General features: G+C 34.0%; 11 protein-coding genes and 1 long non-coding RNA gene across 22 annotated transcripts; 5 read left to right on the top strand and 7 right to left on the bottom strand.

Moving 5' to 3' along the window:
* Positions 1-3,924: 3,924 nt before the first annotated feature.
* On the bottom strand, positions 3,925-13,168 carry LOC123309492 (general odorant-binding protein 19d-like). Its single transcript, XM_044892643.1, has 6 exons — positions 13,020-13,168; positions 8,092-8,176; positions 7,518-7,606; positions 5,474-5,594; positions 5,349-5,419; positions 3,925-4,067 (listed from the first exon to the last, which is right to left on the bottom strand). Exons 1-6 carry the CDS (start codon positions 13,068-13,070, stop codon positions 4,038-4,040), a joined length of 447 nt encoding a protein of 148 aa, XP_044748578.1. The 5' UTR covers positions 13,071-13,168; the 3' UTR covers positions 3,925-4,037.
* Positions 13,169-27,154: 13,986 nt separating this feature from the next.
* On the bottom strand, positions 27,155-61,357 carry LOC123309200 (anoctamin-1). 7 transcript variants are annotated; one of them, XM_044892180.1, is made up of 10 exons: positions 60,961-61,357; positions 50,775-51,015; positions 33,626-33,868; positions 33,336-33,478; positions 32,394-32,553; positions 30,779-31,762; positions 29,455-29,713; positions 28,398-29,039; positions 27,769-27,890; positions 27,155-27,731 (listed from the first exon to the last, which is right to left on the bottom strand). In XM_044892180.1, the coding sequence occupies exons 2-9, from the start codon at positions 51,000-51,002 to the stop codon at positions 27,787-27,789; spliced, it is 2,763 nt and encodes a 920-aa protein (XP_044748115.1). In that variant the 5' UTR covers positions 51,003-51,015; positions 60,961-61,357; the 3' UTR covers positions 27,155-27,731; positions 27,769-27,786. The 7 variants fall into 7 exon arrangements, with proteins under 7 accessions (XP_044748115.1, XP_044748113.1, XP_044748114.1 ...); XM_044892178.1 differs by lacking the exon at positions 60,961-61,357 and adding an exon at positions 60,488-60,638 and having other exon boundaries at positions 27,155-27,890; XM_044892179.1 differs by lacking the exon at positions 60,961-61,357 and adding an exon at positions 54,938-54,955 and having other exon boundaries at positions 27,155-27,890.
* Positions 61,358-71,093: 9,736 nt separating this feature from the next.
* Positions 71,094-75,345, top strand: LOC123309837 (serine/threonine-protein kinase TNNI3K-like). Its single transcript, XM_044893120.1, has 2 exons — positions 71,094-71,680; positions 73,741-75,345. Exons 1-2 carry the CDS (start codon positions 71,350-71,352, stop codon positions 74,832-74,834), a joined length of 1,425 nt encoding a protein of 474 aa, XP_044749055.1. The 5' UTR covers positions 71,094-71,349; the 3' UTR covers positions 74,835-75,345.
* Positions 75,346-92,547: 17,202 nt separating this feature from the next.
* LOC123309786 (ATP-binding cassette sub-family G member 1-like) lies at positions 92,548-152,416 on the top strand. Its single transcript, XM_044893054.1, has 10 exons — positions 92,548-92,889; positions 130,217-130,334; positions 138,250-138,442; positions 139,938-140,083; positions 140,530-140,768; positions 146,381-146,613; positions 147,461-147,629; positions 148,184-148,284; positions 151,174-151,329; positions 151,817-152,416. Exons 1-10 carry the CDS (start codon positions 92,772-92,774, stop codon positions 152,162-152,164), a joined length of 1,821 nt encoding a protein of 606 aa, XP_044748989.1. The 5' UTR covers positions 92,548-92,771; the 3' UTR covers positions 152,165-152,416.
* A 3,115-nt stretch (positions 152,417-155,531) lies between these two features.
* On the top strand, positions 155,532-160,092 carry LOC123309778 (Werner syndrome ATP-dependent helicase-like). The gene is made up of 4 exons (XM_044893041.1): positions 155,532-156,354; positions 156,784-156,992; positions 157,043-157,246; positions 157,634-160,092. Exons 1-4 carry the CDS (start codon positions 155,648-155,650, stop codon positions 159,577-159,579), a joined length of 3,066 nt encoding a protein of 1,021 aa, XP_044748976.1. The 5' UTR covers positions 155,532-155,647; the 3' UTR covers positions 159,580-160,092.
* Positions 160,093-162,731: 2,639 nt separating this feature from the next.
* Positions 162,732-178,582, bottom strand: LOC123309831. 2 transcript variants are annotated; one of them, XM_044893113.1, is made up of 8 exons: positions 178,429-178,582; positions 170,788-170,887; positions 169,643-169,913; positions 169,265-169,551; positions 168,027-168,302; positions 165,811-166,252; positions 163,574-163,765; positions 162,732-163,478 (listed from the first exon to the last, which is right to left on the bottom strand). In XM_044893113.1, the coding sequence occupies exons 2-8, from the start codon at positions 170,866-170,868 to the stop codon at positions 163,324-163,326; spliced, it is 1,704 nt and encodes a 567-aa protein (XP_044749048.1). In that variant the 5' UTR covers positions 170,869-170,887; positions 178,429-178,582; the 3' UTR covers positions 162,732-163,323. The 2 variants fall into 2 exon arrangements, with proteins under 2 accessions (XP_044749048.1, XP_044749047.1); XM_044893112.1 differs by having other exon boundaries at positions 178,425-178,566.
* Positions 178,583-184,273: 5,691 nt separating this feature from the next.
* On the bottom strand, positions 184,274-191,003 carry LOC123309741 (cilia- and flagella-associated protein 298). Its single transcript, XM_044892980.1, has 3 exons — positions 190,712-191,003; positions 187,079-187,478; positions 184,274-184,682 (listed from the first exon to the last, which is right to left on the bottom strand). The coding sequence occupies exons 1-3, from the start codon at positions 190,954-190,956 to the stop codon at positions 184,443-184,445; spliced, it is 885 nt and encodes a 294-aa protein (XP_044748915.1). The 5' UTR covers positions 190,957-191,003; the 3' UTR covers positions 184,274-184,442.
* A 1,248-nt stretch (positions 191,004-192,251) lies between these two features.
* LOC123309900 (general odorant-binding protein 19d-like) lies at positions 192,252-195,773 on the bottom strand. Of its 2 annotated transcripts, none has more exons than XM_044893198.1 (6): positions 195,420-195,773; positions 194,845-194,929; positions 194,373-194,461; positions 193,620-193,737; positions 192,649-192,719; positions 192,252-192,373 (listed from the first exon to the last, which is right to left on the bottom strand). In XM_044893198.1, exons 1-6 carry the CDS (start codon positions 195,477-195,479, stop codon positions 192,344-192,346), a joined length of 453 nt encoding a protein of 150 aa, XP_044749133.1. In that variant the 5' UTR covers positions 195,480-195,773; the 3' UTR covers positions 192,252-192,343. The 2 variants fall into 2 exon arrangements, with proteins under 2 accessions (XP_044749133.1, XP_044749135.1); XM_044893200.1 differs by lacking the exon at positions 195,420-195,773 and adding an exon at positions 195,025-195,059.
* A 2,288-nt stretch (positions 195,774-198,061) lies between these two features.
* Positions 198,062-206,338, bottom strand: LOC123309327 (insulin-like growth factor-binding protein complex acid labile subunit). Of its 2 annotated transcripts, none has more exons than XM_044892380.1 (3): positions 206,283-206,338; positions 203,219-203,939; positions 198,062-198,884 (listed from the first exon to the last, which is right to left on the bottom strand). In XM_044892380.1, exons 1-3 carry the CDS (start codon positions 206,289-206,291, stop codon positions 198,499-198,501), a joined length of 1,116 nt encoding a protein of 371 aa, XP_044748315.1. In that variant the 5' UTR covers positions 206,292-206,338; the 3' UTR covers positions 198,062-198,498. The 2 variants fall into 2 exon arrangements, with proteins under 2 accessions (XP_044748315.1, XP_044748316.1); XM_044892381.1 differs by lacking the exon at positions 206,283-206,338 and adding an exon at positions 204,717-204,932.
* A 1,762-nt stretch (positions 206,339-208,100) lies between these two features.
* Positions 208,101-211,769, bottom strand: LOC123309626. The gene is made up of 2 exons (XR_006537277.1): positions 211,464-211,769; positions 208,101-208,577 (listed from the first exon to the last, which is right to left on the bottom strand). It is a non-coding gene; the product is annotated as an uncharacterized LOC123309626 (long non-coding RNA).
* Positions 211,770-215,552: 3,783 nt separating this feature from the next.
* Positions 215,553-227,684, top strand: LOC123309421 (myogenesis-regulating glycosidase). 2 transcript variants are annotated; one of them, XM_044892534.1, is made up of 12 exons: positions 215,553-215,688; positions 215,954-216,073; positions 217,548-218,011; positions 220,054-220,141; positions 222,047-222,201; positions 222,260-222,419; positions 224,574-224,761; positions 225,221-225,330; positions 225,382-225,501; positions 225,562-225,703; positions 226,547-226,709; positions 227,394-227,684. In XM_044892534.1, exons 1-12 carry the CDS (start codon positions 215,670-215,672, stop codon positions 227,585-227,587), a joined length of 1,923 nt encoding a protein of 640 aa, XP_044748469.1. In that variant the 5' UTR covers positions 215,553-215,669; the 3' UTR covers positions 227,588-227,684. The 2 variants fall into 2 exon arrangements, with proteins under 2 accessions (XP_044748469.1, XP_044748468.1); XM_044892533.1 differs by having other exon boundaries at positions 215,655-215,688; positions 215,942-216,073.
* A 5,731-nt stretch (positions 227,685-233,415) lies between these two features.
* LOC123309422 (lipase 1-like) lies at positions 233,416-248,786 on the top strand. Its single transcript, XM_044892535.1, has 7 exons — positions 233,416-233,573; positions 238,923-239,245; positions 243,030-243,276; positions 245,447-245,584; positions 246,614-246,698; positions 246,758-246,900; positions 248,331-248,786. Exons 1-7 carry the CDS (start codon positions 233,481-233,483, stop codon positions 248,487-248,489), a joined length of 1,188 nt encoding a protein of 395 aa, XP_044748470.1. The 5' UTR covers positions 233,416-233,480; the 3' UTR covers positions 248,490-248,786.
* Positions 248,787-271,675: the final 22,889 nt, after the last annotated feature.

Genomic DNA, 271,675 nt, shown 5'->3' with positions numbered 1-271,675 from the left:
GGTTGCTCTGTTTCTGGATCGTAGAAATGTACCCAAGTCTCATCCATAGTAACAATTCGGTTTAAGAAGTCTACATCGTTTTCAAATCGAGCACAGATCGAACGCGATGCTTCTACCCTTGCACGCTTTTGGTCAACGTTCAAACATTTGGGAATCCATTTTGCTGAAATTTTTCTCATGTCCAAATTGACGTTAACTATATGATAAACTCGTTCGTATGAAATATTCAGTGCTTCAGATATCCGTTTCTGCCCAATTCGACGTTGTGATAAAATTATGTAATGAACTGCATCGATATTTTCGGGGACTGACACTCAAACTGGCCTTCCCGATCGGTCATCATCTTCAATAGAAAATTTACCTCTTTTGAAGCTTGCAGTCATGCAGTCCAATTTTTCACGGTCGCATACGAAGGACATTGACACCAAGGGTATTAAGCATATCTTCGTAAATCTGCCTACCTCTTAACCCTTTTAAATACAGGTATGTACTTACTTGATGATGGCTCGATCTTCCAATTTTTAGATTTTCACAATTTCGGTGGACACCTTCTTTCTTTTAATTTATTGCGTAACTCTGGTTTACTTTTTTGTCTTCACACTGACTGACACTTCTCATGAGTTATTGTCGTTGCTATGGTAACGCAATATTTTTTTTATGCATGGAACTGGTCTAGGCTAATTAGATATCAATACATCCTCGTATATCATTCAATCCAAAAATTATAAATTTAATCACAAATCTGATTAACATGCTCGCCACTAGCGCAAGCTTTGCTGAACGTTGCTTCTTCCTTTTTATCTTTTAAGGATTTTAATTTTTCTCACTCACAACACTTCTTTTCATATTTTTTTATTTCCAACAGTTTCTAATGCAGCAATTTCATTATCAATGTAAGTGTGCAGTAAGCACAGCAGATTTGGTCATATGTCTATTCGTTTGTTGTCTCTTTCTTGGCGAGTAACAAAATGTGGTCATTGATTATGTGATACCGCACCACATGAGAAAACCTTGCCGGAAAAATAGACCATAATAAAAGAGTTCTGTCGGGCCGTTACAACTTACCTAGAAGCAGAAAATCATGACCCAGCCAGAACAATGAATCGTGATTTCAAAATGAGATGTCAATAAGGAAAAAATACTAGGCTCTAGTTCTAGTGAACTTGAAAGACTGAAACATATGAGACAAATTGGTAAACGCAATATTATTACGTTTGGATTGCTAGTATATTTTTTCTCCTATGTTTCAGGCCCAGTTGCAGAAAAGTCCATTTAGATTTGATGCCCCATCAAAATATAAAACTGTTATTTTTGAAGGGAATAATGGAGGATTAACATTTTGATGAAGTATTAAATTTTAACGGACTTTCCTGCAACTGAGAGTCAGTCTTTCAAATTTACTAGACTAGTATTGTTTTTTGTATTAACATCTCATATTGAAATAATAATTTATTGTTTTGTCTGGTTTAAGATTTTCTGTGAAAACCAACTATTTATAATTTTTCCTATACAAAAGTCTTACACTCACGACTGCTATCGAGTATTGCGTAAAATAGTGAGACTCACAAAACACATTTGCGCGTTTTGAACATGTCACCAGCAGAATTTTTTTATGATTCATAGTGAAGATCACTATCATAGATAAAGGGTTGAATGTCTAAAATACAGGCGTGTAACAACTGTTGGTAAAAAATTTTGAACGAATTTTCGAGATCCACAAAATTCAATATATTCTCTTACACCACAAAGAGTGCAATTTTGAAAGGCTAATCGAACTGTCCGAGCATTCACCACAAAAAAAACGAATTTTCGAGATCCAAAAAATTCAATATATTTTCTTACACCACAAAGAGTGCAATTTTGAAATGCTAATCGAACTGTCTTTAATTTACTGAATTTCTTCTGAATGAACTCGGATATTATTGGTCGTGTTCGTGTTGAAGACATTTCGAGAAAAACAACCTCCAAAGTAAGTAGAATGAAAATCCAACAATAATTGGATATAGTAATATCTAATCGAAATTTATTGAGCTGAATTCGTAATATTTCACATCTTGTCAATAATTTTCATTTATTTCAACTAGAACATTGAATTTTCAATTTATTATAGATGCCTCATAATAAAAACTCTCTTTGATTTACAGAATTTATTTCAAGTCAGTGCAGTGCGAGTCTCTTCGGATTCGGAAATCCCTTGGCACAATATTTTATGGATGGTGAATTTTAATTGTCAATAAAATCGTAGGAATGAATATAACATATTTTAATATATTGGTGTTTATAGCATTCATATGTTGATTTTTTATTGCGTCTTGGGTAATAAGTTATTTTTATAATCAATAAAATTTTTATTATTTTTACAATCATAATTTTGAATATTAGATGTCAGTCCGATTTTCATGATGCTAATCATGTAGTGTGCTGAAAACGTGGTGAAAATATTTGCGCCCCTTTTTGCGACCTTGATCCAGGATTTATATCCGCTAAAATTTGGTTTTGACAGATATTTTCTTGTGTGAACGCGATTAATAAAGAACGAAATGAACAGTGTTACTGCATATTCATTTCAATATTTACTTATCATACCTTCCAACCCGAAAGATTGGTTGATACCTCACTTGTCAAATCACAAATATAGATAGACAGGAACTGGTTAGTATTAACATAATATTTCATGTTCGGATATTTATTTTATTCGTACTAACGTAGTAACTATACCTTTTCAACTTCAAATTGGCGCTAATCAAAATCAGAATGACATTAGTCAAAATCCAATTGACAATATCAATTTCAAACTGACATTAACCAGAAGCAAATTGGCATTAAACATAATAAAATTGCAATTGTAAAAATCGAACATCAACGTTCGAATGGAACTGAATCAGTTGATCACTCAGATCAACAGAGCTCTTTTTCTCTGTCTTTTTCGTTCAAAAATTATAAGTTTTTCTGATAGCAACATCTCGAAAACTATTACTAAGTATGTATTCGGCGTCTCTCAAATTTGCATACTCTGCGAAATGAAATAGTTAATAGGTATCCAAAGAACAGCGAACAGTAATAAACGTTGATTCTAAAACACAATGGGAGTCTGAAATCGTCTCCTTTTATGATAACTTATTAAAAAACACAAGATCTTCCGTCTCTGTTCTGTACATGAAACGAAATGGTAGAATCCAGAATTTCCAGAAATTAGAGAATATCGCTCAAAATAACATTGGCAAGGCAACGGTTGTTAATTGTGCAAAATTCATCGCTCATATCCAAAGATTCATTTTTTCTACATTCGATATGCAAGATATACATTTTTTGAGAAAATTCGTTATTCTCGAATAGTTTTAATTAATTATGACGTTATTTACTATGTATATCATTCAATAAAAATTTTTCAGTAATACATTTTATTCCAATGAAGAATTCCAATGCCAATTTGCTTCTGATTAATGACAGTTTGAAATTGATATTGTCAATATGATTTTGACTAATGTCATTTTGATTTTGATTAGGGTCAATTTGAACTCGAAAAGGAATAGTAGCAGAAGCGATGACTCTTATTATTTCAAAATGATATTTATACACTGTGGAAATCACTTTTGGAATAAAATTCTTTGTGTCCATATATTAGGAAAAACACTGTCTACTTTTAAATTCAATGTTGCAATTCATAAACATAATTTTGAATATGAAGAGGACAGACTTGACTTGCGTGAATCACACGGTATATTTGAATTTATGCTAATTAATTGCACTATTGAACTATTGTTCCAGTGTTTTTCATAATTTTTCTACATGAAGACACAAAGAATTTCATTCCATAAGTGGTTTTCACACTGTATATTTTATGGATATTTTTCTAGAAAACTATGGAATTCGAATTGTATTCCTGAATACGCAGTATTGTTGTGAGTGAGACAAATATGCAAATAAGATTCATAAATATTTTATTTTTATGAAATAACATACAGAGAATAATAAACTATTTTGTATAACGAAACTTGATTTGTATCACTGGATTTGATTGTAGGTACATTATGGATTTAATGGAGCACTGAGGAATCCAATCCCATCTGAAAAATAAATTGTATTATTCGATTAATGAAATCACTATTATTTCGAAAATACTTCGAACGATTCAAGTGAATACTATACATGTGGAATGGCGCCAAGGATGTATGAAAACAATATTCCTAATTATCGAGATAATAATTTTTCACCGAAGAAATGAAATACCTATTCTTCAATTACCACTAGGGTGAGTAGACCCCTACGATAAAAAAATAGAGGTACATAGGTATATAGGTAAATTAAAAAAATACATATATGTAAAGATGGGTTTATATAGGTGTTTATAGGGAATAAGTATAGATTCATTTTTATAAAATGACCGAGGGGTAGATCACTTTATTTTCATAACAAAATTTCAATTTTTTCCTGAACCTGACTGGCGTTGATTCATCTTGTAAATCCAGAGCAAGAATATTCGATTTTCATCCTAATGATAAATCTTAGTTATGAAATTTCAAGAATTGTGTGTCGTACTAACCACTTCCTTGTACATTTTTCGAAAGAAATTACGAAAATATTGTAATCCAAAAAACAAATTACGACTTGCGGTTTACCTAATTGACTTGTTCAAACTTTAAACTAATAATTATTTACATTACCAGAGAGAATTTTGAGAGTGGTAAAATAAAAAAGGGAACTAAGTAACAGTCAAAAGACTTTAATCTTTGTGTGTGTGTGCACGTTGGATCATTTTATTTCTAATGTTGTTGCGCCAGAAAAATAAAGGTTATTGAAGAAGCCGGATAAGTGAACCACTTTTCATATTATCAAAACATTCGGATTGACTAGGAGTTATATTTTCAAAAATGTGATTCCTAAGATTCTAAATATGTATTGCCCAACTTCTCAATTGAAATCAGGTATTATCCAATATTTTCAGTTTATACCATTTGATGTGAAGTAATAAAAATTCGAATTTGGTATCGGTATCAATAAAAATTGTTTTCAGCTGTGGGGCAATAACAGTTCGTATTTCTTTCTCATCTCATTTCATGGAACACTATTTATCTTTAAAAAAAAAAACATTTTTTTGATTCAAAGTTGAAAATGTGAAAGTTTGGTGAATTGCTCATAATTTTTATTTGCTTACTAGGGCGAGGATGTCGAGTGAGTGAATTGGGCGGCAAATTTCAAATCCCGAAAATTTAAAATTTTTAAATATCAAATACTGCATTTACATGTTTTTGATTCATTCTCATTTTGAATGGTAAATTAAATGAAATGGTTAAAACTTATCAATGATTACATCGTCAATCATCAGTGTGAATAAAAAAGATAATTACCGCTTTTCCTTTCTTAACTACACACTCAGTCAGTTTGGTTGCATACTTGCACTTGTCGTCATCTGCGGCAACTGTGAAAAAAATGAGGAATTAGATAAATTCATTATCTACTATGAAGATCCTACCTTCTTCAGCACATTCCTTTCCAATCTTCACTACTTTTTCGTGAAGTTCTGGGTCATCAGCTTTCAAAGGTTCAGCAGCTTTCATTGCACCTTCCTTGTTGAGTGTTCCATCTTCATTCATCTGCAAAGAGACAATAATATGTATCTGGTAGTTTTTCTCACTAAAAAATTTATAAATTCAACTGGTTGACTGGTTCGTGGAAGTTGATGAAGTTAAAATATGTTTTATCCACTCAAAATATTCAGCAACTTTGAAAAATCAGTTCAGTAAAGTATAATTTTCATAATGCACTCACTGTACCTACTTTATGACTCAGCCGAAAAGATAACTTATTATGGTACAAAGGGTGAGTCTTTGACTAACATATTTCTTTTAACTTCAGATTCTTGAGGTCAAAAGAAATACTTTTTTCCTTTACAATTTTTTCCGATTCGGCCTAGATAATAAGATATAGCCATTTTAAGTTTTTGTAATGAGCTATGCCACCCCTGGAAACCTGACACTGAATCATTACTTATATCAATTTAACCTTGGAAGTAAGCTGCTATATTAGAATTAGAAAAATAAGCATAAACTCACTTTTTCCATTCCATTTGTTGAACTTAGTAGTATATTCAAAATACTATAAATGAGTTGACGAAATTTCTTTGGCCATAAAATATATAAAATATTCTTCTCTTGATTTCTATTTCATTTTCTATAATAATAACGAATTCAGCTCAAAATCATATTTTATTTTTTCATTTCATTTCGTTCAAGAATTACCAGATTCAAACCCCTTTTTTTTCATTTTATATTTTCTCTAAATGTTCAAACGTTATATTTACGACACTACACATATGTAATGTGTAAGGTTTTGAGGTTATTCCTTGAGTCTTTGAAATATGGAGGGTAGAGAGTCTCTCTACCCTCCATACATCGAAAAAGGAGTATTATACGAGAAAATATGAAGTATACTACTTATGAAAAATTTGGGGCATACAGTACCCTCCAGGGAGGTACTTCTGTCATAATTCAATTCTTGTCTATATGCCGCAAATTTTTCATTATGTTGCCAAGTTATGTAGATTGGATATCGAAGATAGTGGACAAAGATGATACTTCTGCCACGGCGGGGAGAAATGTTATGTTTTTGTTGAATTTATATATTTCTCACACCCTTAGAAATTTGTTTGAAAAATAATAGTAGGTCCCTTGATGACAATAGTTGTAATTTGATGTCAATGTGAAGTGACTATAAAAAAGACAAGTTTGAGATAAATCGGAATTTTTAGTTTTACTGTGAGACGACTTAACACATTAATATTAAAAATTTCAGATATTAAAAACTTTCTTCATGAAGAATACTTTTATTTTGTAAAATGCTCGAATATTCATTAGTGAGCGTTTGGCTTTCTTCTTTTAAGAGTTGGATTCTTTGAATTTCTGATATTTATATTATATATGGTTAATTAATGGTCATCATCAAGAAACTGGAAGATGTAGGTCAAATTCCTACATTCCGAAAATCGTTATATTCTATAAGAATGATAAGATCGATGTCAGATATACTTAGCTGAAATAAGTAAACCTACATTTTTTCATGGATTTTCAATAGCCTGTATCTTTTCAACCGAGCGGAACTGGAAAAAAATGGTAAATGGAAAAAGTGTTTCTTTTGACTTCAGAATTCTTCTGATAAAATATATACAAGTCAAAGACATACTCTATAAAAAATAATATTGAAACACTACAAAGTCGATATTGATTTTTATAGAAAGAAAACATTTCCCAATGGATAAAATTTAGAATGGAAATTTTCATTCAGCTAACTCAGAATGAGTTTATTATATCATTAACTGGGGACCATCTCGAAGATTTTTTACAAATCATTCAGATGAGTTCTAATCAGATATCGATATCTCAATCGTTTTAATATATTGATGAAGATGGATAAGTTTATACTTGCTTTTCACTATAATTGTGGTCATATACGATATATTCTTCTTTATTCTCTCAACAACATCCATCTTTTTAAATAATTATGAATATCTTTTCACTTACCAAACCTAAATGTTTATGGAAGCAGAAGATCATACATTCTCCTTCATGCCTAGACGGTAGTTTATGGGCCATTAATTCGGCAATATCATCTGCAACGAATAAATAAATTTTTTATCATAATCATAATAGATAGCCAAAAAAGCTACAAATATGTTATTCAAGAATCATAATCAAACAAATTGACAAATTCTTCACGGGGATAAAACAAAATTGGTTGCAGTTATTAAAATTCGGAGAGTAAAAAGAAAATTTCTTCTGCAATAAAATCCAGATCTTAATAAAGCTGTAATAAGCTTGAACATTCTTCAATATTTGATGAAGTCTTAACAGAATCAAATAATTCCAAAAGTAGTAGAATCTCAATGATTTTGTACGCCTCACTACTTCTCAATTACCCGAAATTAATGTCTTATTTAATTTATGAAAGACAATGATAACAATGTTGTAAATCCATTAGGTGAAGTATACTAAAAAAATAATCAACTCAAGGTGAATTGAATATTTACCATTACCTCCTCTACTTAATTGAGTGAGCTATTTGTAGATATATAAATTGAAGAAATGATTCATTTACCTTCATTGGCCCCTACTTCCTTTGCACATTCTCCCCCAATTTTCGTCATTTTTTCTAAGAATTTTCCTTTCAGTTCTTCGCTCACCTAAAGATATATAAAACAAAACTTAAAAACAATCGAATAAAAAGTGCAATTAAATATCAGGGACTACCTAAAAATGAAATAGAAAGCCCAAATCCAGCCGGATATTTCTGCAAGTATATATTTTTCCGGTGAACTGAAAAGCACCAAGATACTTAAATGGGAGCTGTCTTTGTTTGCAAATTCTTGGGTGTACGATGGAGGGGTGGAAATTCAAGGTTTATTAATGACAATTGGGAATGTTAGGTATGCAGTTGTGAAAGTTTTCCAATTATACTTATGAATGTGCTTAAACATTTCTATTTAGCGTTTTTTAACTCTTTGAAATGTGTCAAGTGCATTAAGTGGTCGAATTCTTAACCAATTTTAATTGGAAATTGTAGTTTTATTCCAAATTTTTTCTGGTATTTCTGACGACTAAAGAAAACATCGTCCATCAATCAAAATATGGAACAGTTTAGAAAAAAAAGAACTTAATAGGATACTTTAACATTTTCCGAAAGATTGGTGCAAGCCCGAAGGTTTAGGAATAAAACCGAAAATTGAAAATTGAATTGTGACAAGTTGTACCCATTCGTTCCTACTATCATTAAGTTTTAAACTTTTTGAACAATTAATTAATAATTTTGGTATTTTTCAATTAATTAATACTAATTTTTTTCCTACTGAGTCTTATTAACCTTAGTCTTAATTTTGCTGAGTAGATATGAAAATCCTTTAGAGTATACTTAGCGTTATATTTTAGGGTTTGCTACCGCAAGAAAAACTGGATATCGGAATTTTAGATAAGAAAAAATTAACTATTATTCTATCTTGTACCTTTTTCTATTTTGTTCAGTTTGAAGCTTACTCATCATTCATTGCAGTATCCCGTTACCGGGAATTAATCTAAAAAAAGACATAAAAAAGAACAGACTTATAATTTCTTGGGGCTAATTGCGACTGTGTGCCCTCCTGAAGCTTACTATATCTATTGAGTCGGCACCATTTCCAACTCCGTAATTATTGATACTACGAATTCGGTTAAATGGGCAAACTAGTAGCATTTTTAATGGCCTTCTCAATGCCGAAAACGAAACAAAAATTGACAGTCGCGTTTTCAAAATATTTCATAAAATGATATATTTTTCAAATGGAACATCCTATATTTCATCATGCTTCTCGATTCGTTATAACATTTTCAACAACGAAGCTTATATCACCTGTCTTCCTAATGTTGAAAATGAGCGACTTATGTGGAAATATTTATTTAACTCAACAGCACAAAAAATTTCTTTCTTTTGGCGAATAAAACCTCATGATTGTCCAAACACCCAAAAGTTATTGTCATTCGTAAAAGCACCTAACTTGGGTATTTGGACAATCATGAGGTTTTATTCGCCAAAACAAGAAATTTTTTGTACTGATGAATGAAATGAATATTTCCACATAAGTCTCTCATTTTCAACTTTAGGAAGAAAAGTGATAAGAGCTTTGTTGTTCCATTTGAAAAATATCATTTTGCGAAATATTTTGAAACGCAACTGTCAATTTTTGTTTTGTTTTCGGCTTCGAAAAGGCCATTAAAAATGCTACTTGTTTTCTCATTTAACCGCTTTTGTAGCATTAATAATAAAGTAGTTGGCAATGGTGCCAACTGCCAACCCGGTATAGTATCAAACTGGATGGTTAAAGCTTAAAACCAAGTATTCAATATTATTATCTGCTGTAGATTCTGAGAGTGATTAGAACTATTTACCCAACTTTATATGACCTATGACTTGTGAACGTCATCTAGAATTCTTTGATTGTTTAGGCTACTGAATCAAGATATTCAATACTAGTATTCCGCTAATTTTTAGTGAACATATGGAAGTATCCATAGGTTCACTAAAAAATAGCGGCTTCTTTATGTTTGAATCAAGTATCCTGCTTCGGATATTGTTGTACAAAAGCGTCCATTTGTACCACGGAGTATCAGAAATTTTACTGAACTAGGTATGCTGCATCGTTAAAAAAATGAAAGATGCAAAGCTATTCCTAAGTTCGGAAAAAATTCAATCTTATTTCAAATACATATGTTTAATTGCTCATATTCTGAATAAATCATTTAATTCAAGAAATCAAATCACAAACCTGTAAAATCCTCATAACTGGAGACATAAAGGCTAAACTAAGGATTAATAAAATATTCACATTAAATTTGTGAAGAGGTTTCATCTTTTTTGAATTCATGTTTGCGCTGTTTCACTCAAATTTCCTATAGAATTTCCGATGAGATTTGGATTTTGCTTCAAAATATTGCATTCGTCCAAAATTCGTTCAAAATACACAGGGTGTTATGTGAACCCCCATACTTGAACTGAAATTATCACAATAACAACCCGGTAGTTTGAAAAACGAAATAGTGTTATTGAATGTGCTCATTCACATTGTAGGTACACTGAAAATTTCATCAAAATTGAATGAACCATATCAAAGTGATTGGTAAAAGTAAAATCGGTCGAATCGGACCCTGTAGAGTCTCAATAGAGACCCAAGACGTAAACCAAACTGTCATGACTAGTGTGAACTTCTCCTAAAATCTGACGGTTTCCTCCGGAATCACCCTGTATAAGAGATATTATTATATGAATTTCTGATAACCAGTATGGGAATCTTTCAGGATCGTACTATGATACTTCTCGGAACACATGTGACGTGTTGGTGATTCATTCATTCATTGTCCATTGAAAACCTATAGTTTCAAGTAGGTACATAGTACATGAAAATTTAATTATAGTTTTACATCAGGGTGCCAATGGAATTGCTCCTTCGCTTGTTTTATTGATATAGGTAGGTGCATAAGCGATTGAAATTGAATAATTATTAAACTAAAACCATGTTTTCGCGTTGGACTCTCGGACATTTATTTGATATGGTGGCAGGCAGAGAGTGCTAAAAATAAATGTGAAAAATCAGGCGTTTTGAGGGTTTGGAAATCGCAATCTGTGATCGAACCTCTTGCCGCTGTATCTTAATGGTAGCGAAAATGCCATACGGAAGACTAATAACCGGATCGGAAATAATTCAGATATTTGCGATTTTTTGACGTCTATCGAACGCAAATGTAAGCAAATCTACGTGAGTCTTCAATCTGACAAAAGTGAGGTTAGCATCGATCACAGGCAGGGGTGGGAGGGGGAGGAAATACCACCCCTGAGAAAATTATGTGTAAAATCTCTTAAAGAATATTCGCGAAGGTTATCATACTCTCCAATACCTTCGGTTTGAACAATTGGAAACAACTTTTCTGCCCAGAAAGATGGATCTACTGAAATGGTAGATCTACCAGCTTACTTCTTCTAAGTAATTCCGTTATGAACGAAAAATCTGACTTGATGTTAAAAATCTGTTATAGGCTTTCCGATACTCACTTTGAAGGTAATGTTACCATTACCTTCCAGTTGAGTTAACGCAGAGGTTTCTATTTTTGCTGCAAAACTCAGATGTGTCATCTGTTATCTTTGAATGAATGAAAATGTTTGTATCATGATAATATATATCTAATGTTTATACTGAGCTGTAGATGGCGCAGTTGTTAGAACAGCTCTAATGGGCATAATAAACCTCAAGGTAGCAGTGGAAGGCATCCTCACATCTACTACACATCTACTACACAACAATATGAGAGTTGAATTTCTCCCAACTCATTTTGCTGTCGTTTGAGCCATATTCATTGATAACCAAAAATCAACACTTTCTGAGATAATTGAGTTCTTGTATTTTTCAAAAAATTTCCCACCCTACTTCATTTTTCGTAATTTTTTTCTACGTTGACCAAGTTTGATTATAATTTTGGATTATTTTCATCAGATAAAGATATGAAACGTATGAAAAAAGCAAAACTATCCTGTATTAGATGTTGAAAAAGAATTAGTATGATTTAAAATTTGGTATATGGAGAAAAAAAAATTCTAATATCAATTTGCCCGCAACTCTTTTAGGGAATGAAGAAGCAGGAATTTCTCAAGTTTTTTAAATAATTTTTTCATACATGAATTGTGGAATTCGAAAGTTGCAGGTTGCAGGCAAATTGATATTAGAAATTGATTTATTATTAATTTGCAAATTGATATTAGAATTTTCTTTTCTTCATATACTGAATTTTAAATCATACTAATTCTTTTTCAACATCTAATACAGGATAGTTTTGCTTTTTTCATACGTATCATATCTTCTTCTGATGAAAATAATCCAAAATTATAATCAAACTTGGTCAAAATAAAAAAAATTGATGAAAAATGAAGTAAGGTGAGAGATTTTTTGAAAAAAAACAAGAACTCAAATATCTCGGAAACGGTTGATTTTTGGTTGACAATAAATATGGCTCAAACGACAGCAAATGAGTGATACTAACACTTCTTCCAAGGTTCACGTCTAATTTGGAAATACCATGTATATTTATGAATATAAATTTTAAATTTTTTCCATATTGAATAATCATTTCAAAAGATAGGCCAAAAAAAGTTTTTTACGGCAAATTAAGGGTATTGATCTAAAACTTAACTTAAATTTATCGGGCCTATTTTACTAACCATAACTTTTTTCATCATCTTAGAGGACTTATTTCGAAATTTTAGTATCTTTCAGTTAGTTTTTTAGATTTTCACAACTTGATTGAAATTGAGCATAGGATGTCTACAAAATGGTGCTTCTATACCCAAATTAACCTATGAAATCTTCTATATCGAACAATTTATAATCCTTGTAAATTAATGTTTTATATGATGGGTGATGATATTTGGTGGAATTCGGCCAAGATAAAATTTCGAAAAAGCAAAACACTTCGTGGCCACTTAACGTTTTTTAGGATTTTTTTCCTTACCGCATTAACGGCTACGAAAGCACAAGTTAACAACACAACAAATTTGAACATTTTTTTTATGATATAAAAAAAATTAGAGTTCTAATACGATTATCTGAACTGAACTGACCATGTTAGCTGTGGCATTAGGTTTTATAGCAGACGATTTAATTGCCCGTGCAATAAATGTTTCAAATTAAATGTTACCTCTATTATACGATTCCTAATACAATTGCTGCATTTCATTACACCATAATTAATTGTTTCGTGAATATCTAACAGCCACCTTGATTTCGGGTTGTTTGAAAATGAGTGACACTTTTTTAAGGTCCTGGACTAGGAGCCATGTTATTAGTCTCGTTTTGATGAACTCATCTGATCAGCCGAGGAGAACATATCATGAATAAAGCTCGGAATAATAGAAATTGGGTATCAGAAATGATTTAATGATATATCCACTCAATTTTGAGTTTTGCTTGTTATCTATGATTATTATCTATACAATGGGAATGCTACTATCCTTCTGATTTGACAGAAAGCAGCAGTGTAAAATTTTGGCATCGATTGATTATGCATATATGAAGAAGTTAGAAGAGAACAAAAAATTCACTTCATTCACAAAATGAAGAAGTTACTAATCATGGTATAAAATTTTTTGAGAAAAACTTCGTCAGCCTCCTATTCCCGTATACAGTTCGAGAAAGAAAAACTACCAGAGAGCATATACCATTTTTGGCGTATATATTTTGTTGTTTGAGCTACCATCTTTATTACAACGTTAACAGCAAACAGTTGAGATTCAACTATTGTACCCAAGTACAGGTTGGGCAAAATTCGTTGTCTACTGAAGGGATCTCGAGAACCATAAGAGCTAGAAGAAAACGGATGACACATTTCCGAGCTCTTTTCAAGAGAAATAAAGAATGATGAAAACCGTAGCTTCCTACGATTCTTCGTTTTCGAGTTATTAGCAAAAAATGAGATTTTTACGATTTCGAAAAGTTCTCATAATTTTTTTGCCTTTGAAGTTAAAGATCTTAAACTTAAACCTTCTTAGGCACTCTCATACGTAGAATCTACTGCCAAAAGATTTTTATTCCAATTCAAAATAATAAATTCAATAAATGTTTGCGTCTAAAAAAACTAAAATCCGCCTGATGATTCGAAATGAAAAAATATTTTAAGCTCGCCAGTGGATTGTACGTGAAAAAGTACCTGCTGAAGGTTCAAGTTTCAGATCTGTAACTTCAAAGACAAAAAAGTTATGAGGATTTTTCTAAATCGTCAAAATATCACTTTTTGCTAATAACTCAAAAACGAAGAATCTAGGAGGCTACGGTTTTCACCACTCTTTGTTTCTCTGAAAAAGAGCTAGGAAATGTGTCATCCGTTTTCTTCTAGCTCTTATAGTTCTCGACATCCTCTCAGTAGACCACGAATTTTGCCCACCCTGTACAGGAACTCCCGAATTGCTTGATTTGACTGTTTCTCATTCAACGAAATCAAAATCAAAGTCTACTTCACTGAAATTCCTACCATTTATTTATGATTGAATTCATTAATTTGAAGTTCTTTCAAAGTGATAGTAAACTAATATAAGAAAATATGGCGTTTTATATTTTTGTAAATATTCAATCTATTCTTTCAAGTCAACAGGTTATGTATGATTAATCATCTTCAGGAACACTAAAGGTAAACGTAAAATATATGAACAATATAATGCATATAGTTTTTACTACTCATTCCTCAGATCATGGAGCCTTTAAGTAAAAGATTGAATTCATCGTATAACCAAGAATTAAGTAAATTAAAATCGTAATTGCATGATTCTCAATATAGGATAAGCTATCTAACAACTGCACGTGTTTCGCTACAACAATAGCATCCTCAGGTGGGTGAAGGTAAACCATGTAATTAAGTTTCTGAGCATACTTTATTGTGGATTTCCATCAAGTGTCGGCCACATCATTTCAAAAATTAAGCATTTTAAATGGATAGGTTCGTTGGCACAAACTTTTCAACGTTTCTATTCGAGATTTTCTATGATACTTCAAAAAAAAACCTTTAATGATACTGATGAAATCAACGAAGTAATAATGAGTGTTATTGAAAAAGTGTTGTGAAAATAAATATTTCAGTATTATCTTGGCTTTCAATTACGTTTTGCATCAGTCTGAACCAAATAATTACTATTTTCTAAATCACAGCAACCGCTTGAAAATTCAAAGTTTTGTACGAAAATAATTATTAAGTTTTATACTTAGAGAGTACGAGCAGTAGAGACAAGACCTTATATCAACAAACTTGAAATAATTTCGTTGAAATAAACCTGATTTTTAAGCAGAAATTGTTTATCAATATATTTAATAATTTTTGAAGTTAAAGTGTCCTTGATAGCTTTTGGTAATCTATTAATAATAATCTTTGTCCCGAAAAATCTTAAAAATTTCTGACATAATTTATAGGCATAAATGGCACAGGCAGGTTGCTCTGATTAGCATATCTTGTAAAATATGTATGATGCTTAATTTTTTCTCATTTTTCAAACATATTCAAAGTAACATTGTGTATACAAATTTCTTACCTTCAAATTATTAGAAATTTTATAAAGAGCAACCGTAGAGTATCTGAAAAGCTTTCGGTACCTACCTATTTAATCTTTAAAATCGTATTCTCACATTTTATAATTTTCTTGAATACGCTGTTGCAGGTAACCCCACACCCATAAAACTATACAATATCTAAGACTTGACTACACCGATGAGGAACACACAGTGCTGAGCCGTTTTTTGTTCAGAATATCTATAAGTATGGGGAGTCCGGGAGAGATGAACACCTTTTTACTCTGAAACCACTAAAGTGGGATCTGTAAATGGTAGCAACAAATTTTTTTTTGTGTGAAGATTTCATACCCAAATAGGTAACGATAGATAATAATAGAGATGAACATTTTGAGTACAGCAATTCTTTTTTAGAAACCGAAAATTATCTGATGTCTCCCTAACCCAGTTAGGGGTTGAACAGTTGAACAGGGGGCGAGAGAGACTTGACCATAAGTTTGTTTATCAGGAAAGACGTTGAAAGAAAACAATTTCTAGTGACCAACGATTGTCTAGGTCAAAGTTTTCATCATCAGATGTATCAGTGTATGAAATACATAGTTTTTATTTCAGGGTCACTCTCACTTATTTCCATTTTTCCTTTGTATATTTTTTTATATTTATTTCTATTATTCAATTTTCTTTTTTTGAAGCAAACTATTATCTTAACTCAGTGCGGTATACTTGGACCACTGATCATGTCTCCCGACTATAGCATGGATCAAGTCTTCGGCCCTCCGTTTGTAAAACAATATTAATCAATGAAAGCAATAAAACTAAATAACACCACGCACTTATTAAACTTTTCAGACAGTATAACAAACAAAAATTACCTATTAAATTTCTCACTTCCTAACAACAAAATCACGTTCAACCCTCTCACTCCCGAACTGTTCTAATGGCGGCCAAAATGGAGCAGACACTAGTTGTGCTTTGTTACCAGAATGTCGTAAGCTATTTACGATACCGGTAGTGCGAAATTTGAATTGAAATATTTGAGGTGGTTCAAGTCTCCTACCTGAGCAAGTCTCCGGATTCCCCCTACATAAAATTTGTAAAAGGTATTTCCTATTTTCTTATTCCACCTTATCAACCCTCACTATATGGAGACAGTTAGATAGTGTTTCTCCTTTATTATTCATTAGACCAGGAACAGCAGGGGACCCAGCATCGTGAAATATACCATTAAAAGGCGTCATTAATAGGTAAAGAAAAAAACAGTATATTATAGTCGAGGCTGTAAAGGATAGTCGAGGCTAGCAAGAGGCGAGACAATATAGACCCCGAGATGCATATCACATTTTTTCGTCGACCCCGCATACCTTTATGGAAGTAAGTACTCAATTGTGTGCTGTAAATCCAACCTGGACGTAGTTGCCAATTCCCTCATCTCTGGAGGAGTGTTATTCTTTTCCATATCGCTATAAGTAACATATTATAATGAATATTTTCATTCAAACCACGTTCTTAAGTCAGTCATAGAAGCTATAGCAGATTAGGTACATGAAGAATTTGACAAGAGAAAGTGACAGCTATATTGCCACAGGCACTTATGTTATTATCAGATCCTGGCTCTCGAAATTGATTAAGCGCCACTGTCGTGTTTGTTTTAAAGTGATAAAGAGAGCGGACGAAAAGTGTGCACGGACGAAAAGTATCTGATGCGGACGAAAAATACTTGCCAACAAAAATAGTTTACTTTTCTTTCTGGAATTAGTACCTAAAATTACATTTTATATTGAGTTCGACGAAAACTACATTGTTGGGACGATTTTTTCCAGTTTTCATTTTCTAGACGATTTTGCATATCTATTAGCGTTTTCTATTGGTAACACTAATGCAGTGCAAGTGCATATTTTGATGTCACTACTCACTACTACTACAATCATTCCCAAAGATCTGAAGCTAGTTCTACCAATGGAATTCGCTGCAATAGAAAATTTTATTAGTAAAACTGGTGCGCATTCAGTGCAAATTATAAAAACAAAAAATAGACCAATAATTTCAAGACATCCTTATTCATATTGGATATTCTGTGATCCAGTGCAGCCCTAGCGTTACCAATACAAAACGATAGTAATATGAGAACGGATTTGACGATAACATGAACTTTGTACCGATTTAATGATGACAGCGCTTTTCATGTAACATTTTTTTTAATCCAAAAAATGGAAACGAGTAGCGAAAGTAAGGCTGCAGAAAAAATATTGTGCGTAACATGTTGAAAAATTGACTTGCCCATGGCTCGTCCTGGAAAGTTCCTAGTGTCCAGTGAAATTTTCGTACTAATGTTCCGAGAAAAAATTCTTATTTCAATTATTTCTGTTTCTATTTCAGAATACTTCACCAATGATAATAATCAAGGACTAGTAGCCTTTTATACAATGGTCATATGATCCATTCTTATACAGTTCTTCTCATTCAATCATTATGTTAAAGACGAGCGGTAAAATTTTACCACTTTATTTCTGTAGTTTTTAACACTGACACACTAGGACCATGACCAATTCCCAATGTTTCATGAAAAAATATTCAGTATCCCAATCAAATGATTACCTACGAATGAGAAATTTACGACTTCTCCAAGCCACATAATTATCACAGGTGATGTAAATCTGGGTTTGATTGCTTATTATTAAGTCTGATTTATCAATTGATATTCAAAGTCCATGTGTTCATTGTGATTAGAAGTAAGTTATTAACCAAAAAAATTAATAGTTGGTAAATACCCAGATCGTTATAAAAAAGACAAAGGTATCATTCTGAAATAATTCACGATAGCTAGAGAACTGATTTGTTAGGAATACAGGATGTTCATATCAGAAATTTTCATCCCAACTTCACAGCTTTGAAATAACTTCAGTTCTTTCGTGGAAGAAATAAGGATGGATATTGCAAAATTGAGTTTTGAAACCAACCACTATGATTGAGTAATGGCGGATTTATTTAATGAAAGGTACCTGATAAGAATGTAGTTATCCACACTTCTGATTCTTTCAGCAACAAGTGCAAAAATTTGATGTAAAAACGTTTCAGTAAGAATTGAGAAGAGGGGGTTCTAGAAGGATTAAGGGCATATGCAATTTTAGGTTATGAAGCTAGAAATACCTATCCTATTATGGTAGTAGGAATTTGTCCGACTTATATCTAGTGTACTACGCAATACCTATATATCTATATATTTTTTCTGGTTGGAACGTATAATAACTTATAAATATTTGTTCTTTCCAATTGACAACTTAGACATATGTATTTTCAAACAGTGATTCTTTGTCGAAAAATAGTGTGGGCCATCTATAATTGCAAAGGCTGGAAAAGCTATCCCCTAGAATTAGTTTCCCAAAAAACTTTTTTCCTCATTTAAATTATACCATAGAACGAATTATTTTCCTAGAGCGTTTCGAAAGTATTACTTTCCACACGCATTGACTGTTAGTACTTTTCCAAAATCTTGCGAAAAAAAGCCCTGCTACGCATATGCGTGCGGAAAGTCAATAGGTGACGCCATTGAAAGAACCCTTTTCTTGATAGAAAACACCATTCTTTTCATCAACAAACATATCTTCGTGCACCATCCAACCTATTATACCCAAAATCTATTTCGAAAAGTATACCTACTCTGGACGAGCAACTTATTACATATTAGTGCATATTTAGATTCAGAAGATGATTAAACTGATTACATAACTCATAATACTGTAATTGTCCAGATTCAAACACATCCGGAATGCTGAATTAGACGATTTGGTAAATACGTTATCCATTGGCAGGAAATGACTAAACAAAAGTGGGTATACCTATGATTTTAGCATCTTTTATTATGAAATTTCTATGCATTTACCACGTGTGACCGAAAGCCTATTATGCACTGAATATTTTGGATATTCTGTAATCGCCTAAGTTTTCAAAAATTACGGTGAAACTAGGTTAAAATGGATCAGTATTGACATTTTTTGATAGGATATGAAATAAGTAACTATTGATTGAAAATATCTCCAGATAAGCTGGGAAAATTTTATTAGTTAGTATAATATCCCCTTTTCTATTGTGAGCCATGATGAAATACTTCAAAAAGAAAATGTGAGAGCTGATATCACTCAAGAATATTTTTTAATTTTCTAATGGATTCTTTTTCAATAATCGGATTAAAAGTAGATTATGGACAAGTCGCGATCATCAAAATTAGATTTAGCATCGTTTTTGTGCACCATGCAGCTGTGTTTCTGAAGGTAGCTTGACCATTGATTGTTGCAGTGATACCATTAGTTTAATACTCAATGGTGATACCAATGATTGTCTTTTATGAAAAGCAGCTTCAAAAACTGAATATTTTACATAAAAAATAGTAGTTCAACTATATACAAATGTATCATATACATATTATTTATCAGGTGATGAGCTCTTTTTTCAGGAAAAAAGTTATGCTTGCTTTTGAACGTATGGATTGTGGCGGGAGTCTTCTTTCGATGCACGTATGGGCAAGTAGATATAATAGCAAAGAATAAGGTGCAATTCAGTTCAAAGCAGACACAAAAGAGACTAGACTATTGGCAAATGGGGTGATGATATAGAAGGTGGCAATATCAACATAGCCGTCTCTAAAGACGGCTGTGGTCAAGCTCATTGAGAGATTTCGTTAACAGTGGCGTAGCTTGGACAATCATGTAGGAAATAATTTAGAATACCTTAAACTTTTGTGCGTCTAATTTTATGTGAGCTACTCCAATGCGCTCTAGTGTGACGAGGCATGTGGCGATGACTAAGAGACCAATTTGACCCACCCCATGGCATCTCCTTTGCTATATGTATATTGTTGCGGATAGGTTCATTTTCAAATGCCAATTTTTCGAAATGGAAAATATAAAAAGTTATTCCAGTTAGACACTTGAAATTACATTATCGCCTTATGCAAATTATCTAATTTCTTTTTCGCGAATGAAAATAAGGTCCATGTTTTCTGTTTTGGTTTCTTGAATTATTCAACAAATGTAAAAATATTGATTTCATATTACCCTCGCACTCCTTAGACTGTCACAGCCGTAGCCTTAGCAGCAGCCCCTTAATTAAGGTGCCTACAGATTACTCTGACGGGACGTGGGCCCACGTCACAATGCGCATGATTCAAAAATCTAACATAAGATTTTGCGCGAAAGCGTTCAAATTGTTCTGACGTGACATAGGAATGCACGTTAAACGTCAAGTCAGATCAATTTGAACGCTTCCGCGCAAAATCCTATGTTAGATTTTTGAATCATGCGCATTATGACATGGACCCACGTCACGTCAGAGTAATCTGTAGGAACCTTTACTTTGCTCAGAATATCAGATAAGTCATAGAACTTGTACGAAGAATACGGAATATTTCATTTGATAGGATTTTGAGGCTGTATCAGTTTGTACGATTTTGCAATATTTCAACTCGTTTTTACAATGGCTTGATAATTATTATGAATTATATGTGTATATGTAGAATCAATACCGTAATCGAGGCATCCTTTGAAATTTCAAAGCAATAACAGAAATTGAAGATTTTGAAAGACTAAATAAATTTTCATTATGTAGATTAAAAAAATCCAGAATCCAGAGCTCTATTAGTCTATAATACTTAATAAGATATGGGCGATATGGCACTTTCAATGTAACTCTCCGTTCCGATGGAAATAACAGTAAAAAATCATTTTTCCAGGCCCGTATTCTTAAGCTCAATAGAATAGAAAGCCCATATCTTCCAACTCACTTCATCGCAGATCGATTCAGTATTTTCTTGTAATTATTCTCTCGGTTCTCGATACGGCTGAAGTGATAATACTGGAAATTCGAAATATATGCTTTACTATAATGAAAAATTACAAGGTACTCACCTCGGTTTTTGTGGCCTGTCCTTTTGACTACAAAGTACATATGTACGATTACGTAATAGGTACTTCACCTTGTTTTTTATCCGATTTATTTGGAAAAGTGAAAGTCTGAATAAGTAGAGCAATTTTCTCATTGATATAAAGAAACCCGATAATTATATTTTCAAATTATTCCTTCCTTTGTTCCTTTTGTAGTATTATTATATTAACATTAGGATTGGAGATTCTTAAAGAAGGAGGCAACAGTATAGTCAAAATAAAATATTTAATATAGAAACAGTTTTAAAGGTTAACACAAAACGAAGCCCATTGCTTATGTATGGCGTCGTGTGAACAAGCCTTAAGCGAATTACCTCTGCCAGCGTAATAATTGGTTGTCTCAGAGTGTTGTAATTATGAATGCGAACAATTATATATTGGAGGTATCATCTATAGATGGAGATCGAAGATAATTCACGCTGTAATGACACAAGTAGGTTTTTCTGAAAAACAAAATGGATCACATTAAAAAAATTGTCTCCAATTGTCCATAGATCTGTTTAACTCATATTCAAAGGTTAGAGAGTTCCTAACTCTCTAATCTTTGCTCATACCCTTGAGTATAAGGGGGGTTAATACACAATGCTGATAATCAATTCCAGCATGCTTATATTTGGTCGAACATTTGATTGATGGAACAATACGAATGTTTTTTCTTATAGAAAATCAATTTTGAAAATATAAAATTTCAATATGACATGGAATAACTATCCATATTGGTTATCTCTAGATTGCCATATTTTAAATTCATTATCAACTGAAAGAGATTCTGACAACCGAACAACAAAAAGTTTCAAGTCTGGTCAGGCATCGAAGTTTTCTAAAAAAATCTTGCCTGCTATGAATTTATGGCTGATAGGAATAATTATCAATGCAGAAACTATTCGGTCACTGAATATCAAAAACTGCATTTCTAGAATGCAGTATTATCAATATAAAAACTGTGCAGTAACTGTATATCAACTGCATTTTTAAAATGCAGAATTATCAATACAGAAACTGTGCAGTATTTCACTACAGCAATTTCTTTGCTGTGTATTCAGGTGGCACTTGCAATACAGTAGGTATCTGTAGAGTCATTCGGGGCAACTGTGCGCACTTTTGCCTTTCAAGCCATACCCTGTTTCAAATGTTAAAGATAGAAAAATTAAAACATATTCATAAGATAGAGAATTTTCTAATCTATAAAAAAAACATCAAAAAGCAAACAAACAAAAACGTTTTCTTTCCGCAAAAAAGAATTTAATAGAGAGTCGGAGTGCGTTCACATGCCCCGTATTGCTGGTAAGTGTGCGCACCCTCACGAGGTAAGTGAACGCAGTGCTTTTTGAACCTCACAATCAAAACAAATTACAAAATAATGTCATCAAAATGTTACAATATTAGAGAAATGCTGTTTATTGTCAATACAGGAGCGCCTTTTTACAAGCAGTGCATTATGGTTCGTGCCACAATTCTTGGTGAACACAACACTTGATACATTCCCCTGTTGGTGGCTCTTCATATTTTTCTGAACAAATAGGACAATATTGATCAAATCTTAACCAAGAAAATTAACAATGTCATAATTTATTCCTCACTGAACTAATGCCCATACCCAGCGAGCACAAACATCCCTGGGATGTTTCGAAAATGTTGGCATGAGGATGTTTCTTTGAAACGTAATATGCACTTCCCAAAGAGGTCTCCAAAGGCTATTGGAAATCTTTATTTGTTCTGATCTGTGCCATCTGTGGCATTTCTTCGTCTACCTACTGAGAGGTACTGTCGTGTTGAAAATAATGTAAACGTGTGGATATCTTCTCTTGGCGTCGCATAGTTTGCCTTGGGAGGTTTATTCCAAATAAACAATATGCAATTCACCTATTTCATTTTGCCGTAGAGTTGTTACGGAACAGATAAATTCAAGGAACAGTTCCGAACTGTTCTGTTCTTTTACGTGAACCTGTTCTTTTAACCTGCTCATCTGCTCACCTGTTCCTTTAACTTTCGGAACGCCTAGCCTATATCGCTCCAGGGAATGGTGACGCACGAAAGGTTCTTCTGACGGAATGTTCCATTCTTATGGAATTTACAACTCGCTTCCTTCTTCCCAATACTTACTCTTGAATAAAGATTTTTTTATTCAATGAAAACTAAAAACTACCCTCTCAATAAACGAAGAAAGACGAACCGACAATTAGCTATTTCTTGGAATAATTTGAATTATTTGGTCATGAACTTCAGTAGAAATCAATAACGAAGTTAACGTTTAACTGTTGCAAAATAAAAAAACCACCATAAAAAATCTGAACTAAATATGGAAACATTTTCTCATTTACCCCCAAAACGTTAGTCGTTCTTTTTTGCGTCCGCCAAGCGCCCAAGCCGCAATAAAAAATAAAAATGGGCATACCGTACCCCGTACCCTTGAGTCAGAGTTCAACTCACAGAACAGATTACAGAGTAGTTCAATCACTACGGCCGACTACGGCGGGCGACCACCCTGTCCCCATATGTTTTCGTTCATAAAAGTACAGGTAGTACAGGAACAGATTCTCTGTAACCGGCGACAGTCAACTGGCGTATTACTCAGCGGAACAGGTTCCGTTCTTTAAAAAGAACAGGTTCGCAGAGCAGTTTGAGCTAACCTGTTCACAAGAACCTGTTCCGTTCTTTCCGTAACATCTCTATTTTGCCGCCATTTCCACTTTCTTCGTAGTTTGGACTGTGGACTGTTCGGAGTTGAAAGTTGATTGGTGATTTGTATAATATTAACTACTTCTGTGTTGGTTTTGATTGTGAATTTAGGATCGATCTCTTCATAGTAATCAAATACAATCAATAAGTAAGTATTACATGAATTAAATGTATAGTATAATGTCCAGAAACATACATATAACCTCAAAAGAATCCACTCTGCGTGGTTAATATTATTTGTGTATTTGGGACTAGGTATAAGAAATCATTGTATTTTGGTTGGAATAATCGAATGGTATATGGAAGGTTATTATAATTATTCAAGAAATAACTTTCTAAAGTTTGAAGCCATATCATCGAGGATTTCAACATATTTCGATAATCGATCTCTGCCGTTGATAATTCCCAGAATATTTTTGTAAGATTACTCTTCCGACGATGATAATGATCATTCATCACTTGTGAATCACAAAATAATTCAAATTGTCCCAGAAAAGTTCTTGTTTTTAAAAACTTCTTCAAATTGTTGTATTGTATCTTTAAATACCAGTACAAATAATTAAATAAATAAAATCGTTTCGCAAGTCAACCTGGTCAGGAGCTATACAACTCAAATCTTCCAGATCCTTTCATGCAGCTATTTTCTCTGTTATTTTAATTGGAAAAAATCATCTTAACCTTCATATATTTTGTGAATTAATTGTTTGAATTGTTTTTATTTTGTAGATGTGATCCATAAAAAATTCCAAATCACTAGGAAAGTATTCGAACTCTATGCCAAAGATTGGTTAAGGCATATGAGGCAGAGGAGGAGGGACGATAAAATGACGGGAAAATAAATTTTTCATAACTTTTTTTTCATTTTCCCTTTCGGTACATCTAAAATATAATAAGTTTGTTTTCTATTATTTCTGTTTTTTTATGTTGAATGTGATATATTTTTTTGTTTATTCTCCCTTTCTTTAGTATAATATTTATCAATTGTTTTTTGTTGTTCAATTCTTTATGTGAAATGTGATTTCTTTTCCTTTTGTACCTGTTGAAGTATCATTAAAATATTTTTATTCTTATATAGTATTCTGTATTTCATTTGAAAACTTTGTAGTTCATTTAAAATTGAATGTGGTATCCTCAAATATTCAAATGAAAGAAAAAACTCCTCACAAAAGAATTTCATATAAAGTCTTACAAACAGCGATTTCGTGTGCGCAAAGCGCTTTAGAAATGTTCTATTGTGTACATGAAAAGGCTATCAAAAAAACTTCTGAGTAGTTCTTTTCGTGACATCCCAGGGACATCCATATAATAGCCGCCTGCGGCGGACATTGGCTGTTCTATAAAAGTTCTATTCATGTATAAACAGAACATCGCAGTGGATGTTCAATGTCTCGAAATCTCTTACTTTTAACATCTCTGAGATGTTTTTGTGCTCGCTGGGTATAATGAATCTATGCGCACACTTACCCGCGCACACTTTCCCCAGAAAGCCAAAATTTGAATTGACGTTCTTATAGAGTTAAGCAGCTAAGAGAACCTAAAACTTTTTATTATATATTTAGATTAATATGCCCATGATCGAATAAAATATTGTTTAACACTGTCGGACTCGGAACTTTGACTTGACATAATTTGCAGAGATGCTAAAAATTAACAAGAAAACTAGTGAATTTGATTGATTGCAAATAAAAAGTTAAAGAAACGTGGCACGGCGCACTCCTATGAAAAACTAATATGGCGATTCTGCGCCCTTGCTTCACCCAAATGAACCCCTCTTTCATACATTGCATAGTCGAAATATACGCACTGCGCACACTTACCCACTGCGCTCAGTTACCCCGAATGATTCTACACTTGCTGTATATCGTGTTTGTTGGGTTATATCATAAAATCAATAAATTCTCGAACAATCACTTCAAATTAAGCATTGAAATAGGTTAATTGAGTTCCAATTGTGATTTTTATTCATGAAATGAAATTGAATATTTTTCTCTAACCCCTTATTAGCCGCCAACCCATCCAATTTTTGTTTATCAAATGGGTAGGAACTTGTATTTGCAGAATAACTAGCTAAATCTATGACACTACATATCTGTTGATCTTTCAAACAAAGTTGCATTCAGCATTCACCTCACTTTTCGAATTCCACAGGAATTTTTGATTTTTTAATATCAAATTATCCGAAAACGGCACATTATATATATCTACTAGGAAATATGAAGAAAACTTTTCCATTATTAACTTGATGTTAAAAGAATGGGCGGGTTTCTTTGAATTTGTGGTATTCTTGTAGTATAATGGCTTTGAGTATTCAAGGGGGTTAATACTCAAGGATAATGGTCATAATGAAGTCTTCGGAGAATGAATATCCATCACATCAATGAAAAACTGAGTTCTGGAATCTTGCGAGTCCCGTGCAGCCCTACTTTCGCTACTTGTTTCCATTTTTTTGGATTTGAAAATAGAATAAATAACAAATAAAAAAAACAAAGTTTATGTTATTGTCAAATCCGTACTCATAGATACGCAAAATCGTCCCCAAAGTGAACAAAACCATCCGGAAAATACTATTTTCGTTTTTGTGAGATATAATTTTATGGATCTTTTCCACCGAGCCGAATTTTGAAAGAAATAATGGTGAAGGAAAAAGTGTTTCTTTTCACTATACTATACCCTGTTAAAATATATGTATGTACAAGTCAAAGACACACCCTATGTACCCATTGACATTAGATTATGTCCGATAACGCAAATAATGAAATTGGAAATGAAACTTACTCCATTTTTAAATGGCAAACATTTCAAATGAAATATTATATCTTCAGAAAGTTATAGCAGATGATAGAAAATTTTGTTTTACAACATTTTCAAAGGTAATTCGATATACCTAATTGCGTGTTATAGGTAGATACATGAACATAAAAAAAAGTACAATATTCTATTCTTCTATTCATGCTACGTCTATTTGAAATGAAGAACTCAATGTAACAGAATAATTTATTCGAAAATAGTAAGTAGAATTTCTTCTCTTATAAATATAAAACTATACAGCACACACATCTTCAGTAAATTCACAAGTGCATAGATCTGGTCAAATATAATATCACAAAAGTTTAAAATAAGAAAATTAGAAAAAAACATGTTACTCAGTTGAAAGCGACCAAAACCATTAAAGATAATGCAGGAGAATACAAAACAATGCAGAATTTTCATGTTGAGTCGCGGAAAAATACAGCATAATAACGTTTGCAGCTATTTTGTGGAAAAATAAATTAAAATTTGTTGAATTATCAAGTATAAAATATCTAAAGGTTGAAATAACCTCTAGAAAAACATGTGCAATATAAACTGATATCAACATAATAACCTGAGAACGTATAGAGTTTCCATACCAATAACAATAAATTATTACTAATAAGTGAAAGTTGGTGACGACGTTGCTCCCAAATGTCTTCAACGTATTCGAAGAGACATGTTCATATTCGAAATTTTCGAAAAGTGATTTGGCGTAACCAGACTTCGGATTATTCGAGAAATTGTTCAACTCATATTGATTCCCACTTTTAATGCTGCCAGCTCTTCACTTTGGCTAACTTAGATTTGAGTTTAAATGCATCATGCAACAGCATCGTAGAAAACTCCGCTACTTCTAGTGCTCGTGTTTTTCCTGGACTCATTTCCTAAAGATTCCTGTGAATTACTTGGTCCGTCCCTGTACCCTGAAAAAAGGATCATTGCAATCAAACATATCAAAAGTATTCGTAGTATGATTACTGAAAGGGTTGCATATGAAAACTGTGAGAAAGAGCGCATGATCAAATGATGTATCTAAGACCATTAACCAATTGCCTACCAGATAACACACTCAAAATGAATTTCAGGAAAACATCCCCTGTAGTTCTCCGTCTAATTTTGAGTTAGGCTATGAAAGAATGATCCTGTATATCTTGATGCCCATGATGGTCTGAAATGTTCATCTAACTCTGACTTGTAGAAATGAAATGAATGTACCTCAAATTGAACGCCTAATGTGTATAGAAAATGCAATGCGGTGTTATGAGATAAATCTAGAATTTGGTGAGCACCAGTCAGAGACAACCTCTCTGTGTGTCTCTGGCACCAGTGGTATTTTTTTTCCAGATTTAATATTAGTTATAAGATGGTTATAAGCAATTGTTCACAGCTATTGTTGATCCGGAAACGAATGAAAATTCATCTACACTTACTTCTGCGGACTTTTTCCTTTGCTTGTTGAGCTTCGTATTGGAGTATCATCTCGTTGGTTCTGTAAGCTTCCTTCTTTATTTGATCGTTCAACCTTCTAGGCACATCTGGTATAGCCCATTCCACAGCCATAATAACGAAACTGACAAGGTTCTGATACGCTACAATAAATGCCAGTCTGGCGACCATAACTTGCCAATAAACAAGAGGTCTCTTATACTTTGGATCATCATAAGGGCCAGACCTATATTCGGGGTATCTACACGTTGTGATATTCGAGAAGACGCTCTTTTCTGGCGCCGTTCCATTTTCGAAATCTCTGACATCGAAAACGGCTAGACTATGGTTCAAAAATCCGTCTTCGGTATGATTTTCGCTCACTTTTAAGATGTAGACTAGTTTAGGAATGAAGTTCGATGAGAATGCTAGGATGAAGGCGTTTGAAATCACAGATAATCGTCCAATGGTTGTCATTATTTGGTACCACACTCCTATGTTTTTGACTCGTGTTGGTACTGGTCGTCGGTAGTACTTGATGAACTTCTTCGCATCCAGCCTCATCTCGAACACATTGTTCACGAGGGCGAACAATGGTGCTAGAGGAAAGGCTGTCACGAATATCGTAACGAATCCGTACTGCAATACTGCAAATGAAATATGAGAAAATTAGTTTATCTTGTCTTGTGAGTAGATACTATTATTTATACTAAACGTTTTGGCAGTGGCAGTAAAAATCTTAAGTAAAAAAGAAGAGTAAGTAGAAGATGTAAAAACATGGGATTTCAAGTGACAAAAACCTACACTAGTCAAATCGTCTTGGCAAATCCGAAACAATACTATAATTTCATTACAATTCATTACATCTGGTGTAAGAAATATTAATAAAATTTTAATTTGGCAGGGTGATTTGGCTGGTGTAGGTTTTAACTATTGAGCATTAATAGTCATGGAAATGGTCGATTCCAAATCCCTAAATCATGATTAATTTATTAGTCAAATTAATGTGTTCAGATCAACAATCATAAAATTAATTATAAGCTTAAGTAAAGGTTTACTCACCCATCTCGAGATATTCCTGAAATAAACAGGATTCGTTGAACTCGTTCAGTTTATAATCTTCCGTCCATTGATTGCAACAAATGATAACCTGTTGTTTTTCCTTCTCCGCTCTTTCGATTCCAGTGCTTACTTTGAAGGTTTTATACATTTTGATAGCTAAAGGAATGGTCATCTCTAGGAAGCTGTTCAAAGCTTGGTTACCAATCATAATGATACCTAGCTGAATACTGAGTTCCATCAGACATCCTCCAGGATTACACTGGAAATGGAAAATGTAAACATGTACCTATCAGTATCAATCAGTTCTTAGTATACGGAAATCCAGAATTGACAAAATAAAATATGATTGATGAAGGCGTTGTTGAGTATTATCCGTCAGCATTCAATCAATGGTAATTTGCAGAGAAATGAAGAGGTTCAGGATCAAGGATGACGATTGTATGGATGGAACAATATGAAGAAGTAAGTACTGCAATCGAATCCTGCTACTGCTGGAAGCCGTTTTTATGCAAGAACATAAACCATCTTAACGCGTATGTCATATTTAATTTATAATATAATAGCGAGGCTATAAGGCTACTGTCAATATTCTCTTAAATATCAACTACCTCTTAACACACCCAACAAATTTTGTTTGCAGATCACGAGCAGTTCAAGAAAACATTCAACACGTCGTATCTCGCTGAAAGAAGCATTTACGGACAGTTGTATATGTAATATAAAAATTCTTCTGAGTTATTAATTTTGGTGAAAAAGAAATATTTTTAGTGATCCTTTTATTCGATGTCAGTAGTGAATATGATGAGTGAAGATAGCAGTATGCATCCATATACTTAAATTCCCAATAACTTCATGGTTATTAAGAATGTGAATCAGTGGATCTCAAATTTGAAACAATCGCTGAGGTTATAATACCAGTCATTTGAGTGAAGTATCCCTGAGTATTAGTTTCCGAGTTCATTTTAGTTTTCCTTATGATATAGCAGCAAACTTGGAACATAGATACGTGGAATGGAAAATGAACATTTGTTGTAGTCCAAAGACTGGAGTGAGACAGTTGCCTATTGTCGCCAATCACAATTGAGACAGTAGACTCGGACATTACTGTCACATCAATTTTCAATGCGAAAAGATAGGAAAGTATCAGAGTATGTCTCTGAAAGTATATAAATTTATCCTATTATTATCATGTAACGTATGTGCCTTAGTGTCGCACTAGATACAGAAGTATCGACTGTGTGGTTGACAACAAAAGCGTTCGTAACACTGCAATGGCCATTCCACGTATCTATATTTCAAGGTGGTAAATATACATACAACTCACCTCTTCTTGTCTATATCCAAAAATCCTATTGTATTTAGCTGGATACCCAACAAATTTTCCTTTCAAGAAAGCAATATAGAAAATTGATGAGTAATAATTCACAAACTGGAACAAGTAACTTTTCAACGTATGGCTATCGTCGTACTCAGTTTGTGTCCTGTGAATCTCCATCTCCGTTAGCTTGTGAGCCAATTTATCGTATAAAAAACTCAAAAGTTGTATACAGATCAAGTTCAAGACTGCAGCAATAACTGGCACTGTATAAATTGTGTATTTGATACTGTAAGAATATATCACTTCTGATGTCATCAAAGACATCCTGTAAATTATTATTCCGAAAACAACAGCAAGTGTCAGTAAAATCCACAAAAGAACAATCGAAAAACTAAAAATCATCGAAGGTAATTTGACCTTCCAGTAAGAAACCGCAGGTTCCTCAACCAAGGTTACTACGTTCAATTTTCTCTTTTTCACGTTGGCAAGCCTCATCAGGTATTCAGGTCTCGGTGGTTCGGCAAGAAGATCGAAGCCTGTTAATCCCCATCGATGCGTTATTCCGGCGCTGTATCTTTTCCATAGTTCCATGTATAGGGTGGCCCAAAAAGACATAAAAACGGCGAAGAATATTGTTGCTGGGTTGTCTATAAAATGTTGTATTTTGGCATAGGTACAACTCTCACTCAGTTTCCAGTAATCACAGTATTTATCGCACCTGGGGCACATAACGATATCCATATTACACATATCGTCGACGACTACATCTTTGTGTAGTGAAAAAATTCCAAAAAGGAAGCATAAAAGGCCGACTATAGCTGCCGGTATCAACATGTGGGTGTAGAAACCGAGCCATGTGAAGTAGAGAGCAAATTTCACCCCGAAGTATTCCTTTATTTCGTCAATAGGCTGATATTTGATCCATTGTGAAACAGAGGCCCAGTGGTCTAGTAGAAGCTTTCTCTTGGAATTTTCTCTGTTTAAATCACCCTGAAAAAATATCAATTAAGTAATGATCGTCTTGACTCTAACGGTTGTATAATGCTTTTCATCATTAGTTATAAAAATATGGAGTACGATCGGTCTGTAAGTGTCCGATTCACAGATTCGTGAATAATGCAATTCTGGAAATGTTCCTGTAACTCTCTCATTTACAGTGTTACACTTGAACTACTTATCGTGAATAGTTACCTAAAACGTCCAGAATTGCAATTTTCCTCTTTAAGCTGATGAAAATTTACAGATTGGCTCACAGATGAAAGCAGAATACGACCATAAATCAATGAAAAATTTCGCCGACTATATTTATACCTCATAACGTCATTCTTCTTTCTGAATCACTATGTCATAAAATTAATATTCTATACTGTAGAAGATATTTTTGGTACATCACCTGGTATTCTTATAGCAAGATTGTTTTCAATATGAGTTATGAGATTGGTGTGATTTCTAAGTTTGCATACAAACATGAAAATTATCTCAAAGCATTGAACGAGATTGTGGAGTTAACAAATTTAATGTGGCCACTATATTTTTTCGCTTTATTATCTGGCACAACACTGTACCACAAGTGAACACTAGCTGAAATTCTGAATTATATTGAAAATTTCAATTTACCTACATCATGAAGTGGATAGGCCGCTTTGTAGACACCTTCTGATAATAATTTTTTTATTCCGTTGCTATTCAAATCATCGCCATATTTCTCCCTCTCAAGAATGTAATCGATGATCATTATTCTCGTTGAAGTTTTGAAGAAATCCGGAGAGTTTGAATCGAACCTGAAATTCAATTTATATTTATAGTAAAATGTGTTTTTATGATCAAATAAGAATTCCACAGGCAAAAGTTCGTTAATTAAATTTCTATTTCCGAATCACAATGATGGTTCCAGGATGGAATGGAATCTGCCAACTAAGCCCAAACTGCTAGTTCATAGTGAGCTCCGCTACACTAGCATTGTTCGATCAAGAATCGAGATGGATGAAATTCTCAGATTTATTACTAGAAGAGTTGATATTTCAGAATATGTATCACATTTTGATCTACCGTTACTTTTATTGAGAGATAAACGAAAATTGAAATTCAAAAATCCTGAAAAAGATGGGTTCAGTTAAAAATTCGTCCGAACGGTTGCCCCGAGATTAATGAAATTCTCAGATTTATTACTAGCTTTTAAGAATATGTACATATCACTTTTCCATCTACAGTTACTTTTATTGAGATTCTTTATGAAAAATTAAATTATAATTCAATTTCCATTTCTATTTTGTTTAGTGTTCCATCGGGGTAAGTATTCGATCACTCTGAAGAGAACGAGTAAGTACGAAACCATGATGAATAACCTACTAACAATGTCTTTTAGCCGAGCTGTTTCAACTGAAGCATTTAGTCAAATGCTAACTACGGTAGTGGAAGACTATATTCTCAGGAATATTTAGTTTCACATACATAGTTCGAGGGAGCTAAAATTGAAAATAGACGATTTTCTAGGTATTATTCGAAACCGACAGACCTGCGAAAATACTAGCAATTCGACGCCATGGACATGATGAATACTTACAAATAATCTTTATCTCTGCTATATTCAAAAGTTAATTTATATCGTTCAGAGGGAAAAATGCTTTTATCCACTTTAAGAGAACAATAATCCAATATTTTGTTCAGGGTTTTGACTAGAATATTCGTGACTCTTTCTTGATCATTCTGAAAAAAAACGGATGAAAATTAAGAAGAAAAAATTTATTAGAAAACTATGTATCAAGGAAAAAGATATTTATAATTTGTATCAATTTTTTTGCCCTCGTTGTGGAAGTTATGAAAAAATTATTTATATTAAAATGAAATCCTTACCAGTTTGATTGGTAACCTCAACTTCAAAAGTTCAGCATACTGGCAAAGCACAGACTTCGGAGCATGAATTTTGACGAAGTGGATCGTCTGCGTTTCATCTCTTTCTAGAAGGAGGCCTGCTTGCTGAAGATTGAATTCGAACATCTTCCTTTTGTCTTCGAAATGGGCATGACCAGGCTTCGAGATGTCTTCGTATGCCAATACGTAATCCACCGACTCGCCGGTAGAGAAAGAGTTCCATTTCTGAAAGAAAATATAGGCATAATAGGTAAACATCATTCGGAATCATTTTTATCAGGAAAATCAATTTCTCTTAGATTTAGTTTAGTTAGAAGAATTTAACAGATTTGATCAATTAAAATAGATATGTGGTAATTTTTTTCATTTCCTATAGTCAAAACTGTGTATTGTAATCATGAGGTGAAAGAATCCTAGATAGTCCTAGATGGCATTACGTTCAGTTTTGCTCTACAATATAATGGGACAAAACAGAGATACATTTTTTACAGTTTCTCAAAATGTCTGCCTACGGTGAGATTTTATAATTTCCTGGTAATTGATATAATAGCTTTATAGAAAAAAAAACTTCTGATTCTGGGAGTTGCTATAATTCATCAAACCTAAATATTTTAATAACATTAACTTGAAACGGATGTTTCTTTGAGGAAAAAAACCGTGTTGAATACGTTATTTCTCGAATGTCTTACTTTTTTTAAACAAAGAAAAAAATTGTTAATTACAATTTTTTCAATTCGATTTGAATTAGGACAACACTTGAAATTCCTTGAGTTTGCATTCATGTTTTGTTTTTCGATGAAGTTTCCAATTATTTATTTGAATTGGCTTAGAATGTACAAAAAAAAGTAAAAAGTACTGACGTGATAAAGGTCAAATTCATAACCAGACTGCGGTTCCTATCCCAGTACTGAACTCATACATCACTATTTGCATATGTATATACCTACCTACTATTTATGCGAAAAATTTTAAATAGTTATTTTTGTATCTAGTGCGAGAAATGCTACTTTGGTGATCGAGAACTGATTTTTTTAAAAAAATAGTCGAGATCACCAAAGTATTTCGCGCATGAGATGCAAACAAAATTTTTTCTACAAACGTCAAAAATATTATTCTAAAATAAGTAACATGTTTAGCTTAATATGAAAAAGAGTGCTGTCACCTCTACGGCAGTTGCTTGGAAATCAAAAATGGATAGTCTTATCCAACTCCCAAATCTACGATATCACGAGCTGAATCTGAGATATCTGGTTTAGGAATACCTAATTATTGGTTCATGCACTGGCTGCACCATTAATGTTAACATTGTGAATAATAAATAAAATTAGGTAGTGTTAAATTTTCTCACAATTTGAAAGCCTTAATTATTGTTATACATTAATAAAATGATTTCTTGGATTTTTGCTTGATTGAGGAACATAAAGGTTATGATATAAAAATCCCATATAGTTTAGATGCAGTGTGCGAAGTAAGTATTTCGCACACTACTTCGCGCACGGTGTCATATGGTTACGAAGGAAAATGAAAAAAGGGTCACTTCGCATATTGTTGTCAATGCGCGAACCTTGTAATTTTTTGACGTTTGTAGAAAAAGCTGATTTTTAAGCTTCTTGGTGAAATAATCGACTTCATTCAATATCATGTAGTTTGCCCACTATTATTTATTATAATTACGGTTCAGTTGATTATTGTGATTTTCACTCTGTATTTTGAATTGAACATTTTTCAGGAATATTCCGTAGGAAGATACGTACATATTTTGGCGTTGCAATGATGACAAACACAAATACCTGTTTGATATCTCAATTTCAATTCAACCTTTCAAAATTATTCATCTTGGCCAAGATTGAACCACTGACGTCACACCGAATATATTTTCAAAATACAGCTTTAGAAAACTGGAAAAATAAAACTATATAAGTCATTATGAAGTACCCTACTCAATATTTTATCTACCTTCAGCCTGAATATTATTTAATTTTTCTATGAGGAACAATTTTATGAAGAAAATTCAAGTCATAGAAAAGTTTAAGAATGAGTTCCTCTTTCTGAATAAATTTTTCAAATATGAAAATACAGGAACATTGAAAAGTTCTGAAGCAAAACAATGTGGGTTGCTTTGTTCACTCTCTTGCAATGACATTTGTTGGTTAAATTAACCATGGAAGACTGCAATTTTGATAGCATCATTTTGTTCATTTTTGTTGGATTTTATTCTTCTAAATAGTCTTCTTGCGGGATATCAAATAAGAAAGATTATTTTGAAAAAAAAGTTTTATGAATCTTTCATATCCTTATCTTTCTGTTCAGAACCTCTTCTTCCCCTTCATTTTGGTTGAAAAATCACCCTTTTAACACAAAACAGATTATACAGTTTTCACATAATGAGTTTCAAAAAAACAACACGTTTTTCGCTATCACAACAGCACTTTCAGGTAGGTGAAGATAATGAGGAGTAATAAATTTTTCATAAGAGGCAACCCTAACTTTTTGTGCCAGAAATGGATAGACCTTTCGTTGCCGACGATGAGTCATTGATTGAGTCTTTCAATTAAAGTTTCTTTCATCGAATTCATATTTTTACATTTTCACGTATTTTTTCAGGCCAATGACATACACTTTAGGAGTGATTGATATTTTTGAAGAGTTATCGAAAACATAGGATAGTATCTAACTGATGAATATCTGTAATAGAAAGCACAATAAAAAAAAATTATTTTGAAAAGATAATTGAATAGAAGTTCCTTTATCGCTTACCTACTACCCTACGAAAAAGAAATGTTTTCGATAGCACTTCAAATACATCAATCACTCTCAAAGTGCAGGTCATCGACCTTAAAATGCAACAAAAGAGTGAAAATTTTAATTCAATAAGTTTAATCATTCAATCCCTATATTGAGAAAACGGTTTATAAAAAACCCTATCAATGACCAAATCATCTGCAGAGGTTTCAGCCGTATAAGGTCTATCCACAAAAGAACTCAACAAGTCTCTACTCCTCGTATACATAGGTACTCCTCAATGATACATTTCAAGTAGCATACATAATTTGAAAAAAATTGACCTGTTTGAGCATTTTTTTACAAAATAGTGGATACCGAAAATATAAATTTTGTGCGTTACTTTTCTCCAAAATGAGTTGGAGTGATATTTTGAGAATCAGGTGAAGACCCTGAAATACAAACGCAAGCTATATATATTCTTATTTTTATTATACAAATGAAATCAGACTTGAGTGATAACTGATAATCTTACCTCGGCTTGATTTCTAGAGAATCCTAGTTCGTTTAAAACAATTCCCCACATTTCCGAATATAACGCATTTCTATCAAAACTTATTTATTCACCAGCACATAAAGCACGACAAAATATTCAAAGTTATTGTGGTACACTGAAATGTCTCGTTATTATGGGATGACCCGACAAGCAAAGATAACATAGAAATAAGGCGACTGTTAATGAATGAATTCGGAAATATTCGAGAAGTTATCTTAACTTCAAGACATTAAAGTTCACTTTTCGAAAACGGATGACTAATCTTTCGTTTGCCTAAACTATAAATGGTAGCAAGACGTTGACTGAAATGAGTACATGTTCCGTTGAAATTTTCATACCTGCTCGTGACATTTGTCAAACAATATTAATTTAATTAACGGAGTGAGTGATATGAAGATATAAATCGCATCCCATTTTCTCCAAGGCACGCAAAACTGTATGAACTCATCAACTCATGGGATCAAATTTATTAATAAAGTGGGAACGGAATGACTAATTCACGGCTTTTCAACCTACTGATTCTCAGTATATCTGTTCTTCATAATGAGATACTTGGGATGGGATGGTAATACTGTAAAATATTTATTTTTAGATATTTCAATATAAACACAACTCATTGATTATAGAATTCTGCCAACAGGTATAATGATCATTCTTTCCTCATCGTGTAAAGGTAATTATTACTCGATAAACTGAAGTACTAGTGTAATATTATTAGACAACTTCCGACTTTCTAAAATCTCCAGTAAGTTTAGATCTGTAATCTTTGATTCTCCATTGGCTCTATCGAGATCATCTTGTTTAGTTACGAGGATATATTGAAAAATTCTCAGCCTACTATAGAACCAAACAAAATTTCAATGTCAAAATATTTTATTACTCAACATATTCTCCTCCTAATTGAATAAATTTATTACAGCGAACCTGCAACGTCTCTAGACCTTAAAAAAAAAATGTTTCTTCTTGCTCTGCTAACCAGACCTCCACAGATTTCATTACCTCCTCGTTGGAAGAAAATTTACGACCTTTTAGACTTTTTTTCAGTTGAGGAAAGAGATGATAGTCAGATGGAGCCAAATCTGGTGAATAAGGATAGTGATTCAAACCCTAAATCACGAATTTTTTGCACGGCAACATGAGATTTGTGTGGAGGGGCGTTGTCCAGCAAAAACAAAACATCTTTGGATAACTTTCCGCGTCTTTCCTCTTTAATTTTTTCCCGTCGAGTGGTCAGTAATGTCGAATAGTAATCTCCAGTTATTGTTCTACCCTTATCCAAAAATCAATCATGATTAATCCATGGCAATCCCAAAAAACTGAAGCAAGAACTTTTCCAGCAGATTTTTGGATACGAAACTTCTTAGGTCTTGGAGACCAGAGTGTCGCCATTCCATTGATTGTTGCTTTGTTTCTGAATCGTAGAAATGTACCCATGTGTCTCATTCATAGTAACAATTCGGTTTAAGGAGTCTACATCGTTTTCAAATCGAGCACAGATCGAACGCGATGCTTCTACCCTTGCACGCTTTTGGTCAACGTTCAAACATTTGGCGATCCATTTTACATTAATTTTTCTCATGTTCAAATTGACGTGAACTATATGATGAACGCGTTCGTATGAAATATTCGGTGCTTCAGATAATCGTCATCATCTTCAATGGAGAATTTACCTCTTTTGAAGCTTGAAGTCCAATTTTTCACGTTCGCATACGAAGGACATTGATCACCAAGAGTATTAAGCATATCTTCGTAAATCTGCTTACCTCTTGACCCTTTTAAATACAGGTACATGATGATGGCTCGATACTCCAATTATTCGATTTTCACAATGTCGATGAACATCTTCTTTCTTTTAATTTATTGCGTAACTCTGGTTTACTTTTTTGACCTCTAACTTCACACTGATACTTCTAATGAGTTATTGTTCGTTGATATGGTAACAATATTTTTTTATGCATGGAACTGGTCTAGGCTAACTAGATATCAATACATCCTCGTATTTCTCGATAATTTGAAGTATCCACTATAAACTATAATATTATCCTAGGTACCTACTTCAATTTATCAAGTAATAAGTAACAAGTTCGTGCTTGTTCTTCGTCATAATACTTTTTCTTGATTGAATATCCTTATCGAATATTTCATGTCAGATTCCATTCCATTTTCTAATGAACAAATGAACAACAACGTTCAGATACTGATTTTACCATCCTCGCAAAATTTTAAAATATCCTGTAGTGTTCAAATATCTAATATATAAAATTCTCGTGTCATAGTTTTCGTTACCATACTCCTCCGAAACGGCTTGACCGATTTTGATGAAATTTTTTGTGCTTATCCGGTATCTATGAGAATCGGCCAACATCTATTTTTCATCCCCCTAAATGTTAGGGGTAGTCCACCCCTAAATTTTTTTTGTATTTTTTAGACAAAATTTTTAATTTCTATTTTTTATGATACAACATACAAAAATACATACAATCCTCAATTTTCACCCTTCTACGATCAACCCTTATTTTTTAATAGCCATTTTAGTAATTTAATCATTAGGAAATTATTTATATGGCAAAACAACGTTTGCCGGGTTAGCTATCTATGATAATCGGCCAACATCTATTTTTCATCCCCCTAAATGTTAGGGGTAGTCCACCCCTAAATTTTTTTTTGTATTTTTTAGACAAAATTTTTAATTTCTATTTTTTTATGATACAACATACAAAAATACATACAATCCTCAATTTTTACCCTTCTACGATCAACCCTTATTTTTTAATAGCCATTTTAGTAATTTAATCATTAGGAAATTATTTATATGGCAAAACAACGTTTGCCGGGTCAGCTATCTATGAGAATCGGCTAACATCTATTTTTCATCCCCCTAAATGTTAGGGGTAGTCCACCCCTAATTTTTTTTTTATTTTTTAGACAAAATTTTTAATTTCTATTTTTTTATGATACAACATGGAAATTATTTATATGGCAAAACAACGTTTGCCGGGTCAGCTAGTAGCACTATATAATCGGATCAAAAGTTCATGAAGTTATTTCCAAATATGTATTCATATCATTAATAATCCATTCGAACTTTCTGGAGGTGGGTGGAACAATTTAATTTTTGCGCACAAATGAGATCGTTTTAATTCTGAACAAATGACTAATTTCCAAATTTTGTATCGAAAATTATATGTATCGAATGGGTTGAAGTCATTACAAATATCATTATATTAACCCTCAGACTTCAGAAGGAAAAGAGCTTGACTTGAATATTTCAGGTTATTAAGTTATAAGCATGCATCGTGGTTTTTTTTATATACAAGAAATTACTAATACAAATGAAAAGAAACTCAGTAACAAGTCGTAGATTAAGTACTAATAAAGAAATCTTGTGCAAATTTCCTGAAGATCGAATCACTAGAGAATAGAAAAAATTCTCAAATAAACTCTAAACCCCAGCCTCAAAACTATTCGGTGGGTTATGCAAAAATTTTGTTGTTTCGATAGAACTCCACTGGAATTTGTTTCTTTGAATATACTACTTTTTCTTATAATAGCCAAGTCGTGTTGGGCAAATAAAATACCCAGATGAGTGCCAATTTTGTATATAAATTCGAACAATGTTATGTGTGAAGATATTCAGACATTTCTTCACTATACGTACTCAATAACTAATTGAGCTGAGGTCAAATTTCATGGTGCGTTCAAATTGAAATCTATAACAGACGAATAGAAAATCCTACAGGATTGTGCAAGAGCACATATATTGCTATGAAAACCTTTGCTCCCCAGATGAATGTTCTCAGAATAAATCATAAATTTCAAGGTCGAACATGAGAAAAATTATCCTTTCAGTGGGCTCCTATTTGAACTTATTGAAACTAACTATTATCCTTGAATCTTGGAGAATGTATTCAGACTAGATGCAGAACACGACAAAAGTGGAAAAAATGGGAGATTCCAGCATCTAAACAACAATATTGGTGGAAGATGGAATACACTAAAAAAACAGCCAATTAATGGAAGAAGGTGGCATAAAAATCGTGAAATAACAGATAGTTAACAGTAATTTTCTCGTTATTTATACATAGGTTTTATGCAAGCATAAGTTTGATTTTTTGTAAGAAAGTATACCAGGACCAGGGACCATAGGTACTAACATTCGGTACAAAAGCCTTTGATTACAATGGAAATTTTTATAATCATATCAGAGGAAAAACTTTATAAATAATTATATATAGTCTTCGAATTGCACAAATATTTCAACAGTAGATTCTTGACGTCAAAAGAAACACTTTTTTCCTATACCATTTTTTCCGATTCGACCCTGAAAAAGGATAAAGCCAAGTTTTCATAATGAGCTGTGCCACCCCTGAAAAAACAAAATTATCTTCAGAATAACTAGCTAAATCTAGTGTACTATTACACATCTGTGGATCTTTCAAAAAGAGATGCATTCGGTGAAAGTAGCAAATTGTTCGAATTTCACATTTTTGGATATCAAATTACTCTAAAACGGTGCATTATACGAGAAAATATAATGGCTACTTTTATTTTAAAAAACGTTCAAATATTCATTAGGTAGCGTCCAATTTAGTTTCAAGAGTTGGGTTTTTTGAATTATTGGTATTTTTATGGTACGAAATGGTCATAATAAGAAAACTGGAAGACTTGGGTGATATCTTGTGTTCGAAAAACATTAATCAAATAAATGAAAATGTATATACCGAAATTCATTTCATCCGATAAAGTCGTTTGTGAGATGGAAGTAAAAATAACACTATTGTATGGTTTTTCAACAGCCTGTATCTTTTAAACCGATCCGATTCGGGAAAAATGGCAAATAAAAGAAGTGTTTCTTTTGACCTCAAGAATCTACTGTGAAAATATTTGTACTAGACGAAGACTCACCCTGTATATAATAAGTAAATATTCTTAAATATTCTAAAATGAATAGGTTCTTGGATCTAATATTACAGTTCACAAAGAATATACTGATTTCAGTCTGTGGGAAAAATTAGTGTAGATCATAAAACTGGTGTTAATAAAATTCGGTGGATTATTTTAACGAGAGATTTGGAAATAATAATGCAATGTATATCAAGTCATTCAAGACAACTCTTGAAAAAGAATGGCGAAATAATTAAATATGAAAATATGACTTCCACCTAATGAAAAACCTGCCAAAGTTATTTGAATTGGTGAATTATTTATTTGAAGCCAGACAACTAGAAGTAAATGTGTAATACGGGAAGTATTGATCTGGCTTATTTTCGAAAAATAATTGTATTGAAAGTGAATGGCCCAAAGCGGTTTAAAGATTATGTCAATGATATTAAAATAATTATGAACGATTTTATTCAAATAAGCGATATTCTTCAATTTTTACCTTCATAAAGGTCAACCTAAAAATGGAAGGCGAATGTTACTTGTTGATCAAATCTCAGATACGCACCTATAATTAATTGATTAAATATGGTTACTTTACCCTTATTATAGATCTCACGTGTTTTCTCCACACATCTAACTTTGACTTGTTCATTTTATGGATATTTACTGCAGGAACAATCAGGGTGTCCTAGGTACAAGCGAATAATTACTTGATTATTTCTTTATTTCCGGTAGCCGCGTTCATATTTTCCGTAGTAAAACGTGATAAACATTTCGATTGGAGTTCCTGCCTTGTAATCACTGATGTTTTTTAAAGTTATTAGATATATAAAATATTATGAAAGGCTATGCTCAGAAATCACGTTATAATTTCATGCAGAATCAGCAGAGTAAGATATAAGGCTATAAAATTTTTCGAAGAACTTATAATTACAGGATTTGAATGCAGACCGCAATTTTGCGATTGAGAGATTACCTACTGGGATAAGCGGAAAAATGGACTACATTTTTATTGCCGTAAAAAATGTTTTGTGGTACTTGATGTATAATATAATTTGTTAACATTCAAATTATAGAATCTACTTACGAAGCTCAATTAAACTTCATTATGTATTCATGAATGCATTATTTATAATCTCAGGAATTTGAAATAAGTAAGAAATTTTTTTTCTGTCAACGCGGTCTTCTTGATACTACATACTTCGTCCCTGTTAGTGATCATTTTCATTCCCAAATTTCTACAAAAATGTTAACGAAGCAGTTATGCACTTTTTCTTTCAGAATATAAATTAGACTAGCTCTCATAGGCCAATTCCGAGTTAAAATGTTTACAATCAGTTATATCTTATATCACATGGTTTTCCTTATTTATTTTACCACTGAAAATGATACGCAGAGCATTTCCATATTCCGAACGTTCATAATATAACCACTCTTTTCATTTCCAGTAACTCAACGAACATGATGTAGTTATTGTTATATCTACCAGTAAGTATATGTTTTTACAGATCTTCTCCTAAGCCGAGATTTCAAATGGCATTAGGGGTCGAGTGATATATTATTTTTAAGTATCCAAATGATGTTTCTGAATTATATACCAATTATGTAAAGAAAAGCACGTTATCATTACATTGCTTTATTCAATATTTTAATCACGTTACCTGGAATGTCAGAACGGACAGTTTCAATTCATTTTTGAGAATACTTGTTTTTGAATTGTCCGAATAAATAGATTCAGTTTGAGGATTATGTAAATTGAATTAGAGGCTATAAATGTTGTTTCCCTTCATTTTTGCATTATATATGTTGGATGTTGGATCTTCTGAGATATCGCAACGTCAAAAAGAATCGACGTATAAGTAGAAGTAGAAAGCCAAAGAATTGTGCTTCTAGGTCTGCAATGAATGGGAGAAATAGCTCAGAATAGAGAAAAGTTGAGAAATTGTCTTCATATCTCTTGAATGGTATCTGGAAGTAGATACTCCATTCACTTTTATTTAAGCAATCGGTTAGCCATGAAATAATTTTCTCAAGATTTTGTAACTAGAACGGAGTAAGGTTTTGGTACTCATGAAATGTCATCAAAACGCCGTTCCCACAATTAATATCAATTAATATTACGAAAATGCCGAAAGTGACTGAAAAAGAGAGAATACAGGCTTTCAGGAAGTGAAATTTAGAATTCAGCCCCGCTCATTCAAATAGTAGGTAACCCTCTGATATTCTAATATCTACAATATATCACACGGTAGCGAACATAAACATATTCAGTGCAAAATGTATGTGAATTTATATAATCATCAGAATCTAAACGCCTTATATTTTAGATGAATGTTTCCACAATCAGAATGATGTGGAATTTCTTTCTATTGGGAGAAAAAAGTGGTGGGATTTTAAGATGAAGGAATGCGAAAAGTAACTAAAGGATTTTTGATGAATGTCATCGTAGAACAAGAAAATTAATTTCTCTATTTTTCATTTGACTTGTCCTATACATTGTAAAATGATGAATAAATATATTATTATTATTATTATATCAAAGTTTGGGTTGATTTTTTTGAAATCTACAACTGGTAACGTTTTCAACCTTTATATAGCCATAGAAGATAACCAACATTAACTCTCCTCAAGGTACTGTTTATTATGTGTCAATAATTCAATTTTCTTCCATAGCAAAAATAAATTTGTGTGAAAACTGATCTCTTGCAAATGCAAATGCAAAGAACTAAATTTGGTATGCTTTCAATCCGTTTGTATAAACGTCAATTATGTTCGTCACATATTTCGACTTCATATTTCAGAAGTGATTCGACATTGTGATAACATAGGTAATTACTGAGACTTTTACGTAGAACGGACAACATAGCGCTGATTTAAAACCCAAAAATCTTTTGACAATCGTCATAACCCCACTATACTATACCCCATACTATACGGTATGAGAGGTGTCAAAATTCCATGGCCAACCGAGAGCTAAAATAAAAGTGAATGGAGTATATCTGATGCGGACGAAAAATACTTCTATATACTATACATTTTATGTTGAGGTCGACGAAAAAAGGAATTATTTAAAAAAAAATTACTAATAGGTCAACGTGTGTATCTACAAATTAAAAGATAATTAGTGAATATACTATAAATTACATTCTTTCGATGCGAATATTCTTTGGTAGTGATTGATTAAGTGAATTAGAAGGTTGACGAATTTCTGATAAACAAATTTTAATTAGAAGTGCAAATTGTCCACCTGTAATTTATAAACTGTCGTAGTTTTCGTTCATTATCTTCCTCTATATATTCTGTAATGTTTCAAGTTTTATTTCATTAAATCCTAATATGCTTGAAAAACACTTTGCAGTTGATAAATTTGTAGCTATTCTTTTTCCTTTCACAACACCTGAATTTTCACAAAATATTGAATAGAAATTAAATTATTCCTTTTAAGAAAATTATAAAAAATTTAAATATCTTAATGGTCACTGAATACTCAGGATTCGCTCATGCACTTCACTCTACCAACGAAATATTTTACAGCGAGACGAACGTCAGAGAGAAATTAGGCAGTATTTCCATAAAAAAAATTTCAAAACATTCAATATACTATATACCTACTGTTATTTAATATTCACTATTCAGCTTTGGGAATTACTACTGAACATCCCCCTCCAAATATAAATTGATTTGTCATAAATTTTCCAGGAAAACTAATAGATATAATTCAAATTTTTTAATTTTATTTCAGCTCAGAAATATATGACCTCATATATTATAAATTCGAATCGAACCGAATTTTATTCAGATGATTAGGAGAAATTTTCTGAATATAAATTAGTCTCTCGTAACAAATAGTTACATATACAAATTCAAATATATTCAATTTTATTTCAACTCAGAAATATATAACTACAATTCTTGTAAATTCAAATCAAATCACCTTTTCACCAGATAATACGGTAAAATTTTCTGAATCAGGCACCTAAACTAAGCTTGTGTTGTTCAACTTCTTTCAGATCTATACATCAACTAGAACAATCAAAAGCGCTCACATAATGACATAAGTTGAACAAAAAGGAAAATAATTCCATTCATATTGGACATTGGAATTGGACGTCAATTTCAGGAGTTTCCTCACCTTTTTTATTATTGTGAAGCATGATACATTTATTTATAAAACGTGTGACTAACCATATTTTCTTGATAATCCTCAGTGAGTGATAGAATAAGTATTATTTTATTACTACATAAAAGACGTTCGACATTAATTCGAAAATTTCCTTGTACCTAGATGGCCAGTAATTGGATAATGAATCAATTAATCTTACATGTTTGCATTGTTGTGCTCCAGTTAAGAATTCATTCACAGAATCCCAATCGTTCAAGGGATTAGAACACATTTTTAAATGAACGAAACATTTACACAGATGAGCACTCGCACATGCACTGAATTGAAAAGTATTATCGTGGATGCACTATAGATAAGTCGTTTTATTGATAGAATGATAAAATAGTAGCTTGGTTTATCATCATAATTTCGAATTAGCATAACAATGGCAAAAATCTGCAACGAGCATGTGCAGGGACCCCTCCTAAAAATCAATTGGGTCGGAGAGCATCAGGATCAGCTGTTTTCGCAACAAATTTATTGTTTATGCAGACCTCAGAATTATTTGGACATGCAGAATAATTATTGTTCTTTTATAAGAAAAATCATCTTTATACCAACATCACATATTTCCATTTTTTTATAATTTTTTTTTAATTTAGAAAATAATTTGGACTAATGCAACACTTCAGACCGAAATTTACGTATGGAAACGTGATACATCATTAGATGCGTGTTTTTATTTTCTCTGAAAACAACAGATGCAAAGTAGGGTGTCCCATTTGGAGAAATCAACTTTTTGAAATATATTTTCAAAATTTCAGCTTCCTAATTACGAAATGTCTTTTCTGTGCCTATTTCATTGGATCTATGTTTATGGCATTTTTTAGTGGAAAACCGTTAATATTTCCGAATGTATCAGGAATATGGATTAAGAAGTATCAGATAAATATACTCGGATGAGAATAGAGAAGCAAAAAAGTTATAATGAATAGGGTGACCCATTTGAAGAAATCAACTTTTTGCCTTTTTTGTATAGAGTGAAAAGACCAAAACCAAGTTTTTTCCAAGCAAAAGTCATCCTCGGGATCTCATACATATATTTTCAAAATATCAGCTTCTTAAAATATGAAATGTCTGTTCTGTGCCTACTTCATTGGATCCATGTTTATGGCATTTTTTAGTGGAGAACCGTTAATATTTCCGAATGTATCAGGAATATGGATTAAGAAGTATCAGATAAATATACTCGGATGAGAATAGAGAAGCAAAAAAGTTATAATGAATAGGGTGACCCATTTGAAGAAATCAACTTTTTGCCTTTTTTGTATAGAGTGAAAAGACCAAAACCAAGTTTTTTCCAAGCAAAAGTCATCCTCGGGATCTCATACACATATTTTCAAAATATCAGCTTCTTAAAATATCAAATATCTTTTCTGTGCCTACTTCATTGGATCCATGTTTTTGGCAATTTTTTCGTGGAAAACCGTTAATATTTCCGAATGTATCAGGAATATGGATTAGAAAGTATCAGAAAAAAATATTCAGATGAGAATACAGAAGCAAAAAAGTTATAATGAATAGGTTGTAGTATTTTTCCGTATAAGAGGCAACGTCGAAATATTATTATATTGAAAATGATTTATGGTGGTATTCTGCTTTCATCTGTAAGACAATCTGTATCTTTTCATAAGCCTACAGGAAAATTGCAATTCTTGACGTTTTTAGTGATCTGTAGCTTACAGGAAGTAACACTGTATAAAGAAGATAATTACAGGAACATTTCCAGAATTGCATTATTTATGAATCCATGAATCGGACCCTGACAGATCGATCGTACGCTACAGATTTGTAACTTACAGATCAAAAGCAGAATACAACCATTAGTCAGATGGATCAGAAGCATAAACCCTAGTACCCAAATTTTCACAACAATCCTATGATCCGTTCTCCGTGAACGCCTAATTGGCCACCCAGCGTGGGAAACCCTGTATATACTGTCGAAATGATCACCTATTTTTTTTTCATATACGAACATACGTTCGCTAATATGTTTTGATAGAACACGTTTTCCTGAATAGTGACGTGTATGTAGATACAAATATTTCATCTTCTTGATATATATATTTTTTTAAATAATCATGGTGTGACCTTTGAGAATGAATGAGATGGAAAATAGTGTTTACCTCAGTCTGAAGGAATATTTCAAATATTCAGATTCCATTCCTAATAGTAGATATATATTAGATGGTGAGTTCAAGCTAATTTATGAATATTTTCATTGGCCACTTGACAGTTAACGAAAAGCAGTCTGAAATGATCGTCACATAATAATATTTGGAAATCTAGAAAATCAACTTTTAAGCATGCGGATAATAATATACTGCAATTCATTTTCAGTAGGGACTCCATCAATCACAAAAGGGGGATATTTCAGTTGATGCTTTTCTCTTCATTGGGTTTTAAAATTAATCTTTTGTTCTCGAGTGATGGTCACTTTCTTCTGTTTATTTTGAATAAATACTAGGTATTATTCATTTTCTCTTTAGCAGGTACATTTTTAGAAAAAAAATCTTGTCAAAAGAATCGAATATTTGTCCATACATGTATCAGAAAAACGTGCTTTATTGAAATATATATAATATATGCCTTCCTCTACAAAAAGACTTGACTATCATTATTTTGACAGATGTAATTTTTACGCGCTATTTCGACAAAATAACCAAATAAGAGGAAAAGTTTCTTTGCAGGTATGTCCGAAACGCTTCGTTGTAGAGTAACGTTGCTTCAATAATGAAGATTTGATTATGGATTCATTCAATTTTTTGTAAGCAGGACCAAGATTAATTTTGAAGACTATTTTTTCAATTGAGATGCATCTGAAACTCATTTTCTCACTCATTCCCCATAGCTACAGAAGGGTAAAATTGACAACCCTTTTTTATCTTTACATTCTTTACCATAACCTTTCAGACTTCGAATATCGTCAACAAATTATGCATTGATGAGACAATTTCATTTGAAATTTTTATTGATTTTTGAGTTTTTATCGTAGAAATGATAGTATCTCCTTAAAAAAAAATTAAACATGTCCTCCGTTCTGTTTTTGAACAACATTTAGAAACATGATCCTCTCTAGTTGCTTGGAATCGACCTTTTGAAATTTCGAAAGTCAGTTTGACCACCCGCATAGTAATGTAACAATGTACTTCTTTGTGTGTACCTGGATTCATGTAAAAAAAAAATTGAAATGAGGAATATACCGATGTGATGTTCAAAAACAGACCAAAGGATCTAAAATATACTTTTGCGGATACAAATAAAATGCAATAGAGTTTCCAGAAAGAATCGTCATTGCAATGCATATTTTTTGATGAGCCTGAATGCAAAGTTCAAAGTTATGGTGGAAAATAAAAAGGGTTGCCGATTTTACACCTCAGTAGCTATGGATTTCTAGGTGCATCTCTACTTGAACAATATCAGTGCAAAATTTCATTTCTTCAACTCGGTCCTTCTAAAAAAATTGAATAAATATATAATCAAGTCGTCATCTTTAAATCTCATGGATAACTCCATAGGAACTTTTCATCTTATCTTGATGTACTGAACCTACATCCGAATTTATTCCCATAAATCCTGGGACACACTGTATAATATTGCTTGTTTTGCGAAGCTAACCTGGGACAGACTTTATTTTACGTAAAGCCCTTTACTATAATAATTTTTAGGAATCATGGTCAAATTCTTTAACGGAAAAGGTCTGTAATCAGTAAGGATTGGAATTAAAGCCGATGAATAATATGAACTGATAGAAATCCAGACAGCAACCATAGAGGAACGAGGAAGAATGAAATAATCTTCTAGATGGAAGCCTTTTTTGCTTATGTCTTAGGTCTGCGTAAACTCACCATAACACCTAAAACTGTCATCAGCAGATACTGCAATCTTAATGGAGCTCTTTTGTATAACAATAACAGCGTAGCTCTTTTGACTTTGAGCAATAATTTTACTGACAGATAAGACAGAGAAGACAAATGTCAATCAGTTATTCGAGCTCACGTGGAAATTGAAAGACCGACCTTGAATCTGCTTCTATTTTGAAAACTATTTCCATATTGCGAGAGATAAAAGGCTTATAAGATTTAATATATTCACTAGAAATGTTTCGATCTTTTCAACTCATCATGTAGCAGTGCTGGAGGGAAAATAACAATAGTCTTTAATCAGAAGTAGTAAGTAAAATGACAAATTGAAACACTGATCGAATAATGAAAGTTACAGAAATCAAAGGAACCGAAGGGTAATCAATAATTATAATTTTTTTGTTTGAAAAATTTTTTTAACCATTATTAACTGTACCTTGTATATTTGATTTAAACTCATCTGTTGTAAATTTTATTTTTTGATATATTTTCAATGTTGAAGGTTGAGTAGGTATTAATTTTGCTTCCAACCTCTGTTTTATGATTTTAAATCTCTCGAAGATTGTGAAAATGCATTTTAGATAGCAGCACTATTCAAGGATGAAGAATGTGGTTAGGGCGTATGTTATCGCAAATTTCGCGCATTTTTTATGGTCGGAACAAGTATAATAACGAGGAAGTTCTTGTCATATACATATCTCTGAAAAATTGGGTAATTCTGTATACGAAATAAATATATGAGGTACTAGCTACCATAACAGCTGATATTAAATTGTTATTATAGATAAGGATGATATTGATTATGAGGAAGTATTGATGAAATCATTAAATAATAAAATACAAATTCTATACTACATAGAATAATTTATAAAGTGTCTTGATAATCATGAATGATAGTTAAAAATCAATTTCAACAGAGAATATCTAAAGAAGTATGAACAATACCAAGTTCCTCCATTTCTCGTACGTAGTTGCCTCCTTATTTTTGTCATCCCACCTCCCGTTCATCTCCATCATTTCACCTCCATCGAGATTCATCAGGGAATAATAAACAGTATTTTGACTTTGAGAACGATTGAAGGGGTTCCTTCCATAAGAAACACTTTTTCTGTTGGGCACCGAGGAGTTGACTGAAATGGTATCGTAGTAATCGTCGGTGTACTCATCGTCCATGGCCGGAATCTACCTGGAATTGTTGAACATTTATAAATAAAGGTGCTTTCATCGTCATACTTCGGTTGAAATACGGAGCTGAGAAGGCAAACTCTCCAAACGTCCGTCAAGGTGGTTTAGTAAGAAGCCGAGTAAGGTTAGAGATTAATGATTAGAGGTGGGAATGAATCATTCACTCGCAGTTTTAGTTTTTGTGTTTATTCTATTCACTACTTGCAATCGACGAAAAGTGGGAATCTTCAATAGGTCAATTGGTTGAAACAACTTGCGTGATGTGTGCTTTGAAAATTTTTTTACGTTGGAATAACAAAGACAATTGATCCAAGAAAATTCTCATAATTTTTAGGTCTATTAATTCGTAGATCAAGGATATAAACTGCTCCACAAAAATTAAGGAAGTTCAGAAATTTTGAAACTGTTCCTTTTTTTTACTAATTTTTGAATTTTGAGAAATCTAAACGTTTACTGACTTATCTAACTCATTATTCTACATATTTCTTTATAGTTGAGGAGCCCAAGAGGAAAATTCGGGATTTACTCGAGCGTGTCAGATTAATATAAGGGGTATACCTTGGACCCATAGACCTAATGAAATATGCATTATTAGGTCTATGCTTGGACCCTACCAAAAATTAGACCTGTATATAGGGTAAATTGTCTAGGACAGCTTGTCAGAATAGTAAATAAAACAATCATTGTACAGGGTGGGCAAAATTGGTGATACCTGAACTACAACTTTTTATCCCAACGAGATAGAGGAAAATGAATGTACCATTCATGTCGTCTTATTTTGAGAAAATAATAATGCCATCAACTGCATTCCTCTATCTTCTTTTGTTTTTGAGTTATAAGCCCAAATTTAAAATTGGGCGATTTCAACTTTGTTCATTATCTCCGTTTCTGTTTGTGCTAGGATGTTGAAATAAAGACATTATACAGACACTTTTTTGATAGCAATCCAGTGGCGTACTATGATTTTTTTCCTACAGGTTTATTTGCTAAGAGTTGTATTTTTTCTTATGAAAACAGTATGTAGTTTGGAATGACATTTTTTTACTGTTTCAGAAATACATCGCACTCAGTCTTTCTAAGTCATTTTAAACTACTGTTTTCATAAGAAAAAATATATCTTTATGTTATAACTCAGCAAATATACCTGTTAGAAAAAATCATAGTACGCCACTGGATTGCTATCAAGAAAGTGTCTGTATAATATTTTCATTTCAACATCCTAGCTCAAACAGAAACGGAAATAATTACCAAAGTTGAAATTTTAATTTTGGCTTATAACTCGAAAACAAAAGAAGATAGAGGAATGCAGTTGATGGCATTATTAGTTTCTCGAAAAAAGACGACCGCAATGTGCCACGCATTTTCCTCTATCTCGTTGGGTTGAAAGAGTTGTAATTCAGGTATCACCAATTTTGCCCACCCTGTACATACTCGAGAGTGTCCGATTAAGATTGGTATATGTGGTTCATTACATGTTGAAGAGTATATATTCTCTTAATCTGACAATTTAGGCGTGACGAAAATGTGTAGGAGGGTGTCAAACTTGCAAAAAAAAAGTCACGTGTACATTCTCGAGCGCGGTGGATTTTTTCTGATTTTGAAGCTAATGATTTAAGTATAACGGAAAAAAATATAATCTGACATTTTCAGCAAGCCGAAATAATAAAAAATGGCTATAAAGGTATCAAAAATCAGTATTTTTGAATTATCTCCTCTTCTGTTTTCGCATTCATTATAAAAGTTGTAGAGCATAACATTTTCTACAAATTTTGTCTGAAGCAATTTTTTCTACGTTTGAATGTTTTTGAGATATATGGTGATGAATGTACATTAGACTGGGTTTCTACAATGATCTCAGCCTTTTGCATGTGTGGCTTAGCTCCTCGGCCTTATCGCCCTCTTACCCAAGTACGGTCAAGAGTATGTAAAATTGTTTCGGCCAAAAGTTGTTTAGAATTTCATTATCTACAACTATCATAATGAGTACAGAAACGATTAGATGTAGAGGATGGGAGATATTTTGAAAAAATGCCTTGTTATCATCTTCAAACTGCCAGATTAAGAAAACCCCCCTTATTTATTTTCAGATTAGTGGGTCAACACGTCTGTAACATCGAAATTAACCATCTGTATAAACATCTAACACGCTCGAGTATGTACAAGGACCACTGTGACCTTGCGTCTCGTGCGAACTGTCAGTCTGTTGAAAAGTAGCTTCCTTTGGAACCAGTTAACATATCCGACACGCTCGAAAAGAATTTTTTTTTGACCATTTTCAACTTTTCTTACGGCCAGCCCCACCACGCGAACTGCCAGATTAACATGAATTTATTATCAGGATACGTAGGGCATATACCTACAGTATCTTAATCTGAGACGCTCGAGTATGTACAAAAGACGATTTTTTTTACATCTTTGCAAACTTGCAGACGCTGAAAGTGCATACATCATAAAACCTTTTTTTTTCTACTATGAAATCTTCAAAACCCACGACGCTCGAATAAATGAATAAATCCCGATTTAGCATCGTCGGCTATTATAAATTTCACAGTTTCAGGAGAAAATTTATCATCAGTATTTGTAGTACGAAATGGCCTACTTAAACATCAAGCACAGCCTAACAACACCTTTGCATAATTTGGATCAGATTCTTGAAGTAGCCTTATCTCCCCAAAGTTGCGGTAACAAGCCGTCTGAGTTCCTGAAGTGTATGTCGTAGACACTCCAAAGCACTTTGTGACTTGTGATAAGCAAATGGCTTATCAAGTACATAAAAAAGGAGAAGAAGCGTGATCAATGAGATTGAGGTCTGGCGACTGAGGGGGCAAGGTCAAATGCAATGAATTTCTCAAAGTTTCGCACGAGTTTCGCCCGAAAGTAGTAAATAACGAAGATATGAATTTGGCGCACTCACTCGGTATATTTGGCTTGAAATTCGTATAATGCAGTACTGCGATTAGTTATAAAACTTTGGACAAAATGATAACGCTCTCTTTCCAAGGAAAAAGCTTGCAAACATAATAAAATAAATTATTATTCTATTCTATTATATTCTGATAAAATGGATGGTGTAAAATGATATCACAAAGCAATCAAAAAAATTGTACAAATCTTATGTAGGTAATAGAGTACTACACATAAAAGACTTGTCGGTATGAAAACAGCCAATATCTGAGAAAGTACTGTACGAAATTGGCAGATTGGAAGCTGCAAAAGCAAATTTCGTCCTTCGTGAAAAAACATAGCCCGTCTTCGGTCCACTAAAGAGCTTCGTGCGATCTCCCTATTTCAGAAAATTTTGCACCATTCGCTATAAACGGCAAAAACTGCCGAATTTGAACTTTTTCGGAAATTATTTTAAGCGACTTCCCGGGCTTCGACCTTGACGTTCTATACCATGATGGAAAGGGCGTTTTTCAAAGGGGCGAACTTATATAGTCCATTCAAGAATGATTCACATCCCGTAGACCTTGAAAGTCTAGACGGAGCTTAATATCTATATGGTCACAAAATATCTTCAATAATTTCTGTAGTTTCAATCACAAAACTGAAATATATAAATACATATAACCTAAAAATGTATTTGAAAAGAAAAATATTCGAATTCAGAGCATATTAATCAGGATTCAAAATTGATCCAATTGTATTTCCAATTTGCACGATTAACCGTACAAAATTCAAATTATAGTCGGTCACTGCATAGATTCACATAATAATAGGTCTATAGATCACTGTTTATTCACAATACCAACCTTAATTCCACCACACAAAATCTTAACTTATGGGCTATTGCCAACTTAAATTCGATTTTCCATAGCCGCCCGAGATGTCAATCATTCTTGAATGGACTATGATAGGTATTGAGTTTTTATGATCGTTCAATTTTGGTGAAAAAAGAATGATTTTTAATGATGTTTAGTTACCTGAGTAATGTAGGATTATATTTTAGAGCTGAAAAATTTTGAAGCACCTCCACTTAAATCAAGAAATCACGTCGGAAAACTCTAAAATGCTTTAATGCTTTCATCCATCGATACGATATACGGTCATCAATATAAACAAGTTTTATGTTCAAGGAGTCGTTTGTAATAATCGTAATTATTACTGCTAATGATTTAGAATTAGGAACATGTAATTTCTCCTTATACTTTCAGAACTTTTTTTTTTATATCGAAATCCAATAGGTGATAATTGGATGATGTAATGAGTGGTGCACAGTTTCGAAATAATTGTTGTAAACATTTTCCATACCACACCAGGAAGAAAGCTTAGAGACTCATGGTATCTTCAACATTTAGGAGCGTGAATAAAATAATGGGATATTATTTTGTGTGGTTTAATAAGGGGTAAGACATGAAAAGTCACTCATCCCCAAATGAAATTAATATACTTATGCTTTTTTTAGAACCTTTTAAATTCGTGCCTTATTTTATTAGGTATATTATATATATTATATAAACATTACTCCATGGTTTTTATTTTCGAAATGCAACATTTGAAAATGGTAAGTTCAATATGTTAATTTGTCAAAGGAATTATTCATATTTTTTAATGTTTATTTTTGTATTTATTCATTTATTTATTCTATTAATCAAGAAGCCTTACCGGAAAAATCCCAAGAACATATATGACCTTGTTATCGTTTACATTTGAAAAATAATATAATTTATTTCAGCTTTAGTAGTGACCGACAATTCTAATACTTTCAGAGATATTGTATTTATTCAAGTAGCTATTTAATTCAATCTATCGTCCATGATACTAATACAGGGTGTTCAAAGAATAGATGATTTCGTCTCTAGGATAGGTAAAAACTGAAAAAAAATTTGGGGTTTGCTTAGTAAAAAATTTCCGTAACGCCATCCTTATTGAAGATAAAGGGTGTTGAAAAAAAATTATTACAAGAAAGGATATATAGCCCTCAAACCCAATTTTTGAACATGTATCCGTTTTATCGATGGGGTCTCATTTATGTGTGAGATGGCATTCGATATTTGTACTTTTTTTATTGATCTATACATGTGATGTCACCGGACCTACAGATATACTATGAGAATAGTAGCGTTTTAATAATTTTGAGGAAGAATGATGGAAAATTCTTGACATAGGCAGGTACAAGATATTTAATGTCCCTTCAATCAGGAGACATGAAAGAACTGTATTAATTTTTACCTGAATCATAAAAGCAATATTTCTTGATAAACATTTCAAATATACTTGGTTATTTATGATAGAACTAGGTAGTAGGTACAATTAAATATCATAATGCATTTATGCTTCTAAAAGTCGTAAAATTCGATACCAGTGTGTAAAACTGAAACAAATCACCATACGTGTGAGTAGCAAATAGGCATCATTAGTGTTATTATGGAAATTAAAATTAAATTTGATACTTCCATTTAAATCTGTCGAGAATCACACTGTTAAATTCTACTTTAAAATCAACACTCAAATCATAAAAACTCCGAAACTTACCTATATTCAAGAAGAGAACATTTTATAAATTTGAACCGCTAATTCATTCGCACTACTTCATCGGGAGATAATTTCGTTATGAATCCAATGACAACCAATCAACCCAAACATTGCTTTGCAGCAAGGCTTTCTAACGATAGTTCAATATTTTTATCAGAAAAATGTATTATTATTGTTATCTTTGGTATCACACCATTAGACATAAGGTTCGCTCTGGCAGCGGAATTAAGCTATGGGTGGAAAACTATGTATTCCATTTAGAAAATTTATTCTTGTACTATAATAATCGACAACAATCTATCGATGCTGAGATATTTCAATTGAATATAGTGAGCTGCATCGTAGAATGCAAATAAACTGTATTGAAAGTCAACAAAAGAATTATTGAGCCGAACTCATGCCAGTATATTCAAATGACTTGATCTAAGGCGATATAAATAACTGTATCACCTCAATTTCAGGGTATACCAAATAGTTTGATTTAAGCTGTTTCTCGTACTTTTAGACTAAATAGAGAAAAACGTTTAAAGAAGTCCTTGGCTCGATGTTCGTGAAAAAGTCCTTCAGTGGACAAGGTTTCACGATATCTTCAATTGTCTTGAAGATATAACCAAATTTGATATTTTGTCGGTTTCAAAAATTCACGCCATAACTTCTGTTTTTCGAAAATATCTAAAAACGAAAAACCCTTCTACGGGCACTTTCACCGAGAACACTAAATTATATCAATTTTTTTCCAACTCTTTTGAGGGTGGAAAAAAACAATTTCAAATACGAATGCATTCTTTTGATCTCATATCATACAAAAAAAAAATTAGCATTCTCAAAAACCTTTTTTTAATGTAACTGTTAACCAAAGTTGGCGATTAACGTCCAGTTGCAAGAACGTCCATTAAAATTTAATACTCCATCAAAATGACCTTTTCAAATTCTGATGGGGCATCAAATCTTGAAAATTATCAATTACGTTGTTCATTAAATTATATAAAAAGCTTTATTATTATGATAAGAAAAGGGAATAATGAAACTACTGTATAATTCCATTTTTTTCCGACTGAATTGTCTTTTTATGAGTTTCTGAGTTGTGCAAATTATTTTGAACATAAGCCTTTGGAAGTTATCCACAAAAAGACAATTCATTCAAAGAAAATTTATAATGGATTGGTTCCATGATTGCGTTGTAATTTCCCATTATTTTTTGGAATAGTAACAACTGAGAATTTTATTATGAAAGTGATAATTTCTAAACCTAAAATGTGGCCAAATTTCAATTATCATCAGTTATATTACACGTTGGGAAAGTTGCTATTGAGAATTTCGAAATCCAATTTCATTCAGTAGGTAGGTATACGACTTTGCTATAAAGGTGTTGTATTCCGAAACAATAATTAATTAAAAATAAGCCACAGATGATTAATTGAATTTGAAGGTCTTATGCACGCAGATAACGAAATTATAAAGAGTACAAAGAAAAACTGAGTGCAGGTTTTTTCTCTCTAGTTTGAACTCAGTCCACTCCTGATTGCTTTTAAATACTTTCATTTTGTTGTGTTCAGATGAACAACATAACAAAAACAAATTCTCAATTTAATCGATGAATAATTTCAAATATGATAGTTAAACAATGTTTGAGCAGTTTCAGAAACAGTCTGGACGTCTGGACACTCGGGAATGAGATATAGGTACCTACTTGAAATACTCACATAGGATTTGTTTTGAATTGAACTTGCTGTCCCCTATTCACAAAGTCGTGAAGCTCACTGTATAAATCAAGCATTCCCAGACAATCTACATAAGTTCGTGCATGAAATATGTTCATTTAACTATAGGTAACAATTAAAACCGAGATCGCTTTTGAGTCAATAATAATTATTGACACTGATGTGTCTGAGGTGACTCAAGGACACGGTAACAAAGTCTACAATGGGAATTGCCTATTTCCGAACTAGCCCAAGCATTATAACATAACCCTCGTGTTTATCTATTACAGTACTTCCTGGTACCTATACAATATCTCTAATTAAAAACGGACGAATAGTATTTGCAAGTAGAAAATATATATAAAGATGAGTAATTTTGGAAGATCCCTCAGATATATCAATTAATTTTGCCTGAAGAAAATTTTTTTTTTAAAGAGAGGAACAAAAATCTATTATGTCTGAACTGAACTATATTCATTTTAGAAATTAATATTCTTAACAATTTACAACTTATCAATAAAATACCTCAATAAGAGGTAGAAAATATAAGGTATTTCAATTCGTTAACAATATAATAAACTGTAAAATAACTGCTCCAATGCGATGCTGAAATACGCATTAGGCGAAACATGTTTATCTGAAATAGGTTATTCTGCTGCTTTCACATAGATTATAAATGTTATGTTTTGATTTTTCAGAAGCTGAACGCTTTGGAAAAACGAACATATTTATTTTGTACACGGCTATAAACACACTAACCACCGAAGGAAAAGATCTAAGTACTCGAAATTTCCACCGTGGGTTCAAGCAAATATTAACTTCTTTATTTAATCTTTTTATTATAAACTTTATTTTTTATAAATGGACCATCAAATGTGCCGTCGTTACTGAGCAAAATCTGTTTGATTGTTTCGAATCTATCACTGCGTTCGTTCCACAAAAGCTCACAGGTTACACAAAGTAGTTCCCCAAAAAAATTATAACTTGGTATAATGAGAAGATGATAAAACATATTGATGAGAATGTCTTACTTGCATATTTTGAGGGTAAGAAAGATCTAATAGTATCCACATTATGGACACTTTACTCAATGTAAGATCCATTAGTTATTAAACTAAATTTAAACAAGCATATTGACAATAAAAATACACAAATTTGATAGCGTATACTAAAGGCAGTCGGAAGGCTGTACAGAAGTCAAAAGTTTTTGAAGATTTTGCCAAATTTTTGTTTGAAGCTGATGATAATAATAATAATAATAATAATAATAATAATATTTCATTTATTTCAAAAATCCTACATACATGTATGAATACCTATATGCAATCAGAATGAAATATTCGTCAAGATAACAAAAACAAACATTACAGAGTTGAATCCAAATATTCTTGCAATGAATATGGCTCAAGTTCCATCAGAAGCCCATGATAAAAAGCACTTAATGGCTATATAGGTTGTGTTGATTATTTGAATAGCAGGAGCTTGCAGAAAGGCAAAGTTGACATTTCTTCAATTTTAAAATGATATACCTAGATGATATAGATTCGTGTTGACATCCCTCCTTCAAAACAAAAGTTATAGGTAGGTACGGCAGTTTGCAATTACTACTGGTTACATTGACAATATGAATTTTGTTGAAATTTTAAGAAAATATGTTGCGTCCTCAAAACCCTAAACACACAGATTTTTTGTTGAATATTATATATAATTTATCAGAAATCCTGTAGTAATCAACACGTTTAGCACTTTTAGCAGTCTGTCAAAAGTTATTGCACAATTTCTTGTACTTTCAAATCCTTCTCTATATACTGGCCACTGCTGTAGAAGAAGCTCTGCCTCTGCCATTTTATTAGCTGACAGTGGCGCTGAGTGCTGATATTTTCAAATTAAAGGGGCACGGTTGGAAAACAAGCACTGTTGCGGGGAGATATGTTAAGGATTCCATTGACAATAAAAAAACGTATTGCACAAGATAGGTATACTTGGTGAAACTGAAACATCTAATGCAGTGTTCTCTACTTCCCAAATAACAGCCAGTGCAAGCCATAAAGCAAGTTTTTCGTCAGGAATCAATTTGAACAATTTCATTAAATTAAATAATTGTGTTATCAATATTTATAATACTTAATTTAAGAATTATGTTATTATTTATTTACTTCGAGCAACTAGTTACACACAAGTGTCACTTTATATGTTGATATTTGAAAAAATATTTTATTTATTCATTTTTTACTTCTAGAGAGGGTGTATCGTTGTTTTGATTATTATTTATTATTACTTCTTCTCAAAATAACTTACTCAAAAACTTCGAGGAGATTCAAATGGAAAATAGAACACACACAAGAGATTTTCGCCCCATACTGAACGAAAAGTTCTCAATTCCCTCCGTATCGTATCGGTAAAATGGAATAATATGAACTGAATTAATAATTTTATCGTTGTTACTCCCATTCGATAATCATGAATTTTCATGAGTAATTGAGGTATTCACCAATCAACATTGAAAGTGGGCAAAAGTACTTAATCGAATTAATTAATAGGAATTAATTAATAGGAATTTGAACTCCTTTCCTCCTTGAATCTTCGTACATAGAACATAAATAGGTGATCCCATGGAAATGCTGTAAATTTAGGAGGGGGTGACTCGACACACATCGCGGGAGTCACGTGATGATTAATATTTCAAATACAATTGGTAAGAAGAAGATATAGGGTGAGATCGATAGAATTAGCCGAAACGGGCAACTAAATAAGTGAACACAAATACTCACTCTATCTTCCCAGAGTTCTTGGTTTTGAAGAGCCTCCAAAACACCGGCTAAAATCCACATTGGTCAAGATCAATTCAGCACATCGCGCACCTCACTCGTCGAAACAACGGAAACAACAAATTAGAAGAGAATATCCCGTTATATTATTCAGGTGCGAAATGAGCTCGAACCTGCCTTCAAATCCTTCCCATATATCAGATACTATTTCTCAACTGGTAGAATACAGCTGAGTGTGTGATTAGGAACCTATTTTTAAACTGAGAATAGCATAGGTCTGGACGGACAGGCAATAATAGACATTTCGAACGTTTGCGGTATTTTCTTGTTAGATTCCCCATGGACTGGACACTTATTTCTTGCACAGAAAAATTAGTTGTACTACGTGGGATTATAACGTCACAGTTGAGAGATTCGAGTTGGGTTATGTTTGCGTCGTGCAGCAGAATTGGTGTCCCATTACATAGTTCAGGCAGACGCAGATGAAAGCAGATCAAGGTGCTTGATTATTTCCGAATGAGATTATAATAATATGGGGTTATTTGTTGGATATAAGGATATTCATATACACGTGAGATGAATCCTGATAAAAATGCGGAAATTCTACTTTAATTTTATTGGCGGATGCGCTGTATATGTATATGTATACCAAATGGCCAAATGGAATGAATTCAGTGGCTCCATTATTATGCATCTTGAAAAATCTCGGGACATGTCATTTTCTAATTGTGCAATGACATCTTTTGATGTAAAAATATCATTCGAATATACAACCCTTCTTTGGTGACAGCTGCCAACTACAAATATGTTATACGTATTAGGAATAAGGGCTCTTCATTATTATTTTTTTCCGACGTGTTGTGCTCTTTGAATCTTCTGTAGAAATAAATAAGAAAAAAACATGAGTTGTTTCAGGGCGGGAGATTAATTGTTATTTATATTTGAATTGAAGCTCAAAAAAAATGCCATATCGTATATATAATGTAATTCAATAAAAAAAGTCACTGTCAAAACAATACCGCAAAATATTCAAAATGTACATGTAACATCTTGTACAATGCTCCCAGATGTAAATAGGGACATCTTCAAACTTCTTTTTCGAGTGTATTATTTGTTTCTTGTACTTTTCTGCCATTTGACTTTTAGAACTTTCTGAACATCCGTTGCATTGGCAATAAATCGTTTTTTTATTTAGTAGGTAAAGAAAAACAGAAAATAACTAATGAGTTAGTCAAAAATCTCAAATGGCAATACTTTTATCAGATCAAGGCTTCCCACCAGAACTCGAAGAAGTCTGATGAGCGATGAGTTAGTAGAATGGTGGAAGTACACAAGTATCACAATCTTGCTGAGTTGGCATCCTCTTCTGTTACACAAAAGTGCAGCCTTGCAGATTTTATTGTTGGGAGAATATTCAAATTGACAGCAGTTTATTTTCTAGCTGCTCTGTGAACTGGCCACAATGTTTTGAGTGGCTCTCTCTTTCTAAAAATAAGAAATTCTGAGTCCCGTGAAAAGAAAATATTCCAAAGGCTCTTTTAAATCATTTTTAGTAATTTGGCCGATATTTCCTTCTCTAGAAGGAAACAATTCGAAAATGAAGCTTATTATACCTACCTATTATAACCTAACACCATAGGAATATCCTAGATACTAAGATACGTCCCTTATGTCCCAAAATGAACCATCTTTATCTTCATGAAGCAAACTTTGTGAAGAGTTCGCTGGTGATAGGACTGATTAGTGAATGATGATATTACCAGTGATCTCAACTCATGAAAATGTATGTATTGTGTTCAGTTTCATATTTTATTATGTATATATTGTATTTCTTTGAACTCCCTCATTTGCCATTTTCGCCGAAATCGGATGTCCGTAAGAACATTCACGGGATATCCAAGGGATTTACCATCTGCGTCCGTAGCTTGGTGGTTAGAAAGAAGCGTAGGCGTCGGCTCAGCATTTCCTTTGAGAATTCAATACTCAAGGGTATTTCGCAACCGGAAGGTACTGAGTTCGATCCCGGGCTAGAGAAGGAATTTTCTAGTCCATACGGGTACGGGCCACCATTCACTGTTGGTTCAAATTAACAGTGCTGTGCCTAAGGTGGCGTAAGGACACAGTAACAAAGCCTACACAGAACACAACTGATTCTCCGAACTCGTACAAGCCACAAAGCTTCTGAGGGGTACTTCGGTACCTATGGAGAATCAGGATAATATGAAATGAAATGAAAATAATCTTAATAAGAGTATACCCATGGGGTACACGTTTCGGATATTATAGGTAGTAGTACCCGTTATATCCAATATCCCTAGGATGTATACCGATGGGTACGTCCCAAATATGTCTTTTTTCATAGCCAAGAGATGTCCATATACCATCCCTATTATGTCCTATGTCCCGATTGAGACTGCCCCAAAGACATCCTCCTATTTTGTGTGAGACGTCCCTGCAATGTCCATGAAATGTAACTTGTGCTGTTACAAACATACTCTCTTTTGAGTTTGTTTCAACTATCTGTATTTTTTCTTTGCCAAGGGATAATCATGCACTAGTAACACCAGACTTATCGCGTATAGGAACCAGCGCAAAATTAAAACGACTCTTTACTCTATGAAGCCCGTTTGCAACAGCCGAGAATTCTTTAAAGAATTTACTCGAAAATTCATGCGCCGTGAATTATATACCGTTGCATACGCACTTTCGGTAGAATTCTCTGTTCAGTTGCGAGAATTTTTTTGTAGAGAATTCTCCAGAGAATTCTCGGCTGTTGCAAACGGGCTTAAGGAAAGAACACCATTTCAATGATGGAATCCACATTCTCCATTATTGTGAAAGTATATAGAAATATAAGGTAATGAACAGACAGATGACGATAGAACTCTTTTTTTGAATATCTTTTCGTAGAGTTGGAAATTTCAGAGTCCCAGTTCTACCTGAATCTCTGGTGTTATTCTACCGCCTTTGGTTTAGTTACCCTCCATAGGTTAATTAAAAAGAAGGTTTTCATGGAGCATTACTATTGAAGGAACAATTTCAGGAAATCTCATTAGTTAGGTGTGTAGATCTGGAGCATCACGTTTTCGTGAATTTCAAAGGGAAAAAAGTATCTGTCAAGAAAGCAGTAGCACTAGGAAGAAAATATTACCTGCTTATACAAAGGCTGTGGTCTGTGGTGTATGTTTAGTACTGCCTGTCAAGGTAAAATGATAACGGGTCTCTGCACTTCCACATATTAAGTTGATACTCAAATTTAATTTCAATCAGCAATCGACATCCACATCCTATTATTCCATAAGGACAATATTGTATTTACGAATCAAGGTTTCTATTTTTATGATGTTTTTCCGAATTGATATAACTGATAATTTCCGGCAGGTGGCGTAGCAATTCAATTTTTAGAACAAATTATGCGATATATCCAATGCTAGTTACAATAACGATTTGATAGTTCTATTACAGACAAAGTAGAATTCTAGAGAAATATCAGAGTATGAAAATTTTGTGGGACGTCCATAAATTGAATAGATACCTATTCCACATCTGTTATGAATATTTTCAAGCATTCGTCGGTTCCTCGACGAGAATTCATCAATGTTGATGAATAGGTCATAAAACCTTTTCTTGGGCTACATCTGAATGTTGCAGGGGACGGGTCGACTACCTCCTACGCCAGGGGTTCGATCCTAAGATTATAGAGTTAAAATTAGTCATGAACACGTAAATCACAATGCAGTTTTGAGAGATAGAGTGGCCAGTGGGGTGAATCGGCTAGGTTGTAGGTAAACTAAGTTACTTTGTTATGGTTATACAAACGAAAAGATATACAGGATGTCCCAAAACTAGTGAATCAAACGTCACAGATCAGAATAAACCCCCTCTATAGGGGTGATAATACAATAAACTAAGATCAATATGGGGGAAAAAAGCCATCATCAGCCACATCAACCATGTTGCCATTCGATAGTATTTGGACATTGGACCACTCAATCATGGTGCGACGTTTGATTCACTAGTTCACCCTGTGTAAAAAAATCATTAACTCTACTTTTACTTTTCAAGAGGGGTAATGATAGTTTCAAGGATTTAGGATTTCAAAGAATTATAGAGAAGGTAGAAATCAGAGGGTTCGATGGCAAATCAAAGAAAACAGGACTGACTAATTATGCATAAGGAAACTTACTAAATGTAGTTCATTCAGTTTTTCCAAAGCATATGTCATATTCGCGTAAAAAATTACGAAGTGACCGGTTATGTTAAAAATTCAATTGAAAAAATTAATATTTTACCAAATTGCTCCACTTTTCTGAAAAATTTTCCTAACCCAAAGATATTATCGTAATGCAGGTAGTGCAAGAAAAATAAATATACAGGGTGTATGGTGTATTTGAAGGTGAGGCTTTTTTTCAAAAGAAGGTAGAACTGGTCAAAATGAAGCGTTTCACCAAAAATCAACTACACAAAACTTTCAAAATGACAAAGTTGAAAAATAAATTGAAAATGATAACTGAAATAGATCCTAATGTAATACGATCCTAGACCGTTTGTTAGCTGAATTATCCCAAAGCAGTGGAAAAAACTTATCTCCTGATTCGACCATGTGATTTCGTTTTGGATATTGGATCGTTCGATATTTACGTCGTAATGAAAATGGAAACTTAGGATTGCCGAATTGTTGTCATTATTTCTCAGTAACTAACACGATTTTATGAAATGGCTCATTTCGATTCCAACTGACAGAAGAGACTTAGGACACAAGTGTAAAAATAGAATAATACTTCGAAATCTCACCAATAAAATTCGTCTGAATTATTCACGAATTTTTTCACAATGGGCATCACAACATCCAACAATCGTCGTAAAAATGGGATGAAATGGTGAAACATCATAGCACTTTTTTAACAGTGACCTGATGCATCTTATCCGATGAACTTGGTACTGAACCATTCATTGTCCAGCCATATGTTTATGTTTTGTTTCGTTTTTGCGATGACGGAGTCTCGTACTTGAAATTCAATGAAATTTTGTCGAACTTCTAGAGGTTGTATCTCAGCCATCTTGGATATTTTATGTAAACACTTTTTGGTTATACGACTTATTTTAATGAGTTCTACCTTCTGTCAAAAAAAAAGCCTAACCTTTGAAAACACCATGTATATACTTTAGCATCCATCAAAAAATCCTCCCACAGGTTTCGCAAGCCTTTGAATACTGTATGTAGAGTAGGATTATAAATTTACATTAGAACTAGTCGTTTTGATGGTGGATTTTACAGTATCTGTATCCTGTTCTCATCGAGCCTCTATTCGCTGATTAATTATATTGTAAATAGTCGGAGATGTTTCTTGAAATCTCGAATAATCACTGGGAATAAATCACTAAAAATTGTTTGGAGCTTCTATTAATTCGAAAAAAATTGATTATACAATTTCGAAGTTGAAATAATTATTGTTTTTGTTGACTGAACAGTGACGGGGACTTATTATTAACAAGAAGTGCTGAACAGGCAATATGCTCTTTCGAATTTTTAAATGGGTGTGATGGCTATAAAGTTGAAGGATCTCAAAATAATATTACTTGAATATTCATTTGCTACCTGATTATTCCCCATTCGAACACGAAAAAAAAAAACAATGGTATCTCCTTGAAACTTATACAGCAGACGCTTGGAATATGCGATTTTAGAAAATTGCCAATTATTCTCACAATCTTCTTTTGATTCCGAAGACATCTTCTCCTTTATATTTCAACTTTTTGCAGACGTTTTCATAATTCGACAAATTTATGCTCGAGCACAACATAAACGAAGGAATATCATCAATGCCTCTATCAATAAAGGCTAAGAAATCAATTGAAACACAGACAAGGAAACCTTTAGAGGAAAAATAAAAATGTGGATTAAGAAGAGTTAAGAAGTGAAAGAAACAAGTTCTCCAACTGAAATCACCATTTTTTAATTTTGTTTGTAAAAAAATTTCTATATTTTTTCATTTCCTAGATATAAGGTAGCAAGAGGATGTAGGTACACCCGAAAAGCTTTTAATGCGTTGCTATCACAAAACCGTATGCCTAGGTATACACAAAAATAATATCTTCATATTCTGCGTCATAAAACTTTATGTTGAACAAAAGAATTTAACTGTCAAAGCAAAGTTTACAAATTTTGTTCTTTCATTAGGTAGCAGTGAACTCACTCATTTATTTCTAGGCTTACCGTTATTTATAAAATGCAATTCGTCGCATACAGAAAACTGAAAGTCCCATTACTTGGAAACGAAGCCAGATCCGCAAAAAAATTTCTATTACATTTCATCAAGGATAAAATTCTGGATGTTGAATATCGTCACAAAATTTTATCATTCCAAATTTGGCTGCTTTTTTAAGTAAAACCGGTATTTTCCATTATCCCTTCACAACGTTTAGGAATGAACTTCACGCGAAAACCTCTTAGATTAAACTTTGTAGATGATAGTGAAATCCTCATCAAAATCAGGCGCATCTGCTTTCGGAGTTATGTAAAGACAAACAAAAAAACTTACAAACAAAAAACTAACAAACACATGGACTTTCACATTTATAATACACTAGATTAAACCCGCGGCTTTTCCCCCGTAATTTTTATTTATTTAATGAAATATACGGGTGATACCCTTTTATCAACAACAACAGATAATACATATGTGACCCAATGAGATGGACAAGATTTTCAAATTACAATATAAGTAAATTGAAAAATAATTCAAGAAAGAGAATGAGCAGAAAATACACAAACCTCACTATGAAAAACTGAATTGAAAACTAATAATACCATACAGAAAACTAAAAACAAACTCCCATTATCGCAACCTTCCTGAAAAAAAAAAACTCTACGATTTCCTCAATTCAGTTACAGCCTATGACGATATCACGATCCTAATCCAAATGGAAATTACATGCGAAAAATGTTATAATTTAATGTGAAATAATCCTTACTAGGTAATTTGGTAAATGTGAAAGTCGTGTGTTTATTTGTTTGTCTTTCCACTCCGAAACCAGATATATGTTTTTGATGGGACTTTCATTATAGTGTAGGTAGAGAGAAATTATTCAAGTAGGTTTTTGTGTGAAATTTATTTCTATATAATAAAGAAATAAAGAAAAATATCAAATATCGATTTTTGTCATAAACAAATCGTGAATTATTAAAAGACAATACACAATATTAAAATGAATTGGTAGCCAACTACATTTTCAGTTGGCCTTGTTGGTCACATTAAAAAGTAAAAATAGTTCCTCTCGAGGAATTACACTCTTCCAGTTTCGATAAAGTTTCTATTATAGAATTTGAAAACAACTTAAAAAAGCGGTCAACACATGAAATGGTGTCGATTAAACAGTGCAAAGGATCAGTCAACGAAAGAACCGATATTTACAACTTGAACACAACGTATTTCAACTTAATTGGCAAAATAAAAGAAAAGGGTTGAATAAACAACGAAATTTGAATTCCGTCCTTTCATTCATACAGCATATGCCATGTTCGTTACTTTCTTTGATGTTCCATCTGTTCTTCGACAACAATTAGTTGTGGTTTAACTACCAGTAAGCATGTATCGCTCCGCGTATTTTATGCATCGTAAAATACGATTTTTACTTTTTAATGTGGCCAACAAGGCCAACTGAAAATGTAGGTGGTAGCTTTCAATTTATTTTAATATTGTGTATTATGTTTATATAATATTGTTGTTGTCTTTGGTTCATTACTGTATTGTGAATCTTTCAGGGACCCGAAGAAGATTTCAAATAAATCGAAACGTCGGCACATTTTTTTCAAATAAGCCTTTGGATTTACTGGCCTTAACCCGTTAAAACATCGAGATATACCTAACTGAAGAAGGTCGTTACTTTGTAATGTATGTTTCAAAAGTCCACTATACGGCATACATCTAAACTCCCGAGGATAACCAAAGTCAACCAATTTTAATTCAAATGAATTAATATACAGGGTGTTTCCTAATTGAATGTCAATATTTATTGGAGTGATTTTTTGAAAAAACTTCATATGAACATATGTCCTAAACGTCTTACTTTTTGAGATACAGTGTGGTATTATTTAGACTGTCAGTGGCGCACCACTGACTGTATTCAACTATGAGCAAATTTGATCTCTTGAATTCTTTTAGTCCGACTCACGGGTTTCATCTAAAAAAATTAAATCTACGTATGTATCTGCATGGTGATATCTTCATATGTTTGCATCAACGATATTGTTATGATCATGTAGAGAAACGGTTTTTATTTTTTTAAGCGGAAACCATGAATCGGATTGAAAAAAGTCAAGTGATCAACTTTGGTGAGAAATGATTGGGAATTTCAAAAATAATTTTTATTTCAGGAGAAATCTGTGGCGTACAAAAATGTCTGCCAAAATTGGTAGGTCAAATTACGTACGAACGCCACTGGTGGAAATTAAGAAAAAAGTGTTACATTAAAAAATACCTCTTGATTCATAGTACACATGTATGACAAATTTTATTAAAATATTTGAAGTGATAGGACATATGTTCATATAAAGTTTTTTTCTTAAAATGGGCCCAAAAATCACCCCCATAAGTATTGACATTCAATTAGGAAACAACCTATATAAATGAATGTCACCCTTATGTGAGGCATTCATTTCTGATTAAAAATACTCTTTACAGCATATATAGTTTCTGAACAGATATTTCTCGAGATATGACATGCAGGTTGAGGAAATAGGAATTTAGGCATGAAACGTGACGGGTACTTCAAGGTGAGTTAATACAAGAGCACAAATCATTTCGATTTATACTAGGATCGTAAAAAGTGATAGTAGTGGGCCGTAGGGAATTGTAGAGGTTTTTATTTTCAGGAAGGTTTCGCAAATTTTTCTTCGGTAATTGGAGTTTGTTCCTACTACTATTAATTTTCGATTTCATTTTTCATTATGAGGTTTTTCGATTTTATTTTTGAATTTTTCCAATGATCAAGAGATCATTAGTTAGCTACCGTAGATTGTTGAATTCATCTTGTCATATTTTCAAAACGGTGACCTATTTTTTATCTGAAAAAGAGGTTCGAATATGCTTAATGACCCAGACTATTGATTAGGATATATACCATGCTTCAGAATTCGGATATAAATTTCGAAAAAAAAAATATACTTGTCCCAAGTCGCCCACCGATTTGGGAGCTTGGGAGACAAGTTAAAATCTAGTGATTCCTCAACTCTCAAATGAAATATGTGACTTGGGACATTGTATAGTTGTGAAAAATTAGAATTTGTGATTATATAGTTGAAATTCGGTAAGGAAATTGAATGATGAACCCCTATTACAGCGAAAGTTAATATATTGCAACTCAAATGAAAAACACTAAACAAAACAAGGGCACTTTGATTTCTTCTATTCTTTAGTGATTTCTTTGTGTAAATAACGTAAATAATAGTATCCTGTGAAAAATCGGCATATTTCTTGTTGCCAATGCTCCGCTTGTATCTATTCGGCATTGTCCAAGTCACCGTAAGAAACAACAAAATAAATGAATGAGATCCGTGTTGCCGTTTGATTTGTAAACAACCTTGTTTCATGACATATCTAATATGCCAATATCCCACGTATCCGGACAAAAAAATTACACTTGCACAAAGTGAAACACATGTACAAGACACTAGAAAGTATAAGAGCCATAAAAAAACACGCTTTTAGCTTTAACTCTCCTGAATTCGCTCTGGTCACGGCAATCTCAACAGAAATTAATTCTTAAACTAACCGAAAAGACTCTACACAATCTTATAATTTTGTCCCTTCTCTCAAAATAGCGTTTCACTATGAAATGTTGCGCTAGTGAAGCCGCGGGTAACTAATCTTTTCTAATCAAATATAAACAAACTCTTCTAAACAAAGGGCTGAAGTTTTCTGGCAATGTGGTAATAGCTTCTGATGGCGAATATTTTCGAAAATACGTAGGTATTTTCATGGAACCATTACTTCATGCAAATGGAATCGTACCTCTCAACCTTTTTGTAATTGAAAGGAGAGTGTATTCTGCCCTCAGGGTGCTACCTCAAATTTCATGAGTTCGCAGGTACCTGTACACTTATTTCTAAAGAATTTTGCAAGTGACATTTTATGGCTTTTGAAGTGACTTTCGGAATAAGTTGTTGCTCTTCCTTCAGTTCGATTGCAACTATACACTAGCCTAGAAGTGAAGCAAGATTGTTCGTAGAATATTTGTGATAAATATAGATTCTGGATATCAAACTGTTATAGCGCCCGTTTGCTGAAGAATTAATATAATAAGTGTTGAGTTAATGCAAGACGAATATAAAAGATACCTGATATAAAAATCGTTATTAACGAGTGAAGCGTGCCGAAGGAATATTTAAAAATGTGGTGGTGTCAAGGAGGAATGTTTCCCTACGCTGCTCTTCATGAAGCATGCCTTCGGCAAAGCCTCGAATCTGTGAAAAATGTAGTGCATTCGGGCAAATTTAATATTGATTGCGAGAATAGACGTGGAAATTCTGCTTTGGGTGTTCTTGCGTTTGAACTATTTACCCATACCATCCGTGCACGTAGAACGGAGGAGCTGAACCCCAAGTTCTTGGCGGATGGGCTGGAATATGAAGAAAAAATAAAATTTCTCCTAAAAAGCGGTGCGAATCCCATGAAAAATTGTGCTGGAGTTACCGTTGCTGAAATTTTATTCCGAGGAGAAAGTGAGTTAATTTGTTTCTTTGAATCAATAATTCGATAGAGATTAGGTATAGATGCAACATTTCAGAATCACAAATGAGTTTATATTTTATGTGTTCATATCACAAATATGATTCTTATGTATTTGATGTGGTCTAAGATACGGTATACAAAATATACAAGATTTCCCACGCTGGGTGACCTATTAGACGTTCACGGAAGTCGGATCATAGGATTGTTCGGAAAATTTGGATACTAGGGTTTTCGCTTCTGAGCTATATGATTTAAAATGTTCAATATTGCAACGTTGCCACCCAGAAGGAGCTGTTTAAATGTTAATTTTTTTATGTTGGTAAAACATAGATAGTACAGCAAGAAGTAAATGATTAAAATTTGGAGAATAAAATCGTGTTTTACATTTTAAATATTGTAGTAGTTTTTTGCAAATTTTTTTAATTTTACAACAAACCAGCTGTTCGAGGAGATACAAAGTCGATGTTTATTTGTTGATAAAATGCCCAGAGCAGGTCTACGCGGAATTTATCGCCAGCTAAGTGAATTAGAAAGAGGTCGAATTATTTGTCTGCGGAAGACGGTGTTGTCATTCCGAGAAATCGCTAACCGTACGAATAGAAATCCAACCACTGTAATGAGATGTTAGCAAGCGTGGTTTGATAATGTCCAAAATCGAAGAAGAGTAGGCACCGGACGTCGAAGGGCTACAAATGAAGTTCAAGATCGGTGCTTAAGGCTTATGGCCATTAGAGACCGATTTTCAACAACTCGATCTTTGGCTGATTTGCAACAACTCGATCATTGGCTGATGAGTGGTTAGGAGAATAAGGCCATGCTGTGAGCGTCCGAACCATTTACCACCGTATAAGTTCTTTTGAACTGCAGCATTATCGACCCCATCTTGTCTTGTGTTACCTCTTACTGTTGAGCATGGACGGCAACAATTACATTGGTGCAGAGAACGACAACATTGGAATGTGGAATGGCATCAGGTCGTCTTTTCTGTTGAATCTCGATACTCCTGGGGTACACATGATGACCGAAGGAGGGTTAGACGACGTCGAGGAGAAAGACGTGAACCTCATTTTGATATTGGGCGTCATGTACACCCATTGACCTAAAGTTGAACTGAAGTTCAATGTGTACACCGGACAGGTTACACAGGCGTTATGGCATGGGGTGCTATTGTACATGGAAGTAGGTCACCTTTAGTCTTTATTTGAGGTAACATGACAGCGCTACGTTAAGTTCAAAAAATAGTGGAGCCATATGTTCTCCCTTACCTTAACCGGCTCGAGAATACAATATTTCAGCAAGATAGTGCCCGACCTCATGTTGCCAGAGTTAGTTTCACCTTTTTTGAAGCGACCCATATGAATCTTTTGCCATGGCCACCCAGATCCCCCGATCTTTCGCCCATAGAGCATGTTTGGGAAATCATGGGTAGAAAGTTTGGAAATTTACCCCAGCCCCCACCCCACGGATATGAAGTACCCACAAGTGATAGTATCCCTCAAGAAGAAATAGACCATCTTTTTGCATCAATGCCAAGACGTGTTGGGAAATATATAGATAACCGCGGTGGACGAACAAATTATTAGCAAATTTTATAAAAAAAATTGAAAACCCTTCTTTTTTTTTCTCCAAATTTTAATCATTTACTCCTTGCTATATACTATTTATGTTTCACCAAAAAAACATTCGGAATTTAGTTAAATTCCGACTTTGAACTCGAAATTTAACTAAATTCCGACTTCAAAGTCGGAATTTAAGTAAAAATATTTTTGAAATATTATGTTACCCTTCTACGCCTTCGTACTAAACTATAATATCATCGTAATTTACATGATTTTCATTAGTATGAGTTATTCAACCACTTCTACCACTACCACAAAACACGTGTTTCGCAATTACAATATAATAACATATAATACGGGTACATTACCTTCTTCCACCTGAAGATGCTATTGTAATCGTGAAACACGTGCAGTGGTTAAATATGACGTCCTAATGTTATATTGAGAGATATTTACGACTTATTTAATCTAATGTTTTTCTCCATTTTCAGATAAGAATCTCATCAATATGGTGTTAAGATATATTCAAGATATTAACACTCCATTGAATATTATTGGGCAAACTCCACTCCATTTCGCGATCCGAAAAGGATTTTATAAGACAGCAAAAAACATATTGGCAATGAAAGCTGATATCGATCTGGACAGTTACTGTACCCTTAGCCCACTTCATTGCGCTGTACTCTTTCAAAGACCTAAGTTCATAAACCTATTAATCAAACATGGAGTAGACATGAACACGACAAATGTTTTAGAAGAAACTCCATTACATATAGCTTGTTACAGTTCAAGAGAGAGAGATATTATTCATAGATTGTTACAACCCAACGTACACTTTGAAGAGAAATACCTACATTACGCAATGGAAGACCAATATTTCTCCGAATCCACTCGAAAAACAGTAGCAACTCCGGAATTGGTTGAGTTCCTTCTGGATAAAGGATTTCATCTGGAGAAAAAGGATATACGAGGGCTCACACCACTACATCGGTGCATCAGCAGGGATATTGATACGTTGGCCCTGGTTTTTCTGCGGAATGATGCACATTTGGAGATTAGTACAAATGCAGCATCAGAATTGATGGAGTATATATCGCAGATTTCAACAGAAACTGGCGAAATGAGCCGGATTGTTCTAAAATTTATTGCGCTTCAAATTTCCAAGGGCATTCCTCTAAATGAAACACTTGAACAAAGTTTGAACGAACTACAAGAAGCTAAGGATTATTTAAACAAATGCAATGAAGAAATTGGCAATCTCAAGTCTTATAAAATAGAGGACACAAACGTTACCTATTGGAGACTTCTAGCTAAAAGTATTAAAGCGATTGCCCTGTGCGCTGAAAACGAAATTATAATTCAACACATGAAATCTTTCGAAGTTGACTCTTTTCCCATTTATGGAGCTGATCTAAAGTATAAATTTTCGAGAGGTAGAAAGAGGCAAAAAACGATGGCTAGATGTGGGGAAGCACTGTATCGAATGTGCAATGGAAGATTGCCGATACTTTTTGTCAATATGGTAATAGATCGGCTTTCTGTAGCGGACATGGAGAATGTGCATATTGCAGGCCAATATATTTAGGAGGAGTATTGATCCTTATATTGATTCATTCATGTGAAACTGTAGAGACTAACGTCTGTTGTGAATACAAACGCTAAAGAAATAAAGATGTACAGGCTGGGCAATATTCGTTGTCTACTGAGGGTATCTCGAGAACTATAACAGCTAGAAGAAAACGGCCTCTAGAATGTAATAATAATTTTCGACTACTAGTTGAAATAAGCGAGTAATTTGACATCATTAAAAATGGCAATTTCTCAACTTTTGTTCATAACTCAAACTCTAGAAATGATAGGTCGGTTCTGTTTTCAGATGTGGATTAGTCAGGGAAAAAGAGAATTTGTCATTTGTTTTTTTCTGGCTGCTACAGTTCTCGGGATTCCTTCAGTGGACAACGAATTTTGCCCACCCTGTACACTAGTGTAAAAAAACGAACCAATTTTTGTATATGAATTTAAATAATTAAGTAATTATTTTCCATATTTTCTCAGTAAAACTATTTGAGTTGTCATTCATGTTTCGTAATATATTGTTCACCAACATCTTAATAATAAAAAATAAAAATAAAATATATTCAATCTGTTAATCCACTCAGTTGATCCCATAGATAACATTTCGCATATCATAAATTGCGAATTTGATGATAAGATTGACATTTATTATAGAAATCTACGTATATGATTTCCTCTGAAAGTCTCCTCACTACCACCTTTAAAGTACTCTGGTCAATTTTTTAAAATGAATTTTGAGAGGAATGATTCAAGCGAACTATCGAACAAAGTTTTTCAAAAATATATTTAAGAAATAGTCTTGAATGATTATATGACAGCAGTGGGATTTGAGTTATTCTTTGGCGCTTTATATATACTCCATTCACTTTTATTTTAGCAGTCGGTTGGCGATGGAACTTTGACACATTTCACTCTGTATAGTACGAAAATGTGGGGTTATGCCGCTTGTCAAAACATTTTTGGGTTTTAAATCAACGCTATGTTGCCCGTTCTACGTAAAAGTTTCTGTTATTACGTATTTTATCACAATGTTGAATCTCTTCGGAAAATATGTGACGAACATAATTGAAGTTTATACAAACTGATTGAAGGCAAACCAAATCCAGTTATTTGCATGGAATACAAGAGATCAGTATAATATCATAATATGCACTAGCTTGAGGAGAGTTGATGTTCGTTATCTTCTTTGGCTAAAGTTTAAATACGTTACATCAGTTGTAGATTTCAAAAATATTAAACCGAAGATGAAATGCATATGTTGCAGTGGTTGGGAATGGGTATCTCCCGAAGGAATTAACAAATAATTACAAGAATATTAAATTGTTCAACAAAAATCATCTTGCATCAATATAAGTAAAAGGAATTAAAAGAAGTTTCAATCACGATGAACTTCACCTCTGAACAAAAATTTCGCATGAATAAACAATTAGCAGGACAACTGGCGCGTATTTGTGGCTGTTCATCTTAATGCATTGATATAATAATAATAATTAGGTATTTATTGGTACCTTGAGACATTTACAATGTATAGGACAAGTCAAATGTAAAATAGAACTTATTCTATGATGACATTAATCGAAAATCCTGTAGTAAACTTGTCGCATTAATTCACTAAAACATAAAATTCTCAAATGCCACCACTTTTTTGAGTCTCCCAATAGAAGGAAATTCTTTGTCATCCTCTTCATTCACAATATTTCTGATTGTGGAAATATTCAGCTGAAATATACCTAAGTCATTTAGATTCAGATGAAACATTATATAAATTCTCTATTCTCTTACATTGAATATGTTCGCTACCGTCTGACGTATTGTGGATTTTAGAATATCAGGGTATAACTATTTGAATGAGCGGACCTGAATTCTAAATAGCCTTTTCTGCAACCCTGTCTCTTTTTTCAATCACTTTCGGCATTTTCGTAATATTAATTGATATAAGTTGTGGCAACCGCGTTATGACATTACCGACATTTCATCAGTGCCAACCTTACTCCGTTCTAGTTGCAAAAACTTGAGAAAATTATTTCATTGCCAACCGACAGCTAAAATAAATGTGGATGCAGTATACTTACAAATATCAAATATCATGGAATTCCGGAATTGCGAGTCACTTTAATCATTATAATATTTAAAAAATTGAAAATATTGTTTACAATATATATTGCAATTTCGTGGAACTCCTGTTTCAAAAAATGTGAAGTTTATGGATATCTGCTGAATGAGAATATTTCGCAGCGCACTGCGATGCTGCAATAATTTATATCGACGAATAGACCCTGTATAAGTAATTCAATTTATGAGACTAAACATCGTTATTGAATATTTTCAAAAATGCACTCTCAATGAAGGCTGGGAGAAGATCTCCAAAAAATTTGCAGTTAGGTTATAATCAACTTATTCAAGTGGGACCTTTTGACATTTCGTACTCCTGTTTGAGGATGGAAAAGGCAAAATTAATTCAAAATTATTTGAAAGTGCTCCAATACTAAAAGAGATTAAAGAGAATTGAACTATTAATACTCTTTAATACGTATTAATACTTCATTGGTTTTACATCACACCTCATGTTTTGAATGAGTTGTTCGTCCTGCTTTAGAGGTATTCCGAACTTTTAAAATCCTGGATAACACATATAGTGTGAACGGATTTAACGTTCATATATTTCAGGGAGTCATTCTAGATGGTAAAATATAAAGAAAATTTCATTTCAACTAAGGTTCTCAAAAGCATCCCACGAGTGCTAGAGACACATTACATCCAATCAATACACGATAGCTTTGTCAAAATTTAGATTTTGGATAAACTGAATTGTCTGGCTATGAAAAATTCACTTATTCTCAACAGTGGTGGAGATAATAGCGGGCTCTTTCATTAAATTTCTTCTAATTTTGCAGTGTGGGATCTAATTGAACTTTTCATCAAAGGGATAGATTCCCCAAACGTTTATGAAGAAAAAAGGTACCCTTCATTCTAACCGTTACGGAGAATGCTCATCTCGAAAAATATAATAGGCGTCTATCACTTTGAAACTACAATGAAGCACGAAAATTTTATGGGCGTTTTGTACATTCCACATTCCCATGTCTCAAAAATGATTTGAATCGATGAAAATGGTGCCATATTCAAATTAAGAGATGGCTGATATGCATTTTATGTATGGAAAAGCTGATGGAAACTGCGTGCTGTCAAACGATTCTATAAAGAAGCATTTCCTGAAGGAGTTCTTCCTTGTGACAAAACTTTAGCGAACCTTCACTGGAGATTATGCCAAAAAGGCATTTTCCTCCTTCAAAATGTCCCCATTATGAGACCTATATGGAGAGGTTGAAAAGGGTGCAGGGTAAACTCCTCAGATTTCTGAGATTTGAAACAGGTTTCCATTTGAAGCTGGTGATCCTGATTAATTATTGTATACGCCTAAATCTCTATACAATATACTAAGTCTCTATACCTCATTCAGAAATGTTTCAACCGTTGCCATTTTCAAACATTAACATCGCTCTACAAGACGTATATACGCCCCATATTGGAATTCGCCGGTCCAGTATGGCATCCCATATTTGTTCAAGATGCAGATCTGCTGGAGCAGGTGCAACGGAGAGCAACTCGAATTCCATTCGGTATCATAAGACCTGACTACCAAACTCGGCTCGCCATGATGGGATTGGAAACTTTCTCAAGTCGCAGGATGAGGGGAGATATGCTGACCACGTTTAGAGCTTTGAAGGGGTTTTTCGGTGTTGACATGTCTGGTCTATTTTTATTAAACAGAGGTAATCTAAGGGGACACGGATACAAGCTGAGTAGGGAACGATTTTTCACCAGAAGCAGAGAGAATTTCTTGAGCAACAGGGTATTTCGGGTATGGAATATGTTGCCCCACAGTGTCGTCAACGCCCCTAGTGTCAACAGCTTCAAAAACAGATGGGACGCATGGAGCTTCGGTAGATACTTGTGACCAGTTAGAAGTGCGTGTTTCATTTTCAGTGGAGGACTTAGTTTTTCTTTTATATGGACAGTATTTCGTTAATTTGATTTAATCTAATTTTTTTTTCCGAATTCACAAGCATGAGCATGTAATTTTTTTTTATTGTGAGTTATATAGGTTATCCTTAACTCTAATTATAATGATAATAATAATAATAATAAATAATAATAATTTTGGAATGATTAGCTTAAAAGATAGACGGAAAGTGAATGATATCACCATCATTGTTAAAATGTTATGTAACCAAATAAATTGCCCTGAACTTCTTCAGGCAGTTGACTCTCATGTTCCTGCTAGGCACCTAAGGTATCATGTCCCATTTCACTTACCTACCTATAGAGCCAACAGTGCGAAGTATTCTCCCTTATCCAGAATGCTAGAATTCTCTAATTCTTATCGGGGGTCTATTAACCTGTTTTCAGGTTGGAGCGTATGCTCCTTTAGAAAGGTTGTTAAGGATTTTTTCAGGTAATTTTCTTATTATTATTTGTTCAGCTATTAACAGAAAGTAAGGTTAATTTGTAAAACTGTCTATGTAGATTTTTATAAGTGGACGCTGCTTTTGGGGGTTCTCACCTGTTAGCGTTCTTATTCTTAAATAAATAAATAAAAGTAGACCAAAACCCGCATGGAAGTTTAGAGTTGAAGCTTCAAGACCAATTCTCCATAAAAGTCTGGGTGGGAGTTATAAATGACACAGTCGGTGTCGGGCCTCCTGTGATTCCAAATCGTTTGAACGGAGAAACTTTTTTTCAACATGTTTTACGAGATTTGATGGATGATGTTTCTTACATAAATAGATTAAATATGATTTTCGTACAGGGTGTATTTGAAGGTGAGGCTTTTTTTTTCAACACAAGGTAGAACTTGTCAAAATGAAACGTTTCACCAAAAATCGCCTATAGAATACTTTCAAAATGACAAAGTTGAAAAAAAAATTGACAATGATTACTGAAATAGCAGTGGAAAAAACTTATCTCCAGGGGTGATTCGACCATGTGGTTTCGTTTAGGATATTGGATCGTTTGATATTTACGTGGTAATGAAAATGAAAACTTAGGATTGCCGAATTGTTCTCATTATTTTTTAGTAACTTACACGATTTTATTAAATGACTCATTTCGATACCAACTGACAGAAGAGACTTAGAACACAAATGTAAAAAATAGAATAATACTTCAAAATCCCGCCAATTAAATTCGTCTAGATTATTCAGGAATTCTTTTACAATGGGCATCTCAATCGAACATTCCAACATTCGTCGTAAAAATGAGACGAAATGGGGAAACATCATAGCACTTTTTCAACATAACTAACATAAGCAATTTCAAGAAACTGCTTCGATTTTCTACATTTTCTTAACGCTCTAAATTGTACGATATAACAATTATGAATTTCTCAAAAGTGGCCTAATGCATCTAAATCCGATGAACTTGGTACTGAACCAATCATTGTCCAGCCATATGTTTATGTTTTGCTTCGATTTCCCGATGCCGGAGTCACCTTCCACAGTCCCGTGATTGTCTCCGATCTGAAATTCCAAAAAATATGTTATACTTCACCTTGAATGGTTCAGCCGAGTATTTCGCATGTTCAATAAGCTATAGTTCATATGGTCTAAATAATAAATATTTGGTTTGTAACCAATCCATCATTAAAGTCATTACGAGTAATGATGTGAATCGCAGAAGAACCAATTACTGTGCTTTATTCGCCTGTAATAATTTCATTTCCTTCATAACCTTGTAGGACTAAAGGAAAATTTTAATTATTATGGATACATCATAATTGATGTCAAGAGAAAAAGAACGTTGTTATTCTGACGAAGTCCTATAATGAATTTTTCTAAGTATTGAAAACTCACTTGGATACATCAAATTCTGCAGTATCTATTTCTTTCAACATTATTTATGACTTCCATGCAGTGAATAAACATACCGTCAAACAAAAAGTAAAATGTGATCTGTACAGGGTGGGCAAATTCGATGGTATTGAATGGCTGCTCTGTAACCGTAAGAGCTAGGGAAAAATGGATGAGACACTTTATCATGTAGAATGCAGTGGCGTAATCGAAGATTTTTAACCCTATGTTTGTTTTACATATTCCATACCCATATTTTTTCTGATTCAGGATATATTATACGTAGTGTCTCTTATTGTTCTTCCAATAAAAAAAAACTGAAATTATTTCGGTCAAGTCTGTGAGTCCAAAAAAACTATGTTCGGGCTTGTATAGAAATAACAAATCACTGCTGCTTTCAATATTTTATTACGAATTGAAATGAAAAAACATGCAAACTTTCGACAACTAATTTCATATGAACTTTCCTTGTTATGGTAATGACCCAAAGATTATAGAGTAGAAAGATAGGAAACGAAGCGTCTAAAGTGATGTGAGAGTCATCTGTGTTTCAAATGTGTTTTCAAGGCCCTCTCTCTTCAGCCGTTTGACATCCAATGTTGGATATAGGCCTCTTCTAAATTCTTCCATGTTTTCCTATCCCGTGCTTTCTTCATCCACTGATTTCCTGCGATCTCCTTGATGTCATCTCGCCATCTCTTAAGTGGTCTCCCAACGCTTCTTTTACTCATGCGTGGTCTCCATTGAGTAATTCTCAATGTCCATCTATTCGGATTCTGGCGTGCAACATGTCCAGCCCACTGCCACTTTAACTTTGCTAGGCCCTAAGACTGGTTAAAATATTAATTTGAGGGACATTTGCAGAAACACATGAAATTTTGTGAGATCATCATGTCCATTTTGATCAAAGAGGTTTAGAATGTTTTGATTCTTGTACTATCTTTTGTTTATCAAGCTCGTTCTAGTTGCTGATTATTGAAATTTGTGTCTAATTTCTTGGTGAAAACTTCAAAATATCGTTCGAAAATTATTGTATGGTGAAGAACTGTCGATCACATAAAACGATTCTCACTAAGGAAAATGGGAATGTTAGTATTAAAACTAGTCATTTTTTATTTTTATTTTCAGTGGCGTAAGGGCCTGCAAACACTAGTGACTACACCATGTGTAATGAACATTTTATTGTAATCAATTTTATTGTAGTCAATTGAGAACTGTTCATCCACGTGAATTGTTGTATGCAGGAAGCATACTTTGCATGAAGAGCCCATTAAGGGGAATTTATGACTTTCATACATCCATTCAAAGATTCTCAATTGCTACTGCTTCGATATATTCAGAAATGCAAAGGTTTTATTGATTTCGTTTTGGGTATCTATAGTGACTGTTTGGAAAGTCAAAGTTTTATATAACCTGTTGTGAATGTTATGTTTATTCATCAATCAATTTGTATATTGTGTCATAAGGAGACCATATCATAAAGAAATTATAAAGAAACTATACTGACGGGCTAACATACAGGTCTTGTATTCCTCAGTGAAGTTTTTTTTAATTGGGGTTCTGAAAATTCTGTGAATAAAATGTAACTAACTGAAATGTGTAGGCTATGATGGTATATTGGATATTGACTCATATCAATTTCTGATATGAATTGTAGAAATTCAACTAAGTTTATTAATTCAAAACAACGTATTGAACAGATATAAACACCTTTGACGTATAGCAGATCACCATATACTTTTGTGTCCTAGTCGAAGCTCTATTCGTTGCTCATAATTTCAAATATTTGTGGATTTTTTATAAATGGCAACTAAAAATATAGCACATCTAACAGCGTGTTTCATTGATATCAATTGATTCCGAACAATGTTCAGATGAAAACTAACATTCTGATCACAAAACAAAACCATACTTTTATTTTGTCGCTCAGGATGTTTGTTTTCTGGTCTCAACAAAGATGATATTGAAATTCGATACAAGGAATAGAATTCGAATTTCGCGGCTCTCAATTATAAAACAGAAAACTGTTTTCCCGTATTGACTACGTTTTCAGCGCCATCTCATTATCAAAAGTGTTTTCACTGATCATAATGTTGTCGGTTTTTACTACTAGAAATATGAGGGTGTTTCCTATCTTTCTACTCTTTAATCTTTGGTATTGATCAACTGCATTTATCAACCAAGATTTTCATATTTACAATGATAACAACGACGTGATTCTTCCCAGCCTAGTCCGGAAAATGTTACTTTCTAAAAAATTGTGCGGGAAGTGGGTTGGTTCTTCCCAGACTGTTGCCGAAAAAGGTTGTTTGCAGCCTGTGTACAAATGAGTAGGTATATTGTATTATTAAAGAGCGCAATTGAAAATACTTATCGACCTGTCTCAGCATATTTACAACAACAAAATTATCTTTGATTTACTGAATTATTTTCAAGTTAGACTCGCACTCTATATCTTCGATGTATAAAAGTTGTTTTGCAGATGAAAGAAGAATTAAATCTTACTTCTCAGTGCAACAACAACTTGCACCTGTCGAAGGTCGCAGGGGGATTTTGAACCCGTTTTTGATGCAGCGACGGAAGTGATCTGAGAGAAAAACTGTCGACAATACCTACAGGTGAAATATTAAACTTGGTCAAGCTTTCTTTTTCAGATATCGTTTTGTAGAATTTATGACGGAAGTTTTTAAACGGATTACAACTGATAATTATCCCAGTTGTAGTCTGCTTCAAGTGTTCGATTTCATTTCGTCGCAAATGACACAAATGAAGAGCCGACAAATGAGCATTGCAAATTCAGAAACAAACTAATCATAATCTTAAAAAAGATGAATCTATGAGTTAAAAGATTCATGAATGATCTATTCTCGGTTTTATGAAATTGGTTACCGAATAGATTGTTCATGATATTTTGTAGATAACATCAGGTTCATATATAGGAGGTACAGATGAGTATGTTAGATGTCAATTTTATCCTCACAATTCAATTCATCAAAAAATAGGTGAAAGCTCTCTATTGTAAAATAAAGGTGACATGGCATGAGAGCAAAGTGGCTAGGTAGATCCATTCTCATCTATGTCTGCCCTAACGTATGAAACCATAGTTGAAAATACTTTTTTCTAATTTTGACATATAAAGTGACCCTTTTTAAAACTCATCTACGTTTTGAAACGTTTTACTTTTCGCAACTAGTTACGAAAAGTAAAATATTTCGCAACTGATGATGAAAAGTTAATCTCGCCATTAATTGTGAAGAATACAGAATCAATGCAAGACTAAACTACTTGCACTATGTAAACTTTACTTTCATATATGTCATTAAATTTTATATAATAATAGTATTAAATATTATAAGGAACAAATTTATTAATTAGGTAACTTTAACACTTGAATGGGAAAATTATTTATAAATATTAATAACACAGTTGTAGCAGTTAGTAATAGTGACTCCAGCTGACAACGTAGTTTTCTGTGTAGCATTAATTTGCGTATTCTCCATGTAATTTTCTCCTAGGATGTTTGTCGCAATCTTCTGTTTATTAATTATGGAATTCTCCACGTAACCTTCAGCAACTGTATTAGACGTCCATCCTCCATACTGTTTGATCCTCAGCAAATCAGCTTCAGAATCCGCACGGAGAGTAGTCGATGACCGCCGAATCGAGTGATAAGTATACAAACAAGAATTGGGCAACTTTACAAACTGTGCGATCATTTTCGGCAAATTTCCAAATGTATTAATACTTACAGGTTCAATCCAAAATCCTCCATTTAAATATTTGACAAAAAAACTGCCATGCTTAACATTTGATGGCCTAAGCAAGTATTTCTCTAATACCTCTTCGATGCAACTCATACCGTCAAAAGCTCCAGAGGTTATAGCAAATTCTCGACTTACTTTCGTCTTTGTGTTGGGAATGGTTACTTTAGCAAATTCCTCCTGAAAAACCACATTTTCTACTCGAAGAAAAGTTAATTCACCTCGAGCAACTCCAACAATAAATGCTACCTTCTGCATCAAATGTTGCTCATCGGAAGATTCTTTCAGGAAATTTGCAATGTTTTCTTCACTCAAAACTTTCGACTTTTTAGGCTGGTAACCTTCAGAATGACGTTTCAAAAAAGCCAGTAAATTTCACAGATAACTTCTTAATAATGTCAATATTTCTTTTCAAACACAATTCGTTTCTTAACATCGAATATAAGCTCCACAAGGATACATTTTTCAATCCCTTTTTTTCTTTGAAATACGCTAGCAAAACTTTTTCGTTGAAATGGGAAATCCGTTTTTGTTCACACCGTAAACCAAATTTGGCATAGGCCAAAACATACTTGCTCCTCGACTTCTTAGGAATAATTGTAGATAACGCACATTGAGCCGCTTCCTCAATGTCGCTAGGAACGTCGTTTTCTGAAGCGGAAATTGCGATATACAGGGTGTCCCAAAACTAGTGAATCAAACGTCACACCACGATAGATCAAATACTATTGAATGACACCAACATTAGTTGAGCTAAAATGTACCGTTTCCAAAAAAACCTAATCTGAAATTGCCGATTTTCGGTCTATTTTTCTAATCACAGAGCCAATTTGTGATAAAGGACAGCGTTTTTCGCCCATATTATCACCCCTATAGGAGTAATCAAAATTATGTAGAAAAAACAATTGTTGCAATTTACATTTACTTAGGTTTTCGATTAACTACTTGAAATAATTTCAATTAGATGTGATAAAATAATAATCTAGGATTAATATGATTTGAAATCGCTATCCTTTTTCACAAGCTGGCCCCGTGATCGAAAAAAATAGTTCGAAAATCGTATTTTCATAAAATTCTGATGTTTTGGAAACGGTACATTTTCGCTGAACTAATATTAGTGTCTACTCTACCGTGGTGTGACGTTTGAGTCACTAGTTTTGGGACACCCTGTATATTTTCCTACTTCAAAAATATTCAATTAATTATTTGCGAAAAGAGAGACGATTCTAATTCTCCACTTTTTACAATCAAAACAAGCACAATCAAAATTACGAAATATGACACTAAACGAAACTTGCTTGCACAGAAATGGCGTGAAAAACAAGTATCTCCGAATTCTCGCTTGTGAAGACGCATTTGGTATTTTTAATTTGAATTCAAATAGTTTCATCCTATTCAAATTTAGAAAAAATAGTGTGTGAAACACCGAAACACGTTGGGAAACACTATTTTTCGTTATTCGTTTCGCTCGTTGCGCAGAAATAATCCAGTTACGAAAAATAATGCTTTTCCCAACTGGTTGCAAAAATAACTATTGTTTGTTTCTACTGTTGACAAGTTGACAATTGACAAAAAATGTCTCAGCAAATATACGTTTGAGAACTATTTCTATTATATTAATTTTATCAATAGTAGATACATAAGTTTATATAATTTACAAACGAATTATTCGAAAGAAGCAAGTTTTAAACAGCTCTACACATAAGAAAATATTTCCGACTAGCGTCCTTATCTCATATAAATATCTGATTTGTTCTCACGCCACCTTTGTTTAAGAATATCCTGAATATCTTGAAAGTGGTACCCACAATAGGGAATACTGCTTCTGACGAAAGTTATGTATTTTTTATGAAATATCTTTGAACCGTCACATTTTGAAATAACCATTTCATCCGTTTCCCAAAAAAAATTATTATAAGCACTTAAAAATGAAAAATAAAAATGGGTATTTAAAATTTAAAGCGTTTCATTTCAAGTGCACAAGTTGGCAACATCGACTGAAATATGCCTGGATAATAAAGGACAACAAATACATTATCTTGATGAGATGGACAAAGATGGCGGACCATGAAGTCTGCGACGAACGAGGAAGGTCGTGAAATTTTATGGGATTTTTATGGCCGGTTGCAACTGAGGCTCGCCAGTAAATAGGCGCCTGTAAATCAACAGCTGTTATTTTATAAACAAGCCGATCAGACATTGTTCTTTTTATTTTCTAGTAGGCGCTGTTGCCAACTTGAAACCAAGCCATTTAAATTTTAAAACCCTATGGGGTTTTAAAATGAGAATGATTTTGAATAGTTCTGCTATGAAGCATCTTCAGAGGTCTACAAAAAGGAAAAGATCACAGTCCTATCGATGTTTCATATTATTCAGTACCTACTCAATATGAGAATGCAAATGAAAGCGAGTCGAGAAATCTGATAGAACATCTATTTTTATGTTGGGATAAAATATAATGTTTTCATTTGGAAATATCGACTTAGAATAACTCTGAAACTACACAAGAGAGCTAGAAGGAATGATTCATGAAATACACTTAGAATTTGAATATACCTTCGAAGATGTGATAATATACGGTTTTTTCAATTTCCGATATAACGGGAAGTCAGAAATCATTACAAATTTTTGTGATGTAATAAAAATAAAATAACTAGAGTCGGACAGTTGGACACTCGTTTACACGAAGATAAGGAGTGCCCTATTTGAGCATTCATAAATAGCTGTTTCCATCTCATGTAAAGATTACTACCACTTGTTTCTATTACGATTTAAAAGACGTTTCCTTTTCATAATTTCGTACATTTTTCGAATTTCACTACAGCTGCGAGTCGAAAATGATCCTTGGTACGGCCCGATTATTGGACTTTCATTTGGTTTTCTCGCGCCAGGTAAGACGTAGCGGTTTGGACAATTAGACCATTTTCCTAATCCTCTAAATTAGCTCAGTGCTTACGAAATTAGTATAATATACCGAGTATCTCCAGATACTCAACTCGCCCTGTCAAAAATCAGAATTTTCACAGAAACTTGAGTATTTTAAGAATAGAAACAACAAAAGATTGAAAGAAAAATACATTTAGATTAGGAATATGTAAATTTCATGTTCGATTAAACCTACTGAACCGAGCGTGTCACGAACTGAATGATAATTCATAAATGTCTTGATTGATAATTAATTTATATCCGAAACTTCAAATTTATAATCTCTCCCGTTTTCTTGAAACGGCTAATAGGCCACGTTCCTTGAACAACCATACAGAAGGTAAAGGTTGGTCGTTAGATAAAATAATTATTAAATGATGACCGATATACTAAACGTGGCAATCCCAACGAATGGAAGGAAAGAAGCGAAGTCCATCTGTTTTTAATTATCAACTAATCGGAAGACAACATAAGATATTGGCAAAACAGGTCAGTCATGGATAAAGGAATTTTGTTTTTTATATCCCGCCCTACATTGTCCACGCAGCTATTTCTTATGGTCTTATCATTTCTTTTTTTGGCACAAACTATTCACACAGCAATACATTTATTCCCCTGGTCTAACTTGATGATCTTTACACAGTTGATATGAGGAGTTCAGAGCTGAAGTGAACCAAGTCCATTCAGCCTAATTTTGAGATGAATGGCTCAGAAGTTGTTTATCACCAATCAGTTCAAAAGTGACTTCTTTATTCATTATTATTCTCATGTAAGCATATGCTTAAATTCTAACTTTTTAAAATCTAAAGAAGTCACTTTTGAATTAATGGGTGATAAACAACTTCTAAGCCATTCATCTCAAAACTAGGCTGAATGGACTTGGTTCACTTCAGCTCCGAACCCCTCATATATTGTTAGAGAAGACCTACATAACCTTCAGTTAGGCACGAGTTCATTTTTTGGAAGATGAAAGAGTACCTACTGAATGCTTGTGAAATGAATGAAATAACTGGTTATTTGAATGCTTTACGATATTTTCACACCCAGACAGCCACTCAGAAAAAGGGTGAAGTTCATATGGATTTTCATATGAACCCCAATATGGAGGATATTTTCAATACAAAATTGTGATTAGTTTTCCATAAACGTAGGTATAACAGGCCATCGTTGTGAATAAACCTACAACGCCATTCTAGACTTCAGTCTTGGAGAGGGAGCTGAATTGGAATTTTTTTTTCTAGATTTTTCCACAAAATTGATAGCAATACAGCCGATTTCAATTATAATTGATAACCTTCATAAAAGAAGAGATGTTATTCTTGAAATATTTCATGGAAACATTCTGGGCAACAATGAATACGTTTCAAGATTCGTTTTAGGCCTAAAATGTTTCTATGAAAATGAAATAAGCACATTCACTATATCCAACAGACAAGAGACAAAAAAGTTTAGGGTGGTATACTATTTGAAAAATGGAGATATTGATTGATATTTTTGTAGGTTATTTGCGAGTTATTTATTTTTCGAACGAACTGGAGAATGATCCGAAAAACTGTAGAATGATCCGAAAAACTGCAGAAGGCTTGAAAACAACTCGGAATTCAATTAAAAGAAATCATTCATTTATATCGAACGGTTTACAAGATATGATCTCTAGTTAAGCCAGCATATCCTTGAAATTTTTCGGACAAAATGTCCTGTGTAAAAAAGGCACAAAGAAAAACTATCACCCATGAGTAATTTTAAAATCAGAATTTTATGTAAATTCAGAATATGATATAATAATTGGGTATTCTCATTTGAAGAGGCAGGGTGCCATTTTGGTCCTTCACTTTCGGACCACAATATTGAGTCAAAAATAATTTTATCTTATGCGCTAATTGAAGTCGATTCCAAAATCGCCCTGTATCTCATAAACGGAAACAGTTATGCAAAATCTGATTAGGACAACTTTAGTTTCACAAAAAAGTAGGACAGGAATGTAAAAACCGCAAGGCTCCATCTTAAATAGCAAGCCAGAAACCTGGTTGTCTCACCCAAAATAGGATGCACTGTACAAGAAGTGTCAATATTGCTTTATAACTTTTTCACGGCAGTTATAATATCCCCACATTTTAACACATTATAATAATTTACCCCAGATAATAAAGAAAACCTACATTCCATCGACAGTTTTAGGGAGCAATTGAGAAATTTATTTATTTTTTTTTTAGAAAATTTCCTTCCTATCAGAAGACATCCATCTTATATCGAAAAACAATTCGAACGGTTCACTGAAACCGGAAGATTCCATTCTTCACATATAATAAATATTATATCCAACAAGGTCATCCTCGCGGAAATCTGATTTTTAAACAAGTTTCTGGCGAAACGAACTACTTTATTATGGAGTTTTAGGAATGGTTGAAAATTTAATTTGCGTTCCGTCATGAGAAACATGAGACAAATTCGTGGGCAATTATTAAAATTTACTCATTTCTACAATCTCTATCGAAAAACTATAATTAACTTGAAAAAACGTGACATTGCTTCTCTAATCTCATGGTCCCTGTGGTACCTATTTCTCGTCTACGAAAAACTCGGTACCTACTCACAGAAAAAAGTTTATTCCGAAATATAAAATCCAAATAATCCTTCCTTACGACAATCCAATTAAAATTCGACGGTGTGATAATAATTTCGACATTCCATGAATTGTTGATAGATTCTCAACAATCCCAACTGACCATTTATTAGATTCAATTCACGAAATGTCAAAATCAATTGGCGGAACATGGAATTTGATTTCCGGAAGTCACAGACTGATCACGCAGTTCGAAATGGTTGTTTCAAGTTTTTCCGTGATAACTCTGAAAGTTTCCATTTTAGGTAAAGATTCATATAACTAGCGCCCTTCCTTTTCATACGTAGAATTGATTGAAACAATAAAAAATTCAGGTTGTTATTTAAAATCTTGAGTTTAGATTAATTCGATTTGTCCAACTTGATAATTTCCCCATGAACACATTGTACATTTCTGCTTCGAACAGCAAACAACGTTATATGTATTACTACAGAATCGCAAAATTGAAAAAGGTAAAAATTTTTTTCACTAAACCCCCCCTTCAGAAATATCACGGAAATTTTCACTATTTTTTATAAGAATCAAAATAACTCATAGACCATTGAATTTTTGCTCAAGGTGTACTGTTGAAATCACCTTCGAATCAGCTGTCCAACGATGCAAAAAATACTGGGTGTGCCGTGGGCTGTTTCCGGTGTAACCGGAAGTTTCAGAGGTCTGAAAACATGCAAATTTTCAGCACAAAATTGTGAATTTTTTATAAACGTCTACTAGGGCTAAGAGGCCGTGAATCACCCAATATATAATTGAACCATTTTCAATAATGATGACATATACTTTTTATATGAAATGCTTCCTCATGCTCCATGAGAATGTATAGTATTATAGTACATCCCAAATTCGCTATTCCCTAAGGATAGTTCCAGATAAAAACTGTCTTTGATAGATATTTTTACGTTAAATTCATTGGCTTACAGTAAAAAAATTCTAAGCTAAAATTATCGAGTTATAACTCTAACTTATAGTTTTTTTTAATATATATTAATTTATTTATTTCATTTCACCATTTAAATGCATTTTTTTCTGAATGAAATAATATACAACACTTGAAACTAAAAAATAGTTTTAATAAACAAAATTTGAAATATTTCATAAGTGGAAATACTTTGATATATTCTGGAACAAAGAAGATTACCGACTTCTGTCAATGTCATAATTTTAATAATTGTGCACCTTTGATTGATAGATAAATCGACTTCAAAGTATAAAATTCAAATTTTAAATATTGTTTTTAGATACCAAGTGTTATATATTATTTCAATCAGAAAAAAAAATGTAATTTACTGGTGAAATAAAATATAGAAAAGTTATAAAAGAATTATAAGTTTGAGTTATAACCCGAAAAGGAAAATTTTTTAGCATACGTGAATGAATTCTATGTAAAAATATCTAACAAAGATAGTTTTCATCTTGAAAATATCATAAGAGATTCCTGAGATACACAGTATCCCCGAAAAGGCAATAATTTCAAAATGACCCTGCAACTTTCAAAGTTCAACATATATCAAAAAACTGAAAGCACCTTTGAAGTTGTCATGAAAAAGTGGCGCATTAATTTCTTATTTAAAATTTTATATCTCCAACGGTTGCAATAATACCCTTAGGGAACAGTGAATTTAGGATGCACTGTACATTATAACCGACCGTCTGAAATTTGTGACAATGCAATAAAAACACAAGTGCCATAAAAAAGTTCTGAATTCTTTTCTCCACATTTGGATTTATTTTGATATAGTCCAGTCGATGAATGCATTGTATGAAGTGAATGAAATAAGCGACAAATTTTGGACTTTGCTGAACATAGGTACTGAAAGTCCCCGCCACTAGTATGTGAATTACGAAGACGCAATTTAAAAAAAAAGAATTTTCGAATTGAAATGAAAGCTGATTCAATTTCCCCAAAAAGTTATCTGTCGAATTCCTGACTAGAGATACCTTACTGAAAATTGATAATTTTAGAAAAAAACATTCATACCACACTTTTTTCTCAAACATGTTTGCCCACTTTCTCAAGATGAGTGAGATTGTGATTTCTTGCAATCATTCATTTATGGGCGTATTTGGCGCAGTTGCAGATTTAATGCTCCATTGAAATTTAAAACAGTTTTTTTTAAGGGAAAAATGAGGCATTGATATTGAATTTCAACAGAGTTTCTCTCAGCTGGGCGTTTGTCTACAAAATTTGATGTCAACTATAAAAAACTCTTGTATAACGAATTTTAAACAATTCTTCTTCTCAGCTTCCTTCACTATATCTGCTTGCATATACCTAGCTAAAAATTCAGATTTAATTCCATTGATTCATAAATAAAATATTCACAATAAATTCATGAAGACGTAATGAGAACGCTACAAGTAGCACAAAATTCTGAGAAATTCCCTTGAAGCTATGAACATAATCATACATCTGTTATCATATTAATCCACACGCACTATGTGAACTACTACTAAAATAAATGCTCATAATGCGCTGTTATCACAAGTTATTCCAGGGCAATTAAGAAAGGATTAATTATTCCCACTAAAATCCGATTCCTGCATGAATATGAATATAAATTTTCGTTGTGTCGATCATCTCGAATATTGCACGTTGCTGGCCACTCTAGTTTTGATGGTGGAGCTAGTCACTTTGCTTTTGGTACTCCGTAGGTTTTATCTAGAGTCCGAGCGCGCAACCTTTGTTTAGTGCGGCGAGATTCCACCTTTTCGCATAGCTATTCTACCGGCGCTATTCCGGTATAAGCTGAATAAAGAGTCGGTTTAGTATTCTCGTCAATAAAAATACCAAAATGACTGAAAAATGGGACATCCCCTTACAGAAACAGGCTTCTTGTTTGCAAATGCGTAGTGTCGCTTCCATAGATATCGAGTTCGAGGATTTGAAATATATTGTGCCGCAAAAAAACGGTAAGTAACTTTGTAACATTTCCTTATAAAATTTTTTTCAATTAGGCATCTTCTGAGTGAGGAAAAAATTATCCAATAAAAGTATGAATTCCCTGAAATCAGATATAAGTGATCAATATAGATTGATAATTAGATTGTGAAAATGTCGAAAAATTTTGGGCAATTGTTATGAATTCTCTGAGATTTCGAAAATTGAAAATTTATCTATGATTTATTGGCTTCTGGTCTTGAACTCTCAATTTTAAATAATTTCGAATTCATAAAATCATCTTTAGCCAAACTGAAGTCAAATTTCCGTAACAAATTATAGAGATCTTGAATGGGAAGTTCAGATTTCATATATTAGTGTCAAAAAGTTTGCAGTCAAGAAAACTGCTAAGAGTTTCAGCAAACCTCTACTTATATATTCCAATATAAGTAACCCCCTTACCAAACTATAAACTATTTATAAGCTCGTAAAGTAATTTCTCATTAAATAGCATGATATGTGACAGGCTCTCAAGTAATAAATATCAGATATACCTACTTGCACTCATTATGCGGCTAGGTCCAAAACTGTTGCCTAGTTGGTTTGATTGCAAATCTAAATAACACTTTTGATTTCAAATGATTTTTCACTCAAACTTTTTTATACTTTCGAAAATGAGGGTATAAATAGTTTACTCTTGGAAAAAATTGCTCTTTTTGCTCGTTCAAAAACTAACAACTTTGTCTACATGGTTGCAAATGCACCAATTTTTATCACTTGAATAGTATTTTTCTGACAAATGGATATAGATACCAGATTGTGTGTTTCATCGACAAAATTCTGAATTCCCCATCCTTCATTGAAATATTATCAATTCATAAATTTCTCTATGAAAAAGTTATCAGACAAAATGAATCTAATTCAGTAATCACCTTGATTAAATCAAATAAAGGTTTCAAATTTCATCCAATTAATTACAGTAGTTTCACGTGAATTCATGGTCGCCTACGATATTATTGTCAAAGTATACATGTAATGTAACGTCTCACAACAGTTCAAATTGCATGCAGCTCCTATTCGAAAATTTTATTTGAGAAGTTTTATCAAGAAACAAAATCACAATTTGAAATAATTCTTGACCCGTAGAAAAAAGAATAATTACTGAGAATTTTTACTCTTCTGGTTGAACTCAAACTGATAAGTATGTGTCATAAAGGGTTTCAGAGTTTGTCCTACTTTTCAGTTGTTGTAAACAGATAAATGGGTCAGGAATTATTTAGATAAAAAAACATTAGTTTTTTAGTTGGTAGATACGTCTTCTTTGTCTGAAACTTGTTATGAACATTTGCAAAATAATTACAGATTGACAAAAAAAGCTTACAAAGATTTCAATTGATGACAACTTTTCCATTTACTCGCAAAATTGTTTACACTCATTCTTGAATCAATTAAAAGGAATCTAGTAGCAGACATGAACTCGTCATCACATAATATCAATGAGATGACATTTATTCACTTATTCAGGTCCAAGTTGCGATATCCATCGATAATAATTCATTGTACTATTAATAGTAAAATAACGTAGGTGTTATTGATTTCTGAGTAGATTTTCCTGAAAAACTTAATGAGTCGATTATTTCTGGTTCGAATTTGATATAAAATTTCATCACCGAAGAATATCGAAAATTGTTTGCACATTATGTGAGCAAAATTTTTGTTTGAGTTGAGATTTGAAATTTTGTCTATTCAAAGTTAGTTTGATCGAATGATTATTTCCAAAACTCACCTCCGGGTTTTTTTTACAAATTAAAATTAATTAATTACCGAACATAGATACTCCATTTCCAAGTCCCTTGACACATAACGTGTGTGCATGTAAAAAGGAAGTGTAGTTCCTAGGTTTCATTACCCGAAATTATATGAAAAAATTAAGAACCACGGTCCGAAAAAATAATTTTACATTCATGTCGATGGAAAGTTACTCGCGATTGTGATTGATTTCTATTGTGTATTGATATGAATATGATAACTGATATTTGCATAAAACAATTATTCTATTCGTTTCTTATCTGTGAGAATTAATATTTCATTTCGTTATACATATCTCCTTGCAAAACTTGTTTCTTTTTTCTACAATCGTTGAGATAGCAGCCGTGGAAAATTTGATATTTCTAATGGATTCTAATGGACGTAAACTTATAGAAAAATTAGGAGTTGATGTGACATCTACCCACTTGATTCCGTATTAGAATTCACGAATAAACTATATACAATATACTCATATAAAATAGTTGCGAATAAATGTGAGGGTAATTCCTGAATTATATGTGGGTCTTTCATTTATTTATTTTTTGAGCAGCCTTTGCTTAGACACAGCCTTCTACAGATAGAAACCTCAAAAGAAATTTTTTTTCTTAGACATCAGAAAACTGACAGAAATGAGATGGAGCAGACCTTCAGGGAGCCCTATCTAAGAAAGGGCACACAAAAAAAATACGAAAGAGCCACATTATCTTTTGACAAGACAAAAAATATTTTGCAACTATTCATTTATACCCTGTATATTTACCACCGACCCGTCTTTCGATAAATAATAGCTGAATTGGGTGGAGTGACGCGGTTGAATGAATTAGTGAAAATCTTGTACTATAATTCGTGAAGTGAAATAAAAGTAAATCAATTTGATACGATTTCTGTAGAATTTCAGAAATTTCACTGTATTTACTCAATGAATAGGTTTGCAAATACACGAAATTGGCTAATTATATATCTATCTATGTCTGAAAATAGGAAAATGATAAAAACGAAAAGAATTTGAGTAGATATTTTCAGGGTTCAACTATGAGCTTAATGGCAAATATTGTAATCATCTACAGATTCCAGAAGGAGAGAAAGCAAGTTGTTGTCATTACCTATGTAGGAAAACTTCAAAAATCAATAATGTTATGGCAAATTGTGCCGAAGAAAAGATACAAAATTTGCGTTTTTGTAGATCAACTTACGGACAAACTCAGTATTACTATCGGTTTATGAGATGATTCATAAGAATTTACCCAGGTATTTATTTTACTATTCTCTCAGACTTCAGGGTATGTTATACGGAGTACCTACATAATATTAAATCCAAAACGTCGAATTAATGTATTTTCATTGATTGAAGCGCTGTGTACTTAAATAATGTTCAAATTTACGGAAAAGTTACTAATTGGAAGACACCAATAACATGTTATACCTAATCATTTCAAAACAATACTCAAAAAAATGTTGACAGGTGGAATAATTATAGTGATGGTAATTATTATTGAATCGTCATTTCCTTTCAGAATGGAGGATAAAAAATGTTATATAATAATTCATTTAATTCCTCAACATGAAACGCGATCTAGAATATAAATTGGATAATGAACTTTTTTAGGGATAACCAGAAAGTTTCCAATTACACAGACTTTAGGATAATTATCATCTAATTTATATTTAAATTTTTCATGACTAGAAATAGAAAAACTATGAATACAGAGATTATAAGACTCAATTAAATTTCCTGTTCGAAATATTTAATAATAAAGGTATTTTTGGTACATCCAACCTAAGGCATGTGCATTTTTCAATTCGTACAATACCAAGACTAAGATACTTCAGAGACTCATTTGTAGAATTCAGTATTCCTGCATTTAAGTACCTATGTGTTTTTTATATAATATGGTTGCCGTCCATTAGGGATATTTCTTATCCGAAGCATCAAAAACCATTTCGAACTGGTTTATATTTTTGACTGAATATGCAAAAACTACTTCGTAAAATTCTCCGATAGTGGAAAGTATGGACAATCTAGTGATAGCAATGATAAGAATATGATGAATATCAAGAAAATAAATAAGATACGGATCAAACTTTCCAGCAAACAGTTTTGGCTATCGTTTCATAAGTACTGAAAACCTGAAAGTGAAATTCATAGCTCGTTATTTATAACTTTCTAAAAGTAATTTTTGTTTAAGGAAAGCAGCAGCGCATTTATTTTTCATTCCAGATTAGTCAGACACCTAATAATGTTATCATATATCGTCTGTTCATTATGGATTGCAGCTATTGAAGCAAAATATCGTATCAAAAATGATTGAACTTTATTGTTACTTCTAGTTGAATTGCCAGTGAATTTTAAGGTTTCTATTTATCTTCAACAGATTTAGATGATTTTGCACCGTTAGTCGAAACATTTAGAATTTTGTAGTGTCGTTTATGTTTTTGATGCTTCAATCGAACAAATTCATATAATCATTGGATCAATTTTGAACGCTGATTTTTTCGCTCTGAATTTGATATTTTATCTCAAATATTTTTTCTATAAAATGTTTATGTGTTTGTTCTGTGTTTGAAACTACAGAAATTAATACTTCTTTTCGTGAGTCTGAACTTTCGAAGCCTACTGGGATGTCATTAATTCTGGAATGGATTATAATTCATTTTTAATTCAATATAAAAAACGATAATCGCAGTTTGAAACGACCCTTAAAATTACCTCTTATTGACCCATATTTGCAATTTAAAAACTTGAATTGGGAATAGTGTATCACAGGGGAATGAGATGAAAGCCTCATCAAAACACGTTTGGATGAGACGGTTGTATCCCTAATTGGGAGAGTTATAGTGGTTGATGGGATAGAGTAACAAATTTAACGATATAGGATTAATTTTGTGTATACAGGGTGTCCCAAATTCGATTGCCTATTAGACGTTTCTGGAGAACTGGGCATATTTGAAATCTAAAAATTCGGACAATGATGTTTTTCAAAATTCTCTACTGAGCTAAAATATTTTTGGAGCCTGAACACTTCCGGTTATACAAGGAGTGAAAATAATTTCTTCAATTTTTTCGTTCCTGATATGATTGAGTATTCAATGCTGAATACATTTCTGTTGAAACCGTTGTTTTCATTCAAATAATTTTCGAAATATCGGAAAAAAACTGAAAAAAAAGGGAGATATGCGTATTCAGTATTATGTTTGTTATTCCTATTCTAAATTCTAAATATTTTAAGCACAAACCGCGTTTACATATTTTTGGAGTCGAAGAATGTGGAAATATCGTACATTTCTTGAATTTTGAAAAACTTGTCACAGTGTATTCCAAATGTTGTGTCAAAAATTTGGATCAAGATATGCCAGAATTTTCGTTTTTCAAATGGGAACCCAATATTTTTATGATTGCGTGGTATTCTATGAAGAACAATAATGATAGTGTTCTAACACTTTAGTGCTCCTGAAATGAATAATTCCTGGGTTATTTAGGATTTTCTGAATTTATGTCGGACGTAGAGTCAAATAATTAAAATCTGCTTTATATCAACAATCTATGGTCATAGAAGACCAATTATTATAATAATTCACAAGTGACAGATCTTGTATTCTTATCTGAAATCTTTCTTTTCTTCACTCAAATTCTGTATTTTGCATTTTTTTCAAATAAATGAATTCAGAAAAGAAGTCTGTCACTTATGGATTATTGGAAGGAAAAATTTATCTTTTATGATTATAGATTATTGCTATGAAACAGATAATATTATGAATTGTACTCTACTCACGACATAAATTCAGAAAATCCTAAATAACTCAGGAATTATTCATTTTAAGAGCATTGACATATTTAGAATAACATTATTTTTCTTCGAAAACTCCAAAGCAATCATGAAAAAATGGGATTCTTCTATGAAAAACGAAAGTTATGAGCAAATCTTGATACCAATACTTGACACAATTAACAAATCTCAATTTTTAAATTATACTAATTCTTTTTCAACATCTAATACAGGATAGTTCTGATTTTTTCATTCGTATCATTTTTTTTTCTGATGAAAATAATCCAAAATTATAATCAAACTTGGTAATCTTAGAAAAAATTGACGAAAAATGAGGTGAGGTGAGAAATTTGTTGAAAAACACAAGAACTCAAATATCTCGGAATTCTTGATTTTCGGTTATCAATAAATATGGCTCAAACGACAGCAAATGAGTGATACTAACAACTCCTCGAAGGTTCACGTCTAATTTGGAAACACCCTGTATATATTATAGCGTTCATTATACGTTTTGAGGAAAAAACAGACATAGGTACCTACTCAACATATCCATCAATAACTAATCCATTCCAAGTACCTAATTCCCGATCAATTCGTGCACCCGAAACAACAATAATAATATGGTACCTATCAAATCACAACAAATCGATACAGGAATTTAAAGAACTGATGGTTTACATGTTCGGGTGATCCATCCTATTATTTTCTCTCATTAAATACTAAATGTTTATCCATTATCCATCAAATAATTTATGGCAACATATTAATGTTTCCATGTCATCTTTATCCATTCAATTAGGTTTGGTTATATCAAAGTATTTATGGTTTTTAGATTTTTTACTGAAGAAAATGATTGATACTTCCGTGAGCACACATACATTATTGAGTTAATTATCGTTATCTGTTTAATACCTCCAATTCCAATCCTTCGGAATGAAAAACGGCAATATTTATAACCGTCCTGAAACGAACAAAAAAAAAGCTAAAAATCTAAAAACATACTTTGATAATGTGTAATTACTAAAATTAAAAAAAACGTGAGCGCTCCTGATATATATTTTATGCTGATGGTTGTAACTGTAGAAAAATTACCGTTGAGGGGTACAAGAACGTAAGGGGTGATTCACGATGATGATCTTCTGGACTAAAAACCATTTTGGACTGAAAATTTGTAATAAACTTTCTCCCTAAAATGTGTTCAGACCTCTGCAACTTCCAGTTATACCGGAAACAGCCTACTGATCTGTTGTTTAAAATGGCACACCTAGATTATCTTTACATCGTATAAGATAGTATGCCATACCTTCAAGGATATATAAGTTTTTGGGAGATAAGTTTGGATACACTTCTTTGAATATTTCTGATGAGGAAGTTTTTCGAAAATGTCTTTACCATAAAAAAACAGTAATTTCGAACCACTTTATTTGACTAGGATGGTAACAACAAAAATAAACTAAAATTCGATGTTCCAGTAAATACTTTCGACATTTCCTGATGGATTGTGTCAAAACTGAATTGTTTGTTAAAATTGTTGAGATTCCATAGCCAATTCATGAAATGACAAAGTTATTTACTGGAACATAGAATTTTAGTTTTCGTCTGTGATTTAGTCACCGACTAATCTTGTAATCCAAAATTGATGTTTTCCCTTATTTCAAGTTTTTCCTTGCTAACTATGAAAGTTTTCATTTTCAGCTGCCTTTTTGGGCAGTATCGAATGACATAATAAAAAGAAGACGGTATGTGGCAATCTTGGAAAATGATTAATTTTATTTGTTCAACTTGATGATCTCAAAAACTACCCGAACATTTGCGGTCCGATCAGTTTTATGATACTAAATAATAGAGAAATTGAAAATGTTGAAGATAGTTTGAAAAAAACTATAGTCACAAAAGGGGGGGCGACACAGGGACCATTATTTGGAGCATTATAGAATTGTTATTGTCAATTATTTTGAATACATATTTATTCACAACTACTCTCACATTAATGTTTTGATTATAATAAACTCAAAAAAACTATATCCTTGCAGAAAAACAAAACATCAAAAATTTTGTTCAGAACCCTATCTTCCCCTCACCTGATTGTTCGTTCTTGGGGCGGATGAGAGCCGATACCCCTTCTTACCCCTTCTTCCTCTACTCACCATTTTCCTCATTTTTTTCCTTAAGAATTCTGAGGACTCATAAACCCTTGGGTTTTCACCCAAACTAAGGCCTATTGTTGGAATTGCCACCAAATCAACTTTCTAACGATGCAAAAATATACTGGGTGTGCCATTTAAAAAAGAAAGTAGAAGTTTGTTTCCGATGTGACCGAGAGTTACAGAGGTTTAAACATTTTTATTGAAAAAGTTCTATGTGGAAAACCCCACTATGCATATTTTCAGCACAAAATCATCATCAATCGAGATCAGTTCTCGATTTGTCTATAATAGGTCATCGCGTTGAATCACCTTGTATATGTCCAGCTCTTACGTATCTACGAAAGTACAATAAATACAATGCTACAAAATATTTGTTCATTTTCGGTTCACAATACTTTTGAAGTATTTTTTCCAGTTTTTATCACTTATATTTAATTTTCATTCAAAAGGTTTATCGATTCAAAATGTAACCTTGGGAATCTTCAATACATAGGGTTGGGATAAAGTTTGGCACCAAATTAATATTTTTAAAACAAAACGGGCGATGTTTTTGAAATTTGGCAGCTGAGTGTAATGGACCACAATGCATCTGATGTGCATATTTTCATTAATGAGATACTTCCGGTTTAACCGGAAATTTTTTTATCTAAATAGGACACCCTGTATATTTCTGCAGATTCTGAAAGTGCACCTTGTTTCGGATCTGTCCATATCGGGTTCCATGTAAAAATTATCTGTAAAAAGAAGAAATTCAGTCTTTTTGTACATTTGAGAAAAAATCCATTCAAATAAATAAATCGTTGTTATTTGTATCAATAGTGAGAAATAAAACGAAATACTTTGTATTAGATAACTCTTTCTGCTTTTCATGACGTATTTTTTATGAAAATCTATAAAAAGAAGAAATACAGGGCTTTTACTAGTAGAAAAAATTTATTGAAAATAATTAAAAAAAAATCATTTTAAATGTTCGAAGTGCTTGCCATTCACCTCCTGACAATATTTCAAAATTACATATACAGGGATAAAGTTTGGCACCAAATTAATATATTTAAAACGGAACGGACGGTAATATTTCTTCTTTTTATAGATTTTCATAAAAAATACGTCATGAAAAGCAGAAAGAGTTATCTAATACAAAGTATTTCGTTTTATATCTCACTATTGATATAAATAACAACGATTTATTTATTTGAATGGATTTTTTCTCAAATGTACAAAAACACTGAATTTCTTCTTTTCACAGATAATTTTTACATGGAACCCGATATGGACAGATCCGAAACAAGGTGCATTTTCAGAATCTGCAGAAATATACAGGGTGTCCCATTTAAATGAAAAAAAGTTTTGTCATTTCCGGTTAAACCGGAAGTATCTCATTAATGAAAATATGCTCATCAGATGCATTGTGTTCCATTACACTCAGCTGCCAAATTTCAAAAATATCGCCCGTTTTGTTTTAAAGATATTAATTTGGTGCCAAACTTTATCCCAACCCTGTATATGCATACCTACTCATCAATTCGTTCTGTTCTGTTCTACCTGACATTTGTTGGTGGTCATCTAGTGTGAACGAAATTTTAAATTATTGGGACGTATACCCGGCTGTCATCTTGGAGATGCAATCTTGATTTCATGACCTTTACAAAGACATAAAAAAACCTCCAGATACCAATTTTGAAGCGAATCGGACCATAATCTTGATAATCGTTCAAATTCAAAAGTCGAATCAAACTAAGTAACTAAGTATCACAAATCTCGGTCAGCATCTTCAAGCCGCCATTTTGTTTCGTCTGAAGCACTTTTCACAGAATGACAGAATAACCTATTTAATTCATAATATAAAATTGAAATTGAATATATTATATCTCAACACAACTCCAAACTCCATTCATTTGAACCCAAGAAAATCAATATTATAAATTTTCCCATTAATCTACATATATGTCTATAAAATATATAGGAAGTGTTAATTTATTCATTCATCCTAGAGTTGTAGTAACTGGCAATACCTACGAACTAAACTAACAAAAAAAAAGTTGGTAGTATAATATGAAAATAGCGTTTTTTCGAAAACGAAATTAAGTCTTTATCTCAGAGCCTACTGAGTTTCTTTTATTTTTTGACTATATTTGACTTGAAATTTCCTGCGCCAAATCTCAACTTTCAAAATTGTTCGAATTGTACCGTAAAAATCGGCAATCAATTTCATATTCGGAATGAAAATAACATCACAGAGAAGAAAAAAAATTAAGGTATATCATCAATTAGGTCCAGCGATAACTGTCAAATTAAAATTTAATGATTGGCTGTGAAAATAATAAATTCTGCTTTTTCATATTGTGATTTGAGTAGAATATTTATTAGGTATATGGGATTTGTAGAATGAATGGAAAGGAAACTTCGAACTATTCATGAACACGTGTTTATCAATGTTTTTATATTGATGTCACTGAATGTTTGGATTTTTCCAAATTAAATTACATATTTTTATAGGATTAGGTATGATATAACTCCATGAAATAGCTGAATCTTGTCAATTTCGAGGAGGACTCACATTTCAAATATATAATAATGATGGAGATCATGCTGACTTGAGTCAGCAGAAATTGAACATTGTGTTGAACATTGAAGAATCGCCAAGAAGAAGATCAATGATGGAATTCCTGTCAAAAAATAGACCAAGCTTGATATAATTATTGCATGAACTTGTATACACACAATTAGATCAGGAAAAACACAAGGAAATGTTTTATTGGCATTTTTACGAGGAAATTGTATTCTCCGAAATCCTTAGACATTTATCAGTTGTTTCATTTTTGAAGTCAACACCGAACAATAACAAATTAAATGCCTGTTCCGAACAAGAAAACTGAAAGATATGAGCCAAAATTTATTTGTTTCAAAGTCGAAGTCGTGAGTATGAAAAGGTTTATTTCCTGAGTTGAATAAGATAGCATTAATTGCACATTCTCTTCTCCAAATAATCATTTCACTAAGAATTTTTATGCAGGACGTGTAAATATTCTATTTAAGAGGAGTATACTTGTATACTATGGTGTAGGTAAACCATTCAAGTATGTAATGTTGGCGACAATGCACTGAGAGAAATTGGGCTAATTTCAAACAAAAGTTACCTGAATTATTAATTTGTAATTTGAAGGACGTATTTATGTTATGAGACTATGTGTTACAGTTTGCAGCGTTTTATTTTTATCATGCTCATAAAACAAATTTTCTGTATTATTCGGGAGCTTAGATATAAACTAAATACTTACATTGGATCACTACATCCAATATTGTTGCGCATTAAAAGAGGTCAGTTCTCAGAATTGATAAGGAAAAAATTCGCACAGCTCTCAATATTTCTAGGTTCATAACATTAAACGGATATTATTCCTCAAATATTGTTGATTTTTGCAGTCTTATCACACTGGATCGATGGAATATAAATGTGGGAATTTTTAAATCCGAGATATCTCAGAATACCGATGTTGTTACTTTCTTTGTTTGCCTTTGGACTACTCGAGCGTATAAGTGCTCGCTTTGTCATTAAGATGACCCTCAAAATGATTCGATATAATAGTAATTATAATTATTAATGCAACTATTATTACGCATATCAATACGAGTGATTTAACATACATAATTCATCCTTAAAAAAATATTGCCATATCAAATAGTATTTATATAAAATGTCCATTGCAACTTTTCATTCTTTGAAATTTTGAGCTTTTTATTGATTTTTCGGAACATATCTCGAAACCCAAACCTTGACGACAACTGGAACATTTTTGGGTTTGAAGTACAGGAAGTACTTGTTTTCAAGGGTAGGACTAATAAATCGAAATAAATGGATACTGCGACATAGGTTCCCAATATACTGGCGCGAATATTTTCAAAAGGAAAGATTCAGGCCGCCATTTTATCAGAGATAGATGAGAGTTCGCTATTGTGAATGCAAAAGGACCCTCAAAGATTTTTTGGTGTTATGTGTATTCCGCGGTATATCACGGTAAACAAAAATTCTGCAGTAATGCAGTATACCAAATATAACACATGAGATCAAGGAGAATCAATGGCAACTTGGCATGTCCTTAAGATCCTTTATGAAGTGGTTCTCTATTTCTATTGAGACCTTATCCCTTACGTCACCAGTCGCCCCGTATATTAAATCCCAGGTAAAGTAGTCAACATAAATGCTATCATAGAATATTAGTCATTATTATTCACGGCAATCTGTTAAATAGAAACTATACGTTCCATCCGCATTCTGAAGACTTATATTAATATAAAAGTTGTTTCTTCACGGTAAGGGGACGTGTTAAATAGGAATACTTATTCAAATTTTCGTTCACTCTTCGTGACAACACGACAATATCTATTTTTTGACGTTATTTGTTGAAAGAAAACATAGCATATAGCATATAGATTGGGCAAGGACGAGAGAATTTTTGTTCAAACACAAAACTAACAGAGTAACAAGAAGAAGGTGCAATTACATCATACTGAGAAATGTTTGTTATTTGTCACTCAATTTCATCTAACCTTCACATAAAATACTCTTAGGATTCAATATTCAATTTGAATAGGTACTTCATATAAATGATCGATTCTGTCATTAAATTCTTATACATAATATTTATTTTTATCTACATAATGTTTACTGTTAAAGATTACATACATTCATACATAGTGACAGAATTCATGGCGAGGGTGATGTTCAATGAGGTACTCGATTCAATAACATTCAATAACAATAACCGGAGATTACTTTTCGACATTACTGACCACTTTACAGGAAAAAATTGAAGAAAAAAGACGCGGAAAGCTATCCAAAGGTGTTTCGTTTTTGCAGGACAACGCCCCTGTACACAAATCTCATGTTGCCATGCAAAAAATTCGTGAGTTAGGGTTTTAGGGTTTCAATTACTAGAACACCCCCTTATTCACCAGATTTGCCTCCATCCGACTATGTTCTATTTCCTCAACTGAAAAAATTTTAAAAGGTCGTAAATTTTCTTCCAACGAGCAGGTTATAAAAGCTTTGGAGGTCTGGTTTGCAGAGCAAGAAGAAACATTTTTTTTGAAAGGTCTAGAGACGTTGCAGGTTCGCTGTTATAAATGTATCCAATTAAGAGGAGAATATGTTGAGTAATCGAATATTTTGACATTGAAATTTATTTGGTTCCATAGTAGGCTAAGAATTTTTCAATATATCCTCGTAATATATTCACATAGTTATCCAATATTTCATTACAATTTCTATATTAACTGTTTTTGAAGTGATTTTGCATTCTAAGAGAGCTTTTACCTTATAATGGAGAATAAGAATATTTTAATTTTTTTTTCTCGGGCGTATTGCACTAATTATCTTAATAAGCTTTCATGGCAACTACACATGCTTTGTACAAAAAAATTGATTCAAAAATTTGATAATTGACTTCTTTGTGAATTCTGGTTCATCTGCATAACTAGTTTGTGTTGTCGTCAACAAAATTGCAATGTTTCCTTAGCGAATCACGATGCAGATGTAGATAAACCAAATTCTAGCAACCAGTTTGGCTAGTTGTTTTTTTCTGGTATGTTTAAGCATCTCAAGTAAAGGTTGACTATCATTATATACCTTCCATATCCTTTCCATATCCTCTTCCTCCTGACTACACGGAATATTGCTTGGTGTGCTATTGCTTTTTGAAACATAAGAAATCTGAATGTTTACTCACATATCTAACTCATTTTTTTGTCCATTTTTCTATAAAATTGACAGTTTCTGGTGAAAATTTATTTTAAGTACCTATTTGTAGTACAAAACTAATCCACTCAAAAAATTTATAGAAAAATAGAGTTCAGTTAGAAGTATGGCGTTTAGACGACATAATTCTCACTGGACACGAATTATTACAAGGATTACTGGGTGAAGATCATCTTGAGGAGAAATAGAACATGTGTCACGTATTATCGAAAACATCAAGAAAACGTTTCTATATACAGCTCTAAATGTGAGCTACACCCGTAGTTTGTATAAAGAACATTAATTTCATAGAATAAATCATCATTTTTACCTAACAAATCTTTCAAAGACAAATGATACCGAATTGGTGTCAAAATTCGAAAGACACTTCTCTTATTAATATTCTTGTTACAAAGGATCGATAAAGATGTTATGTGAAATAAATCTCTAAAAACTGTCAATGTTTCAATTTGTCCATACACGAAAATGATATACAGGAGGAGTCTTTGACTCGCACAAATATTTCAACAGTAGGTACTTGAGGTCAAAAGAAACAATTTTTTCTCTCACCATTCTTTCCAAATCGGCTCGGTTTAAAAGATACAGGTTGTTGAAAAATCATTAAAAAAATGTTATCGGTTTTATCGAATGAAATGAATTTCGGAATATAGTTTTTCATTTATTTGATTAATTTTTTTCGAACACAATATATCACCCACGTCTTCCAGTTTTCTCATTATGAACATCACGTACCATAAAATACCAAAAATTCAAGGACTCTTGAAACTCAGTTGGACGTTATGTGATGAATACTTGAACTTTTTGTGAAATAAATGTATTCCTCATATTTCCTCGTATAATGCGAAGTTTTCTAGTAATTTATGTTAAAAAATTGAAGTATCTGTGAAATTTGAAAAATTGGGTACTTTGGCTGAGTACAATTCTGTTTAAAAGATCCACTGATGTGTAGTGTCACAGATTTAGCTAGTTATTCTGGAGGTAATTTTGTTTTTCCAGGGGTGGCACAGCTCATTATGAAAACTTAAAATGGCTATATCTCTTTATAATGGCCGAATTAGAAAAAATTCTAAAGAAAAAAAGTGTTTGTTTGGACCTCAAAAATCTACTGTTAGTTACAATACAAATAATCTATGCATACGTTATCATGTAACAGATATTCATTTCAAAAATATCATTTTCCAATTACTATTGAAAAAACATTCATATTCTTCCATGTGCTCAGTCGAGTACATTATTTATTGCAAAACACAAATATTCACCGATGGCAATGCTCAGTATTGTTACAATACAAAAGATCTATTGTATACAGTCATGTAAACATATTATTTAAGATATTCATAATTAGTGGCACAATCCCATGGTTCAACACGCGTCAGAATGCAATCGAACTAGTCATTCTTGAAATTAACGAGTTCAAACAAACAAACTTGAGGATATTAGAAGATAGATTCGAATTCCATGCTTACGAAGCAGAAAGTTAATTCTAAAAAATTATTTAATTCTTTACCTAATAGGTATACAGGCATTATATTCGCTCGAAAACCGTTGAAATTCTGCTAGGTGTTCTACACATAGCTTTCGAAGGAAAAAATAAGCTGAAAAACCATCTTTGTATTTTCCATTGCCTCAAACTTTAGCTTTTTCTTTGAATAAAATTTTATGAAAAGACTTTGAAACGTACGAAGGCGTAGAAGGGCCAAGGAATTATTTTATTTTCAATCCCGACTTATAATTCGGGATCTCGAGATCCGGAGTTATAAGTCGGGATCTCGAGATCCCGAGATATAAGTCGGGATTATAACCTCCATTTTTCGAATTCAACTTAGTCGTCGAATTCAACTTTGTCGTTGCAATCAACATAATCATTATCTAACTATCCTACGGTAAATTTAAATCGGGAATAACATGAAAATGAATGACATGTCAGGGGTAAGTTTTTTGCTTTCTCTAAATGAATAGCCATCTTGAATTATGTATATTCGATTCTAGGAGAAAAGAACTGAACAATTAGTGCAGCGATATTGCTAGGATTCGAGCATAAGGAAATTCTAGTATGGTGGTCCATACTCCGGAAGCATAATTCACAATTCTGGATTAACCAATTTGAAATAGAAGAGTTATAACATCATGTAGATTTTTGTAAGATTCAGGTGAATCAAAAACGAAAGAAATATGTGTGTATTCTGTTTCAATAACAAAGGTTTTATTCAAATAAACCAAAAAGATAATTCCCTTATATGTGTTATATTCTGTAAGTAATAAGAGTAAGGGTTTTCAATTACCCTCAAATTCAAGATTGTTTTCTTTATCATCTATATGAGATTTTGTCATCCGAATAATAGCCAAATATTTAAAGCTACACCATATAGATGAACTCTTTGAGGAAAAATGTAATAGCGGAATGGGATTTGGACCAGAATTTATTACAAATTTTCAATTAAATCCGATTCATTAAACTTAAATCAATTTTAAACTTCCTATAAAGCCTTCCTCTGAAAAACAAATATTCTGAGGACGTGTACTGAAAAAATTTTAGTATACACCATTGAATTTAAATACTCAAGGTTTACACTTATACAGGGTGAATCACCGCAATGACCTACTAGACGTTTTAAATATGGCTCAAACGACAGCAAATGAGTCATACTAACACGCCCTCTCAGGTTCACTTCTAATTTAGAAAGAGCCTGTATATCTTCGCATCGTAAATGATATGATAGCTGATTTGATGTAGGAGTTTCAACAATATATAACCCCTGGGTAAAAACTCAAACGTTTATGAGTTATTTGGATTTTTATGAAAAAAATTGTGAAAATGCGGAGTCACACTTTTCTGTATATTTCTGTTGAAAAGATTTTCTCAAGAAATTCTTTCGCTTTCAATTTTTCATAATTTTGCGTTATGTAGGTACTAACATTTTAGCTTTGTCTTTTTTCCATGTAGAATCGACTGATTTTGAAAAATATAGGTTGTAATTTGAAAATCTTGAGTTTAGAATAATTCGATGTGTCCAACTTGATGATTTTACATAAACACCTATACATTTTGAGTCCAATTAAATTTACCGTAGGATAGTTAGGTAATGATTATATTGATTGCACCTCGAACACGACAAAGTTGAATTCGAAAAATAGAGGTTATAATCCCGACTTATATCTCGGGATCTCGAGATCCCGACTTATAACTCCGGATCTCGAGATCCCGAGTTATAAGTCGGGATCTCGAGATCCCGAGTTATAAGTCGGGATTGAAAATAAAATAATTCCTTGGCCCTTCTACGCCTTCGTAGAAACGCAAACGTGGAAGTGATTCCAGAAGTTTCTTGGTGATTCTTCAAAAAACATACAAATGTAGGTACAATTTCGAAATAGTTTAGATAAATCTATGTTTTTCGCAATGACTTCAGAACACCGTCCGTGAATTGTGCAGTCTCTAGCCTCATTTTAGACTCTCAGACGATAATTAATTTCGAATATAGAGAATATGAATTGCATGTGAACTCTTATTATTAATTATTGGCCTTATTTCATCAAGGCGAGTTAATTTCTTTATTATATTATGTGGGTATATTACGTACAATGTGAACCTATAAATAAATGCTTTTCTCATCACCAAACGACATATCAAGATCAACGACATGGCCCTGAAATATAAGGCTGATTGTAGGATTACTTAGACTTGCCTGTTATTTTTGTTTATCCTTTAGTAATTTATATTTATGCAATAGTATGAAATAGCGTAATGAAAATGCAGGGTGTTAAATACAAGAAACAAATCTGAATCAATGTTAAACACAAGAAACAAATCTTAATTTCTAATCGACGTATGTCTCTTTATTTTATTTTTTTACAATCTGCCGAAAATAACTATCATAGCCAGTTCTCCTAGAAAAACCCCCTAGCAACTAAAATTATTCGAAAAAGAAGTATCTTGACGACGCGACGTAACACAGGGTGTGGATGAATAGTTGCGAAACAATTTAAAGAAGATTCCTTGTCAAAAAATAATGTGGGTCTTTCAAATAATTTTTTTAAGAGCCCCTGCTTCGATACAGTTCCCCTGAGATGGCATATGAAAATTGAGCGGACATTGGTGGTGTTTCCATATGTGTAATGTCAGCATGATATTCGATTACTAGGTAAATTCAAGTTCGAAGATAATTCCAGCATATACGACTACCTATTGATAAATTTATACATGACGTATTTTTCCAAAAGGAATACGAGGAGGATAGATCAGCGTTTTGAGAATATGTCCAAAACTTCTAAACGCAGATAAACAAAAAATTTTCATCAAAAAAGTCAGTCCTTTAAGGTCGAAGTTTGAGAGATTTACCCATAATAATGAGAATGCAAAATTTCTCACTGAATGGTATACTTCGAAGAATCCATTATTGATGATCTCTAGGTCAGGGTCATATCCTGATCGCGAATAAAAGTTATAAGTGCCTTGTTTTGACCGCGTTGCGCAGGTACCTAACCAGGGATCCTTTTTTTATTAACGTTAAAAGTGACCATAAAGCTCTTTGGATATTTTGTTCAACTATCAACCAAATCGTAAAAAATAATGACTAACAAATAGTTGATATTGGTGTCAAATAACTCTCATTCTAAACGACATTCAATGTCGTCTATCGGACAATCATTTCGAAATCATCCAATTAAAACATTTTTACAATTCGTATATTAAGACTATGAGCAGCATAAATCTGAATATGATTCTTGTGGATTATACTCATTACTATTGACCATTAATCCACTTTGTTTGGTACTCAATAATAACAAAGTCATTGCACTATATTGTTTTGAAAGCTTCTTCAAACACAAATCAGTAAAGTAGATTTAAACTCTTCATGGATTACTGGTTACCCACATCAATTATTTCAAAATAAATCTTTTGATTTGAAGCTTTAGGCAAAATTCGTAGACAACACATAACATCAGTCATAGCTTTTTTTATAAGCAGTTCCAATATTGTACAAGGTTTTCAGGACGCCCTGTATATGTATTACATCACTAATCTTAGATTGTTGATGTGTCTGGAACATTCTTTTGCAACCAAAAACATTATCCAAAATTTCAATCAGCTTTATTGCAGCGCAATGAAGTTTCCTTATGGCTTCCTTGGCATTCCAAATTGAAATTCAAATTTTGTGACGTGCATCTCATTATGTCTGGAGATCGAAGTTCATTTTGCTCTTTACGATAGTATAAGTAGGGCAATCCAATGATTCAAACGTATCGACATATTTTTGTTATGTGAAGATATCAGAAATATTACTTACTTTTTACGAGAACCAAACCCTTATAGTTCATATGTCTAGGTAAAGAAAAAGTTTTATTGGAAAATTGAAAATGATAATCCATCATAACCTAACTACATGATTTCTTATCTGGAACATTACCAGGGTCAGAAACTTTATTTTGCGTGGCCTGGATTGCACAAATTCGAGTTAGTTTAAGTGTAAGTACTTATGAAAATTATATCAAATCGTTAAGAACTTACGAATCTAGTATTATATAGAATATTCTAGCATTGAATTGATTACTTCATGATAGGAATTCATTAACTTTCATACGATCCAATCAACTGTTTCCAGTGATAGTTTCGGCACAGTTTCATGATTGAGTGGTTCATATGGATTTCGCATTCTCAATTAACAACTACCCACCTATTACCTTCCATCCAGAAAATATTGATTAAACTAGGAATAGAACGTAGACAATAGCAATGAATTTTTCGTTACCAAACTATCCAAACTGCACATCGTTTTCGAAATATTTGAAATTGCAAGGCACCAGAAATACAGAATACGACGAAAGCACATTCTGATCATGTGTTCTTGACAATCTGGAAGCCCAGACATATCAACAATTTCTCAATTCCAGCCTTGAACTTTCTTACTAGTCTGTTTTTGATTAGATCAGGTAAATGTTTATTAAAAATCGAGAAATAATACATCACAAGTCACACGACCTTAGCAGATATGCCTTATAGGGTCACATTCCTCCAGTCTAATTTATTAAATCAATTTTAATAAATAAATAAATCTCCCTACTCCAAAATAATCAACAAAAATTGTAATGAAATGGAGTGGAAAAAGTATAGCTTAACCTAGAGTAAAGGCTGATTCATGCTAGACCGTGTCGGGTCCGAACCGGGACCCGGACGGGACTCGGTAAAAGAATTATATGAGCAATTTCAATTGACCCATCCACGCTACACCGGTTGGGACACGTGCCGTGCCCGTGTTTTCAGAGTGGCGACCCGGTTGCAACGGCCCGGAGTCGGTCCCGACCCGGCTCCGACACGGTCTAGCATGAATCATCCTTAATTCCCTTTGAAACCAAGAAATCATGCAGCCTATATGGTTCCACGTCTATTAGGAATAGATTTTTGGAACTACATACTTTCAAATCTAAGCAATTTTAGTTTGTTTGGGAGACCTTTGCTAGTTTATAGTGTCCATTGAAACAAAACCTAAATTATGAAAATATTATCTGCTCAATATACAGGGTGATTCCTAACTATTGGGAAATAGGCTAGAGGCAGATTGTTTGGACCAAAATATGGCGATAGGACCAAATATACCTCAATAAAATATTGCTGTGGAAGAAAAAGAGGGCGATAAAGTTGAATTATTTATAAGGGGACGGAATAATATTTTCTTCGAAGTTCGAAAGTCCTCTATTAAAAGAATTAGAAAAGGCATAGGAGTCGCAGGAGGTCACGTAGAACATTTAATTTAAGTTTATTCTTTTTAAGTTACATTGTTTTTAATTATGCTTTATCGTCGAAATAAATAAATAAAATAAATAAATCGTTACTTCAAATCCCCTTTCGATTGTGTTTTTCTTAAAAACGGATGAAAAAATATACAGTGAAATTATTAGCAGAAAGCGGAAAAAAAATTCAACTAACGCCTTCTATCTTTTTCCACAGCAATATTTTATTGATTTTATTTATTAACAGTTTTCCCAAAATCATTTCTGGAACCGCCACTCTGTTGAAATATTCCCAATTAATTATGCTACGCCTTACACCCTGTTTATGAACGAAATCACCCTGTAAGTGGAATTTAGTGACAAAGCTGTTTACTCATCACTTTTAAATCGAATCAACGTCTCATTAAATTAATAGATGACTAAAAATAGGATTTTAATTATGATTGGGAGCAATGGGATGAGTAACATGAAGTAAGTATAGCAAAACATGTTAGTATATTGATTCTGAGAATAACTAGTATGCATCAGGTAAGATCATTATGGGAATTTACATAACCGCATTAAGGTATAGCATATCAAAATTAGTCAACATGAAAATTTTGATGTAATTTTCCATTAGAATTGGAATATAAGACTGAGGACGCGTGGATTAAAATAAATTCATGTCGATTTCTTATTGTCTATTCATATAAGCAAGGCATGACAAAAATGAACGAAGCACTCGAACTTAATCTTTCCATTGGAACACAAATTCATTTGAATTCAGAATTCTATATGAAAGCATAATAGTAGTATGGTTTCCGTCAGAGACAAGACTTTTTCTCTATGGTTTCTGTCGTGAGCAATCCTTTAACTAGTTAATTACTTAAACTAGACATCCTGACATCCATTGAAAAATTCACCATTAGACATAAAAATACAACTATATTGGACTAGTGGATATCTAAATTGAGAAGTGGACTCCAGGGAACCTGCTTTATTGATTGAATGTGTAGCAGGCGGACTGGTTTTTGGCTTATTAGCCGTCATAAGTTCCGCCTTTGAGTACTATTCAACTCAATCTTTCCGCATAACTCATTTCGATGATGACAACCTAAGAAATAAAAAACCAGTTTTTTGCTTTAACTTTGCAGTTGTTTTAATTTAAAGTTTTCAAGCTACATCACAGAGGGATACAATGTCCGTATATGGCTTAGTAGATAAAGTTTTAGATACTAGTGCCTAACTAATGTTTAACCTATTCTAGAAGTTCTGAAAGAAAATGTTTCCATAAGTTCCAAAAGATTTTTCTGTAGTTTTTGCTGAGACATGTCGAGTGCACTAAAGAAAAAAAAAGTGTTGAGAAAGAAGGAGTGAAATTCATAAAATTAGAAGTTGAATTGATCTATGTTTTATTCCCCTTGTCGGAAGGAAAGAATTTTTGAGTGAAGTTCATGATAATATTGTTGAAAATATACAGGTTTCTTTCTTAATGATATTTTGAAATGTTTCAACTTCCTAGCGCGTGCCAGGATTTAATTTATTCAGTCGATTCCGTAACATTTCGATAGAGTGAGAGTTGCGTTGCTCTGATGAGGTCAAATTATACCCTAAACATGGTCGCTAGTTACTCTTCTTCATTGGACTTAATCTTCTTTAGTACACTGAAAAATGGTGTAGCTTTTTTTATTAAATTCGTAACTTTTGTTGATATTTATATTGGCTGATTTGATGCATCGTTAGTTAATGAATTCAGGGGTTAGGTTTGTTTTCGAAAATAGTAAGAATGACCACAATTTTTAGATATTTTTCTTATCGCAAAAAATTATGTTTAATTCATAACCTTCATGGTTGAGCAATGTTAAGTTTATTTGATTCAAATAATATTTGTCTAGAGTATTGCTACTTCTGTTTCCTGTTGTTTGAGCATATTTTTCACTGTTTTTCACTGGTCTGTTGATTATTTATGAAATTATAAAAATATGATCTGATCCTGGGTATGAAAATCGAATCAATTCAAAAATTCATGCTAGACAGGCAAAATGAATGACTTGGACTGTATTTGTTCGCTTAAGCTTTGAGAATGAAGAATAATTGTATCACATTTCAACAGATGAAGGAGTACCTATATGTATAGGTAAAGGTAGATAGAGTGCTTTGTGAATTATAGCTTTCCGAAATGAGTTGAAATAGGAATTATTTAAATACCAAAACCAGCTATGAAAAATCTCGACGAAGATATTGCAAAACATGTTCATGAATATTCTTTCGAATCAACGTTGTCGTTGAACTGCTAAACGAGGAAATGTGTCTCGTTTCTGTTTGAAGTGAAAACTAGTTTCTTCATTTGCTTCCTTAGTAGATTATGATAAGCGCGTAGGTTAACGAGCCGCTATTTCAGTTCTTCCGTATTCTATGTCCTTTTGGGAACTGGACGAAACTTGATTACTTTCACTGTTGTCTCATATTAGTCTGATACATGGGCATGCCTATGGTCTTGATGTGATTGCCTAATGCTAATCGAACGAATATTCAGAGACTGAAATTGTGAGATAGGCATCTACTGATCTAAAATTAGAAAATGGAAATTTGATCAATTTTGAGCTTATTTGAAAGTGCTTGATATATAACAAGGCTAAGTAACAAATGATACAAATATACATCTTCCTTATATTTGCATCAGAATTTTCTATTTTCGGAATATATAAATAGCCTTAATTATAAAATATGTGAATGTCAGCATTGTCAGCTTTCCTGAAATGGTTTCTTGATCTTTTTGCGATCATTCATATCGCAAGTGCCCTGCCCGATAATGTAGTATTTTGAAACGTTAAGGACGTCTTCCTTCTTTTATGAACCTAATTAGTGTTTGCCAATTGCATATCTATTTCTCGTGAGTATGCTAATAAACTAAGCGAAAAATGAAGTGGGACATCTGAAAGATTGCTTAAGTTTGACTTATCCTTCCTATAACTTTGACATCACTTATATGACTTTTGATTTTGACTCCTTATCCTTCGCCTATATGCCACTGGAACAGTGTAATTTTTAAAAATTCTTATCTTGTTATACATAGTACAGAGTGTGAATGTAATGCAGCCAAAAATTTTCGTGTTTTGAAGAAGACTTGGACGTCTTATAAAGTTTTTTTTATGCTGGGTGGATTGTTAGGTTAACTCCTCAGGATGCCTTAGTTATTTTCGGCTCACTCACTTTTTGGATACAATGCGTTGCTATGGAAATAACGCCTCTTCTTCTGGAAATTCTAACTTTGAGTTAGTTTAAGTACCTAAGTATGTACGGTTCTGTTGTAAGAATCTATACAGACATACAGATATGCTGTAATGCAATTTAATCAAGATTGGTGGCTTTCCTTGGGATTTAGCAGTATTGGATTTCCTTACCTTAGTCCTCAATCGACTTGAAACAATTGCTGGTGAATGTATTGTATGATCTATTTGGCTATTTCCATCATTTTATAATATTTACTACGAAGTTTTGGCAAGCATTCGCCAGGCGTATTCAGGAATTCTTCTGTTATCAATTGAAGAAGTCACTCATCATTTGGAAAAGAAATATTGTAAACCATTCTCCCTCAGATTAATTCAGGGTTCCGTTACTCAGATGTTGACTATTAAGTCGACTCATGCAATACCTTATCATTTTTCGATAAATCTATTAACCATCACTAAATTGTTGTATCTACATAATAATAATACACGAAAAACTCGGAAAATAATTATTACAAAAACTACGGCGGAAAACTATAGGGATTCTGATTCAACCTTGAAAACAAATCTATACTATTTAAATCTGTGAACCTGGCGGGCCATAGATGGCTGAGGCCCATCGCCTCCGATCCATCTATTTGGAGAGAAGGATCACAATGATGCAAATAGCCCAATAAATCCTACAATTTTTTTCCTCAATGTTAAAAAACAATTTTTTATATGGAACAGATTTCAGCAAGATGTCCTTTATTGCAATCCCATCCATAATTTTCACCAGAGAGCCTCTGCAGACATAGCATTTGTTCTAGAATATTTATAATTTTCGCAGACTGATTTTTCCAACAAACTTGGATATAGCATAAACAGTTTTTGATCAAATATTCTGTATGGTAATTCCATCATATTCTGACTCGGAAGTCATGGAAAATATCTTTTCCAGAATTTTCGCGTATTTCTTCTTCCTTTAATTTCGATTATTAGATACATACACAGTCCTTAATTTGAAAAATCAATATTATGGAAAACGAAGTTTTCGCTCAGTTTTTGGTAGGATAGTGTTGAGAACAAAATAGTTATTTGTGCAACCAGTTGGGAAAAGCATTATTTTTCGTAATGAGCATATTTCTGCGCAACGAGCCGAGCGAAATACGCGAAATACGAGAAATAGTGTTTGCCAACCTGTTTCACACAATATTTTTTCTAATTTTGAATTGGATGTTGTTGTGAATTCAAATGAAAGAACCAACAACGTCTTTAAAAGCTTCTCACGGAGATTCCTTTAAAATCGTCTAGTGACGGAAATTATTCAATTTTTCACTCCGTTACTATGAAAGCAAGTATCGTATCATCATCAGTTGGGAAATATTTTACTTTGCGTTACTGGTTGCGAAAAGTAGAACGTTTCAAAACATCAATGAGTTTTAAAAAGTGTCTATATGTCAAAATTCGAAAAATGAAATTTCCTTCAATAACTTGAAAATCATTAATGAAAACAAACATGCTATTCATATTCTTTGTCTATTTGAATTTTCCGAAAATGTTATCCACATGCTTCTTTCAAAATTAAATTATTTCAAACTTATAAAGTGTAATTTTTTTCATTATTTGTCAGAATGTCATTCTATTCGACAACAGCATTTCTGACGGTTCTTTTTCTGATCGATGTAATAGATATTGCCCAACCTTTCAAGTGTTTTGTTGTGTTCATAACCTCGAAGAAATGACCACTGCGTTGAAATCGAATGTTATAGGTTATAATCCCGACTTACCTATATCTCGAACTCGGGATCTCAAGATCCTGACTCATAAGTCTGAATTGAGAATAAAATAATTCCTTGGCCCTTCTACGCCTTCGTAAATACTCAAATGGACTTAATCATGAAAACAAGTAAAAAGACTCGCAATCAGTATTTTTTCCCGTTGTTTGCGAATTACAAGTCAACAGGAATGACCATACCTATCAACATTCTGAAGTCTTCTGTAAACATGATAATCATGATTATCCATTATCTAAATGAAGGGTTCACTTCATTTCTTTGCCTCTCATTCATACTTATTTTATGTTCACTCAACTATAAAAACAAACAAATGAAAATGTGAAAACACATTGCATAATCAACAATTTACTCTTACTCATGAAATTTTTCCACATTTAAGCGGTCATTTCACGAAGAGCTGATGATCAATACCGGTAAAGCAACTGGTCATAATATGTTTTTCTACTCAATCGTTTTGATATGCTAAGTTGTGAATACACACAATTAAACATTTCCAACACTAGAAAACAGTATAGACACTGCGGTGTCGCATACGAATTCGAATGTTGGAAACTGAGCAGTATTTCATGTGCTCTAAAATTGAGCCTCGAACTTGGAATAATATTTGTAAACACTTCAAGCAAAGCGTATCAACGTACTCTTTGCTTTAACTCTTTATTAAGCTGCTTCCTACTTCTGTAGTTTACACAGTCGCCGAGAGTTGTTGCGATGGGTCAGTACACTCCTCTACGCAAAGTATAGTGCGACGTTACACGCGTTTGGCGTTGAAGTATACGGAATAAAGGTAAGCGCACATACATCGGCATCGGACGGACGGCATGGAAGGAACGGCACGGCAGCGGCGGAATTTTTATGAAGGTATCGCACATATAACATCGGAATCGCCGGAGGAATAGATTAGTTGCGAATATGTCTTCAAGCGGTGAGGAACTAGCGTTTGTTCTGGAGGAAGAAGAGTTTCAAAAGCGAAGGAATCGTAGACGTGTGGATACATGACATATGTAAAAAAGGAAGGATTTTGGAGAATATGTTCATTTATTTCCGGACTTGATGAAGAACGAAAAAAAAATGGTTGCTGTAATTTCTGTCACTTAAATTGTACAATTCATTATAATTTTGTACGCGCAGTATTAAGTTCTCCTGAAAACTCATGCTTTTGCCGTGAATTCGTATTTCGTATGACTACCCGTACAAGCCGCTGCATGTAGAGACTTGTAAAATGACGCAGATGCCGCGGCAATCTCCGATTGGTATCGCACATATGTCGGGATCGGCCGGCACAGCTCGCATCGGTCGGAATTTAATTCTCGTTCCTCAATTCCGTCGGATGCGATGCGATGCCTGCCGTCCGCACATATGTGCGTTGCTCCATTCAGTTCCATTGAAAGTAATTTATCCGATCCGTACCGTCCGTCCGATGCCGTTGTATGTGCGCTTACCTTTAGAGTGAACTGATGCAGTGCAAGCTGTAAGAAAGGTTCAAGCCTTCAAACGCTGGAAAAAACCTAGGGGAACTCTTCAAAATAGAATATTTGTGAGGCATGAGGTACGTGTAGGTCACCCCACCAACCTCAACCAACCGTATAAGGCTCTAATATCGGAGATCATCAACCAAGTAGCAACTCAAGGTTTTCTCGTTACTGTTAGTGACACCAGAGATATTTTACAAAACTATGAAAACAAGGCAGGAACATTCCAAATGCTCAACATATTCTTAAGACTGAATGTTGTAACTGAAGAATATTAAGGCACATATAAAATATGTATTTTAATGAATAGGTAATATTGAGTGTTTTATCTGAAAAAAAAAAAGTTAAATGGTGCCAAAGTAACCCCGCGATGAGTCTGCATTTTTTGATCACTATTCTGTTGAGTACCAATGTATTCCCTGTACCTTGGCTACTTTGGCATACAATTTGTAATTTTTTTTCGAAAACCCTTCGGTCAATGGATTGTTTGTGCATTTGTAATCATGATTTAGGTGTTGAATCAATTTTTTTGGGCGCTTGTTCTATATCATTACTTAGGAAATGAAGTACTCGAAACAAGTTTTGCATCTCAGATTGCGTTATTTCAAAGCCAAATACTGCCCTCAATTCGACGGGATCTGTGTTTGGGAATTTAAAAGGGGCAAAACAGCCAGTAGTTGGGCTACAGACGGGAAAAAAACTGCCCAAGAGCCACCTGGTGGTTTTCGTGATTTATGACTAATTTTGAGAATAATAGAGCCTCTGAAAGGAGAAGGAGGCAGCTGCCTGTTATGTTCATCTGTATATGTAGATATATGTTCTATATTTCAAATTTCAAATTTTCATACAGAGAAAATACAGAATGAAATAGTGTCAATTAAATTGTTTTACAATTACATAAAATAATCTCCTCAACTATAGGGTTCCATATCAATCAAAAATTTTTTTGTTTTCGCTTTGAATATCGCATAGTTTGGTATCGTTTTCATATTATGGGGTAATTTGTTGAAGATTCTTATGCACAGATATGATGGATTCTTTTCAGTTAGAGATAGCCTATGTTGTGGATAAGTAATATTAGCAGTTCTTGTGTTATATGTGAAATTCTTCTTCTTCTTCTTCTACGTGCGGTGCCCCACCGGGCTGAACTGAGGCCTCGTGACCCATTGTTCGTCCGCTTGTAGTTGGAGAGACTTAAACTCTGTGACATGCTGACAAAAATGCCACAAATCGACAGAGAGGTGTCCCTCTCACCATAGGAGTTGTGAGTGTTCTGTTTCCCAGATGTGTCATCCTTAAGTCCTCAAGGTTGATACAGAAGAACAGAATGTGTTCAACCGTTTCCTCCATGCTCCTGCACCAGCGGCACAGGGAACAGTTAGTCAGTCCCATTCTATTTAAGTGTTTGTTAAACAAATGGCCAGTCATTGCTCCAGTCACTAGACTCAGTTGTTTCCTCTCAAGAGCTAAGAGTTTTTTGACCTCAGGCACAGAGGATGGTCTCTCTGTCTGAGACCACCTCTCATGCTCCATCCAGAGGAAAATTTCCTGTCCAGCCAACTATTAAAGAAGTTCTTGACAGATGTACGACAGATAGGCAGCGCCGGTCCCGGACCTACAAAAGCGGGCTACCTGCTTTGCAAGTTTGTCTGCCTTCTCGTTCCCCGGAAGTCCTGCGTGAGCCGGGCACCAGATAACTTTCACAATGTTTTCAGAGCCTAGCTCTCGCAGAGCCTCTCTGCATTCCCTTATACTAGGTGTGAGTTAACCCTTTCCTCAGAAAGGGATTTCAGGGTTCCCTGACTGTCACAACAAATATAGATGTGTTTTCCGGAGTACCCTCTGCGGATATTCTCCAGTGTGCAGGCTAGAACAGCATACAGTTCCGCTTGCACTATGGAACAGTCCTTCCCTAGGGGGATGGATAGATTGAAACGAGGTCCCATAATTCCCACTCCAGTCCCTGTGGGCATCACAGAGCCATCGGTGAACCAAGTGGGACCTTCGGGCTCAAGAAGCCTGTTTGATGTAGACCATAGGTCTCTGTCAGGGACAATTACCCTGTAGGGTTCGGCAAAGTAGAAGCTGGTGCCCGCGCGGCCCCCTCTATGGAGAAGGGATGCGTTGGCATCCCTCACCATCTTGAGAGCCCTCGCATGCCCCCTGAATAGTCCTCTATCGCGCCATTGTCCCTGTTCCCAAACTCTAAGAGCTGTCTTCATGTGTAACTGCAAGGCAGTGGCGTAGCTTGCCTTAGAGGGGCCCTGTATCAAAATGTGTTGAGGGGCCCTAAGGAAGGGTGAAGTAAAAATAAAAGTAGCAAAAAATTTTCGATTAGTATCGAAATGATTATATGTACTTATAATTGAAAGTTCTTACTCATACTTGGTGCTGGGAGCGAAATAATACACAAACAAATAACATACAAACAATATAAAATAATATACACACAACATAAAATGATAAACAAACAAATAATAAACAAAAGATACCAAAAATTAAAGATATTGACAATAACGACATATCTGACAGCCGTTCCTGTCCCATAGAAGTCCTCAGATAATTTTTTATGAGTTTTAATTCTGAAAAACTCCTTTCAGCGATTGCAGTTGTAACCGGAAGGGCCTAAAATAAAAGGCATGCAGTAATATCGTCCGGAAAACTGGATGCAAGGCTATTGAATTTTATCAGGACTAATTCTAAAAGTTTTTTGTTGGCACGAATTTTCTGAATTTCAGATTTTAAGTATTCGTATCTATCTGAATGATCGATTCGGTGTAATGAACGGGATTTTGAAATGAATGGTTGTTTTAGCAGTTATTCTCAAAAATGCTATTGTAAAACCTGTACGAGGTTTTGGATAACATTTTTAGGAATTTTTTGCTTACAGACATTCGGGGGCCCCTAAAGCCTGGGGGCCCCGTATCACTGATACCGCTGATACCGCGGTAGCTACGCCCCTGCTGCAAGGTCCAATGGTGGTAGGCCCAGCAGACACTCCATAGCTGCCGTAGGGGTGGATCTCAGAGCGCCTGTGATGGTTAGACATGCGTTCCTCTGACATCTAGTCATAATGGTGCGGCTGGAATTCTTCCCCATGGAAGTCCACCACACCAGTGATGCGTAGGTAAGGATAGGCCTCACCACTACAGTATACAACCAGTGCATAATGTGTGGTTGAAGCCCCATCCTTTACCAAGCACTCTCCGAGTAGACGAAAAAATTACATTAGCCTTGCTCGATTGAGTCTCAATGTGTTTGTTCCACAATAACTTGTGGTCCAGTGTCACACCGAGATATCGAACTTGCTCGGATAGGGTGAGCCCAATCCCAAACAAGCTAGGAAGCTTGATGTTGTGGGGCACCCTCCTCCTAGTAAAAAAAACCATCTCTGTTTTACCAGGGTTGACCGAGATTTCGTTCTCTGTGAAATTAGTATTATTTATAAGAAATTCAGTTTTATTTCTATGAAGATATAGAAGGCAGGTACAGACCGTAAACTGTAAGTACACCCAATGCTCTGAATCTACCCCTACAGGAATCCCTAAACCTAAACCCTATATTCAAAAATACTCTTAGTATTTTTAGCTGACAAAAATGGACTGAACAGTTGAACTTATTCCCCAGAATATTATTCCATGCCTGAGTAGCGACTCAAAGTTAGCATAATAGAGTACTTTTATACTTTTTCATTTACGTTCTTATTCATAATTCTGAAGGAATAGATGAATTTGTTGAGCTTTTTTGAAAGATAATCATTATGTGTGTTCCACTTCAAGAATTCATCTATTATGATTCCCAAAAACTTGGTACTCTCAACAGTTTTACAATGCTGGTTGCCAAGACAAACCTCTGAAGTTGTTTCTTTCCAATGACTAGCTCTAAAAATAAAAACATTTGTTTTGGTAGTGTTGATAGTAAAATTATTTTTCTTAAGCCAGTCTTCTTCGCAGTTATACAGCGTGTTACATCGTTCAAGCAAATCACCATTTTTCCCAGCTATCAAGAGATTAGTATTATCTACAAAGTTTATGAGTTCTGAGTACTATATTTGCTACATCATTTAGATCGTTTATCATCATCAGAAAGAGTAGAACCCCCAAAATACTTCCTTGAGGGACACCAAATTCATTTAGTAGCCATGTAGAAAAGTGGCAACATATAATATACATGCTCGAAGAACTGCAGGATAGTTTCTGAAACGGGTACTACAAATGTAAAAAAACGATCAAAGTACCTATATATCATTCATTTTCCGGAAAATGTTACCACAACCTCACAATCTAGATTATTCACATTTACTAATTTTACTATGATGAACCTATAGATACATTTGGCTCTTTCTATTGTTACATAGCGCTGAGTGAATTCTGTACCGACTATCAGTTTTGGCAGTTTACTTACTCGATTCAACTTTTTAATTAATAATAATTATTAATCATGTGAACATAAAATCACGAATATTTTCAAAATATATAGAGTAAGCAATAGATTTGGAAAATAGCGATGTTCTCCTCAAAGTAATTTCATGACACTTTAACACTATATCATATCATCTCTTCAATGAGGTTAACACGATTATATAACCAATTTTTTATATCCACCTCGAGATAAACGAAGTTTGTGATTTCGCCAATAATAACACGGTATATTATTTAAAGTAATATAATACTTTACCAAAGTACCAAAAACTTATCGAAGATATCTCCTATCAAGCGGATCAACAAAACTGTCAAATCTATCAAGTGTTTCAATAACAAATAAATAAGAGAAATATTATTACAAAAAAAATAGTTGCCACTAAACATATGTTCGTTTGCAAGTATATTTTCATTATTCAGATAATATGAAGACATTATTCCCTTCTTCATAACAATGACGTAAATTTGCTGAACTGTAAAACATTTTATAACATGATAACTTAAAGGTTTATTGCAATTCGGTAATTTTTTTATACCACATAGTCCGCATTGATAATCTCCAGTGAATGAATCGGAATTTTTTCGAAAAAACTTGTGATTATACCGATGTGGAATAATGCTCTATTCGATTATTCATATACTACCCTTTAAATGTCATTCATGTTACATTCAACAAGTTTGAAGAGTTTCCTGTCTCTTAATATGTAAGATGATAGACGGTGAAATAACACAAGTAGGTATAATAGGTGTGGAGTGCAATTATTCCAGTTCGAATGAAATGCCACAACCGGTTTTTTCCTATATCAGTCTTTTCTGAAAGAACTGAAATTTGAATCTCGCAAAAAAATCCAATAACCTTTCCGGGTTTTCACCTGGTTACACGCCGAATGAAACTGATTGATGGTGGTATATTCAATCCTGAAGAAGTGTCCAGTGATTAAATTCACTAATTCAAGAAAAAAATCAGCTTGAACTGTCTGGGCCTCAGTCTAAAATAGGTCACTATTGCTAATTTGATAAGATCAGCTTTTATCGTCTTCTCGAAAACTGGTCCCAAAACTCTGCGAGTGACGATTGTTGGAAAGTTAATTATGAAAACAAATCATTATAACGGGTGATTTTCAGTCCAACCATTTAAGACGGTAGTTGGCTAACATTTCCGGGTGTCCTATTAACTAATTTCTGACAATGATGCCAGCACTTTATTATTGGAAAAGATTAAATGAATGACACGAATTTATCATCAATCAAATTATTCGTTTTATCTAGAAATTTTCAATTGTTTATATCCGCACGATATGCGGAAAAGTAATGTTACTCACAAATCTATTTCTTAAGCCCGTTTGCAACAGCCGAGAATTCTCTGGAGAATTCTCTACAAAATTCTCGCAAGAAAAGGGCGGAGACTATTTAGTACGCAACTGAACAGAGAATTCTACCGAAAGTGCGTATGTAACGGTACATAATTCACGGCGCATGAAATCTCGAGTAAATTTTCTAGAGAATTCTCGGCTGTTACAAGCGGGCTTTAGAGACAATTGATAATATTGATATTTATTTTAGTAGCTGTGGACAACTATATGCAATGTGAAAAAAGAAAACGTTCCACATTTCAATAATTATTTCGATATTTATATTTCAGCTTGAAACAAAAAAAAACTTTGATTGTAATGGTAAATAATCATAAAAGTGTGTGCATCAAACCTTGACACATGAATACATGATTTCATGTCCCTCCATTTCTATCATCAAGAATATGCAAACACAGACACTTTTCCTCCCATCAATAATGAAAAGGTTCAAATGCTGGTAGGAAAAATTTCTCCAGAATGGCACCCTATACAGGGTGATTCATAACTATTGGGACATAGGCTAAGGGCAGATTGTTTGGACCAAAATATGGCGATAGGACCAAATATACCTCAATAAAATATTGCTGTGGATAGAGGGCGTTAAAGTTGATTTTTTTTTCGTTTTTTGCTAATAATTTTACTGTATATTTCTTCATCCGTTTTTAAGAAAAACACAATTGAACAGTTCAGAGCATCGGAAGGGGATTTGAAGTAACGATATATTTATTTTATTTATTTATTTCGACGATAAAGCATAATTAAAAACAATGTAACATAAAAAGAATAAACTTAAATTAAATGTTCATCGTGGCCTCCTCCGACTTCTATGCTTTTTCTAATTCTTTTAATAAAGGACTTTCGAACTTCGAAGAAAATATTATTCTGTCCCCTTATAAATAACTAGCTTCCTATGTTACGAAAATTATGAAACTGGCAGACCATTTCATTGAAAAAAGTTTTAAATAGATATGAACTCCTGAAAATTACAGAACTCCCATTCAAAGTCAACCTAAAAATTATAATAGAAATGACCATTCGTGTTAAGTTAAATTTGCAATAAAGTTTAGAGGAGCATTGAACCCATCATTTGTACACCTTAATTACAACAATAATGATCAGATTTTGATGACTTTATGTTTAAAAATTCTACTTATACGGATACACATAAATAAACCTACCTAATTAATTCCAGTAATTACGCAGTCAAATCGATTTTTTTATACACACTTCAAATAGTTGATACAAGATTATTTTGGGAATTATATGCACATTTCTTTATTTTACGTTTTCTCTTTGAAGATTTATAACACAAGAAAGGAAATAATTATGATATAAAAATGTTTGTTTGAAAAATTGCTCCTTCGTTAGAGTCGTCATTTGTCAGAAGCAGCTATTCGAAACATTGTTTCCTAATAGGTAATAGCGACACAAAATGAATAAATATTTCAAGGTAATATTCAAAATGTGACTCCTACATGAAACAATAGGTTGAAAAAAACGTTTTAAATTCTGACATTTGGGTTTTCTTGATATTATTTTTTCGCAACATTAATTTAACAAATGCATAGTATAACTTCTAACATAGGAGAACAGTTGTTTTTTTATTTTTTTCCATGGGATCTCATCTGTATTGGGAGAGAAAACACATAAAAACTGCTCTTAATCAGCCCAAATATTAATGGTTTGATAGTACCGTGTTTTGAGAAATAATTTCAACATCGAAGTTGTCTTTGGATTACTCTTGACGGCTGTAGTGAAAAATAACTAAACTTCCTTGGCATCCTGCGTTGATTTTAAGAAATGAAATTGTGATCATTCGAGAACAGTACTCTTTAGTCTGTAAGGTTTGCTCGACTGATTTCAGAGCCGGCCTTCAAAAGTAAACAACAAAACAAACATATCTGATGGGTTCATTGAACACAGGGCGTGTTTCGGACCAACATTTCTAGAATTCTTTGATACTTGTCGAGATTTAAATTATAATTGAATAATGAGAAGTTAAATACCTGAAGCAGACAATTATTTTTGTTCTAAAGTATTTCTTTGTTTTAAGCGCAGTTTGAAATCAATGTGGTTCCTTTTGCGATTTCATTTTACAGCAGATTTCTTAGATAATGGGTTGATAGAGATGAATTGAAAATATGAATTGACTACTTTATTTAGATATCTTTTTTGAAAGCCTATAAATATTTGAAAAAATCAGTTTTGAAGCAAATGGATGTGGTAACTCGTAACACTACGTACGGTATATCAATTTTTCTCCGTAATTTCTATAGGCATAAAATGTTAAATCAACTTGCTGAAACAGAACTTGGTTGGAAATGGGCAAAACCATAAATACTTATTCTTCCTTAATATAGACATTAGATATTTATATGAGGAAATGCATGTACATAAAAGATGAATAAATAATAATTTTCATATATCAGTTCCAGACGATTTCAAAAGTGAGAAAGCAAATCTAATGCATTCAACCCAATACGATATTCATAGGGTTCGGTTCATATTCACAAATTATGAATTTTTTTTTATATTACATTCCATGTCCTGTGATTTATGTTTACTTCATATCGTCGACTATTTGAATGAATGATAGACCTCATTATTTAGTTTTTTCTTGATTCGGATAGAAATTGATCAACAAATAAATCGGATCATATTTACACACGCATTTTTTTCTAATTTAGGATTGAATGGAGAATTATTGACTACTGATAGTCATCTTAATTTACGATTTTTTCCTGAATATGAGTGCTTCTGCTATCTAAAGATTGATATGACAGAAATATTGAAAAATATTGTTCTGTGTTTTTGAAAATAATTAAATTTTTTAGAAACCTCAAAAATGACTTTCATATCGAATAGGACTCTTGTCAAAATTCATTTTATTCGTTACTACGGAAAATTACCAGCATCAATCGAAATAATTTCATCCAAATTGCAGAATAACCTTCAAATCAACCAATAATGGACATAATTATGTCATGTACGTAGTCTACTTAGGAAATGATATTATTTAAATATAAATATATGCACAGGAAACGCACAGATGAAAACATGTTGTTCGAATCGTGGAACCTCCATTTCCCTATTGTATTATTTCGTTTGATTGAACGTCATTACACATTTTGATTCTCATTCTAATAATCCGGAAAAAATTACGCACTTTCTGATGATACAAATCAAAACCCTCGACTACAAATAGTACCTTCTCAGGGGCAGAAAGTAGGCTTCAAATAAGATCCCTTATTTTGGACCAGAGTCATCTATCGTATCAATTTAATGATAAAATGATATTGAAAAATAATGAAAATGATTACACAAACATAGACAATAGATTCACGAAACTGATTGATTTTTGTGAATCAGTTAGATTCAATGGACAATTCTATTTCGTAGATAAATTGTTGAATAGAAAGAGGACCAAAGTCCATTAATTTCCATATTTGCATATGCCTGATTTTCGAATGATGCTATGTGCACAATGAAATCCTAGGCGATTCCAATATGCAAAGTGTACGTGTGTGTAGGTAACTACAAAGTGAAATGAAGGCAGCATCAGGTTTTTTCTCATGAAGGTCTCCGTGACGGAAATTTTTATCAAATTCTCCTTGATTTCGTGTTACACTATGACCACATAGTGTTTTTCTTCCAGAGACTTCCGAATATAATACGAAATGAAATATAAGGGGTGATGCGCCTCGATAACCTATTAGATGATGATACAGAACTAATCATCATAATTTTGTGCTGAAAATATGCAGGCTGATGTATAAAATTATCGATAATGATCATTCCTCCCAGAAATATTTTCAGACCTCTGCTACTTCCGGTTTTAACGGAAACAGCCTACTAGTTTCTTATTCCAAAGGCACACACATTATATCTTTGCATCGTTAGATATAGCTGATTCTGTGACAATTGCATGCAATACCGGATACTAAAACCTTGAGTAAAAACTCAGCCTCAAAGATTATAGAGTTATACTATACTCTATAATCTTTGCTGAGCCTCTTATGAGTTATTGGGATTCTCATGAAAAAATGGTTAACATTAAAAAAAATATTCAAAAGGGTTACTGTTTGAATATTTCTTCTGAAGAAATTTTTTTCGAAAAAATACTCGTTATTTTCAATTTTCAATTAGGGAGAATATTTCATCATTGATTGCAGTGTTTATGATCATCAAGTTGGACAAATCGAGTTCATCAACGTTTTTTTTTTCGTCTAACGTTTGGCCCTAATATTCTGGGCTTTTTGCTTTTTCAAAGACAAACAATATACATATAGCTTAGAAAAGCATACATAATTATGAAAAAACTGGGAGAATATTAGGGTGAAACGTTAGACAGAATAAATTTGTAATCGAAGTCTGTTGTTTTTGGTCGAAATAGACTGATAAATTTTGTATGTACATAGTTTTTATTATTTAATGACCAATATAACCTATACTTGCACGGCTTTATGATTACGGCATTTTTCCTCAAACAAAAGCATAGAAGTTCCTTTTCTTATTTCATTCCATTTCTTGTATAAAAGCTTATGCGTTATGCATATTTATCTTATCTTATTTTGTTTTCATGTTGATGTTTAATCTTTTCCGCTACATAGCTATATGCAGGTATTCTTATAGTGTTTTCGGCATATTCCACAAAACTATATTGGAAAATAATATCTAAAGAAGAGTTCTGATCATCTTGAAAGATATGAAACCAGAATATATTAAGTATTAGGTTTCAAATGAGACTAAAGGATAACATTCCATAAAATGTCCATCTGGTCTTTCATTATTTCTCTGAAGTTTTACATTGTACCCTATGTCCAAGCAATATTTATTTTTTTGTAAGAAATCTTCTCTGGTGCCCACAAATTGGAATATTAACTGCTATGAATTGACCAATATTTCTTCAGATAATATATTTTTTTGCAGGATCGAGGAGTATTCTCAAAGGTGTTTCAGGATGTTTCAAGGCCGGAGAGATCACTGCCATTATGGGACCTAGTGGAGCAGGAAAATCATCTCTTCTCAACATTTTGACTGGCTTCAGGTGAGTCATGGATTTTCATTAAACTTATATATGTATTTGATTCTTAAAAGGGAAATTTAGGACTTATCATGGCAAATAAACGTTTAATGTAATGCAAAAATGGACTTATAATGACGAAAACAATATGCGAGATGGAATTCGGATTCGAGTTCAAAAGTTATTGCGTGGTTGTCGAAAATCATAACAAGGGCAGTCGTCCAGTTTAACTTAACCACAAGAAGAAGAAAAAATATTACTCTTCCGAAATGTAGGCACTTAGATTGAATTTCGAGTGCTAAATACCCATAGTCCAAATTCCTAATAAGTTGTATAATATATCATTTTCAGGGTGGTTTCGAAGACATTCATTCGGTGACCGATTCTTTTTTGAGATGGGTTACAAATTTCAAAAAAATGAGGTTCACGTCTTTCTCCCCGACGTCGTCTAACCCTTCTTGGGCCATCATGTGCACCCAAGGAGAATAGAGATTCATCAGAAAAGACGACCTGATGCCATTATACATTCCAATGTTGTTGTTCTCTGCACAACTGTAATCGTTGCCGGCGATGCTCAACCGTAAGAGTTAACACAAGATGGGGTCAATAATGCTGCAGTCCAAAAGAACTTATAAGGCGGTAAACCGTTCGGACAGTCACAGGATGGCCTTGTTCTCCTAACCACTCATCAGCCAAAGATCGAATTGTTGCAAATCGGTCTCTAATGGCCATAAGTCTTAGACGCCGATCTTGAACTTCATTTGTGCCCTTTCGACGTCCGGTGCCTACTCTTCGATTTTGGGTATTATCAAAAACCACGCTTGACAACATCTCATGTACACCATTCATCATAATTGAAATACGAAATTTAATAAATTTTGCAGGAACATACTGCATTTGTGTGTATCGTCATACTAAGCAATGACCTTCTAATTTGTTTTTTGCCGATTTATCACTTCTATTAACTGATCGGACGAAAAACTGTAAAAATCAATGATGTCATCCTTATGAAAAAATACATACGTCTATATTATCTGATGTAAAAACAACCACTTTTTGCCTTCCAACAGGAGTCATAAATTTGGGAGGCACTTATCCTTCGATAAGTCAGGTATTGATTCAATAGGTGTTTATGTACCTACCTACCCACGCGAAACGTTTTCCTATAATATTAAATCGACAAACATTGCATTTCGAAATTTTCTTCGGCGATGATGTTAACTCTGCCGCATTACATGCTAATTTGATATCAATTAATAAGTCTCGACATCGAAATAAATTGATTATGAAAGTGGACCTGTAAAGAATCAATCTCATTTTTAGCTCGATTCGTAGGAATATCGGAGCCTAAGTTTTGTCATCCATCTATTGAAGAAATATGAATTCCAGTGTAGGTATTTCCCAATTGTTTGCCAAGAAATTTCTTTTCTAATATTTACGTTTTTTGATTAACCTTTATAGTAGCTATCTCTTGATTTCTGTTAAATATTGATTGGTGTCTGTTTCTTCATCCTCTTCATCATTATTGTAAGAATTGCTCTGAGCTAAATATCACCTTGTTGTACTTACAAATAAGGTCGTTTTGAATTGAATTTAATTGAATTATAGGTATACTCCAGTTGTCTTGAAAAGAACGATCAAATCCTATAGATATTTTCCCTATCAGTTCAATCAGAACATTTGGTATTTCACCATGAAAACATTTACGTGAAAACGACAATGTTAAAAGTGGTCAGCATAGCACACTCAGTTGCGCATTAGAAGATTCAAGTTCTCATATGATCTACCTGTGATGAGCGACAAAAGGGAAGCATAGAAATCTGCGGTTGCATTTGTGTCGTCTGGTTGCAAAACCGGCCAACTCCTCAATTTTCGGAGAAAATTTCTGTTTATTTTACTAAGTCCTTTACTAACATTTCCACCCATTGGCAATGAGAAACCATAACAAAACCGGTCAAATCCGTGCGTTTTGGGGGTTAGAAAACTCCAATGTGCTGCAAAAGCGGCCACATCCACTCGTCAGTGTTTTTCAAAACCGGTCATCTCCAAATTCAACAGGTAGGCAGGTGGCGCTAGTGTTCCCACTTATCATACCACGTCTAAAGCCGGCCACAGACATCGGAATTTTTCATCGGTTCGTACTGCATCGGTTCGATCTGACGGTTCGAACCGCCGAACTGTTTTGCCCACACACTTCAGTAAATCCTATCAGTTATTTCTCGAATTTAAACGTCATGAAGAGGAAACATCTTTTAGCAGTGGCGGCCGCGGTTTATTTGCTCAATGCCGGCTATGCATAGGACTCGACTTGTACTACGCTAATGAAAGATAACCGTCGGTTCTAAACGAAATCCCCTCACACTGTCGGTTCGGACCGACAACCGATGGTCCGACGGAACAAAAATCAAGCGCCGACAGATTTTTGGACCGACGGATCGACCCGACGGTTTTTCCCCACACACATCGGATTTTCGTGGTTTTGGACCGACGGTTCGAACTGCGGCAGTACGAACCGATGAAAAATTCCGATGTCTGTGGCCGGCATTACGAATCCTTGGAGAATAATGACGTCATCATGTGCGAGCCTGAAGATGACGATTTAGCCCCTCGAGTGTAAAGTTTCGTTTCAACTATGTTATATACATAATTATATATTTTTTTATGTGTTTACTCAACCTAAAATAAAGTTCAGTTACACCGAAACATTGTGAATGATTTTTCTTGGCTAAAACCCCGCTATTTGATGTCAATTTTATAGATATTTTAAGCTTTAGTTTGTTTCAAAACCGGCCAACTCCAAAGTGGGTTGCAAAACCAGCCAAATCCTAACTATAATTTTGAATTTCCCCCTCCCAGCACCTTCCCCCAGGTTCTCTTATGGTGCTCTAAAACCTACTATCCTAGTGACACATTAATAACAAGAGATTTGGATTCTATCTCCAATTCCCTAGTTTTGACAAAAAATCGTCTCTCCTGAAAAATTTTCTGTTATGGAGATGACCGGTTTTGCAACCAGACGACACATTTGTTGCTCCTCGTCGAGAATGTTGAGATCAGCCAGATAACACTAGTCAAGGAGTACGAGTTACAAGCTCTCCAGCATCGGTAATATAAGTCTCTTAGTTTCTGACCCTCTAAGTGAAATGGGAACCCCGAAAATCAAAGAGTTTGATTTCAATCCCACTCTTATTAAGTCCTGTTTCAATGCCAATATAGATTTAGAGCCACTCTCATATAGGTTGATATTAGTTGATGCCAATGAAGGTCGATATTAAGATGGATCTCTAGATATACCTCTCGAACATAGAGAACTGTGGTTTCACTTTCCTGCAGACCTTAAAAACAGCTGGACTGCCAAACTCGAAGATATCTGTGTTTTAAGAATACTTACCTATGTATTACTCATCCCATTCTTTTTGAGAAAAATACATTCCCTACGCTTTTCCAATACCTATCGATCATCCTTGTCGATTTTTCAGGGAAATTCTTCGTCTCAGGACTCTCCACAGCTAAAATTGTTCAATCCCCATAATGTTGACCGCATACACTCTCCCTTCTGCGATTCTGTGGTAATAGGGAACATCTTATGTTCTCTTATATGATGCACTAAAAATTTTACTCATAGTACTTAGAACAATTCACTTCACATTCCTTTGATTTCCTCTCCGCTTCAACAATCATGCTTTTGCTAATAAACCAGAGACTTATGCTGAATCAACTCAGCAAATACGTAAATTTTTAAGTAACTTGATACCTTAGGGGTTAAACCCTACCACTTAGATTTGTTAAGCTACTGCCTTTGTTCTGCCTTGTTGATTGTTCTTTCATCTACACCCTTGTGATCTGCAGTGTTGCTAAGCAGAAGGTAAATACTGCTTCGTCCCCGGCAGAACCAGTTGAGACTCCTGTTGCCCCGAACCCGACTAAGTCATTATAATTCTCTGCGATTAAGATTTGGGTACATGGTCTGCAATCATAGACATACCTGTTCGGATAAGAAGAAAAAAAACCCTAATATTAAGGAGCAGAATTTGCGATAACGTCTTGGTAGAGAAGTTGTTTCAAGTGGCATCAACAACAGGTTTCACTCTGTCAATTGGCAAGGCAAGATCTGACCCATGGAATTTGAACATTGAAGTGGGAAAACGCTACGTTTCAGAAATATTGCGACCAGAATTCTCTACAGTTGAACGAGAAAACTGTGCGACTAATCATATTGAGAGTTTGCAAACAGAACTAAGAACTAACATCAGCTTTCGTTTTCGTCCCTATCCAGGAAACACTGAAGATTTTTTAAATGCAAAACGGCCAAAGCCAAAATGAAATCCTATTAAGTCATCTTGCTGATAACCTCTGGACGTTGGGACGCGACTAAAACAGCAGCGCGTGGTCGTCTATTGCTCATTAGGACGAATCATTCTACTGTGTAATCTATGCGACGAATGAACAAACAAAGCGAAGGAGTCGCAGCTTGGGACCTGTTCACACGCTCAAGCCATTTGCGCAAACTGGCAGCAACTCTATAATCTGTGACACACAAATATCTGTGACTGGCAGTGGCAGTTTGAACGTATGTACAAGTGAAATTTGCGCAAGTCGAATTAATCGTCGTGTGAAATCGGCTTGAGGTCGGTGCATTCGACTGAGTACAAGGGAGCGTGTGTAGCTACTTAAGAAAACTCTGCATTGAGTCGCCTCCTTCTACTCTGTAATCTGTGGTCGCCTCTAACTCTTTATAGAGAAGGAAAAACGCAGCGCTTTCGTTGCAGATGAAACGCTGATAACCGGAAAGACGTAATAAATTATTGGGAACTGCTGGCTTAGATATCCACTTGTATAATAGGGTTAGGGTTTCTATTTTGGCGTAGGATGAGTTCGTGCCATAGAGAAGAAGGTTAAGGATACATGTGTTTCATCCCAGAAGTGTCTGTAGAATTTGGTTTCACCATTGAGTACTAATACTCAAAGCCAAAGATTATAGATATATACTCTATAATCTTTGACTCAAAGCTATTACTATAATTATTGTTGAGAATAGGGGGAAAAGGAAACTACCGCCGAGTATTCGAGGTGGTAGGCATAGCGATGGTAGATGTAGATTCGCAACAAAAGCACTGTGCAGAAAATCATTGTTTGTTTGAACTGTTGCACAACACGACATTGGCAGTACTAGTTCAATTTTATCTCGATTTTTGGGTCAGTGTTATCTCCTACTATAGATATTTCAATAAATTAATTGTCTGACGTTTGTGATGAGAGAAAAAAATCGATGTATACATACGTCTGTTGCAATAAAATAAACATGACCACATCGAATAAGATAACACCATAGCCATGCACTCGAAACAAATACTTTTTTGGAAAGGATGTGCAGTTATCAGTAAAAATACATACGCGTCAATTAAGTTAACTATGAGGCCACTCAAGATCAAGGCTTTCAAACTAGACCCAAGGAAATTTTCACTCAGTTATTCGCATATTTTTGAATAACTTCCATATAAAACAGAACGTGGAATTTCAAATGTCAATAACTACATTTCACTTCAGTTGCTGCAGTTTTTGCGTAATACAATATTTTCTTTATTTTTATCTTGCGATACAAATCAATAATAAATCAGACGAACCTGATCACGGCATAGACCCTCTTGAGAATTCAGCCTTCAACATTCGTATAGTATAAATCACCACACTTTTCTTGCACAGGCAGTAGGTACATTACGAACATTGGAGTATTTAAAAGAGTGCTCCCTGGTCCATCATTTCTGATAATGCATTTGTCGTCCTATATCCAGGGACCAGAATTTGCTTCCGAAAAATATTAGATTATTAGAGAGATTCTGAAATCAAAATGAGGAGGTCCCTATTTTTGCAAGGTGGCCCCCTCTTTCGGAGGAATTTGGCTCCTAAATTGGGTTTTTCTTTTCATCTGAGAATCCGGTCATAAAAAAATCAATGAATATATTACACAGCAGTTCTATTACAGCGAATCTGCAAAGTCTCTAGACCTTTCAAAAAAATGTTTCTTCTTGCTCTGCAAACCAGACCTCCACAGCTTTTATTACCTCCTCGTTGGAAGAAAATTTACGACCTTTTGGACTTTTTTTCAGTTGAGGAAAGAGATGGAGATAAATCTGGTGCATAAGGGGGGTGTTCTAGTAATTCGAACCCTAAATCACGAATTTTTTGCACGCTTACATGAGATTTGTGTGCAGGGGCGTTGTCCTGCAAAAACAAAACACTTTTGGATAGCTTTCCGCATATTTTCCCTTCAATTTTTTCCCGTAAAGTGGTCAGTAAAGTCGAATAGTAATCTCCGGTTATTGTTCTACCCTCATCCAAAAATTCAATCATGATTACTCCATGGCAATCCCAGAAAACTGAAGCAAGAAGTTTTCCAGCAGATTTTTGGACACGAAACTTCTTAGGTCTTGGAGAACCAGAGTGTCGCCATTCCATCGATTGTTGCTTTGTTTCTGGATCGTAGAAATGTATCCATACTAACAATTCGGTTTAAGAAGTCTACATCTTGTACGTTTTTGGTCAACATTCAAACATTTGGGGATCCATTTTGCAGCAATTTTTCTCAATGCTCATGAACTTCATCGATATTTTCGGGGACTGACACAGAAACTGGCCTTCCCGATCGGTCATCATCTTCAATGGAAAATTTACCTCATTTGAAGCTTGCAGTCCAATTTTTCACGGTGGCATACGAAGGATGATCACCAATGGTACTAAGCAACTGAGCATATCTTTGTAAATCTGCCGACCTCTTAACCCTTTTAAATGCAGGTACTTGATGATTGCTCCATACTCCAATTTTTCGATTTTCACAATTTCGATGGACATCTTCTTTTTTTAAATTTATTGCGTAACTCTGGTTTACTTTTTTAACCTCAAACTTCACACTGACACTTCTAATAAATAAGTTATTGTTAGTTGCTATGGCAACGCAATATTTTTTTTTGCATGGGACTGGTCTAGGCTAACTAGATATCAATACCTTCACGGTTCTACACGTCAACATCATCAAAATGGTGTTCAAACGATAATCTCGAATCCAGAAGTGTACCCAGGCGCTAAGATTAGATCTTTGCCCAGGTCTTTAATAACTGTCACCTTCTCCACAATCAGGCCGAACAGAGACAGGGACGCACTCACGGTATTGAAATTTTTAGTGAAAGTTATATGTTTGCACTAATTTCAACATTCAGGGACGGGTAAGCAGAGAACAAAACTCACAAAATCTGTTAAGATCATCCTGAAACCTCTGGACATCTTCTAAACCTTTCACATCAAGGTGCATTTTATAATATCATGTGCGTAAAGCTCAATTCACATAGACAGAAACCGGCAGACATCATGTACAAGCTGAAGAGAAGCGGTCCGAAATGAGACCCCTGAGGTACTCCCGATTAAACACTCTAAACAGTCTGTAAACAACACTGTAAAAAAATCTGCCCCCACACCATGATCCAAGAGAACCTGTGAAAGTGTCTTATGGTGTACTTTGTCGAATGCTTTGGATAAATCCGTATAAATAGCGTCCACCTGGATACCCTGATACATATTTTGGGATATGTAATTGATATATGGCGACAGATTAGTGAAAACCCATTTGCCTCAGAAGAAACCATGCTCTCTGGTGCTAATTTTCGATATAAATAGACAGTTACAATAGACTCAGAAGGGAACAGGCGAATAGTTGAACAACAAATTAATTTTTTCGCTTTCGTGAATAGGGATAATTTTAGCAATTTTCCACAGTTTAGGGAATACGCCGGAACGCAGAGATTGATTGAAAATGATATGCAGGGGATAGACAAGTGAAGCGAAATCTATCTTGAAATGATCTTATTGGTACTCTTTATATCAATAGGATAATAAACTTTATCTACTCTATTGAGAAAATGAGCTTATCTTGTGCATTTGATTTCAGAGAAGCACATGGCACCATAAGATGTAGAGGACCATCAATAAATGGAATCGGAGTGAAGAAATATGTCAAACACTCATGCTACATCTTACAAGATAACTGTTTAGATCCCCTTTTTACGGTTGAGGAGACCATGAATTTTGCTGCAGATCTCAAGTTAGGCCCAGATATGACTAGGAAAAGTAAAGATCAACTTGTGAGTATAATTAAAGAAGTTTTTGGTTCGTTATTATTTCTAAGTATTAGCAATCTGAAGCAATATCTTGAAAACCCTTTTTATTGAAATAATGAGTGGAGTTTGTTTTTCAATATTTCCTTTCCATTCGACGATGATGCATTGAGTTTCGTAGCAATGCATAAAAAATTAATCAAAGAACTACAGCCAAATTCCGACAAAACAATGGTTGACACTCATATATGTATAAGGTGAGTCTTTGACTCGTACAAATATTTTAGCAGTAGATTCTTGTGGTCAAAAGAAACACTTTTTTCCTATACCATTCTTTCCGACTCGGCCCTCATAAAAAGATATAAACATTTTAAGTTTTCATAATGAGCTGTACCAACCCTGGAAAAACAGAATTACCTTCAGAATAACTATAGGTAAATCTGTGACACTACACTGTGGATCTTTTAAACAGAATTGTATTCTGCCAAAGTACCCAATTTTTCAAATGTCACAGATACTTTTTAATTTTTCAAACATCAAATTACCCGAAAACGGCGCATTATACCTACGAGAAACTATGAAGAATACTTTTATTTCACAAAACGTTCAAATATTGATTAGATAGCGTCCAACATACAATAGTTGGATTATTATTTCAATTTTTGGTATTTTTATTGTACGTAATGGTCAGAATGAGAAAACTGGAAAACGTGGGTAATATATTGTGTTCGAAAAAGATTCATCAGATAAATGAAAGACTATCTTCCGAAATTAATTTCATTCGATAGGACCGTTTGTGAAATAGAACTAAAAATTACATTTTATGATTTTTTATGGTTTTTCAGCAGCCAGAAGAGCCTGTATCTTTTAAGCCGATTCGGCAAAAATGGTAAAGAAAAACAGTGTTTCTTTTGACCTCAAAAATCTCCTGTTAAAATATTTGTACGAGTCAAGGACTCACCCTGCATAAATAGTTTTATATTGGTTATTGAACTTGTGGAATCGCTGCCCTAAAATGAGCACTAACACTGAAGCTGCAACATTACCATGAAAGCTCATGAAGATGAAGGATAAAATAATATACGAAGGGATTACATCTGTATATGTGTTATGTTATATTTAATATTGAATCTTTCTATTCAAGAAAATGATCACTGAAAATGTTCTAGGATTACAGGATCTGAATGTTGAATTTATCATGCAATATGGTCTAGATACTCTAGATTATCGTCGTAAAGGGAAGAAAATACATAATCTAGATTCGTCCAGTTCTAAGACTGGATTAAAGTTTGAAAGTTCTCTACTCCATACAATGATCATTGAAATCAAATGCAAACCTTCTTTATCTGAAGAACTAAGTTATATCATTTGTGATAACGAAAATTCCGAATACTTAAGTTATTTGAGTTATATTGATAGGATAAACTTTTTTGTAGATGATTTTAAAGAAATAAGTGGCGAAAAAGCTTTCCTCTATTTTCATCTTCATCTTATTATACTCTAATCATTCGAAATTTTTTAGGTTTATGGTATTCTTCAAGCCATGAAATTATTACCCTGCAGATACACTAAATGCGGCATGATTTCTGGAGGTCAACAAAAGAGGCTTTGCGTGGCCTTAGAACTCATAGGAAATCCTTCTATTATGTTCCTCGATGAACCTACTACGTGAGTAAATACATTACATAAATAATAAGAATACTTTTATTGTCCAAAATGCTCAGTTATTCATAACTGAGCGTTCAACTCACTTTTGAGAGTTGGGATCTTTGAAGTTTTGGTATTTTTATGAAAGGTGACGATCATAATGAGATTCATCAAGATTCATCACATCAATGGATAACTATATTTCAAAACTCATTCCAATCGATAAAATTTCATTTTTATTATGAATATTAGTTAATTATAGAAAACTTATTTCAGAAGTTGGATCTGAAAAACTTAAGGTATAGTTTTCTTCAAATTCTCTCACTCATCACGAGAGGAGTTGATCGCTTCTCAGTTATTGAACTCTTCCATCGATATCTATGGTCATTATTATACTTCGACTTTTACATAATTTTTAATATTCGGTCGATTAATATTTATTATATATTCTCCAAAATATTTTCCAGAGGTCTAGACAGTTCATCATCGCATCAAGTCATAGCATTGCTCAAAACTTTGGCCCAACAAGGAAGAAATATAGTATGTACGATTCATCAACCAAGTGCAGCTCTATTTGAATTGTTCGACTTTGTGTATGTGGCGGCGGAGGGCCGTTGTATCTATCAGGGATCCAGTAGGAACGTTGTTTCGTATTTGGCCTCATTTGGTCTTAGTTGCCCCAAATATCACAATCCTGCAGATTATCGTGAGTATATTTTTGTTCTCCAGTCAATGTCACAATGTCAGACGAAGTTATCACTAGTTTTTCTTGGAATGAACAATTGTATTACGGAATCTTTGTTCCTCCGAATTTGTTTGATTGAATTCAAAAGTTCTTGAAATGAAGAAGTGAGCGAAATTGACGAATAAGTACTTCACTTCTGTTTTCTTTTTTTTTCGAATTGAACGAAATGATTCTGTACACTGACATTTTCTAGATATCGATTGAAATTCATTCTGGGAGGATTCTGCATTTCCTGAAACTTTTTAGGGTTTTCACTCCCAATATCTGGAACAAAACAATAAAAGAATTGAAATAAACGATTTGCTCCTGAGTAAATTCTACATTGACTCTACCGAGACATCAACCGTCTATGTAGTTCCGATATTCCCGAACAGTACTGCCAGTATTCCCATAGAAGATGACATATTATATATAGAGTTTAATACCCAATCCTATTTATTGGCCTGGTTCTATTGTTATTCGAATACGACCAATAACACCACCAATATCGGAACTTACCCTATGAACAACTAGTAGTACCTACCACAACCTCACGACAGCTTGTGGTACTCACGACAAGCGCACCGCACGCCTCGACAGGTATCTCTGTTTCTTATATTTTACCTATCTTAACTTTGAGTTGAGTGGGTAAAAATTGGTAAATTCGAACATTTTGATGACACTACAACTATTGGTTATAATTATATTGTCGACAACGCCTTTTAGAATCCGACATTGATAAGATGTCGACATTGTCAATTGATCGTGGTACCACTACAAGTTTGATCAAATTGTCCGGAAAAACTCAACTCTCCGTTGCCATTGCGATATACAGGATGTAACATAAGTACGTTGAAATATATAAACTTGTGTCCGCAAATGCTTCGATTCGGAGATACAAGGTGTTGCAAAAAATGGGTTATTTGCTCGAAACTTGGTACTCACTTGGTTTTTTTTTTACGTGGGAAATTATAATTTCGTATTAATTTTCATGTAACATCTAGAGGGCGCTGCGTACGCTGTCATTATTCATTTCAAATTGCCATTTTTGGCAGTGAACTTTTGGTACTTTTCATAAGAAAACCTCATTCCCACACTTTTCCAAGTAAAAATGAACACTTCCGCAACAACGCTCTAGGTGATATTTTTCGAGATATTTACAATTTTCTGTATCGATGCATCTTACTTAGCTCATAGGGAGCTGAGAACATTACAAAAACTAAGTATATGGTACCAAATTTCGTACAAATAAATTATTTTTAAAAATCGAATAAAATTGTCTCAGGAATATGTCACTTTTGATACAATCTGTATACTCAGTTTTACGGATAATATTGGTTAAAATCACAGAATATGCTCACCGCTATGAGAACACTAGATTTATCTTAGGGACTCAACTTATTAGTGAGCAGAGAGTTAACCCCAACACGGCAATCAATATTTCATAATAAACTTTTTAGGGTTTTCAATCCCAATCTCTGAAACAAAATCAATTGAAAATGAAATCGAGGGCAATCAATAGTAGGTATAATCTTGAGGGGAAGTAGTGACGAGATCAAGACATTGGTTGCTTTACGGATGCTACCCCAAATAGGAAAATGTGTCACATCTTTGAGCAATAGCCTGAGCAATAGTACTGAGTCAGTTGAAAAGTAGAAATTACCACGTGAGAGGTAATATTAGGAATATTGAATAATTTTCAGTTATTCCTGAATTTCAGCGTAATTTTGGCATATATCGCTATGCAATATATAAACAATTGAATCGCCGATGTCACTCCGTCGTTATTTTTATGGAAATTTGTCGAAAAACCGTCGAAAAATAAATAATAAAAACAAGTTTTATTGACACAATAATTTAAGTTTTTTTTCTCATAAAAAAACAACTGAAGTGGAAAAAAAGAGACGGGGTGACATTTAAACGTCCTTTAACTACAATTTAAAAAAAACTAGGCTTCACGTAAGAAATTGAAAGCCTAAATTAGGAACTAGTGAATGCCGTTTTTGAATGGAGATTCTTGAGGTATTACTTCCCCTTACTGCTCATTGATAATACAAAGCAATTGGACTATCGGAGATTCAGTTTCAGAGTAAACTCTACTCTACTGATATCGAAAAATAGTAGAGATCCGTGATGTTGATTGTGATTGTGAGTATTAAACCCAGTGTGGGTTTAATACGCATTCAAGTACTAAATACTCGGATGCGTCGCCTAGCCAGTTGTGTTTCCCAATCAATCTTTGTTAGTCCACTTGCTTTGCTAGGAAGGTCTGTATATCTCAAACAGCTTAGCAAGTCTGAATCCGACCCTGTGCCTAAGGTGTCGTAAGGCTATACTAACAAACACTTCTGAGCTTAAGGAGTTTTGCAGCATCATGGAACTTCCCCATCAAAATTAATACAACAACTTTTCCGTTGTTGTTATTTAATGGAAAAAAGGCTTTCCTTGGCAAAATCGATTATATTACTCACAAAATTATCTCTCCAAAAATTTAAAACTTAATACATGCATAAAAATACAGCTTATCAATATGTTGTTATTAAGTAGGTATGATTTTACTACCGAAGTAATAGAATCATTTTATGTTGAGAACTTGTTCAACTCATTAACCTCCACTTGAAGGACCGATGAAATCAGAGTGAAATATGTGAGAACACTACATATTTGCAGGCTCGGACTCGCCAGATGTTCTGATCGGCAAGAGTACCTACTTGGACTCAAGTGTTTCTTATTTACAATTGTTGAATGTTTCACTATATAGTATAAGTACAAGAATCATTTACATGAGTACCTATATTTCATTTTTTCACCCACCTGAAGATGCTATTGTGATAGCGAAACACTTGTCGTGGTTTAAAAACGAATTTTATGAAAATCGTATAATCTGTTTTGAGTTCAATTATGGATTTTCATCAAGTATCGGACAAATCAGTTCAATGAAAATTGGTTACTGGAGTGCCAAAGTAGAGGAGAGTGCCCTTATATCGCACCCTTTTTTTGAATGCCTCATATCTTTGAAGGAAATTATTTCAGAGCTCTAATTATGAGCTTCCAATATCTGTGATTATCAATAAAAAAACAAATGGTATCAAAAGTTCATTTGAAAAAACATAAATCAACTGTATTAATGAAAAACAAATAGTTAACACATTTTGTTGGAACTGAATATGGTATCCATATCCATATCCATATCCGATAATAGGACACATTTGGGTGGACGATATTAGGACGCCTCATTCGGTCAAACAGAAGTCACATACAAATTTCTTCTTCCATTCCGAATTGGAGCATTCTTCATGCCCCCATTTCAAACACTGGCAACATCTAATCCATTTTCACCTTTTTGAGTCTTCTGAGAACGGGGTGCGATATTAGGGCACACTACACTTCAAAGGTTAGAATAGTGAAAACATAATTTATATCAACTTCTAATATTATTCTGTGCGCTCTAAATACAGTTCGGAGCTTATAAATACAATAATTGGTCAACTCGAAACATTTTACTCACCTGTTTTGTATAAAACTAAATGAATTGCGGACACTCTGAAAAACTCCGTATATCTGAATTCACGTTTTTCTACCCTATTGCCTTCTAGTTGTTCGTAGCCGTATTATACTTTGAATACACTCTTAAGCCACCTTCTATGGCATAAAAATAACATAGAATTGTACTCCAAAATATAAGGTTGGAAATAAATCGATGGTGCGATATTAGGCACCTGTGCGGTATTCGGATACTCTCCTCTAAGAAAAAACATGCGTTTTTCATTGAAATTTCAAAATAATATAAGTTACTGTGTATTTCCACCATGTAATACAAAATAAAATCAAATAAATTTATCGCAACCAAAATGAGACAAGCTAAAGAGCATGTATAGGACCCATAGTTATTTAGTTAGTTAGTTAACGTTCTTTCAAAATTGTTTATTTTTTCTCGTTTTCTTTCATTATTAAACCCCAGAGTTATGAAATCAATAAAGTGTCCTTTTATTGGATAAAATTTTACAAAAAATGTTCACAAGTGCCACTATGAGCTCTGATATATGCTCTATACACCTCCTAATGAATATTTTGCTTGCATGTCTCATTTCAGTTGCTGAAAATTTTAAAAACTAGGCCTTGACTCATTGTGATAGGATTTATTTTGTAATTAATGCTGGAAATACAGGGGGTTATACCATTTCGGAATCTCAATGACACAGGCATGTTTTTTTTACTTTGGCACTCAAGTAACCAGTTTTTTTTTTTCACATCACCTTAGGTTAAACCTTTGAGTATTCAATTAATACTCAAGGGTTAAACTCAAGAAAAAATTATCAAAGCAGGATATTTCAGTTAGATTTTTGTTGAAAAAAACAGGCTTGCGCCCCAAACATCGAGAATAATTTTTTGAATATCTCGAAATCCGAAGAACTTTCACGGCGTTTGAAGAGCCACAACATCCGCTACCTGCCGGTATCATTTTATAAATTCATTTCGTCTTCCGAAGATACTCTGTATACCAGAAACCAGCTGAAATTCTTTTCCAAATTGGGTGTGGTTTGGTTCCTTGTTTTTTTTGCTGTGTAAAGAAGAAAATACTCTGAGTATATCGAAAAGAGACAGTCCACACATGGTTTTGCAAATTTTGTTCCGACAAAAAATCCTTTGAATATGTGTAATTTACGAAACCGACAAGGAAATTGTAACCTTCCTTGATAGATAATCTTATTAATTACTTCAAAATTCAATTTGATAGTTCAAGGTTTCATATTCTTATTTAGATTCAGGATTCTAGCAGCAAAGCCATGACCATTTCAAGGTCATGTGATTTGTTTTTTGCTGATATGCGAACCAGACATCGAAAAACTTCTGCAAGGTATGGATTTCATTATTCATAGGAACGTGCCCAAAGATTATAGAGTTAACTCTATAATCTTTGGAACCTACTTGAGGAATTATAGATTCAACACGTTTCCTTCCATATTCTGGTTTGCTGGTCCCAGAAATACGAGCGGATGCAAAGGATGCAAAGTACGGCCCTACTAAAATTTTGAATTTCTTAAATAATTATACCTTTTCCTGAAAATATCAGGTGAAAAGGAGAAATTATAAAATATAACCTGTCATTTTTTGTGTAATGGACACTTTTTTTCAATTACTGTCAATTTCGCCAAGCCAGGATCACCAAAATTATTTTGATGTTATCACACATTCTCAAATTTCCAAAATTCAAGTGTGTTTTCGGATTAAAGATTTCATAAAGAGTTTGGAATTATTACCTATTATAACGGAGATATATAAGATGAAAAATTTTGTTCTCAGGGTGATACTTAATAAAAAGCGTGTCATAATTTGTATCCGATGATTAAAAAAGTTGAACTGTGTCACATTTCATCCTGGTTTCTAATCCCTAACAAGAAGCCTAACATACTTTATTTGGCTCTTGGAATTAAGTTAATTGAATATCTTACTCCTCTTCTTATTAGAAATCGCTTCATATCAGGTGGTTTCTTCCAATAAGTAGAGAATAAAAACTACTCATTTGTGCCATAGCTACTACCAAAGAGGAATCTTTGGAAACTCAGTTGAAAGATATTATTATTATTTTTCAGTATTGGAAGTGGCCAATGGGGATTTTGGTAATTTCACTAATACTCTGGAAATGAAAGGACTAGTGAACACTTGGAGAAATATAGCTAAACATGAAGAAGACACGGAAAAGAGTATATCATGCATAGAATCTATGATCGATAGCGACAATAAAAACCAACAGGACTCACCGTCAGAATTTTACAAATTATGGATACTAATGAAAAGATCGACGAGGAAAATGAAGAGGGACTGGGTGAGTTTAACCCTTCACAAATCCACTCAAACCAAAATAGCCTAGAGAAAAAACTACGTTTGATTTTTACCGAATGATTTTGCCTGTAGACATCAACGGAAGAAAACGGTCATTTGTGGTCTATTTATGAAAAGTGACCTCATGACAAGGAATATTCAAACTGTTTATTCCAAAACTACTTTTTTTCAACATGCTCAGATTAAAGTTTTTTTCCATAGTTAGTTTACGAAATCTCTTCCCGAATATGCTAATGAACTTTTAAAGATAAACATCAAAGGAACTATGATGTTGGTATCGACTTAATGCAAATTATACAGATTGGTCCAAGAATAACTGTAGGTACATAGTTTTATGGTGAACTTATGGCATCTAGCGAAGCCAGAAAACCACAATAAAATATGAGCTCATGCTCCTTGTTTTTGAGATACAGAGTGATTTATGGATTTGTGCGAAATGGTGCATTACTTTTGAACTGTTTGATTTTATATTGCGATGACAGTGATAATGTTGTGGTTCTTTTGAGTGAACTAATTTGGGTTAACTAATCAATTCGAAAATTAATTTAATTCAGATTATTGTTTAATTCATAGCAGCATCCTCTGTATCAGAGATATATTCAATTATTATGATATTATTTAGTTTATTTTTAAGAAAATTTAAACCGTAATAAATTTAAATCGAAGAGTTGTAGAGACAAGGTTTGCTTTCTAGTTTTGGATGAATTGGATTATTTCATCCAAAGTTTTTTGAATGTCATTGGTCTCTTACTTTCAATTACACACACGTGACATTTCAACAATATTAAGTAATTATTGGCGTGGAAAATAATTACTTTATTAATTTTCAGACGATATCGACTTTAAAAGCTTTCCTGCATTTTTGTGTGGGGATCGTTTTAGGATTAACGTATCTGAATGCTGGCAACGATGCGTCGAAAATGGTGAAAAATTTAGGATTTCTGTTGATTTCCATAGTTTACTTATGTTACACATCTTTGATGCCAGCAGTTTTGAAATGTAAGTAAATAATCTTTCTTGTTAGTGATATATTCATATATGAGAATATGAGCTAGAGAAGAATTAAATGGAAATTAAAGCGAATGGAGAAGTTTAAGGGCCAATTTCACCAAGCATATAAACCGAGATTAAACGTAACTGGCGTTAAGGAAAGAATATCGCCAATTTATGCTTTATTTACGTATTCTTACTTCAGTTAAAATCGAGTGTCTCTGTATTTTGAGGTTTTTTACCCTTCCTACTTCACTTCCTAGACAAAGCAGATGTCAATTTTAGAAGCATTTTTTTTTTTTCATTTTAATCTGAGTTGAGTAACGCGGAGTTTATCATCGTTTGGTGAAATTGACCCTAAGAGATTTGAATAACGTCACAACTATATAAAGCAGGCATAAATCTGACACTGTTTTTTGGGAAACTCATCATAGTTTTAAATATACAGAGTATTCCTTGAAGCAATACTAGTTTTTCAAGAGGACATGTCTTGGACCTATTTAATAAACAACAAGTTTTCTTTTCAATTTAATTAATATGCATTCGTGTTTTTTTTTTTGCAGTTCCTTCAGAATTGAGCATCTTGAAGAGAGAGCGTTTCAACAATTGGTACAACCTGAAGACGTATTATACAGCATTTTTATTAATTGATCTCCCGATGCAAGTGAGTAACCTAATTTTAAATAAGAATTTTTCATGGAATTATACAATTTTTTTTTCTTTAAAAGAAGCCAATAAGTGGTAGGTGGTTAATCTTTCTGGAAAACTGAGTGTCCATACCTGACTTTGAATAACTGATTTATTCACTTCTGATATGAGTGTATAAACACCCCGGTCCTGATCAAATGGAAGGGCGGCTCTTCACTCAACGAAGGATGTTATTTTTAATATGTTAAAAAAATTTATTCCTTTCTGAAAGTAAAGAAATGTGGGTTAGGTCCATTGCTTAAAGACAAGACTTAGTGTTAAGTGTCATATTCTTCTGAGGAGAACTAAAATAAACTCTTGAGTAAACTACTCTTACATCAGTAGATGAGCAATGCCGTTTCCCGACCACTTCAATTGCGATTTTAGGGTAATCCGACAAAGTATGATTTCGGAGTACTTGTTCGATACTTACATCTATTGGAAAAAACAAAACTTATTTTAACACTCACTTGGTCGATGACAACCAACTTACATCTTCAATTTTATAAAATACATGCTGGGAGCAACAACAATAATCACAACTTCTCATCAGCAAAACAAAAAAAATATTTCTCTTTTAAGCTACCCTCATAGGTTCAATTCTACTTCCCAGCCCAGCAAACAACAACAAATATCATCAATGAATTTGGAGGAGATTTCAGGAATCAGGATTATGTTCGCGCTTCTCCCTGAATCCAATGGATAGAAAAGAAAACAACACAAAAATGAAACCTTCTACTTTATTCTGCGATCGTCGCTCGAACTTGAGGGTACCTGTAGCAGCTATGTTAACGATTTATTTCCAATTTCTTCAGAACCTTTTTGCTCCTATCAGTCCTACCTTCTTCTAAGTCCCTAACTTAGTTAACTGACTCTAAGGGGGAATTATTCCCGAAGACTGTTAGCTACTCAGCACGATTCTAAGAATCAATGTATTCTCAGGGTCTCCTGAGTAATAAAAAATATTTTATAATTCAAATATATGACCATAAGTAACATAAATATTCAATTCTTCGGCTCTTATCATCTCAACTTATTGTACAATTCCTATTTAATTAATAGCTCCCTTTTTCAAGTGCTCTCCAATATCAAAATTCTTTACGAACTCTTAACGTCTGATGAAATCTATAAGACCGAAAGAAAAATTCTCCAAATCATCAAAGATATTTCATAATTCCGTATTTCAATTAATTACATGAGATCAGAAGCAGCAGCCTTTTTCAAACTCGACAATTTTTGTCGAGGTACAATATACAATGTAATATACCTAGTATTTCCTCAAGTTTAGACGTTTTAACAGACGATGAATAAACACTTGATCGAATTAAGTACAATTAATTTCTTATTTTACTCAATACCAACCCAATTTCATGAAATGGGTAATATAAAAAGATAGGTAGGGGTAGTCCGGGAGACTTGAACCACCTCAAATATTTCAATTCAAATTTCGCGCTAGCAGTATCGTAAATAACTTGCGACATACTGGCATACAGGCCACAGATTACAGAGTAGAGTAATACTGGCTGTATTCGGGTTCGGCTTTCTGACAGTCCGAGAATTGTTCTAGGACTGCGCAAAACTGTTGCGCCCTAGTATTAAATCCTCTGCGCAGTTCTAGAACCATTCTCGGACTGTCCGAAAGCCGAACCCGAATACAGCTACTAGTAAAGTAAAAAGGCACAACTAGTGGCGGCTCAATTTTGGCCGCCATCAGAACAGTTCGGGACCCTCTCTTAAGATGATTGATTAATATTGTCTTACAAATGCTGAGTCTTTTTAATAATAGTTGTTAAGGTTTCAAGAAAACATCTGTTGAAAGTTGAAAGACTAACATCGGGTTTCATAAAACTCTGACTGTCAGATCAACGATTTGACAGTTACTTGATTTCTAAAACCAAAATACTGAAACCTTTTCATTTCTGAATACATTGGAGAAGTAGCAATCGAGAATAATTGAATGGACGCATGATCATCATAATTTGATGCGATAATGATATTCTGAATTATCGATTGAAAACAAATTGACGTCTATTCGTCAATCAAGCGTTGATTCCCCGATCAAGCTTTTATGAAACCCGGGTTGAAAGGGAGTGCGGGAGACTTGACCCATATGGTCGGGAGACATAATCAGTTGTCTAATTTTCCCGCACTGAGCTTAGATAATAGTTTGCTTCAAAAAAAGAAAATTGAATAGTAGAAATGAATATAAAAAAATATACGAAGGTTCAAAAAAGTAAAAAACATCCCGGAAATAAGTGAGAGTGACTCTGTCGAGACGACTCTGAAATAGATAATAATATATGTATTTCCTACGCTGATACATCTGATGATGAAAACCTTGACATAGACAATCGATCGTCATTGGAAATTGTTTTCTTTCGATGTTTTTTCTGATAAACAAACTTATGGTTAAGTCTCTCTCGCCCTCTGTTTAACTCTCCCATGGTTTAGGGAAGCATGAGCCAATTTTCGGTTCCTAAAAAAAGAGTTTTGCTGTACTCAAAATGTTCATCTCACCATCACTCTACTATTATCTATCGTTACCTATTTGGCCATGATATCTTCACGCAAAAACAAGAGTTGTTACCATATTTACAGATACAACTCAAGTGGCTTCAGAGTGAAAAGGGGTTCAACTCTCTCGTACTCCCCATACTTAACCAAGTTTATATTATGGTCTCCTACTCTAAGTTAATGAATTGGGGTGGATGGGGTCCCCATTTACTTGTATAGTAATTAGTGATCACACAGATTAGAAGAATAATAATATTACCACTTTTATTTCAATATCTTGTAGTTTATTTCGTTTCTTATTGATTCTGGTAATAGAATAACCAGCTGCTTTATTGATTTCTCTTTTTTTCAGATGATATTCACACTATCTTACATATCTGGTTCATACTTGCTAAGCGCTCAACCACTCGACCTGTGCAGATTCCTAATGGTGGTTCTAGTTTTATTTTGCGTTTGTGTGGTGGCATCGAGCATGGGGATTTTCTTTGGAACAGTTGTGAATCCCATTGTGAGTAAATCAATATTATATACATCCCAAATTTTTTTCAGCCTGATAATAGTATATTTTTCAACGGGCATATTTTTATAAATGGCCATATCTTGCGAGTAGAACTCGGAGTACCATATTATACTTTGTCCACCATTCTGAAAACATTATTTCTAAAATCCTGATTCTGACCTTAAGGTTTGATAAACCAATTAATTATATGGACCTTAACTCACAGATGATATGATAGACAATCAGTGAATAAAATGTTTTATCAATCATAAGTGATTTATCAATGTCATAATACTCACATTTTGCATCAAAGCTGGATGAAGAAAATTATTTTATTATTCAGATCAATTATTCAATGAATGAAATTAAAAATGACCTATTTTTACTCATAACCTTCTCGAAATTTTCCGTAATGAAACAGTTTATGAAAGTTTTTTTTTATAAATGGCGATGAGAAAGGAATCTTTCAATTAATAATGCAAAAATTCATTTTCAGAACGGAACCTTCTTTGGAGCCATTACGTTAGCGCTTATGCTGTCTGTAGCTGGGTTCCTCCTGCTCTTCTCACACATGTCCAAAGTGATGTACTGCTTAACATACATCTCCTATTTGAGCTATGCTATGGACGCTCTTGCCCAGAGCATCTATGGATACGATAGGCTCCCAGTGCCATGTCCGGAATCTGAAGACTTTTGTCTTTTCGTGTCTCCCATGGATCTTCTCCGAGAAGTCGGTATGGAGAAACCCAACTTCTGGAATGACATCCTATTCTTGGGGTGCAATTTCATTTTCCTGCGATTACTCGCTTTTTGCACATTGAAAAGGACCTTAGCCAAAGTGTGAATTTGTGAGTTGAGGTAACTGGTGATAACTGATAAATACCTGTGATGGATATAATAGACTGACTGCTTCGGATCGAAAGTCAGAAGTGGGTATGGAGCAACCACTTTAAGTAAAACTTTATTGGAAGTGTCGAAGTGGTGGTTTACGTTTATGAGATATTAAATACCTTGATATTTTATTGTTAATTTATAGTGGTTAGTTGAAAAATCTTGAATATTTCAATAAATCATTTATTTCCCTATGGAGAAAAAATTTGTTTGATTTCCATCAACGTGTTGTCCACTGTAGAAAATTATTCGTGGAGTAAGTACTATAGTACTAGACTAGAGCATAGACTTAAAATACATGGACTCACTGTCACGTGACTTTTCAGTAGATCGAGGGGTTGTATGCATTAGAGAGAGAAGGGCTTATGCGTTTTGATCGAACAAGAAAGAGATGAACTGATTCCGTGTGGGCAATGTCAAAATCATATGATGGATATTAACGCAGACGTTGCCCACAAGGTGTTCATACATTGAGTATTATTCACATTATATTTATTCTTGAATGAAACTCACATAATTTTTATATTTTCCATTTCGAAGGAATGTTAAGGAATTCCTGTTTGCCTTCTCGGAAGCTTGTTGAACATTTATTATGGAAAATTTTTACAATTTTCGCAGACTTTGCCCACAAGGTGTTGATACGTTGATTATTATTCTCATTACATCTATTTTTGACTAAAACTCACATATTTTTTGACATAATTGATTTCGAAGGAATGCTATGGAATTTCTGTGTGTCTTCTCGGAAGCTTGTTTAAAATTTATTGAAGAAAATTTTCGCATAAACTTGTGTTCTATAACCTTTTGACAGCTTGCCAACAAACTCTCCATCTTATTCAAGCAACCGACTTCTCTCTCACATGCGGAGTCCATGTTATTTATAAGTCTATGGACTAGAGTTAGAAAGGCTCGTTAATTTGGTTCATTTCCGACACTCGGGCTGTCAAGCAGCATCAAGGATTTTTCTATAATGGAATTTTCAATATATGTACTTCCTTCTATCGAAGTAACACCTAAAAAAGGCTGACGAGGGTTCAATTTAAATAGTAGGTATCAATTTACCAAATGCAATATATTTATAGAACCAATTGCTTTTACGTAGTTAACGTTCAAATTTACTTGACAGATGAACGTTCAGTTTGAAGAAGGGTAGTATTTTACGAAACTTCATTTCATTAGTCTAAAGACACAGAGAACAGAGATGCACTTGTAAATTACATACTAAAAACTAATTTCAACTAATTGATAGACCTTTTTCGCACTCTGGCAGTAGGTATCCTTGTCTTTGCTCGGGCTCCAGTGGGACAATCACCCAAACAGTAACGGCGTTTCCTCGGATTTCTCGAGCGCCAGCTATTCTTTATAGCGGGAATAGCAAACCTTCCATGGTGGATTTTAATCGAAGACAAGATTCCTTGTTAACGACAACTATATTGTCTATATTGTAGATCAAAATACACACTACACAATAGGCACTACAATATAATCCTAATACAATCCTGAAATCCACCCATTGATGGAAATACAAACTATTCAGTATTGGTCAAAAGAAATTTAGTGCAATAGATGGAATTAGTAAACAGATTCTATACATATAGTTGAAATATTCTCCCAGTATATTATGTACAGATACTCGTAGCAGTAAGAAGATGAATTGAATAAAAAAAAGGGTGTTCGATCTGGAACGCACCCTGGATGTTACCGATTCTTTCGCCAGCCAGAACAGAGATTTTCACCGTAGATAGAGGAAAGAGAAGATACCGCATTGCGCAGCTACGAAGGAGAGCTCTCTGTGTCCAACATCAACTTGTTTTTGTTTACGTTTACCCCAATCCGAATCTATCTTTTTCGGCATATTTTCCACAAATTACACAAATTCCTGGCATGTCGACTCCGAAATTCTTGATACTCAAGTCTTAAAACGCACGAAACACTATTACATCGAACACAAATACGATAATAAACATTCAAATATTGGGGTAAACGTAAACAAACATGGAGTAGATGCACAGTAAATGTCAACAAAAACATAGAGATGTTGGACACAATTTTCTTGTTGTTTACGTTATCTTCCCCTTCCTCTATCTACGATTTTCACTCATCAGTGGGCAATGGGGGACTCAAAAATTGCTGGTTCATAGATTGGAGGACAAGGCGCAAGCGCAACGGTAGGATGCGGTTCTCCGCTTTGTTTTCGGTTCCTCCCGGGCTTGCACACCAGCACAGAAAGGGGTTAACTCGGACGGGGCGAGTTTAATCTGAGGTTTCAATATACAGTACGGAGTGGTGGCTTACTCCTATTGAATTAGTTGACTACGGAATCAATCAAGAAAACTGGGTGAATAAATACTAAAGAATCGTACACTAATTACTGTAGAAACGAGCCGAATCAGGCGGGTAAGGGGAAGTCTCTTCTTTCCCGTTTTTGGTTCCTCATATTGCGCATCAGCCAAGAACTTAATCACAGTAGGGGGATAACTTGCACAGGGTGGGTTCAATCTGAGATTCCGCAATAGTACGGTATACACCTGTCACACACCCTATTCTTGAGTGGGTTGCACTTGTACTACGCGTGAATCATGTTACACCACGATTAAACTACATGAAAAAGAATCTACAAGCGTCAAACACAGGATGAATACGCAGTAGGAACCATTAAATGAATTAGTTGACTACGGAATCAATCAACAATCAACAACACTCGGTGAATCAACAATTTAGTTTCGCACACTAATTACCGGAGAAGAAAGGCCAATCAGTGGTACTTGGACTAATTACCTCACCCTCATAATAGTCATAATAGTTTTCCAAATGAATCTTCGAATGAAAATGAACATATAGCAAACATATAGAACATATTGCAAAGGCCACCCTCCCATTCTCTGGAATGAACTGTTTTTGCCCAATTATAGAGTGGAATACAATCCTTAGTTTTTTTTTTTGAGAATGAGAGATTTTTACTCGAAATTTCGTTCTTGAGTCCCTTGGTTTGCAATTTACAAACAATGAATACTATAGTAGGAGGTCGGTTACCATTAATTTTGATACATATAAAATTGCATCCCATGCCCCAAAAATCAATACTACACTACAGTTTCGCCAACGTGACAGAACATTATTGATAGAGCTATTCATTCAGTTATTTCTTTTTCGGAAACTACAGTCCTGAAATTTTCAATATATTTTCGTCAAGAGGAAATACGGTAATATTGGATTTGAATGAGTAAGTCATATGCTAGTCTCCAGCTTTGAACAATTTTGTTCATAGCCTACAATTGGTAACATTGCGTGTCAGTCATATCGAATGCACATGACTGTCCATTTAAAATTAGTTGACATTTCTCTGGAATAAATTCTCGTTGGGTACTCAATTTCAAATTTGAATTTTGAATTATGCTCTAAGAATCATTGAAAGTAATTAGGTGGTAATTTTGCGATGGATAACGATGATGATTTCCCGGATGAAGATATACTAAGTCAGTTTTTGGAAAATCAGGAGAACGATGCAATGAGAGAATCTAGCAGTAATTCCATATCTACACAAAAACAGCTGTTCAACAGTGAAACCCCTTCTCCACAGCATTTAAAAATACTAAAAAAATATTTTGGTCATAATGTCTTCAGACCTTTGCAGTGGCAAATCATTCACTCAATTCTTAAGAGCAAAAAAGATAATTGTGCTATTATGTCAACAGGATATGGAAAATCTCTTTGTTATCAATTTCCAGCCATATATTCTGAAGGGGTAACTCTTGTAATATCACCATTGATTTCCCTTATGGAGGATCAAGTATATTCTCTTAAGGTGTCGAAAATATCTGCCTGTCTTTTAGGGACAGCCCAAACCCAAAAAACCAAAGTTATAAATGAGATTTTTGAGAAGAAATATTCAATTATATATCTCACCCCAGAGTTTGCAACTGGGGATTATGGTAGTGACATATTGCAGCGTATGCATAAAGAGTTAAATGTTTGCTTGATAGCTGTAGATGAAGCTCATTGTGTTAGCAGTTGGGGACATGATTTCCGTCCTCAGTACAGAAAATTATCCAGGGTTAGAGGATACTTACCTGGAGTACCTATCTTAGCTGTAACAGCTACTGCTACAAAACAAGTGGAGGCTGATATCATCAGCTCCTTGAGGTAATGGAAAAAGTTGTAAAATATTTTCTATATTTTAATTGAGATATTATAGTCTTGCTATTTCTAATTAACTGTAAAACCATACATAAGATCATCTTGAGCCAATGGATGAGGACTTAAGTATTTTTTCATTCAGTAACACTTGAGATAATGCATTTTTAAGATATGAATGGCCAATTCATTTAATCAAATTTTGTTATTACAAATCAAGTTTTTGAATAGGAAATATTGATAATATGATAAATCAATTCAAATTTGTATTCTGCCAAAAATTCTGACCGTTATTGCATTTCTCTATCACAAACGTACTGATTTATGTTGCTTGCTTCCATGGCAATACAAAGCTTTGATTCTTGTGAAGAGGATATATTCAGACTTCACTTTCTCATATCCTATATTTTTTTGATATACTTAATACATCAATTTCAGATTGAAGAATCCACAAATATTGCACTCTGGCTTTGATAGACCTAACTTATATCTTGAAGTCTACCAGAAAAGCCAACATGGACCTTCCACTGATCTTCTGAAAGTTTCAGAGAACATTTGCGGGGTCCAGAAATTTCCTGGTCCTACTATCATCTACTGTTTAACTAGGAAATTTACAGAAACTATAACAGAACTTTTGAAATCAAAAGGTTGTTAATGAATTTATTTCTTAATCCATTATTAACAATATTCTATGCAGGTATCAATTGTGCTGCTTATCATGCCGGTAAGAGTCTGAAAGAGAGAAAACAGGTCCATGAAAAATTTCTGAAGGATCAGCTAGACTTAGTAGTTGCAACTAATGCATTTGGAATGGGTATAGATAAACCAGATATTAGGTGTGTTGTGCATTATGGATCACCAAGTAGCATTGAAGCTTATTATCAAGAGATTGGCCGAGCAGGTAGAATATCTCTTCTTTCAGATCAAAAATATTTTTAATTAGGGTAGATTCAATTAGAAAACTCTCTGAAGATTCTTCATCAGAGGAGTTTGACCTAGTAACAGTTTATGTTATAACTAACTCAAAATGTTACATCTAATAAATCTGGAAATTAGAGAAGTTGTTTTCTGGATGAGATTAAAAAATTTTGAAACACAAGAAGATTAATTCATCAGATACACATGATCCCTTAGATGAATCAATCGCAAATAAACAGATAAAATTGAAGGGGGCCCCATATTAGATAAAAATACCTTTTTTAAGGGGAAAAATCCTCTAGATGGTTTTAGAGTTATAACTAAGTGTAATTTTATGGTTTCACTTTTCATGGAAAAATTTTCTTTACAGGTAGAGATGGAGAACCTGCAAGGTGTGTCATGTTTTTCAGTGAAAGTGATTTTCAGACACATCTCATGCTTTCGGAAAACAATAAGTATAGTTCATCAAGCGATCACAAGCTCAGTCTTTCAAGTAGCGTGAGGAAATACCTCTATTTGACTGACTGTAGACGTGCCTTCATTCTGGGATATTTCGGAGAAAAATATTCAGGTGATAATAAACGATGTTGTGATGTTTGTTATTCAAAATCGTCTGGCATGAAACAAGAGTATGAAGGTATTGATAAAGATGGCAAGTATGATTTTACCGAGGATGCAGAAAAAATGTTGAAAGCTGTGGATGCCCTAGGTGGTAAATTTGGTCTCACTACTTATGTTTTATTTCTTCGTGGTTCTCGTAGTAGCAAATTAAGAGAAACACACAAAAACCATGCACTTCATGGTTGTGGAAAGGATAAAAGTGAGAATTGGTGGAAATCTATTTGTAATATTCTAGTAGAACAACGTTATATTTTGAGGAGAACTGCCAAGTTTTCGGGATTTTCAAGTTACGTTTTTGAATTGACCGACGAAGGTAGGAAATTTTTAGACAAAAATTCAAAAAATAAGAACGCCGTTCAATTGAAATTGAAGCCACAATTAGATATCCTAGAACAGATTAAAGCAAAGTCGAAAATACAAGTTTGTAGTTATAACACAGGAGGGGAAGCTCAATCTAGTTCAAAAGCAGTATTAATTCAAGAGGCAATCCAAACGAATAGGAATGATGAACTGGATAAAAAATTGTATTCATTGATGATGGATAAAAGATACAAAATTGCCGATGAAAGAGATTGTATGCCACACAATGTTATTTCAATTCCTGATATCAGAGAACTTATAAGAGTTAAACCAAGATCTTTGAAACAGCTTGAGAAGTGCAAGTTTGAGATGTTTTCTGAACTGAAAATTTGTCAGTTTGGGCAGCAAATGGTAGATATAATAGTGCAGGAGTTGGGCCCAGGTGAAGATGACAATGAAAATGAAACGAAAATGAATATGATCGAAGCATTACTCAGAGTTCCTTTACTTGAAAAATCAAGTGCCAGCACCGATATTAGCTATAACCTTTTCAAACGAGGTCAGAGTATTGAAGAGATCAGTGAACAAAGATTAATGAGTCAGAATACCATTTTTCAACATTTATTGGATTGTATGAAGAAAGGTCTCCCAATCAAAATGGAACAAATGGGCGTCGATAAAAATAAAAGTTTGGTTATCCTGAGGGCAATTCTCGAAACTCCAGGTAATCTATTAACCCCAATAAAAGAAAAATGCCCACCTGATATTACTTGGAATGATATAAAAATTGTGATGACTTACCACAGAGTAAGAAATCACCTGGCTGAAAATGGCATTTGTTACGAAGATTTTGAAGATTTTTCTTATGATGAGTTAGAAAGTGAAGCAGGTTCTTTAGATTTGCAATCCCATGCGAAAAATAGGTCTACAACAGAAGAAGAGGAGGAATTAATGGAATTCTTAAGACTAGGTGAAGATCTCATTCGAAAAGATGAGGAGAAGATAGAGATAGAGAATGAATCCCCAAAAAGTGATTATGTGCCTGGAACTGAAGGAAATATTGTAAAAGATAGTTGTGCATTTGGTACCAATCAGGTTTCTGATAATTCTGATAATATAAGTGGCATTACCAAGGAAAAGACAAAAGAAAATGTAAACATTTCTGAAAACATTGGCAAATTATTCAATACAAAAGAAGTGGTTAAAACTGAAATCAGGCCAGAAAATCGTGCAGTAGTTTATAATGAGGCAGACTCAAATGCTTCATCTAACAAAAGAAAATGCTCTGAAATCGCATCTGAATCAGATTGTGATCTTTTCGATGAAGCATTTGATTCTCCTCCTGGTAGTCCCACAGGCAGGGAAAATATGTTAAAGATACCAAGAAATTATTAGCACATTATTAACACATATCTTCTTGAGTGATTTGAAATAATTATCGACTGGAAATGGATTGAAAGTAATTTGAATCTTTCATGTAGAAATATATGATATATAATATGGGAGGACTGAAATATTCTCAACAAGATTTGAGTACATACTTAATTCCAGTAAATATGAGCATTTTCATCATATGTGATATTAGAGATAAAAAAAGAACTATAACTCAAAGTGGATTTCACATTTAATTTTTTTTGGTTTTTTGATATAGTTTTCTCTTCAAATTTGTGCCATATCGTCGTTCTAAATATCGATTCATAGTTTACCGCGTATTAGAATTACACTGACGATTTATGAATTTACATAACTAACAGAACACATATGTTGATTAGGATTTATTTTTGTAAGCGTTACTATTGCATTTGGTCATGTTATTCCTATGTGTTTTCACAAATAATATTTTTTTTGTTCGGTAGGTTGTTATTTTCCGTGCGTATTTGGGAAGTTTTATAATGTTTTTTCTTGTTTGTTCAGTTGCAGTTCAATCATAATATTATATTATTTATGGTGTATATTTGTTGAAACCATAATTACAGTTAATAATTATAGTGAAATTTCGCTTGAGCAAATGTATGCATGTATATTATACATGGTTTTCATAAAAGTTATATTTTCTACAATTGTTTCAATTTTTTTACAAAATATCCTTTACCACTGATGCATATCAAATAAGGCAATACCAAAATTAAATGATAGTTGACGATGGGACACAATACCCTTCATCTACACCGTCTTGGACCTTTGATTATTGGGGTTTAATACTCAATGGCAATACCCATGGTTAACAGGGGAGATCTTAATTTCCTAAATCGTCTTGGACCTTTACTATTTTATTTTCTTCTTTCTTCCCGAAAGTAAGTAGTCTTCCATCTCCCGATTCTGGGATAAACCGAAATTAGTTGACAGAGGTTCGCGAAAACTCTTTTCTGTTAATGCTTGACTATGTAACACTCGGTCGGTCGGCGGTCGGCAGAAGAGACCATCAAAATACATCGTCCTAAACCATGCCGTTTTCTTTTGTTCATTACTCACGTAATGAAGTCTTCAATAAATAAGATTAGCCTACAGGAGTTCTTGAAGACTTTTCTGTTAATGTTTGGTAATACATCCCACTAATACCACTGCGTATTAACTCGTCACTGCTGTCAAGAAGTGACCACGATATCCCACATCGTCTTGGACCTGTTATATTTCCTTTTGTTCCCGAAAGCAGTGTTCTTTCGTCAGGGTTCGTGCCCATGATGAATGATTGAGAATTGTCACACGGAATTGGACAATATAATTAGACAACTATAATTTCGCCGACGTCTCGGAACAATTCGTTCCTTTATCAAGGCTTATTATACAAAGTTAAAAACATGTCATGTCGAATAAAATAATTAGGAGTCTAGATGAGAGGCTGAAACGTTCATAATCCAGTGTTCTTTTGTCTGATTTGTATATAGATAAATAAGATTAGTCTACAGGGATTCTCAAAGAATCTTTTCTGTTAATGTTTGGTTGTATAATACCATTGTGTACACAGATCAATAAAAAACATTGTTTTTTATTGATCTGAGATTGTGTACCTAATAACTCAAAAGTAACACCCACTGTTGTCGCGGAGTGACCACCATACCCTACCCTACCTACACCGTCTTGGGCCTGTACTATAACCTTTTGTTCTTTCTTCCTGAAGTGATCATTTGCCCCTTCTCTCTCAGTTAACGCTGGTATAACACAATTATAACAAGGGGATACCACAAAACTCTACGCCGTCTTTCAATTATACATTATACCATAAGTATTTCATGTTCTTCTTTCTTCCAGAACGTAGTATTCTATCTCCTGATTCCCGTATAGAGGTAAATGAGTCAATAGAAGTTATCGAATGCTCTCTTTTCTGTTAATACTCTTGGGCGTGTGCACTATATATGTCCTTTTAATATTTCTTCTCGAAAATTGTCTTCTACGGCCTAGCTGTATAAACCGAAATTAGTCTACAGAGGTTCCTTTCGAAGGCTCTCTTTTCTGTTAATGTTATTTGGATATGTCAAAGATTATAGACTCTATAATCTTTGGGCTATGTGATACCCACTCCTAACAGGGACGGACCACGGATACCCTCTACCCTCTACCTACAGGAGTCTACACCGTTCTATATGTCCTTTTGTTCTATCCAAAGATTATAGAGTTACTCTATAATCTTTGGTTCTATCTTCCCGAAAGCATTCTTCTTTTGCCTGATTACTGGATACATCGCGATTAGTCAATAGACGTTCTAGGAGTTTTTTTCTCTCTGTTAAGTAATGCTGCTTGGCTGTGTAATACCAACGGTTAACAGGAGGAGACCATAATAATGTACGCCTCTGTCTTGGAATGAACTAAGCAGCAAATAGAATGGGACAGCTGAAAAATGGCCTAAGTTTGACCACTTTTATAACTTCGACATTACTTTGTTGATGTTAGATTTACACTCGAGATATAAAAATAAGCATTATCCTTCGCCTGTATATACTTGCACATGGTAATTTCTCTTCGATCTCATGTTGTTCAGGATGTGAATGTAAAGCCGACAAAAATTTTCATTTCTTGGTAAAGAATTTGGGAATTATAGAGGGATTTACAGATTTTTTTTTATGTTGGGTGGATTGTTAGGTCAACACCTCTCTTTGGCACTTTCGAATACAATATTGTATCTTGCCCCAGTACGGAGAAATTTTCAGGTCCAAATAGTATATACCATATTTTGTACGTGTATATTGATGTTGGATTAAAAATTATGGTTATAACCATGCTGTTCCTAAGGTTGCGTGAGGAAACATTTTAATAAACGAAAAGCCTACAAAAACACAGTTGGTTCTCCAAAATGGCAAAAGCTCTTTGAAAAAAGCATCTGCGAGAAACCAGATCTGTAGATATCTAGTTGAAACAGGATGATAAAACAATAATGGTGGGTTTATGTAGAGTGAGCAGAGTTCCTTTAATGACCAAGACATAGGAGAAGAACCAATCTAATCGGCCAAATCATATGCCAAAGATTGTTCTTTATTAGACTTTTTTTGTGATGACATTTATTGAATGATAGGGAAAGATCAGGAGTACTTGAAATTATTACAGAGATGAAGTTGAAGAAAGGAAGTAAAAGTTATTTATTTTATATAATCATTTACTTGAGTAATGTTCACAATACACTATTCAATTTCCAACTTTCAATTATTTACATAAAAACAATTTGAATTTTTTCAATTCGCTCCTGGCTATTAATTGCATTATGCAATACAAATACAAACAAATTCATACAAAAATCCAGGAGAAAAAGTATACCATTCCATTTCCAAGTAAATATTTAAGTACATTAGCTTTGATCACATTTGATAGATAAGGTTTATTTTTCGAACTTGAATGATACGGGGGATGGTAATGAGATTATCTTACTCATCTTTGATATTTTGATAAAAAACTAATCGACACAGAAGTCGAAGGACTTCTTTCAAATACAAATAGTTGTCATATGCAACCTTTCACTGCTGGTATATCCCTTTATAAATATGCGCGAATAATAATGCGAATATGATATTGTAAATTTGGAAATGACCGATGTTTCCATAAAGGATGATTACCCTGATTCTATTACATTACCTTTTAAAACCACTATATACAGAATTTCAATATTTTCATTTACAGACTTATTGTATCATCACAGTATATCTCTATTTGTCATGAAACGGGAGGTGGAGTTTCTTTTTTCTTCTTTCTCGATTTCAAGTATAGTACTGTGTACTCTGTTAACCAAGCTACACAGCAAACCATAATGAGGACCGTTTGAGAATGTAGGCATAGCGGGAAACTTTTCGTAGTATCTCGAATTATACCTAAAAATGAGGTTATTTAAACGCTACTCGGCGTTTTCATTGTATCAAATAAGAATAAGAAACACGAGGTCATGATATATCATGACATTACCCACCTAATATTGGCCCGAGAGCTACAACGAATAATCCTTTGCCAACATTATGAAGTCCAAAAGCCGCTGGCAATTTTTCCAGGGTTGAATATTCCGATATACAAATGGCAAAGTTTATGAGTGCCGATCCTCTGACGAACCCAGCAATTGCAAGCCATGTCAGTATCATCGGTTTTTCCCTTTGCATGGCCAACGCTGAAAATAATAAAAACATGTTTTAGAATCTTATTTATAAAAGAGAGAATATCAACCAAAAACTTTGACGTCAGTGCTTTTAATCCCAACACTAAGCCAATTTACACTTCTGGACTTTCCCTCCAAATGAACTTTGATTTCGAATGACCTAATCCGGAATTAGAAGCACTGCAAAGTATTCTTTCTGACTTATTATCATTGTTCATTGTAAATTAAGAGCTTGAAATATTTATGCGGAAATCAACCCAAAATCACCCAATAAGCAAAAGCCCATCATTAGTGAAAAAATAAAAATAGGCCTTAAGAATTATGAGAATCCTTACACTTTTGTCTTGTGTGGGTTACCTAATTCTCAGCTCCTCAGCTGCTAACAAAAAGTCATAAGGTCAATTACTAATATCAACAGTATGACAAGAGTGGGACTTATAGGACCTATATTTGGTGAAAATAATGTTGTGTAAATGAATGGCGAGTGATAAGCGAAGGCTCAGATTTTATTGATGCTGGAGGCGTCATTAGAAGTGGATTCAGAAAAAATTTTAGGAATGTTTCCATGGAAGTAACTGACGGTTCACGATGAGCACAAAACAATAGTGTTATTGTATTCCTGCCTCCTGCAAGTATAGTTGGAAACCTAGACATAATTTTGGAAACGAGGAAATCGGTTTAAAGATAGGAAATATAATCTTGATTTCTGAAAATCGACCCATTAGATTGGCCTGTGCCACAAATTGCTGCTAGATATACTGACTATAGATTGCTTGAATAATAATTTCAATACACTTCGAATAACGCCATATCAAAATTATCTGAGTTACTCGAAAAACATGGTGTTATTTATGAACTGAAAAAAAATTTCCTTGCATCTGGCCACAAATCAGGAAGTAATTTAAGCCTTATTGCATTCGAATGCGAAAAACACATGCAAGTTGAAAAAATTTAAATTCTCTCGATACCTAGAATAAATGTTACTTTTTCATCAATGAACTGTTCCATCAAGTTAAAATTCTGCATACTTCTTATTGTTTACCACAATATTCGTGTAACAATATGGTTACACTGGAAAAAATATTCTGAAGCTGAAAGAGTGAAATGTTGTTAAAGCCTTGGATCACATTAGTACCTATATTAGATTTTTCTTTTAATTTTTTTTTCAAACAGCTGATAAAATTACCAAGAAGCTTGTCAAATGTGGCCACCTGAACATCCGATTTACTCGAAAGTTTTATTAATAGTGGATCCAAATTAAATTGGAGGTTTTTATTTGTAACTGATATTTCACGTTAAATTTTACACTGACGATGAATTTTTGTCACTTCAATAACTTGAATCATTTTTTTTTCTCGATATCATAACTAATACTAGAGACTGATTTATAATTTTAACTGTTTAGTTATTTAACCACTACAAGTGTTTCGCTTTCATTAATCATCTCCAGGTGGTTGGAGGTATGCTATAAGATATATCAATAAAAAGGAAATTTTATGAAATGGCGAAATTTCCATAGCAACGCCATATATCCGAAAAGTGACAAAAGCGTTCCGATGTATTGACCCAACAATTCAACTAACATAAAAACTTTGTGACCCTCCCTAATACTTCCAAATTCTTCGCCTAAAAACGAAAGTTTTTGGCTGCCTGACACATTGCATCGGTTGTTTCAGGTGGAGAGGGTAATTTCGGTAATTAATTATGTTGTTTTTTTGTAGTAGTGTAGGAGTCCATCCTCTCTGTCTTAGGGCCAGTTCATATCATAGACTAATTGCGAATATCTATGAAGGGAATTCAATTTACGAGAAAAGAAGTTAAACATCAGTTATGAATTTGGAAAGTATCTGAGGGGACGCAAATTGAGGAGAATTTTCTATTGATACGCAACGTTCTTTTGGAACAAAGTTCCGTTACATGTCTGTACCCAGCTTTCATGCAGTCACACGTCCAAGGATTTCACTTGAATATTCTTGAAGGGGCTAATTTGCTGTTATAAACTTTACATACTGTACTGGTTTTGAATAAGAAAAAACAAGTATATGGATTATATTTACCTGATCTGCATAAACCCAAAACAAAAATTGCAGTCATGAAAAGGGTTCTTTTCGACACAGCCAAACGGTCACAAATCGGTGGCAGTATAAGTCTAGCTAAAATGTCAGTCGCTGCTTGTACAGATAAAAAAGTTGCGACATCCTGTTTGTCGTAACCGATATTTTTAAAGAAGAATGGCGTCACCATCTTGAAATTCTGTTCGGCGACGTAGAACATTGAAAGTCCAAAGACCAAATTCAAGTAAATCGGATCCTTGAGTAAATCGAGGTCCATGAATTCAACCACCTTTTGCCAAAGGCTGTTCTTCTTCAATGGTTTCATTTCGAGAGACATAGGCGGTGGCGCTGCAACTCTAAATCTCTTGGGTTGTATACCGGGATAGCTCATATTTCTTCTGAGAGGGACATTGTCAGCTGGTCTGTCGTCAGGAAGATGGTTGGTCTGGAAGAATGGGACCATAAGCATTTCAGTTATCGATTTGTCAAAGGTTTTTGGTTTTTGTTATCAGCGGAAAACGATCCAACGCAATTTCTTTTTTGGGGATCACGTGGAGGACAGTTTGGGAGTAATTTGGGTTATTGTCCACTACTTCAAAACAAGTATTTAACTCAAAAACTAATTTTACAGATGAAGAGAAGGTAGTGTGAAAAAATTCCTAAGCATTGCGGCCTAAATATGTGGAATAAGTATTTTATTATTATCTATTGTACCTCAACAGCTCTGATGAGAGGCACAATAGAAATTGAGGTCGCAATGCAAAACGCAACTTTTCGGCAGATCCTACGAGGATTTATTGATATCTAGTTAGCCTAGACCAGTTCCATGCATAAAAAAAATATTGCGTTACCATAGCAACGAACAATAACTCCTTAGAAAGTGTCAGTGTGAAGTTTGATGACTGATCGGAAAGGCCAGTTTTTGTGTCAGTCCCGTCCCCGAAAATATGGATGCAGGTCATGACATGATTTTATCAGAACGTCTAATTGTGCTAAAACGGATATCTGAAGCACTGAATATTTCATACGAACGCGTTCATCCTATAGTTCTCGTCAATTTGGATATGAGAAAAATTGATGCAAAATGGATCCCCAAATGTTTGCATGTTTTGACCAAAAGCGTGCAAGGGTAGAAGCATCGCGTTCAATCTGTGCTCGATTTGAAAACAATGTAGACTTCTTAAACCAAATTGTTACTATGGATGAGACATGGGTACTTTTCTACGATCCAGAAACAAAGCAAAAATCGATGGAATGGCGACACTCTGGTTCTCCAAGACCTGAGAAGTTTCGTGTCAAAAGACTTCCGCTGGAAAAGTTCTTGCTTCAGTTTTTGGGATGGCCATGGAGTAATCATGATTGATTTTTTGGATAAGGGTAGAACAATAACCGGAGATTACTATTCGACATAACTGACCACTCTACGGGAAAAAATTGAAGAGAAAAGACGCGGAAAGCTATCCAAAAGGGTTTTCTTTTCGCAGGACAATGCCCCTACGCTACGCACAAGTCTCATGTTGCCATGCAAAAAATTCTTGATTTAGGGTTTGAATTACTAGAACACCCCCCTTATTCACCAGATTTGGCTCCATCCGACTATCATCTCTTCTTCAACTGAAAAAAAGTTTAAAAGGTCGTGAATTTTCTTCCAATGAGGAGGTAATAAAAGCTGTGGAGGTCTAGTTTGCAGAGCAAGAAGAAACATTTTTTTTGAAAGGTCTAGAGACGTTGCAGGTTCGCTGTAATAAATGTATCCAATTAAGAGGAGAATATGTTGAGTAATAAAATAGTTTGACATTGAAATTTTGTTTGTTTCTATAGAAGGCTAAGAATTTTTCAATGTATCCTCGTAGATCCACAATATACAAGGCAAAAGTTTGACCGAAATATTCAAACGAATGAAAAAATTATCTAAAGCTAAATTCTTCTTCTTATATTAAGCTGATACAAATAAAAAAGGGAATACAAAATGTTACATCAATCTATCTGATCATAGATACGATAAAATGCAAAAAATGCTATTGATTGGCCGGTTATATTTAAAATTTCCAAATAGTCAACTGAATTCGTCCAATATTTTGGGATCATCGTTTCCATTATATCAGCTATGAAGAGAAGGCTCTAGACCAGGACGACGTTTTTGGGACTACGTACCTACTATGCGTTTTCGAAGGTATGTGAGAGAATTGACTGAGAAAGATGTAGATTTTAAAACTCACCTCTAAATGCAACTGTAAACTGGAACCAGTAAAATCCAATCTAGAATAACTTGACATTACAGATTCCAAGGAAACTTTTCTTTTTCTCGACCCGACAAAACTCAATGTCGAAAAATTTCTCGGAAATGTGCCTTTCCTCATCAAATTTGATTGTTTACCGAGATCTTCCAGAGTTTTAACCACAATAGTATCCTGGTTCATTTTGGTACTCAGAAGATTCTGATCTTCGAACATATCCGCTTCTTCATCATCTGTTTCTTTTATGGTTTCCATTTCCTGTGAAAATATTGAAGGGTGAATAAGCACCGACGATAATTTCGATTATTTTCAAGAAGTAGGTAACCGTAAAATCACTCAATGATGTGAAACCATTAGTTTTGCAAACGCAACTCCTTGAATATGTAATAATATATGTCCTTAAGGAAACATGTTATACATATGTATGTAATAATGTAATATCTACCAATATTTCACGTTGAATTAAATTTCGTTAGACGTTGAGAGGAAGAAGGTTTTAATTCAACAAACATAATTACTATGTGTGTCACATGGCTCCATGTCATAATGTTGGGAGGTCTTAGGTACCTTAGTATCTCGGCGACCATGCAAATTCAGAAAAAATGCAAAAATTTTGGTTCATAGGGGGACATTTTGTACGATTGGTTCTAATCAATTTGTATCAACCTTGTGAGCGTGATTACTTCAACCGGGTCAACCCCTCTGAGTGCCAGTGACACCTTTGTTTTCAAGGTAATATCGAGTAATTCAAGATGAAGTTTCCCGAAACGTAAGGGCCGAATTTGAAGAAAGGTTATATTTTGTAGACAATATTAACGTCCGGTTTCATAATCAAATTTAAAGTCACTTTAAGCTTAAAGCTTCCTTTACTGTCATTTTTAGTAGGGTTAAAGGAAGCTTTAAAGTTAAAGACGCTTTAGGTTTGATTATGAAACCGGCCGTAAAGTATTAACAAAAACGCCAAGTGTGTGATATTTTTGAGAAGGTAATCGAATTACCTTTAGAAAAAGATGTCACTCAGCCCCCCTTTCCATTTAAGACTTTAGGGGTTGCTATCATCACGTTTCAATCACAAATTGATTGAAAACAACCGTTAAAATGACCACCTACGAACCAAAGTTTATCTCTTTTTGCATTTTTTTTTTATTTTGCTTGTGGACAGAGATATTAAGGGTGGTACATTTCAAATTGACAAATCGTATGTTTTTCAATGATCTCACCTTATGCTGAGCTTCACCGTCAACTCCTTTGTTCTCTTCCACATAATGCCATTCGGCCGGTTGTAACACACAAGAACCAACAACGCCATTCAAGGCAAAAGCTCCAAGTACCAATATGGCACCACGGAAGCTGTACGCATCTAACAACAATTTGATAGCTTGTGGCATGATCATCATGCCGAACGCTGTACCAGCCAGTGAGAGACCCACCGCCTGGCCTCTTCGTTTCACGAAGTAGTTATTTAGAGCAACAAAAGTTGCAGAAGACGCTAAACCTACTCCTAGTCCTGAAACAAGACAAAAACTCACGAAAAATACTTATTTTTGCAAAAATATCTCGAAAATGTTTGAAGTTCAGGAAATGAAAGCTTCACTTACCATTTATAATACTGTAAGTTAGCAGGATATGTCCCATATTACTGGCAGGAGATGTAGCTGATAAACCAATGGAGCACAGAAAAGCCCCGGCAAGTGATACTTTACGGTAGGAAAAGGCACGAATTAGAGGTCCCACCAAGAGTCCTGAGAAGTTGATGAGCGCATCTAATGCGCTCATTATGAGTGCTGAACCTGTGGTCTCCACTTCCATTGATTCTAGGATATCTCCAAAAAGAAGCCCAAAAGATTGTTCTATGGATCTCGTACATAGCTGAAAAATATTACTGAATATTGTCCATTCACTTTTATAAAAACAGTAGGTTGGCCATGGAATAATTATACCTAACCAGAATGGGGTAAGGTTGACACACATGAAATGTTGTAAATGTCAAAACGACGTTGCCACAACCATTTACCAACTCCTATTTTCCTAAGCTGCAAAGATGCGGAAAATGCTTGTCGAATAGCAAAGAAAAACGTGGAATATTCGCCATTTCATTTAGAAAACAATGACACTAACTAACCTAACCTAACCGGCTCCGATGTGAATATATTCCAATGATTATGTTTATTCTTCTGATATTCACTTTAACATTACATTTTACGAAAGTATTTTGGCTGATACTTGAATATTATACATTAATCCATTTTATTGTTTTATCGTTTCTCAAAACGAAGAATCTGCTTAAAAGTTCAATAATATTTAAGGGCAAACGGCATTTCATGAATGAAATAGCCGAATGCAATGAGGAAAAAGATTATGAACACTTCATTTCACTGTTTATATCTGAATACTGAGTGATGTATGTTGAGATATTTTTCTATACCTAAATGACAAAAACCATGTGGAACCAATAGAAGAAGTAGAAGTTTTAATCACCGTATTAATTGCAGATTAAGAAAAAGGAAGGGCGACTCATGGGCATAGGTTGTGATAATCTCAAAATCTTATACTACTAGCTGGACAATGTCAATCGTCTCCTAAAAATACTAAATTCCAGTTTGAAGAGTAGTCTAACGTAAAACGTAAAAAACACTGCGTTGGCGTAACCTTGGGAAAATGGTAGTATATACGTGCAATGCAGCAATTCATTCATAAAGTTTTAAATAAGAAGTATTTTGATTGAGCCAAATAATGTACTCACATTGACCATGCTGACTCCCACCACAACAACCCACCCCCATCCGCCATCTGGAGGTACCATTTTCTTGTTTGTATTAAACATGTTCTCATGGAAATCAAATCTGAAAAAGAAAACATTCGAGTTATTCTTTATTCTACATCGCTTCTAACAATCGGAAATTTTCGGACTCTCGAATACATTATAACTGCCGTTAAATTTTATGAGCACACTATTCGGATGAGAACTATTTGCGACTTATTCAATAGGATATTTTTTATTTGGACCAATAGGTAGAGGAAATCGACATGAGACATATGACGATAAAATGATAAAGTGAAGGCTGTTATCTAAATGAAATTCTATTGATATTATTTAGGCCAATATCTATTTGCGAGTTTCATCCGTATCAAGTTCGATTGTGAATATTTTTAGAGCATCCATGAATAATGAATGATTATAATAAAGAATAGTTTTGTGGCAATAAAATGTGCCATTCTGCCTTTACTGATGAAGGAGTACAAAATTACTACTCTTTATGTATTAGTAGCAGTTTAATAACATTCATTCATACTGTAATTTCTACATTTGCAATGAATAGGACAAGTCCTTAGATTAATCTATTATTCATAAACTACGCGAGGTGAATCTTGTTGTTTAATCCCCTCCACCCTCCTTGTGAGATTTTTTCGAATTCCTTCCCCCTCAGTAACCTCAAGTGAGATTTTTCATAAATATATCTTAGGTACATTCGATCTATTCCGATTGCATTCGTTAAAAAAAAAGTTGCAACATTTTTATATATACAGGCTGGGCAAAATTGATGATAGTGGAAAATGAAAGCCACATTAGGTTCGTCTTTTTTTGAGACTCTAATAATGCCATCAACTGCATTCCTCAGTCTTCCTTTGTTTTCGAGTTATAGGCCAAAATTGAAATTTGGGCGATTTCAACTTTGATCGTTATCTCCGTTTCTGTTTATGCTAGGATGTTTAATTGAAAACATTATGAAGACAGTTTTTTGATAGCAATCCAGGTAGGGGAGAGTTCCTTTGAATCGGACGGCCCATGAACCGGACGCTACAGTTTTCTACTACACTCGATAGTAATTTAGCATCCTTTACGTAAATCCTATTTTTGCAACATCGATCGATATCTCTTGGAAAATGGCCGACCCTGTGGCTCGCGCCTTGTGGCAAAAATGGGATTTACGTAAAGGGTGCTAAATTACCATCGAGTGTAGTAGAAAACTGTAGCGTCCGGTTCATGGGCCGTCAGATTCAAAGGAACTCTCCCCTATGTTTTTTTCCAACAGATTCATTTGCTGAGTTATAACGTAAAGTTGTGTTTTTTCATGATATCTGAACGAATCTGAGGGCGATGTATGATATATCTCTGAAACGGGAAAAATGGCGATTCTTTCTAAGTCCCTTCAAAGTAGGTACTGTTTTAATAAGAAAAAACACAACTTTATGTTATAGTTCAGCAAATAAACCTGTTAGAAAAAATTATAGTACGCCACTGGAATGCTATTAAAAAGTGCCTCTAAAATGTTTTCATTTCAACATTCTAGCACAAACAGAAACGGAGATAATGTCTTCCTCCTTCGTCTATACAACCCTTCATTCTAAAAAAAATTAAACTTTTAATACCCGTAACTGAAGGTTTTCGGACCTAAGGGACCTTTTTGTTTTGCCTTGAAATTACTCAGAGAATATACCCTTGAAATCATTGTATTGCGTTCCGAAAGTCCCTGTATATTTATCAGTTTCACCAAAAACATGAACTGCTCCATAAGAGTTAGGGATATCGTATTCAATCGTTTTTAAAAGTATGTAATCTTCGAGAAAATCGCAGTTAAATCATTTAAAACTCAATAACAACTTGAATCGATCCAATAAGTATGAGACATTTCGTCAATCTGGTCGCCTTTTTTTTTGAAGTTTGGTTCTTTGCATATGATTCATGAATGTTCTTATTTTGAAATGAAGTCAGTTTATCAACGGCTTCTATTTGAAACGAGTTTTCTGACAATGCCAAGACGTAAATTAACAAACGCTGAGGCTAAGAGGGGTATAGGAATGCTGCAAGGTGGTCTACAACTCAGGTTGTTGTAGCGGAAAGGCTCCAAGTCAGCTAAAGTGTGATATCTCGACTTTGGAATAGGTTCAGGGAGACAGGTTCCGTGTTGGAAAGACCAAGGCTTCGTGGGCGACGAAAAACAACACCTGCTCAGGATCGTTTCATCACCGTTTCGGCGAGAAGAAACCCTACATCTACGTGTAGAATGCTACGGAATACTCTTCAAAATGCAGATGGGTCCAAGTTTCCATCGAAACCATCAGACGACGTTTGAGAGAGGTGAATCTAGGTTCTAAACGTCCATTAAAAGGAATGGGCAAGGCAACATATCAATTGGATCAATTGTTCTTTTCACTGATGAATCCAGATATGGACCATTTTCAGATTCTCGAAGAATAAGGGTATAGACAATCCCACTCATACCCCGTAATCGTCGCTATGTCCAAGAAGTCCATCCATTTCGAGGGGGTGGTGTTATGGTATGGGCCGGGATATGTTTCAACGGGCGCACAGATCTGTCCTGGGAATATGACCGCCTTACACTATAGGGAGCATGTCATTGACAATGTTGTGCCAAATTTTCACGCTGCTATTGGTGAAACTTTACAATTTCTAGACGATAACGCTAGACCGCACCGTGCAGCCATAGTTGAGAATGCGCGCGAGGAGCTTTCTATTCCACATTTACCAATACCTCCGCACTCACCAGATTTGAATTGCATAGAACTCTTGTTTATATAACCTCCTATAAACAAGGATAGAACATGCATGGGATATGCTACAAAAAAGATTAGATAATCATCAACCTACCCCAGAATCCTTAAATGATCTGAGAGAGCCTCTGCCCCGTTTATGGAACCAAATTCCTCAAGAAATGTTCAACAACCTCGTGTGTAGTATGCAAAGAAGATGTCAAGCTGTTATTGCTGCACGTGGAGGCCATACATTGTATTGATAGTCTCAAAATGCTTGAATTCTCTGGGAATAAAATTTCGTTATTTTACTTAACCACCCTGTATACGCTGCAGACCTACAGGCTAATATTAATTTGCAACTTGGAATCATATTAATATGAGATTTCATCACAAAAATCTTATTTTAACTATATTTTTTTGCAATTTGAATCAATAGCCCTAACTCATGTGGAGCAGTTTATTTGTTGTTTGTAACGTTCGCCATATTGCGTTGGATAGTTATTTTTATATGGACATTTGTTATAGTTCGATACAGAATTACTCTAACATTTTACTTAAAGGAACCCAGTTTTCAGAAAATTTCTCGAGGAAAAGAAACACGCGAGATTTCCGAGAATCTTCCTTTCCCCTACGGGAAATTTGGTGAGATTTTGCTCATTTCCCTTCCCTCCTAAACGCCTCACGTAATTCATGGAAGCCCCCTAATGAATGAAGAGAAAATGACGAAATCCAATTCAAAATGACTTTATCATCTTGATACTCCCACGTATCGATGTGATCGTAAACAAAAGAGTTTTGGCTGTATTACGAAAACTCGATCTGTTTAACCTCCTCAAAGCGTCTGGCTAATTATTATATAAGACTACTGGATACCGGATTCGACAGACTTTGCCCAGTCAAACAATGTAGAATGCACCGTGAACGCTTACAATTTCGATTGAAATTTTCAGTTTAATGTTTTCGGTAATTTGACTGCAACGCCACATACTGAATCCACGCAACCCAGACTTTCAAGAAAGGATCCATTAATTCGACTGCAATGCTAATCTAGGTCCCAAGATTTGAATATAAACCATCTGAGGCCTTACTCAAATCCACAAACAAAATCTAATCGGAGTTGATTAACAATTCTATAACTTGGTTGACTGCAACGCAAGCCTGTGAATGTAAACCATCCCTATCCGAACACACACAATTTCATCAAAATCATATTTAAGCAAAAAACACAATACAAGATCCCTGTCAGCGTCATTCAGAGAATTTTCCGGGTTAGCATTCAAATACGATAATATTGTAATTTTTTCCTTTCCTAGCCATTTTGTTATGAAAAGAACCATAATATCTCATGTTATTCATGGTCAGGAAATATTTCAATGAGGATTCTGATTTTTCTTCGAACAACTCGATTACATTCAGAGTGAACTGGAAATGGGAATTATTGAAAATCGGTTTCGCAAATTTGAATTCCTGTTGTCTGTTGTGTACCATTTCGTCCATTTCCATAACTGAATTATTGGATAAAAACATGAACTGAATACTAAAAGTGTGAATACCGAAGGACATTTATTATTAGAAGAGTTGCCCTTGGAGAACTTCAAAGAAATATTTGTTTGAGTATCGAAAAATGATTTTATTTCTCTCTTCAAATAGGAAGTTTCAAAGTAGTTTTCTTTCGAACATATAGATATTATATAACAATCATAAAGATATACCTATTTTACATCAACATTCAACAACACCTTACATAATTTCAAATATAGAATTATGCCCTCCCCCCCAAAATCACTCCTGGAACCGCCATTCAACCTCAAAACTCTGTTGAGTAACCTTCACCATGAGAGAATAAAAAGAAAACAAAAAACACTCTCTTCTTCTGGCAATAAAATTGATGAGTATGTTCCTTCAACCACTTCAGCCGCAACAACATCCAACTTCGTTTTTCAAATTGAAATATCGTTAGAAAGGTGATGGTAATCTCAACATGATATTCGTTTTTTTTTCGATTTTATGGTAATAAGAAGAAATGCAAAGTCTCTTGAAAAAAAAAATAATAGTTTCCCAACCAATAACTTTAAATTGAATATTGAAACGATGTGTAAGGTCATTGGAAAACTCGAACGTTAAATGAAATTCCACCATATGTTGAAAGAGAATAAAAAAGCGACGATCAATAAGTGGGAAAAAAGACTCTTTAAATGTAAGAAATATTCTCATGTTGATTTATTGAATGAACTGAAATTGGAGCCAGAAGATTACTTCAATTAATGAATGAAGAAACTTTTTTGCAATAAATTATTGAATTTAGTCATACATATCCCATATTACTAAGCAACATATTCATTGAAGAAGGGCAATATCCCCAAATGAGACCTAACCCATTTCTTAAGTAATATTTAATAAACTTGTCTTTTTTTGTTTCTATCTCTGTGTTCCGCTGATTCTATTCGCCATATGCAAGGAAATTGCCAGTACAAATTGATGAGATCCGTAATAAATTGATGGGTTGTCGTCTTCTGATCCATCGTAGTTGAAATTGCTAAATGAAATTATAGACAAAAATGAATGTAATTCATCATAATAGTTTTAAGGCATTACATTTTCTACAAGTTTAGTCAAATTATATATACATACGTTTTAAAATTTTTGAGATAAATGGCGATGAATGTACATTACATGTACATTACACTGGGTTTTCACATTTACCTTGGCCTTTCGCATGTGTGGCTAAGCTCCTCGCCCTTATCGCCCTCTAACTCGAAAACGGTTAAGAGTATGTAAAATTGCTTCAGACAGAAGTTGAATAGAATTTTATTATCTACAACTCTCATTATGGATACAGAAACGGTTATAGTTACAGGAAGGGAGATATTTTTCAAAACTGCCTTGTTATCATCTTCAAACTATCAGAGGAAACTCCCCCTGATTAGTGTCAGATTAATGGGTCAACACGTCTCTCTAACATCGAGACCCTCTGTATGAAAATCTGTCACGCTCGAGTATGTACAAGTAACGATTTTTTTTTCGCAATTTCAAAGGACCGCTGTAACCTTGCGTCACGTTCGAATTGTCTTAAAAGTAACTTCCTTTGGGCCCAAAATATCCTCTAAAAATCTGACACGCTAGAAAAATAATTTATCTACCACTTTCACTTTTCCGTACAGCCAGTCCCACCACGAAAACTGTCAGATCAACATGAATTCATTATCAGAGACACGTAGTTAATATACAGCATCTTAATCTGACGCGCTCAAGTATGTAGGTACACCTGACGATTTTTTTTAAAATCTTTGAAAACCTGCGCAGACGCTTTCCCCACCGTTGCCAGTGCATAGGTACATCAAAGAACCTTTTTTTCTTTCTGCCATCTATTCTTCAAAATTCACTAGGTCTCCACGACGCTCGAGTAAATCCTGATTTGACATAGTCGGTTCCCCAACTATAATGAGTGATTGTCAGAACCCTTTTGAAGAAGTATATAGTCAAACTATCTGAAATTTGGACGAAATATTCACCCGTCTCAAGTACCTTCGGTGAATTGTACTGTCAGCCAACATGACAGCATAACAACCAAAGAGTAACAACTCTTTGATAACAACCCTGTGCTCGAAGGGGCACCGTCGGCGACCTCCACTGACTGGCGCCCGGAGCAGCCTTCCCCCCCCCCCCCCCTCCTCCTAGATACCTCACTGGGAAATTTTGTGGTAGAATCTCTAAGAGAACAAATCTACTATACTATAATAAATAGAAAATTTTGAGAAACTACTGCAAATGTTACAAATGGAAAAAAGTTGGAACTACCAGCTATCTCAGTTTAACTCGTCGATGTTTCATTCGTGTTGGATCAATGCATGTTTACGAAGTGTTTCTCTATTTTAGAGCTGATTTTTGAAGACTTTTAGAATGATTTCTAACAGCGAATTCTTCGTGGTTAGAAGGAAACATCTTTCCGAAGTATATGTCTGTATTGTTATTGAAGCTGTTGATAATGTATGAAGAATCTGATTCAGATATTTATGTCACTGATGAAAATGTAGAGGATTCCAAACAATATCACTAATCCCAATTTTTTTGATGTCACTTTCTTGTTGGGTGGCCCCTCTTCTAATATGTCTTTTTCATGAACGTTTGTTTCTATTGTAGATATGTTGAAATATTTTTTTGAAAATATTCTCACCTTTTTTTAAATATATGTCTGATAATTTGATATTTTTCTTATTACCTTTAATTCATTTCACCAACTAATGACACTCAACGCGCGAATAAAATGATTTTGTCCACCAAAATCGTCAAAATCGACGAAGGTTCAAAACTCAACCAGAACATGAAACTTCATGATGTGTAGTAGGTTAATGAAATATACTTTTGTTGAGTAAACTCATTTGGGATTGGGGAGACAATAAAAAATTTGCAGTTTTTCTATATGAAATTTCCAATCTAACCAGGAATATCTAGAAAATAAGAAAATTATAGTAACAGAACAAATATTCATTTATTTGAATCAACCGTTCGAACCATATGAACATGTATTTTCAATAACCTGTATCGTTTCAATAATAGAGATTCTCCGAAAATAGTCGATGAAAAAGTGCTTAAAGTGATAAGAAAAATCTACTGTTGAAACACATGTACAAGTCAAAAACCCAATCTTTACTTATGGTTCAACCATGGATTCCATGAATAATCGATAACTTCTAATGTTCTAATGAATAAACAAATCATGCAGTAAACGAATCCATTGACCTACACCTACAACCATCAGTATTCGCTGTGCGAAGGACTAAATTTCGTCACAATGAAACTGACAACAAAGATCACAATAGGGGCCCTCCCAGAGCAAACAAATCCGAAAATTTGTACAAACGATCAGAAACAAGTCAAACATACATACTCATCTCACGTCACCATCACCGTGTAGAATGTTTATACATCGTCACAACGTCAACACTGTTATCTGAGTTCAGTTTTTCTGACCCCAGCTGTTCCTAAACGGAGTCAGGAACGGAATCCCGTGAACTTGGAATCTCCCCTCCCCCTCTACTCGATTTTGATAATCGATCTCTCCCACGGCTCCTGCTCCTGACGAAGATGTCATGTGACGCAGCAAGTGCATTGTTCTATATGGGTGTTCACGCGCAAGGCACGTGGCCACCAGTTAGTCTGATCGAGGTCTACAATATACCGCTGATTACGATTGCGTATTCCGAAACCCACTTAAGCCAAACGCGAAGACAGATAACAGATACATACCAATAGTAATAAATCTCATTCTGAATAGGCCGATTTAGCACTTTGAAGAATATTTATAATAGCTTATGATAAATAGGCCCGCAGATTCATCTTGCTGTCCTTGCTGGACAATTTCAACAAATCGAATTCAAAAACATAAAAAGAAATAAATATTTCGCTACGGAATCCAAAAGCTGAGTTGATCTTAAAATGGGGGCGGGAGTACCGGGGATCAATGGAGTGTAGAGAGAGGAAGTATGATGATAAAGCACTTGTAGTCTGCAGATTGAAGCTCTACGGAAAGCGTCCGGTGGCACAGTCCAAAGTATAAATGCTCTATTCAGTGTTAGTCTATGATTCATACAAATATTTTAAGAGTAGTTTCTTGAGGTCAAAAGAAACACTTTTTTTCTATACTATTTTTTCCGATTCAGCCCTGATAAAAAGATATAGCCATTTTAAGATTTCATAATGAGCTGTGCCACCCTGGAAGAACAAAATTACCTTTATAATAACTAGCTAAATCAAATCTGTGACACTACACATCTGTGCATCTTTTGAACAGAGTTGTATTCAGCCAAAGTTTTTTTAATTTCTTTCTCGTTTTTTCAATTTTTTACTGAATAACCACTGGTTTATCCATGGGAGATGATTCCCCAACATAAGGATCCTGTAGCGTTCCTCGAACAACCGAAGAACAGAAGAATCATCACTTGGAAGACTGGACCTGGTCGATGGTCGAATGACCCTCCCAGTCAAAAGCAAGATTTGGCTATTATTAATTTGAGTACTGTAGGTCTTTCTGACGACGAGGATCAAGATCAGCGAAAGATTTTTGACGCAGAGATTATATTCCTCCCAGTGCAATTGAAGGACAAGTTATGTACCTATGATCAATTATTTTTTTCTCAGTTATCATCAAGTCTTCGAATAAGTTTTGATAGAGCTTTATTATTTACTTTTTTCTCGTTTTCTGCTCTGTTTCTTTGTTTCAGATATTATTTCGAAATGGAAAGAGGATAAAGAAATTTTTCTATCAATGGAAAAGAAGCCCTTCAGTATTAAAAGCTTATTCTGTAAACAAATTTGTCATCACTGGACTACTCACGGGGAGAGAGGGTTTTTTTACTGAGGTTTTTCCCTGAGCTCTTGTATCTATACTCCAAATTGTATGGTACCCAGTTACACTAACCTTTGCTAATACTCATACATATGCTATATTGTTCGATAACTAAAAATGTATTGCTGACTTTCAAAAAAATATATACCCAATTTTTCAAATTTCAGATAGTTTTGAATTTTTGAACATCAAATTACTCGAAAACGGCGCATTATACAATATGTTGAATACTTTTATTTTACAAAACGTTCAAATATTCATTCGATAATGTTCAACTTATCTCTTCATAAACTTTTTAGGGTTTTCACTCCCAATCTCTGAAACAAAATCAATTAAAAATGAAATCAACGATTTGCTCCTGCGTAAATTCTTGCACTAATTTGTCAGGAGCAAATTAACTAGAAAAAATTGTTGCCTGACAATGAACTCAAAATAAATAACGTTGAAATTATAATTCTTTGTAACGTTTCGGAGTCTAAATCAGACAATTAATGTCAGACAAAAAGCGACAATTCAGAAGATTTTCAAAAGTAGATTTTTTCGTCTGATGAAGGAGTCTGATATAGACTCCGAAACGTTACAAAGAATTATAATTTCAACGTTATTTATTTTGAGTTCATTGTCAGGCAACAATTTTTTCTAGTTAATTTGCTCCTGACAAATTAGTGCAAAAATTTACGCAGGAGCAAATCGTTGATTTCATTTTTAATTGATTTTGTTTCAGAGATTGGGAGTGAAAACCCTAAAAAGTTTATGAAGAGATGCAAAATCCTCCCAAAATAAATTTCAATGTTCAACTTAGTTTCAAGAGTTGGGGTCTTTGAATTTTTGCTATTTTTATGGTACGTAATGGTCATAATGAGAACCTGGAAGATATGGGTGATATCTTATGTTCGAAAAAGATTCATCAAATAAATGGAAAATTATATTCCGAAAATCTTTTCATTCGATAAAACCGTTTGTGAGAACTAAAAATAATTTTTTTTATGGTTTTTCAACATCTTTCATCTTTTAAACCGACCTGACTAGGAAAAAATGTTAAGGGAAAAAAGTGTTTCTTCTGACTTCAAGAATCTACTTCTACGAGTCAAGGAATCACTTTGTATAGTTATAAAGACGCGGTCGTATCAAGCTGTTCTGCGATTTTCCTTGAAAGGTTTCTCAAACCGTGGTCAGGAACAAAGAAAATTGGCCATGAAAGTTTTTAGGGAAGAGTGCGCCGATGTGTTAGAGCAATCAGATGCTTGGTAAAGGGTAATATTTGTATCAACCATCAGTCGAACAGCCTTCCTCTAGAGTCAACCAGTAGAGCAAAGTTGATGTTGCAGCACCCTAAATATGGGAGCAAAGATATTCTGAGTGTGCCATTTAGAATAAGAAAATAGTATTCTCCTATAGACATAACAGGAAGTTATAAGGTTTGAAAATATTTATGGGAGAACTTCCAAATTTTCAGCAAAAAATTCATTAGTTTCCAGAAAGCTCTAACATGCCATCGCGGGGCATTACCCTTTATTGAGTCCAAATATTAGCTTTTCACCTACAACTTCAAAACCAAAAGCAGCATTATACATATGTAGTCCGCATAGTCGACCTGATGAGTATATAGGCATTATAATGAGCACATGGTAACAAATTAAAGGAGAATTTTTTCATATGGCTGATATAATGACATTCCAAACCAAAATTCATTTTTCAACATTGTTCAGGTGCATGTTTATTTCTTGCCTGGAACATTCTACATTACGATTTCTTTTCAGAAGAATCATTAATGATGGCGCTGTGAGTTGAGACAAATTTTGCACTGATATTCAGAAAATATCTGCATCATTATACAATTATTCTCAGGGAGCAGGGAGAAAGTTTCAGATATTTAACTTCACATTTTATGCATACGAAAATCCAAAAAAGTCTTTAAATATGGAAGATAAACAACGTGGATGTTTTCATTATACGCATCAGAGTCCAAGATACACTGATTATAGTGGCGTGTGGCAAGGAAATGAGAACATTCGAATTGGTGTTGTTAGTGGGCTTCTGTAGCTGGTCTCACCGCTGAAGCAATCAGCTGATTCATTCCGAAGAGCAGAAATTGATGCAGGTTACGGAAAGATGAAGTTGTAATCAAACCGGTTCTACTTCTGCTTTTTTTGTAAACACATCATTGCGAGAGGGTATTTTTAATTGCAAAAATTTACTTTTTGTCTTGAGGTCTTGCATAAGCATAACGTGGAAGATGAATTGAATCGTCATTCACAGATATCTCGGTAAGGATTTTTCTCCTCGAATCTAAGCAGTAAAAGAAGTGAGACAGTTGAAATACACCGCGCAAAAAAATTAACGCACATTATGGAAATCTCAAATTTATTCTACAACTGAAGGTGTTCTCAATGATAATTATTTTTATCAGAATTATGCATGCATATGCTATCCACTTTCAACGGTTTTCTTCAATACAGATGTTTTTTCCCAGCAGGAATAATAAAGGATGATATTATCAGATTTTGAAAGTATTGACTCCATTCTAAAATAAGTTGTTCTCGATCAATTCTAGTGATCAATAGTTTTTCTTTTGTTTGATTTTCTACACTCGATCGCTATGCAACGCGAAACACGCAATTTGACCCAAGAGGAATGTGCCCAAGCGGTAGTTTTGCGAGAAGAAGGGTGGACATACACAAGAATTGCAGAAAGGTTTGGAGTTTCCTATACAAGTGTGTCCAGAATGTTGCAGCGATTCAGGGAGACAGGTATGAATGTCCGAAGACCAGGACAGGGTAGACCACGGGTAACAACTGCCATTCAAGAACGTTACTTGAGAGTTTCTTCGTTGAGGCAACGGTTTGCAACCGCTCGCCTCCTTCAAGTTCAGCTTGAGAAAACTCATGAGGTGCAAATTAGCACTCAGACAATAAGAAATCGCCTCAGAGAATATGATTTAAGGCCTCGTGTCGCGGCAAGAGGCCCAGCTCTTACCCCAGCCCATCGAAGGGCGCGTTTGGATTTTGCGAGAGAGCATATCCATTGGGAAGAGGCCGATTGGGAAAGAGTTCTCTTCACAGATGAGTCTAGATTCTGCCTCTACCATTGTGATCGACGTTCCATTGTATACAGATGTCCACATGAAAGATATGCTCAGTGCAATTTCCTGAATACTACTGGTTTCGGGGGAGGATCGATTATGGTATGGGGTGGAATATCTTTGACTGCTCGCACAGACCTAGTGGTCGTTGATAATGGAGCTATGAATGCTGATAAGTATATAAGGAACATTCTTGAAGAGCATGTAGTGCCATTTGCCCCATAGGCTGAGAAGTTCAGAAAATCATCCAGCTACTCTTAATGACTTAGGAATCCAACTCGAAGAAATCTGGGAAGGATTGGATCAAAACATTTTAAGATCACTCATTTTGAGTATGAACCGTCGTTGCCGAGCTGTAATTAAGGGGTGGAAATACCAAGTATTAAATCACTTATCAGCATTTCAGTATTTTGAAAATTGTTCATTTCTCTTCTTTCACATAAGATTCGGTGAAATCCTGAATTTTTCTTCCATTTAATGTGTCTTGTTTCGTTCAAAACCTTCCCGAGAGAACATAAAAAATAAGTTATGAAGTCAATGTAGAGTTAACTTTCATTAAAATTGAGATTTTCAGAATGTACGTTAATTTTTTTGCGCAGTGTATTTGGATTTTGACCCAGTGATGCAAAGCATTCCCCTTGTTCTGATCGGTACATCAATAAATAAAAATTTTCGTTTTTTGTCAGAAAACTTCGGAGAGGGCCTCACAAAGTACACAGAAGGAAAATAAAGTTCTATGTTCAGCCAAATAATTTTGGGATTGTTGAGAATCCATCAACAAAAGTACTTATCAGAACATCGAATTTTAGTTTTTTTTCTGTGGTTTGCGGAAGCCACTGACTGAGTGACTGATCAAGCAGTTTGAGAAATGGCTGTTTTCCCTTATTCAAAGTCTTTCCTTGATAACTCGAAAATTTCCATTTTGTGTATAGTGTTTGTCTAGGCAACTCCTCCTTTTTTTTCACGTAGAATCTACTGAAACAATGAAAAGTATTGGTTGAAATTTGAAAATCAGGAGTTTTGTATAATTCGATTTGTCCAATTGTTCTCATGAAAATCCTGTAAATTTCATCAGAGTTATAATACCATACAATCGCAAAATTGAAAACGGTAAAGAAAAATTTGAAGAAAACCCCCGAGAAGTGTGGACATTAACCATTTTTTTCATAAGAAACCCAATAACTTATAAACCATTGATCTTAGGATTTTGGGTTGGTGGAAAATATCTTCTGCAAATTTCTCTGAAATGAAACGTTCTTCCAAGGAGCTCATTGGTTCGATGAAATAACTGAAACAAATGGAAATGACAATTTATTTATTACGATGAGGAATACAATAATTTCTTAATGGCAATGGAGTATTAGAGAAACATATTTCAACATCCCTTAAAAAATATTGAAAATGAATTGATGTAGAGCATAGTCGATCAAAAAGTAAAAAAATCACAAATTTATCAAACTGTATTCTTAACATTTTATTTGGAAGGTTTCCCAGGTCTCCATGATATGTTAGTCAAACCATGAAAGCTCTTTTTCATATTAGTACTGTCAGCCCATTCGGAATTCAAGTAGCTGTCATCATCATCAGCGTTCAGTTTCTTCAATTCTTCTTGTTTTCTGTAGGCATGCATCATCATTTGCTTCCGATCCTCTTCGTTCATTATTGGCTCCCTAGCAGGTGCACCAGAACCTTTTTTGCTGAGCTTCATGATTACCTAGAATATATAAAGAGTGAAATTGTCGGTTTTGTGATTGTTAGTTGAAGAAGACATTCGGTTATTTTATGTTATTATGTTATCTTATCAATTCGAGAAGTTATTAATTTAGTTAAGAGGGATCCACACCGTTATAGTAGTCAGTTCAAAAAGAGAAAATGAATATCTTACGTCAGAAACCACTAATTTTTATGGGGTTTTCATTATAATTCAATTCAATCAGTTCGCCACCTCGGAAAGTCAGAAATTTCTTTATTCGTAAAACTGAAAAAAAAATAAAAAAAATTTTCATTGAAGAACAAATTTTTCATTCATGTAATTAACATTTCGAGGTGCAATTATCTCTTCTATCAATTTCCATAATATAAAGAAATTTCTCGAAAAGTCTCGCCATTGGCTACAATTCGTATCCTGCTGAAATTGAGAAAAGACGTTCGTTAAGTGCTGCCATCCTTTCTACGAAAGAGGAAACTATTGTAATGTCCGTAACTTTTACTTATCGTTCAAGTGTTCCGGCAAAACCCCACATTCTGGTAGTGTTTCCCCCTTTACGCCTTATACGGATGGCGAGAAAGTCCCGTGGTATAAACTCCTCTTAAGTTTAATACAATGTGGAAGTACTTCAGGAAACGTTGATCATACAAGAAGTGTTTAGGTCTTGCACATTCACAGTTGGTTCATCACATCTTATTAATTAGTTTTTTCATTAATCATTTACATCCTAGCAAAACAACTAGAGTTATTGGGCTAGGTGGATGGGAGGCAAAACCAATCTCTCCCTGAACAGCGCCTTGTGATATGCGTATTTTATGACTAATTCTCAAGAGGGTCTATCTTCCACCTTCCAGTGATGCTGAAACTCTCATTAAAAACATAACTCCCAGATAATATTTTGTTCGAGAAAACCTTAATCTCTTGGCTTTCATGCATTTGTGAGCATCAGCCTTCTGGGGGCCAAGCAGTGCTGTGCGAGATCTGTTCATGAATAAATGAGTAACTCCAAGAAGGAAGAGGAGGAGTTGCAATACAAGGTAGCAAACTCAAGCTCAATTGACAGAACTGGGTCTATTAGCAATTGCGTAGCATAGAATATGAGTTATGTTATAAAGGAGATCTTTTGAAAAAATTTCAACGTTTGTGTCGAAACGCTGTATATCTGATGACAGAGTCACTGATGGACGTTCTCAAGTCTTTCAAGAGTTGTAACGCCTTTTTCTCGGGGTACTCGAGCGCCAGCTATTTTTTAAGGGAAAATACCAAACCTACCCTGGTAGCTACGAGCCGAAGACAAGGTTCCTCGGTGTCTGGGGTGTTAACGACAACCAGTGAAAGTCAAAATCAACGTACACAAACTATATTTGTCGACTCCTACAAGGAAACACAAATGGAATTATTGTAAAATTCGTACAGTGAAAGACTCGAGATCAGTGAATTTACAGGGCAAAACGGACGGAATGAAACACGATGCGGGTTACATGGACGCGTTCACCAGCCAGAACTTAAGACGCACAATTGACGGACACGTATTGGACCTCAGCCAGGTTAGGGGATGAAATACGACGGCATAGACGGCATATAATTACGAAGGCTCACCCTTTGGCGCGTTAAGCACTCCCCGGGTATCCACACCAGCAGAGTGCTTCCCTAACCGTAGGGGTGAATACGGGAACGAAAGGGAAAACTCTAGGATTGGTAGCCACCCCCAAGTGCCTTCTGTACCCCCCGGGTATCCACACCAGCAGGGTACTCTACTGACAGTAGGGGTGGCATAGGAGGGGTGGAGATGGAGGCTGAAGTTCCAACAATATATATAAAAAACCGAGTGTCGTCTAACCTCTGGGTTCTAATGCACTCACAACCGAACAGTAGCAGAAATAGAACAAAATAAACTAATCAACTCTCTAAACTTTCCCTCAGTAAAAAAAAAAATTAAAAAAAAATGGTAAGTTCTCAATAGTTCAATAATTAATACGGCGGGTGTAAGCAGTTGACACGACGGATGCAACGTACAAATTCGGCGAGTAATTATAAGTCAGTGACCCGCGGGAACATCTGATTTTATATCCACAGGGGAGGTGCGGAAATCAGATGTGCCCCGGCTGTCGAAATTCGGTAAAATTTGCGTCGATGAAGACGTCTCAATTTCGACTTATCTGTGCTGGCGAACAAAAATACGGTTATCTTCCAATTCAGGATGTTTTATATGGTGCGACATCGTTTTTCAGAACTGAAAACGGAATAAAAACGGTGCGGAATGTTTACAATTCCATACGATGTCTGAATCCTGAATTGAAAACTGAAAATGATTCGAATTTGAATGATTCAAATTTATTTCATGTCATGATGATCTTAAAATTCTGAAACTGAAAAGATGATTGTTGAAAATAAATGATTACCTTACAGTTTTCCACTTTTCCAACATAATCAGCAACTATTTTATCACGAAACATTTCTTTGCCACAAAACCATAACTGCGCAGTGACTGGGTCGATTACATCAAGAGAGGCTTGGGTGCCCGTTAGATCCTCTATATTTTCAAACTCCATCCTGATTACGTCATGTGGGGGTAATTTCATCGGATAAACAATGGTGACCGCTCCTTTAAGGATATTTAATGCCTCCTGAACGACCTTCAGAGTCATTAGTTTTCCTAAGGGTACAAGATTCTTCGAAATCATTTCCTTGGCGTCCTTCACTGCTTTATTTAGCACCTCTTGCATGTCTTTTTTTGGCTGGCGACCATTCCTCCGGCCAATTGGATCTTGGTTTATGATGAATCCACCACTTGGAATGCATCTGGAATAGGTTGTTTTCTTATCAAGTGCGTACATTGAACTCTAAAAGAACTGGAAGGGCCTCTTAGGTACCGAAATACGACGAAAAGTGTGTCCAACTGAGACGAAAGATGTAGAGCAACCCATCTCTTTCTAATGGTTCGGCAACCAATCGAATAACCGCATCAGACGTCGGACGCAGCAGTCGTCTCACTTCAACGCCCGATTTGTTTTTGTTTACATCGTTATAAACCAATTGACAGAGCGCAGAAAGAGATAGATATTGCTCTACATCTTCCCTTTCAGTCTTCCTTAGTTTGCCTGCATTGAGATGCCATTCCAGTTTTTTTAGAGTTCAATGAGTGCGTATTGGCACAGCCTTCTAAAGTCTCTATTGATGACTTTGGTATTAGTAGTGATATGCTCGCGGCTGCCATTAGACGGTCAGACAGAACGCATGATTAGGGAACATTAATTTCTCTATAAAATTTTTTTCTTCGTTTTTATTTACTCAAATAAATCTTTGACCTACAACAGCACGGGAACTGCACCAGTGCAAAAGAAATTCACTTAAGTATAGTACAGGGTGACCATTTAAAAATTTGCCAGGCCAATTATGTCGCGACAAGGATGTTTTCAGAGGAAATGCCGGAACAGGTCAATTTATATTCGGAGGGGGACATATTTTGAGCAGAATTGTAAGTCAAAATCTCCTCAACCCTAGACGTAGGGGCTATCACCCCTGAATTCTTGATAGGGAATAGGGGATGAGATTTACCTCATTTGAAAGATCACTTGTCCCTAATTGAGCTAAACCTCAATTGACCCTCTACATAATACTATTGTCTTCCAATTGAGGTAAAGCTCTCTCTATTCCCTATTAAGAATTCAGTGGTGACAACCCCTACACTTAAGATTGAGGAGATTTTGGTTTACAATTCTGCCAGAAACATGTCTCCCTCCGAATAAAAATTGACCTTTCCGGCATTTTCTCTGATAACATCCTTGTCGAGACATAATTGGCCTGGCAAGTTTCAAATTGTCAGCCCCTGTAACTACTTCAAGGACTCATTAAAAAATTTGCAAACCACAGTATTCATGTAGAGGGTGAAGTGATTTTTCAGTTGAGGTATCGCTCACCCCTTATTCCCTATTAAGAATTTAGGGGTGATGAGAGGAGATTTCGGCTCACAATTCTGCTCAAAATATATCCCCCTACGAATAGAAATTGATCTGTTCCGGCATTTTCTCTGAAATCATCCTTGTCGTCCTTGTGACATAATTGGCCTGGCAAGTTTTCAAATTGTCACCCTGTATAGTATCAACGGTTGTTTAAAATTACATCCAACTGCTTGTTGAGGCAGGAGCTAAGATGTGGAGTGTAAATTTTTTTTAAGATTATACCCAAGTATTTGAAAAATACAGGGTGTTATATAATAAGTGCGAGAGTTTTTAGTAGGTGATGCCTTGTTAAAAATCAAACGGGGTTTTTCATGTAAACTAAAACTCCTTGTAAAGGTACACGCTTTCTGAAATTAGCAAAAAAAATTTTTAATGGAAGCGCTGGACAGACAGTTTTTGGGAATGCCATTTTGTGGGCATGTTCTACCAATAAAATGGCTACCTGTGAATATTTTTTTCAATTCTGTTGTAATCTTTTGAGGGGGCCAACGTACCAAGCAATAGTTATATCATTTTTATCAGAACTTTTATATTGAACCAGATTTCTCAATTGATAAATATGTGTTGAAAGGAATTATTGATTGCAAGTTTTTTTGATCTTTGCACTATGTCCGTAAAAAGAATTATTTTCTAGAAAAAAGAAAACAACGTTTTGCATAAACGGTTATTCATTGAATGGCTCGAAAAAATCTAGTAGGTATGTGGCTATCAATATTCTTATTTGTGAAACATGCCTACAAAAGGGCATTTCTTCAAGAGCAAGCTTGTTTTTTTTTAATTACTTGTCTGGGATAATGAAAAAGAGGTCTGATATAGCCTTTGGGCTAAATTGATTCTTATTATTATATTAAAAATAAAGAACGTGTGTATTCTATGAGAGTAAAATATTCTTATGATTTCCTGTCTATAAATGTCCGAAGTCAACATGAAACACCGTGTATTAGCGACATTTGTGATATAACCGATCCAGCTTGCAGTTAGTCCAGATTGAAATTGTAGTAAATGCAAAACACCAGTCACTGTTGGCTATAAAAATAATAGACAAACAAAAAATACAGTGACTCTATCGAACACAATGGCGACAATTGGAAATTTAGCCAGAATATGGCAGCTTAGAAGCACAGATTTCAATGCTATGATCTCTAATTCGGAATGCCGATTGGCTCACGTCACGTCACGTGACCAAATCCGCCATATTCTTGCTAAAACGATGAAAAACGAGACCACATAGATGGAGGAATCTCTAAAATTTAAAAAGAATTTCTTCTTACGAAAGTGTCTAGTTGAAAAAAATTCACGAAAATTGTCAAAATGTCATAACCGAGGTCATAACCGATCCGAATTCTAGAGAATTCTGTTCTTCCGATTTTCACAAAAATCAATAAGCTTTTTAACACAGTATTCTTGTCGAAATTGAGCCCGATATCTTCAAAATTGCCACACAAACACACACTCACAGAAATAAGAAAATTTCTTCATGGATTCTGAATCTACGTCCTCCGAAACGGATTTTGTTTTATTTTTTTCTCGAAAATTTCCGAAACTTTCAATCTAAGGCGACGTATAACAAGCGCACACTGTCTATTGACCCAAAATCCTTGGGTGATAAAAAAATGCACCTACAAAAAGAAATTCCGGATTCAACACTGGTGAGTATTTCTAAGGAGTAAGGAGTATCTCAACAAGAATAATAATTATTCTTCCCTCTTTCTTGGATTGTTTACAGATCATTCCCACCTGAAAAAGCATGTACTGAAAATGTGTCCAGTAGAATCTGACGACAAAATGTTCAATTTTGTGTATGAATGCCTCGCCATTGCGATCCAATACAAAAATACTCTGGACGGCCTCTTTATAGCCAGGTATTTTACAACTCTGTAAGTAAGTGGTGAGCGAACTGCAGTTTAAGTATCGGAGAGATCTGCTCTCAAGTTGGATCTTCAGATCACTGTGCAGTGTGAGCCCTCAAAATAATCTACAACCATTCAACTTTCTAAAATACTCAATGCTTCAATGTTTATCAATCCATAAGTAGGCATTATAATAATAACCCAACCTGTTTTTTATACTCACTTTTCTTCGTACGGATCCTCCAATTTCATTTCTTCTACTTGTTCTGGTGTGAGTCCTAAGATTTCCGGTGGATACAAAATTCCATGCTTGGCCAATTCTTGAATTTCGCAACAAATTCTGTGCACTTTCAATCTCCCATTATAAATTGCGACAACGTTCTTAATCAGAACGTCAACAGATGTTTGAAGAGTCGTTTCATACAGAAACTGACTCTCGTCTTTCTGTTTCAAGTGAACGATAACCATTTCGAAAAACTTCACCTGACATAAATGACAAACGGAAGCATAGATGAGAAGATTCGTCATTTCGTTCTATTGATCAAACTAGTCGTTAGTTGAGGTTGCTCGGGTGTTACCGATCAAACATTCGCACATCCAAAAATTAAGAGATACAAGGTATTTCAAAACAACATGCTGTTTCCCGCGAGTGTGACTTCATTTCACGGTACATTTTTTGATCTCCTGACATTTTTCGAGGACTATATTCTTAGCCCGTCGAGATCCTCCGGTGAAAAATGTTGTTTTTTTGCGTTTATTCGCTGATGATGTTACAGTGGCAGTAACAGCTCTTTCTTTTGTGGAGCTGCAAATGTTGTGTGATAGTTTTGATAATTGGTGTCAGGGAAATGATTTGATGATAAACATAGAGAAAACTGAATGTTTTTACTCCACACTGAGTCACAATAATCGTAAACTGGCCATTTCTTATCTAAACAATGACATTCCATCTAAAGACAGCACTAAATTTCTTGGCATTCACCCGGACAATGAATATGAAGTGGTCTACTCATATTGTTGCATTATGTCGCAAACTGGTGAAACTCTTCGGATGGTAGGGCTTTTATATTGCAGAAGCGCATTCTCCGTATGATATTCAAAATACCATCTCGTTGGTCATGAAGACCTTTGTTTGTAGAAAACATTGTCTTCCATTTCCATTTTGAAATGTGTTACGTACGTGGAAGAGAATGCAAAAAATATAATTAAATTATCCACCTCTCATGCTTATGACACCAGAAGTGTAGGAAAACCAAACGTAAGACTGTAAGTTTGAAATGTTCCCTTTCTACCAGTTCATCAAAATCATAGATATAGAGACATGGACTGAGCAATGCCAGCACAAAATTGGGTATTTTATAGAAAGAGAGAAATGATCGTCTCTTTGTGTTCACATAGAGGTGAGTGCGGACCAATCTCTTCTAGAAAAAGACAGCTGCATGCCCGATGTTCAGTTTCTCTCTGTCACTTTTTTGACCGTATTTCATGCATAGATAGAAAGAGGAGGCACAGTCCATGTATCTATGTCTATGATCAAAATTTATAATCATCTGCCAAATAGTATAAGGTCTCTTAATTGCAACAAATTTAGGAAAAAACTGAAAAAATTATTACAGAGCAGATGTTATTATAATGTGAATGATTATTTGAATGATTGGCTTCTATTTATTGAACAACATGAAGTCAGGACCATTGGGTGTTGACTGCGTGCGCAATTGCACTTTAAAGTGGGTTACCTATGGGAAAATGAAAATAGGAATTTCATTTTTTCAATGCTTTATTAAATATGTAATCACAAAGGATGACGAATTTTGGTATTGGATATAAGGCCACAGGTCATGCTTCTACCATGATTTTATTCCAGAATTCTTCTATCAATGCCCAACTGAAAATGAAACACCATATCATTATTTGGTTCTCACAGCTTATCATATAAATTTTATTTCTACAACTGAAGAAGCCTATGTATCCTCAGAACTTTGACAGAACAATGATTTCAGTGGTTGTCCTAATGCTCATAACGCATGATTTGTGTCAATTTCATTTCTTTGAAATTTGAATTTTTTGTATCTCACATATTTCGAAATATGAAGGTACAAGAGAATTATCGAATTCAATTTCTAACTGATGAACAGTGATATCGAGAGTCTAAAAACTCACCTTCTCTGCTTCATGTACTCCACATACTGAAAGTTCCACGGCATATTCGCATGGGTCACTTATGACAGGAACTGAAAGCAGTTTCAAAAAATCAGAAGTTTTACAATGCATTTTTCTATCAGAATTATTTTGATAGTTGCAAAAAGCATGGTACCTACCTATTTATTTATTGAAAGTGAAAAATAATAATGACCGCTTAATTTTGACGTCTGCTGAAATCAGAGATAAATGATCAAGGAATTCATAGTGGCTATTTGTGTATTTGGTTGGATCTTGTATTATAATGAATAGTTTGCTTATTTATCTCTGGTCTCAGCAGAATCAACATTTCCAGGATATCATTATAGAGTTATCATTGACCGAAATTACTCTGAAGATGTTTATTGTCGGGCGAAACGTCAGGTGAAATGAGGCCTGAAAGGCAACAGCCAACAGCTAAAAACCCGAAAATCTCTTCAATATTTATTCATTCAACACATCTTTTTAATTTTTCATGTAACTTTATCCTTTTGAATTGAAAAAATAATTTCTTGGAAATATAGACTTTGTTTATCTCAAGTCTATCACCACACATTGAATTTTGTTTTCAAGTCACACAACTGAAGAAGAAATTCATGGAAAATAATAATTACAATGGGAAGAATAACTTTCTTTTTCAATTGTGGTGATATGTGACTGTACAGCAATTTTATAGTTTATATTTTAATTCATTTTCATTTTCATATTCTAGATTTCAGCCTTACAAATGAAATTTAAAAATAATTGCACAATTCAGATAAGCGTTAGAGGAAGTTTAAATATTTCTTAAGATGATCATTCGTTCTTAATATGGAAGCGTTGATATTTCGACTATTTTCATCAAATAGAATCTACCAATGACATTCAGACAATTTGGAATCCATTGAAGGATAACGCAACGCCCATTCAATAACTTCCATGTGGTATTATGTTGTTGATGTGATAGTACTTACTTTGAGAACATACTTTATAAACTTGTACCAACTTGTTATAGATATCTTCATCTTCTGCTTTAATAAAATCGAGTGAAGCAATTGCTGATTCTATGTCAACAGATCCATCAGGTTTTTGCTGAAAAAATAAAAATTCTGTAGATGTTTGTTTTCATTTGTCTCTTTTTATGGGAATGCTAAAAATATGCTCAAAATATTGTAGATTAACGATTGTATCAAATTATTGTCAACAATAATGAAAAATCCCATAACTAGGTAAAATATAAGAATTGAAATAATTTGAAAACTATTTGCTTCTTGCAAGAACTTTTCAAAACGTAAGTATTCCATTATCAGGTGTTTGAGTTTTTGATATTAGAGTCCCAGATACTTCATAGACAAAACAAATTCAAATATTTGTGGTAGGTATGCCTTAAATTTTAATATTATTTTATTCAAAAGTAAAGTAGTAATTTGTCAAACATGATTCGGTTTTTTATCAAAGCAAGATCGATTAAGAAATCATATTTTTTTCAAGTATCGCGATATTACACAGATATGGAGAGATATCTGCGATGTAGATAAAAAAGGCACACAAAACATTTCAATGTGTTCAAATAAACACTGAAAGAGATTAATTTTTGGATCTTATATTTTTCCGCATAGGAAAAAATTGAATGAAATATTTTGGAGGGAGAATTGAAGAAAAAAATTATTTTGAAGCATAAAATCCCAAAGAGGAATTGAATTTAGAAATGTTTCATTTGTACTTACAATGTGGAATTCCCGGTGGCCACAGAACAGCATACATTTTCCTTCATGGGTTGTTGGAATTTCTTTTGTTATGATTTTGGCAATATCCTCTAGAAAACATATCGCATCACTAGGTAGGTATTATAGAAATAAATATTATATAGGTTACATGATCCACTTTTTGCCTACATAAGTAATTTTTTACATCAGTATTGATTCATCTTGAAAAGTCATGAATTTTTCCTTACACTATTCAGAATTATCGCAAAAGAATTCCTTTATTTTACAAAATACATATATGTACCCTGTAAATGAGGTCATCAAAATTTTTAAAGCCTATAGCATTCTGGAATGGAAAACAAACTCATTGGATTTAATCACGTTTTACTGAGCTTCTGAATAATGTACTCCATAGATAAAATACCCGAATAATAAAGGTGCTATAGGAATAACCAGGTATTCCAATTAATATACAATCAAGGCTTCAACTTACCCTGTGGAGCTCCTGTTTCTGCAGCACACTTTTCCCCTATACTTTCCATTTTGGCCATGAACTTTTCTTTAAATTCGGCACTGAGCTGTAATGAATTGAATTATTTCAAACCTGATTCGAATGATTTGGATTGAAGAAGGGTTTGAAGAAAATTAATTAAAATCATGCATTCAAACATACATTCACATATTTTTCATATGAAAACTAGAAATCAAAAGGTTTTGAAAATAAGGAAGATAACATTAAAATGTAAAGGTAATAATGCAAGCGTAAAATAGTCTCCTTTTTTTGTTTAATTACATCATAAAACTCGCTGTTTTCAAGAATTCGAAGGATGTTAGAAAATGAAACATTTCTAGAATTCCTACATGAAACTTTTCTTTCTAGGAGTGAATATTCTATGGAAATGGAATATTAATTTCAGATATTTTCACGTGATAATTCTTCCTACCTATTCGTTACTTTTGGGATCTTCAAAATAAAATTTTACTCATACTAATATATATATATAAAACCTAGCGAAAAATTTCTTCTATTATTTCCTCTGTGTGTATGTTATTTGGACGTAAACTTACCTCTGCCTTGGCCATTGATAAAACAGCACAGATCAGAGCTAAAAACCCAAAACTTTGCATGTTCACGTTGTTAGTAGAAAAATGAATCACTGAAGGAAGAATTGTTGAATGAAGTTATGTTTGAGAAGAAGGATATTTATATTGTTTATTTTTCATCAAATTGGTAGTTTAATTGTAGGTGTATTCATTGAACAACATAAATAATGACACATATTTCCTCAATTATCGCAGAAATTCTATCCTAGCGTATTATGAAGGGTTCCATTAAATCAATTAGAAACTCTCCTTTTTTCTAATTGGTGGTTGGCTGTTCCCAATTTGACAAAGCTCTGTGATTGAAATCGCCACACAAATTCCTGAAAATATGTAACGGTGCGGAAGAACGATTTGTAAGTACCTATACATGTCTTCTATCGAATATATTTTTGTGGTTGATGAATCAATTATTCATCATATTGATTATTCGTGTCAGGAACATGATGCCAAATATCAAGTTTTGTTTCGACTTAATTTCTCATATTCCGAGATTTTTTACCTGAAGCCTTATTGTACAATATCTTCAAGATCCTGAATTGAGGAATTGAACAATTCCGAGCATATACAGAGTGAGTCTTTTACTCGTACAAATATTTTAACAGTAGATTCTTGAGGTCAAGAGAAACTATTTTTTCCATATCATTTTTTCCGATTCAGCCCTGATAAAAAGATATAGTTATTTTAAGTTTTCATAATCAGCTCTGCAACCTTTGGAAATACAAAATTGCCTTCATAATAACCAGCTAAATCTGAAGCACTACAAATCTGTGGATTTTTTTTATATTTCACAGATAGTTTTTAATTTTTGGAACTCGAAAACGCCGCATTATACCAGAAAATGTGAGGAACACTTTCATTTTACAAACAGTTCAAATATTCATTAGATAGCGTCCAAATTTGTTTCAAGAGTTGAATTCTTTGAATTTTTGTTATTTTTGTGTTACGTAATGGTCATGATGAGAAAACTGGAAGATGTGGGTGATATCTTGCGTTCGAAAAAGATTGATCAAATGAATGAAAAACTATATTTCGAGATTCATTTCATTTTCCATGAAACCATTTGTGAGATAGAACTATATATAAATAAATTTTTTTTTAATGGTTTTTCAACATCTAATGAGGTTTCATTCGACAAAACAGAGAAATTTTTTGTACGAGTGAATGAAATAAATATTTCCACATAAGTCGCTCATTTTCAACTTTAGGAAGAAAGGTGATATAAGCTTTGTTGTTGAGAATGTTATTACGAAAATGCATGATAAAATATATGTGTTCCATTTGGAAAAATATCATTTTATGAAATATTCAGTAAGCGCGACTGTCAATTTTTTTTTGGCATCGAGAAGACCATTAAAAATGCTATTAGTTTGCCCATTCAACCGAATTCGTAGAATCAATAACAACGGAGTAGGCAATAGTGCCGATTTAATTTGGAACACTTTGTATATTGTTATTTCATTTTTATTCTTTCCTTTTCATTCTGCATCGCCCCTCCCAGAAATGTATTTCTGATATAAAAGAACTTTTATTTATGATTCGTAAAATGTTCTAGGCTAGAAATCCTGCCAAAAAATTCCACACATTCCAAATTAGAAAGATTTTTGTGATACAGCAAATCAAACGGAATTTTTTTTTCATACCTTCATCTATTGGTAACTCATCATTGTATTGTACGGAATAATGATGAGGAAATTTTGCAGATATTATAATCATTTTCTTTTCTCACCAGCTCGTTATCATTCGAAGTAAGGAGGCTAAAATTTCGATGAGCAATGGATTCAAGTTAGCAGTCAATCGACTATCGACTAATTGACTCCAATATAATAAAAAATAATATTTTTTCTGAAATTGATTTTCTTCGAAAATGAAAATTATGAAATTATTCATCAGAATCCAATGTACAATAGTTTAGCAATGTTTAATTTCCTCTATCCATTATATTTTCGATCCAGTATTAATCCCTGACAAAAAAATCATCACAAGAAATTACAAAGATTCCAAAATTCGAGTTTACCGCGAAGCTGTTGAAGTGTAATGAAAGCGGAAATGGCCAACGGAACTAAGCCTTCCTTGCCTTGTTGAAAGCTAGGATATTCATTGAGTCAGTTGGCTAGCTTTGATATGCAACACACATTTCAATATAAGAAATATATATGAGTGTATGCTACATTTTCACGAACTCGTATTGGTTTATTTTCATCTGAATATCTCGCCCAGGTGTTCTAAAATATTGTGTTGGAATTTGTTTATGAAAATTCTGACAAGTTAGAAATGTATGTATATTATGAATTTTGCTTTCTTGGCTTTTTTGACGAGCCGCCCTTGCTCTTCATTTCGGTATTTTCTATATATAATATAAGTTATGTTTGTTACTAGGTTTGCTGGAACAATTTCTTGGAAAATTCCTTAGTTTAAAAAGTTTTGAATACCTACGAGCATTCTGCTACCAACTGATCGATAGTCAGTCAAGTAAGCATTAAAGCACTTAGAAAACTTTGAGTATAGGTATTTTCCAGAGGTTCGGGATCACTTCCAAGATTGGAATTATTTTTCGAAGGAAAAATATAAGCCCAGAGAAAATTTTCTTGATCAAAATAAAAAAAAAACTTATATAATTTCTTTACTTTACAGTATGCGGACTATAATCTAGATGTTTTGGCTCACTTATGTATTTGTATGTTTATGTATTTTTTGTTGAATAGAGTTCTGATTTTTTAATGTTGTCGTTTCGAACATCTGAAATTGTTGTATTTAGTTCATGTTGTTTCATTTCAGAGCCCTCATGAAGACTTTGAAATAAAGTTGAAACTAGTTGGCTTTTTTTCCAAACAATGGTTTTGTGAATAAATCGTGGACCTAGAAACCTGTGAAAAATCATCTTAAAATATTATTGTTAGGCATTCTAAAAATAATCTACTGAATAATATGCATCCTTGATAGTAAAACCATTATTAATTGACAACTAGTCATAATATACATAGATAAAACTAAGAAATCTGTAATATAAAACTTCCATCCAATAAAATAATATAGTCCTTAACCATTAGCAAATCTGTTTCAGGTTCTTTGCCTCATCTTGAACTAAAGCGTAGAATTTCTTATAAGATACGTTAGTTATTTCATTCTGACTGCAAGCAATTCCAAGGATGTTTGGTACGTCGTAGCTGCCACTATCACTCACTATTTCGATGTTTCCTCTTCTCAGGTACTTCACAAGGTTTTTCAGGGACGAGCAAGAGATAATATTGTGGTCCATTTTCATTTGCCTCAAAGAAGGGGCATTCTCGACAATCTCATATCCGTCGAAATAAAAAATACCATTGTCACTCACATCTAGCCAGTGTATATTTGGTAACGTCAGTAAAAATTCTCCATCGAAGTACTGAAGGCTATTGTTTGCTATATTCAGTTCATTGAGAGATCTCAGTCCTGTGAAATTTTGAATGTGATTAGAACATAGAAGAAAGTTTTGTTTTTCTTGTTAGAGTTAGGAAAAAATAGTGCAAAGATTTACGCAGGAAAAATCGATTATTTCAATTTTTTAATTGCTTTTGTTTCAGAGACTAAAGGTGAAAACCCTAAAAAAGATGCATTTTTTTTTTTTTTTTTAATTTCAATCAATATCTGAATATTTTTTCTACAAGTTCTTGAAATATATTATACAGGGTGTATTTGAAGGTGAGGCTCTTTTCAACAGAAGGTAGAACTGGTCAAAATGAAGCGTTTCACCAATAATCACCTATACAAAACTTTCAAAATGACAATGTAGAAAAAAAATTCAAAATGATTACTGAAATATGTAGCTCCTCATAGGACCCTAGATTGTTTCCTAGCTGAATTATCGCAAAGCAGTGGAAAAAAGCTTATGTCCTGATTCGACCATGTGGTTTCGTTTAGGATATTGGCTTGTTCGATATTTACGTGGTAATGAAAATGGAAACTTAGGATTGCCGAATTGTTCTCATTATTTTTAAGTAACTTACACGACTTTATGAAATGGCTCATTTCACAATGAAAGAAGAGACTAAGGACACAAGTGTAAAAAATAGAATAATACTTAAAAATCTCACCAATAAAATTCGTTTAAATTATTTCACTAATTTTTTCGCAATGGGCATCACAATCTTCTTGTTCGAACATTCCAGCAATCATCGTAAAAATGGGATGAAATGGAAAAACATCATAGCACTTTTTTAACATAATTAACATTAGCACTTTCAAGAAACTGCCTCGATTTTCTACATTTTTTTCATCCTAAATTGCACGATACTCTAATTATGATTCTCTCAAAAGTGACCTGATGCTTCTTATCCGATGAACTTGGTACTGAACCATTCATTGTCCACTTATATGTTTATGTTTTGTTTCGTTTTTGCGATGCCGGAGTCACCTTCCACAGTCCCGTACTTGAAATTCAATTCAAATATCTGCGAACTTCTAGGTGTTGTCTCCTAGCCATCTTGAATATTTTATATATTATATAGCTAGACAATTTTTGGTTAAACGACTTATTTTGATGAGTTCTACCTTCTGTCAAAAAAAGTCACCTTTTAAAAAACACTATATATATATAATTCTTTTGCCAAACAAATCAAATTTGATTTGATTAATCTATATATACAGGGTGTCTCAAGTTTGAGTGCCTATTAGACGTTTCTGGAGAACTAGACTTATTTGAAATCTGAAAATTGGGATTATGATATTGTTCGAAGTTCTCTTCAGAGGTAAAATATTTTCGAAGCCCAAAAACTTCCGGTTATACAGGGAGTGAAAATAAATTCGACGAAAAATTTTTTTTCAAGTTTTCCATTCCTGGTATGATCGAGTATTCAATAGTGAATACATTTCTGTTAAAACCATTGTATTAAATCGAATTATTTTCAAAATATCCTAAAAAAACTGGAAAAAAAGTCAAATATGTTCAGTCAGTAATATGTTCATTATTCTTATTTTAAATATCCTGAGCGTAAACCGTTTTTACAACATCGAAGAGGAAGGATGTGAAAAGGTCATGCATCTTTTGGATTTCAAAAATATCATCACAGGGTGTTTCGAATTTTGTGTTGGAAATTGTGATCTTAAATTGGCCATAACTTCTGTTTTTCGAATTAGAACCCTATTTTTTTATGATTGTGTTGAATTCTGCGGTCAAAAATAATGATAGTTTCCTCACATGATTATGCTCCTAAATTCAATAATTTCTGAGTTATTTGAGATTTTCTGGATTTATGTAGTACGTAGAGTCAAATTCTTCGAATCTGATTCATAAGGATATTCTGTGAGCATAGAAGATAAATCATTCCATTTATAACTCACAAGTGTCAGACAGGTCTTATTGTTAGTCGTTATGAAATTTTTTGATTTCACAAAATGAATCGTTGCTATTCTAATAATGAGATTTTGGATCTATTTCTTATATTTTATTTTTTCAATTGTATACGCAATACACATTCAAATGCACTTAATGATATTGTTTATTTCAAATCCATGTTGGATGACACAAAATGTTGAGTATCCAATGAGAAGTATCCCCATTTTTTTTACAATTTCTGAAAAGATGTTTCAAACTTTCCAAATTTTGGAATGTAAGAGCCCCTACAGAATACAAAAAAGGGCAGTTGATGAAATTAGTATTTCGACTTATTTCGAAGCGAATGAGAATTCATCTCTTCAATAGGAAACACATTAAATAGATTCGCTACTTCAGTACACCGAATTATGATTATAAATAAATTATAATAATAAAAATAAAAATACGTTTCAAAAGTCAAATTAACAAAATAAATGATCAGGTAAGAGTTTCAATATGGTAACCATTTTGTTCCACACACTTTCGAATACGTCTTGAAACACCTCGGTTAGTCGCTCGCTCAATTTCCTCCCCCTTTAGCGAGTGGAAAGCATCCTCCACACGCCGTTTCAAATCTTCTTTGCTTTCAATAGGAGACTCATAGACTATGTTTTTTATTCTACCCCATAAATAAAAATCTAAGGGAGTAAGATCTGGAGTTCGTGGGGGCCAAAACAGTGAAGAACGGCGTCCGATCCACGGATTACCAAACATTGCATTCAGTTCTTCAGACACCTCGTGCGAACTATGTGCCGGAGCCCCATCCAATTGATAATATGCGGTAGTCGACATACTCAACGGCAGTTCATCCAAAAACTCAGAAACAAAATTTCTCAGGATTTCCAAATATTTTTCTGTATTTAAATTTTCTTCATAAATGTAGTACCGCACTTTATTTTTCATCAAAAGAGCAAACACATTAAAACTAAATTTGTTCTGGGGGTTTCTTTGTCTTTTTCTATGAGGATTTTCACTTCGCCAAATGTGGCAATTCTTTCTATTAAATAGTCCTTCATTATTGAATTTTGCTTCGTCTGTCCAAATGAACTTTTTCGAAAAATTTTCATCATTTTCAAGTTTTTCTAATATTCCTCTACAAAAATTTAACCTTTTTATGTAGTCACCTGGTTCTAATGCATGAACTTTCTCATATTTGTAGTCATGCATGTTGTGTTTTTTCAAAATTCGGTGCACTGAATTTCTGTCTAAATCGATTTCATGAGCTGCACTTCGAATAGATGCATTTTCATTCGCTTCGAAATAAGTCAAAACACTAATTTCATTTTCCTCATCATCAACTACCCTTCTTTTGTATTCTTTAGGTGCTCTTACACATCCAAAACTTTGAAAGTTTGAAACATATTTTCTAAAGATCTTCTCCGTCATGGAAGGTAAATGGGGATACTTCTCGTTGAAGGCCCGGCAGGTTCTACTAATAATTCTGTCACATTCACCATGTATATAAAATAGATCCAGAATTTCGTAATTAGAATAACGGTTCATTTTGTTAAATCGAGAAATGAAGATAACGAATAACAATAACACCTGACACTTGTGAATTATTAACAGATAATTTATCTTCTATGGGTATAGAGCGTTCCCATGGTTTCAAAAGAATATTCATTGAATTTTTTTAGATGCAATCAATTTGACTCTACGTACACCATAAATCCAGAAAATCTCAAATAACTCAGAAATTATTGAATTTAGGAGCATATTCATGTGAGAAAACTATCATTATTTTTGACCGCAGAATTCAACACAAAATTTGAAACACCCTGTGATGATATTTTTGAAATCCAAAAGATGCATGACCTTTTCACATCCTTCCTCTTCGATGTTGTAAAAACGGTTTACGCTCAGGATATTTAAAATAAGAATAATGAACATATTACTGACTGAACATATTTGACTTTTTTTCCAGTTTTTTTAGGATATTTTGAAAACTATTCGATTGAATACAATGGTTTTAACAGGAATGTATTCACTATTGAATACTCGATCATACCAGGAATGGAAAACTTGAAAAAAAAATTTTTCGTCGAATTTATTTTCACTCGCTGTATAACCGGAAGTTTTTGGGCTTCGAAAATATTTTAGCTCTGTAGAGAACTTCGAACAATATCATAATCCCAATTTTCAGATTTCAAATATGTCTAGTTCTCCAGAAACGTCTAATAGGCACTCGAACTTGAGACACCCTGTATAATGACAGACGTAATTCTGCAAGTCGTTATTAAGATGTCTAAATCATGGTGTATGCACTGAATAAATTTTTTTTTCCAATTTGGAAAATCAGCGATAAGTTTTTCCCACTATAGGTAGCACTTCTTAGAAATTGACAACTTGAATATTACGTATGACGTCAATGTGATTTTGCCTTTTTGTGTAAGTACAAACATTATTGTCTTACCTGAAAAAGTACCGATAGAAAACTCCACCAGCTTATTATGCGATAGATTCAGGGTTTTCAAGGCAGGAAGCCTCCCCAAGACTCCCAGTGGTATATGGCAAATTTTGTTATCCTTCAAGCTCAATATTTCTAGGGATTCCAAGCCTACAAATGCATTCTCAGTAAGTTCTGAGATTTTATTGGAGGATAAATCTATATGCAATACTCCGATCACTCCCTCAAAAACTCCACTTCCAATCTCTACCAGTTGATTGTGACTGAGATCTATTGAATTCGATCCTAACTCGTTGAGAAATCTTGGTTTCAATCTTTTCAAATGGTTGTGCTCCAAGTGGAGCTCATAGAGTTGCTTCGCACCTGCGAAAGCATTTTCGCTTATGTCTCTGATATCATTATGGTCCAGATAAATGAACTGAGTTGAGGTGAACTTCGAGAATGCCCTTCTTTGAATTCCCCGGATGCCGCTGTAGCTAACATTGAAGGACTCCAAGCTGTTCGTGTAAGGAAACGTATTTTCTGTGAATTTCGAGATGTTACATCCAACACATCTCAAGTGATAGTCTCCGTAAAACTGGTTTGGAAATGTGTGAGTTATTTCATTACAATAATACATCCTTTGGATATTATCGTAATCGCATCCCTCCATTATGTCATCTGTTATTATCATTTGGACACATAATAGCACTATGAGCAGGATTGATAGATTATGATGCATTTTGTCCTAGAATGGAAAAAAGTTATGCAAAATGGCGAAACTATCATCAAAAGAAGTCGAATGCGACTGAAATTGTGAGTACGGATCTGGTTCTTCTCACCCTTTTAGACAACGTCTATAATAATAAAGATATACATATTTCATTTTAAATCATTTTCTACAGTGTTAACAACAAAGAGTTATATAGAATGAAACCATGAGTGAGATCACAGTAATATTCAGAATATGTTCGGTTCTCTGTAATACAGAAATGTTGAACTGAATTGCTGGAAAGGTCCACTTCTCAAATTGAAATTAGCCAAACAGCTTCTGACGGATTCGAATACATTAACAAATACCATTATAATTGAGCTATACTTAGAATACTTAGAATTCTTCTATCTTATAAAATAAAATTACTCACATGCTAGTTAATGGATCATTGAGAAGCACTTTGTATAAATTGAGTGGTGGAATAAATGTCTCCTGCCCGGAGGTGTACTTTTTCAGAATTCAATAATTGTATGCATGCTGTTAACTTATTTATTGATACTTTGTATAAAGCTGTTCGATAAAAGTGATATGAAAGTAAACGTTCTTCGTTTGATTATTTTAGCTGCGCTCATAGGTATTCCCATTGACAATACTCACAAATATGAATTCGAAGGAAACATTCCATCAATTTCACAACGTTTCTATACAATCAAAATAGGGAAGACAAAAATTAACTATATATTATATGAGAACGATGATTACTGAGAGAATTTGAAGAAGCTATAATAGTAGTTATTTTCACATACTCACTTCTTTATGTGGAAACGTTTATCAGAACAAGTAAACTACATCACGCAGTTAATTGAAATAATTCACGAAGTGGGTGTGAGATGGAAGCGCCAAACTAGGTCGAAATTTGAATGGAAACACGCAAAGTTAGCAATTTTTTTTTCTGTCTGAATCTCGAATTACAGATGCCACCTAGAAGTCCTAAGACGAAGTGATGTTTTAATTGAAGGTTTCCGATGTGATGACAGAATCAATTACGCTAATTTCAATTAGCGTTTATCCTTATAGACACACAGAGGCGTAATTCAGGTTTGAACTCCACATATTCAGAAGAAAAATAACCTAGGTCAATTTCGATCATTCGATAAATAGAGTGTAATTTCTTGACATTTATGGAATGTGAAAGTGAAATTCTTAATCATGAAGATTCAGTACTTGTTGGATAATTATGTTGGCTGTTTCAAGAAGACAACATGCGAAGACAGGTATATACTCCGCATGAACATCATCATCAATCTGTATAGATTTAAGGTTAGATCTTCGGAATGGCAGCATACTTAGGTATATGTACCTCCGAAACATTCTGTGTTCGCTCATTGACTATCCCTATTTGCTTGAATAGATTATGAATGTCCCCAGACTTCCAGCCAGAAACTTTACTACGTTTTACTTTTTTTCCCCATTATCTAAAGTTCTCCCTTTTTCTTTTTTTTATTGTAAAGAATATGTTGAATCAGAGTTCAATTAATATTTTTCATTGTTCGCTCTCCGATATATAAGGAGAGTTGTTTTTCATTAGCTGTTGACGCTGGATAGGAGTTTTTCTCACGGACCTTATTAATTCTTTCTTTTCTTCTTGCTGCTGCAGTTCAGCTTCAATAATTTTTTTTTCCTAATTTTAGTCCTTTACACATCTATTTTATTTTGGTACAAGTTACTTGTTAATGAACAAGACTCAAATGAACTACGTGCCGACCAAAGATCATAGAGTTAATTTCTAACCTAACCTAAACTAACTCTATAATCTTTGGTGCCGACGTTTCGTCCGTATAATTTTCAGGGCATCAAACAATGTATATGGATCAATGACGCTAGATATCGGGTGTATAAAAACAAATATGACAAAGAAAAGCAAAGATAAATTTATGAAAAAGGTAAGAGGCATGGACTTAAAAAAAATGAGCATGTCTCGCATATGCTAAGGGCGCTGTACTGGTTGCCAATGAAAAAATGTTTTTGAGTTTTATGCCCTGTGTACTTATCATAAAATTATAATTGGGAAATACCCGCCATATATTTACAACAAACTGAGGTATAGAACGGATATCCTAATTTGAATGTAAGGCATAGGAATCTGCTCTCTTGTGTAAGTGTACGTTAATGGAAACTAGGAAGGTGAAAAAAATCAGCAAATCTTAGCTAATGCCAACGTTTCGCAACATATATTGTCGCTTCTTCAGGGCTAAAAAAACAGATAATCGTGAATAAAAAACGAAAACCGACAACACACACAGAAGAAAACAAATCAACATGAATACAATAAAATAGACAATTGCAGAGTCACGATCCGCACTGAGACACACTTACCAAAGCCATATTATGCTTTCAAAAAATAGATGGTACAAGGATAGACAGCAAACAGGTATATATTGAAAAACGTAGTGTCTTTTGTAGCGCGTTCGACATCACTTCAACCGTCGAATGAAATTTACCAAAGTCAAATTATACTTTCCAAAAATAGATGGTACAAGAAGAGACAGCAAACAGTGATACATTGAAAAACTTATTCTCTTGTAGCGCGTTCGATATCACTTCAATCGTCGAATGAAATTTGTCAACTGAAAGAGGCAGAATTAAAATGAACATACACAGTGCCACCCACATATGTCCCACTATCAGATAACTGACCGAACCCCTTATCGTTTTCTGGTTTTGAAAATTTCCAAAACGTTCTCATATATGGAACTCAAATTCTGAGTGTCCACTCTATTATTAACTGTCTCGTACAGCCTTATAAATATCTCTTCGCTAATATTGCGCTTCAACCAGTTGTTCCTTCGAGAGATACCTACCCATTCACAACCACTGCATCATATGCATGTCATCTTCGGGTTGATGTTTTTGAAATCTACAACTGATTTCTTTAGCCAAAGAAGATAATCAACATTAACTCTCCTCAAGCTACTACTGCATATTGTGTGTCAATAATTCAATTTTCTTCAATACCAAAAATACATATATTTAAAATCTGATCTCTTGTATTTTCCATGCAAATAACTAGATTTGGTATATCTTCATTCAGTTTGTATAAACGTCAATTATGTTCGTCACATATTTTCGACTTTTCCGCAGTGATTCGACATAGTGATGATGAAATACGTAATTACTGAGTCTTTTACGTAGAACGGATAACATAGCCCCACATTTTCGTAGTATACAGAGTGGAATGTGTCAAATTTCCATGGCCAACCGAGTGATAAAATAAAAGTGAATAGAGTATAGATGCAGTCTCAACGAACCAAAGATTTGTCTGCCTCCGGACAGTCGCAGAGAATATATTCTTCATGGTTTCGTCCTCTACTAGGCTTTGAGCTTTGAGTCTGCAATTTGCCTTGAAGACCTCAACTAAAATTCTCGGATTGGTAACTGAACGTTACAAATCTCACTTTCCCATTTAATTTATTTGAATGTGAAACTAGAAAATTCAATTTATCAGTCAAGGAAATACGTTTATCAAAACACTATTATAATATTATATGATGATTTCATATGCGATTTATTTTAAAAACAATGCATATAATATTTTCAGTCAAGCAATATGATGAGATTCGATGCAAATCAGTTCATGGTTATCAGATCACATTATTCATTATTATTAAATTTTTTAATATACAGTAAATATTAAACAATAGATATATGGAATTGACCGTATCCAATATCGAATAAATTTTTTTTTAGATCAGCACAACTTTGATTTGTACCTACATTTTCTGAAGAGAATTAGAACTAGTAGTACTTCCTAAATGAACCCTTACAACATATTGGAGTTTTCTTCAAATTGACTTTTTTACAAACAATGTTCCACTGCTCTATATGATATTTAAAAATTGGCATTAGGAACTGATTCATAAATATAATCAGACATTCAGACAAAAATATTGAGAGAGACGAGCAAATAGTATTTTCAACAAACAGTTTCGAAAAGACAATTGAATGGATCGCTGAATATTCTTTCTTTTCATTCTATGAATCAGATGTGATATCTGTGAGTTGAGGGAAAATTTTATTCTCGTAAACATCAAACCTTCACCATTTTATAGTTCTTGATTGACTAATTGCGAATTTGGGATAGACATAAATAAATAACATCAAAATAAAATTTTCAACTACACACATACACCATACATGTCTACAAGCAAATATTTGATAAGTATACATTCTGTTTTAACTGGTATTATTGTAGAGATTGTCGGCCTGTTGACTGTCATCAAGTGAATGATCACTTATTCATGTTTCCATTCTTTCTTCGAATTGTAATTTGTTGATTCAATTTTTGCTACACTGACATCAGTGAAGTTCCAATTTTGGAGAGTATAATTATATTCTTTTGAAAGTAGGTATATCATCTCTTCAGTTCCAATTCGAGACAACTGTTCGGCAAAGACCAGCTATATAAACTGAACCTTTCGGGCAGGAATGTTTCCGTACGAAATCATTCACTATAGGACCCCCAGGAACTCCCCATGATAAATTTTTCCTGACAACAAAATAATTCCTTATTCTAGGTCGTCGCATGATAGTTTTTCTGCCAGCGGATATCAAAGATACAAACATTATCACATAAAGCACGACCAGCCAGGTATGAAGTTTCATGGTGGGACTCTGAAAATATAAAAAATATTATATCAATAAGAATTTCCGAAAATATTTTGTTGATTTTTTATAATGAATCAGGCCTTTTTCTTGGATCAGATGAATTTTTGATTTTTGTCAAAAATGTCTAGGTGAGTTTATATTCGAAATAAAATGAGGAACGTCAGTTAATTCACTATGATGAGATCAAATAGAATATTGTGGAAAGAATTTGCTAAGATGTAAACACTGAAATTGTTGATTAGCCATTTGAACTCATACAACTAAAGGCATATCATATGGGATGCGGATTATATACAGAGTGTGGATGAATAATTTCGAAAAAATTGAAGGTGTGATTACTGTAATTCCTTGTCAAAAAATAGTGTGGGTTTTTCATATAATTTTTTTCAGCCGGCCCTGCTCAGATACAGCCCCCTAAAGATGCCACCGAAAAATCAATTTTCTTATTTTTTTTTGAGGCAGAAAAAGAATTGAGCGGTTTTTTTTTATGGGAGCGAGAATACAATAATAAAAAATCCTGGTGGTGTTCTCTGTAATTGCAAGAGGTAGAAAAAGCCATCGCTAAAGCTTATCCCTAAAGAAACTTTTTTTCTTATTCATAGTATAGATACTAGAGCTGCTGAAAAATGAAATATAAGAAAATCCCTATTTTTGACAAGGAATGAACCTTTAAATTTTTTCGCAACTATTCATTCACATACGGTACCGTAGATTCGGGTGACTTGGGACGATTGTTGAATTCAACTTGTCATATTTTCAAACCGGTGACCTATTTCTATCTGGAAAAGAGGTTCGAATATGCTTAATGACTCAGACTATTGATTAGGATATATCATGCTTCAGAAGTCGGATATAAATTTTGAAAAAAATTAAAATATACTTGTCCCAAGTCACCCACCGATTTGGGAGGCTTGGGACAAAAGTTAAAATCTATTGATTTCTCTCAAATGAAATAGGTGACTTGGGATGGTGTATAGTTTGGAAAAATTATAATTTGTGATTATATATGTAGGTAGTTGAAATTCGGTAGGAAATTGAATGATAAACCCCTATTACAGCGAAAGTAAATATATTGCAACTCAAATGTAAAAAAACTAAACAAAACAAGGGAACTTTGATTTCCTTCATTATTTGGTGATTTCTTTGTGGAAATAACGTAAATAATAATATCCTGCGAAAAATCGGCATATTTCCTGCTGCCAATGCGTCGCTTATATCTATTCGGCATTGTCATAAGTCACCCTATATGAAACAACAAAATACATGAATGAGATCCGTATTCCCGTTTGATTTGTAAACAACCTTGTTTCATGACATATCTAATATCCCAATGTCTTACGTATTCAGAAAAAAAAATACACACGTACAGAACACTAGAAAGTATAAGGACCATGAAAAAACGCGCTTTTACTTTCCTGAATTCGTTAATTTTTCCTGTCAATTCAAACGCCCTGGTCACAGCAAACTCAACAGAATTTAATTGTTAAACTTGCCATAATGGTGCCACTAGCATGAAATGCAGATGATATGATATCAAATTTGAAAACTGTTTAATTTTCATACGTACCTCAGCAGTAGGAGATAAAACGTCGAATAATGTTAATACTTCTTTAATATATTATTACTAACCAAAAATGATAATGATTTATTTTTACACCAGGAAAATAAATTTATCTGGGTACGATATATTTTTTTTCCGCAAAAAACGAAATACATATGTAATTTTCAGCTTTTTCATGTAGCTGTAGACTAGCAGGGATAATGTTGAACAATAAGGAAAATATGAATATTTAAATGATCAATTATTTGGTTTTGTTTTCTATCCTCCTGTTAGAAATTGCTTATTACAAAAAAGTAAAATCCATTCTGCGTTTTGTGCAAAAATCAAGGGGGGTATTTCATATAGCTTTTTGTTCCACACCCTTTTTCCTCCAAGTTACAGCCCTTCAAAATTAGGTGAAAAATTGTTTCTATTTAATATGTATATCCACTTTGGAAATATTTTGGAGGATGAAATTTGGCAGATCACTGATGCTAATGAAATTGCAGGTTTTGAGCTATTTGTTACCCTAAAATGTAATCACAAGGGGCTGAAAAAAAAAACCTATATTTTCCTATATTTGAAAAATTGATTTGAAAAGACAGACTTAATCTGCTACTTTTTTATGTCTTATGTCTTGCCAGTTTTATCATAAAAAAATAAAAGACTACTCAGACTCTTTTCGCATAAATTCAAAGAGAGGTTATCATTAATTGAAAAAAATCAAGTAAGCTGCTGTCAAATGAAGTCATATTTTATTAGCATCAGTTATCTGCCAAATTTCATTCTTCTAAATTTTTCCAATATGAATATATTAAATAAAAACAATTTTTTTTACATAAATTCAAAGAGCTGTAACTTGGAGGGAAAAGGGTATTGAACAAAAAGTTATATGAAAGACTCCCCTCAATTTTTGATAAAGAATCACTCATTGAAATCTTTCGTTTCAATTCAGAAACACTCTGTATATCAGCGATTTTACTAAGAAATGCATTTTATGTTCGCGATATGATTTCTTCAATAAGATTATATTTCGTTAAAAATGAAGCGTTAAAAAGTCCGCTTGTACTTGTTATTCATAGAAAAATTTCCCTGCTTTTTTAAATAGTTTTGGTTAATCAGTGATCTCTGATGATCTGCACTATTTGATCAAGAGGACTTCCTATAATGTGTTCAAAATAACGCAACCTCGAAGCTATAAAATGAAATAATACAAATGATGTTCATTTTGGGAATCAGTTGAAATAACAATGTTCTCGTATTGATGATAAGGAAGATTATATTTTTTCATTGAAAAGAGATTATCCATTCTTCTGAATTTATATGTATCGGATAAAAAAAGATTTCCATACCTTAACTTGTGCACTATGTTTGATAACCACTTGCAATAATTATCACTAATAATGATTGCTCGAATTAGTGTGCCTAAAGCAAATATGAGTAATGGTGTGTGATATCGTTAATCGTTTCGTAACTGAACTTAAAATTTTATCGTTCTTCGTGGAATATTTATTTATCGGTTTTCGAATTTCCCGTAAAAATCCTTCATAATCAACACTCTCCTTGTAAATATTATTGATCGTTACAATGCTCGGTGGACGGCCGTACTATTTTTCTCTTGTTCTATAGTTCTGTGTTAACAGAACTCATCAATTGAGTCATTCGATTATCAAAGTCGTGACCTCTATCAGTCGTTTTAGGTGATCATTAGATAAGAATACTGGTGAACGATTCAGTACGATACAGTGAGAAACTTTTGGCCATAAAGAAACAAATGATTAAAATCTTCAACGACAATCAGTATTATGGATATTCCGTTTCAAAATAGAAGTAGACAAAGGTGCGGTTTTGACTATTATCCATCATCTAAAAATAGACGTCGAAAAGGTGCCTTCCATTTTTCGCTAGCTCTTACGGTTACAGAGCTGGCATTAATCCCATCGAATTTTTTCCACCCTGTACATTTTCGGTCCAAACATCAAACAGTTTGGCTCAACATTAACCGTTGAGCCAAACCCATATCCTCAACCAAGGTATGGCACATTGTTGAAATTACTATCATATCAGATGGCTATCTAACGAAGTAAAGTTATTAGATCAGTAGCATTAAACTCTAAAATTCACCTATTATGAAAAAATGGCAATCAAAGAATTTATTGCTAGAATAGCTTCGGATATCCCAATATGAATATTCTAGGTTTTCCCCCTTGGAGGAGTTGTTCATTAGGAGCAAGGGGCTGAAATGTGTCGTAGTTTTTCGATAATATCTACTAGTGGAAATAAAAAAAAATGATTCTTATAAAAATTACACTGCATTAAATTTTGGGTCCAAATAGATATTTTGGACTACTCGTTTCCGTTACATAGGTCCTCAGAATTTGTGATTTTTTTTGTTTTCAGAGATCGAAAATATAACAGATAAAATAGAGCAAATTATACATTGTTAAAGTATTGTATGTACATACAAAAACTATTTTCAGAGAAAATTAATTTGAAAATGTTGGAAATTAGGTTGGTTTAGGTTAGGATAAATTCTTCTTCAATGAAATGCACTTTGCGAAACAATCTGATGATTCAACGGAGGTCGATCTATACTCTCAATGAATATCAAACCAGAACTGACTAAAACGGAGAGAAATATCTTATTCTTAAAAGATGCTTATAAACAGGTTCCAATAGCAAAGTACATAATATGATTCTCACAGTCGAAGACTGCTGGGGTATGTCATTCAACACTTTGACCGCCAGCACTAAGATTGTTGACTAGTAAACCAATCGCATTTGACATATTTATTGTTGTCGAGAATTCTGAATAAGTAAGGGATTTGGTTTTGCTTTACTCTGGTGAATTTATCTCAACAGAAAAAAAAATATCACTTATTATTGAATTGAAAAAATAAAAATATTATAAATCGATTACCTGAATACTGAATGCATTGCTCATCAAAATTGTTGTAAGAGACAAAATATGGTGTCAGTGCTAGTAACAGAGATATCGGAGATTTCTCATCAAATTACGAAATTTCAGATTGCATCTGGAAATTTTGTGCCCCAAAAATGTTTTTTCAAAGCAGAAATCCAAAGTTATTCTAATGTGGTTTGTAAAAGGTAATGATCACCCATATTTCTACTCCTCACCTCATAAAAAACGGATTGATAAAAAAATAGCGAAATGGGGAAGTGATTTTTGTATCAGAAATAATGAAAACGATAAAATCCTTGAATACTATATAATTACTGAAAACATTTTATAACATCAAAAGTCTTGAATATCTTAATTTAAATTTATCATACACTTCTGTCAATTTAAGTATTTTCATTTTCATCTATCTTCTTCCGTCGTGTCAACCAGTCATTATATATCGCTATAACCATCTTTTCGAAATAGGAAAATCATACAATATATATGGAATTTAAAACAAAAAAAGCCTAAGCACATAAGTTTTCATAGGAAGTTAAATCCCACCATACTGGATTTCACTGAAACAAAAAACTTTGCTTACAATTTTTGTTAATAACGCAATGTGGCATCATGCAACATGATCAGTGTTGCTTCAAACTCAACCCAGAAGAATGAGGTTGGTTTTTGGTTGGCTATTTGAAGCCAACATTGTTCGTAGAGGATGCAACCCTCTTACAAGTCCAGGATATACCCGACACCTTCAAAACTAATGGAAACGAGTAAGATATTGATTTCGAGGTAGATACTTCGGATTAGTCAGAATGAGAATAAAATTCCATGCTTAGATATGTATCATAGTATTATAGTATTGATAAATATGTAAATGTGTAAATGAAATTATTGTTAGTATTCAATCTGTTTTAATTTCAGCATTTTAATAAATGAAGCATCCTCCAAAGAACAAGAAAATCGTCTTTCTGAACTCTCTATCGCTCTCCTTGCTAGCATATTAAATCTAGGCAACCATGGATGTGCCCCACTTTTGACCAGGCAACCTTAAACTGTGAGATAGGGGATAAAGTAACCTTTCATTAAAAAAATGCCAATTAAATAACTGATTAGGGTATATAAATCACGGTTGTCTACCTGTTGTAGCCTCATAGGAGTACCAAGTGGAAACTAGGCAACCCATGTTCTCCTGATTCCTCTTGTGATATTCTGTCGACTTATGCTCGATTTTCATAAATAACAAATGAGGATAGTAGATCAAAAAAAATAGATGAATGTTAATATTTTAACACTATTGTCCCCTGATTTAGCTGTGCAACACATTGGCGATCTATCAATGTACATATTGTGTAACTAATAACATTTGCAATCATCAAATAAAAGATGAGGGCATATATTTCTTATATCGTATCTTAGACTAATCGGCAGAAGGGCAACTTTCGTTTTAAATATAAACCTAAGATAGATAATTCATTGATGGAAATCTGTTTTAAGAGCGGTTCCAGGAGCCTCCCGAGCTACAAATGATCGAAGACGTAGCTTTGCTGTTTAATCAACAAAAATCTGACAATGTCGCTGCCAATATTGATGAAATATACTGGAGCTACGTACCAGTCTCTGGACAACAGAGACTACTTTTGACTTGTTGGAGTCAGTATCCCACGGGAACTTCTCTGGTACAACCACTTGGCAATTGCTGATGGAAAAACGCAGAGACTTTTTATCAGAGCCTTCAAAAATTTTTCTATTTTTCACCCTTCAACATAGGAAGGTTTCGCAAGGCCAAAAATACCGATCTTAGAATACTGCTCATATATTTTTGGTTCTGCATATCCAAAACTTCGCTCGCATGGCTTTGTCTACAAGTCGACCCCAATATTACCATAGCTGTCGGTTCCTCTGCCACATCGACGAGCTTTGAACGAGCTTTCATTGTCCCATGGTACTTGCAAGATCAATGTTCTTGCAACTTACGTCTATCATGACTCTTCTTGAAAAACCTGTCAGAAGAATTCTCCGAACAGCTGTGTACCACTAGTCGGGCTTTGCAAGATTCTATACGATCTCTAAAGCAGACTCTGCAAACCTTCAAGTGTCATGTTCCTCCTCTTTCTACACTCCATCAATTCACGGTACTCAGCGGGTTTAGGTTCAACATGCTCGGATTATTTTAGTTAACATGAAATGGTGGAAACTCTTAAACCCCATTCATTCAGAAGTTTTTGAATCGCACCGCGAACAAAGCTTATTACATAAGTCACCAATATTCTCGAGCATGTCATAATTCATACTTTTTAATTAGTAACGACGGTAGGTATATCCTTCCAACCATACATCGCATGTTTACTTGTTGTTAGACAAGAAATTCTCTTTTCTATAGGCAATCCATGTAAAAAACGTCAAAATTCAACATTCAAATGTGAACTATTTTCACGTGATAAAGACAAGGACTTCTCTCAGAAATTCAACGAATTATAGTATTTTATCATACCTATCACTGGATTTAGGAATATTTTTGTTTTTGCTCCCCCTCAAAAAATAGATCATTCCTTGATAGTGCATTTGTATGAATTGATAAGATTAGAGAAACTCCCGGAACATACCTATTTAAGTGAGTATTGTCATTACAGATCGGAAAAAGGCTAGGATGTTTTTGAACTACTTAGGTGAGCGTTTATTCGATTCCTAGATTTTAATATTTTTTTCAGTTTTCAATTTGTTCGCAGCTGCACAAGTTATTGAGACTACCTTTGTATGTGCTTCATCTACATTTTTTTGAATGACGAATATTAATTATGCTCCTATCATGGTTTTATTATAAATTAATGAGATTTTTACCGACATGACATTTCGATCAAATTTTCGTTGTTGCCATTATTATTTTCCGAAAAATTCGTTCATGATAAAATCTTATTTTAGTTTTTATTTCAGCATTGGCTTCATTCCTCATTCTAGCAGTGAGGAGTGAGATAATTTATTCTGGAGATGGTAAATCGAAGTTGCAAACTAGATACGTTCCAAACGATGGGATGCTTCTAGAACTTATTGTTGGTGAGCTTGCCAAAATGATCCCATTTTAGTTAATAATACATGTTGCCCACTCATTGAATATTTTGTTTCTTTTTGTATATAAAAGAATTCATCATAGGTGTACATCCTGTTTTTTATAATAGTTTTTTCATTATTTGTTGAGCATTCTGTATCACTGCCAAACTTGATTTTATCCTATAAACGTGAAGCGTACAGGAATCAGTCAGTAGCAGGTTTTTCTTGTGGTATACTGGTACAAATATGTTAACACTAGATTATTGAGGTCAAAAGAAACACTTTTTTTCCTTACAATTTTTTTCTGATTCGGCCCTGTAAAAAAGATATGGCCATTTTAAGTTTTCATTGTGAGCTGTGCATGCCTTCCCTGAAAATACAAAATTACCTTCAGAATAACTAGCTAAATCTGTGACAGTACTCATCGGTGGATCTTTTAAACAAAAGTACCAAAAGTACGGCCAAAGTACCCGCAAGTTTTCAAATTTCAGAGATACTTTTTAATATTTGAACATCAAATTACTTTAAAATGTCGCATTATACATATAAGAATACTTTTATTCTACAAAACGTTCAAATAGTCATTAGATAGCGCCCAAATTAGTTTCAAGATTGTTCAAGAGTTCTTTTAATTTTTGGTATTTTTATGCTACGTAATGGTCATAATAAGAAAACTGGAAAACGTAAGTGATCTTGTTTTCGAAAAAGATTCATCAAATAAATGAAAAACTATATTCCGAAATTAATTTCATTCGAAAAAACAGTTCGGGAGATAGAACTACAAATAATATTTCTTATGGTTTTTTCAACAGCCTGTATCTTTTAAGCCGTGTCGATTCGGAAAAAATGTTGAAGGAAAAGGAAAAAGTGTTTCTTTTGACCACAAGAATCTACTGTTAATATATTTGTATGAGTTAAAGTCTCACTCAATATATGTCGCAGTGAGTTCTTCCTTCGAATTCTTGAAACATTTCACAAAGCTAGAAAAAGTTCAGAATACATTTTCTTGTGCATATATAATAAATCGGAAGAGCTATTTCGATTTATTATTACTCTCGGAACAATGAGGTGCATATACGGGGAGTGAATGAATATTTGCGAGAAAATTTAAGGGATGTTTCCTTGTCAAAAATAGTGTGAGTCTTTCATAAAAAAATTTCAAACAGACTTTTGTTGGATATACAGCTTCCGATGCCCCTGAAAAGCAATATCATTTTTTTTTAAATCACAAAACTAAGAGCCATAAAATTGAGCTGAAATTCCATTGGAGTGTTAAGGCAACCAAAAGTATTTTTTTTTTGTTCTCCTGTAATGTCAGCTTTTAGAGCAGGGGCTAGTTAAAAAAATTATATGAAGAATACACCCTATTTTTTGACAAGGAATTACGCCTTCAATTTTTTCGCAACTATTCGTTCACACTCTGAATAACAATCTATAACTTCATTCGGATCAAAATATTGACTACGAAAAAAAATTTCAGGTAATGAGACGAAACTATCTGGACACATTGGAAGGAACATTACCTTCAAACCCAAAAGCTGCCACGATACCTCTTGCTCTTTCACAGATTCCAGGGATTTTATTATAACAATAACAATTTTTTACGACAGTTTCAACATAGAATGGTTCAGTTTCCAAAATCCTAATATTTCGAATGCGACTTTCACTGACTGTTTCGACTTGAACAGTACGAAAGTTTCATGGTACGGAGGACCAGAAGTATTAGACACGGCCTGGCCAATTGAAAAGTTGAAATTCAATAATCGACCATACATTTCGTCCAAACTTGATAATGGAGCCGTTGTAGATCCCTACTGGCTCAACTCCAAGGGAGGTTTTATATGGGTCAACAGCACTGTTCCTCTGTTTGTAGACCAAAATAATGAGGAGAAAGATAAAGTTTGTTTCAAAAGTGCAGTGAAATCGCCGTACAAAAAATTTTCTGTAAGTTTTTTAAGTGAGAACTACACTGCGCAAAAAAATTAATGCACATTCTGAAAATCTCAATTTTAATGAAAGTTAACTCTACATTGACTTTATAACTTATTTCTTATGTTCTCTCGGGAAGGTTTTGAGCGAAACAAGACGGATGGAGGAAATTCAGGATTTCACTGAATCTAATGTGAAAGAAGAGAAATGAACAGTTTTCAAAATACTGTAATGCTGATAAGTGATTTAATACTTGGTATTTCCACCCCTTGCTTTAATTACAGCTCGGCAACGACGGTTCATACTCAAAATGAGTGATCTAAAAATGTTTTGATCTAATCCTTCCCAGATTTCTCCGAGTTGGATTCCTAAGTCATTAAGAGTAGCTGGATGATTTTCTGAACTTCTCAGCCTTCTATTGAGGTTGTCCCAAATCTGCTCAATCGGATTGAGATCTGGACTTCTTGCTGGCCATTCCATTCGAGAGACTTCAACCCCTTCAAGGTACTCCTGAACGATGCGCGCACGATGGGGTCTGGCATTATCATCCATAAAAATGAAATTTTCACCAATGTATGGCGCAAATGGCACTACATGCTCTTCAAGAATGTTCCTTATATACTTATCAGCATTCATAGCTCCATTATCAAAGACCACTAGGTCTGTGCGAGCAGTCAAAGATATTCTACCCCATACCATAATCGTTCCTCCCCCGAAACCAGTAGTATTCAGGAAATTGCACTGACCATATCTTTCATGTGGACGTCTGTATACAAGGGAATGTTGATCACAATGGTAGAGGCAGAATCTGGGAAAGAGAACTCTTTCCCAATCGGCCTCTTCCCAATGGATATGCTCTATCGCAAAATCAAAACGCGCCCTTCGATGGGCTGGGGTAAGAGCTGGGCCTCTTGCCGCGACACGAGGCCTTAAATCATATTCTCTGAGGCGATTTCTTATTGTCTGGGTGCTAATTTGCACCTCATGAGTTTGCTCAAGCTGAATTTGAAGGAGGCGAGCGGTTGCAAACCGTTGTCTCAACGAAGAAACTCTCAAGTAACGTTCTTGAATGGCTGTTGTTACCCGTGGTCTACCCTGTCCTGGTCTTCGGGCATTCATACCTGCCTCCCTGAATCGCTGCAACATTCTGGACACACTTGTATGGGAAACTCAAAACCTTTCCCGTTGCATAGCGATCGAGTGTAGAAAATCAAACGAAAGAAAAACTATTGATCACTAGAATTGATCGAGAACAACTGATTTTAGAATGGAGCCAATACATTCAAAGTCTGATAATATCTTTTTTTTTATTCCAGCTAGGAAAAAAACATCTGTATTGAAGAAAACCGTTGAAAGTGGATATCATATGCATGCATAATTCTGATGAAAATAATTATCATTGAGAACACCTTCAGTTGTAGAATCAATTTGAGATTCCCATAATGTGCGTTAATTTTTATGCGTAGTGTATATCTGATATTGTTTTTTATTTTATCAGCTTCCTGCAAAGGAATAATCTGGAATAGTGTTGAAGTTTTTTTAGTTTGTGACGTGATATTCTTATTATAACCTTAGTAGTGCTTAACATGATATGTTCGATTTTGAATACTTCACTAATTTTTACATCCTGAATAACTAAATTGAAATTTGTCTTCGCTCTTATTATTCTTCTTCTATAAATTTTTTTCTATTATTCAACTCGAAATTCTCTTAAACTCATACATCTTTACATTCGAGGCTTCGAAATTATTTCCCATTGCAACTAGATACACCTTTCCATCAATGTAACGTATATGCCCTCTCTAACGAAACAAATATGAAAATGTTTCTATGAATATATTGGTGTTATCATGTGACTCATGGAAATTGAAATTGTGATCATTTGTATTCAATATGATAAATGATATCATGAACATCATCTTTTTTTTCATCATCATAGAAAAGTTTGAAAAATTGTCGTGAAAATGTAGCTTATTCTACAATGTTCCATTGAAATTTATGCAGAAATTTAGTTGCTTAAGTCAATTCATTTTATAACTCCAAGATTTTATTTCCAGAATTTCTTGAGTTACAACATAGCTGCCAAAAACAACTCTAGAGATGCCCATTTATTTGCTGTTAATCGTTATATTGGAAAACCAAAACGTAAGTGAAAATAATTACAAGGATGTATCGAAGAATTCTTTGCCTACAATAGAACCACAAAAAATTTCAATGTCAAAATATTTCATTACTCAACATATTCTCCTCTTAATTGGATACATTCAGTACAGCGAACCTACAACGTCTCTAGGCCTTTAAAAAAAATGTTTCTTCTTGCTCTACTCTCTTTTTTTTTTTTTCATAAGTTTTAACAGATGTACCGTAGATTCGGGTGACTTGAGCCGATTGTTGAATTCAACTTGTCATATTTTCAAAACGGTGACCTATTTTAATAGGACCACAAAAAAATTTCCTTCAGCATGTGAGGTGGTACGTTATTTATCAGAAGAAATTTCACCTAGCAGAGACTGTTCAAACAATAAAGGGTTGGGCATAAGTGTGGAATAAAATGAGTATGTATATTATTTCCTAAACGATAACTCGAAATAAGAACCCTTAAACCCGTTGATTGATTTTTAATTCTGCCCAGAGGGCATAAATGAAAAAATATCACAATCAGAACTCATTTAACGTGTTCCATCGTCTTAATTTCAAGTTATCGGTTGAGAAACTATTAATTTTTTTCGAGATACTTTGGTGTTTCTTCAGAAAATTAAAAAAAAACAGAGAATATAGCGGGATTCCATTTTCAGCGACTTTCCAACGAGCTCATAAATGGTATGTGTACATGTTTCCATTGGAAAAACAGAAGTTAGGTGGCGTTGCGGTTAAGGGGTTGAAAAAAACACTCAATTTTATTACCTAAATTTTTTTTGCCATTTTAATTTCGAGAAATATTTATTATATTCCAGAGTTATAACCATTTATTTCTGATTGAGATTCCTGGAATTTAAGCGAAAATTTCTGAAGGTGCAATAAAAGTCAATTGATGGTGTATCAATTTTTTACCGCGTTGGGACGATTGTTGTTCAAAACGGTGACCTATTTTTTATCTGAACAAGAGGTTTGAATATGCTTTAAGACTCAGACTATTGCTTAGGATGTATATCATGCTTCAGAATTCGGATATAAATTTAAAAAAAATTAAATATACTTGTCCCAAGTCACTCACCGATTTGGGAGGCTTGGGACACAAGTTAAAATCTATTGATTTGTCAACTTTCAAATGAAATAGGTGACTTGGGACGGTGTATAGTTAGATTATATAGAATTTGTGATTATATAGTTGAAATTCGGTAAGGAAATTGAATAATAAACCCCTATTACCGCAAAAGTTAATATATTGCAACTCATATGTAGTAAAACTGAAGAAAACGGGGGAACCTTGATTTCTTCAATTCTTTGGTGACTTCTTTGTGGAAATAACGTAAATAATAATATCCTCCGAAAAATCGGCATATTTCCTGCTGTTAATGCGCCGCTTGTATCTGCATTGTCCCAAGTCACCCTATGAAACAACAAAATAAATGAATAAGATACGTGTTGCCGTTAGATTTGTAAACAACCTTGTTTCATGGCATCTCTAATATCCCAATATCCCACGTATCCAGAAAAAAAATTACACATGCACAAGGTGAAACACATGTACAGGACACTAGAAAATATAAGGGCCATAAAAAACGCGCTTTCACTCTCCTGAATTTGTTAATTTTTCCTGTCAGTTAAAACGCTCTGGTCACGGCAAACTCAACAGGAATTAATTGTTAAACTAACCGAAAAGACGCTACACAATCTTATAAGTTTGCCCCTTCACTCATAAATGGTAAGAAACAAAGAAATCTGCAAGGGGGATAATTGTCCCAAGTCACCCGAATCTATCGGTACCTTATTGATTTTGACCACAGATTCTTCATCAAATAGTATAACCGACTAATATACATGATCTGTGTTATCCAAACATGATCATAGTGTATATTATATACTTATTGCCTCATTTTGTCGTTGCAGGCCTTCCCGACGCTCGTATGGTGAGAGAACCTATTTGGACCACTTGGGGAAAATATAAGGCAGAAATTAATGACAGCAGCGTTCGGGCCTTCCTCTTAGATATTTATCGGCATAATTTCACGAAAGGACAAATTGAAATTGACGACAAGTGGGAAGTACGTTAATGATTCTTGATAACAGAACAACCGTTCACGTAATAATTTGTCATTACAGGTTTGCTATGGGGACCAAGTATTCGACACAAAATCTAGATTCCGTAAAATCAATGAAACTGTGAAAATGATCCATGATCATGGTTTCAGGGCAACACTTTGGACTCATCCATTCGTCAACACGAATTGCGCACGTCCAGTTCAAGAGGGAATTACAGGCGGTGAGTAATGTGAATTAGGAATTAAGGTGAAATTTTTTGCCTTCATTGTTAGTGAAAGCTCAGAAATTTTGATAGTCAAAAATTGATTTTGTAGAAGGCACATAGTTCAGGAAAACCTATTTCCTTCTGTTGAAGAAAGGCAACTATTAAGTCGCCTTTCGAAAGTGAATTAATTGAGGTATTTTTTACTGAAAAGAAAACATGTGCATAATTATTAATTTTTCATCGATAAAACCATTGGAAAAATAGGACTAATTTTGTTCACTTCAGACTGGTGATATTCATCTCCTTACTAGGCCCGCAATAGGAATTTTTTCTGCACACAGACTCTCTTATCTTGTAGCAAATTTATTGCCCTTTCCGAATATGTGGTCAAATTTGATGAGGCTGCAAGGAAAACTGAAAAATGATTGAGTTTATGAAAAAAGTTGAAATATTTCGTGAAATGTTAAATTGAAGAATAACCGTCGACATTTCGACCATATGATATATGACATTTTTTGTTGCAAATCACTCGTATGATCTCCCCTTGAAGTTTGGCCACTTTAAAATTAGACACTCTGTATAATACCTAGGAATTGTATACAGTGCGACAGTGCCTATACTTCATTCACATTTATTTTAGCAGTCGGTTGGCCATGGAAATTTGACACATTTCACTCTGTATAGTACGGAAATGTGGGGTTATGACGCTTGTCAAAACATTTTTGGGTTTTAAATCAACGCTATGTTGCCCCTTCTACGTAAAAGTTTCTGTTATTACGTATTTTATCACAATGTCGAATCTCTTCGGAAAATATACGACGAACGTAATTGAAGTTTATACAAACTGATTGAAGGCATACCAAATCTAATTATTTGCGTGGAAAATACAAGAGATCAGTATAATAATAATATCATAATATGCACTAGCTTGAGGAGAGGTAATGTTCCTTATCTTCTTTGGCTAAAGTTTGAATACGTTACATCAGTTGTAGATATCAAAAATATTAACCCGAAGATAAAATGCATATGATGCAGTGGTTGGGAATGGGTTTATCTTGAAAAAATCAACAGATAATTACAAAAATGTTAAATTCTTCAACAAAAATCATCAACAGAAGTCAAGATGAACATAAATAAACAATTAACAGGACAACTGGCTCGTATTTGTGGCTGTTCATCTTAATACATTGATATAATAATAATAATTAGGTATTTATTGGTACCTTAAGACATATACAATGTATAGGATAGGACAAGTCAAATGAAAAATGGAAATGACATTCATCGAAAATCCTGTAGTAACGTTTCGCATCGATTCAACCAAACATAAAATTCTCAAATGCCATCACTTTTTGGGTCTGCCAATAGAAGAAAATTCTTTGTCATCCTCTTCATTCACAATCTTTCTGATTGTGGAAATATTCATCTGAAATATGAATCGTTTAGATTCAGATGAAATATTATATGAATTCTCTTACATTGAATATGTTCGCTACCGTCTGACGTATTGTGGATTTTAGAATATCAGGGTATAACTATTTGAATGAGCGGACCTGAATTCTAAATAGCACTTCCTGAAACCCTGTCTCTTTTTTCAATCACTTTCGGTATTTTCGTAATAAAAATTGATGTTAGTTGTGGCAACGGCGTTGTGACATTAACGACATTTCATGAGTGCCAACCTTACTCTATTCTAGTTACAAAAACTTGAGAAAATTAATTCATGGCCAACCGACTGCTAAAATAAATGTGAATACAGTATAGGTAAAGTATGAAATGGACAAACGCATTCGTATATTATTTCTTACATTGTCTGGAAGACCCAGGCATTCTATACATTGCTTAGGCATTTATAGAATGTCTGAATTATACACATTGCCGGTAACAGTTACATTTGTATTAAATCAGACATTATGAATCTGGCCCATTAAGGCCTGGTTTGAACAGTTATATTAACGATAAGATTTTTTTTATTATAACGTGTAATTGTAAAAATTCCCATAATAATTACAATTACTATCAATTTTGAAATTTTGAAATTTCCTCAATATTTATAAGTAAAATCGACAAAGAATGATTCAACATGAATAACATCACTGTGATAAAACCCATTGTGTTTATGCATTACACTTGAGGTAAGATTCAACATTCAGTTTCATTCTTTTTTAGGTTTATTCGTCAACAGTTCAACCGGCAATGCTGTTACTTCTTGGTGGAATGGTAACTCATCCTATGTCATAGACTTCACAAATCCTTTGGCTTCAGAATGGTTCAAGTCTAGACTGATGAAACTCCATTACGTTCATGGAATAGATGGTTTCAAATGTGATGCAGGTGAAAACGATTGGCTTCCAAATGTAAGATCACTTATTCATCTTCAATGCCCCACACATAGGTTCTTTGAGTATTGTATGTTTTTTTACCGAACTAAGATTGTTTGAAATATTGGAATAGCAACCCCTGCTTAGATAAAGTCCCTTATAAAGATGGCGCAAGAAATTTAATCTTTAGATTGAACTGTGATCAGAAAATTGAAGATGTTACCTTCCAGGATGACCTTCTGTTTCTGTCAGTGGTTTCTCAACAAATTCATTGATAACCCGAATGAATTATTTTTTATATGAACCCTGATTTCATTCTTTAGAATTATTTACTGCCTCATTTCTTCAATAATTATATACGTTTGATGGTTTTTCTAAGCAATGATAGTTCGCCTCATATAATATCATGATATTATTAATATCTTCTCCAACTTTTGGTACATATGTATGTGACTTATTCCCTAAAGTGCATTAAATGTTTCACTCCCCCTTTAGAAACCAATTTTCGATACAAGTTACGAGGATGAGCCAAATTCTTTCACAAGGCTGTACGTCACCGCTTGTTCGGAACTTGGAGGCCTTGTTGAAGTTAGATCAGGATTCAGGTGAGGAAAATAGGGCACAAAGACGTTAACCATTAAGTGAATGTTTTTCAGGACTCAAGATCTGCAAGTATTCGTTAGGATGCTGGATAAAGACTCAGTGTGGGGAAACAATAATGGTTTGAAAGCCTTGGTTCATTCCCTTCTTCAGTTCAATATGATTGGCTACACCTTGTAAGAGCCGAAACTAAGCTTATGAATCTAGGGATTTAAATTAATTAATTCTTATTTAAGTGTCTTGCCTGACTTGGTTGGTGGAAACGGTTATAATGGTACAATCCCTACACCCGAACTATTGGTAAGGTGGACACAAGCCAATGCCTTCATGCCGTCCCTTCAATTCAGCTACTTGCCATGGGAACTAGATGAAGCACCTGTGAGTCTTCCTTCATATATTTACAAAACCAATTAGGCTTGTCTATTTCGTATATATTTTGTTTTGGGAGAGACAAACCAAAATCATTTCTTACATTACAAGGGTGGTTGTGCACACTTAAAGGCGAATATCAATGAATACACGGGGTACTTTAGTGTGGAATTCTTTTATTTTTGAGTCGAAAACCAAGCGCTTTCGGCCCCTTTTAGAAGGCCATCATCGGGGTTTTCCTGGAAGGGTACACGAAAATTGATAAAGTTGACAAACACGCAAGTAAAAAATGGGAAGTGAATTTATAAAATGTGGATATTTAAAATCTCACATGAAATCTTCTCTTTGTCGGCGCACAAGAATCAACTGAGGGTAATGCAACGAGCAGTGGAAAGAACAATGCTGAACATCAGCCTCAGGGACAGAATAAGAAACGAAAAAATCCGACGAAGAACTAAGGTCGTAGATACTATAGCCCGTATTGCAAACTTGAGGTGGTAGTGGGTGGTTCATGCATGAGGGAGGCCTATGTCCAGCAACAGCCTTCTACAGGAAGCTCTATAGACGGCTGTGGTCCAGCAGTGGACAACGAAGGGTTGATTAAAAAGAAGAAGAAGACTGAATATCAAATTGGATACCGAAATGTTGCTAAAAAAATTATTTTTTACTGTAACCCTCCAGTTTTTTCAACATCGTTGCTACAGTGTAAACATTTTTTTCACTAAAACAATTCACACAGATCAGACCTGAACACAGAGTCATCATTGGCTACCAAAATTCAATTGTCTTGTATGCAACTACTATTTCACGAAGTGAAAATGAGGTCTCGATTTACAAATCTTACATTTTCAGTTCAACACGACAGAAATTGTGAGGAATTTCACGAATTTGCATGAGAAGTACTCTGACGTCATTTTGGAAGCTATGCTCAATTCAACACGCACAGGAGCACCTGTCAATCCTCCTATATGGTGGATTGATCCAACAGATCCTGTTGCTCACAAAGTGGATGATGGTAAGTAAAATTTGTTACTAGCATATGAGTTAAGCTGTTTTGTTGTTCGGAAAAATATTCGCAATTAGTTTTTAGTTTTTATTTGGAACGTGATCGTTTCCATTTTCAATCGACCGTTTAACTTCAGTTTAAAAGTATGGAAGTGGAAGAATTTTTATAATAACGATACTCAAAATTTGAAAGCTCCGATTCTGAGAGGACATATACTTGCCCTTGCTCATTTGCAATATTATATAGGCATCTAATCTTATAATAGGTTGAATGAACATTTTGTAGAACAAACTGATGTAATTCAGATGCATACCACCCGATGATAGAAATATCATCAAGTGTTACGATCTGAATTGAACTAGCCAATTTGCCATCGTCAGGGCCCTAAATTGGGTACTCTCCACAGAAGAAAAGCAGATGCTTTTGATGATGATTCAGATGCTCTGAACTAAATCAGTTTATTATATCTATTATTGGCTATAGGCGTGATCTTTTCGATTATTTTGTAGAACTTGTGCATTTCTTATTTTCATCAGGATAGCATTTGAGCAACTTTTGTAGCCTGAACATTTTTTTATAGTGGCATCTCTTCCCCAAGATATAGGTATATCAATTACCACTGGATGCTTATTCGAAATAAAAATGTTTTTACAGAAAACAAATAAACTATAAAAATATATTTCGATTTTACAGAATTCTTGCTTGGTGAAAAGATACTGATTGCACCAGTTCTGGAAAAGGGTGCAAAATCTAGGGATGTGTACCTTCCAAAGGGTATATGGAGAGATGGAAATAACTATACCTTGTACGAAGGAAGAAGAACTTTGAGGAGATACGCTGCTCCAATCAATATACTGCCATACTTCATACGCATCCATGAGCAATAATCGAACTCGCTTTGCTCTCATATCTGTGATTAGAATACAATTGTTTAATATTTATTGTGAACGAAACCACAATATAAATAAAGATTTCATCTTTTGATTCGTTTTTCCACTTTATTTCCAAACTCGGAAATGTTTGTTCGTTTATAAGAGGTATTATGAGGTTTGGATCAATAGGGTTCACCAAAACATCAACTGCTTTTGGAACAAGACGCATAGATATATTATGAAAATGGAAATCTTTCGAAACTTCTTGAAAGGAAATTAGGACATGGGTGACATATCTGGGCACTGTAAGAGTATGTATATTGCATTCACCAGATAAAAGATCATGTCTCTACTTGAAGAGAAGTTTGCTCAATCACCTAGATCTCGAGGGAGCTAGCCTAAGAAATACCCCTTCCTTCATAAATACTTGCCACCACCAGGGACATAACTCGGACAATGACCTGTCGGGGACGAATTTGAATGAAAACTTATTCTGATGCTTCAATAAATTACTAGAAAAGCACAACTCTATGGTCGGGGACATTCCAGTTATTTTTATTTTCTCCTGTCTTTTCAATCTTGATTTAGAAAAGGCCAACAATATTTTTTGATAAATAATACTCCTTGAATTTTGTCGCAACTATTCATAGATAATATTATACGATTCGCGAACATAACCTCAAAACCCTTTCACAATGTCGGGACTGGGCAAGGATCCCGTTCCCGAGTAAGACCAAGAGACTTGATTGGTAGTTGAGTCATTTGATTTCTTCAGTCGGGACTGGACACAGATCCCGAGTCGGGACTCTAGTCACAGCCTTCAGAAAATTCGAAAATATCTAACAATTTGCTACTCCTTTTGGTGGAAAGACTGAAAAATGACATATCTGGGCACTGTACGAGTATGTATATTGCATTCGCCAGATAAAAGGTCATGTCTCTACTTGAAGAGAAGTTTGCTCAACCACCTAGATCTCGAGGACGCTAGCCTAAGAAATACCCCTTCCTTCATAGATACCTGCCACCACCAGGGACATTACTCGGACAATGACCTGTCGAGGACGAATTTGAATGACAACTTTTTCTGATGCTTCAATAAATTACTAGAAAAGCACAACTCTATGGTCGGAAACATTCCAGTTACCTCTCTCCGACTGGTTTCTACTCTCTGCCTAGAGAGATACCATAATAGTTATGGTAGGGAAAAGCAAAATTTTTCGTAATGAGCGAAGCGTGTGGCGCAAAAGAACGTGAAATACGAAAAATAGTGTTTTCCAACGTGTTTCACACAATATTTTTCTTTATTTTGAATATTATGTGGCTATGAATTCAAATTAAAATACCAAAAACGTCTTCGAAAGCTTCTCTGGGAGATACCTTCAAAATCGTCCATTGACGGATATTGAATGTTTCACTCGGTTACTATGAAAGCAAGTAACGTTTTACATCAGTTGCGAAATATTTTACTTTGCGTAACTGGTTGGGAAAAGTAAAAAGTTTCATAACGTCAATGAGTTTTAAAAAGTGTCACTTTATATGTCAAAATTAGAAAAAATGACGGTGGAGACAATGGGTGTTGTTTTTCATTGGTTAGGTTAGGGTAGGTTAACAATAACAATTCATTTCCAGGTTATACATCATACCTATGCTACTGCAAATGTTTGTGTGGATACAACTATACTCCATTCAATTTGACTGCTGAGCTTTTTCTTGTTGCAATTCTCAAGTGTTGATAGTAGAAGTTCATCATAAGTCACTTCAATCACAGAGAATGTAAATTTTACCTACTTGGAGAAAAAAATTAAGGCCAGAAAATACAAGAAACTCTTGAGAAATCGTATAGAAATATAAAAAATATTAAAAAACAGAGTAAAATTTGGATTTGGTGAATTTGGAAGTTTCACTTGTTGTCAAATTCGTGTCGTTTATCAACAATGGCTGTCTCCCGCTGATAAGGTCAAGAAAGTCCGAAACAGTTCATTCTAATAAATTATGAATAGACGTCGAATTGTATTTCAGATACCTTTCAATTCAATACATTTCTGAAGACCCTCTATGTGTATTAAAATAATTGATATTCAAAATTGTTTTTCTTTACAGTGAGAGTTCTGTATTTGCGAAAGGTTTTATCGGGCAGTTTTTTTGAAAATAAATTTTATCCCTGTGTTTCTTATGCATACTTAGGTATTATTATTATAGTCATCGAGTGCCATATCTTTCAATGCACCCGGTTTTTCACTAAAAATTCGAGAGGATATTATACACTAATAAAAAAAATTGATTACAACATACAAGGTGTGACATATTGAATGGATAATAGGGTTCCTGCGGGTAGAAAACATTGTGGTGGTTCAGAAAAATCAGTTTTATGTTTATTGAACGTCTTTCGGTACCTCGGTTTTCGAAATACCTATTCTTGATTTCAGAAAATTCGAAAATATCTAACACTTTGTTACTCCTTATGGTGGAAAGACTGAAAATGAAGGAATTTTTCCAATCTGTTTCGGAAAGTATTCCTGGATAGATGCGCTATCGAATGTAATTCGTGATTTTTGGGGTGCACGCATAGTTTTGATTTGGTTTTTTTTCCCGAGGTCAACTTTACGTGGTGTGGAAAATAATATTGTAACCTGAGTGCCAAAATAAGAAAAAACATGCCTGTTTCATTGCGATTCCGAAATGGTATAACTTACTCACTGTGTTTCCAGAATTTAATACAACATAATTCCTATTCCTATTCCTATTAAGGATTGAAGCCATAGTTTGATGTTTTAGAAATTTTCACGAACTGAAATGAAACATGCAGGCAGAATAAACCACATCATTTGTGATACCAAAATTAACTTCATGACCTGAAATTCCCCTGAAAACATTGATTTCCTACCTGTGGAGTTCAATCATGAAATAAAATCAGATAAAATAACAATTTAAAAATAAGTTATAATTTCATTAAATTAAATCTCACAAAAAGTGTTCGAAGTGGCAACCATGGCATCTAATACATGTTCTTCACCTTTCAATAGATGATTGCTTTTAAACTGCTTGCTTGTCTCATTTCAGTTCACTGAAAAAAGAAGGTTTACATCAAACTAGGCCTCGACTCATTGTAGAGGAATTTATTTTGTATTAAAGGATGGAAATACAGTGAGTTATATCATTTCCATATCTCAAGGAAACAGGCATGTTTTTTCTTAATTTAGCACTCAGGTAACCATATTTTTTTTACACTCAGAAAAAAAAATATTAAAACAGAAAATTTGACCTAGATCTTGGTTAAAAAAAAACTATGCATGCAACGGAAAACTCATGAATTACATTGGATAGCGCATATATCCAGGAATACTATCCAAGAAACATACGCCACAACGTTTTTTACCCGCAGGTACCATAGTATCCATTCATTTCGCCACTCCCTGTATATTATTTAGCGTTTTCTACAACCAATAAAAAATCGTCGAACTCCTGAAACTTTCCAGTGGTTGCATCATGGAAAACTAGAGGATTTGGCATAAAATTTATATGAAGTGGGTTCCCCTATGAATTTTCATCTAGGAATAATTCGAGGTATTTTATCAAAGATATGTCGCTCTGATTATAAGCAACATCTTATGAAGTAATTACACCTGCAAAAATTGAGGGCTGCTCTGGTCTTTTATCTTCAGTAACAGATAAATAATATCGAAGAGTGACAAGTTACTTGTATGTATGTTGCTCAGGAACAGAAACTGTAACGAGTGGCGGAACCAACAATTGACACCGGATATTCGACCAGGAGATCTGGATCACTTGTGGTCAAGGTGATTGCAGCAACTGATAAGAAAAATTTCTTTCACAATAGTTCATTCCATCATTAAAACATGAAAAACATTTTATCCATTAATATTCCTAAGTTCACCCATTTGACTTAAGATATTCTTCATAGATAAGCTGTTCATCTTTCATAGGCGTCAATAAAGATTCAGACGGCGTTCAGATTCACATGCATCTCTTAACCCAGTTTCACACAGATATCCAGACAACAATTTCAGTTAACTGATGGCAATTTTTCCTTTAGAAATCTCATTTCTCGATCACCGCCTATAATTTGGTTGTAACTATTACACAATTACCTTGACACCGTGATGGCACAAGGTAAACTGAGTGAAAGAAATCTCAGGCAGTGGCGTATCAAGAGAGTAATAATAATAACTCAAATAATGGCGTACGCCGAAATAGTGGTGCGCGTATATATTTTGAGCTCCTCAGTGGATTCTACGTAAAAAAGTGCCTCTAGAAGGTTTATCGGTAACTTCAAAGACAGAAAAGTTTTGAGAATTTGTCGAAATCGTCAAAATCTCATTTTTTGTTAATAACTTCAAAACGAAGAATCGTAGGAGGCTACGGTTTTCTCCATTTTTCGTTTCTTTGAAAAAGAACTAGGCAATGTGTCACCCGTTTTTGATAGCTCTTATAGTTCTCGAGATCCCCTCAGTAGACAACAAATTCTGCCCAGTCTGTACAGGATGGCATATCAGACGTTTCTGATCAACTTGAAGACGATTCAAGCAGAAAATTTAATGGGGAGTTATTGGAACTGCTCGACACATTAGAATATTTGTTGATGGCATCTTTCAAGGAAAGGAATTGAAGGTTGGATATTTCAATTGGAAAATCTATATAAGATGTCATTAGTTCCCTTGCTCCTTCTCATGATATTCCTCTTCATTTAGCTGAATTTGTTATTCGAATAAAAAGTAATTTGAACTTTGGATTTTTAGATATTTTATACAGATGATTCAAAACGAAAGGAAAATCCAGAAATCAAAGATACTTCAGATGATATTATGATGATAAAGCCTTCTACAAATATTTTTAATTCGCGTATATAGGATTGTAAAGTTCAAGATAGTCAAATAATTAAGGTGATATTGCAAATAGGCGGATACTTTTCTACAGAAGCCTACGTGTAAAAAGGAATTAGGAAGAATCATACATATTTGATTATTTGAGCTAAAATGTATATCCTATAGGAAATTTCGTTAAAACGAAAAAGTTCTGTTCTCCAAGTTTTATATTCAGCATTTTTTTTCATTTTTATAAACCAAAACATGTTTCGTTTATGCATGACTACAACTAGAGCTCTTCGTGAGCTACATTGAAACGAATCGAATATTCCAATTTCTCACCTCACCGAAAAAAACCCTGGTAATCAATGTTTATGCAATGAATCACGCTGTATGAAGGATAATCCTTGTTTCTTGTATACTTTGGAATAACATCTTGGATGAATTTTTTTACCCAGTTTTATTCTAGCGTGTACCTACTGCATTCAAATTACTAGCATTTGGGGAAAGCAACCAAATCAATTAGAATTAGATTTAATGATTTCAAAATAAATTCATCGTTTTCAGTTGCAGTAATTATTAAACACTAATCCTTCTTATTCCGAAGACAATGATTTATTGGACGATTTTTTTGCTCAGTAACTGCCACACACAAAAATTCACTATTCCAAATGAAGATTAAACAGAAAATGTTTATAGTTTATACCTGAGTAGGTTTTGAATCTTCCAACTGAATAATATCATGATTATATTCAGCAAACAAAGCAATTGTAACAAAACAGTATTGTACCTACCTAAACTAAAATCTCCATTATGTGAAAATTAACTACAATATATATATTCGAGTGCCAACACCTTTTTCCGTTACTCAGTACAGAATAATGAACAATAAAATGTTGCATTATACTGTAATATTCCTAAAATATCGAAGTACGTTGACCTAAACGCTTACAATTTCTTGCACCGCTACTGATTTATCTGAAGTCATTATTGCACATAATCGTTAAAGACAAAACCGAAAATAGAATAATATTAATTGAGATTCCAAGCAATAGTTGGAATTATTGTTTCATGGAGTTCGGTTCATGATGGGGCTGTTTAAGAAAACAGTGACCGCAGGTTCAATCGTGTTGTGCGCGTTTTTGTTATTGAGGAGAATCGAGAAGGATGATGTGGTGGTGAGTGAAGAATTCTCTTTTAATAAATCTATTTTCTTCGAAGATCTTATCCTCTTATACGCGAAAAGAATTATTGTGCGCTTTTTCTCAAAAGAAAGTATCACTATTTTTTTCATGTCGTAACATTCTTGTAATAACGAAAACTGTATATAAAAAGCTGGTTGAATTTAATCTAAGTTACCTATTACAGCAAATAATGACTTTTTTTCTGATTCGAAATATTACGAAACCATTGTATAAGATTGTCCTTATATAAGAAAAACTGAACTGTATCTGATACTTTCGTATAATTATATTCATTGATACTCCTATATGCTGTGTTTTGATTTTGAATTCTATTGATTCGAATGCAGTCCTGTATTTCGATGAATCACTATAATTTTTATCTCACCTCACTCCCTGAATAAGGTTCTGTTTGATTTTTGGTTGTATCGAATTATTAAGAGAATGAGAAAAAAATCGAATATAAAAATTGAAGTCAATCCCAAATCAAATGTTCTGAATGAAAATGTGAAAATGAAAAAGCAGCGGTCACATTTGATGGCCATCATGTTCTACGTACTCATTGTTCACTTAACTCGACACCTTTGTCCAATTTGAATTACGACTGTATAGAATAGAATGATTTATGCATCCTTTAAGACACACAGAATATAAATAGAATGCATCAATAATAAGATACACAGAGGAAAGCATTCAAATTTAAGAACGAATAATAAAAACTGAAAGAATGTCAAAGAATAATGGAAATAAAATCCTATTCCTGCTGTAGAAGCATCGATCAAGCAGGAGCGATTTTACTTGCGTCTTAAAACTTCTCCAGCGCCTTTAGAATATCAGGTACCTCGATGATTGAAAAGTTTAGCTCCACTATAACACTATGGAGAATGCTGAAATTCAGTTTTTCCATGCCTTGGAAAACAAAACGTTTCTTTATCCCTTGTGTGATATGCATAAATTGAATTCAGAATTTTTTATTATTGAATTATTGTTTTTATGAATTTTTACTGGTCTGATTAATCCATTCTATTATATTTTCGGCGCAACAGGACATACGCAAAGTAATCAAAAAGACGAGAAATAACACGAATATTCGAGTGTAAGTTGTAACATAAAAAATTTAGAACATCCACATCACAATTTTTTGTTCATAAAATTTCTGATGGTGAATTTTCACTAAAAACATAATAATTTAATGAAACATAAGAATAATGAGTAGTGAGTTGTCTCCAGAGAGCAAAAATTACAAAATTCTACAAAAGCTTAGTGAAAAACCCCAGTAAAATATACCTTTCACCGAGTGTGTGTATACACACACAGAAGGTATACCTTCTGTATTCGTATTGTAAGAGATGAAACTGTTTACAAAATGAGCTGAAATATTTTATATTGACGGGCATCTCAGAGAGCGTTCTCCAAGTTACCAGAAAATTTTATCTGAAATAGAATGAAACGAAAGCAGAAAATGTGAGAGAATAAAATTAAGTTCCATATGTCAGATTGACCTAAAGTTCACAACCCAATTCAAAAATGATTCGGAAACTACATGTATAGGCCAACCATCCTGAAATTTATTAATGGGACAATGGTTCTTTAGATCATTTATGGTCTCCTCTGGTTCCCCGCATTTACAATTGTAGGGCTTTCAACTGAATTCCATCGGAGAAGCATACTATTGCAACGTCCGTGGCCTGCCAACGAGGAATACATGCCAGTATTTGAGTATATTATAAAATTATATACTACACCTATATTTTCATCTTCAAAACCTCATCAGATTGTTGAAAGTGCTGAAAATATAATAATAATAATAAGTAGTTCCATATACTTGAATGCTTTATAAACGATCATTATAAGCATAGGTCATGCTTATTACAGTAATACAATCTGTGAATAATAGCTCTACAAGAGAAGAATTACCAGAAGCTTTAGGTTCAGAATCCAATTGGTATGCTAAGAAAGTCTTTAAATTAGTTGAATCTAATGAAGAAATAGATTAAACGTGTATAAGAAAATATTATTTATATGATTAATTCTAGCTCATGCTCATCGATTCTATCAAAGGTTGGCCAATTGTGGTGAACGCAATAATCAAATAAAATATATCTAACTACTTCAGCGATCTATTTCGATAAATTATATTGAAGTGCAATTGCGGTATTGATTGAAAACATTGAATTATTCAAATGAAACAGCAACTAGTATCATAATTGCAAAAAACCGTTTTTCTGAAGTCGCAATATTCAGTCGTAAACAGTTTTTCTATCAATTTTATGTGATGAAGTGTTTTGTCAAATCCTTGAAGACACAGCATCGTCTTTGGCACCGAACAAATGATGGAGGTATGATAATTTCATCGGATCATTCTACAGAATTTGTTTTCTTGTTTGTAGATCAGAGACAAATTGATACCTTATGCAGGGAATAAAATCTTCTGATTGACTCAAATAAAAATTGAAACGAACCAATTATCCATGATTGCAATAAACTTTCTTTCGGAACAAGATTTGTCGTTTTTTTTTTAAATATTATCACTGAGCATACTGTTTGAAAGTCAACTATGCGAAAGAATTGCAGAAATGTTGGACGAGATATGAGTTGGGTTAAATCACTTCATATTTCCCTTCAAAAAGGAAAACCAATTATTATTGTCTTATTATTATTATATTACTCTCTGAGTATTTGAAACATTATTTTCTCGATATTCTTCCAAAGAACGAAAAAAGTAAAATATCCAGGTATGCATAAAATTTAATTTATTCTATAAAATATTCAAAATGCTTGATTTTCCCATACAACTTTGACTGTTAAAAAAAAATGAAAACAATGAGAAATATTTCTAAAACCATTCAGAATCGTGAGACTGGCTGGCCACAAGTCATTTTCACTCTATTTGCCATAACAATTTTATATATTAAACGACAAGACATGGCTAATGTTCACTTTTACAGCTGCTTGCGAATTGAAACACCTATGTCGAATTTCTCTCATAGTCACTCTCGTCACTATCATAGACGATTTACTATTTTAAGTTAGTACAATAGTGTGTTTTCCTGTAGGTATATAATGAAAATTTATCAAAAACTGCTTTCAAATTTACAATCTCAAAAATTCTGTTGTCATATTGAGGTAACTCCAGCCTGTGGTTCAAAATTATTAGCATTACTAATCATCTCAAGAATTCATCAATTTCCGTGAAAAGAATGAAAATAAGTTGTCCTGACGATGGGAAATTGGCTAGTTTAATTCAGATTGTATCACTTTTGTTGATATTCATAAAAGCGGATGATAGGCATCTGAATTAATAATTCTTTTTATTGTATTCATTGCCTCTCTGTTAAGGCGTCCTTTAATATTTTACCGCTAGAATCAATTCTGACGTGAACCGAACGTGCTCCCAACTCCTCCATTATTACACGCATGTTGTCGGCAATAAGCTGGCCAGCGAACTGAATTGGAGGCACAGATTACAGACATCCCTGTAATCTGTGATTATATAGAAAAAATGGGACATATGCCATTCTCTTCGTCTGGGCTTCAATCTGGAGGAAACCAGCAGCTCTCTTTGGTAGAACGTTTTCCATTTAGTTGTCCTGACGATGATAAATTGGCTATTTCAATTCAGATCGTAACACTTGTTAATATTTACACCATTCACTGTTGGGTTAAAATTAACAGAGCTGTGCCTAAGGTGGCGTAATGACACATTAACAAAGCCTACACAAAACACAACAAGTTCTGCGAACACGTACAAGCTCACAGAGCTTCTGAGGGGTACTTCGGTACCTATACGGAGAATCAGGATAAAATAATTATAATAACAATAATGAAATGAAGATTTTTAGCGGCATTCATACCGGCATTAAATTCTGAAAAAAGTACCACCCAGAGCAGGATTCGAACCTACGACCCCCAGATTACCGGTCAGGTATTCTCCCAACTGAGCTACCTATAACATTTCCAATCGCTTTCGAACGCCACAGTTCGGAAGTGATAATACTAACACGTGAATTCTGGAGATAGTGATTGCCAGACAATGCAGATGGATCCTCACGTCAGCCCGGGTAGCTCAGTTGGGAGAGTACCTGACCGGTAATCGGGGGGTCGTAGGTTCCAATCCTGCTCTGGGTGGTACTTTTTTCAGAATTCAATTCCTGTCTGCATGCCGCTAAAAACCTTCATTTCATTATATTTCAGACTCTAAAACTATCATCACAATAACAATAATGATTCATATCAGCGGGTGGTATGCATCTGAATTAATTCTCTTTCAATCATATTTCTTTCAAAATTGTACTTTCCACCACTGCCTTCAATTAATACAGTAACATACACTCCGGTATGCAGCAATAAACACCTACTGATGCAAATAATTGCATGTTGATTTCTCCTCAGACCTTCATAGCACTAATTTTCATCATGCGCCATATTGAAATTTACCTTTTTTGATTTCATCGGGAAAAATGCGACCACAAATTCCATCAAACTAGTTTCTGGTATACCATTTGATTATTACTATAATAATCATGAATTAATTACATTACTCAATATAAAAGAAAAGGCCATTTGATATACCTATTTTATTTGACGTTTTCGAGGTTGAAATTGCTTGTTTCAACTCTGTGATTAAACCTTAGGTCAATCTATGGAATAAATTAGTATAGGTACGCTTCTGCGAATACCGTTGTCATTATGCAAAAATTCAGTTTATTTCAATGGATTCTTGGGGAAATTCGGTGAAAATTTCAATTCTTAAAATATTCTATTCAGGAATAAAAAGCAACTGAAAATATTTCCAAAAATCATTCGGTTGAAACATCGACTGCTATTTCATGCTTCATAATCTCAGAAAATAATATAATGCAAATAAAATTCATCTTAAAGTATCTCACGTCATATTACGAAAAAAACATGGGATGAGTAGGTATGTATACAATAAAATCTAATGGAAAATGAGTTCAAAAAACAACCAGCATTAATGGCGAATAATTAAATTGGATTTTTCAAGCGAATAATTCCGGATATTATGAAGAAAGATTTTTTTTCGAATTCAGATGTACCTGATGTTAAAAGTGGTAGGTACGTCGTCAGCATCTATAATTCTTCTATAAGGTCATCCTGAACGATGGCGAGTGGCTGGTTTTGGCAATTGATTATCTACAGTTCATTTAGCCAGTGCGGATAATTGTCGTTTTTGTCAAACATTGCGAACTTTACTGTTTCACACAATTCAGAATATGGAATAAAACAGAGTTTCGATGATTCCGCAGAACACTTCAAATAAATAAGAGGTGGGGTTTCAACAATAGCTAGAAAATTATTTTGAGTAAGTACTTTCTCTAATTTCAGTTATCATCAATTGAAGAAAGTGGTTTCAAGGGGGAGCTCCACCACACTATCACAGAAGATGGATATATTTTAGGCCTCCACAGAATACTGAGGCGTGCAAATAACACATCGAAACCTAAAGGACGTTACCCAGTACTTTTAGTTCACGGATTGGAATCTTCTGCTGTTGATTGGATAAATCACCATGGAACAGACTCATTACCTTATTTGTTGCTTAACGAAGGCTACGACGTTTGGCTTGGAAATGTCAGAGGAACACAGGCTTCTCTCAATCATACATCCATCGATCATCGTGTGGATCCAAGTAGATTTTGGGATTCAAGGTAAGTTCATCAAGTTATTGTGAGCCATAAAAAATATAGGGTTGGTAACACATTTTGGTAGTGAGTGCATTTTTTATCAGTATTTCAAGCTGAAAACTGTTTTAAAGTACAAAAACAAGTGATAATGATTTTTTTCTTCCAACGAAATCCGTTTTGTCCGTAGTATAAGGACAGAATGACAAGTTTTTTATCTCTCTTGTGATTTGTTGTTTCATCTTCTTGAATGCATGGACTTTCGCACTATCTTCAGCTTTGGCCAATTCGATTGCGAGCTTTTCACTTTATTATGCCTTGCCTCATATCGTCTTTATGGGAAGATTGTTATTATGTTGAATTCTTGAGTTTTATTTGAAGTGAATCTTTTTTTGATTGCATTTTTTTTTAACTGTGGCAATTCGTGATAATTTCCTTTTACGTGAGTTTATAGATGTGAATCTCAATTCTTCGGTCATAAAAATAATAATAATAAATAATAATATTTCACCGATTTCATTCGAATGAGGTCGACATAAAAATTCAGTTATCAACTAGTTCATAAAATTCTTCACATTTCGTTTATCAGAAAAAAGGACTATGCATTTTGTCCATGAAGCATACTTAGTATGTATATCATTTTTTCAATTCGACCATAATTTCGAAACAAAAATAATATCAATTCTGAAATATACACATTCTATTATTATACTGAAAACAGGAGAACATTCAATTATAATAATAATAATAATATAACTTTATTACCCAACAGGAGTACTCCCAATTACAGGGTAAAATAAAAAACATATTAAACAAAATGAGAAAATTCGCAACCTGAAAAATAATATACATATACAGAAAATTCCCCACAATGTACCAACCAAAGAATGAACAAAAAAAAAACAAGAAAAATAATCATAACACTTGACCATAACAATCAAGGAAACATATTCAAGTTCAGGTCATTTGCACTTTTACACGCACGATAAATTGGTGCACGAATCAACAAGTTAGTGCGAGGTGTCGGCAAACGAAAGACAGGAGCAGATCTAGAGGTCAACCTTGGAACGTTAACATTCAGCTTGGACAGCAGATATGAAGAGTCGAGAGCACCGGTCAGCAACTTTGGAGCAAATCTTGCACACTGATTCTCGTGTCTTTCAGTCAATGATGATATTCTCATCTCTCTCATGTCGGAGGAAAGGTCAGCTCCACGAGCAGGGTATACACCAGTTTGTCGGAAAGCAGCGTACTTGAAAAACTTCCTATGTACACGCTCAAGCAGATTTAAGTGACAATCATATGTAGGAAACCAAATGATGCTACCATACTCTAGCTTGCTTATAACCAGAGTTAAATAAAGTTTTCTAAATAACTCTATGTCATCAAATTCTTTAAAGCATCTAAAGACAAAACCCAGCGTTCTACAAGCAGAGGTGCACAGCTCATTAATATGAGGAATGAAGCTCAACGAACTGTCAAATAATACACCAAGATCGCATATTTGATCTACACGTGCAAGAAAGTGGTCCCCAATGAAGTAATTGGCAACCAAGGGCTGGAGTCTCCTAGTGTAGGACATCTGGAAGCATTTCTGGAAATTCAATTTTAGCCCATTCCTCTCACCACCAATCCCAGACAATCTGCAAACTGAACTGGAGCATCCTCAGATCATCCAAACCACATATTCTCAGGAACAACTTTAAATCATCAGCATACGCCAAAGCCATGCATCCGAGGGAATTTAACAGATCATTTAAAAATATCACAAATAGTAGAGGGCCCAGATTCGATCCCTGAGGAACCCCAGCTTCCAGTTCATATTCAAAGGACCGAAAACCATTATAAAAAACATAGTTTAATCTTCCCTTCAAGTAGGATCCAATCAACCTCACGTAAGCAGGACAAAAACCGAATGAAGACAGTTTTCTGAGAAGCACATCAAAATCCACCGAATCAAACGGCCTTGAAAAATCAGTATAAATCACATCTACTTGACCACCATCATCTACAGTCTCTGTAATATACTGTGATAAGGTGGCCAGATTTGTGATAGTCGATCTACCTCGCACAAAACCATGCTGACCCTCAGCCAGGTGGGACTGTACACCCTCACGCATACTTCTATACAATACCTCCTCGTATACCTTGGCTAAATTGGAGAGGATCGATATCGGCCTATAGTTTTTGATCTCGCATTTGTCATTCTTTTTGAAGACCGGGACTACTCGAGCTCTTTTCCATAAGCTTGGGAATGTCGATGTTTGTATACTCATCGTAATGAGGAGATGAACAGGACAAGCGAGAGCACAAATCAATGAATAACATAATGAAACACACCAGAGTCAATTTAGAAGACAAGTGAACCAAAACCCAAACGACACAAAAACATTCGTAGCTGTTGCATTAATGAAACCGATTGATAATATTCAATTTTTTCTATACTACCAACATTAAATGGCACCTGGAGCACTGTGAAATCCAGTTCTACACAATGGAAATTTTGCACAAACCTCGGTGTTCGTAAATGTCGTTTTGTCCGCAATTTCCCTGCGTCGATAAAAAACTTTATTATCTCATTCAATGATGAACAATCCTTTAGTTTAAAATAAACTCTTGGAACATAGATAGATACAAGGAATGGCCATTGTGGTGCTACAAACGCATTTGTTTTCGCCCACACATTCGATAATTCTCTGTTTAGAGACACTAAGGCAATGACGTTACATGAATGAATTTATATGTATAGGTAAGGTCGAAAAATCAAATCCACATTCTTGGAAAATAATTGTTTGAAAATAAAGCGATAATAATAAGTATACCCAGCAATCCGTCCCTGTCCGATAATATCTTCGAAATAAACTTCCTAAATATTCCTCTCAACTAATCAGGGGGTGGTCGGGTGGTGCTTTCCACGACAAGGTATGAATTAGGTCATTAAAAAAAGGCGATATGTTTTCACATATGAATGCAGAAACCGTACTATGTAAAATGAGCGAAATGGCACAGTAAAATCCAGTTCCATAATCGATTTTGAAACTTATTTTTGTTTAACTGAAAATTTAAGCCAAAAAATATACCTACTGACATAGTATCCGACAGCAAAGCAACCCTACCACGGGTTGATTCCCAGTAAGTTTGGTCAAAGTCTCTCTGGGAGTTCAAGATGTCGCCCAGCTCACACCAAGGCAAGATAGTAAAATAGGTGCAATAAAGTTCAAAGCCGATTGAAGGGCGATGACGTAGAAGGTGGCAAGGTCAAGCTTACGAACAGAACACGATTAGTCGGCAGTAGCGTAACATTTCTAGATTTTTGGAGGAGATTGCGTTGCACTGCGACCCTAAGAAAGTGTCCAAAAAATTCCATTCTTTGAACTGTCCAGCACTTCCAATGAAAAACAATTTTCATTAATTTTTCCTCTTTTTTGAGAACTTTCACAAGGAAAGGCCTAAGAGCTTTAGTTTTCAGGAAAGACCCCTTCTGATTTTCGATAGGGAATAATCCCCTAAAAATTTTCGCACTTAATTGGTAACACACTGTATATTGTTCAAGTAATGGACAGACAAGACTCAAGAATGTTTCTTTACAAAAAAAATGGAGGAATTTCCAAATGAAAACCAAATGTGTTTTTTATTATCACTATTTTTTAAGCATTTCTTCGCAAATCTTGTTTCGATCCATAAGGTCAATAACTTCAACAGTCTCTGCCTCTACCCCATCGACGAGTTGATGGGATGAATCTTGAATTACTTCCCTGTCTGTCTCCTCTATTTATTGAAATACCATAAACTATATAGATCTCAATTGCAGTGTCCACGAAATCGGTTTCTACGATCTTCCTGCCATGGTGGACTACATTATTAACACAACTAATAGTCAAAAACTTTTTTATGTCGGCATATCTCAGGGAGAAGCAACTTTTCTCATTATGGCCTCAACACGTCCAGAATATAACAGTAAAATACAGCTTGCTTCGCTAACATCACCAAGTTCTCATCTTAAACACTCTGACAATGTAGTTTTGAAAACACTAGGGGCTTATTGGCCGGTTCTTCAGGTGAGTTTATTCATAATTTTCCTTTTAATGTTTAGAGGTGGTTTGTTCGATTAATCTAACTGGTCTATATTCTGGCCCCTGCTTCAGAAGAGGCTCTGCCACTTTGCTAGCTGACAATATTTTAAAATTAAAGTGGCACAGTGGTTGGAAATCGAACACTGTTGCGGAGGGATATGTTGAAAATTCCTTTGAACAAGATATACTTGTTAGAACATCTAATGCAGTGTACCCCACATTCCAAATTGTTGGAAGGCTGTTGCCTGTGCGAGCAATAAAACAAGTTTGTTGTAGGAATTAAATTCGAGCAATTGCAATAGCAATATTATCAATATTTATAATAACTAATTGATGTGCTTATCTTGTGTTGTAACAGTTAAATAAATTGAATTTTTCACTAGTTGTGAAATCCATTCTTCGTCTCCAGTTGCAAAATATCATAGATTCACTCTAATCTATGCAAAATATTTCACTTTAACCCGATTGCACCGACTTATTTAAAACAGGATTAAAGTTAATTCGGTGATTGCTATGGTAACTGCTATAGAAATCAGAGAAATAATCGAGTATTAACGTTAATCTCGCCTTAAATAAGTCGGTGCCACGGCTGTTTGTGCAACTTGTTACACAAACTAAGACGTTTCCGAGGACGTTTCATAACGTCAATCAGTTTTAAAAAGTGTCACTTTATTATTTACCTGTTATTTGTCAAAATTTGAAAAAATCACTATTGGACAAAAAAAAATTGGAAATTGAGCTCTCTGGAGTAATAAGTGCCACATGTGAAATATTCATTATTCCGATTATCTTCACATGTGGTCTTATACTGGCATTTTGAATTACATAATATTTTGTGATCAATCAAAATGATCAAAACCGACCGCACTTCCTTCTGATTTAGTTACCGTCAAACGGGGTGAAGTGGATATAGCGGGGTGAAGTGGATCAACCGTGTTTTCCCGCATATTTTATGGCGTAACTCATAGATAAGACCCAAAATTGCCGCGAAAAAAAAAAAGTGTCTACTGTTACCTCCTAAATTGCTAACTCGTGCCTTGAATACAATTCTGGATGGTCAGTTTTCTCACAAAAAAAAAGTTTCGTACTCTCTCGAATAAACAGTTTTCCAATTGCTCAACTTTAATTATATATTTGGCAATAACTACGATAGTTATTCTCAGCTAAACTCTTACAAGTTACGTATAAACTAATTGGAATATTATTTCCCATTTTGAAATCAAATGTACCACCACAGTTCTCAAAAAAAAAATATTTGTTACATCACTCAAAAGTGAGGGGTGAAGCCGATCACCAATGATTTAGTCATGTTTGACCATGTTGCGTAAAGGCCTATGTCCCAAAAATACCCTTTTAGTATATCTGCATGCAGAGGATATAGCTCTTGTGAAAAGGCACCAAATAATTCGTAAAATTCACCTTAAGCAAGTTACACGTGGCCGGCACATCTTTACTCTGAAAGACAAAGAAGAGAGAATTGAATCTCTACCTATATGAAGACTGACTAGAGTATATAGTACATTCATATACATTCATTCAATGGCGCAGCCAAGATTTTGTTAGGGGGAAGGGCTTTACCCGAATCATCGTTCAATGTTTGTACTAGAAAAAATTTGAATTGTTTGTATCTTTGTGGGGGAGTTGCCCACTTCCCTAGCTGCGCCAGTGCCTTTATTCAAAAGACTGTTTTTATGTTCGTTAGAAATTTATTTTGCTTATTTATTGTATGTTGTTTTGAAACAAAACATTTTTAGTTTTACACGAAAGAATAAACATATTTTTATTTTTTCAATGGTTCTAGTTCTGATTTTTCACAGCACTGTTGGTCTTAGGACTCAAAATAGATTTTTTGTTTCATTTCATCTGATCCAATTCCATCCTCGTATAGTTGAAGTGAATATCCATTGATTATGTGATCCACTTCACCCCAAAGTACGAGGTGAAGTGGATCGCACTTCAACCAAAAAAATTTCAAAAACTGTGCAGACAAAAATTTTGGTAAATAGGCCAATCGATAGCAAAAGGATCATAGAATCTATATTATAAACGCCAGCCCGCTCGCCCTTATACTTTGAATCTTATTCCTAAAAAACTTCGATTTTTGATCCACTTCACCCCGTTTGACGGTATCTTTTTTGACTATTATTTATTTCAGTTGGGAGCAGAAACTGTGGGATTATACACAGTTCCTGGGAGAGATATGGTCGGATCATTTTGCCAGTATAATATTTTATGGCCAATATGCGATGTAATCATTATTCCTTTCCTTGGATATTCGAACCCGGATCAATCGGTGAGTTGCTTTTTATACTATGAAATGCTGAAATAATAACTTAGAACGAGTTATTCTCATTCGAATCGAACTATTACGAGGATATCTGTTCACCATATTCTCATTTGAAGAGTAATATTGGGGCCATTGGTTTATATATTATTATATGTTGATGATATTTGTTCACAATATTATTTGAAATAAGTTGTTTTTTCACCTTTGGGACTCGTCACAAAAAAAGTATATACATATATAGGGTCGTATTCCCAGTGAAAAAGTGACTGTAGAAAGCTTTTATCGTTTTTATATATTTTAGAGAATAAAAAGTTATGGTACATTTTCTAAATATATAATAACAAAATCTCAAAATTTTGTTATATCTTCAAAGACAAATGAAGAATTGTGAAACGCTTTCCACTGATGGACTTTTCACGAAAATCGAGCCCAGGACTCCCATCAACGTTTTTCCTCATCTAGTCTAGTACCAGAAACAGCAAAAATCAAACAATTTGGGATAACCTGTACATAATATTGGTGATTTTGTATATACACGATAATTTTACCCCTTTTTGAAAAAACGCAATTGAAGACTTCATTGTCTCAGAGGAAAATTTCAATTCAATTGATTTCATGAAAATGAAGGTGTTGATAAACGTGATTTCTTTAGGTGAATTATTTTTGCTGTGACATTATAATCTATTTTCGTTCACCTTACAACAGAGAAAAGTCTCTTCTCGTGAATGAAATGTCTCGTCTCGAAAACGAGACTCTCAAAAACGAGATTTTCGTTGGCATCAATACTAACGAAAGAAATTAATTTGTTGTTTCTTTAATGCAATACAATATAATTTTTCAACATTGTTGAAATCCCAGTTCATCAACAATCCCTATATTAACAATAAATATTCTTAGTTTTTTCAACATTTAATATTTCTGCGTTTTTTTTTATTTGAAAATGAATTATTTATCGATACAATTTTCTACTATCACCAACCATTCATTGCGAGAACTTTTCTCCAATTAATTTATTGATTCTAATTTTTTGTTTAGTTGAACGCCAACAAATTATTCACGGTTTATCCAGTGAGATCCGCTTTCAAGCAGCTGTTACATTACTTACAAATGTACAAATCAGGTAGAATTTAATAACATGATGATCATCATTTTTATATGTCTAATAATGATATATTCCAGGAATATTCAGACGATTTGATTATGGAAAAGAAGGAAATTTGAGAATCTACGGCGAAGAAGAACCTCCAAGATATGACATGCAGAAGATTATTTCTCCAGTTGCATATTTTTGGGGAGAAAATGATTGCTGGTCGAGGCCGAAGGTAAAAAAAATAAAAAGGTTTTTTTCCCGGGACTGGTGACGTAAGGGACAACGGCTAAGTGGAGATAGAGGACCCCAAACTGAATGAGAATATGGGTATCAAATGTCCCATAAGGGTTCTCGTTTCAGAGATATGGGGTGATTTATGGAAAAATGCTGAATCTATAAACTCCCATATCTTCGTTAATATGCTAAATTTCTCGCTGATATTTCACAAGATCGTTCCTGTAGGCATTCACCATCAGCACAAGAGAAAAAAATAGAAAAAATTGCAGGCGCGTATTCAAAAATTTAATTTTAATTCAAATAGAAATTTGAAAAGAGCAAAAAAAATGGGAAAATATCTGTTCTTTGTGTGAATGGCACAAATTTTCTATTGTTTTTATGATATGTTGAAATCAGAATATTTCTATATTCAGATCATGAAAAATAATATTCGCCTGATAGATGATAGAATGAGCCTGGCTTCAAATATTCCTTGCGATTTTTAAATCCATTTTTATCAATTAATCGTAATCAAACAAATTTCAAAATACAATTTGTTGTATGTGAGGCGATGAAATACTTGGATACTCAAACACAAAAATAGAAAAAGTCGCAAACATAATTCATGAAAAAATCAATCAAGCAAATGTTCGAAATGACAGCCTTATTTCACCTCAATACATTTATTGGCTCTCTTGAACAATTGGAGTATAGCAATTACGCCTATTTACTGGTATATTTGTTTCAATTTCATCACATGCTTCAGTAATTCAGAATATTTTAATATTCTGAGTTTCAACATACCATAACAACGATAGAAAATTTGTGCCATTCGAATACAGATCTTCTATCAGTTTTTTTCGCTCTTCTCAAATTTCTATTTGAATTTATTTTATCTCATTTAACGTGTGATATTGCTCACCTGACAAGTAAATTGAAATTTTTGAATACGGGCCTGCAATTATTTCTAATTTTTGTTTCTTGTGTTGACGGTGACCGCCTATAACAATCTTGTGATAGATCAGCGGAAAATTTATCATATTAATACATTCACACATCACCCTATATCTCCGAAACGAATACCCTTACGGGACATTTGAAACCCAAATTCTCATTCAGTTTGAGGTCCTCTATGTCCACTTAGCCGTTGTCCTTTACGTCACCAGTCACCCTGTATATGAGCCTATTTCTTTTATTTTGTATTATTCTTCTCCAAGTTTCGTCTAGCATTAGCCAGCCGTCTTCATATCAATAAAAAATAGCTGAGCAGAAAAAAACTGACAAATCAAGGCTCGTCTAATATGAACCAGCCGAAGCATCAAAAACATATAAGGCGTATAATTAAATGCGAATTGTTGCGCTTTGTTCAAAGTATTCTGGCATTATATACTATCCTCGAGTATTGAATACTCAAAGATACTATTCACTCCATTTTGTTTTTTACAGGATATGGAAGACATTGAGAGGAAGTTACCGAATATGGTTCTCAGTTATCGAGTACCTCATAAAGCTTTCAATCATTATGATGTGCTAGTAGCTAAAGACGTGAAAGAGTTGGTTTATTATAAAATAATTGAAACGATTAATAGGTTCAACAAAACCTAGCACCAGATTGGGAAAATAAAAAAAAGGGAACCTGGATATAATGTGGTACCTGAGAAAAGACTGGTGTAACCTTAATAGATGTGGTAAATATATGGCTTACTCTAAGCCTATAGAGGCTGAAATATAATTTTCTGTATGACGGTTAGCGATAAAATAAATATACTTACCTACTGGACAAGTAAGGGAAAATTTCATGTGATTTTTTGCCAAAAATGAGAATCTGCCATAATAATAGTAACTACCTATGTAAACACTATGTAAAATATTGAAATAAATTTTATAAAAAATGCAAAATAATTCTTGTGTATTTGCTGAGAAATTTTTCGAGTAATCCAAACTTTGTAAAGCTGGGAATGACAGCTTGAGGTCGGTTCATGCAGCGTTCCGTAGATTGAAATGAAAATTGACCAGTTCAATCATTTTTCTACAAAAGACTATGCACCCAAGATATGAATTTTGTGTTTTACTCTTCACTCAATTTGCGGTTATTTTCACAATTATGAATTCCAACAAAACAAATCCCTTCAAAATTCAATATCAAGTATTATTTTGTTCATATTTCATACAATAAAGCAGATTAGATATCGAATTAGTTTGTATCGAATGATTGAAATCATTTTGTACTGAAAAGTTTTCGAACATTCAAGAACGAACGAAAGAACGCAATCCAAATGCTAACTAGAAATGAAAACATTACGATTGTTTCCCAAATACAACAATAACACTTGAACTTTTTTAAGGTAATGGTAGGTACCTATAGTTCACATAGTTGTTGCGAAAATGATTTAAGATCGTTTCAAAAAAATAAGAAATATTTTCCATGATCGAACCAACTTCTTGAATCGAAAAATTCATTCGTTCCAATCAAAGGTACGGCTGAGGCTGCAATCATCTTTAAATTGGGAAATTGCGAAAATCGGTTTTTGAATTATTCTTCAATCTTGATGAGGTGATCAGGATTCATAGTCCAGAAAAAGACCCAATATCACAAAGGTGGAAGAAATGGCTGTATAATTCAATTGTAATACCACCTTTATTCAAGCAGTTATTAAAATTGAATTAAACTTAAATATAACGAGAACATTCAACGATTTATATACAAAAATTAACACTAGCGCCATCTATACGCTGTTTTCTGACATATCTGAATGATATCATTTCTCTGTGGTCTGAAACAGCATTCTAATAGCGCCTCAAATATTGTGTTAAGACCAAAAAATCTTTGGACGACGATTCAAAACTTTTGCTATTACTAGCTATTCATTCTAAGAAGTCTACTTCAAAACAGAAAATCGCAGACTTGCTGGCTTCTTTGTTTCCTAGATGGCGCAACATGATTCTTAAAAGAGCGAATTCGTGGTTACATTGGTTATTGGTGTATAGAGTGTTTGAATTTCTCTAGAACGTCCCTAGGTTTTTTCTGGGATGTAATTGAAATATATAAACGATATCATACAGTGTAGATGAATAGTTGCGGAAAAATTTAAGAGATGATTCCTTGTCAAAAAATCGTGGAGGTCTTTCATAAAAAAATTTATCAGCCCCTACTCATGGCACATGAAAAGCAAATTTAAATTTTTTCTTGAAAACCAGAAGAGGAAGAAAAATTTAATGGGGGGGTGAAGACAATAAAAAAAATTGATGGTCTTCCCTTATGATTACAAGAGGTACAAAAAGTCACCCCTAAAATTTGTTCAGCGAGAAAATTTCTTCCCTATTCATATTATAGAATTGAAAAATAAATTCTCATAATTTTATTCATTTTTAACAAATGAGGTCTATTGTATAATTTCCTGCTAAAATTAATGGTTTTTGAGAAAAAAATTATCAACAGGTATGTACCGTGAGTCGTACAGGCTGGTAATTGTCTTCGAACTTGAATTTACCAAGTAGGCGGATATCATAATGATAGGCGGATATCATAATGAATAAAAACATTTTTTGTACGAAGTATATCCTTATATATCAAGCTCAAAATGAATTCTGATTTTCTCGTTTTTTTGAGAAGCAAGTCTATTCAAAACACTGCATTATAATTTATTTTTTCGTTCTCGGTGGAAATGTTAGAGTGCCTATCAGCCTTTCTTGACTTACCTGAAGACGCTTGTAATCATTAATCAGCTTCAAAATAGTCTTGTGAATTCGTCAATTGACAATCAGAAATATAGTTCCAAATTATTAATGAATGTCAAACCGAAAAAATATCGGGTAAAAATAATTGTGAAGGAAATATGCTTAAAAATTTGTAGGTGAGTATTTTCCTCCATTATACCCCTCGTAGTGACGCCATTGGTATTAGGTACTCCGTCACTGCATTCTTGAATTTCGGAAAATCATGAAAAACATAATTAGAAACTAATTTGTCTGAGAAAACTATGCAATATAGAGTTCCGCTGTGATTTCTTTTTTCTTTTGTAATTTGATGATATGTGATGAACGGTAAAACCGTTCTGATGTCATACTTAATATCAAGTAGTCAACAGGTTATGGTTCTGGAAATGCGAAATTAAGTATGAAATATTTAACTCCTGTAATGCAGCGCAGCCTGCGCAGTAACAGCATGGAAAAATCCCCACATTTCGACAACCATGCCAAAATAAAACTTGAAGTTTCAAACTCCACCTGGAAAAAAGTGCCATTTGCCAATGACTGACTTATTCAAACATCAGTAATAAGGTAGAGGTAGAGTAAAATAATTTTTACAGTTTCGACCTTCGATTCATTGAAGACAGAGTGTAGAAATATTTTGACAGTAGATTCTTGAGGTCGAAATAAACACTTTTTCCTATACCATTTTTTTTTATTCGGTCCTGATAAAAAGATACAGCCATTTTAAGTTTTCATAATGAGCTGCGCCACCCCTGGAAAACAAAATTACCGTCAGAATAACTAGCTACAGCTAGATCTTTCAAAAAGAGTTGCATTCAGCCAACCAATTTTCCAAATATCAGCGATACCTATTTATTATTTTCGAATTTCAAATTACTCGGAAGCGGTGCATTATACGATGAAATATGAAGAATACTTTTATTTTACAACACGTTTAAATATTCATTAGAACGCTTCCAACTTAGTTTCAAGAGTTGCGTTCTTTGAATTTTGGTATTTTTATAGTACGTGATGGTCATTATGAGAAAACTGGAAGACGTGGGTGATATCTTGTGTTCACAAAAGATTCATCGAATAAATGAAAACTATATTCCGAAATTCATTTCATTCGATAAAACCGTTTGTGAGACAGAACTGAAAATAACACTTAGTTTTGTCAATGGCTTGCTTGATAAGGCTCCTCCAGGTTAGTCTTTTTTCTAGAGTATTACCTAAATATTTGCTTCGTTCTTCCATTCGACTTCCAGATTTGTTGTAGTTCTCAGTTTTCTCTTCTGTAATAATATCGCTTGACTCCAGTTGAGCTTTATTTTCCACTTGAAACACCAGTCATTTATTTCGTCGACAGCTTCTTGTAATTTTCATGACTTGCGATGTCCAATTGCGATTCCATTGTCATCATTGTATAGTTCTTGATTTTTTGGAATTTGCCTCCCCAAAAATTCAGCCTAGGATCTCCTTTCCGAAAATGTAAATAATTAATATAAAATATTTTAGGTTTTCTCGGCATCCCAACTTAAACACTGAAAATGAATTTCATCAAAATATCCTTAGGTCCGGATACTCAGTTCGGGATTATACTTAATCCTAGATTAATTTTGACATTTCCGTTCAATTCTGTCAGGTTAATCTAGGATCAACTTAAATCATGCCTTAATCCTGAACTGAACAACTTGTCCTTAGTGAAATTCCTTATAATTATGAGTAGAGTTGAAAGAGGATGACTATAACTAGTGCAAAACAAGTAGTATTTTCTGAATCACACTCCATTTCATCTGCACGCTATTCATCCGGACTATTTTTTCATATAAACGAAAGAAAGGAGCACTAGATCCAACACAGATCCAATAATCTCGATATCCAGGAATCTGTATTCGCTATGCATCCGCTGTGATAAAACCAGATGATAAATATCCCCTCATTATGGGGGTCATCCCCAGAGCACCAGGCAGAGGCGCCGCAAGGGGGCAGGCAGTGCCCCGTTCTCGACAGATTACACCTCCGGGATTCAAAGTTGCGGCCGCAAGTTTGTTCTTAATCCGTGATTTGCAAACAGTTTATTCCCGTTGCGCTTTGCAATATGAATCTTGCGTATAAGATATCATTTAAATGCGAATTATGGAAGCGTCGTTATTTATATCTCTTTAAAAGCTTTTCCGGATATTGCGAACTTATGAAGGTGATTTGTTATCGAGTTGGAAATGTGTCAACTGAGTGAGAATAGGAATGAATATTGAATTCGGGAGTTTGTTGAAAGTTTTCCATATTTCAGAAGTGTAACGCGCGTTCAATGAAATTCAGCGTCAATTAGGCTATGGAATTTTGGAGGTTTATATTGTGTTTCTAAAAGCGATTGACATGATACCTGATGAAGTCAATTGGCACAATCTAAAAGAATTAAAAAGAAAATTTATGATATATTCGGACAAAATGGGTTTTGTTCCCAAGTGTTCCTGTCCAGTAATTTGAAATTTTAATCCTTTAAGAATAATTTATGGAATAAATATATTATATTATATTGATTAGGAATTCCTAATCCTAATAAAATATCATTAATAATATTTTATGTCATTCAAAATTTGTTTTTACTGTCCATTTTTTTTTCCTTGGAAAGTGATATATTATATAATTATTTACATATGTTTTCTGTTATATTTTTTTTGAAGTAGGTATCTGACTTGCTCAATACACTATATGTAGAGTAATTTCGGGTAATATGGCACACCATAAGCCATTTTGGAAATAAAATATGAAATTTATAAGATCGAACAATCTTTATGCGATGTATCTCTTCTTTGAACTTAAAATTAAAGAACAATGAAAAATTAAAGCTGATTAACGTCGAAACATAACTCAAACAACCCTTGTTGTCAAAATTGAATATTTGTTAGAATTTATACAAGGTAGGTCAATATTGCCCAATCTTGGGTCCAGGTCATTGAAAATGGGGTTTTCTTCCTAATTTCGCAAAAGTCGCTTTCTCGGCTGGTAGATCTTCTTTAGATGCCAAACGTCTCAAAGTTGTTCGGGGTACATAGTGCAGCTTGGTGGTTTAAGCCTTTCAATTAACCCATTTTCTTCTTTTCGCTTTTTTAATGAACTCCTTGCACCAAGTTTGTCGTTTTCTTTCTGCAACGGGTTTTCGTGGAGCCATTATCTGGGGAGAAAAAAAAAACCATTCAGAAAGACTACATAACGGGTGGACAATATGGCCTGGTAGTCTATATAAGCCACCTACATAGAGGGCCATAATGTGCGCAGGGTTCTTTTCTAATCATAAAGAATATAACGTAAGAATTTGAGGACAATTCTTTCAGAAAATGCCACTACAGAATAGTCTTATAGATTACCTACATTACTATGCTACGGCAATATAAAAAAATATAATGCATAACGAGAGAGAATAAGTTGAACTTACCTAAAAAATAAGATCTCTTCTGATAATTTTCGATTTCCGCACATACTTCATACCCAATTTTTAAAACAATGAAGATTCCATTGAACAGGAACTCGGTAAATGTTTTGAAGCATACCTATGCTCACTATCAAAGATTATAGAGTAGTAACAAAAACCGAGTACATTTTGGCCAGTGAAAACACATGTGACAATGAGATGGCGGTGAAAATGTACTGTCAATACATAAAAACTGTTTTATAATTGAAGGGCGCGAAATTCAAATATTCTATTCCTTGTATTGGATTTCAATATCGACTTTGTTGAGACCAGAAAACAAACATCCTGACAAAACAAAAGTATGGTTTTATTTTGTGACTAGGATGTTAGTTGTCATCTTAGTATTGTTTGGAATCAATTGATATCAATGAAATAATCTGTCGGATGTGCTATATTTGTATTTACAATTTATAAACATTTACAAAAATTTGAAATTATGGAAACGAATAGAGCTTTGACACAACTCTTGTGATCTGCAATACGTCAAAGGTGTTATTTCTGCGCAATACGTTTTTTAGATATTATAAACTTAATGGAATTTGTATAACTTATATCAGAAATCAATATGAGGGAATATTCAATATAACATCATAGCATACACATTTCAGTTACTCACATACCTATTATTTACAGAATTTTCGGAACCACAATTAAAAAAACCTCACAGTGGTATATATAATACAAGACCTGTATGTTAGCCCCTCAGTATATTTTCTTTATAATTTCTTTATGATATGGTCTATTTATACAATAAACACAATAAACAATAAACAAATTGATTAATGAATGAACAGAACACTCACAGGTTTCATAAAACTTTGGCTTTTCAAAAAATTTAACAGTCACTATATCTCCAAAACGAAATCAATAAAACCTTTGCATTTCTGAATATATTGAAGGAGTAGCAATTGAGAATCTTTGAATGGACTCATAAAAGTCATAGTTTCCCCTTGCTTCCTGCACACAACAATTTACGTGGATGAACAGTTCTCAATTTATTCAGATTAAAATGTTCATTGCACATGATGTAGTCAGTAGTGTTTGCCCTGAAAATTGTTTCTACTTCGTAGCACTGAAAATAAAACCAATGAATGACCGAGTCACTTATACTTACTTATATTCCCATTTTTATTTTTATTTGATTCACAGTTCAATACCATACAATAATTTTCGAACGATATTTAGAGGTTTTCACCAAGAAATTAGACAAAAATTTCAATTATCACCAACTAGAACAAGTTTGATAAACAAAAGGCGGTACGAGAATCAAAACATTCAAAACCGCTTTGATCAAAATGGTCATCTGAAATCTCACAAAATTTCATATGTTTCTGCAAATGTCCTCCGAATTAATGTTTCAACCAGTCTTTGGGCCTTAAAAACACTTTTGAAACATAGGTGTCGCTCATATCACTTTAGTCGCTTCGTTTCCGATCTTTCTACTCTATAATCTCACTATAATATGAAATGTCTGTGGATTTCATGAATAAAAAGAAAAAAATATCAGAAAAAATTCTTGATATCATTTTGACGATAACTTGCTTCCGTCGATGTGTATCTGCATTTTATGTCCTTAAGTCGAAAATAATCTTCAGCTGCGGAAAAAACTTCAATACCGTAATGTTTTCCATTTCTTCTGCCGCGACAGGAAGTGCAATATCTGAAGTTTATGCGGTAGGGCGATGCGGGGGATGGCGTTCTTAATTCTTTTCCGATTGAAACCGCTATATTAAAATTGAATTAACCTTCCAATACGAAAGCGGAAAGTCAAAACACGCATTTTTTTCAAATAAATTTCCCTTCGGATGCATCTGGGACGGGAACATCCTGAAAAACGGAAATAAATCGCCGATAGATTTTTCTCACCAAGAATGAACATCGAGGTTCATACGGTGCTGTTGTTGTGATCGATTTGGATATTTCATTTGTGTGATATACGCTGTGAAAGTGAAAAATAAATTATACAGGTAGTCTTGAGGAGCGCTGAAACAGCAAAAAAAGGAACAAACACTCTTGTTTAAATTGCCATCGTTTCGAATCTTGATTGATTCTTCATAAGGGCTACAAAAATATATAAAAATATACTAACTGACAAAGAAACTGCAACACCCAGAAGGAGCTGTTTAAATTTTTAATTTTTTGTTATGAAACATAGATACTACAGCAAGAAGTAAATGATAAAAATTTGGAGAAAAAAACCGAAGGCTTTACAATTTTTTTTATGAAATTTGCAAATAATTTGTTTGTCCAGCGCGGTTATCTATACACTTCCCAACACGTCTTGGCATTGATGCAAGAAAATGGTCTATTTCTTCTTGGGGGATACTATCCCAAGCTACCTGTAATTCATGTCTCAGAGCCGCCAAAATCCTGGGGCTGGGGTAAATTTCCAAACCTTCTACCCATGATGTCCCAATCATGCTCTATGGGCGAAAGATCGGGGGATCTGGGCGGCCATGGCAAAAGATTTATATGAGTCGCTACAAAAAAGCTTAAACTAACTGTGGCAACATGAGGATGAGCATTATCTTGCTGAAATACTGGATTCTCGAGCCGGTTAAGGTAAGGGAGAACATATGGCTCCAACATTTTTTGAATTTAACGCAGCGCTGTCATGTTACCTCGAATAAAGACTAAAGGTGACCTACTTCCATATACAATAGCACCCCATACCCATACCATAACGCCTACTGTCCGGTGTACATGACGCTCAATATCAAAATGAGGTTCACGTCTTTCTCCTCGACGTCGTCTAACCCTTCTTCGGCCATCATGTGTACCCAAGGAGAATTGAGATTCATCAGAAAATATGACCTGATGCCATTCCACATTCGAATGTTGTCGTTTTCTGCACCACTGTAATCGTTGCCCTCTATGCTCAACTGTAAGAGGTAACACAAAATGGAGTCGATAATGCTGCAGTCCAAAAGACCTTATACGGCGATAAATCGTTCGGACGGTTACAGCATGGCCTTGTTCTCCTAACCACTCATCAGCCAAAGATCGAATTGTTGCAAATCGGTCTCTAATGGCCATAAGTCTTAGACACCTATCTTGAACTTCATTTGTGCCCCTTCGACGTCCAGTGTCTACTCTTCTTCGATTTTGGGCATTATCAAACCACGCTTGATAACATTTCATTACAGTGGTTGGATTTCTGTTCGTACAGTTAGCGAATTCTCGAAATGACAACCCCGCCTTCCGTAGACCAATAATTCGACCTCTTTCAAATTCACTTAGCTAGCTAGCGATAAATTCCGCATACACGTGCTCTGGGCATTTCAACAACAACTAAACATCGACTTTGGTTCTCCTCCAACAGCTGGTTTGTTGTAAAATTTAAAAGAAATTTGCAAGAAACGGCTACAATATTTAAGTAACAAAAATGTTTATATGAAAAAACCTTCACTATTTTTTTCTCCGAATTTCAATCATTTACTTCTCGCTGTACTATCTATGTTTTACAAAAAAAAATAAAGATTTAAACAGCTCCTTCTGAGTGTTGCAGTTTCTTTGTCAGTTCGTGTATAAGAATTGGTGACACCTCGTTAAAGGAACACAACAACAAAATAAGTTCAGCAATTCATTAATATATCAAAAAAATTCAATATGAAATATTTCCGAAAATGAAAACGACACAATGTAAGGAATGAAAAACTCACTAAGCCAGATGAAAGCTGGCCAAGAAGTCAAAACAAAAAAAGAGTAAAACATATTCAACAATAGTCTTTGATCTCATCCGTTTTTTTTTTTTTTTTTCAATTTTATTCCTATTATGGCATCGTATATTCTCACAAAAAACTATGTAGGAAATAATTGTGTCTTCTAACTATAATTCACACAATGAGTTATGATGCGCAGTTTTAATTTTTTCATCCTGACTACCAGTCCTTACTGTAACCCGTCTTCTTAGAAGGAAATTTTGAACAGGTTAGCGAGTTTTATATGAGGATAGCAGTGAGCTCTCGGGTAGCTGGTTGGTCCTCTAGAGAAATAGGTAAAAGGATGCACATAAAAATGTGAATATGTTAGCGGGTTGTTGTTGTATGAACTCAAGAAGAGTTAGGTCAGCTAAAGGAACAGGTACAGGATACAGGGTACAGGTACAGGTACAGGTACAGGGTACATGACGTCTCGGGAAAATGGCCCCACTTTATGATCGCCGCCTCAAACTTTGCAGAGCACGATCAAGTAATTCGAATACAAACTCTTTCTCGTTAAATTAGAAGTTTTGGACTTCATACCGTGCTCACTATGTCCTACTTCTCACTCTTAGACACTTAAGTAGACTTAGAAGTGATCAGCTGGCTTAGTGCAGAGAACAGCTGAACTGGGATCTTAATATGATAACATATGCAGGATGCGAAAGTGGAGTACTGAAAGAGGAGATTCTAATTTCTTTACGAAAAGGCATGTACACCACACAGTCGAAATTATGGTAACTACTCTATTTCTTATAGAGGTCTCTTTTGGTATTCATCAAAGGCCACATCATACCACCATGTGTTACAGCCAGAATGTGGTGGAACCACCATGTTCTTTCCGCCTTACGTCCAACTCACTTGCACAACCACATCTAGCTTGAATTACATTGGCTCCAGAAACAACTCTTTATTGGTTCATTCTGGTTTTTTTCCTAGAGTTGGATTTCTCTGAAATTTTGATCGATTACTTACCTAACCCTAAGACACGTGTATAAAAAAAATTGTTGCAATAAATTCATTAATCCTTGCTCTTCTGTTTTTTTGTCACTTGTCACTCAGTAAATCTTTCCTTGTTCTTAACGAAATGTGGCATTTTCTCACGATACATTCGGATGGCGAAGGCTCTTTGCACTACAGACTTCTAAACAAGGTGAGTCTCTGACTTTTAAAAATATTTTAACAGTAGATTCTTGAAGTTGAAAGAAAAACTTCTTTTCTTCACCATTTTTTCCGATTCGGCCCTGATAAAGCCTTTTGAAGTTTTCATAATAAGCTGTGCCACCCCTGGAAAAACAAAATTACCTTCAGAATAACTAGCTAAATCTGTGATGCTACACATCTGTGAATCTTTTAAAAGGAGAATTCAGCCAAAATAACCAATTTTTCAAATTTCACTGATACTTTTCAATTTTTGAACATCAAATTACTCGAAAACGGCGCATTATACGACAAAATATACACACTTTCATTTTAAAAAACGTTCGAATATTCATTAGGTAGCTTCCAACTTCGTTTTAAGAGTTGGGTTCTTTGAATTTTTGGTATTTTTATGGTACGTTATGGTCACAATGGGAAAACTAAAAGATGTGCTTGATATCTTGTATTCGATAAAGATTCATCAAACAAATCAAAAACTATATTCCGAAATCCACTTCATTTGATTAAGCCATTTGTGAGGTACAACTCAAAGTAACATTTTTTTATGGTTTTTCAACGGCCTGCATCTTTCAAACCGAGTCGATTCGTAAAAAAGGGAGAAAATGTTTTTTTTCACCTCAAGAATCTACTGTTAAGACTGTCAAAGACTCACCCTGTATACCTTATCAAAATATGTTATGGGTTTTTCTCATCTCCAATTCGAGAGTCTGCCGGCAAAGAAGATCTGCTAGCCTACTCGTCTTAACTAAAATATTTTGATTATATAGGAAATAATGAATAAAGAATGATTAATGTTTGGACAAAAATTATGATTTCTCCCCGGTACAATTCAAACGAACAAATAATTTCACGATTCTTCAATTCCGTACGAATTCAAAGAGAGGAAAATTCATTTATGTTTCCCCAAAAGCAAATTGAATAGAAGTAACCATTTCACCAGATAATGCTGAAATGCTTCACTCTCGACCGACCGAACGAAGAGCCGTCTTTTTGCAACAAAAGCTTCCTAAATCATTCCAGAGATGCATAACAAAGTTATTCTGTATCTCGTAGTAGTGTTCTTGCTGGAAAATCGCGTAATTAAATTTGATACAGCACATTAATTAGAAATTTTAGCCTGAAGTTATGAGGTAAGAGTTGAGCCGGTCTCGTTCGGCAAAAGATAAAATAAATTCCCTTGTTTGTGAGATTAAAAATTAAGATTCTATTAACTTTATGCGGAATCAGGGCGCCTCTAAATCAACTTAGATATAAGCGAAGTCTATCTTGTTTCCATTTATTCCAGACTTTAATAGCCGCAAAGATTGAACTGATGTTGGGGTCAAGGGGGGGTTCATCGAGGATTAGGTTTTAGTGCCTCTTTACTCAGGACACAATTCTGCAGTCTGATAAAAATTGGGGATGTTGACTGTCTAGAAATGTTATTCGTAGTCCTTTGAGGTGTCGCAGGTATGATTGTATTGAATAAAAATGAAAACCTTTGATATCGTTCCAAAACTACAATGAAATTGATGGTATCGATCAAGGAAAAAAATCGAAAAATACTATTCCTTCAATAACGTTTCGGCTTCTTTATTGACCCTTCTTCAGGCTAAAATAGAGAAAACTCATAAATAACAATATAAAAATAAAAAATTACAATGATATGAACAATAAACAAATACTAAAATAAGCAATCCACAAACTTACCATCGGAATACAAGAAAATAAAAAAATTGAATCTGTCCGTTAACGAAAACTTCGATAACGTAAAAATAGGTCTACATAACTAGGACAAAAATCATCGATGTACATAGTATCAACACGGCTAACACAAGAATGAAGACATCCAAGAGTGACAACTGAACACAGATAACACCAAAACAACACCCATACATGACAAACAAAACACGAAATCTACGTTCATTTGTACAGTGGCGCATCCGAAAAGCAACAACGATTTCGTTTAAAACATCAAAATTTTCAAAATCAAAACTATGCCCAGATGATGGAGATTGTAAAAATAAAAAAAGAATCAACTGCCCTGGCTTGTCATGCTCTATCAATTGTCAATTTACCCATGCAAGAAATCCTTTTTATTTCGAACGGCACCAAATAGGGCTCTGGTCACAATTACACGAAGTGCAAAAAAAATTGAATGGAATTTTTTTTGTCGAGTCCTAAAAGCATTTTTTTTTCAGATAAAAAGAGTTGATGTTGTTGAAAAAATTCAATATGGGGGGAGATGTAAAGAAAAGCGTTATAATCGCAGAGCTTTTCTTAAATATTATATTCGCGTTACCTGGAATGGCAGAACTGACACTTCATAATAAATTTTGAAGTTTTTTCGAAGTGTCAGAATAAATAGTTTCAGTCTAACAATTATATTGAAGAAGGTTAAACTAGAGGCTTTAAATGTTGTTTCCCTCTATTTTTACAGGTTTGTTATATTGTGAGTTTTGATATTGTTAATTTTTTTGCAGAGAAACGCAATTGAGTCTCTATTCATTTTAAATAAGAACTTCAATATACATATATCAAAATAACATTTTTTCAAATAATTTCTATGACAATGGCTACGATGCAAAAATGACTCTTTTTGTGAATACCTCGTTTGCAGTTAAAACGTCATGTATCAAATATCAAAATGGTATTCTTCGTAGAGAAAGGTCCTCATACCAGATCAACAAATCAATCGTTTTCGAGCTCACAATAGATATTGTTGCGATTCTTACAATGCATTATTTTTATATTAGTTCATTATTTGAATCAACGAAATCGCAAACTATTCAATTGCGAACCATAGACAACTTGTCTATGTTGCGAACTGACTTTTCTAAAATTCAATGACAAATTTTTTCTCCGTTACCATCACATCATCAATTTTGAAATACTAAGCATCTATGATAATTTACATTTTTAATTAATATTTCTACAAAAACCTCGCACTTATTTAACAAATTAACTGAATAATATAGATGGACCTCAAACCATAACATTCCCAAAATTAAAATATTTATTCGTCAAATTGAAAATTTTTGGGAATAAACATTTTGAATTTTCCTTTTATGTTTTCTCCATTTTCCTTCTTTTTTTTTACTTAAATAATTCTCTCCAATACGTTTCAATTTTCTACTGATGATATTTCCCCATTTTCCACTCCTTGTTTTTTCCAATTTCTTCTATATGTTTCTCCTTCTAACAAAACTTCGTCTGATAAATTCGAAGCAACAAATGAGAATAATAATATTTCTCCTTTTTCTAAATATCTCAAAAAAATATTGGTTGTTGTTTCTTCATTCTTCCGCCAAATTTCATATTTCCATTTCCGACTCCGATATTGGGAACATTTGATGTAGTAGCTACATCACTCTACTAATCATTCTCTCAATTTTTTCATTCTGTTCGTTGATTTGTTTATCTTTTTCTTCTTTATGTGCATTTTTACTTCCTATAAATCATCTTGAATTTCATTCATGTTCCTCTCATGTATCATGTATCCTAATACCGTTTTCACTTATCACATTATTCTCTGTTAAATTTAATTTTTCTTGATTTTGAATTTAATTGTCTTCTGGTTTTTTATACATGCCTTCTTTTATTTTATTCTTGCTTACTAATTCATTAAGTGGCATGATATTCTCTTCCACCCTTTTGCCAAATTTTTCCGAAATCCCATTCATATCTCTCTTCACTTTTTTTTCAAAGGAGAAAAATCTTTCAGAGAATATTTTCTTTGCTTCTACTACTTCCCTTATTTGGCTCATTTCTATTCTGTTCTCCTTTATCTCCTTTCTCTGACGTCACGCATTCACTTCTAGTTTCCATCTTGTGAATTAATACTGCTTGTATGAAAATATTTTAGCCCACACGTTTGTAGCGCCTATTTGTTACGATTCGTTCAATACATTATTTTTATATCAGTTCATTATTTTAATCAACGAAATCGCAACTTATCAAAAAACTATTTAATTGCGAACTGACTTTTCTGAAATCTAAAATATCCATGACCAGTTTTTTCTCTCCGTTACCATCACATCATCAATTTTAAAATACTAAGCTTATATGATACCTAAATAATTTACATTTTTAATTCATATTTCTACAAAAATCTCACACTAATTTAACAAACTGACTGAATTATATGGATAAAACTCAAACCATAACAATATATTCGTACATATTTCAAAAGTGTAACCAAAATCGTCGACCAAAATTTCTGACAAACAGTTATGGTCCGTTAACTGGAAGCTTTAAACAACTAAAAAAAAAGTTTTCGAAAAAATTCTGTTAGTAGTGACCCATTTCCATATCGACTTAACCCATCGTAAAGAATGCCTATACGCATCCGGTACATCCCTTGCCCGTATCAAATCGGCGCTCCTGTTAATAATAAAGGGTGCCTCGGCAGGACATGACAGTTCCCACGGCTCTTCCCTACCCTCCTGAGCGACCTTGTCTAATCTGCCTTTTATATACACTTTTTACCAATATTTACCAGGACGTCAGCTCGGGATCTGCTTTGGAATGATTAATATCCCAAGAACAGTTGACAAGCGCATTATATCGTCCAACCCTGTAGACAATGGATGAAATTATGGTATTGTAACGGTGGGATGGGGAAATCATTTCAATTGCGACGAATCGTTGCCGAATTCCTGATCTGGATATCGAATTATATGGGTGGCGGTGACACCACTGTCCAGTGTAGCGGTGTGAACTGAATGTAAGGAATGAATACGGTCATTTTCACTTCACGGTGATGCTGATTGAATTAAAAAGGGGATCGATGGTAGTTTCATCCCCATCATATCTAAAATTTAGCTTGTATTACATTTTGTATGGATACCCCCGGGTCATGCTTCTACTAACATCAGGCGCTCGATTCTCGAATGTGTAGGAATGTCATTCTCCTGGAAAAAAGTGACATTTCCTATGAAAATTTCAAATACCAACTATAGAATGTCAAAATATTCTTTCAAAATTCAAAGGAACTGCTTGCAACCATGAGATTATGTTCCTATAGGATGCAATTGCTACAGATTCGAGAATCAAGCCCCTGAAAGGAATTCATAAAATTGGAGATTTTCGAAACTTCAAGAAAATTACACCCTTTGCCCATCGTTTTGGACGTAAGACACCGATTGAAGGAATTTTTTCAGTCTGTTTTTTGGATAGTATTCCTGGATAGATGCGCTATCGAATGTAATTTATTATTTCCCTTCCTTCTTTGTACATGGTGGCTGGGGAAGTAACAATAATCTGAAATCAGAAAAAGAGAAGAAATGAGAGAGGTAAGTATTGAATTTTATATTCCTTATTGAATAATTTTGAAATTTGTAACCAGCCTCAAAAAAAAAAAATCGGTCATCGAATGAATTGCTTAGAAATAACCCTGAAATTAAGGGGAGACTTGCTCAGGTAGGAGATTTGAACCACCTCAAATATTTCAATTCAAATTTCGCGCTACCGGTATTGTAAATAGCTTGGGACATTCTCGTAAAGAGGCAAAAAAGTGGCTGCTCCATTTCGGCCGCCATCAGAACAATTCTGGTGTGAGAGGGTTGAACGCATAGACCTATAAAACATGTTTAATATGTCTATGGTTGAACGTGATTTTGTTGGTAGTAAGTAAGAAATTGAATAATTTTTGTTTGTTACACTGTCTGAAAAGTTTAATAGGTGCGTGGTCTTATGTAGTTTTATTGATTTCATTGATTAATATTGTTTTTCAAACGATGAGCCTTTTTAATAATAGTTGTAAAAGTTTCAAGAAAATATCTGTTGAATAGACTAAAAGGGAGTGCGGGAGACTTGATCCATGCTATGGTCGGGAGACATAATCAGTGGTCCAAGTTTCCCGCACTAAGCTTAGAATTGAAATTGAATAATAGAAATGACTATAAAAAATACAGAAAGGTTCAAAAAAGTAAAAATCATCTCAGAAATAAGTGAGAGTGACTCTGAAATAGAAAATATATATTTCATACGCTGATACATCTGATGATGAAAACCTTGACATAGGCAATCGTTGGTCATTGGAAATTATTTTCTTTCAATGTTTTGCGTGATGAACAAATTTACGGTCAAGTCTCTCTCGCCCCCTGTTCAACTCTTCCTAGGGTTACGGAGACATGAGCCAATTTTCGGTTCGTAAAAAAAGAATTGCTGTACTCAAAATGTTCATCTCACCATCATTCTACTATTATCTATCGTTACCTATTTGAGCATGATGATGATATCTTCACCCAAAACAATGAGATGCTACCATTTACACTTACAACTTAAGTGGCTTCAGAGTGAAAAGGGACTAGGGACTCCCCATATATTTTGAGCAATTGTTTACCAAGTGGTCTACGAGTATAGTTTCTTCTTCTGCGCCACATTCATGTCTCCGACTCTTAACATTTCATTCTAAATACAGACCAAAAGCTAAGACAAGCATTAATCATTTCCCAGAACGCGAGCACTTCTCGAGATTATTATGCACTTTGTAATAGTCTAAGATCTCACTGCAGAATTACTACGTTCATTACGTACAGAGACAAACACACATTTTCACCTACGTTTATGGATAGGAGAATACACTGATAACACCGCAGCCTGTCAAAAGTGAAATTGATGTTAATCAATATTCCAAGAAAAATTTCGTTCACTCCGTTTTGAAATAAAATATCATCCACATCATAGCAATGCAGGTAGAGAATACTAAAATCCATAGCTGCCGTTGCACACTCGGCCGCAACTACCTCGCAGCCAGGTGTAAGCAGGTAACATTTCGATGTATTTCTACTTCATGCCGTACACGGATGTTTTTGATATCAAATTAAAGCTAATTTTTTTTCGAATAGGATGATGTATGGCTGCCTGTGAAAAAATAGCCGCAAGTTAGATCTGCCATCTGTTAAAATAGCGAGATATCCGAAATAAAGTAAGAGAGAGTTAGACTCATTTCGCACCATCGGGTTCTTACCCGAATTATATCTACTGATATTATGGGATCTTTCACACATGTTCCGGTTTAGTTTCGCACTGGAAAACAACCAGGGCTGCTATTCTCGAGCATTCGCAATATATGCGATCGTTCGCATCGCAAAAAGTTGTGATGTTTTTAACAGCAAATAGCAAAGTTTCACCAAAGCTTTGGTGAAACTCTGGAAAACTCTGTATTTGCTGTTAAAAACATCACAACGTTTTTCGATGCGTACGATCGCATATATTGCGAATGCTCGAGAATAGCAGCCCTGGTTGTTTTCCAGTGCGAAACTAAACCGGAACATGTGTGAAAGATCCCATAATATCAGTAGATATAATTCGGGTAAGAACCCGATGGTGCGAAATGAGTCTAACTCTCTTACTTTATTTCGGATATCTCGCTACTTTAACAAATGGCAGACCTAACTTGCGGTTAATTTTTCACAGGCAGCCATACATCATCCTATTGAAAAAAAAATTAGCATTAATTTGATATCAAAAACATCCGTGTACGTCATGAACGTAGAAATACGTCGAAATGTTACCTGCTTACACCTGGCTGCGAGGTAGTTGCGGCCGAGTGTGCAACGGCAGCTATGGATTTTAGTATTCTTTACATGCATTGTTATGATGTGGATGATATTTTATTTCAAAACGGAGTGAACGAAAGTTTTCTTGGAATATTGATTAACATCAATTTGATTAAAATTACTTGCGGCCACTTTTGACAGGCTGCGGTGTTATCAATGTAGTCTCCTATCCATAAACGTATGTGAAATTGTGTGATTGTCTCTGTACGTAATGAACGTAGTAATTCTGCAGTGGGATCTCGTACTATAAATACCTTCACAAATAACAACCTCCTCGAAATTTACATATTCCAGAAAGTAACTAATGAAGAAAATTTCGAGAAGTAGAGAAAATGTATTTCAACATGAAGAGAATTAATACAATTAATTTATTGAGTGATGACAAAAATTTCATTACAGCCAAAATATTCTTGATTACTCATGAAAAACACTTTATATTCTTTAATAATTAGAATATAAAAATATTTAACAGCTTGACTATAACAGAGATCGAACTGTAGAATAGTATTTTGACTATTGACTGTCATCAAAAACAATTTCAGAATTATCAACAGGTGTTATCAAATTTATCTTTAGATTTTGAGTTAACAATGCAAAATTTTGCGATAAAAATCGATTTGCATTTCAATGGTTACCTGGTCTTATCAATTGATAAGATAACATTTTGACTGCAGTAGTTTTTCTAACAAAAAATATAATTCTGCTTACAGAAAATTATTCAAAGAATACTGTAAAATACTCAATTGTTTATTTTTTGTGACAGTTAATCGCATTAATTAACTCCTGTGAAAATACCTTGACGAGATGAAGAAAAAATAGAATAGAATAGTGAAATATTATTAATTCGAGGGTGGAAATTGTAATTGATCTAGAAGAGCGAATAAGTCTGATCCGGCCCTGCAACTAGAAGTAGGTAAAGAAATCCGAAAATAATATTCCGAAATACACCAAATTACTCAATTTGTTGATAAATTTATTTTCGCGTTTTGCCTCAAATTATGTTCTTTCAGAATATTCAAAAAACTTCATCAACAGGTATGAAAAGTCAGTTTTCCTGTTTCCCAAAGGAGCAGCCCTAAAAGGTGTCGTATCGTGATTCTGTCATGTCCAGCTTCCGTCATTCGACACCGAACCATTTGATTCCCATACGTCATTTACCCTCCTTTTTTAATCGAAACTAATTTTTCCAGTCGGTGTAGCCCAGCTGAACTTTCCTATTACACGTATTACTTCCACCAGATGGAGAAGTCCCTGATTTTAATCAGCTAAATCAAATAAATGCATTACTCACGATACTCTCCCCGTATATTTCATTGAGGGAGGACGCATAGTAAACGCATTGAGTGTGCCACGCGACCCGTCGGTATCAGTGGCCGCAGCGGTCACGTGGCCCCCTATCGGTGCCAGATCTCCGCCATGATGGTTTTCGATCCGATTCGTAGTCAATGGCACATCTCTGTCATTAATTATCATAATCTTCGGCGATGTTGGTATTGTGTCATTGGGAGGAAGTGCTCTTGTGATGGGTATAAGTGAGGGTGGGTTACATCGAAAAATTATTATGATAATCTTGCCTGGGAATGACTTTTTGGGCGGTGAGGATCGCACGTTCAATCTGATGAACGATGTCATGGTTCGTATTGTCTCAGATTGAGATGGCAACCTTGGAAAAAGAGGAGTCAGTGATAGGGGTGAATGCAGCTGGCTTGAGCCAGCTTGAGCGAGATTTTTCGCATTCCGTAACATGGATCATGATCATAAGTACCTGTTGGGATACTGCATCATTTCAACTGATTCAGTTTCAGATTGATGTGTGTTTATGTTTATAATATGTAGTGCCTAAGAGAACAGGGGAAATAAAATCCTTTATGAGGTGCAGTCGTTTCGACCTTCATTTCTGGTATTTATCAAGGCTAGAAATAAAACAGTATTGAGAACATAGGGCGTAGTACAATGCCATAGAAGCCTTCACAATAAAAACAACATAATACAATAAAAAAAGTAAATCACAAACGACAAATATTAGACAGAAGGCAATATACTTAAAAACACGTACCTATTCATATGCAGTACCACTTATAACTTCCAGAAACATACATAAAACACAAAATAATATCATAGAAAACAGCTATGTTCCTGAAATTTCATCGAGAAAGAATAATCCGTTTTTATTTCTCCAAAACGTTGTGATATATTGAACTTAAATCAGTTCTCAAATTCACTCAAGACAATACCTTGAAAATAGAATCTACCAACATCAATAAAGATAAGAATGAAAAAACCGTCCTAGCTGCCCATCACTTCGATGAGTACCATAATTTCGATTTCGAGAACGTCACCAGTTTAGAAAGGCAAAAAACTAATAGAAAGAGATTCATCGGTGAGATGGTGCATATTTCTTTATGAGACAATGAATTTGAGAACTGATGTATATAATTTAATTTAAATATATCACAACATTTTTGAGAAATATAAACGGATTATTCGTTCTTGATGTAATTTCAGGAACATACTTGTATTCTGTGATATTTGATCGCCATATGACGCTCGACCCTTCTGTATATGTCAATTGATATGGATTTAAGTGAGGCCTTCAAATCGGTGAATCGTAGAGCGCTATGGAAAATCATGGGACGCCTTGGAGTATCCGAAAAATTTTTAGCACTGTGTAAAAGCTCCCATTCCAACAACACCGTTGGAATACAGCATAATGGCTCTACAACCGACCATTTCTTAACCAACTCTGGAATAAAACAAGGCTGCGTGTGCAATATTTTCGCCAAAGCTGTCTTGACAATTGCTGACATGAGTATGCCTGCAAGAGGTGTTGGAATAATATTCAGATTTGATGGAGGCCTGTTTAACCTGAAGCGCCTCAGAGCAAAAACCCGTACCTACAAAGTTTATCACGGAACTTCGACATGCAGACGACTGCGCACTTATCGCTAGCAGCCCAGTGGATCTACAGATAATGTTGGACACCAATAAACACATTTACGAAGCTTTAGGCCTTAGACTCAATATTGACAAAACCAAAATCCTGGTTAGTCCTCCAGAAAACCTTCAAACAGATATCAGCCTGGAGGACGAAACTCTAGAACAGGTCGAGCAGTTCAAATACTTAGGAAGCTTCATAAATACTAGGGCTAACCTGGACACGGAAATACACAACCGCATCAGTTCAGCATCACGGGCATTCTGGAAGCTAAAGGACATAGTGTTTCAAAATCACGACCCCAATCTGAAGACCAAGTCAGCTGTTTACAAAGCAGTGGTCCTCCAAATGCTTCTTTACGGAAGCGAAAGCTGGACTCTCTACAGGTAACACATTAAACAGCTGGAACAAACTCAACAATGTCATCTAAGACAAATAAAGCACATCAGATGGTTCCACCTAGTTTCAAATGCAGAAGTCCTGCATCGCCCGAGTTGTATAACAATTGAGACTCAAGTAACGAGGGCGGCCACATTCTGAGGATGCAAGACACAAGACTCCCCAAAATAGCTCTTTACTGTGAATTCACATAGGGAACTCGGAAACCAGGAGGACAGTATGAGCCGTTCAAGGATATACTTACTGCATCAATCCCTAAAATCAGTTGATGCCAATCATAACTGGGAACAACTATCGTTAGACAGTTCACAGTGGAAGTCTTTGGTACACAGATATAATGAAGACTCGAGAAGGAGACAGCGGTGGCCTGATCTGGTTGGTCACTATCCATGTCCGGCGTGTGGAAGGATCTGTAGGTCACGGTTGGCTATCTTCAGTCACAGGAGGGCACACAGTAGCAAGTAACCCTAAGAAATTATAGGTTTGATCGCACCGATAGTGTGGTTTTTGTATCTTTTTGTAGATTTATTCTCGGTAACGAGATTCAGCAATGAATGAATGAATGAATATCAATGGGTACGAAAACGACTTTTTTTGTTTACTATAGGAAATATGTTTTTACTGGATGAACAGCTTAAATGAGAGATTTTTTTATAATTTTCATCTAATAAAAATGTAGGTATATATCAAGGTTTCGAAACTTGACGACACAGTTTTATGTATATATCTTGAAATTATAAGGGGTACTCCGTATTACTAGGTACGTGTTTTTAAGTATATCGCCTCCTGTCTAATATTTGCCGTTTGTGATTTACTCTTTGTATTGTGTTATATTGTTTTTATTGTAAAGGATTTTATGGCATTGTGCATGTTCTATTTCTAGCCTTGATAAAGACCAGAAATAAAGGTCGAAACGTCGGCATCTCATAAAATATCTTATTTCCCCAGTCCTCTTAGCCACTACCTATTACTAGATATTTCGAGAAATCAGGACAGGAATACTAGTGATGATTTGTGAATTCTTCATTTCTTGGTGTTTCTTTCCATATTATATCAGTTTCTAGTTCAAAGATTATAGATTCAAATTGATATGTGAGCACTTATTTCAGTTGCCTATTGAACGATCAATGATACGTTGTTTTGGATACTGATGAAGTCAATAATGACAATGTTGCAATATAAAATGCTCCACTAATGTTGAGGAAATTCAGAAATTTTATGACCGTTTCAAAAGCTGCCGATCCTCGTCCACCAAAATTCTTATTTATGAGGAATCAAATGTTTACTCTCAACAAAAAAAAGAATCTTAAAAGTTTTTAACAAGAATAAAGTTGCTCAAAGCATCCCCTACATATCGAAAATTTGTTTTCACTGGAATCACCGACATACCATTAGGTAAAACCTATGAATTTCTACTGTCAGGAAGTATCACTAGGAGCAGGAGTATTCGGTCGCCAATAATATTCAGGACTATAAGTTCCAAGAGTAGTATTATTAGAGCAAAAATAGGTGTTTTTAACTCTCTTCCAAATGAACTCCACTCCAAGTTTCGAATCAGGAAGAATAAACTAAAGAGGTGGATTGTGGATGTTCTGTTGAGATTATCAGTTTATTATATCATGACAACATTGATCCCACAGATTGAGGTATTTAATAATTGTGTCTTTCCTTACTTGATCATTTTTTGTTTTTTTTTTTTATTGTGGTTGAAAACTGTGCAAATACGATTGATCGCCATCGAGCTCACAAACAGGCAACTTGATTGACGCGGTGAGATGCACATATTAGTATATTGTGAGTATTTTCGATTTAGGCCCGGTACTTTCACCTTCGAATAAATTTTATTCAACGAATAATGACGTACCGATATTCGATCTATGACA

Source organism: Coccinella septempunctata, chromosome 3, assembly GCF_907165205.1.
Source record: "Coccinella septempunctata chromosome 3, icCocSept1.1, whole genome shotgun sequence".
Taxonomy (NCBI): domain Eukaryota; kingdom Metazoa; phylum Arthropoda; class Insecta; order Coleoptera; family Coccinellidae; genus Coccinella; species Coccinella septempunctata.
Note: the sequence above shows the minus strand (reverse complement) of the source record. Positions and strands in the feature narration are given on the sequence as shown.

What these genes read in the sequence shown, in the direction of transcription:
- LOC123309421 (XM_044892533.1), top strand. An exon ending in GCTTCTAGAACTTATTGTTG is followed by an intron (nt 216,074 to 217,547) that starts GTGAGCTTGCCA and finishes AAAAAATTTCAG; the next exon opens with GTAATGAGACGAAACTATCT. An exon ending in AAATTGACGACAAGTGGGAA is followed by an intron (nt 222,202 to 222,259) that starts GTACGTTAATGA and finishes TTGTCATTACAG; the next exon opens with GTTTGCTATGGGGACCAAGT.
- LOC123309778 (XM_044893041.1), top strand. Translation starts at nt 155,648, where the DNA reads ATGGATAACGATGATGATTTCCCGGATGAAGATATACTAAGTCAGTTT. An exon ending in AGAACTTTTGAAATCAAAAG is followed by an intron (nt 156,993 to 157,042) that starts GTTGTTAATGAA and finishes TATTCTATGCAG; the next exon opens with GTATCAATTGTGCTGCTTAT. An exon ending in TCAAGAGATTGGCCGAGCAG is followed by an intron (nt 157,247 to 157,633) that starts GTAGAATATCTC and finishes TTTTCTTTACAG; the next exon opens with GTAGAGATGGAGAACCTGCA.
- LOC123309786 (XM_044893054.1), top strand. Translation starts at nt 92,772, where the DNA reads ATGACTGAAAAATGGGACATCCCCTTACAGAAACAGGCTTCTTGTTTG. An exon ending in GATGCCAGCAGTTTTGAAAT is followed by an intron (nt 147,630 to 148,183) that starts GTAAGTAAATAA and finishes TTTTTTTTGCAG; the next exon opens with TTCCTTCAGAATTGAGCATC. An exon ending in TAATTGATCTCCCGATGCAA is followed by an intron (nt 148,285 to 151,173) that starts GTGAGTAACCTA and finishes TCTTTTTTTCAG; the next exon opens with ATGATATTCACACTATCTTA.
- LOC123309831 (XM_044893112.1), bottom strand. An exon ending in ACGGTGAAGCTCAGCATAAG is followed by an intron (nt 168,303 to 169,264) that starts GTGAGATCATTG and finishes ATATTTTCACAG; the next exon opens with GAAATGGAAACCATAAAAGA. An exon ending in GTTTACAGTTGCATTTAGAG is followed by an intron (nt 166,253 to 168,026) that starts GTGAGTTTTAAA and finishes CCATTCTTCCAG; the next exon opens with ACCAACCATCTTCCTGACGA.
- LOC123309492 (XM_044892643.1), bottom strand. Translation starts at nt 13,070, where the DNA reads ATGTTCAAATTTGTTGTGTTGTTAACTTGTGCTTTCGTAGCCGTTAAT. An exon ending in CTTTCGTAGCCGTTAATGCG is followed by an intron (nt 8,177 to 13,019) that starts GTAAGGAAAAAA and finishes ATATATCTTTAG; the next exon opens with GTGAGCGAAGAACTGAAAGG. An exon ending in TCCATAAACATTTAGGTTTG is followed by an intron (nt 5,595 to 7,517) that starts GTAAGTGAAAAG and finishes GTCTCTTTGCAG; the next exon opens with ATGAATGAAGATGGAACACT.
- LOC123309327 (XM_044892380.1), bottom strand. An exon ending in TTCTATCGGTACTTTTTCAG is followed by an intron (nt 198,885 to 203,218) that starts GTAAGACAATAA and finishes AAAATTTCACAG; the next exon opens with GACTGAGATCTCTCAATGAA.
- LOC123309741 (XM_044892980.1), bottom strand. Translation starts at nt 190,956, where the DNA reads ATGGTTATCGTTCACTTGAAACAGAAAGACGAGAGTCAGTTTCTGTAT. An exon ending in GAGGATCCGTACGAAGAAAA is followed by an intron (nt 187,479 to 190,711) that starts GTGAGTATAAAA and finishes AACCTATTCCAG; the next exon opens with ATGCATTCCAAGTGGTGGAT. An exon ending in GAAAAGTGGAAAACTGTAAG is followed by an intron (nt 184,683 to 187,078) that starts GTAATCATTTAT and finishes TATATATTCTAG; the next exon opens with GTAATCATGAAGCTCAGCAA.
- LOC123309900 (XM_044893198.1), bottom strand. Translation starts at nt 195,479, where the DNA reads ATGCAAAGTTTTGGGTTTTTAGCTCTGATCTGTGCTGTTTTATCAATG. An exon ending in TTATAAAGTATGTTCTCAAA is followed by an intron (nt 192,720 to 193,619) that starts GTAAGTACTATC and finishes AACTGCTTTCAG; the next exon opens with TTCCTGTCATAAGTGACCCA. An exon ending in GAGTACATGAAGCAGAGAAG is followed by an intron (nt 192,374 to 192,648) that starts GTGAGTTTTTAG and finishes TTTCATTTTCAG; the next exon opens with TTGGGCATTGATAGAAGAAT.
- LOC123309200 (XM_044892180.1), bottom strand. Translation starts at nt 51,002, where the DNA reads ATGGACGATGAGTACACCGACGATTACTACGATACCATTTCAGTCAAC. An exon ending in AGCAGAGATAAAGATTATTT is followed by an intron (nt 32,554 to 33,335) that starts GTAAGTATTCAT and finishes ATTGAATTTCAG; the next exon opens with GTTCGATTCAAACTCTCCGG. An exon ending in TCAGGAATATCTCGAGATGG is followed by an intron (nt 29,040 to 29,454) that starts GTGAGTAAACCT and finishes TTTCATTTGCAG; the next exon opens with TATTGCAGTACGGATTCGTT.
- LOC123309422 (XM_044892535.1), top strand. Translation starts at nt 233,481, where the DNA reads ATGATGGGGCTGTTTAAGAAAACAGTGACCGCAGGTTCAATCGTGTTG. An exon ending in CTTATTGGCCGGTTCTTCAG is followed by an intron (nt 243,277 to 245,446) that starts GTGAGTTTATTC and finishes TATTTATTTCAG; the next exon opens with TTGGGAGCAGAAACTGTGGG. An exon ending in ATTGCTGGTCGAGGCCGAAG is followed by an intron (nt 246,901 to 248,330) that starts GTAAAAAAAATA and finishes TGTTTTTTACAG; the next exon opens with GATATGGAAGACATTGAGAG.
- LOC123309837 (XM_044893120.1), top strand. Translation starts at nt 71,350, where the DNA reads ATGTGGTGGTGTCAAGGAGGAATGTTTCCCTACGCTGCTCTTCATGAA. An exon ending in AATTTTATTCCGAGGAGAAA is followed by an intron (nt 71,681 to 73,740) that starts GTGAGTTAATTT and finishes CTCCATTTTCAG; the next exon opens with ATAAGAATCTCATCAATATG.